At 44.0% G+C, this 243,793-nt stretch overlaps 3 protein-coding genes across 30 annotated transcripts; 1 reads left to right on the top strand and 2 right to left on the bottom strand.

The window, feature by feature from the left end:
- Positions 1 to 2,360: 2,360 nt before the first annotated feature.
- On the bottom strand, positions 2,361 to 55,853 carry MKRN2OS (MKRN2 opposite strand). Of its 2 annotated transcripts, none has more exons than XM_065553104.1 (4): positions 55,492 to 55,853; positions 12,937 to 12,986; positions 9,267 to 9,429; positions 2,361 to 2,991 (listed from the first exon to the last, which is right to left on the bottom strand). In XM_065553104.1, the coding sequence occupies exons 1-4, from the start codon at positions 55,548 to 55,550 to the stop codon at positions 2,748 to 2,750; spliced, it is 516 nt and encodes a 171-aa protein (XP_065409176.1). In that variant the 5' UTR covers positions 55,551 to 55,853; the 3' UTR covers positions 2,361 to 2,747. The 2 variants fall into 2 exon arrangements, with proteins under 2 accessions (XP_065409176.1, XP_005309151.2); XM_005309094.4 differs by lacking the exon at positions 55,492 to 55,853 and adding an exon at positions 23,854 to 24,203.
- Positions 26,209 to 55,495, top strand: MKRN2 (makorin ring finger protein 2). 6 transcript variants are annotated; one of them, XR_010589422.1, is made up of 10 exons: positions 26,209 to 26,401; positions 27,754 to 27,882; positions 34,201 to 34,379; positions 36,494 to 36,801; positions 39,655 to 39,869; positions 43,080 to 43,190; positions 44,700 to 45,031; positions 46,604 to 46,789; positions 49,918 to 50,062; positions 51,072 to 51,234. XR_010589422.1 is itself a non-coding variant. In XM_005309075.5 (8 exons), exons 1-8 carry the CDS (start codon positions 26,235 to 26,237, stop codon positions 51,213 to 51,215), a joined length of 1,398 nt encoding a protein of 465 aa, XP_005309132.4. In that variant the 5' UTR covers positions 26,225 to 26,234; the 3' UTR covers positions 51,216 to 55,495. The 6 variants fall into 6 exon arrangements, 4 of the variants coding, with proteins under 4 accessions (XP_005309132.4, XP_065409174.1, XP_042705514.2 ...); XR_010589421.1 differs by having other exon boundaries at positions 44,700 to 45,481; XM_005309075.5 differs by lacking the exons at positions 44,700 to 45,031; positions 46,604 to 46,789 and having other exon boundaries at positions 26,225 to 26,401; positions 51,072 to 55,495.
- Positions 55,854 to 56,850: 997 nt separating the features above from the next.
- RAF1 (Raf-1 proto-oncogene, serine/threonine kinase) lies at positions 56,851 to 145,968 on the bottom strand. 22 transcript variants are annotated; one of them, XM_042849582.2, is made up of 21 exons: positions 144,768 to 144,878; positions 128,321 to 128,388; positions 109,773 to 109,825; positions 107,983 to 108,215; positions 104,126 to 104,238; positions 102,095 to 102,197; positions 99,910 to 100,067; positions 98,465 to 98,563; positions 96,935 to 97,088; positions 95,023 to 95,082; positions 92,780 to 92,807; positions 92,555 to 92,682; positions 88,692 to 88,809; positions 85,323 to 85,407; positions 84,013 to 84,189; positions 81,769 to 81,815; positions 78,937 to 79,055; positions 64,138 to 64,269; positions 63,831 to 63,959; positions 61,705 to 61,839; positions 56,851 to 57,998 (listed from the first exon to the last, which is right to left on the bottom strand). In XM_042849582.2, the coding sequence occupies exons 4-21, from the start codon at positions 108,187 to 108,189 to the stop codon at positions 57,858 to 57,860; spliced, it is 2,133 nt and encodes a 710-aa protein (XP_042705516.1). In that variant the 5' UTR covers positions 108,190 to 108,215; positions 109,773 to 109,825; positions 128,321 to 128,388; positions 144,768 to 144,878; the 3' UTR covers positions 56,851 to 57,857. The 22 variants fall into 22 exon arrangements, with proteins under 22 accessions (XP_042705516.1, XP_065409159.1, XP_065409162.1 ...); XM_065553087.1 differs by lacking the exons at positions 128,321 to 128,388; positions 144,768 to 144,878 and adding an exon at positions 145,857 to 145,880; XM_065553090.1 differs by lacking the exons at positions 128,321 to 128,388; positions 144,768 to 144,878 and adding an exon at positions 145,199 to 145,528 and having other exon boundaries at positions 109,583 to 109,825.
- Between the last annotated feature and the right edge of the window lie 97,825 nt (positions 145,969 to 243,793).

Raw genomic sequence — 243,793 nt, 5'->3', positions numbered from 1 at the left:
CCTTTAAGACTAACAGAATTATTGGGAGCATAAGCTTTTGTGGGTAAGAACCTCACTTCTTCAGATGCAAGATTCAGACTAACACGGCTACCCCTCTGATACTTACCTCTTCAAGCTGAATGTCAAGGTATTTATAGAAAGTAGATTTCATGGTATTTATTTTCAAAGAGCAGATCATATTTAATATTTTCAATGCTATTGCACCAAATTATTTACTTTAGAAGTGCATAACCAGAGAGACTGAAACTTGCCATATATTTATTTTCATTCACAAAGTGTATTCCGACTGGTAAAAGCACAGAAGGTCCTGGTTCTGAGCCAATCAGAAATTCACCCTTGAGCAGAAACACCTCTCAAGGCCCCTGCACTATTTAAGTTCCATTTGAACTCTCAAAATAGGGATTAAGTAGTACAGTGGAAAGAGAAGAACAGGAGTACTTGTGGCACCTTAGAGACTAACAAATGTATTCGAGCATAAGCTTTCATGGACTACAGCCCACGAAAGCTTATGCTCTAATAAATTTGTTAGTCTCTAAGGTGCCACAAGTACTCCTGTTCTTCTTTTTGCGGATACAGACTAACACGGCTGCTACTCTGAAACCTGTCGTAGTACAGTGGGTTTGTGCTTACCAGGGCCAGCTTTAGGCCGATTCAGGCGATTCCCCTGAATCAGGCCTCGCACCTAAGAAAGCCCTGCGCCCTTGCCGCCGCCGGTATGCTGTACCGGGGCGGCCTGCTTCCCCAGGGGGCAATTTAAAGATTTTAAATTGCCACCAGAGCCCCACTTCTGGAGCCCTGGGATAGGGCTGCGGGGCTCTGGGGGCTATTTAAAAAGTCCGGGGCTCCCGTTGCTTTTACTGCCCCGGCCCTTTAAATAGCCACTGGAGCCCTGCTGCTTCCCCAGGGCTCTGGCAGCTATTTAAAGGGCTGGGGTGGTAGAAGCAGGGGAGCCCCTGCTGCACCCCATGCCTGCACACCGCACCCCCTGCCCACAGCGGCAGCCAGCCCCTGCTGCATCCCCTGCCCGCACCAGCCCCGCACGCCCTGCCCTGCCTGCAGCCAGCTCCTGCTGCATCCCCTGCCCGCACCAGCCCCGCACCCCCTGCCCTGACTGCAGCCAGCCCCTGCCTGGAGCGAGCCCGTCTCCAGCCAGCCCTGCACCCCCTGCCCTGTCTCTAGCCAGACCCTACCTCCAGTCAGCCCCTGCCCTGCCTCCAGCCAGCAATGTAGGTAATATATAATTTTGTTACTATTCATATAGTTATGGAAAGTAAATAATACATAGAAGAAATGAAAGGTGGCTTTTTTTTTGGGGGGGGTGTTTTTCTTTTAGTCATCCTTGCCGGGGCCCTGCCGAAAATGTTCGAATTGGGCCCCGCACTTCCTAAAGCCGGCCCTGGTGCTTACCCTCTGAACAGGGGTGAATTTCACCCTAATGAGAACTTCTCTTGCAGTGTTATGATTTTTTTATTTTTGGAGCGCTTGATGTTGAATACAATTTTAAAATATAGTAAACAATGGCAGAAGGCGTTTATGGCATTAAGAAATAAATGGAAATGTGTGGTGTAAGAGGTTAAAGAATGCTGTTGGTTTTTATACTCACTATAACATTTATGCAAAGGTATAAATTAGAGGTGGGACAAAATTAAGACCCATTTATTAGAACTCTGGAGAAAATAGAATTTGGATTCATACTAACTCTGGCTGAGCTTTTGCAAAAACTACTAGGAGAAATAGGGCCGCACTCTGCTCTGTTACATTGATGTCTATAGGGATTAACTCCAGTGAAGTTATTCAGGGTTTAGAACAGTGAAAACTAGCAGAAGTTGGCCCATAGGTCTGTTTCTGCAATCATGTCCTATCTGTAAAACTGCTGTTCAGTCTTTTCAGATCCTTTAATTTCTTGTTGGGGACATTCTGACGAGTCCACTGCTAGTTATGGCCACACAACCTTGCAAAATCTGTTGGCTAGTATAAAATGTTTCCGGTAGAGTACTGAATACTTCCAGATACTTTACTGGAAAATAGCCCTTTTAGGGAGAGAGAGAGGAGTATAGTTTTACTCCAGCTATTTATTTTTGCAACAGTAGTAAAAATATGGAGGTACAATGTAGCATTTATTATGATAGTACTGTAATTTTACAAGGAACTGAAAGAACACTGCCACTTACTGGTAAAGTTAAAACTTACTCAAATGCCTGAAGTAAGGTACAAAGTGAATATTGCAAATGAAGAAGATAGTGTATGTGACCAGTAATTGCAGTGCTTTCTTAATTCAAGCAGTGTTTTAGTGGAGAATAGTGAATGTGTCACCGTTGTTTTTTGTCACAAACTTTGTTTTTCTGACCCTGGTCAAAAGGTAATCTACACTTGTTATTTTAATTTACAACACTTATATTGTCTACTACAAAACATGACTGCAGTCATACAACTTTTAGTATGATATAGCAAACAGGAATGCATATAATTTCCTATGTGATAGTGCTCAAGAAAGTTAGCTAGTTGCATAGTGCAAAATTTTAAAACTCCCAGAAAACTCTCATACAAGTCTTTTCCTTCTTGTGACATGTTAATGTCTCGTAAGAGATATATGAAAGGGATGATCCTTTTCTCAGACACATCAGAGTTCTACTGTTAGTTTTCAAATATTGCAGGAAGGCATGTCCGGTATATAGAGGGAGAACTGAAGCTTGGACCCAAAGATTTTCTATTTATGGATTTGTTTTCACTGCATTGCATGCTTGTTTTTAATGTAACAATTTGTCCTCTTCAGAATTGTTCTGTTCTTGATCAGGGCTGTCACCAATGTAGAAGTAATTTTCGGCTACCTCCCGGTAGACAGTGATATACTTGGAAGCTTTCCTTGTCTGTGGTATCACAAATCTTTCTGTGAATTCACTTTTACTCATTGGCTGCTTACCTTGTGCAGCCAAAACACAGTTAATAAATGCCAGTGCATAGGTATAACAATTGTGGTAGTGTTCATCATACCTGTGAAACAGATAACCAGGTTAATGAGACAAACTAGTTCTTTAAATAGTATGTGTAAATTGGAGATAATATTTTATTGGGTGAGATAAAGAACCATACACCTTCCAAAAATGCTAAAATTCTCTTAATGCTAGAACTTAAATGCACCTGTAATAATGACTATCCCTCTGATGCTCTCAGATGCTGGAAAATTGTGGGCATAAAAAAAAGTACAGATTCTAAGCTCTAGCACAGTGTTTCTCAGATGTGGCCACCAGGGGATTTTTGTGCAGCCACATCCTCCTCGGTTTGGACTGCCAGTAGGGGTTAGGCCTTGTCCCGCTCTGGAGCCACAAACGCTGGAGGATCAGGCAGGCAGTGGGGCTCAGGCTTCAGACTTGGGGTGGTGGGTGGCAGACTCCAGATGTGTGGCGGCGGGCTCCATCCCCTGGCCCCGGGCTTTGAGCCCTGGCCCCACGCGCACCCCCCCCTCCACTCCCCCCTCAGCCCGCTGCCTCCTCTGGCCCTGGGCTCCGGCCGTGCAGCAGTGGGCTTTGACCCCCACCCACAGGATTTTGGACTACACCCATGGGGCCACGCAATCCAGCCCCAGCCGTGCAGCAATGACTGCTGGCCCCAAGCTCGCTCTCCCCCCCCCCCCCCCCAACACACACACATTGCCCCTGGCCCCTACTTTGTTCTTTGGTCCCAGTGCCTGGCTGCTGGGCTCCAGTCCCCAGACTCACACCCCCGCCCCAGTCACCCCTGGCCCTGAGCTGCCTCCCTACCCACCTCTCCATCCAGGGCTTTGTCCCCCAGCTTGCCAGGGCTGAGTAAGTCTGTTGTGAAAAGTGATATTTGTATGTTTGTTACTATCACTTTTCACTTCCTCCCTGCTAGCTAGCAAGTCTGCTGCTGTGAAAAGTGATAGACAAAATACAAATAGCACTTTTCACAGAAACAGACTTACTAGCTAGCAAGTCTTAAAAAAACAAGTAACCAAAAAAGCAAAAGAAACAACAACAAAAAGGGACAAGAACGCTCAAAGCACATTATTTGTTTCTATTCTATTTAGGTCTAGTAAAGAACAAAAAAAACTGTACATTATTTTTATTGAGTCTGCAAAAAAACCCTACATAAATAAATTACAATGATTTTGGACATGTATATGTGCATATATTTGTTTTTCCTAAAGTTAATTAAGTATTTTAGGAAAAATTATCAGAGCTGCCACCAGCAATAGTTGGTGGCCGCACTCAGAGGCCATCAAAAATTTTCTTGTGAGAACCCCTGCTCTAGCGTATGCAATAACAAATTCCAATGTTTAAAATAAAAAGATGGATAGCTTTTACCAAGTTAGCTGTCCCCTTGTTAATTGCTGTACTATTATCCTGTTCAGAAAGCTGTCACCTGCAGCAGTGATGTGAATTATGCCACGACACACATCTTTCACTGTGGTATTTCTTTGGAAGCATAGTTTAAACCAATTAAATGCTATTATTACTATGTTGATCTAGGGGCATATACTCTGCCTGGCAAACTCCTGTTGGCAATAATAAATTGTGCATGTATCTCAAGGGCAGAAATGCTTTTAAGTAACTAATTGAAATGGCGTTAAGAACATTTTAAAGACAGATTAACATTTTTTATATGTTCTTTTCCCCATTTTTAACCAGAATATTGTTCTTCAAGTTGGACTGTCCTATGGAACCACCTAAGCCAAAAGTAGGCTGCAATTATCTCTGTCTTTTCATCTTGGAAATGTTTCTCAATCCTCTCCTATAAGTTAATAGTATGTATCCTAAGAATTTTTACAGCAATACTAGTCAACTTGAATAGATCTTCTCTCTTGCTCCTCCTCCTGCACAGCCCTAGTCTTCTTACTGCCCCTTCCTCCCTCTCTCCCACGCTTACTACTGCACTGCCCTTCTGTAAACCCCTGCACAGACCTACTGCTCTGTCCCCTACCTGATTCTATGCCCTTTCCATAACCACCTCCCATTCCTACAGAAATCTTGCTTCTCCTAGTCCTTTGACCCTCCCGCTCTTGCCTCCTGTATAGCTGTCACTTCTGTTCCATATATTATATACTGTGTATCTCCTGGCAAGGGGACCTATGAATGCACAAGACTTGCTTGTTACCCCTGGGCATTTACAAGATTCTTTTGCAACATCCAGTCTTCTGCAGACTTGTAGCATGGAGGACTGAGTCTAGTTCAAAGTATCCTCCTATTTCTCTTCAAAGCTCTTTTGCTTTGGTGCATGATGTATTTATAGTGACCTCTGACTTCTGGTTTGCTAAGCATGTTATTGCCTGAATATACTTGCTTCACCATAGCTTATTGTTTTAGTTAAGTAATTATAAGCAAATATGCTGCACTGCACAACACCTGGGAAATCCCAGTGCAATTTTCTCACTAGTCCTAGTCCAAATCTAAAATGTTTGGATGCCTAAAGTTAGTCTGCTTGTGCCCAACCTAGCAAAGCACATGCTTAAGTGTTTTTGCTGAAACAAGGTCATAATGGGGCATAGCATTGTAACAAAAAATAGGTTTCCTTGCTGTTTATTGAAGACAACTTGGGGGATTTTAGTTTGCCATTGTATTTATAACAAATGACCCTTTATCACATTCATCACTATCAAACGTGTTCAGGGCCATCCTTAAGATTTATGGGGCCCTATGCAGTATTATTAAACTGGTGCCCCTATGCCTGACAGCAGCCCAGCTCGCATGTGTATTTTAGATAAGGGTGGTCTTTTGAAGGATTTATTTAAAACTATATATCTGAAGATCCAAGCATTTAAGGCTAAAGATGAATACTCAGATTGTGCATCTAAAAATCTATGCAAGGATTTTTTAGAGATGTGATTTTATAATCTTCAGCAACACACTAATGAAATATTTTTAAAGCAAATTTTAAACTAAGGTTCTGTAGACTAACATGTTCTGAGTAAATATTACAGTAATGCACAACTGTTTTTGTCAGTAAATTTAGAAACTGACAGTATATACCTGGAGGTTGGCAAATACCTGTTAAAGAGCCATTCAAGTGGTAATGAAGCCCTTTAACAGTTTCAATGTTGTGTTAATAGGTCTGGCAGGCTGGAAGGCTTTTTCACTTTTAAGTACTAGATCCCCTCTGGAGGAAGACTCACAAGGCTGCAGCAGCCAGCTGCAGTGGGAGCCTGCAGGAAGGGTCAGAACATGGATAGGAAGAGGCGGAAGGGTGGACTCTTTCAGTAAAAATCAAGGTATAGTTTAGTGTCCCCACTCAGATAACTGAATTTAAATTAAAAGAGAGAATTAGGTATTTTATAGCCTCCTCTACATTCCTAGGCAATAAGCAAAGTGTGTGGGCTCTCTTAAAACACAACACATGAGTCTTTTCCCCCAAATGTTTTATAACCTTTAATTTAGAAGCAAAGCTGAGACAACATGGCTTACTTTAAAAACTGAGTTCAGACAGTGATTTATTCTTTTCCTAAGGAGCTGCTCCCAGTGAAATCACAATACATTTTTACTCTTCATTTGCTGCCTCTACTTACTTTCCAGAGATCAAGTAATGATCCCAGTAGAGACCACTCCTGGGATCTCTGTATCTGATTTGTAACTTGGAAGCATGACTGATTTCCTTTCAGGTCTTGGGAAAGGACATATTTTTTTTTCATGCTGAAGCCCAAGATCATTCACATAGTTGGTGTCTTAACACATTATAGTCATCTAAGCTTTACTGTTTGAGAGTGAACTAAATTCTCAGGATATAAAATTATAATGGCTAAAAATCACACACTGTCTTTAGAATCATGCAGAAAGTAACTAGAGAGAAACCAAAACTGTAAATGTATGTTATCTGTCTCAGACAAAACCAGTGGCTTACAGTTACTGCAGTAGGGGGAGCACAAAATCTGGATCAGCAGAAAATACACTTAGTCATCACAGGACTGGTCTGTATAACAAAAAGGTAGAATGTAACTTCTATAGCAGGGGTAGGCAACCTATGGCACGCATGCCGAAGGCAGCACGCGAGCTGATTTTTCAGTGGTACTCACACTGCCTGAGTCCTGGCCACCGGTCCGGGGGCGGGCTCTGCATTTTAATTTAATTTTAAATGAAGCTTCTTAAACATTTTAAAACCCTTTTTACTTTACATACAACAATAGTTTAGTTATATATTATAGACTTATAGAAAGAGACCTTCTAAAAACATTAAAATGTATTATTGGCACGTGAAACCTTAAATTAGAGTGAATAAGTGAAGACTCGGCACACCACTTCTGAAAGGTTGCCGACCCCTGTTCTATAGCTACTTTCAAAGGTTATGCAGATTTTAGAATGATTTAAAATGAAGGTCTTTACTTTAAGTTATAGTTAGTTCAAGAAAAACAACATTTTTGTCAGCAAGTGAATTAATTTGCTTAAGCAAAGTCTTGAAATGGAGCTGATGTGCCTGTCAGTCATTTGGAAGCAAATTAAAGAACTGGAATTAGAACTAGTTGGCCCAATGTTTGCTGAAGTTCAAAATGCAGTCATAAAACGAATTCACTACAAAACTTAACTTCATGACCAATTTTTTAAAAATTTGAATCTGCATAGTTTTGGTTAGTGATCTGAAAAATCTGTATAAAATTTCTATTCTTCTAGAATATCTAGAAAGCTCAATATGCCACTGTTTAGATTGGGTGTACATGGACAGAGTGTGACTGCAGGCATACTTAAGAGTAGTAGATCACTTACTTTTGTGAGTAAGCTGTCTGAATTAAATATTCTTGCTATCAAAAAGGCTTGTAGAAAAAAGTGTAAATACCTAACCCTCTCTCCACCATCATTTTGTTTGACATCAAATTACTTTTAAGAAGAAACACTTATGGGTGGGAATTTAAAAAGTGTCAGAGTAATTGGAAGTCAATGGGACTCATTTTTTGAAGTCACTTAGGGTATGTCTTCACTACTGGCCGGATCGGAGGGCAGCGATCGATCCAGCGGGGGTCGATTTATCGCGTCTAGTCTAGATGTGATAAATTAATCCCGAGCGCTCTCCCATCAACACCTGTACCCCAGCTCGGCGAGAGGCGCAGGCAGAGTCGACGGGGGAGTGGCAGCAGTCGACTCACCATAGTGAAGACACCGTGGTAACTAGATCTAAGTACGTAGACTTCAGCTACGTTATTCACTAACTAACGTACTTAGATCGAATTTCTCCCCTTCCTTCTCCCCCCACCCCTCAGTGTAGACCAGGCCTTAGTTGCTTTTGAAAATTTAACTTGAAATCGAATCCTTTTGATTTCAGCCAAAAAGACAAGGAAGACTCAAAAACAAATGTTGAAATACACCACTACATCAGCCAAACATACAGTGGTTAAAATTGGGCTTGGTCGACAAAGTACCAAGTGCCCTCCCATTGACTTCAGCATTTCACACGATTGGGCCCAAATAGGATATTTAGTAAATTCACTTTTTAAAATGAACATTTAGAGTATTAGCCTTCTCCTTTGAAGCAGTAAGTTTGCCCATATGCCTGGTGAGGTGACATGCATGTTCCAGCCTGACCACATCACTGATAATGCTGTTGTCAGCCATGAGCCTCAATGGAAGTTAAAAAGAGATTGAAGCATTCTATGCTGAACATGATGGTTTTGTTGAAAGTCTGCTGACATCTTTCGCTAGTTAATTAGCAAAAGAACAACATTGCAAACTAGCTGGAACTGCTGGAGATAAGCCTGATAGTATATTTTTTCCATTTCTGACTATTGACATGAAGTACATCATCTGGAAGTACACTGTGGATGAAAGCCTGACCCCACTGAAGTCAATAGCAAAACTCCCATAGACTTCAGTAAGGTCAGGATTTCATCCTGTAGATCAAAAGGTAGGTAGAGGGTTGAATCCCATAACCAGTGATTCTTTGACTACAGAACTGGGAAAAGTCGGTGATTCTTTTTCCACAACCAGCCATACATTCTTCAGGAGCCATGACTTGGTGATGAGAATGTTATCAGTAGTGCACAAACTCACATTGCTAAAGAATTGACCTTAAAATGCTCTAGAGGTTCTGCATTCCATCAGGGTTGTCTGTTACTTCAATAATTACCTCAAAATACCCTTTTCTGTTAACAAAGGTGTCAATTTTCAAGTGGTGGTTTTGTAGGAAGGGGTTATTCAGACTGGCTCCTGTATGATTGGGTAAATCAATCTCAGCTGTGAACCACAAGTCTAGCAGAATCCAAAGCTAAATATCCCAGTTCATCATCCTTTAATAATTACTATTCTAGTACATCCATCTGCTGAACTACATACCTGTGAAAAAACCAGGCCTCTCCAGTAGAGAATTCTTCTAGGTACTTATCCCATTGTTTAAGCAGTCCGTACATGTCTGGCTGCACTAGTGGAATACTAATGCATTGCTCCCACCCAAGTTCAACTCTATGAATGCCTGTTTCATTGTAATTATACACCAACCCTGAAAACATAAGCAGCAGATTGTCAGCAAGGGAGGAGAATCAGAAATAAAAGTCCACTGTTATAAGATGAGACAGCTAGTTACAACAATATTGCTTTCCCTAATGGCATTATTCATGACAGTACAGAAATTACTACAGCCTGCAGATCACTGTTTTCCCCTTAAAACATCATAGTCTTCTTCGAGTGATTGTTCATGTCCATTCCAAGCAGGTGTGTGTGTGCCGCATGCACGCCAGCCGGAAGATTTTCCCCTAGCAGTGTCCTTAGGGTCAGCCTTGGCAACCCCTGGAGTGGTGCCTCCATGGCGCCCTATATAGGGGCCCGCCGACCCTCCACCCTCTCAGATCTTTCTTACCGCTGGTGACAGCTAGCTGGAACTTTGCTCGCTCTTGCAGCAAGCATAGCAGTGTCCTGTTTAAGTGTATATAGTTTCCTCTCTCATAGTTTAGAGTTAGTGTTAGTTACAGATAGTTAATAGTTGTTGGGGGGCTTCCCCCAACGTACTCGTCGCCCCGCTGGGGCATGCCCAGGTCCCCAGGGTTTAAACTCTGCAAGGACTGCGAGAAGTTTATGCCGAAGAGTGACCCGCACTCTTCCTGCTTAAGGTGCCTCGGGGAGAGCCACCAAAGAGACCGGTGCAGTATCTGCAGGGGATTCCGTCCCAGGACTCTTAAGGTCAGAGAGCAGAGACTCAAAGTGCTCCTGATGGAGGCAGCCTTAAGGCCACGCTCGGACCCTTAGCCTGCCGATCCGGCGCCCAGCGCCTCATCCTCGGTGCGCAGTGCCCCGGCACTGCTAACAAGACAGGAGGCCCAGTCTAAGACCTCTAAGTCCCGGCACCGGAGAGATTCGGGACATAGAAAGTCGGCCTCCGTAAGGCACCGATCACCATATCCGGTGCCCGCGAAGAAAAGGAGGCCGGTGAGGGGCCGATCACCCCACCAGGACCTTAAAAGGCCAGCGGCGTCCACGAGTGCGGTGGGACAAGCCGTGCCACAATTGCATCCTCCCACGGTTCCGTCAAATCCGGCCCGGTGGGGGTGCGGTCGAGTCTGGACTGGTCGAGATCTCCGGACCTCAGCGAGGATGTGTCTTCCATCGACGTTGGAGGCGGCCTCTTACTTATTAAGCCTCCCGGTGCCGGCCTCCCTGCACCAGTGGAGAGAGCCGCCTGAATACGGCCCGACCCCCGATCCAATCAAGGGGCAAGCCGGCTATGATGTTGCCCCAGTCCCCGCCCCATGCCACTCCAGTGGCACCGGCGCAGAGAGAGCATTCCCCAGCCTCGCGGCAAGGGCCTGGATAGACTGTTCCCGCATACTCGACAACCAGCCCCGGCTTGGGACCTCAATTTGGTCCTCTCCGCTCTCACAGAGCCCCCCTTCGAGCCCCTGGCTACGTGCTCTCTCTCTCATATAAGGTCGCATTCCTAGTGGCTATCACCTTGGCCAGGAGGGTGTCGGAACTCAGAGCACTGACGTCCGAGCCTCCATACACCATTTTCCACAAAGACAAAGTCCAACTCAGGCCGCACCTGGCATTCCTTCCTAAGGTGGTCTCCCAATTCCACATGGGTCAGGACATTTTTCTCCCCGTGTTCTATCCTAAGCCACACTTATCCAATGCGGAGCGTAGGCTTCATTCCCTGGACGTTCGCAGGGCACTGGCATTTTATATTGAACAAACCAAGTCGTTCAGGAAGTCAACCCAACTCTTTGTAGCTGTGGCAGACAGGATGAAGGGGCTCCCTGTCTCTTCACAGCGTATCTCCGCATGGATCACGGCTTGCATCCGCGAATGCTCCAATCAGGCCACGGTGCCTGCCCCGCCAATTACGGCCTACTCCACAAGGGCACAGGCCTCTTCCACGGCGTTCCTGGCTCAGGTCCCAACACAGGAAATATGCAGAGCTGCCACATGGTCCTCAATCCACACATTCATGTCACACTATGCCATCACGCACCAGGCCAGAGACTATGTAGCCTTCGGCCGTGCAGTGCTCCAATCCACAGTAAACTCCGATCCCACCGCCTAAACTCAGGCTTGTGAGTCACCTGCTTGGAATGGACATGAACAATCACTCGAAGAAGAAAAAACGGTTATTCACCTTTTTGTAACTGTTGTTCTTCGAGATGTGTTGTTCATGTCCATTCCAATACCCACCCTTCTGCCCCTCTGTCGGAGTGCCAGCAAGAAGGAACTGAGGGAGTGGAGGGTCAGCGGGCACCCTATATAGGGCGCCGTGGAGGCGCCACTCCAGGGGTTGCCAAGGCCGACCCTACGGACGCTGCTAGGGGAAAATCTTCCGGCTGGCGTGCACGCGGCGCGCACACACACCTGCTTGGAATGGACATGAACAACATATCTCGAAGAACAACAGTTACAAAAAGGTGAGTAACCGTTTTTATGACCTATCTAATCTTGATCATGAAATAGTTCATATTTGTACTGTAATTTCACTTTGCATTGGTTAAAAAGTCAGTGGAAAAATAAATTTGATCCAAAACTTAGATTTTGAAAAATAACCTTTCGCAAAACCTAAAGGACAAAAGTTTTGTTTTTTTTTTAAACTCCAGATGAAACAGATTTTCTTTTAAAATAAATAATTGTTCCTCTGCCATGTTTGCAACCCTAATATGGCAGCATGGTGCTAGTACATTAGAACCTGAAAACGAAATAATCCAGAAAGAGACTATACATTTAAAATAAAACTGACATCTATTTTCATTGTCCAAGATGAGAAAAAATGCAAAAAGTAAACAGCACTGACACGGATAAATTAGATTTTTAAAATTCTATAATTTTAATAATCAGAGGGATTATTATAGCATGTAGGCAAGGACTTCTTTTAAAAATATTTTTAATCTGACACTTGTCCCCTTAAAATTAGTATGTGCTTAAAAATCAGCAAAAACAGTTCAGCATACTTAATCTCATTAAAAGGCCATATTACAGTGGGCTGCCTAGTTGTTAGTTCTTTGTGCTAGAGATGGACAAACTGGGGCTGTGCTTGGTTTTGAATGTGGGTTCCATTTTTGTCCATACTTCCAAAATGTGTGGGGTCTGGGGAGGATAATGATAAATGGTTCTGGTTTGGGGTAGTCTCTGCTCTGCTCTGCACTGCAATGTCAAGACAGAATCCTGGATTCAAATTCTCAGTCTTGGTGAAATCCTAACGCCATTAAAGTCAATGGTAAAACTTCCATTAACTTCAGTAGGGCCAGCATTTCATTGCAGGTCTCTTGTAGTAAAGGGGATGATGATTTTTAACAGCAAGCCTCATATGTCACTACAGCAATTCAGAATTTACTGGCTCGGAAATGAGTGCCATTCAGCCCTCAGCCAATAAGACTACTTTAGCCCCAAATGTTGGGTCCGGGCGGATAGAGAGGAGTAAAGCCAAATATTAAATATACAGTGCAAATCCTAGTAAGGTACTGGAGATACATTAGAGACACACAACATTTTTTAAAAGAAAATAAATTAATTGCAACGCCCGTATTACCATTAGTATTGGATATTCCGACATGGAGATCAGAGCTTCCATCATACTCTCTGAAAGAAAAATGGGAATGGTTTCATGACTGAAAATGTTATTTCTTGTAGGTATCGCTTGGCTTTAGATCTGGTACGCAAACATTTCTACCACTTTCCCCTTCTGGCCTATTAAAAATAACCTGAAAAGGTTCTTTTCTCTTTTGGTATTTTGGATTCCCAACTAAAACCAGGATGTGGACAAACGCATGGAAATGAAGAAACACCACCATGAAAAACTTAGACAAATGTTTTCATTCCCAGAAAAGGTTCAGGTTTTGTACAAAGGGTTTATTTTATCCAAACAAGTTCACTCATCTCTGATTGGGACAAAACAGGAGGACTGATTTAAATAATAGTCATTTAAATCGCCAATTTTAATCATGATTTAAATCAACAAGCAGGAAGCTTTTATGTAATCAATTTTAATCTTTATTTGCATCTGTATTCTTTTTAGCTCTTTTCCTAACGAAAGGTTGATTCTCGTTGGTTGGTGTAATTCAATACAGCAGAACCTCAGAGTTACAAAATGACTGGTCAACCACACACCTGGAAGTATGCAATCAGGCAACAAAGACCAAACAAAAAAGCAAGTATTGTGTTAAACTACTTTTTAAAAAGGGGAAAGTTTAAAAAAGATTTGACAAAGGTAAGGAAACTGATTCTGTGCTTGTTTCATTTAAATTAAGATGGTTAAAACAGCATTTTTCTTTTGAATAGTAAAGTTTCAAAGCTGTATTAAGTCAATGTTCAGTTGTAAACTTTTGAAAGAACAACCATAATATTTTGTTCAGTTACAAACATTTCAGTTATGAACAACCTCCATTCCCGAGGTGTTCGTAACTCTGAGGTTCTACTGTACTACTTTTTGCTAACCAGAAAGTACATTGTATCTATATACATCTATTTAAGCAATTATATAGCTTTCCATACATTTATTCAGCTTCTTAATTTTTACATGTTTATTATGTTATAAAATCGTGAATGATGCATTTCTTATTTACTAGATAATATTTTACTTGTGATTTGTGTCAGGCTGCATTTGGATAGAAATTCAAATTAAAAATGAACAAAAACAGCATTTTACATTTGTTTTTAATAGTTGTTTAAATAGTTAAAGTATCTAGCATATTTAAGGTAGTTTTATTTATTTCTTAAGTGATTTATTAAACAAAAGAAGTATATTTGTAGTTAGTGAACTGAACTGATAGCTTCTGGCCACCATGTCTTTTAAGATTTTAGAACTAGTAGGTGAGTGGCAGATACTACCAATTTGGTTGACTTAATGTACCCTCCCTACACACATGCACGCCATTTGAAAGCTTAATATGTCTACTTTAAGATGAGGTATGTTGTGGAGCGGTCAAGTCATGCTATTATCATAGATTTGGGATAAACAGTGGCATCAACATGTTTAAATGACATTCATTTGTGTTAGTTTCATAACTCTCTGTATTATTTCAAGTCATAAAATTGGATTTTTTTTGTGACCTCAAAGCATCACAATTTAAAGGGTAAAACAAAATATAATAATACATTTGCACAGGTATCATTGAAATGTAATAGTGCTGGTGACATTTCTAATCAACATCATTATCATCATCTTGTTCATCATTATGATCTCTGTTAAGTGTGCATGGGTTACCACAGACTATTGCCTGGGCATGTACAAAGTTCTGTGCAGGGAAGATTGTTCTGACTACAGACAGTTGATTTTTCTCAAATATTTTTTCATGGCTCGTTGGTTCGGAGTGCGTTCTAGGTTTTTCTAATACTGCACACTGCATAAGAGACTCTGATTGATTGTCCATGGAGAGTAAGTGACTTTTTTTTCCCCCCATGCTTCAGTGATATTTTTTGTGATGCTTCACTATCTGCAGACTGTTGTTGAAATACCACTCTAGCCACTGAATGGAAGTATTCTTCCCATCAGTTATCTCTATGTTGATGTCTATATTATCATCTCCTTCACGAATGAGATTTCCACCAGCATGAAGTGATATAATTCAATTTAGAATGAACATACCTGCCTGTAGTCTGTTTTTGCAGAAATAGTAATTGATGCAGAATCCATTAAGGTGTAGTATGCGAATTAAATTGTGAGACTTATGAGTAAGGCTGCGGTTTAGTCACAGGTATTTTTAGTAAAAGTCATGGACAGGTCAGAGCAGTAAACAAAAATTCACGGCCCGTGACCTGTCCAGGACTTGTACTATATGCCCCTGACTAAATCTTGGGTGCTCTGGGGCAGAGGGTGGCCCAGGGGTGTCGCAGGTGCTCTGGGGGGGAGGGCGGGCAGTGGCGCATAGCCAAGGACCCCCTCAGTTGCTAGGAGGTGAGGGGTTGGCAGGATTGGCAGGTTCCCTACCTGGCTCTGCGCGGCTCCCCGGAAGCAGCAACATGTCCCTCAGCTCCTAGGCAGAGGCAGGGCCAGGGGAGCTCTGCGCCCTGCCCCCACCCTGAGTGCTGGCTCTGTAGTTCTCATTGGCTGGGAACCATGGCCAATAGGAGCTATAGGGGCGGCGCTTGCGGGCGGAGGCAGTGCACAGAGCTGGCTGGCCACACCTCAGCCTAGAACGGAGCCAAGGGACATGTTGCCGCTTCCTGGGAACCGCCCAAGGTAAGTGCCACCCAGAGCCCTCACCCGTGCCCCAAGCCCTTGCCCCAGCACTGGTGGCCTGAGACTGCCCCAGCAGTGGCTGATGCGGCTGGCCCATGGGCTGCCCAAGCTGCTCAGGTGGCCCCCGGCCAACCACATCCGCTGCTGCAGAAGTCACAGAGATCCCGGAAAAATCAGAGAATCCAAGACTTCCATGACAGACTCGCAGTCTTACTTATGAGCAGTGGTGTGAGAATTTTGGAACTGTGAAATACCATGCACTCTGCAATTGAGAGGCACCTTCTTTGAATGTCTTCTGAAGGAAGATAGAATGAGTATCTATCAACCAAAGGACAAACTCCTGCACCAATGGGCACAAAAGCAGTTGATCACTGTAAACTACAATTACCTGGCTTTAAGTAATATTCTGAGGCTTTCATTTTGGCTATTTCAGCCCAAAGGATTGAAGTGGCATTATTCACAACCACTTGTTAATTTGAAAGCTGTTCATCAAGCCCACTCGGAAGAACAAGAACCATAAAACAGTTGGATGATTTAAGTTCCTGCTTCAGATTACTAGCAACTTGAATAGTGTCAGCTAATATTATTGCATTGCCTAGAACAATGGTTGATTTGCTTTGTCCGTGCTTTGCATGGAATGAAATTGCAGAACCAGAGTGTTTTTTTTCTAATCTGTCATGTAATTTGCTACTGGAATAGCTTGCAGTTTCTACATCTGAGGTAAGTAGAGCTTGATAGCTAGGACAGGAGAAGAGCCTTTTTGTTGTACATAGACAATGATCTCCTCTCTTCAATCAGCTGATAAAATGAAAAATCATAAGGGGACTGTATTGTTGCAGAGAAACTAGATGGTTTTGCTTTAAGATTCATTTTACTCACATAGGAAGAAAGGCAGGTAGTGCCTAAACCGCATCTTAGAAATCAAGTCTTCCACAGATAATCTGTGCAAACATGTCATCAATTACTCTTTGAAGTGCTGAATTCCTTAGAGTAGTTGCTTCCTCAAATATTTCTATTTTATGAAGTTGCTTGTCTTTTCTGTGTGTTTTTCTCAAGTGAACAATACAACAGGACTAATCACTGGAGGATGTGTTTTCTCTGGTGGCTATAGAAGCAGGTTGAACATGATGTTTTCTGATCAGATTCAGAGTTTTCTTTTCTAGATTCAATACAACTCTGACATGTGCCAAATTCCACTTGCTTATGTATTTCTGAAAGCAACCCCTGTGATAGAGTATGGGTGGCCTATCATCTAAACTAGAAGACTTATCCAGTAGTTTCCAGTGCAGTTCATCTCTCCTGGCTTCTGCTGCCAGCATCACAGAATACTGTCCAACAGTGGTGGCTTTTGACAGTTTTGCATTCTTTTGATTTTTCTTAACAAATCACAAACTTTGTAAAATGTGTTAAGTCTTTTTCTCTTTAATGGATGCTTTAAGGGGTTTGTATTCTTCGGGTATGTCTACACTACGGGATTAATCCGAATTTATATAATTCGGATTTGAAAAACAGGTTGTATAAAGTCGAAATGTATGCGGCCACACTAAGCACATTAATTCGGTGCTGTGCGTCCAAGTACCGGGGCTAGCGTCGATTTCTGCACCGTTGCACTGTGGGTAGCTATCCCATAGCTATCCCATAGTTCCCGCAGTCTCCCGCGCCCATTGGGATTGTGGGTTAAGGTCCCAGTGCCTGATGGGACAAAAAACATCGTCGCAGGTGGTTCTGGGTACAGCCTCACCTCCTCCCTCCCTCCTCCCTCCCTGCATGAAAGCAACGGACGGCAGACAACCGTTTTCGCGCCTTTTTTCCTGGGTGGGTGAACACTGCAGACTCCATACCACGGCAAGCATGGAGCCCGCTCAGCTCAAGACAGCAGTCATGAACATTGTAAACACCTCGCGCGTTCTCGTGGAGTTTATGCTCAGCCAGGACCAGAAAAACGAGGCGAGGAGGCAGCGGCGGCGGCAGCGCAGCGACAAGCATGATGAGGACATGGACACGGACACGGATACAGAATTCTGTGAAACCACGGGCCCCGGTGCTTTGGAGATCATGTTGTTAATGGGGCAGATTCTATCCATGGAACGCCGATTCTGGGCAAGGGAAACAAGCACAGACTGGTGGGACCGCATAGTGTTGCAGGTCTGGGATGACTCCCAGTGGCTGCGGAACTTTCGCATGCGTACGGGCACTTTCATGGAACTTTGTGACTTGCTGTCCCCTGCCCTGAAACGCCAGAATACCAAGATGAGAGCAGCCCTCACAGTTGAGAAGTGCATGGCGATAGCCCTGTGGAAGCTTGCAACGCCAGACAGCTACCGGTCAGTCGGGAATCAATTTGGAGTGGGCAAATCTACTGTGGGGGCTGCTGTGATGCAAGTAGCCAAAGCAATCACTCAGGTGCTGCTATGAAAGTTAGTGACTCTGGGAAATGTGCAGGCTATAGTGGATGGTTTTGCTGCAATGGGATTCCCTAACTGTGGTGGGGCGATAGACGGAACCCATATCCCTATCTTGGCACCGGAGCACCAAGCCACCGAGTACATAAACCGCAAGGGGTACTTTTCAATGGTGCTGCAAGCACTTGTGGATCACAAGGGACGTTTCACTAACATCAACGCGGGCTGGGCGGGAAGGGTTCATGACGCTCGCGTTTTCAGGAACACTACTCTGTTTAAAGGGCTGCAGCAAGGGACTTACTTTCCGGACCAGAAAATAACTGTTGGGGATGTTGAAATGCCAACAGTTATTCTTGGGGACCCCGCCTACCCCTTAATGCCATGGCTCATGAAACCATACACAGGCAGCCTGGACAGGAGTCAGGAGCTGTTTAACTACAGGCTAAGCAAGTGCAGAATGGTGGTAGAATGTGCATTTGGCCGTTTAAAAGGTCGCTGGCGATCATTATTGACTCGCTCTGACCTCAGCCAAAGAAATCTCCCCATTGTTATTTCTGCTTGCTGTGTGCTCCACAATCTCTGTGAAAGTAAGGGGGAGACCTTTATGGCGGGGTGGGAGGCTGAGGCAAATCGCCTGGCTGCTGATTACGCGCAGCCAGACACCAGGGCGATTAGAAGAGCACACCAGGAAGCGCTGTGCATCAGAGAAGCTTTAAAAACCAGTTTCATGACTGGCCAGGCTACAGTGTGAAATATCTGTTTGTTTCTCCTTCATGAAAACCCGCCCCCTTTATTGACTCATTTTCTGTAAGGAACCCACCCTCCCCCTTCCCCCAGCTTTCTTTCAAACCAAATAAAGTCACTATCATTTAAAAATCATTTATTCTTTATTAATAGATTAGAAAAAGAGGGAGGGAACCCGGGTGGTATTTGGGAGGAGGATTGCTGGGAAGGAAAAAGCCACAAAGAAAAGGTTAAAAAAATGACAGCCTTTTGCTTGGGCTGTCTACTGGGGTGGAATGGGAAGGTGTACGGAGCCTCCCCCCCTGTGTTCTTACACGTCTGGGTGAGGAGGATACGGAACATGGGGAGGGGGGAGGGTGGAACAGGGGCTGAAGCGGCAGTCTGTTTTCCAGCAGCCATTCCTGAAGCTCCACCAGACGCCGGAGCATGTCTGTTTGCTCACGCAGCAGCCCCAGCGTTGCATCCTTGCTCCTCTGGTCTTCCTGCCGCCACCTCTCATCTCGAGCGTCCCTCCTGTCCTCACGTTGGTCCCTCCTGTCCTCACGTTGGTCCCTCCTGTCCTCACGTTCACTGGCTTCTTTCCTATACTTTGAAACTGTTTCCTTCCACTCATTCAGATGAGCTCTGTCACTGCGGCTGGATTCCATAATTTCAGAAAACATCTCGTCTCGCGTTCTCTTCTTACGACGCCTTATCTGTGATAACCTTCGGGATGGAGGAGGGAGGCTTGAGGAATTTGCAGCTGCTGTAGGGAGGGGAAAAAAGAGAGAATTGTTTAAAAAGCTACATTTTGCAGAACAATGCTTATACTCTTTCACGGTGACCAACACTATTCACATTACATAGCACATGTGATTTCTGTGCAAGGTCGCATTTTGCCTCTTAATGCTGAGTGCCTGTGGCTTTGCTGCTAGAGATCACAGGTCTGGGCAACAGAATTTGGCTTGCATGCGGCCATGGTAAGCCATTGTTTTACAGCTTCTGCGCCCTCCTTTCCCACATACCAAGCATAGCCTGTAGAGTGCTGCGGTTTTTCTGTTAACATTCAGCAGCAGCAGCAGAAAACAAACTAACCACCCCCCCTCTCGCCATGAATTCTCTGGGATGATCGCTGTACCCCTCCCCCCCACCGCGTGGCTGGTATCAGGGAAGATCCCTGCAGGCACCAAACTAACCCCCCCCCCCGCCTCCCTCCCGCCATGAATTCTCTGGGATGATCACGGTACCCCTCCCCCCACCGCGTGGCTGGTAACAGGGAAGTTCCCTGCTAGCCAAACGCGAAAAACTCAAGGCCAATTTCCCATCTGCGCTTGGCTAACTGCAGGGAAGGATTTCTTTTCCGCCACAGGCAAACAGCCCAGTAGGAACGGCCACCTCTGTCCCCTTAATTAAGTTCCCGTATTTCAACCAGGTTACCAGGAGTGATCTCACTCTCCTGAGGATTACACAACAAGATAAAGAACGGATGTTGCTTGAATGCCAGCAAACACCGGGACCATACGCTGCCAGGCTTTGTCAGGCAATGATACCAGATTACTTGCTGCAAGCATGGCGTGGTCAAGTGTCCTACCATGGAGGAGGGAATAAAGATGCACTGCCCAGAAACCTTCTGGCAAGGCTTTCGGAGTACCTCCAGGAGAGCTTCATGGAGATGTCCCTGGAGGATTTCCGCTCCATCCCCAGACACGTTAACAGACTTTTCCAGTAGCTGAACTGACCGCGAATGCATCCCAAGTCCTCAGGGCAAAGTAATCATTAAAAACAGTTTGCTTTTAAAACAAGTTTTATATTTTAAAAGGTAAACTCACCTGAGGTCCCTTCCATGGGGTCAGAGTCTTCGGTACTGGCTTGGGAGGGTACTTCAGTCAGGGTGAGAAAAAGATCCTGGCTGTTGGGGAGAACGGAGTGCTGTGTGCTCTCTGCAAGCTCATCCTCCTCCTCCTCCTCCTCCTCCTCCTCTCCCCCATCGGCAGAATCCTCAGGCGTCGCTGATGAGACTATCCCCGACCCAGAATCCACGATCACAGGTGGGGTAGTGGTGGCAGCCCCCCCTAGAATTGCATGCAGCTCGGCGTAGAAGCGGCATGTCCGCGGCTCTGACCCGGAGCGACCGTTTGCCTCCTTTGTTTTTTGATACGCTTGTCTGAGCTCCTTGACTTTCACGTGGCACTGCTCAGAGTCCCTATTGTGGCCTCTCTCCATCATGCCCTTGGAGATTTTTTCAAAAGTTTTTGCATTTCGTCTTTTAGAACGAAGTTCTGCAAGCACTGAATCCTCTCCCCATACAGCGATCAGATCCAGTACCTCCCTCACGGTCCATGCTGGTGCTCTTTTTCGATTATCAGCCTGCATGGTTACCTGTGCTGATGAGCTATCTGTGGTTACCTGTGCTCTCCACGCTGGGCAAACAGGAAATGAAATTCAAATGTTCGCGGGGCTTTTCCTGTCTACCTGGCCAGTGCATCCGAGTTTAGATTGCTGTCCAGAGCGGTCACAATGATGCACTGTGGGATAGCTCCCGGAGGCCAATACCATCGAATTGCGGCCACACTATCCCTAATTCGAAATGTTAAAATCGATTTTGGCGCTACTCCGCTCGTCGGGGTGGAGTACAGAAATCGATTTAAAGGGCCCTTTACATCGAAATAAATAGCGTCGTTGTGAGGACGGTTACAGGGTAAATTCGAATTAAAGCTGATAAATCCGAATTAAAGTCGTAGTGTAGACCAGGCCTTCGTGTCTTCATGTATTATAACTTCCTAGTAGAGGTAAAATTCCCAAAGTATATTGCCGGCATTACCACCACCACCATTTTTCATTTTGTACAAGTATACAAACTTATGTTAAAGTAGATCTATATGTTAGTATCAAAATTGCCATTTTTGTTTACTGAACATTTTGATTGAATCTCAGTAGGAAGCTGCTTATTGTCATCTAATACTTAAATGTCACTGAATTAAAAAGCTAGTTTCTAAAATATTTCAAAGGTTAGTACTGCATGCATAGGCAGTTACATATTAAAACAGTCTATCAGGCAGACTAGCAGCTACATTGTAAGTACAAAAGCTAACAAATGAAGAAGCATTATAGTAGGAACTCATATATATTTATATCTACCCACTATGCAGTATAAACTATGGTCATACAATCTACTCCAACTGTGCACAACCTTCATTGTGAGACTAATCTGGTCAGCAAATTTCAACTGAAAATATAGAAAACTATTGTAATAATTTGTAAGCTACTTTGACAAGAATATGCAATGTGAAAACATTTCATATTAGTATACTGAAAATGTTGATATTCACCATTTTTGCCACATGCTAAACAGCTTCATCATTTCTAAAAAAAAAAACTTGCCCATGCAAAACAAAAATCTTGTAATGCATTTTTGTTTGGTAGCTTTGACCAATAACATTAAGGTGTTGAAATTAATTTAAACAGTAAAAACTACAGTCAGTCGTATTGCAGTGTTCCTGGAACGGTACAAAAATTATGCTATCATTTTTTATACTATTGTTTCATCTCGCCTACGGATGTATGGCACCCCTTGACAGCTCCAAATCATATCTCATCTAAACAAACATAAGCTTTCAAATTATATATGATGTGGGTATGTGTAGGGTAGATATACTAAACTCCTGAGATATGGCTCTTTTTGGAGAATTGCTGGATACCCACGAAAGCTTATGCCCAAATCAATCTGTTAGTCTTTAAGGTGCCACCAGACTCCTTGTTGTTTTTGCATGCCTATAGTAGATCTCATTCTCTCTGCCCTTGTTTTTATTCATAGAGTGGAGAGGAAAACAAACTTTCTTATTTTTTCAACTCCCAGTTGGTTTTTCAACTTTGAATGATCTAGTCCAGTGGTGGAAACCTGCGGCCCACATGCAGCCCATCAGGGTAATCTGATTGCGGTTTGCGAGACGTTTTGCTGCCATTGACCATCCGCAGGCATGGCCCCCTGCAGCTGCCATTGGCCGGGGCCATGCCTGCAGATCGTCAACATAAAGCATCTCGTGGCCCACAATCAGATTACCCTGATGGGCCGCAGGTGGCCTGCAGGTTGCCTACCAGAGCTCTAGCCAGTGCAAGGAACTAGTTGAATAAACTAGAATGAAGAAAACATTTTATCTGCAGAAGAGGCAACCGCTGTCAAAAAGCTGGTATTGCACTTCAGCAAACTGGTCCCAGGTACTTAGCCAGTGATTTCCACCAGTTCTGTGCTTTGGCTTTCTTTAAAGCTTTGGCAGAAAACATGTAATGCCTGGTGGGTGTTGTTTTTTAATTTAATTTGAATTATTTTAATAGATTGTAGCATGTTTAGGCCTTAAAAAAGGTTGTCATAATTTCAAGGAAGTTTATCTTTAAAAGAAAAATGTATTTAAATGAAAAATCCAGCAACAAGGGAGGGATGAGCAGAACAATAACTCCAGAATCGTAGTGTACATCACACTGCAGAGCCTTGGCGCACTCATAGATGAAAAATCAAGGCCCAGATTGCCTCTTTCTGACACTAAAACTGACGGAAGGAGGTTCTGGGAGAGGAACTTCATTCAATTTGACTTCATTGAAAACTCATTCTTTAAAAGTAGTAAACACTGGCATCTTTCCTCTAAGGGAGAAAACTGGTATACATTTATAACTCATTGTTTTACATATATAAAATCTTTCAACATCATCTTTAATTCTAGTGTCTGAATAAAATGTCATGTAATTTACATAAGATTTTAAATCAGAACTCCCCTATGTAATCCATAATACAATATGGTCCAAGCAATCTTAAAAAAAAAACAGCCATGTTCCTGTGTATATACATACACAGTGTGTTCAGTTTGATACATATTAGAAAAATTACCATGAAAGAGACAAATCCTGAGGATTTTACTCAGTTTCTACTCAGGCAAAACTCTCATTGAATTAACTGGGAGTTTCCCTGATCCTGCAAGGCCTTAATCAGGTAGGTTTTGCACACCTGAGTAGTTCCAATGGCTTTGGTGGAACTCTTTACTTGTAGGATCAGGTCACTGGAAGCAGTAAATACATTAATGTAAGCAAATGCTATAAGCAAACATTTGGAAACACTTCATTTAGCAATGGTAACAAAACAAAATATCCATACCTAAGAAATGTTCCTGTAGTAGGTTTAAGTAAAAATGAACATTTCTGCCTATGCCCGTTGACAAATGGGCTAGGAATGCTGACAGGTGCATCTTCCAGTCTCCTGTAGTTTAGACTCTGCCCACAAACAGGGCACAGCTTGGGCACGTAGAAACAAAATATGTCCTTCTTACAATGGCTGAATTTGATTAAGCCTTTCTCTGCGTCCAAGGACTGCATTGTTTCAGCCAACTACTTGTGCAAATAGAGGGAAGTTTTCTGAAACTACCTTATTTTGCTGCCTACCACCGTCTCACCCAGAGCCCAGGTGGATCACTGGATTAGGAATGGATGTTATTCAGTGATGTCATTCAGAATGACAGCCCACTTAACCACTCAGTGTTAGGATAACTAGTAACTGGAGACATAATGTTTGGACAACCTCTTAAAGAGCTAGTGTTCATTTTAATATTATACTACATTAAGAATTGGGTTGAAAGGTTTTTCAGTGAGATGATATACACAGTTTTGCTTTGGTTCAGTTCTTGATCATCCCCTCTAGGTCTGTGTATCTGTAGGTTTTACAATTAGCAGTTTAGAATACAAAGTACATATACAACACAATGTTCTTCAACAGCGAAGAAAATACAGGCTAAACAAGCTCATGTGTTGCTTACAGGTATTAAAGCTGAATTGTGTTTGCATCATTTCCTCGCCGTAGCTTCTAAAAAAATGTTTTTTCTTTTTCTTTCTAATACCATTCTTAGCTTTATCTGTGCTGCTTTTCTAGTAATAAGCCAAACCTGTTATCTCTATTTTAGCTCTGAATTCTGTGTATGTATATGTAGTAATCTTCACTATCCTACGGTTCATAAATTACAGGGTCAAACTTAACCCTGGTGTGACTCCACTCTCTCTAGTAGTTAACCCTTGCTCTGGGTTTCTCAATGCAGTCATTATCTTATTCCTTTTGACTTCCAGGTTGTGAGCTCTTCTAGGCAGGTACTGTATTCATTCTATGCCTTGTGTACAGCTAATTTCTGTGTTGTTGCTTTATGAATAAATACCAGTAATAGCTGTTTCCTCACAATATGTAACAGAACTAATTCCAGTGACTGCTTTGTTTTCTACATAAGAACTTAATAAACAAGCTCTGTGATCACTTTGTTGCTCCTACATGAGCTTGCTGTAACACCTTTTACCAATATCCAAAGCCTGACACTGAGGTAAGCCACCTCTAGACAGAATTCTTTACTTCTAAATTCCAGACCATTCACAACTGCTTTAGGGTTTTTTTATTATTATTCCTTGCACTGGATATTTCTTCACTACTGTAAAAATTGCAGGATCTGAAGCCTGGCCTGAATTCTGTCCTGAGTGACACACATACACCTCCTTTAAATTACAGTCACTAAACAAAATAGGCAGAATGAAATCTGGGGCACAGGTAGTGAGGACAGAACTTACACAGTTGTGTCCCTGAGGCTAACCTGCAACAGAAAAGGATACTGAGTTTATGCCTTTTTACTTTTTCCATAATGGAGTAAAAAGAGCCTGAAATGGGAGGGTTTTGTTATGGTTTTTCTTTTTTCTTTTTTTAACCCTATGTGCTTTTTATATTAATCAGGTCTTGTTTAGCCTGAAAATCTCCAGCATGATAGAGAACTGGTGAAATGGCAACACCACAACATTTTGATAAACCAAAGTTGAGCTACTTGGAAAGGATAGGATTTTTTTTCAGTAAGTTTTAAACTCCTGGTTTGTGCTATTGCCCCATGAACTCCAATGACTAGTGAATGGTTTGGATAAAGAAAGCCTTTGTTAAAGACCTCCCTCCCTCACCTAGGGTTGCCAAATTTTCAGGATTGTCCAGGAATCTTCCAGAATGAGATTAATCTTTAATTAAAGATTGACCTGATGAAACTTTCAGGAATACATCCAACCAAAACTGGCAACCCCAAGGTGTATGGTGCTCACAGAACATCAGTGAGGTGTCCAGGAATTAATCCCTTAACAACCTGGGGGGGCAGGCCTCGGGCTAGACATTGCTGATAACTCAAACAGGAAACCTTCCCCCTGGCCTCACTGTGCCTGCCACGGAGACCCGAGGGCACCACCTGAACCAGGTACTTTTGACTCTACTAATCCTGCCTAGGCACTGAACGGTGCCCCCTTGTCTGCATCCATCCATGTCAGGGGGAGGGGAGCGCTCTGCTCTCCTCTCCGTATGCCTGTCTCGGGTACTCTGGATTCAAGGGCTTGTGGGCGGTTTCCTCATCCTGACGGCTATGGTCTGAGCAGAGGGCGCCCCACACCGTGTCTATAGCTGAGGAGGGAAACGCTCTGACTCCCTGCATCTCTATGGCTCACGGAAGCGACGCTCTGGCCCCTCCCTCTGTCTCTATGGCTCAGTGCGCTGTGAAGAGTTTCCCAGGGGGCGTTAGTTCCCTCAGAAGGAGTCCGGGGCTCAGCGGAACCAACCAAGAGCGAGCGGCGCGGGGGGAGCGCGTCGGTTGCCGGCGGGGGCGGCCGGGGAGCGGAGACATGAGCACCAAGGAGGTGACCTGCAGGTGAGAGTGGGGGCGACGCAGCTGCTGGCGGCGGGTCCCGGCAGTGCCCTCGACCCCCGCCCCGCTGTCGCACCAGGCCGCCGGGACTCGCGCTCTGCCCCGCGGCTCTGGGCGCGGCGCCCACTGGGCCTTTGTGCCAGGAGTCCGGCGGGACGGCAGCTGGAGCCGGCTCCGGGGCGGCCCGGTCTGGTGCCGCAGCGTCTGGAAATGGCGCCTCCCAGCCCAAGGGTTGCCGTTGGTCTGACCGGCCGTGCGGCGCGGCGCCAGGCCAGTCCCTGGCGAGTCGCGCTGCCCGGCGCGCGGGGCCGTACGGGGCTGCCTGGAAACGGCCGGCGAACGCGGCTCTGTACAGGGCGTTTGTGGGCCCGGGCCCCTCAGCCTTAGCCGAGCTGGCCGGACAAACGAGCGCGTTGCCAAGCGGGCTCGGAGCGAGCTGGCCGGGCTGCCGCTGGCGGATTGGAGCGGGGCTCACTTCAGCCCCCCGGCCCAGAGCGGCCGAAGGAGGGGACTGGAGCCCAGGGGTCGGGTTGTTCGCAGTCCCGACCCGACGCTTGTAGTCGGGTCCTGTCAGGTTGCCGGGCTCTCTAAGCGCAGCTACGTGGTACAAGCTGCAGATTACGAGTTATTTTGTATGGGGGTCATGCTTACGGGGTCGGGGTTTGTTTCTCCCTAATGTCAATGATCTGTCTCTTCCTCTGGATTTACAGAGCGGTGCTTTTTGGTTGTTTGGGTTTCAGTTCCCAGCGTATTGTGCCTTTTGCATCTGGCCATCTCCTGAGCAACTTGCAGAAAAACTGAGTTAATTAAAACAAATTGTTAGAGGGACCAGTGTTTGCCTTGTGTCGTTATTGTCAATTTACTATAATACTGCTCCCTGGTTTAAAAAAATTACATGGGGATGGAGAGTTGAAAGTAACACTATGAAATAGTTTCTCTTGTATTTCTGCTCTGTTTAATTATGAGCTATTTAGTGCTCATTACTGCTACCTTTTTAAAATAAAGAATGCAAAAAGGAAATATTTGTTTTCAGTGACCAAGAATCTGTGTATTTCAGCTGCACCTATTTAAAAGTATTTAGTGATTTACTAACAGGACCTTTTAGGAAGGTGTTAACCAGAAGTGTTGCATAATGTGATTAAAGTGGCTAATTTAAATTTCCAGCTGGAGTTAGGAGTATAGAGAACTGCGTTTCCCCAGGTGTAATCCTTTATCTGGGATTTTTCTTGCAATGGAGAACAAAGGGCAGGATTGAGAGAGAAAGGCTCTTCAAAACCTTTCTCTGGAAAATAAGTGTTTGTCCTAGTTTACCGTACGTAACTGATCTCTGTGGCTATAACCATTTATCCCTTCAGGTATTATATGCAAGGGGTGTGTCGAGAAGGAAGCAGGTGTTTGTTTTCACATGACTTAACTACAAGCAAACCCTCTACTGTCTGCAGATACTACCAGAAAGGACAATGTGCCTATGGAGCTCGCTGCAGGTAAAAATTGCCACTCTTCTAGTATAGTGTGTGTTCCCCACAACTAGAAAAGATGCAGATAATAGGTTTGTGCACTCTAGGAAATAAAGGAACAGCAACAAAGATACATTGGATGCGTTTATAAAAAAGAGTAAGATAATGAAAGGCTTATAAAACCAACATGAAAGGCAAACATTGCGCTCCTGATGGATAAATTGGGTACTCAGCAGTTTCCTGGTTTTGTATGTTTGTGCTCTGCATTAATCTTAATGATCCTATGGCTTTTTGTCCTTGAGTTTTGTGGTGGTTTTTTTTTTTAAAGACGGCAAGTTCCTTTTAGTTAGGAAACCATGTCATCTCATGTTTGTAGTGTTGAATACTATGGTGGCTTGGTCTTAACTGGGGTCTCTGACTGCTACTGTAATACAAATAATAATAAATTGTAGAGTTATGCCTGTTTATTCGGATGCTGTGGGGGGAAAGGGGGACCGAGTTAAGGTTGCTGTGGAACTTTTATGCTGAATTTCTTGATTTGTTTCATAGAAATTTTAATGTTAATACAAAGTTTAGGCCTTAACCTCTTGTGAAATAGGGATAATCTGACCTCACCAGGCTGATTGCTTTGAGTTCCTTAAATAAGCGGTGCTATAGAAATTAAAATATTGTTTTGTCAGATATCAGTACAGTTCATGCACCTTTCCAAGTTGCTCCATCCTGCATCTGACCACTTTGAAGTTAGCTTAGATTTCTCAGTTAGTATTAATGTTAGACGTTTTAGTGTGTTTTCTTTATAAAGTATTTTTATTAGTTTTTGTTCACTCACGTTGGTGTGGGTGTGCAGATACTATGATGGATCCAAAGGGGAAGTGGGTAGGATTTAAGAGGTGTGCATCTTGTCCTGCTGTGTTCCTCACTTTGGATGCCCATATGTGATTGGGGGGAGGGGGGAAGGTCGACAACCTTCACAGTTCTCATTCTGCAGTACCTTCACCCCAATAGCTTGCGAAGAGCATCAGCTCCAAGCCTTACTGCTTCAGGATGCACTAGCAGATAAACCATCCAGTTCCATAGCCACTGGTTCTGTGAGTACTGAGAAGCCTGTGTCAACTCTCAGCTCTCAGGGAATAAAAAGTGTATCCTGCTGAAAGTACTGTCCTTTGCTCCTGAAGTAAAGGCAAAAACTTTGATACTGAAGGATCCTAAGCCATCAAATCCTAGTTCTAGACACAATGAAACCCTATGGGTGTTGTCCTTTGTTACCAGAGTCAGTCCTGGTGGGAGCACACTTTTGCATCTGCAAAAGAGTATGGTGCTAAATATGGCTCCTGTTAGCAAGGAACAAACGGATACAAAGTCCCCAGGGTATTCACAAAGTGTATGTCGGTGGTGGCGGCCTACCTCAGGCGCCGGGGGGTCCAGATCTTCCCCTGTCTGGACGACTGGTTGGTCAAGCTCGCGATCGCAGGTGTGGGATCACATGGCACTCCTTCTGTCCACATGCACCACTTTGGGCCTGTTGGTAAACAAGTTAGTTCCGGTACAACGCATAGAGTTTATCGGGGCAGTTCTGGACACTTCGTCGGCCAAAGCCTCCCTCCCACCAGATAGGGGCTCATAGACACGGTCACAAGGTTTCCGGTGACAACAGCCAGAGTGTGTGTCCAGCTCTTGGGTCACATGTTGGCATGCACATATGTGGTCCATCATGTCAGACTCAGGATGAGGCCCCTCCAGGTCTGGTTGGCCTCGGAGTTCTCCCGGGCCAGAGACTGGATGGACAAAGTCCTCTTGGTGCCCAAGCCAGTAATCACCTCCCTATGGTGGTGGTCCTCCCCGAGAAACATGCTCCAAGGGGTCCCGTTCAGGGGCAGGGCCCCGTTGCTGGAACTGGTGTCCGACGCGTCGGACCTGGGATGGGGGGCTCATGTGGGGAACGTTCAGACCCAAGGTCTGTGGTCAGCTCGGGATCTGACCCTCCACATAAACGTCAAGGAGCTCAGGGCAGTACAGCCGGTGTGCATGGCCTTCTGCTCACACCTGGAGTGCCGGATTGTCAGGGTCCTCACGGACAACAGGGCTTCGATGTTCTACATCAACAGGCAAAGCGAGGCCTGATCCTCTGCTGCGAAGCTCTTAGGCTGTGGGACTTTTGTATAGCCTATGACATCTGCCTACAGGCCTTCCATCTGCCGGGCGCCCGGAATGAGAGGGCAGATCGTTTGAGCAGGGACTTCTCCTCTCAACATGAGTGGTCTCTCCACCCAGAGGAGATGCACAGACTTTTCCAAGTGTGGGGAACTCCCCAGGTGGATCTGTTCGCGACTCAGCAGAACTGTTGCTGTCCCTGGTTCTGCTCAGGGGTGAGGGGGCACCATCTCTGATGCCTTCCTCCTGTCCTGGTCAAGCAAGTTTCTCTATGCCTTTCCCCCTTTCCCGCTGAACTGCAAGGTCCTGGAAAAGATAAAGATGGACAAGACCCGGGTCCTTCTGATTGCCCCGGCATGGCCCAGGCAGCATTGGTATGGGACCCTCACAGGCCTGGCGGTCGCCCTGCCATGGCCGTTGCTGTCCCGCCCAGACCTGCTCTCCCAGGACAAGGACCGCCTCCTCCACCCCAACCCAGCGGCATTCCATCTCACGGAGTGGCTGTGAATGGTTAGGTAGGGAGGAAAGGACATGCTCTGAAGGGGTTCAGCACATCCTCCTAGAAAGCAGGTGGCCCTCCATGTGCCGAGCCTACTTGGCAAAGTGGTCTCGGTTTTCCAGATGGGCGGACAAGCAGGGCATTTCCCTGGTGGCTGCCCCGATTAAGCTTATTCTGGACTACCTCCACCACCTTAGAGCCCAGGGCCTGGCGCCCTTGTCAGTCAAGGTGCACCTGATAGCCATATCGGCCTTCCATCCGCCGGTGCAGGGCCCCACAATATTCTCCCATGCTATGACTGGCCAATTCCTTAAGGGGTTGGATTGTCTCTTCCTGTATGGGCCCCAGTCCTGCAGTCGGACCTAAACCTGGGTGTTGGCCCGTCTCATGGGGCCCCCGTTCAAGCTGCTAGCCACATGCTCCTGGTCACCCCCCTCATGGAAGGTGGCCTTTCTGGTTGCGATCACGTCGGCTAGGCGGGTCTTGGAACTCAGGGCCCTGACCTCCGAGCCCCCGTACACAGTGTTTCATAAAGATATGGTCCAGCTCTGATCACACCCTTCGTTCCTCCCGAAGGTGGTCTCCGCCTATCACATGGGTCAGGACATTTTTCTGCCGGTCCTCTGCCCCTAGCCACATGCGTCCAGTGAGGAGCGCCACCTTCACACGCTGGATATGAGACTGGCTCTGGCTTTTTACCTGGAGCGGACTAAGCCGTTCAGAAAGTCCTCGCAACTGTTGATCGCCTTGGTTGAGCCCATGGAAGGTTGGTCGATCTCCACTCAGCAACTCTCCAACTGGCTCACCTCATGCATCCATACCTGTTATGACCTGGTGGGAATCCCTCCGCCACCAATTGTGAAGGTGCACTGGACTAGGGTGCAGGCCTTGTCGGCTGCCTTTTTGGCCCATGTCCCCATTCAGGACATTTGTAGGGCTGCCATGTGTTCTTCAGTTCACACGTTCACCTCGCATTATGCAATTTCATCTCAGACCAGGGAGAATACAGGGTTTGGCAGGGCCATTCTCCGTCCCGAGAGTTTGTGAACTCCTTCCCACCTCCAACAGATACAGTTTGGAATCCCCTATTGTGGAATACACATGAGCAATCACTCAAAGAAGAAAAGACCGTTACCTTTTCCGTAACTGGTGTTCTTCGAGATGTTGCTCATGTCTATTCCACATCCCGCCCTCCTTCCCCTCTGTCGGAGTTGTCTGGCAAGAAGGTACGGAGGGTGGGCGGAGCACGCAGCATCCCTTATACTGCACCATGGAGGCGCCACTCCAGGGGTTGCTAGAGTGCGCCCCTATGGGTACTGCTAGAGGAAAAACTTCCGGCACCAGTGCACTTGGCAAGCATGCACATCTGTTGTGGAATAGACATGAGCAACACGTCTCAAAGAACACCAGTTACGGAAAAGGTAACTGTCTTCTCTCATACAGAGCTCTACGTCTCTGTTCTGCAAGTTCCCTCCCAATTGGAGCTATCTTACAGGACCTAGGTTCCCCAGGGCTGTGTTCTTCCAGTGCCAGAATCAGATGAACACACACACGTTAACAGAGTGCATCTGAGAGGACCGGATTAATCAGCACTCTCAGGCTACATCTACACTACAGGGTGGGGGAGTCGATTTAAGATACGCAAATTCAGCTACGTGAATAGCGTAGCTGAATTCGACGTATCGCAGCCGACTTACCCCGCTGTAGGGACGGCGGCAAAATCGACCTCTGCGGCTTCCTGTCGACGGCGCTTACTCCCACCTCCGCTGGTGGAGTAAGAGCGTCGATTCGGGGATCGATTGTTGCGTCCCGACAGGACGCGATAAATCGATCCCCGAGAGGTCGATTTCTACCCGCCGATTCAGGCGGGTAGTGTAGACCTAGCCTCAAGCTGACCCTTATATGCCCTTAGACTCATCAAGCTGGCAGCACTTATAAGCCCCAGGTTCAGCACATCCCTATCCACACTTTTACGTTACAATTGTTCTGGTAGTAACCCACTTGATGAGCAAACTCCACAGGATTTTTGGGCGCTGCAGGGATCTTAAATTTGATTACAAAAGTTAGGTTTAGAAAACTATAACTAATCACACAAGTCAGGTTCAGAAGGCGAGAGAGAGAGAGAAAGAGAGATGACTTCTCACCAGTCCGTGAAGCTTGAATCTATCAGGGTTCCCAGGTGGTGGTGGTAGCTGAGGGTCTGGAGTGCTGGAGACAGGCAGAGCTCCAGCACGATCAGTCAGGAGAAGATGAAGTCCCAATGGAACTGATGCAGATTTTGGATCCAGGCATCAGAGCACTTACTTGAGCATGGGTAGGTGTTTTTGTAGGGAAAGAACAATGGTTCAAGGGAGAACACTAGATTTGTTTGTGGGTAAACTGATGGCTCAAGGGAGTATACCAAAGTTGTTTTGTTCAGGCTAGACAATAGGAACAGATTATTCCTAGCTATGGGTGGTGTTCCTTCCAGGGAGCTCACAATACAATCAGGCAGCTTCAGTATTTTGGATACCAATAAAGGACTCATTACTAGAATTGGTCTGATAACTACTGAGCTGGGTGTGTGCAGGCGTGGCTTCATTAACCGCTGGAGCAGAGATTCCCCATCATGCAGTGCTTTTCTGCATTTCTGGTGTCTCAGTTCAGTGCAGTTCTTGCCTTGGAATCTCTGTTCTCCATTCTGTATGCTAATGGAGATGCCTCCCTGACCAATCTTTGATGCAGATGAGGCTAGGGGAGTTGCCTTAATCCTGTCACCCTTGTCCAGAGGGGTTTAGGTGCGTCTCCCACTGCCTTTTCATTGCTTTTTGTAAGTCTTCTGATCCGCTTTGGTTCAAGAAGAGGCTGGCGTGGGGGTGTCTTTTGTGAGTCAGACTGGGTACTGTGTCCTGGTTCCCCAAGAACACAGAGCTGATATGAACATGCTGTTACCTAAAGACTAAAATTCCCATTGATTTCAGTGGGAGCAGAGTTAGGCCAATGTTGAGTGCTTTTGAAAAATCCATCTATATCTGTGTGTGTGTGTGCATTTTTCTATGTATACACACGCATACACCATATCTGTATGTGTGAATAAGAGCACAGAGTGTTGCTGCTGCTGTCAGCAAAGCAGGAGAGATCACAAACGGGCAGTGCACACAATATTTTGATGTTACCACATCTGAATAAATGTCAGCAAACATTTTTTTGTAATAGACTAGTAGTATTAAATTGAACACACGCGCTTTAAGAATATTGTCCTTTCAGCATTGTCTTGCAACTTTGGAGAAATCATTTAAATCTACATTTTCAAAAGTGTCTGACATGGGGTTCCTCAGTTTTTCCGTGCCCAATATGAAAGATGTATGACTTGATTTTCAAAGCTGCTGAGTAGCTAAAATCCAGCAGGTTGTCCAAAATGTAGGCCTTAATCTCTGTGTAAAATGGAGATCCCATCTCACAAGGCTGTTGTAAGGCTTAATGTTTGTAAAGGAGATCCTTAAAATGTTCTGTAGAAATCCTAAGTAGTAGTATCATCATCCATGTTGTATCTGAACAGATCATGAGCCATAAGCTACTATATTGAATAAACAGGCTCATTAGTGGAAATCAAGAGTTTGCCACATTATCTGTTAGCTTCCTGGAATAACAGTGATTGTGCTTTGAACGAGATCTTAGTTTTTGTGGCACATTATTACATTGTTTTCTCTTTTTAGATATGATCACACCAGACCATCTGGGTCTGGTGGTGCAGTGGGTACTGTGCCACCCAGCCTTTCTGCACCATCGTTCAACAGCCCTAACCCTCTGCCAGAGCATAACATGCCTGTAATCAAGAGCAAAACACATGAGCCCGGAAAACGCAAAAAGAGAACATTAGTGCTTAGGGATAGAGGTGAGTAGGAACAGTTAATGTCAGTCTCTTCACTGTTCCTGGCTTGATGATTTTTAGCAGTAGTTCTGTTACTTTCCATTCTTTGCTTTTCATCACTTTCATTTCAGTGATGGCTATAAAGGGTGTGTTTGCATTTGTAACATGCATAGGGCATAATCCCACAAACATTTCATAGAATATCAGGGTTGGAAGGGATCTCAGGAGGTCATCTAGTCCAACCCCATGCTCAAAGCAGGACCAATTCCCAACTAAATTATCCCAGCCAGGGCTTTGTCAAGCCTGACCTTAAAAACCTCCAAGGAAGGAGATTCCACCATCTCCCTAGGTAACCCATTCCAGTGCCTCACTACCCTCCTAGTGAAAAAGCTTTTCCTAATATCCAACCTAAACCTCCCCCACTGCAATTTGAGACCATTACTCCTTGTTCTGTCATCTGCTACCACTGAGAACAGTCTAGATCCATCCTCTTTGGAACCCCCTTTCATGTAGTTGAAAGCAGCTATCAAATTCCCCCCTCATTCTTCTCTTCTGCAGACTAATCAATCCCACTTCCCTCAGCCTCTCCTCGTAAGTCATGTGCTCCAGACCCCTAATCATTTTTGTTGCCCTCCGCTGGATTCTTTCCAATTTTTCCACATCCTTCTTGTAGTCTGGGGCCCAAAACTGGACACAGTACTCCAGATGAGGCCTCACCAATGTTGAATAGAGGGGAATTATCACGTCCCTCGATCTGCTGGCAGTGTCCCTACTTCTACTGCTCAAAATGCTGTTTGCCTTCTTGGCAACAAGGGCACACTGTCGACTCATATCCAGCTTCTCATCCACTGAAACCCCTAGGTCCTTTTCTGCAGAACTGCTGCCTAGCCATTAGGTCCCTAGTTTGTAGCAGTGCATGGGATTCTTCTGTCCTAAGTGCAGGACTCTGCACTTGTCCTTGTTGAACCTCATCAGGTTTCTTTTGACCCAGTCCTCTGACTTGTCTAGGTTCCTCTGTATCCTCTCTGTACCCTCCAGTGTATTTACCACTCCTCCCAGTTTAGTGTCATCTGCAAACTTGCTGAGGGTGCAATCCACACCATCCTCCAGATCATTAATGCACGTTGGTAATTTTACTCATGTGAATAGTCAACTTTTGCCTCTCACATCCCCCTGATGACCTTCCTATGCCCCTCAGGCACCAGCATTAAGGGAGCCCTTCCATTGCTGATGCCCCAGCACAGAGGGACTGAGCTCCCACTTGCCCCAGACCTCCTTTACTACACACATACCCAGTCTGGTCTCACCAACTCCCCCGCCCCACTGACCTCTCCCTCTGCGCATCCCCATTCACAATCCTCTGAGATTGCAATGCTGAATCCTCCTCGTCACAGCCCTGCAGAACCCCAGATCTCCTCTGCTGCCCAGTCTTCCTACCCAGGGTCTCTGTGCTAAGGCCCCCTGGATGCTCAGGAAAGCTGGATAGTAATGTCAGAGAACAGAAATAATAAATAGACCATAATCTCTGCTTTTCTTTTCACCGTAAGCTGTTTTATTTCTGTATGAGGGGTATAGCTTTGTGTTTAAATTGAAGACTTGGACGGTGTCGGAGATGATGTGGGAATGAATGTATGTGGGAAGTTTGGGGTTTCTGATTGCTGATCTCATATCTAGGGGAACCTGAAATTTCCCAAAAGGCTCATTGGCAGGGGAAACAGGTGATAGTATCAGAGTTAAAACCCCTGATATCCCCCCGCCAAACTCCCCCTCCCAAAAAATAGAATATGCAGTTGGCCAGTGAAGGGACCATGTGTTAATTGTGGTGAGTGAATTCAATCACTTAGAACATGTTTAAAGTCCTATTTCACATTTTAAGTGTAAATCTGTGCAGTTTTAGCTTGGCTTCTATAATACTTAAAATGAAAATGCATGATATGCTGTACCTGGTATCTTCAAGCTTTACGGTGGGTAGTTTAAGGCTGTAAAGCTGGATAATTTTGGAGATGGAAGCTGCTAAAGGCATGAGATCAGCAGGTGAAAGGGTTTAACTATTAACAAGGAAACTATAATTCAACAGGTAGCAGCTGTTTTTATGCTCCTGTGGTCTTTCATGCTACATACTATGCTTTTTCTTTAAGATTTATGTGGCTTGAGTGAAGAACAGGTGAGACACAGTGCCATGAGTGACCCAGTGTGTTGCAGTGACAAAAATGATCATCTGGAAGTGAAGCCCCATTCATATTTAGAAGCTATTTGCAGTGGGCTCGAAGAAGATTCAGTGGCTGGAAGTTCCTATGCTGATGGACAGCAGCTATGTCCGTATGCAGCAGCTGGGGAATGCCAGTTTGGTGACCGGTGTCTTTACCTCCATGGAGATGTGTGTGAAATCTGTGAATTGCAAGTACTTCATCCCTTTGACCCAGAGCAGAGGAAGGCTCATGAGAAGGTAAAGATTAACATAAATTGAACTTGGGTCTAAAACATGATATAAATATGCTTGTTCTAAAGCCCAGACACTTGTGTGTTACTGGCTAACTTTAGTGCTTTATAGAGCATTTGTGTATATACTTAATTATTTTAAATCTAAATTAAATAAGAGACCTATTGAAGGCTCTAGGCACCTGAACATGTTGTTGATACAAAATACCAGCTGCATTAAAATAATCATCCAACAGGAATTCAGCCAGCCATCTATAGAAACTCCTTTTCACCTTTTTTATCATTCTGGGAAGAATCCTCTTGGCTCTCTCCAAAAACCCTCTCAAACAGATGGCTTTTACAGCATGCCTAAAAGGTCACCAGGTTCTCTAAACTCTACTTGTACTCCTTCTTCCAGACCACACTGACCTGAGACAACCAACTCATTTCACATAGTCCACCGTGGTGCAATCCAATGGTAACTTCCAGTTACTGCTGATATTCGCTGCAATTTGAGGTCAGGAAAGTTGCTTCATCCCACTGCTGCTCTCCTGAGCCATCCAGTCCCAATTTGGATAGGATTTTAGGCTCAGTTCACTTCAATTACATTGAGTTCTCTGTAACCCTTGTCCAAATCTATTAATCAGAGGCAAGTCAGCTGCTCATAGTACAGTTGGTTCTCTTGCATATACAGTAGCTTTGTTAGTAAAAGCTGTTTTTTTTTAAGATCTATCACTGCCACTGTGCTAGATGGCCTTTTGGTTTTATAATTGTGTTCTCCAACTAGCAGCGGGAATTTTTGCTGTGCCAAGTTTAATACAGTTGTATTATAGGTAGAGCTGGTAGCACTGCATATAGCTAAGAATGCCTAACACTTTTCATTATAAGCCCCTGTTTTCAGCAGATTATAACTTTGCCAAACTGTAACTGTTTGGCTGAAATTTTCCATATTGGGTATCTCCCTCAAGCTTAGTTTTTTAGGAAAACTTCAGCCAAAATGATTCAGCTGTTTCAGAGAATGTAAGAATTTTAAATATATTTTTCCCCTGATTTCAACTGTTTTTTGCTGAGACTCTCTAAGGCCTCTTTGCTTTGAGCAAGGGCTTGGAATTTGGCAGGGAGATTGCCTTTCTTAAGGATGTGGTTTTGTTGTTCCTGGGGGTGGGAGGAGTGTAAATTTGTTCAAGTTATAAGCCTTTGGGGGGAAAAAAAAATCTCATGTTGCACACGCTCAGTAAAGAATTGTTAGGCAGCTGAACTCTTCAAAGATTCCTTCTGTGTTGAGTATGCTCCAGTCTGGGGGCGGGGACGGGGACGGAGGGGAAGGGAGGGGCGAGGAGAGCAATTCTTTTGACCAGCAATTACTGTTTGCTTCTGTGGCATGGGGCACTGGAAATGAGAGCCAAAGACAAACCCTTATCTCCTCAGTGTTCCCGCTACTGGCATCGAGGCAGCATAGTGCGGGAACAGCGTGATTAGAATGCAGAGTTGACAAGAGCTGTATCTGGGCCAGGCAGATGGAGGGAGTAGATTAGTACTGGCAGCTGGTGGGAGACCAGAATTGGCTGGGTAAGGGGACGGGTAATGGAATGAGGAGCCAGAGTGGGGAGCCTGAAAAAAGAAGCCCGTGGGTGGACAGGAGAGTTCAGGTTTCAGGGGGGATGGAGGGGCAGAAGAGTTTGTAACCACCAGAATACAGTTCCCTTCAGAATCTGGAATGGAACCTGAGATTCCTGAGTCTCAATATTCCTCTGTCGTCAACAAATACCTGTGAAACCCACTGGCAGAGCATCCCTCATGTCCCTTTAGTGCTGGCTCACGTAAAGGATGACAGCCCTACTGCTATTATCATTCATTCTCAGAGAGGTAGCCGTGTTAGTCTGGATCTGTAAAAAGCAACAGAGAGTCCTGTGGCACCTTTAAGACTAACAGATGTATTGGAGCATAAGCTTTCGTGGGTGAATACCCACTTCGTCAGATGCTTGTGTATTCACCCACGAAAGCTTATGCTCCAATACATCTGTTAGTCTTAAAGGTGTCACAGGACTCTGTTGCTTTTATCATTTATTCTGTTACTCAAGTGGCTGAGGTCTGTGCAATGGTTCCAGCCTGGCTGATGATCTATGGGGGGGGGTGTCAATATGATGCCACATGTTGGAATTTCTAAACTTTTTGGATGCAATTTCCTAGGTGATTTTTTTTTTTTTTTTTTAAATCAAAATAAACAGAATGTTATGGTTGTAAAGACAAGCACTCAAAAGTTACAAAATGCCTGGGAAAAGTAATAGCACCTTGCTTCACAGGAATATTGTGAGACTAAATCAATGTTCGTGAAGCACTCAGATATCCTAGTGATGAACACTATAGAAAACCCCGTGAAGAAATTTAATAATTCTGTATTCAGAACAGGGTTTAAATAGTGTACAGTAAATAAGGCCTGGGGCCACACAGTAAACAAGCATAAAATAATATTGAAAGCTGCTCATTTAGTAAGCACCATAATTCTGTGCACTGAGTAAGGGCTGTGTCCTGTGGGAAAAAAAAACAGATTGTGATCATGTAATTAAAGGCTGTCTCCTAATGCATACTCAAGGGGTGTGTATTAAGGTTGCACAGCAATCTAAATTCTGGCGTTTTCTAACTTTTGTGGGCTGGAATTTGCAACCTTAGTGCTCTTTTAACATCTTTTTGGGGATGTTTTATAAAAACAAAAGGCATGAACTACATTCTTAACAGAGTTAGATGTACTAGTACTATGTTTTTTTTCTTTATACATGCCTTTCATAGATTTGTTTGTGTTTTACAAGATAGAAGCATTGTGCAAATATGGCAGAGACTCAAAGTAACTCTTTGCTTCTGTCCTTTCTGTTTTATGACCTAGATGTGCATGGCAGCATTTGAACATGAGATGGAGAAGGCCTTTGCCTTTCAGGCAAGTCAGGACAAAGTATGCAGTATCTGCATGGAAGTGGTGTATGAGAAACCATCGGCCTCGGAGAGAAGGTTCGGAATCCTTTCCAATTGCAATCACATCTACTGTTTGTCCTGCATCCGGCAGTGGAGGTGTGCCAAACAGTTTGAGAATCTAATCATAAAGTAAGTGTATGTTAACTTTGTGCCAGAGCTGGGTGGGACTTGTATCCACCCAGATCACAGTGTCTATTATAGCTTGTCATTCAGGTGTTCTCTTCTATAGCACTGTCTAGTCAAAAAGTATGTTCACAAAGAGAAATTCTATGGGCCTAAATTAGTGTGTCCAATACTGAGATTGTCGTCATGAAAATCCTGACTCCATGTGCTAAGGAGGTACAGTATCTTAGGCCTTGTATACACAACCGTAGTAAGTGGACCTAAATTACGCTACTCCAGCTTCGCGAATAACATAACTGGAGTCGATGTAGCTTAGGTCGACTTACTGTGGTATCTACACCTTGCTGCATCGACAGGAGATGCTCTCCCATCGACTTCTCGTACTGGTGGAATACTGGAGTCAACTGGACAGCGCTCTGCTGTCCATTTAGCAGGTCTTCACCAGAACCGCTACATCAACCCCCGCAGCATCAATCACAGCAGCCTTGATCTCCACTAAATGTAGATATGACCTTAGTTAGGAACTGAAAACTGCTGTCGCCTTGTTTGTACACATTCAATTACTGGATTGCACATAAATTCTAGCTATTGTCACGCTCACTCTGAATGCTCGTTTAGATACTCCATTGATCATGCATTTATTTTTTATCTGGCCAATGCCTTTGTTGTATCTGCTGTTTTAGCTCCTATATAAATGCATTTAAAGCTTGATTCTCTTTAGAACAGAAATACAGGAAATGTTAAGAATCCAACTGATATCACAAAAGAGGAAATTTGCCTTTTCCTCCAGAACTCCTTAAAAAGCTACAGATGTTTCAGGGAAAACTTTTTGAAAAATATTTTCCATTCTTATAGTGTATTCCCCATATCCTTCACAATGAGTTTGCTACAGTGAAATATAGCATATTGGAAGCTGCTTGTAGTAATGCTCCCAATGGGCATTCACTGTGAGACGCTTGGTCTGTGACAAGAAATGAGGCTGTTGCTGCCAAATGGTTTTCGCAGTAGTCCCCCTGAACCAACATTGACAAATGTTTTCAACATTTTCAGAAAGTACCATATATACTCAATCATAAGCCGGTTCATTTATAAGCCAACTTCCACGCCCCCAAAAGATGGATAAGTAAAAATGGAAAATTTTTATAACCCGTTCATAAGCCAACCCCATAATTCAGGGGTCAGCAAACTTTGGCTCCCGGGCCATCAGGATAAGCCGCTGGTGGGCAGAGATGGTTTGTTTACCTCAAGCATCCGCAGGCAAGGAGGTAAACCAAGTGTCTCGGCGAGCCAGCTGCTTACCCTGACAGGCCGGGACAGCAGCTAGTGGGGAAATTTTTTGAGGGGGAGAAGCTGGGAGTCAGGGGAGTAACCCCTGTGACCTACCCCTAGCCCGGGACCCCCACACTCTCCCCATCCCATCCATTTCCACCTTATCTGGGGAGGATGTCTTTGACCTGCCGGAGCTGCTCCGGGCGGCACAGCTGCAGCCTGGCAGCCCCAGAGCTGCAGCTGCTTTGGAGGCTGGGGGGAGAGCAGCGTGGCCAGAAGCGCAGAGACTCTGGGCCCTGCCTCTTCCCTCCTGCATCTGCTGGCTGTGCTGCCTCTCCTTGCTCCCTCTGTTGGGGGGAAGGGCTGTGTCCCCCCTCTCCCTCTCTATACCCATTCATAAGCTGACACCCTTCTCTGGTGCTTCCTTTTTTTTACTAAAAAATGTGGCTTATGAATGAGTATACACAGTAGATCTGAAACTCTTAAACCACTTGTGACCTCATCAACCTTCTGAAAAGATATTAGGAAAAGGGAATGGAATCTTAAAAGAAGTTCTGGTTGAAAGATTGGATGGTTCATTGGGCTGGTAATGGGACATAAAAGCCTTTTGCCAGCTTGTTCGTAGACACTAGAAATTATCTGATGGCTGTTAGGTGTTCCCTGTGAAATGACTTGGGTTCTTGATCTGGTTCTAATGAAAATGTCCATCTCACAAGACCACTAGTTAAACTGACCTGCTTATTGCAATCTTAGTAGACAGGTCAAGTATCGATCTTCTCTTTTGCCCTATTTGGCTGCTGTAGAAAAACTACAGAGCAAGGATTTGAGGTACCTGAATAGTGTCTAAGGTGAGCTTAAGTCTCAAGGAAAAAAATCATTGTCTACACTGATCAGGAAAAGCATGCTAACTATTCAAACATTGATTTAACTGTAGTTTGGATCAAACCTGATTGAGTTGAATTGGTTTACTTCAGTTGAAACTTTAATTATAAAACTTGTAAGTACAGTATACACCAGGGGTGGGCAAACTACAGCCCATGTCCAGCCCATCAGACCTTTTAATCCTGCTGCATGCATGCCGTGGCTCTGCGCAGCTCCTGGAAGCAGCAACATGTTCCCCCTCTGGCTCCTACACGTAGGGGCAGCCAGGGAGCTCCACGTACTGCCCCTGCCCCAAGCACCAGCTCTGCAGCTCCCATTGGCTGGGAACTGGGGTCAATGGGAGCTGCAGAGTGGGTGCCTGCAGATGGGGCAGCATGCAGAACTGCCTGGCTGCTTGAGGTAAGCGCCGCCCAGATCCTGCACCTCTGACCCACCCACCCCCCGTGCCCTAACCCACAGAGTCACTCTAATCCCCCTCCTGCCCTCTGAACCACTAGGTCCCAGCCTGGAGCACACTCCTGCACCCCAACCCCCTCATCCTCATCCCCAACGCATGCAAAACCCCTCATTTCTGGACCCACCCTAGAACCTGCACCCCCAGCCCAGAGCCCTTACCCCCTCCCATACTCCAAAACCTTCTGCACCTCCAACACCTCATCTCTGGCCCCACCCCAGAGCCTGCACCTCCATTTGGAGTCCTCACCCCTTCCCACATCCCAACCTCCTGCCCCAGCCTGGAGCCCCCTCCTACAACCTGAACTCCATTTCTGTCCCCACCCCAGAGCCCGCACCCCCAGTTGGAGTCTCACCCCCCTCCTGCACCCCAACCCCCAATTTTGTGAGCATTCATGGCCCGCCATACAATTTCCATACCCAGATGTTGCCCTCAGGCAAAAAAGATACTAGACCCCTAGTATACACTGTAATCACCTATGATACACTTTGATGCTTCAATATGAAAGATCCAATTCCCCTTTCTCCACTTGCTGTTTATGGCTAGTTGTTGAGAAATATCTTCTCAACAAGGTGTATGTACATTTATTTTCTTTTCATTACCTATTTAAGATCCTGCCCGCAGTGCCGAGTGACATCAGAGTTTGTAATTCCTAGTGTATACTGGGTAGAAGACCAGAACAAGAAAAATAAGCTGATTGAGGCATTTAAGCAGGGAATGGGGTAAGTTCACTAGCCATAATTATTTTTTGTTTTTCTTAAATAAACTGAAAAGGTTGTAGATCAAGGTATTCAGTAGCCTCTTTTTAAAACATACCTTGTGGAATGTAAATGTGTACGTGTGTGCGCGCGCACACTCTCTCTCTCTCTCTCTCTCACTTCATATCCACTGACTTCAGTGGTGGTTGAAGGAACTTGTATCTAACTCTGGTCTTCCCCTGAATAACATGAATTTAATTTTCATTTCAGGTAGGCTAATGGTCTCTGAAAATATCCCTCATGATTACATTAGAAATTCCCCAAGCTCCAGGCAGAATGTTAGTAATTCTACTTTCCAAAATTGGCTGAGGATATTTTGGTTCACTTCCCAAAACTACAGTTAGATAATGTCTGCTGACTTTTATTACTCAGCTATAACTACCTGGATTATCATACTCTTGTATTGGTGAGGGGAAAAAAACCAAAGTTGTCACTGAACTGACTTTTATGATCCTTGTTTCTTTTTCTCCATTTTCCTATCAGTAAAACTTCACAGGCTAGTTGAGGGATTTGTTGTTGTAATGCCATCTGCAAATGTAAAAATAATGACATGCATGATGAGTTTTATTGAACAATTAGACTTGACTGGTGGTCAGAACATTGGAGGTATGCAGTAAAGGATGGTGCTATATCAACCTAGCAAAACTCTGCTTGCTCACTTGCCTGGGATAAATGAGTTTCTCTTTTTGATGGGAGGGTAAAGTATCATTACTACTGTCATTATCATTGATCGCCATTCTATAAAGGGTGGGTAAATGCATCTTTGCATTGGGCTAGTAAATTTTCGACCCATTTGGAATGCTAAAACCTGAGTGATGATCCACTACCTGAAGTGCATTCATCCCCCGGAGACACTATTTGCGGTGCTTGTTCTGGAATGGTTCCATAAAAAATCTGGGTGTTTACTTGGCACTTTCAACAAGTGTGTGACATACATTTCCAAAGCACCCATCGTTTAGTACCTGGGTGCTCCTTGTTCAATTTGCCTAGCATGGGGGAGCATCACCTTTCACAAGAAAGGGAGCTTAGAGAAGGGGTAGTGATGGCACTTGTTTAAGGGTTGCTTGCATTCTTTCAGGAAAATATTAACTATCTCTGTTAGTAGTAGCCCAGGAGATCCCTTCTTCTAGCTTTGCTATAACAAGAGGGTAGATGTCCAGGTTAGAAGTGGTAGTGTTGGGTTGATCTCGTGAGTCTTGTTTTTGTAGCAGAATATGTGTCTTCGCTCATAGGGTGGTCTCCTGATTTTTGGATGGTGTTTCACTGTAGATGTAGGCAGAGTTAAGCTATTAAGGTGACACTAACAGTGTCTTTTTATTCATTTAATTTAAACACTTCTTAAAGCGTAACTTAAATTTAGAATTTCCTGCCTTCTCAATTTGTTTAAAATATGCTATTTATTTATTTTTCCCTGCAGTTCTGGAGGCTTAACTTTAAGATCAACCCTAACTTAATTTTGTCTGGGAATTTCAGGGTATCACAGGAATCTGGCAAAACCTACTATCTACTCTGCATTTGGTAAATGCATGGGTTTTCATCAGGACATCTATAATGCCATAAATCTGGATCATAATAGGACCAACTTTCTAAGATGTGCCTGATGCAGCAGTTGTGATACCAACCTGGGAATGCCATGTTCACTGGTCCGTAATTCTTCAGGATCAGAAGTTCTGCCTGAATCCATGAGGTTCTTGTGCCAGTAAAGAGACCACAAGAATGTCTTGAAATTCATCTAATTCAAAAAATCCAGCTGTCATGGACCCCTAAAGAATCAAAGGCTAACTAGTGCTTGCCATAGCCAAGAGGTGAAAACAAATTTAGTTTCTGATTTGATTTTTAGATACCATGAGCTTTTTTAAAAGGGAAACTTCAAGAAGTACCAACACCTCATTTAAAAAAACTACACAGCTCCAAAACACATTTTTGATTTGCCTTCATAAAATTCTATCATGATATAAAATAACATGTGCAATTTAATGACAGTAGCTTCAATATTAAGCATGGAATGAGAAAAGTGTCTCTCCATAAACAAATACTGGACTATTACTTCTTTGAAATGCTTTAATATTTTTTTTTTTCTATTTTAGCTCTTTTGTCATTCATTTGCCATTTGTCTTTTATTGAGCCTGGACAAACATGAAACTACGGGATATCATTTCCTCACTTTCACTAGTATAATCTGTAATATTTGGGTTGCAAGTGTTAAACAGATCTGACTTTTGGTTTTGCAGAATCTAAATTTTGGACTTAGTTGTGTAAGTGTAAACTTTTAAAAGCTATTTCATTTTAAAGGTACAAATATTGAGTGACAGGCAAGACAGTGACATGGCATGTATTTATTAAGTAAATCTTCATAGCTGTTTCTATTCATTACTTCCAGCAGGGGTCTCTGTAGAAAGTTGAGCATACAATTTAATGATGATGCAATACAAGTGTAAATGGAAGATTGGTAGATTATATTTGATTTAGATGTTAGTCTGTCATGGTCTTTTGCAGAGCTCACCATGTAAAAAGTAGCCTATTTAATTTTTTTCTCCATCTTCCTAAGAACACAGTACATTGCCCATATGACAGAGATGAGCTTTTCATTTCAACATTAATAACTGCATAAATATTAGTGGCATTTCCACACTTGATCATAATCCAAAGTATGGCATGGTGATTTAAGTGCTATAATAGTTTTTAACCACACTTTCTGTACAAAAAATCACCTTTAGGCTAAGACTAGTGGGGAAATTTCAGCTTAAACAATGAATTTTTCAGTTAGTAAGCACTATGCCTTGTAAGTGTTTGCAGAATTGGGCCTTAAGGTTTTAACTAACTAGCTTTCTATTAGAAGACCCATTGTAAAATTTTCAAAAGCAGCTTAGGAGTTTGTCTCATTAAAAGTAAATAGGACTTAAGCAACTTTGCAAATTTTATCCCAATTCTAGGTAATTCTTAGAATTTCCGGGCTTTCAATTGGTGGATACTACAGTGTTTGGTAGAAATTGCATCAAGACAGTACCCCAAAAAAGAAAATAAGGACAGATATTGGAAGACTTAATCCAAGGTTGATGAAGTGTAGTGCCTGGTAAAATAAATATATATAATGAGATTAAGGCATTTTAACACACTGTTAGATGGGTACTTCTTAGACAATTGGAAGTTCATGCTGTAAATCACTTCAATAACATTTTTCTCTAGATTAGCAACGAGGTTTGGAATTTGACCATGTCCTCCTTTTCAAAGAATTAACTCTTACAGATAGAGATAATCAAACATAACATTTAAGCAAAAAAAAAAAAAGTTATATCAGTTTACACAGATACATTTTAGTAATGTAAAATATATCAGTAAAGTTTAAGTTATTTATATTGAATATATCCATTTCTTAGCCAAGAAACTCAGCTGGCAATAGATAATCTCCAAAAGAATCATTCTTCATTAAAAGTTGTTTAGTTAAAAAAAAAAAAAAAACAAAAACCAAACAGATGTAGAACAAAAGAAAGCAGCAAGTCCTGGAAAATGAAAAGCAGGAAGTAAAGGCCAGTTGTATTTGGCTTCACAGTAGAAAACACTAGGTATGTTTGTTTACCTCGGCTTGTTTTTGATTTGTAATCTTGACAATCGCTTGTTTAAATATAGTATCATTGAGCTTGCTTGTTCAGCTGGTCCTCATCCATTATATTACAGTTAGGTCAAAGAATTGAGTTACACCATAACTGAATATTTGTTTTGTAAAACTGCTAAATTTTCTCTTATGGTTTTCCTTTTCTGATTTCCTCCAACAGAATGCTTGTTTGTGAAGAGCAGGATCTTCAACAAAGTACTCAGTTGTCACCAATTTAAAACCATTGCAGATTATATGTCAAAAGAGCCTGCTTATTAAATTGTTCAGCTGGCTCCATCTGAATCAGTTGAGCAATAGAGCTGATGGAAATTTTTCTACTGACAAGTTTTATTTATTTTTGATATTTCTTAATTTAAGCTATTTTTTTTGCTTTAAAAAATGTGCGGTAGAGGGAGGACACTTAATGATTGTGGCTTTTCAACCAGTTCAACTGATTCAGGTGTAGAGCTCCTCAGTGTGCTGAACTCTTTAATACAATCCCTGCTCTTTAAACAAAGCACAAACTCCTTTTATGAAGATCCATCTTTGAAAAACACACACAAGTGTGGAAATTAGTACATGAATAGTGCACTGTATGTTACATGTATAAAGTAACCTTAACAAAACCTAAAAGGCAGAGAAATGAATAGTTTAGGCTAACAATATGTACTTGTTATACCACCCCAACCTTTTAGGCAGTTTCACAGAACTGTCCAGAAGGGACAATAAGAAGGATGGGTCTATTTGTGGTAGTGAGTGGGTTGAAAGTGGTAACGGGGATGCTGGAAGATTGACATCAGTGGTGGGGCAAAATTAATGTTGTGGTTTTGCTAGTGGTGAAGTTTCTGTCTCTGGGTGGTGGATAGAGGGCATGTATTGTTGGTTATCATAACTTTTGTCTCCTTGGGTTTTAGATTTATTATACAGTAGATAGAGTAACCTTAATTGATACATTAATATGTTAAGTTTGTGTAGTAGGCAGGTGATGTATTTTCTTTGCTCACCATCATTATAGAAAAGCAAGCCCTGAAGCATGGTATTGAAAACGGTAGTTAGATGTCTGTTCAGTAACTTGCATTGTCTGTCATTTCCACTGAAGTTTATAGTCAGAGACCAAAACTAAATTAAGAAAAGAACTGTGCAGTGTGATGTTTCTAAACTTGCATTCCTACTAATTTAGGAGAATATTTTTTCCATCTGTGCCCTGAAGGTTTGAGGGAATGTTCCCTTAACTGCAGGTTAAGTTCTTTCACGCTCTGAAGAACACAGCCTGCACTCTTGCGCAATGCTTGTGGTGTTGGTATCGAAAAATGTGGAATGGTGATCTTCATTCAAATCTGAGAGGAAGCAGCAAATTAAGACTGGGGAGAGCTATTCCCTTGGCTTTTCTCTCTTTTTTTGCAATATTTTAATCTGTTTAACTGGAAATCTGAAATAGTCTTTGTGGAGAAAAGCCCCTCTCCTTTATAAGGCCACCTACATGTGTGAATGCAAGTAAAGGTGAGACAAATACAGTCACACTCTAATACTAGCTCATGAAGGCTAATAGATTTGTCTATGAACTAACAGTGAATCGATGGTTTGTCAAAAATCATTATCTAACAAAGTATCAGTTGTAAGGTTCTGTGACCTTCACTGTAGAACTTTGTTTGCTCCAGAGAATGCCAAGTTTGTTGTTTTACATGGTGTGTATTTTCTCTCTAGGTATGTAACCCACACCCTGCCTGGATGTGGTGTTCTGTCCCATCTAGTGGCACCAAGACCTCTTAAAGAGAGAGAAAAAATGAGGCTGCTCCACAGCCTTAACTAAGAGCCAGTTGGCTTTTGGCTCATGCACTAAGCTCCAGAGGTCCCTGGTTCAATCCTGCCTGCTGACAACCAGGGCCTGCCGGTGTTACATGTACACTCCATCAGGGTCTGGGCTATTAATAGTACAGGAGCTGGAACGTGCAGCTGCTGACTAGTAACAACCAGCTCAGTACTTTTGGGCTTGTTCTGGGTAGTTTTACTGTAGGGTGTATTATTGCTTATTTGTGTGGAAAAGTGAAGGGTGACATTTCCCCAAAACATTCTTGGGTTGTACAAGTACAAGGGAGAAAGACAATTTGGCACTAATCTGTCTGACCTCTGATTGTATATAGCTATTGGTGTTTGAAAAAACACAAATGGTCAAACATGTATTTCTCCTCTATGCAGCAATTAAAGTAAACTTCACACTTGCTTTCATACATTTTTACTTAATGTAGGTCTGTAAGGAAATATGTTCCTGTTACTGATTTATAGATGACATAACTTCAGTTACAATCATTAGACTTGAAGTACATAAAAGGACAGGATGTTCTTCAGATATAGTTTAGCCAAATTATAAAGGATATTATTAGATAATAAGATGAGAGCCACTTTGTCTTAATCTGTTATTGGGAAACGTAATCTTTTATACAGCAAAGCAGGTATCTTGTTAAGTGACAAACACAGATGAAGGATTATTCTGGCTGCAGTGTTAAAGTGCATGTTTTATCTGTTTGATTCAGTTCATAAACTATCTCACCAACTCAACCTCTTCTCTCCCCCCCCCCCATATGTATAAATTAGAACACTCAACTATTGTTTTCAGCAGGCAAATCATTTTAATACTGAAGGTTAAATAGTGCTTTGGAGTCCTTTCTCCCTCAAAGGTACTCACTGAATGTGAGAACTACTAAGGTTTCTATCATTGTAGTTTTGAAGGAGTAAACTTGACTTCCCCATAGCTTTCAACTTCAGCTGTTGCTGTGATCATTGCAGTGTCATAACTTGGCTTCACCTCCTAGAACAAGAGTTTTTTGTTGCTTTATGATAAAGATTAGAGTGTTTAAATGTAGATCAGCAGGGACTGATATCAGTAGAGTCTCTTTTAAAAAATCCTTTCAGACAGTGCATTAACTGTATTGTCTGGTTCTGGAACTATTGAGCTGATCCTGCTTGACTGGGAGAAGAGTCAGCTGATACAGGGCCTTTCTGAGGAGGTGATAATTTAAAAAAAAAAAAGGCAGATAACCCTGGAAAAGCTGCTCAGTTCATTCTCATCATCATCTAAAGGAACTAGTTACTCTCTTTCAGGAAAAAGGCCTGCAAATACTTTGAACAAGGAAAGGGAACCTGCCCATTTGGAGGAAAATGCCTTTACCTTCATGCTTACCCTGATGGGACACGAGCTGAACCTGAGAAACCACGAAAACAGCTCAGCTCAGAGGGGACTGTGCGGGTAAGCAGACATTTAGCCATTCATTTACTTGAATATAAGCTGCCCTTTCATAGAAGGGCATAATTTCTCTCTAGGCTAAAAACACCTTTTAGGCCAAGATTTTCAAAATTAGCTGACTTGAAGTTTGGGTGCTCAACTTGACACTGATCGTGAATTTGCTCGAAAACCAGAATTAGTTTTTTACATTTAACATTTTTTCAAGAGCTCTGTGAGGGAACACTCTCTCTCCCATAGTACTCAAAACCTCATCTTTTAGCAAATTCCTGATTGTGTAGCTATTGCCCACACATCCCCTTGTCTTTGATGGGAGTTACACATGGGGAAGTATTGTAGGATCAGCTCCCTCATTTATGCTGCAAAAATATTCTTAAATTCATCTGTTTTAACTCCTCCAGCACATAAGAGCTATTTGTGAGGCGAAGTTAAGACCAGCTCAATGGACCATGACTCAGCGCTATTATTGTTGCATGGCTGTATCTCCCAAGAATTGTAGAAAACGTTCTGAGGGGACAGTCTAGGCTTACTTTCTAAGCTTGTGCTTTATCGTTGTTAGACAGGCCCACTAACTTCAGCTGTGGCTGCATCTAGCCCTTCTAGATGATCTCTAAAATTTCAGCTAATAACTTGACAGTGGTAGAAATTGTGTGGGGGAAAATATTGCTGGTGTTACACCTCCCCTTCCCAAACTGTTGGTGATGCCTGCACTGTATGTGAGCAAAAACACCATGAGCACCAGTTAATAGTAAAACAATTCCCCACCCCTTTTTTAAAATTTAGGCAGAGCTTGAGCATGTCTTCCCCTGTCAAGTTTTGATTATCAACTTCAGAAAAAAAGGGGAAGTAAAACAAGAATATAGGTGAGATGAAAAGCATTTTTTATACACTAAAGTAGATATTTTTGGCCTGAATGCTTTGGGAAAGGCTGTACACTGGTGTAAGTGCAGACATCAAACTAATGCATTCTCTGAAATAAGAAATGTCAAAGGCAATTATTATTCTGTTTTCACAGTTCTTCAATTCTGTTCGGCTCTGGGATTTTATTGAAGACAGAGAAAGTAGGACTATACCCAATGCTGAAGATGAAGTGACTGAGCTTGGAGAGCTTTTCATGCACCTCTCAGGGGCAGATCAAGAGTCTGCCACTCCTCAATAAAGGGAACTAAGGAACAAAAGTTCTGTTTTCTTCTGTACCAGTCCAGCTGTTTGTACTGCTTACTTAAAGAAGGTTTTGGTTTTTACAAGAAAAATAGAGCTTCCTAGGGAGGTCCTTGTAGAACTTTTGTATAATCTGTATACAAACAATAATACAGAAGGCTATTAAATAAAAGAAACTAACATGTGTATGGGGAAGGGAGCTTTGGGGGTGATTTTGTGCATAAACAGCAAGGGTAAGTTGCCAAACCTTTTTCAACGCCTAGTTCTTTAATATCCTGCAAACAATTAGAAGATATTACCTCTCACCACCTTGTCTCTCTGAAAGTAAAAGGCTGCATGGTGAAATGCATGAGTATAGCTAGAACAGATAAAACCTAGTTACAAGTGAATGTATAATCCCATCCTAAAGTGCATCACAGTAGGAAGACAGACTTGTACCTTGCTGAATTTTCCAGACTAATTTTCCCAAGACATTGGTGCAAACAGCCTAGTTCTAAAAAAGTAACTCAAGGTGCTTGGTTTGACAGCTAATCCAAGGGACAGCACTTCAACCAGCTGTATTCCTTTCTTGGGCATTATTTCTATACACACCTTATGGAATGCCCTCTAAACAGCATTTACTGCAGCAAGTACATCCATGGACTGATCCACACAAACAAGTTGAGCTGACAGAATTGCAGGTGTGGCTAGACCTGCTTTGTAATAGAAATCCTGCATCTGATGTCCAAATTGGATATTGTGCAAACTGTACTAATTAAAAAAAGAACCATAGCAATAAATTAGGCAAAATAGTATAATGGGAAGTGTAAAGAGAAACTGCGGTAATCTTTGTCTGGACATTGATTCAATACAAGTAGTATAGTGGAGAGAGTGTTTGAAAACTGCAATACTGCTACATATATTCAAACTGAAGATATATGCAAGAATGATCAACATTCTGATTAATTCATTCTAGAGTCAGTAAAATGTGACTAGACTGCTCTATAATCCACTAGAACATATTGCCTAAGCCCCTAGAATTGCCATGATCAGTGGCAATTTAACTGTATGTAGTGGATTTCAATTACAGAAGCAAACTAAATTTCTCTTAAAATTAAATGCAGCAATTTACATGCATCCCCGAGATGAAAGTTACACATTTTACAATGTCTCCAAGAAACTAGAAGCTAAAGAGATCAGTCACTATAATGGTCCGAATAACCTCTGCATGGTTGCAGTGGAACCTTTTGCCCTCCCCAGAGTTCTCAGATCATGGTCTTGCTCAGACTTACGAACCGAAGTCAACAACACACCTCATTTGGACTGTTAGTACACAATCAGGCAGCAGCAGCAGTGACCAAAAAAAAAGGCAACTACAGTACAGTATTGTGTTACATGTAAACTACTACCAAAAATGACAAAGTTTAAACAAAAGATTTGACATGGTAAGGAAACTTTCTGTGCTTGTTTCATTTAAATTAAGATGGTTAAGAGCAGCATTTTTCTTCTGCATAGTAAAATTTCAAAGTTGGCAATGTTTGCTGGTAAACTTTTGAAAGAACCACTATAATGGTTTTTTTTAGCATTAGGAACAACCTCCACTCCCAAGGTGTTCGTAACTCCAAGGTTCTACTCTCATTCTAAGGTTGGCAGCTGGCTACTTTCATATGTAGCTTTCACTTTTAAGTTATACATGTTCTATCCAGAAGGCACTTGCATGCTTCTTCCTTTCTGGCCTCTGCTCCAAGTGAAAAGGGAGAAGCCATTTAGAGAATCTGTCAGTGCTTCTGGGCATGTGTACACGTATGCACCTATTGCTGATTGATGGAGAAAGGTAATTATTTTCCAGTAGTGTGTGGTAGAAATTACTTTAGCTGACTTTGTGCAGGTTGTGCTAGGTTATTCCTGCAGATAATTTAAGTGTACTAACTTACAAAATTGATTAGGTGAACTTCACAAAAGTGAACATGTCTGGCTGAAAGTTTAGATTAATGGACAGAGTAAACAATGAAATGCCAGCACTACAGCCCAGAGGCTCTCAACCTTTCCAGACTATTTTACCCCTTCTAGAAGTCTGTCTTACATACCCCACGTATCCCCTCATTGAACTATTTGCTTACAAAATCAGACATAAAATACAAAAGTGTCACAACACACTATTACTGAAAAATTGCTTACTTTCTCATTTTTACTATATAATTATCAAATAAATCAATGGGAATATAAATATTGTACTTACATTTCAGTTTATAGTATATAGAGCAGTATACATAAGTCATATGAAATTTCAGTTAGCTGTGCTGACGTCACTCGTGCATTTTATGTAGCCTGTTGTAACACTTGGCCAATATCTAGATAAGTTGATGTACTCCTTGAAAGACCTGTGTAGGGTGACCATTTTTCTTAAAGTAAAAGGGGACAGGCTGGGGCTGATCCACAGAGCTCGGTGGGACCTGCAGCAAGGCTGGGGATGACCTCTTGAGCCTCGCTGAGGGGGTCAGCTCTGAAGGCAGTGCTACCTACCAGCATCAAATTTCTCTGGGACAAATGCCCGGTTTTGGTGAAAAAGTAAGGATGGCCAGGACAGCTGAAAAAGGGGACTATCCAGACCAAAACAGGATGTGTGGTTACCCTACCTCTGCATACCCTCAGGGGTACGCATACTCCTCGTTGAGAACCACTGCTTTAGCCAACATCTTCAGTATTAGTAGTTTTTCAAACAGAACTTCGTGTACAAAGAAGGAGCAAGTAAAGTGGCACAAGGAACAGGTGGAGACATAGTTAAATGATTTGAAGAGAAAGCTCACACTTACTCCCCTCAGAGGCAGCACCCCGCATCCAATTTAGGATATTGGGATTGCATACTTAGAACAAGCCTGAAGATTTACATGGCCTTCATTAGGCATCATTTTTATATAAAAGAAAATGGAAGTTTCAACTATCTGTTCCACAACTAGAAAATGTGCAGTGCTGTCCCTTATTTGTAGCTCAGGATACTAAACTTAATCTCACTGGAGAAGGTTGTAATTTAACTATGTCTGGATAGTAAGATCACGATTACTATGAAACTTTTCCTGTGCCCTGCTCCTCCAAGTATTTTTGACACACGTTTCTACTTATTTTAATGCCTAGAGGCCTCCATTAGGATCAGATCTATACAACTAGAGAGTAAAATGGCAGTCCCTGTCCCTCCAGAAATTACAATCTAAACTGAGAAAAACAGCAGGAGTAACAAACAATGGGAGAGAAAATGAAGGAAACAGCAACAAGAATGTATGCCAGCATAGACAAGTTACATTCAGCAAGATGGTCAGGCTTGTACTGTAAGATTAACACTAACCAAGAGTCCCATGCCAATCATCTATAGACCTTCGACCATTCACTTTTTCTATACAAACAACTGTGCCACTACCTTTCTGTGACTTATCTTCAGCATTCTGCTGCATGTCGTTAGTTTTGGAAAGGATATCTGCATTATTTCCAGTACTGAAGAGTAGCTCCTCCCATAAAAAACATATCATAGGTAACCAAACTGCAGCACTGTCCTGCTTTTGTTTGCTTTAATTTTGAAATCCTTTAAGCAAGACAATTCCTTATTTATCTTTGTCAGCAAGGCAGCAGGAGATGCCATATGCTGTAGTATTTATTAAACAAACAAGACAACTATGGCTAAATTTTCAGTGTCATCTAGGGAATTTTGATGCCCAATTTCCATTAAAATTAGCACCTAAAGCCCCTTTAGAACATATATATTTTGTAGGGGCTAGCTGGAACCATGGCTTGGTGTACTAGCTTTTCACTCCTGGAGTAAAATGTTTATTACAATCAAAGTTACACACCCCTTAATCTTAGGGTAAAGATTTAAAATTGTATTAAGTTACGAGTGAATCTGTTCAGTGGCTTAGAACTTAAATTATTCCTTTTTGAAACCCAGAGCATGTTGTATTTTTCCAATCCTCTTAGAATTTTTTTCTTGTAAAACATATTTAAGGACTGGTAGTTGTAGAACAGAACAAAATAGTTCATACTTTGTTACCAACAACGTGTTGTGGATTAGGGTGATTCTTAGATGACATCAGAATGATCGAGCTGAATTTAACCAAATATTTGAAAATTAAGGGTAATTTCACTTCACTGCTCGTTTAGTCTTTGTAATGCTGAAATTTTGTAATGGTTATACAAAACTACTTCAACCTTAATGTTAAGCTAAGGTTTTTTTGTGTGGGAACATTTATTCTGGTAACAAGAACCTTGCTGATCTGCAGGAAGTAAAAATAAATAAAAAAAAAAGGTACCTCAGAATTTTGACAGCTCCTTTGCTTTGTGTTTCAGTAATTCTTCTCTCCCCTTTCATGAAGGCTTTGGAGTAAATCAGCTGATGGAATAAGAAGGTGAGGGCAGTAGTCTGGTGCTGGCAAACAATTTGTAAAACTGAGAGGTTTGCATAATTCACAGCAGAATAATTGCCATTTAGCAAATTATTCCCACTTCAGCTAACAAAGTGTCAGGCTAGGGAATTCTAGATGGTACAGTAGAACCTCAGAGTTACGAACACCAGAGTTATGAACTGACCAGTCAACCACACACCTAGTTTGGAACCGGGAAGTACACAATCAGGCAGAAGCAGAGACACACAAAAACAAAATACAAAACGGAAACTACTTAAAAAAAAAAAAGGAAAGCAGCATTCTGTATTAAGTTAATATTCAGTTGTAAACTTTTGAAAGAACCACCATAATGCTTCGTTCAGAGTTAAGAACAATCTCCATTCCCAAGCTGTTCATAACTCTGAGGTTCTGCTATATGCCAAAGATAAAGTAGTTGTTGGTTTCAGATTTATGCAATCATTAGCATACAGGGAATTGCATAACTGCCTATCCCTCTTAACTGGAAGAGACAGTACATTTCAGGGTAACGGAAATGTAAGTTAGGGAAAAAACAGAAGCATAATGTATTACTATAGCAGCCAAGGCCTAAATAGTACACATGGTCCCTACAACTAGTGTTCATTCTTCCCTAATCAAAACACTTAATATTTTTAATATTCTGTTAAGTGTTACTATTCAACAGGAAAGAGATTTAGAGACTGTCCCACAGTCTGAAATTAGGCTACCTTACTGTTCTTAAATTGTAGTCTAGTAAGATGGCTGGTCACATGATGCACCAGTGGTGATAGCTGAGAAAGACAGACTGATGGAAGCCAAACGATGAGCAGAAATAGCATAATTCACATTTCTTGAAAGATGGCAATAAATACAGCCAAAAATACATTATATCCATTCCTAATATGTGCATGTGTAAACACTGCTATAGTTGCCTAGGGATATTATGCATATAGGAGAAATGGTCAACATATTAAATGTTTGGGAACCTCTGGATTACCACACTGTTCTGTAAAGTGACGCTGGACAAGCTCAGAATTGCTAACTTCTAATTATAAATCATTCATATACATATTAAAGTACATGCAAAGTGTTTGAAAACTTGTGCGTGCCACTTATTGTGGTCAATATAGCGAAGAGTATTTGTGATAATTTAGAATTTCTAGAGATAATTTAAGACACTGATGTCTAAATGGGCACACGATCGCAGAACTATATGCATCTAGACATCTTAGAATTGTAAGATATTGCACTGAAGAATGACACTGAAGATTAAACCTAAATTTAATTTATTTTATTAAAATAAGATAATCAGAGGAACCTTGGTTTACAATAAAGGCATTTTCTTGGGAGCAATAAAAACAAAATTAAAACCCAAATCAGAAAGAAAAACTGTATACACTCAGTTTCCTCTTTTATAGTGCATCTCTCGGAAGACAGCTTTAAATGGGTTGAAGTTGCTGCGTGTTTTGCAGAAATATACTGATAATGTTACTTAGCCTTTCCTCATCCAAAAAAAGCCTGTCATTCCGCACTTGATACCTCATTGGGCTGTAAGAAACAAGTCAATAGTACCAAAAAAGCTTCTTAAGTTACTGGAGAGGACCATAGCAAGATTGTGCTAGCTTCCTTCTCTGAGCAGTACTATTCAGAATATATTCCACTCCTCTGCAGAAGTTTTTCTTCTATGTGCAAAACTATTTTTGTGTTGACTTAGCAATTCGTTATAACAGATTTCATCTGCTTCATGAGTACTCTTTGCAGAAGCTGATCGCCAGAATTCGTTTCTTCCTTTCATCAGTCCTGTTTGTAAATGGCCATTTTAGTCAAAATCCCCCAACTTTACAGTGGCACATGGCATGGGACATCCAAAGAACAGTACCAATCTGCAATATTTCTTTCCTCAAATGCTGAGCCATCCTTGCTATAAAAATACCAATTTATTAAACAGAATAAAAAAAAAACTGCCAAAGAAATGTCCATCTTTTCTGCTTATGGGAAAATAAGGCTCAAGTGCATCTATTAAAAAAATAGTAATAGATTTTCTTGATTACAGTCTCAGTTAACTCTATCCCAATAAAAGAAATGGTAGAAAAAGGCAACGTGGAGAAATGTCCCTGTAGGATTAAAACTGTAGAAATCCTTAGCAGCTTGTTCTTAAAACCGGGAGACAGATAATCCTGCTGGCATTGCAATCCTGTAGATTGAGGCATTAAAAGCACAACTGCTATGACTGTTTTTCTTTCTCATTATTGGTTAGAGCAAGAGAGCGTGCAATCCTAAAAAACAGGTAGTCTTGTGGATGTTAATGTGCATGAATTTATGTCCTCTGTGTGGGCTGCACGATGCAGAGAAGGTTCAGAAGCGCTACGGTTGATTTTGGGTAAAGAATGCTGCAGCAATTCAATGGAAGACAGTATCTGGAAAAAAAAATGAACACCAAAAGGAAACTTATTTCAAGAAGGTTTGTTAGAAACAACCTGCCTGAAAATCTATTTTTAATCCCAAACCTCAGTTTATTATGGGATGAGAGGGTCTTTCAAGATCAGTAGTTTGCTTTCATTGGAACACAGGTCAGAATTGTCTAGTTATAGTAACCTGCCATTTGAGTAGTCAAAGCATAGCATATCAGGCTGAAAGGACTATGCTACATAAAGGTTTATAATAGCAATGAAAACCTAAGTGAATAACTGCAGAGTGGTGGGATTCCTTCCTTTAGTTTTTCCATGCGATGATCTGCAAGTTTCCTATACGAGAGATTAAGAATATAAAACCTGCCACATTGGGTCAGACCTTGGTCCATCTTGCCCAATATCCTGTCTCCGACAGTGGCACATACCAGAGCTTCAGGGGGCATGTACAGAACAGTGCAATTATGGAGTCATTCATCTGTCTTCCACTCCAGGCTTCTGGCAGTCAGAGGTTTAGGGTCACCATGAGCATGGTGTTGCAGCATCCAACAATTTTGGCTAATAGCTATTGATGGACCTATCGTCCATGAATGTATCTAGATCTTTTTTGAAACCAATTATACTTTTGGCTATTACAACATCCCATTGCAAGCAGCTCTACAGGTTAGTTGTGTGAAAAGAGTACTTCCTCTTGTTTGTATTAAACCCGCTGCCTATTAATTTCATCCGGTGACCCCTGGTTTTTTTTATTGGGTGAAAGGATTAATAACACTTCTCCCACACCTTTCGTGATTTTACTAGACCTCTATCATATCCCCCTTAGAGGTCTCTTTCCTAAGATGAAGAGCCCTAATTTTTTTTTCCATCTCTCATATGGAAGCCATTCCATACCCCTGATCATCTTTGTCCCCCTTCTCTGAACCTTTTCCAATTCCACTATATCCTTTTTGAAATGCAGCAATCAGAATCGGACATAGTATTCAAGGTTTGGGTGCACCATGGATTTATATAATGGCATATTTTCTGTCTTGTTTTCTATCCTTTTCCTAGCATACTGTTAGCCATTTTGACAACTGCTACACATGGAGCAGAAGTTTTCAGAGAACAATCCACAGTAACTCCAAGATCTCTTTCCTTAGTTGTAACTGCTAATTTAGAACCCATCATTGCATTTGTATAGTTCGGTTTATTTTTTCCAATGTGCATTATTTCCACTTATCTACATTGAATTTCATCTGCTATTTTGTTGCAATTTTGTGAGATCCCTTTGTAACTCTTCGCAGTCAGCTTTGGACTTAAATATCTCGAATATTTTTATATCATCTGCAAACTTTGCCACTTCTCAGATCATTAATGAATATGCTGGATAGCACAGGTCCCAATACAGATTCTTGGAGGACCCTGCAGTTCACCTCTTTCCACTGTGAAAACTGACCATTTATTCCTACCCTTTGTTTCCTATTTTTCAAACAGTTACTGATCCATGAGAGGACCTTCCCTCTTATCCCCTGGCTATTAGCTTCCTTAAGAGCCGTTGGTGAGGGACCTTGTCAATGAATTTCAGAAAGTTTAAAGTACACTGTATCAACTGGGTCACCCTTTCCACATGCTTGTTGACTCCCTTGAATTCTAGTAGATTGGTGAGGCATGACTTCTCTTTACAAAAGCTTTGCTGACTCTTCCCCAACAAACCATGTTTATCTATGTGTCTGATAATTCTGTTTTTTATTCATTTCTTCTAATTTTCCAGGTAAAGTTAGGCTCACCAGCCTGTAAATGCCAGAATCTCTTCTAAGCCCTTTTTAAAAATAAGCACTACATCAGCCACCTTCCAGCTAATGTCCCCCTCCCCCCTGCACCCCATTTACTCCTTCTCCATGTAGAGCAGGGAAGGGACGGACAGAGGGACACAGAGTGCTTGGGGCAGCAGCTGCTGTCTCAACTTCCTGATCCACTTAAAGAGTCAATGCACTTAAGAATGGGTCAGTTTACTTAAAGGGGTAGTGTGCATCTCTCTCTCTCCCACAACAAGGTGTGTGTCTGTCTCTGTCTGCTATGCTGTCTCCCCCTCCCTCCTGTTCGTGCTCCCTTGTGTGAGAGGCTACATTAACAACAATGTGTTAACCCTTGAGGGCTCAGCCGAGTGCTAGTTCATCATTTAGCAGCAAGGCATTTCCTGGGAAATATCCCTCCCTCTTCCACCCTCTCACTTCACCACCTCAACCAAGCTTCACAATCATCATAGCTGTGAACAGTATTCAATTGTTTGTTTAAAACGTACACTGTGTGTATATCTATATAATATATAGTTTTTTGTTTGGTGAAAAAAATTTCCCTGGAACCTAACCCCCCCATTTACATTAATTCTTATGGGGAAATTGGATTCGCTTAACATGGTTTCGCTTAAAGTTGCATTTTTCAGGAATATAACTACAACATTAAGCGAGGAGTTACTGTACTTGTACATTTTACTTGCTAGAGTGTGTGGTCCTTTCTATTTTCTTTATTACCTTTTGACTTCCAAACTTTAAAGGATTTCTTTTTGCCTTTAACAGCCTCCATTACTCAGTTCTTTGGTGGTCTTTTTTTTTTTTTTTTTTTTTTTTAAACTAGGGGTATAGATTTAGTCCAAGCATCTATTATGTTGTTTTTAAGTAGTCTCTATGCTACTTGGAAGCATTTTACCTTTGTGACTGCTCTTTTTAATTTCCATCTAACTAGTTTTTAAAAGTTAAGTGTTACTGTGGTGGTGTTCCCTCCTTTTGGGGGGGGGAGGGGGGGAGGGGAGGAGTAATTTCCCACCTACAAGGATGCTAAATTTAATTACATTATAGTCACTATTACCAAGCAGTTCATCCATAGTCACCCACAGTCACCTCTTGGACCAGATTCTGTGTTCCAAGAATATCAAGAATTGCCTCTTCCCTTGTGGGTTCCAAGACTAGCTACTCAATCAGCAGCCATTTATAGTGTCTCTAAATTTTGTCTCTGAAAAAGGAGATGGTGGGGAGAATTGTATGCTCTGCTCTGTCTTAGAATTTAAGAATCAGAATTAAAATAAAACTTTTTTTTGTTGAGGATATTTAATCAGAATCATGGATATTTTTATAAAATCCCACCCAGGCCAAAACAAAAAATCCAATGGCTAAGGGAAAGCATGTAGCTTATGAACCCTTCTGTTGGGAAGCTGAGGGAAGACATCTTTGTCAAAATACTCAAAAATGGCCTCATGAAACTACCCAAAGCAGGTTTATTTTGGAGTGATACTGAAGAAAAAAACATGTAGATTTAAATACGGATAAGGCAAACTGGCAAAGTTAATGCAAACAAATAAATTCAAATGTGAATAAGCCAGTCACCTGGAAGTAAACAGTTTTAATGCTGCCCAACTAACAGTATCTATATCAGTATATGTAAAGTGAGGATTTTTAATGACATTTGCAAAATTTAAGTGCAGTTTAGGTTATTAATTGTCAAGTGCATAGGGAAGCAGGCTCGTGCAGGGCATGGGTCTCAAAAATATATACCAAGAATAGGATACAAGTAGCACTTCTGTGCTATCCCTCAGTTTTCAGTGGATTTGTCTTCCATTTTCACTACTGAACTTCATATTCTTAATATTATTTCTACAGTGTCTTTTTGTGAAACAGAGTATGCAATAGTTATTTCTAGGACTTGTTTAAAAAATCAAACTGAATAAAAAATAGACTCCTACCTGTGGAAATAGAGGTCTTTCCTCCTTAACTTTCTTCACACAATCTGCTACAAGCCTCTTCATAGCTTTGGGACAGTTCTTGTACAGTTTACTGAGGTCTGGAGATGCATAACCTCGACCAACCATAAAAATGATCTAAACAAGGAGGCACAAACACAGGTAATCTGAACACCATTAGTGTGAATTATTTCACTGCCCTTTAATACAGTTTTTAATGTGGAAGTACTGAAGGCAGGCAGGAGGTCCTACTGTAGTCAAATGTTTGTCAAAATTCATAAACTGGAATTGTGGTCCTGCTTTTCCAATGGATGACATTGCCAGTCTAACATCTAAGTGACACTGCATAGTTCGTTCATAATTTCTTCATGTATTAATTTTTATATAATAATAGCAACAAGACCAGAGTCTAGAGCGTTTCCTGATGTAACTTGCTGGAGTTGAAGACTTCAAGTGACAAAGAACTCTAAATCCAGCCAGAAAGTGTCCAATTTATGTGATTACTCATTAATCTACCAATACATTTTGATTGATCAACACAAAACAGTATTTTTAAGTTTAACTAAAAACTCCTTGTCAGATCACATATCCATTTAGAGGGCGCTATAAAGCGGAAGAAGGCCTCTTAAAATATTTAACTGTGAAGGAAATTTTTTTTTCTGAAGATAAGCTTCAGTTTTCTTAGACTGCGAGCTAAGATGCAAAACAGTGTCTGCAGGTTTTGTTTCTTCCTGATTAGCAGAATATCAACTCAGATTTAGCAATACTGTTACTCAGGCTTTAATGAACCTTACTAATGTGATCAAGGTGACTAAAAGACATCTAGTGATATCTTGGCCCAGATTAAGCTAATATTATAACTCAGGATTCGGTCTGTACATATAGCTGAATAAAAATATTGCAACAACTGTATCACACTTAAATATAATTCAAAACTGCTAAAGTTCCCAAAGAGGAAACTAACTGCCTAACATTAAATAAAGTTGCTGAAATAAGAGTCCTCCTACAGTACATGGGGAAACATTCCATCTATTTCAGAAATAAATACTGTATTTATTTGAATGGTAACAAGACAACCATGTTACTACTACTGATAGGCCAATGTTTTACAACAGGGATGGATGTTCAAAACTTCCACATAATTCAAGTATAATGGCATACTAAGAATTTAATGGGATTGTTTCAAAAAAATCCAAGTTTGATTTCTAATTTGATGTTCAAAGTAGTTACAGTTTAAGGATAACAAATGTGGCCTTCCTGTGGTCTGGAGTATGGACTATAAGATATTCTAGATCTTTTTAGTCAACAGTTTAACTACACCGCTACCTTGATATAACGCCACGCGATATAACACAAATTCAGATATAACGCGGTAAAGCAGTGCGCCGGGGGGGTGGGGTGGGGCTGCACACTTCAGGAGATCAAAGCAAGTTCAATATAACACAGTTTCACCTATAATGCGGTAAGATTTTTTGGCTCCCGAGGACAGCGTTATATCGAGGTAGAGGTGTAGTTTTCTTCCATTACTCATTACTAAAACTTCAAAAAGACAACTCAGATCAAAAGACACTAGACATAAAGTCGGCCTATGAGTTCAAGTCCAGACCGTGCCAGTGCAGATTACGGGGGAAACATTCATTAATAAATGAATACGATACTTGAAATTGGCAAAACATTCAGGAAGAGAGAATATTTGTTTTGTTTTGTTTACCCCTTTGTTTTCAATTCAGTAAATTTCAGGATAATTCCAAAGTGTCAAGATTTCTAGATATTAATGTGCTACCTTCCTGGTAGAAAATCTAGACAACTGCAATTAATAAAATTATTTTCTTTATGAATAGGCTCAAACTTGAACTTCATTAGGCCAAAAGGCCCATAATTGAAATTAGAGGAGTTCTCTCTTCTCTGCAAAGATTCAACAGCAGTATGATAATTCACTACAGCGCTCTGCTGCAACTTTACTACTCCAATAAAATATAATACTGATCACTCAAATAAATCCACGGAGCACTTTATAAAGTTCTAGTATGCCAGGAAGTACACTGTCCAGGGTATAGATCAGGGATCGGCAACCTTTCACACGCAGCCCATCAGGGAAATCCGCTGGTGGGCCGGGACGGTTTGTTTACCTGCAGCGTCTGCAGGTTCGGCCGATCGCAACTCCCACTGGCCGCAGTTCGCCGTTCCAGGCCAATGGGGGCTGCGGGAAGCGGCGGCCAGCACGACTCTCGGATGTGGCTAGCTGTGCATTGACACTGCTGGTATTAATTTAAGATGATTTACCACATTATTATAGTCTACATAAACTATATCCCAGGGAAAACCCTAATACAAGTTATAAACATAAAATGTAAACACTTGTTGCACACATTCAATAAACAGATTGCATATTCCCCAGAAATACAATGCATTATACCAGAGTTGAATGTTTCTCACCTGATCTCTGTTGTTAATATGGGAGTATGGCAGTTCTCCTGTCATCAGTTCATATAATACTATTCCATAGGAGTAGACATCTGATTGAAAACTAAATGGGTTATTATCCTGCATCCGGATCACCTCTGGTGCCTTTAAAAAAAACAAATTAACAGCTACATTAACTGGAAAAAAACAACATTAGCATAAGACACAGGATAAGTTGTTAATTTTCTACTCTAGTAAAGGAATTTTAAAAATAGCTATGGCTATGACAGATTTTGGTAACTACGTAATTTACTCCACAGTGGATCAAACCCACTACACTGGACGATAACTAATAGAGAAGCCACATTCACATTTATCAATTTATCATTAGGTAAAATACTTACTATTCTTACTCTAGTATTCTGTTGTATGTGGAAAGTGGCAAAATTAAGCCTAACTACTGGCTCAGTTCCATCACTGTCAATTTATAAACTAAAATAACCAATAAGACAGAAGGAGCAATCTGCTCTGCTGAAAACAGCAGCAGCCTGTACATGGTTTCAGTAAATCCACTCAGGTCCTGATGTCCAGACAGGCAAACAAAAACCAAAAAAAAAAAAATAATAATAATAATCTCTGCAGAATTTCTCACTTTGCCACAAACATGTATTTTCACAGATCATTGACATATATTAATCAGGTTTGGGATCAGAGAAGAACATAATGAAGATGTGAGCACATTTTACTAACCCTTTAAAGCTACTGAGAAAGCAGAGTGAAAAAATGGGAGTTTTTCCCAACAGTGGACATGAACTAAAGTAATACACCCACATTCCCTGTGGAAGCCAAACACATCTTTGTACTTTACCTATTTTCTTGCTTTTCTTTTAGTTTTTTTCATATGAACACCAAATGTTATATTTTAAGGAAGTTTTTTGTGTCTTAATCACTCATTTAAAAACTAACAGAATTAGAGCTTGTGCTGTGATTCATAGGTACCATTCTTTGGCCTTTGTACTTGTTCTTAAAAGGGGTTGGAGGAAAGAAGAACCATGTACCAACCTCCAAGACTTGGGGAAAAAAGGCAGAAAATCCAATAGTTCCAAGCCTGATGGAGGAGTGGTATTCCCATGATAGAAACTGTCTTTTTGTTTTAACACCCTGATGCCAGAGATCACAGGACACTGTATTTAAAAGGAACATTATCATTTGAATTTTTTAAAATTGACTCATTTTAAGTTTGACAGCACCTACATAAGATATACAGTGTGTAGGGGAAGTTTTTAAATTGTTTCAAAAGACTTCCAAGGTTTTTTTGCTTTCCTAACACGCAAAAGTGTGCCAAGTTAACAAACTAAAGAACTCTTCCTCTCCCAGGACCACCAATCTCTTTCAGGTATAATCATTTAATGTGTTATTTGTAATAAATGTAGGCATACAAGTTTCAGAAATGTGATTTTCAAGTTGACTGACTAATGAAAGCTCCAATTCTTTTTTCATGATTACAAATACCATCAATATGTGGCTTCTCCATGACTACATGCATTCCTAGTCACAAATTAGCAGTTGATATCATCAGCAGACTTTTATTATCTAATAGAATTTATACTGCAAATATTTAACAATGCAGAAATGTATGTAAACAAATGTAAAGTTAGGGTTGAAAAAAAAAAACAGATGGTATGCTAGAGTCACTGCAAAACACAGAAATAAAATAAACTTGTGCTCTGACCAATGCAGCCAGAAACTAATGAAAAGAAACATGGTTGAATGATTCTGTTCTCATAAACCCAGACATAAGCCACTAAAAAGCTTTCCTTGATCAATTTTCTCAGAAACCTTCTACCAAACAACTTTTCTTTTTTTTTTGGTCCGGGGGAGGGGTGGGCGGAGTGAGGAGCCAAACAGGGTATGTCTAAGGTTGCAGCTGGGATTGAGCCTGCCAGCCAAAGTAGACAAGCATGCTAAAAATACCAATGTGGATATTGCGGCTGAAGCAGAGACTGAGGCTAGCCACCCAAACTCAGAGCCACGGGGTCATGTGGGCTTGAGTGAACCCAAGCAGTCACCCGATCCACAATACCCACACAGCTATTTTTTGCATTAAATGCATTACAGAATTCATCAGCAGAATTAAGAAAGTTGGAGCTTTTCACACTTGAAGGGGGGGGGGGGGGAAGCTATTTGGAATTGAAGTATTGACACAATGATATGTTTCCACCTCACTGTCATTTTTTTACATTTCTAAGTTACCTGTTGAAATGAATCGGACACTTGAAAATTCTCAGTGCTATTGTTTCAGGTGGGCTGAAGATTTGAATACAACAGCATTGGTTTATACTCCATTCAAGTTTTCCTGATTTTCTTCACAATCATGAGGACTAGAAACATGGATGTTTTTGTTTTAAAAATTTAAAAAAAAAGTCTTGGATTCTGTGGCAGAATTTTCTAGCAAATATGAATTCTGCAGTTGCAGAATAAGCAGACCCCTAATGATAACATTAGACACACGCAGTGGTTCTCAAACTTTGGTACTGATGACTCCTTTCACATAGAAAGCCTCTGAGTGCAACCCCTCCTTATAAATTAAAAACACTTTTTATATATTTAACATCATTATAAAGGCAAAGCGGGGTTTGGGGTGGAGGCTGACAGCTCGTGACCCCCTGAGGGGTCCTGACCCACAGTTTGAGAACCGCTGCATAACAGGGACCGATTCCAAAGTTCCACAGCGGTGTGTAAAAGTAGCAAAATAGGTATTACTGTTCAGAAAAAATTGTCACGTCACTGACATGCATGAGGATATCAGCTACTACAAAGGGCCAATACTGTAGGAACAGATATAAACAACGATATTCCTCAAAGTAAGGGCAGGTCTCACCTAATCTACACCAAAGATGAATTTGGCCCCCTAAAAATGTTAGTATAACCAAAAAAAACCCCACACAGGAATACTGATATTTCATGAGTCTTGACAACAGAGACAGTCAAAGTGCAAGCCATAACTGCCCTCAAGCTTTATTTTAAGGTGTGACTAGTGGAGGCTACCAAACCCAGAATACAATGCTCCATCTTGATGAAAGCAGCCCTCTACTCTGTGGAAAACATTCCATCATCGGGTTTACTAACAATACTATGAAGTTATTCATTAGTATTTATTCATCAATAAATCCAGAAAGTCATACAAATCTACATATACCTATGTTTAATTCTAAAAGTTCTTTAAAGAGTATTTAAAGGCTAATATACTTTAGTATTAAAAGCTGTATGCTCTAAAAGTAGCACTATCTTTATCTCTATAACTTGCTTTCTCAACAGAGCCTGACAAATCCATTTGCCAACAGTTAGTTCAGTGATTGGCAAACTACAGCCCATGGTCCGGATCCAGCCCACCAGCCATTTTAATCCGACCCTCGAGTGCCCACTGGGGAGCGGGATCTCAGGTTTGCCCTACTCCGGTGCTTCAGCTGGGGAGCAGGGTCAGGGACCGTGCCAAACGGCTCCCAGAAGCAGCTGCATGGCCCCTCCCTCTGGCTCATATGCATAGGGGCAGCCAGGGGCCACTGCTCTGCACACTGCCCCACCCCAAGCACCGCCCCTGGAGTTCCCATTAAAACCACAGCCAATGGGAGCTGCAGCGGCGGTACTTGCAGACAGGGCAGCATGTAGAACTGCCAGAACGCACCTCGCATTGGAGCCGGAGAAGGGACATGCCACTGCTTCCGGGAGCCACTTGAGGTAAGTGCTGCCCAGAGCCCGCAGCCCTGAGCCTCCCCCTGCACCCCAACCCCCGACCCCCCTCCTGCCCTCTGAACCCCTTGATCCCAGCTCAGAGCACCCTCCTGCACCCCAAACCCCTCATACCCAGCCCCACCCCAGAGCCCGCACCTCTGGACCGAGCCCTCACGCCCCCCACCCCGGCACCCCTTCCCCCAACCCCAGCCCGGAGCCCCCTCCTGCATCCCGAACTCCTCATTTCTGGCCCCACCCCAGAGCCCACACCTTCAACCAGAGCCCTCATCCCCTTACACACCCCAACCCCAATTTTGTGAGCATTCATAGCCCGCCATACAATTTCTATTCCCAGATGTGGCCCTCGGGCCAGAAAGTTTGCCCACCCCTGAGCAAGTTGCTAATAAGGGCTTACCAGAAGTTACTGAATAAACTAAGCTTTCATGTTTCTACCCCTTACGATTACAAAGATAATGTTCCAAGTGTGAACCAAATCCATCAATATAGTGCTGTCTTCCTGAATCTGTAGACAGTCTAAGATAAGAACTAGGAACTGCCCATATCTTGTCCCCAGTTCAAAGTCTGAGAAACCAGACTCATCCTTGTGAATTCCTCTACAGTGGCAGAGAATTTTTTTTTCCCAATCAAGTGCTCCTTCTATATTATTTCAGTTTCTAAGCATGGGTTATTTGAATATATAGGCAGAAACCAAAGCATTTAGTCTTTTGCCACTCAAATCAAAGTCAAGTATTTTCTTTCCTTTCAGAGTAAATGAACAAAGTGTGCTAATTAAACAGAAAATTGTAGTTATGACAGCAACAATAAAATCTCAGTAAAGACCTTGTTCCCACTTGCATTGCTATCAACAGGAGCAGGATCGAACCCTAAATCGGGCCCTTTATGCATAACAGAAACCTTTTCAGCTCCTGCAAGAGAGTTGCAAGTAATGATTCCTCGCTGAGAATTTGCTAGACTATAAAGAACGGTTACTTACCTTCTGTAACTGTTGTTCTTCGAGATGTGTTGTTCACGTCCATTACATATTAGGTGTACGCGCGCCGCGTGCACGGATGTCGGAAACTTTTTCCCTTAGCGGCCCCCGTCGGGCCGGCAGGGCCCCCTCCTTCCCGCCAGAGCGGCGCCCCGCTCCAGGGTATATATATCCCTGCCGACCCGACCCCTCCGGTTCCTTCTTGCCGGAGACTCCGACAGAGGGGAAGGAGGGTGGGAAGTGTAATGGACGTGAACAACACATCTCGAAGAACAACAGTTACAGAAGGTAAGTAACCGTTCTTTCTTCTTCGAGTGATTGTTCACGTCCATTACACATTAGGTGATTCCCAAGCTTACCATTGGAGGTGGGTAGGAGTCAAGATACAACTGACTGTAGCACAGCCCGACCGACCATTGCGTCCTCTCTGGTCTGATGATGGATCGCGTAGTGGGCTGTGAACGTATGTATGGACGACCAGGTGGCTGCCTTGCAGATCTCCTGGATAGGGACCTGTGCCAAGAAGGCCGTAGAGGACGCTTGGGCTCTAGTCGAGTGAGCCCGGATCTCCGGGGCCGGAACATTGGCGAGCTCATAACAGGTGCGTATACAATGCACAATCCATGCCGACAAGCGCTGTGTCGAGATAGGCAAGCCTTTCATACGTTCCGCAATCGCAATGAACAGCTGGGGTGTTCTGCGGAACGACCTGGTCCATTCCAGGTAAAATGCCAACGCCCTTCGGACATCCAGGGTATGTAGGCTGCGTTGGTGAGGGTCCGTATGGGGTTTAGGGAAAAACACCAGTAGGCAAATATCCTGCCCCATATGAAACTGACACCACCTTTGGGAGGAATTTGGGGTGCGGCCTCAGTTGCACCTTATCTTTATGGAACACTGTATAGGGTGGTTCCGAAGAGAGGGCCCTCAATTCCGATACCCTTCTGGCCGACGTGATGGCCACGAGAAATGCCACCTTCCACGAGAGGTGCGTGAGGGAGCAAGTGGCTAGGGGCTCAAAGGGAGGACTCATGAGTCTTGTTAGGACTAGGTTCAGACTCCACGCCGGGACAGGCGGGCGCGAGTAGGGGAACACCCTTTCCAGCCCCTTGAGGAATCGGGCCACTGTGGGGTTGGAGAACACTGACACTCCCAACTCTCCCGGATGGAAAGCCGAAATAGCGGCTAAGTGAACTCTAATTGAGGCGGGCGCAAGCCCTTGATTCTTGAGGTGCAGTAGGTAGTCCAAGATAGACGGAACTGAGGCTTGTAAAGGCTGTATGCGTTGAGGCTCACACCAGTGGGAGAACCTTTTCCATTTTGCCAGGTAGGTCGCTCTTGTAGAGGGCTTCCTACTATTAAGGAGGATTTGCTGAACTTGGTGAGAGCACCTGTGTTCTGCATCATTCAGCCAGAGAGATACCATGCCGTGAGATGTAGCGAAGACAGGTTCGGGTGGAGTAGGCGACCTTCGTCTTGCGTGACTAGGTCGCGATGGAGGGGGAGGGTGATTGGATCGGCTATGGACAGTTCCAGCAGGGACGTGAACCAATGCTGGCGTGGCCAGGCCGATGAGTATGATCGTCGCCCTGCGGGTCTTGAGGAGAACCTTGTGTATGAGTGGGAACGGAGGGAAGGCGTATCTCAGGCTCCCTCCCCATGGGATCATGAAGGCATCTGCTAATGATCCCCGGCTGAGGTTCTGGAACGAGCAGAACTGAGGGCATTGGCTGTTGTCCCTGGTGGCGAATAGATCCACCCGGGGAAAGCCCCACCTCCGGAAGATCGAATGCAGGACGTCTCGCTTCAACGTCCATTCGTGCATTCGGTAGGAGCGGCTGAGGCGGTCTGCTAAGCCGTTTTGAATTCCTGGAAGATACGTTGCGATGAGGTGTATCGCATGGGCTATACAGAAGTTCCATAATTGGAGTGCTTCGTGACAGAGGGGAGAAGACCGGGACCCGCCCTGCTTGTTTATATAGAACATGGCGGTAGTGTTGTCCGTCAGGACTGCCACGCTGTGACCCTTTATGGTGGCGCGGAAGGTCTGACAGGCGAGGCGAACCGCTCTTAGCTCCTTCAGATTGATGTGAAGCAGCTTGTCTTCTCTGGACCACAACCCTTGGGTCCGCAGTTTCCCCAGGTGCGCCCCCCAGCCCAGGTCCGATGCATCTGTTACCAACGTCAGAGTGGGCTGTGGGGCAGCGAAGGGGATCCCTTTGCATACCTGTTGGCGATCGAGCCACCAGCGTAGCGAGCTGAGCACCTGGTTTGGGATTGTGACTACTTGATCCAATGGGTCTCTGTTGGGGCGATGCGTGTGGGCGAACCACAACTGTAAAGGTCAGAGCCTCAGGCGGGCATGTCTGACCACGTGTGTGCAAGCTGCCATACGTCCCAGAAGCTGCATGCAACACCTTGCTGTTGTCGTGGGGAACTTTTGGACCGAGCTTACGACTCTGTGAATTGACATGAACTGTGCCTCTGGTAGGCTCGCTTGCGCGGTTACCGAGTCCAGGGTTGCACCTATGAAGTCCAGCCTCTGTGTGGGGACTAACGTGGACTTGGGCACATTGACCCGGAGGCCGAGCTTGTCGAACGTCTGCAAGGCCAGCTTCACGTGAGATTGGACCTCGGCCTCCGATCTGCCCGCGAGTAGCCAATCGTCCAGGTACGGGAACACACGCATCCTTCTCTTTCGAAGGAAGGCTGCCACCACGGACATGCATTTCGTGAACACTCGTGGTGCTGACGCCAGGCCGAAGGGCAGGACCGTAAATTGGAAGTGGCGCTGGTCGACCATGAAGAGCAGGAATCGCCTGTGGGCTGGATTGATTGCAACGTGAAAATAGGCATCTTTCATATCGAGGGCAGCATACCAATCCCCCGGATCCAGGGATGGGATAATAGTTCCCAGGGAGACCATACGGAAGCGAGCTTTGATCAGAAACTTGTTTAGCTCGCGCAGGTCCAAAATAGGACGGAGGCCTCCTTTTGCCTTGGGGATCAGGAAGTATCTGGAGTAGAATCCTTTTCCCCTCAGGTCTGTTGGGACCTCTTCTACTGCTCCAGCAGCGAGAAGGGTCTGAACCTCCTGTGTGAGAAGTTGCTCGTGAGAAGGGTCCCTGAAGAGGGACGGGGAAGGGGGATGGCAGGGAGGGGGCGAGGAAAAATGGAGGGTATAGCCCGCCTTCACTGTGCGCAGGACCCATCGGTCCGATGTTATGCGCGACCATGCCCGGTAGAAATGGGACAGGCGGTCTTTGAAAAACAGGAGGAGGATCCGGTATGTTTTTTGGATATGGTACGCTGTCCTCGGGCGTAGCTTCAAAAGCCTGGTTTATTCCCTGGCTGCGGCTTGCCCTGGCCGTGACTCTGGCCCTGGTTAGGCGTATTGTTACGTCTCTGCCTGTTATCCCTGCCTCGACGGCGGTACGGCTCGTGTCGGGGGCGAGGGTGGTATTGCCTTTGCGGTGGCTGGGGTTTAAAGGGCTTACGCTGCGTTACCGGAGTGTGCATACCCAACGACTTAAGGGTCGCTCGTGAGTCCTTAAGGCTATGTAGCCTGGCGTCCGTCTGGTCGGAAAACAAGCCCGAACCTTCAAACGGGAGGTCTTGCAGCGTGGTCTGTACCTCTGGCGGGAGACCTGAAGCCTGCAACCACGCCGAACGCCTCATCACGACTCCCGACGCAATTGTTCTAGCCGCCGCGTCGGCTGAGTCTAGTGCGGCCTGCAATGAGGTCTTGGCCACTGCCATTCCCTCATCCACCAGGGCCGTGAACTCCTGGTGCGCGTCAAGTGGGAGGGAGGCCTTAAACTTGGCAACTGATGCCCACGAGTTAAAATTATGCCTGTTTAGAATCGCCTGCTGATTGGCGATCCTCAGTTGAAGGCCCCCAGATGAATAGACTTTCCTCCCGAATAAGTCCAATCTCTTAGCTTCCTTGCCTTTGGGGGCAGGAGCTTGCTGGCCATGCCGCTCTTTTTCGTTGACCGCCGAGACCACCAGCGAACAGGGGGACGGGTGAAGAAAGAGGAAGTCAAACCCTCTAGATGGGGCGAAGTATTTCCTCTCTACGCCTTTTGCAGTTAGCGCACTAGAGGCCGGTGTTTGCCACACCGTCTTATAGTTGGACTATACTGTCCGTATTATCGGGAGAGCGACTCTGGAGGGGCCCTCTGGGCTCAGGATATCGACCATGGGGTCGTCCTGCTCTACAGTCTCCTCCGCTTGCAAGCCCAGATTGAGGGCTACCCGGCGAAGCAGGTCTTGGTGTGCCCGATGGTCGATCAGGGGAGGGCCGGACACCAATGTGCCCGCTACCGCCTCATCTGGCGAGGAGGAAGAGGTCGGGGCCTTCTGCCCATCCTCATTGTCCAGCAACCCGGCATCAGCCAGTTGTTCCTCTGCGGCCTGACCCGCAGCGTGGGATTGGGACGGCACCGTACTCGGTGCCGAGTCCACTCCTTCCCACTCCGGTGGTCTAGAGACCATTGCCTCCCTATACGATGGCGGGCGGTGCCGCGGGGAGCGGGATCGGTACCCGGATGGCCCGGATCTCGAGGCCCTCGATGGGGGTCCTTGCTGGTGGTAGACACCTTGCAGGGTGTCCAGAATGGCCATTGGCTCGGTTGGCCCCATTGGGACTGACCGTAGTCTCTGCTGGCCCGTGACCTATGGGCATACCCGCCGTACCGGTCTGAGTCAGCCCCCGAGACCACGGACGGTGACCTGGAAGGCCACGGTGGAGCCGTAGGATGGTGCCGGTCCGGTTCTGGGGAGTAGCGCCTCCGCGACCAGGACCTGGAATAGCGCTTCGCCGACCTGGACCTGGAACGGTACCAGTGATCGCGGGACCGTGAACGGCTACGACTGGACGGCCTTGGGTAACGAACCGCCGACGCTTCGCGGTGCCGACTCGTGCTCGGTTGCTGAGTCGGTGCCGACCGCTTGTTGAAGCCCGACTGCTGCGGTGCTTCCTGCGCCGAGGGCAACCGGGAGTCCACCGAGGCGGAGCTCGACCGGGACCGGTTCCTGGAGCGGTGCCGAGACGGCGACCGTGATGGGCGCAACATCGCCGGCTTGCCTCTACGCGGCAGCATCGGCGGAGCGCCCTCAGCGCGTGCCGGGGCCTCGACGGACAAAGCGATGAGGTCCTTAGCTGCCTCAAAACGTGTCCGGAGTGGAGGGCTGTTCCACGAGCTCCTCTAGCCCTTCATCCTCACTCGACGCGCCCATCCCGGGGCTCGACGGGCCTTTCGGCGCCGGAGCCACTACCGGGGTCCGTGTTGGGGCCGTATCGGCCTTAGGGGCGCTCGAGGTCTTTACCGGTGCCGGCCTCTTGTGCGGGGAGCGTCCTCGGGCCTTAGACTGGCCCTTCGCTTTCGACGGCGAAGACGATCGGCGTCGTGCATTTCCCCGCTGGGTCGGTGCCGCGGGCTTCGGGTGACCCGCCGGTGCCGGTTCCCGCACCGATGCCGGGGCGCTCCGCACGGAGGCAGACGGTGCCGTCGAAGTGGAGGGCTGTAACGCCGTCTCCATGAGCAGCTGCTTAAGGCGAAAGTCCCTCTCTTTTTTAGTTCTGGGCTTAAAGGTCTTGCAGATCTTGCAGCGCTCTTTCTGGTGAGCTTCCCCCAAGCAACGGAGACACGAGGCGTGGAGGTCGCTCAATGGCATAGGCCTGTGGCACGTGGCACAAGCCTTGAAGCCTTGGGCGTGTGGCATACCCCGCCGCCCAGGGCCGGTGCCGGGGTTGAACAAACAACCACGGCAGGAACTTTAAGTACCCTAATGAGCTGTTAACTACTGGCTCAACACTACTATAAACTAACTGATAACTGCTAGATAACACTAATGACTATTGCTAAGGGACACTCTCAGACGAGAGACAGAGTTGTTCCAACGCCGCCACGGACGGTAAGAAGGAACTGGAGGGGTCGGGTTGGCAGGGATATATATACCCTGGAGCGGGGCGCCGCTCTGGCGGGAAGGAGGGGGCCCTGCCGGCCCGATGGGAGCCGCTAAGGGAAAAAGTTTCCGACGTCCGTGCACGCGGCGCGCGTACACCTAATGTGTAATGGATGTGAACAATCACTCGAAGAAGAACTTACCGATTCTGACATAAAATCATCAGAATAGATATTTGAATGTAATCACTAAGCCAAATCGAAAGGAAATTTTCAGACAACAGCCTTAAAGTTTCACTTTTGCCAGTGTTAGAAATTCAGTCTTACGTCTTTCCTTCATAAAATGAAATCTAGCACAATAAATCGCATTGGAACAACATGTCAAATATGTCAAATCAAACAGAGTTCCTAAGAGCACTAAATATAAAAATTGTAGTGGTTCTTTAATAATAAATGTCCATCAGGTAAAAAGGAATTTGAAAATACACAAAAAAGTTTCTTATCTAACACCTTAGAGTATTAATTTGAAACATTTAAAAAGAGTATTTCATTTTCATCTTTTTTTTTTTTTTAAACCTTCACTCAGTTTTCACAATGAAAAAAGTTTGGTCAATATTTTCCAGATTATGTTCTAAAACAATGCTGCAAGATTCACACTGCATGGGAATAATTTAACTCAATCAATCAAAGATTATGTATTGAATTTTAAATATTTTAATTAACACATTTTAACAGTCCTGAATTTTAGTATTAGACTACCTGCAAGTGTTACTTTAAATGTAAGCTCTTGGTGTTAATATGGGCTGGCAGTCTTCATTGTTACTCTATATTTGTGTTCTGAGAAAAACCAGGAAATGTTTGTTAAGAATACAAGGCTGCTTAGCTAAGATTTGTTTATGGAAGATAAGTATACAAATAACCTAAAACATAACAGCAAACAGGAAATTGTACCAAAAATTCAATGCTTCATAAAAGCTTTACTCCCCCTTTCTTTTGTGTAATATTTTTATTTCCTAAAACTAATCTAAACCTATTGATTCAAAAAATTGAAATGTTTATGAGAAAACAGATATCAGCTGAACGCCAGATGCTAAAGAAATCTTCATAATCCTTGCTCTTTAATCATTAAAGTTAAAACTCTAAGTGCCAAAAATTGTCAATCCTTAGTGTTCAGCCATATTCTATTGGTTTTCTATAGTGCCCATCACTGTAGTAGTGTACCCAATTCTTTAGGGCTCTTTAGTCAAGTTCTTGATGCTACGAACATATGTATTTAGCATTAAAATTAATATAGGGCATGATAATCCTGGACATGAATTAAAAAAAAAAAGACAGAAAAGGAGTTAATTAACTGTCAAAACAGTATAGCCTAGTAAGAGTTCACCTTTGCAAGGAACGTTGAAATACAACAACCCATAAAGTATTGGACTATAATCTCAGAGAAGGCAAAACAGTGCAATCTTGAAGTCGTGATGTAGCTGAAAATCCTCATTCAAAATGAACAATCATAGTACATGCACTTTCCAATGTCAGAGCAATAACTGTCTAGTACAAATTATTTATATTTTATTTGTAAATTTGATACCAATACAGCACTCCACATATTAATAACTACTTAAAGGAGGGAAGAACTCTCTATCTTCACAATCTTACAGTTCTGGTTGACTGAAATACACAAGATATACCAAGAACATACAAAAACCTAAACTGTACGGTTGAATACAAAATCCAGAGCACGTTTTCTAACTTTAAGGAAGTGTGCAACTACGCAATCATTAGACTGTAAAGGGCCCAACTCTGCAAAGCGTTACTCAGATGATCAGTCTTTAAACAAGTACCGCCACTGAATTAATGTAGAGAGTATTTTTTCCATGAGTAAGGACTGCTTGAATGAGATGAGGGATTGCAAGATCAGGGCCAAAAGGCAGTTGACGCTTTTCATGGCTAAACTGCAGTTATTTGAATTCACATCCATTTTGTTTGTTACATATGGATTACATGATTATATAGTACGCAGTTTTAAAGTAGTCTATGTTCAGCTGTCCTGATATTGCATGTTCTGCCATTAGCCAAGATCAAAGTTTTGTAACACTTAAGTAAACTTACATCCATCTTCAATAGGAGTCCAATTTTTCCAGTCCATTGCAAGCAGTGAACATACTGCAAGCATTAGGCTAAAGTGGTAACAAAATCCTATGCTCAAGTAACATTTAGCAGCTGATGCAAGCCACAAAAGCAAGGGTGGGGATATAATGACTTGTTGCATTATGCCTAGGTAAAGAAGGGGACCTTCAGTGTGTGTGGTGAAATTTCTAAGAACAACAGGGTGTGAAAAGGATAGAGAGGAAGCCTTAATTTCTGTTCCTTACTTGAAAGTTTCAAACTTAATACTTCTTTGTCTATATTTCCTTAGAACTGGCATTTAATGGTAGAGAAACACTTTATAAGGTATTGTTACTCTTGCTTGTATAAAAGAAAAAAAGACAACACTTACTATTCTATATCCTAGTTTTACAGACAGGAAACTTAATAGAAGCATGAGATTTCTAAATAGTGTTAATTATACCCTCTTCTGTCAATATATGCTACAAGAGTCCTCATATATATCAGCTATTGACACCAGGGTAGTTTTGGTCCATAGTGCTAATAGGAATTGCAATTCCTTTAAAAAAAAAAAAAATCATTTCTTGGTTTCAGTTTGTTAGAAAGCAGTATATACAAGTAGCAAACATTGGAAAAGGTAAGAAAAGGGCTAGAGCCATGAATCAGAAGTGAACTGATCAATACAACCGAACATAGGAACTGTGTAAATTGGTAATTTCATATTTGAGACCGAATATTTAGATAAAAAGCAATTCACTTTACTATTATTTCTATTTCTCTCTTGCTATTATTCAAGATGTGTACATTAATAAGCACGCGTCCTCTCTCACTTCACTCTGATTGATCCAGTAATGAAATCACCACCACGTGATGGTGGCAATATCATATCCTTCACACAGCGCCTTACAACTTCTTTGCAAAATCAAATGGGGGAAACTAAACAGATGTATTAGCAAAATGCATTTAAGTAGTAAATAGAGCATCAAAGGAGGACACAAGTGAAAATTTCCCCCACAGTGTGACCCTCTTTCAAAGGTACAGTAAGTTATACATGTGTTACTCCCTCCAAGTGGTTCAGGAAAAAATATTTCCAATTTAATAAAAAGTAAAAACAAATATACTCCACAGATGCTGAGTCGGGAAACAAAAAATTCCCATGCCTTGCCAAGTCTACTATATTGAAAGTATGCAGCAAGGATATACATTACAAGAATATGCAAATATGCATATTAGCAACAGGGATTGCCCATGAGTAGCTTTATAAAAAAAAATTATCTATATAGTAGCACAGGATATTCCTTATGAGTTGACTGAAAGGTAAAGACACGCATTTGCTCAAAGTCACCTAGAATGATATTTTTAAAATAGTGCCAACAAAATCACTATAGGGGCTTTACAGAAACACAATAAAATACTAATCCAGCAACACTTGACATTTTTAAAAATTCCATCACACCAGGGAACAAAAATTAATAATTTTAATAATCAGCATATTTTCTAAAAATTAGAATAATTAACTTTTGTGTTATATGGCAATGGCTGAAGCTTACTGGAGCCTGATGTGCCAGAATGGATGATTTAAAAAAATATATATATTTATTTTGAAGCACAATACAAGCAAAATGCCAAACAGGATCTAAAGAATTCTGACACTTTCAAACCTTTAGGTAAAGCAAATATTTTGCTGTCCTATCAAAACCATCTTTAAAAAAATGACACTTGCAGGACTGACAGCAGCATTGCTCTATGCTGGTAAACCACTCTCACAAGTGAGCACCAAAAACAAGGAAACATGTGACACCCAGATCTCCATGGATAAGGAGATCAAGTACCCAAAGAAACTTACATGCTTTGGAACAACCAAGTACCTTTAACTAGGCAAGTAACTAATTAACCAAAGCAATATTATATATATATATTTTTTGCAATTTCCCTTTGTTTTATTTAAGGTATAATTTTGCATATTATTGTCAAAAGAACTTTAATATTACTTTGTCAAAACAGTTTGAATCACATTATTCTCCCATTGACAAAACAATTTGAATTTGCACACAAACGAGGCAGAATTTAAAAAAAATCATCAAGTATTTTTCTTACCATCCAGAGGATTGAACCAGAAGGCTGCTCCACCTGCTGAGATCCACTCCATCTGGATTTTACTGTTGCCAGACCAAAATCTCCTATTTTCACTGTGAGGCCTTCATGAAGAAATATATCTAAAAGGTTGTTTAGGAACTTCTGAAGAAAATTTGTGTAAATCAGACTGGATTTTCTATCACCTTTACAAAATGGTTTAGTGTTTCTCATATACCAGTCAGTGTGCAAACCATTTTGCCCAGTTTCTGTATTTGATCTGATTCACTTCATGCATGACCTCAATAGGTGGTAGTTAAAAAACATTTTCCTAGTTTTGAGATAATTATAATCCCAAATCATTCCCCTTTCATTTTGTTCATATTTATTATGCCTACACTACCATAGCTAACACTCAGGGAAAATGCAAATATTTTAGCAGAGGGGCTGGAATAACTATGAGACAGCTCAGTATTATTGTTTAGTGTACTAGCTACTCCTGGGGGAATTCTGCGCCAAAAAATTAAGAATTCTGAAATAAAAAAATTAAAGTTTCTGCGGACAATATTTTCAAATTCTGCATATTTTATTTGTCAAAATAACACTATATAATCACACCAGTTTCAATTATTTTTGGTCATTTATTTCAAAATATCTGTCAGCAAGTATGTCTGTAACAATACAGACAACAAAAAAGATTCAGGAAATGTTTTTTGAAAAATAGATTCCTTACTACTCATATTAATACAGAACTCGGAGTAATAATTCATTTAAACTACAGTACAGAATCATATTTCCCACACCCCTCAGAAGCAGTGCAAAGGATTGGAGGAGTCAGGGGTAACAAAGGAGCTATGGGAGAGGGAAGTAATTGTTGGGAAGGAGCCTGAGTGTGAACTTGGAGGGTTGTTGGGTTTGGATGGGAAAAGTATGGAACAAGTTTATTTTGGGAGGCAGGGAGGGATTGTTAGGGAGCTTCCCCCATGCAGACCGTGGCTGACCCCTAGTCTCTCCCGTTCTGTCAGACATCTGCCCCGTCCACATGTGTTCCTCCACCCCCACTCAGACACTCCCTCCCCCATCCCCATGTGTTTCTGTGCTCCCACTCAGCCACCGTCGTCCCTATGCCCTGTACCCCCTACCCCATCACCATGTGACCCTGCACCTCCCTCCCCCCATGGCCCTGCACCTCCACTCCCATTCAGCCCCTGCCTCAGTCTGTCCTCCCCGAGTAGTCCTTATGAGCTCGTCTGACCCCCCAGCAGCCCCATGCGGACTGTCTCCCCATAGCCCATCTCCTGAACTAGCCCGATAGGCACTGTGAAGAAGGCAGGCTCTCTCTCTTCCCCAGCTGGCCAGGAGCGGCTGCTCTGTTCTAGTGCCACAGTACCCTCTGGTGTGCAAAAGGTGGAATTGCAGCAACTTTCCAGTGGAAGCTTTTTTCTGTGCAAAAAAATTAAAAATATGTGTGGCTCATTAATTATGCACATGCAGTGGTGCAGAATTCCCCCTGGAGTAATTAGCCTTTCACCTCTACCATAGCTAAGTTTAGATCATAACTCTCACAATAGTTTATGTCTGTATCTGCGTATATACCTAAGTAGATGAATAAAGCACACAGTTTATCACAGAATTCAAAATAAGTGGAAGCATTTATCACTGGAAACAGAAACCAAATTAAACTTATCTATCTGGTGCTCATTGTTGGGGGTGTGTGCCAAGAGGCTTAATTTAGGAATTTCACTCATTTGGGAGCTCTACAGTTTGTAGCATGGGATATAAGCCTTATACAGTATACCCATCATTAACAACTCCAACATGTCCTTTAGTAGTGGTATTGTTCCAGAAGGAAAAAACACTTCAAAATCTAATTCAACTCAAATATTGACTAAAAAAAGTAATATTCTGAAAGATTCTATAGATGTGTCAGAAAGAGATATCCCTTACTCTTCTTATGATATCTAGTGAACTTGAGGGGAAAAGCAGACTGAAATAAGTTAATGAAATAAAAGATAGTTGTGATTATAAATGTATCAACAGCAATTTTACACTTAAAATGATTAGTCTTTCATCCTCATTGAAAACATGAACACTCATTTGTTTACTGAACAACTGAAGTTAGTTTTGTAGAAATTCTGCCCTTTAAGAAAAGGGTTTCTCCCCTCCCCCACATTCTTCTGAGGCAAGTTTTAGTTTGTTATTTTGCCAATTTCAGTCAGCATTTTGCTTGGTAGTTTCAAAGCCAGAGACTTGCCATATATTCAGTTCATAAACTGAGCTCCTAGAATAGACATTTTTTTAAAATTACCTACACATAAGCCTCACATATCAAGAAAATAAAAGTGACATGCAAAAGGAAACTGTAGAATCTTTATTCAGTATGAATTATTCAATAGGTATGCTGCTAGGAACATATTAGTCAAGTTCATTATACATTTTCCTTTCCCAATTTTAGAATCAAGAAAATTTTTGGCTCAGTTTCCACCAAAAGTTTCCATCTTTTTTTGTGGTTTTGGTCATCTAATCCCATATGAAAGTAATCAAAAGAAGAGCCTAATTTCTGTCCTAAATAATCTTTCGATGCTGGGCATATATTGGAAGTCAGTCAATTAGATTAAAATAGATCAGGTTTGCATCCCAAGATTGCATATAAACACAGGTAAGAAAGAGTAAGTGTATAAATATATATTCCATACATCTTTACCTGGTTTTAGTTTGGTTTGTTTTTAAATTGTTGTAATTTTAAGTAGGATGTTTCAATTTCACAGAAAGACCTTCACAGTATTTATATTCAGTCATCAGTCTGATACCAATTTAAACAGTTAAAGGAAATTTGACTAAGTAGAGAAAGGATACTATTTGATTTCATGTCTCTGTGGATGATATTCTTTGCATGTAAATAGCTGTGAAAAGAAAAAAAAAAAGTTTTAAAAAATATATCCATTGTTATGTATTTATTTATACATACTAATTTGGCAAACCAAAATTAGTCTAAATACATTTTTTTACAAAAGCTACCTGAATAAATTATAAAATTTTACCACTAAGCGTTTTAGGGACATAGTTCAACTTGTTCTAAACTTAAAACTTGGTGCTAAATGCCCTTTGGCTTGATAGCGTGTATTTAATTTTACCAGTCCACAAGACTAAAGAGAAAATAACCATCATTTCTGTAGGTTCTTCATAAAGCTATTTTTATGCTTATGCTCCATTTGCTGTTTATGTATCAACATTTGCCTTCAATAATGAGAAAATACTAAAGAACTGTCTCATTCCTTTCCATATGAATTGGTCAGTATCTTTTCTTTTAGAACCGCCATAGAAAGGGATGCAACTCACCACTAAGGTAAAATTATCTTTACTAGTATTGCATTCCATTAACCTACATCAACCCAAAATTACACTAGTGAGGTTGAAATCAGCTTAAAATTGTCTGCCGATAAACTAAAGGTTAAACTATATCTTCCAGCTTCTTCTCTGCAAAGCAAAACAAACATTTTCAATAAGTTTGTAATTAGCGATGTGTGTAATATTTGAACTGCCCCCATCTCTGAAAAGCTGTATGACAGTGTTATCTGGTGTCTCAGATTTAAGAGCAAGAAAGAAAAGATTATCTAAAACTCACACAGCATTGTCAAGAATTTTTAGACTTACTGTAATCTTCCTGCAATCCATGCTGACAGATAATTATAAAGGCATACTGGCACCACTGTAAATATATAAGAAACTGCAGGGGTTTTCGATATTAATTATTTTAGTTGCTTACAATTTAGTTTTAAAATTTATTCTGAGCCAAAATGTACAACTATATGCCTAGCAAAAACTGTAAATATATTTCACTTTGTTTTTAAAATCAATTTAATTTGTTAATTTTTATTACATAAAGGGTTACTAGTTTAAGATCCATTTTTATATATAGAAAAGTATTTGATTTTCAATAGAACCCACACAGGGAGACTAGGACTGGCTGGGTAACCATACTGGGACGAGAAGCATGAGAAGTGTGGACTGGTTAGGCAAACAGAATGGACTGAGGTGGGACAGAGACAGGACAGGCACAGGCTGGAGGGGATGGGGTAGAAGAGTCTCTGACTACTAGAAACAATTTCCTTTGATGTCAGCAAATATCTGTGAAACCTCATGGCAAAGCCTGTGCTCCACCTCCTCTAGTGCTAGTGTACATAGAGGAGAATCTATTACTGCTACTAGTTACTCCATTAGCTCAAGTGGCAGAGATCTGAGTGGTATATCTAAAAGTTTCACCGCTGCTGAGAACACACACACGTATCAATATAATGCCACACTGTGGACTTTGTTTTTTCAGTTCGCTTTTTTAAAAGCCTTGGATATTACAAAAAAAAAAAAAAAGACAACCTACATTAGAAAAATATTAAATTTGCAGAATCGGGCACTCAAACATTAGGAAATGCCAGAATTAAGATTTCCAATGCAACCTTAATTCAATCGTCTTGTGCATATACATTAAGATACTGTCTTTGATTACATACTATTTTTCTCTAATTTTTTGTGTATAATACAAATTTACATTTTAAAATTATATGACCAGAAGGATTTTTAATTGTATTTTTAAGAAGCTCTGAAACATTAAAATTTCAGAAACGTTATTCAGTCTTTCAGTCCCCAGTCAACATTATCTTCCCTAATAATTTGTATACCGTAGAGCCTCAGAGTTACGAACTGACCAGTCAACCACACACCCCTCATTTGGAACCGGAAGTACACAATCAAGCAGCAGTGACCCAAGAAAAGAGCAAATACAGTACAGTATTGTGTTAAACGTAAATTACTAAAAAAAAAATAAAGGGAAAGCAGCATTTTTCTTCTACATAGTAAAGTTTCAAATTTGTATTAAGTCAATGTTCAGTTGAAAACTTTTGAAAGAACCACCATAATGTTTTGTTCAGAGTTACGAACAAGCTCCATTCCTGAACTGTTCAAAACTCTGAGGTTCTACTGTAACTCTGAGGGTTTGGTATCATGTTAATATATATTATACATTAAGACAATGTTTCTTGTATGTATAAGTTGCTCCTGAAGAAGATCGGCAGATCAGAATAGACAATTTCTAATCCTACTCACTCCATTCCTTGTGCTGTCTGTCGGGCAATATCAATGAGCTGGAACATTTGGAACTTGGTCTCTTGTACATGCAGGTGCTTATACAGACTGCTCCCTTCGCACCACTGCGTAACAATAGCCAGATTGTCTTTAGTCATGTAGCCCATGAACAGCAAAATATTAACATGCCGGGTCTTCCTAATGGAAGAAGTGGAAAGGAAAAAAACAAACATCTTCTTTTAGACATTTGTAAAGTTCCCTGAAATGTACTCTTGGCTAGGGAGACATCAAAGTATTTAGATCTAGAGTTTAACAAAATTATTTGAGGAGCATGTGGATGCATGTGTGCAAGATGTTATTTTTAGAAAACAACATATCACAATTACCTCTTAAAAACAGGAAAGTTAGCAGACATGTTTTTTAAAAAAAAAAAAACAACCAATTATTAACTTTAAAATGTTTCTTCTTAGTTTCAAGAAAGTTATTTCAGAGTTCAAGTAAAGACAGATTAATACAATACTTAAGTATAACATGACAGAATCAAACTACTATAGCTTCCGTAAAGGTAAATTATCCCTCTCTTCTATGTTAAAGTACTTTGGAAAGGTTAATTGAAATGGTATCAAAAGGTCAAGCTGCAGTTTGCAGATGACATTAAATTGTTCTGGTTCACAGAAAAGACTATGGAGACATGAAAAAATGACAGATTTAAATACAGTGGAGCATTATGCAGCATGATGGCAGACAAATTTAACTTGTGTAGTGTAAAATAATTAAATGGAGGCAAAAAAAGCTATTCCCATATACATAAAATGGCTCTTAATTATTGGACACTGCAGAGGCAGTAATTAAAGCAAAGAGGTTTCCTGAGTTGACTAGGGAATGGATTTTAAAAGTACAAAAAAATACTATGATGTTCTAATAAAAAGCACACCTTAATCTCAAATATTCTGTCCAATATCCATCACCTTACCTAAAAGGTGATGAGATTCAAGAGTTCCAGAGAATGGCAACAAAATTATGGCAAGGTTCATATATGACAAGGGATTACAAATGTTAATACTATTTAGCTTAGAAAGAAGAGTTCAACGGATAATGAATGAGGTATTAAAAATTATAAAGGTCTCAAAACTGATCAGTACCTCTATTATCCTGCACCATGTGATAAGGTGGCACTCAAAAGACAGTAAATTTACAGTCCATAGCAGGAAACACTATACCACTTACTATACAGAAAATTAATTCAACCTGTGACATTCACTTTTGGAAGAGTCAAAAATGCGTTAAAATTAGTAAATGTAAAATTATGCAAATCCATGTTATCAGCTCACCTTAATACAGCCACTTCATTTCTGAAGGCCTGAAACTGTTCTGGGGTTGGATTTACAACTTTTAATATCTTTACTGCTACATCTCCTGCAAATACATTTAACATAAAAGGTTACCAACAACACTGTAACAGTCTTTTAGAGGAGCATTATCATCTTTACACTTAAAAATTCTGAAATTTCTGCACAATACATCTTTGGTAATTTGTACACCGGGAGGTCCACAGACAAAACAGACTTTTGTATTTTCATACAATTAATTTGGTGGAGATGGTATCGTGTAACCCCAAATAAAAGATCAATCATTTTTCTAACTACCTGAAAAGGTTTTTTTCATTATTAAATGGCTAGTAACTGGCTGATGGGATCACATGTGTGATATTAAACAAAGGCCACTGTACAACATACTGAAATCTGAAGGTATAAACAGTTTAGTTATTAATCTAGGGGGAACCCATTAAGTTGTTTTTCCTAAATAAGAGCTATTTGGGGAGAAATGCATCCTCAGCACTTTGTTTCAAGCACTGTATCCACTGTATTCAACAGATTTCCATCAGGAACCCAAATTCTCATTTCTCTTCCTTCTTCCCAGTTTTAGAACAGAAAAATATCTCCTCTTTTAAATTAATAGAATTAGACTTTCATCCCCTCAAAATTAATGTCTAGAGAACAGCAGAATAAACCATGATTTTAATGTTTGAATTACAGTTAGTGGCAAATGAAGCATAATAGTGCATCAGTTTTTTAACCGTTTGATACAGCATATTGCAAAATATTACTTGAAAAGTGAATTCAAATTAACTTGAATGTGAGCACCTGCTTTGGATTGCTGGGCCCTGGGTGCTTTAAGCCTCCAGAATCTCAACACAGTCCAGGCACCATCCTGGCTTGGAGTCTCTACGAACACTCTCAAGATGCAGATCCTCTATTATAGCACCATCTTCCAAGAGTCTGTACTGTAGCTTAAACACATGCTCTGCCAGAACTTGAGCTGTGTGAGCACTCTTGATTTACAGTTTACCTCTTTAGGTCCATGCAAAGTTAAAGCCAGCAGACACACAGAATCTTGTGCTAAATCTATCTAACACACCATTGTTCTTTCCTTAACAGCATAAGTTAACACAAATCTAGATGGAATACACATTTCTCCTGCCTCAGTTTCCTCACCACTTGAGAGTTTTTTAGGCTTGGGCAGTCGTTTGGGGTCCCCAGGATACTTCCCCAGCAGCTCTCAACTTTTCTTCTGAAGCATGGGAGTCTTTCAGCTCAGCTAGTTTTCTCTGAGCGTGGCAGCTCCATAGCTAAACAGGGCAACCCTGCTATGAAAGTATGCCTCTCTTTTCTCCTCGCCTGTCCAAAGCTTCCAGTCTCAGTGAGGCTCTCAAATGTAGATGTCCTCCTACCCTTCCCCACCAGTTCCTTTGTTCTGTTGCTAATTTTGCTTCCTCACTCTCCACTTCACCAGATGCTAAAGACAAGTTGGAGTATCTTCTCCCAGCTCCAGCTAATCCCCATAGTATGCCAACGGTTCAATCAGAGTACAGATATTTAAGTTTATCGACTCTCCATAGTCCTTTGTCTGGTACGTGGATGCTTCAGCCCATGTCAGCAAGTGGTAGATTCCACAGCCAAATAGAGGCACTCCCTGATGCAGCAATTTTATAAACAACTTCATTAGTATCAACCAGAATTCATAAATTGTACAGATTCCCCAAATCATCATACCCCTATTCTTGAACAAATCAGCAACGCTTATGGTGCCTCTAGCTTGGTCTGGAAACATGATTTAGGTTACAGCAATCTGCCCATTTTGTCTCCTTTTATTTAGCTCCTGCTTGGAAGCTTTTAGTACAATGATTATACTATCAAAACAGTTTGACAGAGAGGCCCGTGTTGCTGTTTCCTCAAACCTACACAGAAAAAGATTCAAAGGAAAATAACCCATCTTAATGATTTAAGATCACAATATTTAACTGCATTAAAAAGGATGTGTGCCAAAATATGCTCTCCCAGAAAGCTTTTGTTTAACAAAGTCAGTGACACACCGCAAATCAGACCTAAGTCAAGTACACAAGGCTGATTTTGATTTCACTGACAAACATAATTTAGAACCAAACTGGATCCTATATAGTGACTTCTGTTGTATCTCACTAGATTTAACTTTTACTTATATATAACTGAAGAGAAAAAAGTCATTTTGTTACTATTTAGTATAGTTGAAAAGATCTATTAAAAATAGGGCAAATTTTCTCATGCAGCTAGCACAAGTGTGAGACCCCATTAGTTGATGAGCATACACATAACCATTTATTGTTATATAATGGACTTCATGTACAACTTTACCTGTATTGTGCACACGCAACATATATATTTAAGGTTTATAATCACAAAACCAAACTTCCTGAAAATCTGGTGAATGAAGTAACTCGGTAAAGGGCATATGTCAGGTAAAAAACAAAAACAAAAAAGATTCTTCATAAAATTTTACATTGAAGGACATTTTAAAAATTGACTTTCTCCATTTATAATGGTTTGTTTCTATATTTCACTTGAATTGGACAATGAAAATTAATCAGTTTAATTATTTATAACCAACTGCTATACAGTTTAACTGTCCAGTCCTCATTTATGATGATACAACATTTGAGCTGTAAAATATACAGAGAATATTTTTCCTTTAAAAATATTTTCAATCTAATTTTTCTTTTAACTATGGAAAAATTGCTCTTGATCTTAGGCTTTTTTTCCCATTATTATTATTATTATTTAAACACAAACCCTACATTTGAGATCTAAATTGACTTGGCAATTACAAGTACTGTAGCTATTTTTATGCTCCATATAGTAAAACTCATGTAAACAGATATTTTCCCATCCATATCCAAATTCCATTCCATACATGCTTGTTTCCTTTCTCTGAGATCACCAAGATGACTAAGCTAATTAAAATTCAGTAGGTGAAAATTCATTTAGATTAGTGTCTTTAGCATCAGGATATGGAATTTCTTAATACAAACTCCATTGCTAGCAACTAAATATCCTTTTCAGGAAAAAAGTTATTGTATCGCATATTAGATTGAAGAAAATAAGGCAAGTCTGTTCTAGCATATTGAACACACGATGGAGTTGTGAGATTTGGATTCTACTCTCAGTTCTGCAATGGACTTGCTACATGACCATGGAAAAGTCATGACTTTACTGTGCCTCAGTATCACCAGTTACTAAACAAGAAAATTTATGTTTTGTGCACATCAACAGGCCAAAAGTACTAGAAGTGCAGAGTGTTACTACAGAGTTTCTCTTTGTCTGGATAGCTGCTATTTTACAGTATCAACATTTAAAAAAATACAAAACTAAATGTTTAGTACTTACCATGCCATTTGCCTTTGTAAACCGTTCCAAAAGAACCTGACCCTATTCTGGTCGAGAGCATAACTTCACTTGCTTCTATTTCCCAATAATAACTTGAATCTCTCTGTCCACGAGGCCTCTGGAACACAAATACATATTTAAGGCACAAGCATGTCAACCATTTGGACAGCTATCCTAAGTGTTAACATGGCTAGGTGCCTGGACAATATGTTTCAAGGATTACACCTAAAAATATACTCAACTTGATTCATATTGTCTTAAAAAGATGAACTGTAGAACTGCAACACTGTGTGTGATCTTTGACTAAATGCAAAGATAACTGCCAATATGTTATCTTGTATTCTAACACATACCAGTTTGTTCCTCCATTTTCTTTGCAGGACCCATTTCAGGATTCAATGTTCCTCTTACAGCAGTTGATAACCTCAAAACCAAAAACAGGTAGACAACATTTACCTGGATGATTTTGGCTGCTTATGTTATCAACTGTTGCAAGGGAAAAGCAGAATTGTGATATTAGATCTTCAAAGACAACTGAGTAAAGAATTTTTTTTAAATTAATGAAATGTAATGTAATGTTTACGGACCCTATCAACTTCTTAAAAATTATAAGAGCAGCTACTGATTAAAAATACTCCTGAATAAAAGGTAAATATTTATTAAATGCATTTCAAAAGGCACCCATTGCTAGGGCCCTACCAAATTCGTGGTCCATTTTGGTCAATTTCACGGTCATAGGATTTTAAAAATCATAAATTTCATGATTTCAGATATTTAAATCTGAATTTTCACAGTGTTGTAATTGATGGGGTCCTGACCCAACTCTGAAGGCAGCAGCACAGCAGAAAGAGTGGCATGGTATGGTATTGGCATGGTATTGTATTGCCTTCAAATCTGGGCACCTGGCCAGCAGCTGCCGTTCTCCGGCCACCCAACTCTGAAGGCAGCGCAGAAGTAAGAGTGGCAATACCACAACCCCCCTACAATAACCTTGCGACACCCCCCCCCCCCACAACCCTTTTTTGAGTAGGAAGCCCCATTTTGAGAAACGCTGGTCTCCCCATGCAATCTGTATAATATTGGGTAAAAGTACACAAAAGACTAGATTTCATGGGGGAGACCAGATTTCACGGTCCATGACGCATTTTTCATGGCCGTGAATTTGGTACGGCCCTACCCATTGCCCATGGTAAATGACAGAATACTAGGGTGGCATTTTTAGAAGCCCTTAAGTGACTTAGAAGCACAAGTTCCATTTCAATAGGACTTATTTTCCAAAGCATCTAAGTCATTTAGGTGCATATCATCCACTGGTCAATATTTTGCTGAAGCTATTGACAAAAATACATATTTAGTTATCTTCTTTATTGCAATCTGTTCCTGGACAATTTGAAATTGGAACACCATTTTTTTTTTTTTTTTTTTTTAAAGATACTTAAGGTACTGACAGTGTCTCCAGCAACTGTTAAGGAAAAGTACCCAAAGACCACAACCAGCACAAGTAGAAAAGCATTGATTAGGAAGTGTACAAAATACATACATCTAGATAAGACCTTCACTGCCATATCTGAGTACCTCACAAGCATCAATGAATCCTCAGCAACACTGAGGTATGAAAAAGGAGGACCAAGGGACTTGTCCATGGTTACAAAGGAAATCTGTGGCAAAGCCAGGAACTGAACCCAGATCTCCCAAGTCCCAGACCAGGACCTAAAACTACAAGATCACTACCTCCTAATTCAAAATAATTCAAATTGCCCTTTCATGTTAAAATAACAGCTCTATGGTGAATCAACTTTTACACCAGACTGACATCCCTTACATTTAAAAGGATGCTACAAAGTGATTTAATCCTCTTATTTCACGCATCTTAAAGTGTATAGCAGAATGAAAAATGCATTCCTGATTCCAAATCTTTTTTCCCCCCTAAAACTGAACACAGCAGCTCTGAATTGTTAACAACACATGAACACTACACTTGGTGCATAATTCAAAGTAATACGTATGCACCATCACCAAACGGGAGGTCCTGCAGGGAGGTCTGAGCCTCGCTGTACAGCCCAGAGAGCAGGAGCCACGAAGCTATTCTCATGGACACCGCAGAGGCCATGGACCGCGCGGCCGTGTCTGCTGCATCTAAAGCTCCCTGCAGGGTTGCCCTGGCAGCTGCTGTGCCCTCCTCCACCAGCGCTTTGGACTCCTTCTGGAGGGAGTCCTTGAACTTGGGCAGGGAGCCCCACAGACTGAACTCAGACCGGCCGAGGAGAGCCTGGGCATTTGCCACCTGTAACTGGAAGCTCGAGGACAAATACATTTTTCTTCCAAATGAGTCCAGCCTACTTGAATCTTTATTTTTCGGGGTAGGAGTTGGTTGGCCCTGCCGTTCCCTGTGGTTGACCAACTCTACCACCAGGGAGTTAGGAGCAGTGTGGGTGTATAAGTATTCATGCCCCTTGGTGGGTACAAAGTACTTGTGTTCCACTTTCTTAGAGATGGGGGCCAATGAGGCCAGGGTTTGCCACAGGGCATCTGAAATTTTTGCCACCATTCGTGGAGAGGTAAGGCCACCCTGCCCAGTGCCGAGGAACACAATACATTAAACAGGGAGTCCGAGGGCTCCTCCATCTCCCCTGCTTGGAGGTGGAGGCTTGATGCCACCCTTTTTAAGAGTTCTTGGTGGGCCCTAAAGTCTTCCTGCGGGATGGAGGAAGGAGGAGCCGTAATCGCCTCATCCAGGGAGGGTGAGGAGGGCAGCACGGTACTTTGTGTGTCCACTGGCATCGGAGGGTCCACCACCTGGTCGGTCTCCGGGCATGGTGCCGAGGATGTACGTCCCACCAACTCCTTCCTCAGAGGTCTGGAGAGGGAACTCAACCAGACAGCCTGGTGGGTGTCGAGGGCGATCCACGTGGACTTTGCCCTGAACGGTCACTGGGCAGCGAACAGCGTTGGGAACATTCCCTCGACCAAGAGTGGTACCAAGCCAGGGGTGACTGCGGAGATCCAAGAGGCAGCTTGCCTCTGGAGCATGGGGCCAACATGGACGTTGCTCCTGGTACCGGCATGGACATAACATCACGGGCCGCCTGCAGGGCCTCCGGACATCTGGGGAGGCCTGCTCTGAATAGGCCGGGCTACTATGCTTGACTTGAGTTGGAGGCCTATGGGGATCAAGGACTGCCCAACATGGGTCTAGCCTCTGTTCTGGGTTTACTCCGGTGCCGCGGTGAAGGAGGCCTCTTTCTAGCCTTCTTGGCATGCCCCGTGGACGAGGAGAGGTACCAACTAGTCAATGGTGCAGAAGGGTCGCCGCACACTGACACTGCGGTGCCCGGAGCCGACTTGGAGCGGCGAACCGGAGCCGGGGTCAGCGCCGACTCCATCAGAATAGCCCGGAGCCTAATGTCCCTTTCTCTCTTGGTCTGAAGCTTAAATGACTTGCAAACCTTGCAGCGATCACTGAGATGGGTTTCCCCCAAACAGCATAGACAGTCCGCGTGTGGATCACTCAGTGGCATAGATTGCCTACAAGTGTCACAAGACTTAAAACCTGGGGCACGGGGCCTCTTACTAAACAACTAACTAGCTACAAGTATCAGAGGGGTAGCCGTGTTAGTCTGAATCTGTAAAAAGCAACAGAGGGTCCTGTGGCACCTTTAAGATTAACAGAAGTATTGGAGCATAAGCTTTTGTGGGTGAATGCCCACTTCATCAGCCCCCACTCCAAGGGTTGCTAGGGTGCTCCCCTACAGATACTACTAGGGGAAAAACTTCTGGAACCAGTGCACGTGGCGAACACACACACCTACTGTGGCATACGCACGAGCAATCACTCAAAGAAGAACAAATACTACAGTGCTTACAATTTTGTTTTTTTCTTGTGTGTTGGATCCAGGAGCCCTCTCTCTTTGGGCTGGCACTGGGGTTTTGGATTGAGACCAGCCAGTTGGGCTTATATTGTTGGGACTTCCAGACAGAGCTGACGGTGAAGCTTAATACACAAAAACAAAACAGGAAATTATGAACAAGAGAAAATAAATGTAGAGTAAAAGAAAGAATTCTAACTATTTTATGTACGGAAACCTTACCTGACTCACTGTGGCTTCGAATTGCATCCTAAAAAGGGAGAGAAAATTAAAAAAAAAAAAAAAAAAATTATATATATCAACATTTCATAAGATGTCAGACAAAGTGTGGAGGGAGGAAAGGGGTCTGGAAATCAGATATCAGAAAATGTAGATCACCCATGAAATGGTGCTAAAGAGCTTTGATTCAGAGCATCAGATTACTGACCAGTATCTTCCAAAAGAGAATGGTTTAGATATTTTAGAAGTCACAAGAATCCAACTGTTACTTGCTGAAAACATCTAGTTTGCCCCCTTTTCAACCTGGCTCTAATCACGAGCTTGCACAATTAATTTACATAATTTTCATGGGGAAGTTAAACTATATTGCTATACAATCGCTCCTGCTGAATAAGAACCTCCTTGTCAAAGAAAATACTAAACATGTTTTTGATATTCCCAGCCATTGCACTGTCTTGTGAAACCGTTATGCACCCCTGAATTTCAAATAGGTACATAATTCCTACCATGGTCTACTACCTACAGTGAGTGCATTTAGAAAATCATTATTATTTTGGTACTGCATTGAGAGAGATTCCTTCTATATATAATGGGGAATATTGTTAGAATGTGAACAAATTTTAAAACCAGTAAACACTTTGGAAGTACATACACCCACTGTACCATGTGAGACTGCAAAAGATTGAGATTTGCACTCTAATACCAAAGTAAATAAATTCTCACAAGATTTACATCGTTGACCAAAATACAACTCTAAGTTAGCTAAGTACTATACAAAGCAAGAACATGCACTACAGAAATGTCAAATATTGAAAAAGAGTTAATAGAAGTCAATTCAAATCTTCCAACCAACTATCCACAGATGACATTTAGATTTCATGGCAGAGCAGAACAACCTACAAGTACCCTACATGAAGGCTTATGGATAATGCATACTAATTCTATTAAGGTAAGCAACACATTTTTAAAGAGTTGTCCTAATTATAATTCCTAAAGATTCATTCAGAAAGGGATGCTGTCATGGCTAGTAACAAACTTTGACTTATGACCTGTGTTTTGAATCAAAACATTCACACATTCCTGCTGTGCTTCTCTGCTCTAATCTTCAACAGATTACAATATGCACAAATCTAACTCTTTGAAGCATTCTTGCATTATACTACCTGTTCAAGAACAGACACAACCAGGCAGAAAGCAGAAAACTTTATAAGAACCTGCAATCGGTACCAGTGATGGATTTTGTACAGCTGCCCAGGAGTGTAATTTCAGTCAAATGAGTTGAAAAACTCAGCTACTTTAAAGAAAGCCATTTTAAAAGAAGTTATATTTTTAGATTTACGTATACATATACCTGATTTCTAAGAAAAACAGCACTTCAATAATTTTATTTTATCTCAGTTTGGGCTAAAAGGTAAAATAACCTCTGCTGAATCTTTTTAGTCACGGAAATAATATAGGTGCTCTTTTGAGTAATCACATATACATATATTATACACCAGTACCATAATTTGTCATTTACACCTAATCTTTATGCGAAGTACGAGTAGCGCAAGGTGGCTCACTTGCCAGGATTATCTGGGTACACCTGACAATTTCTCTGCCACTGCAGGTGCTTTGGGTACAGGTGCACCTCAGACTTCCTATTCTCTGGCTGTGGCACCTAATAGTCTAATCTCCTATGGGCTGCAATACTTTGATCTAATTATGGTTGTTGGACTTTGTATGTGGGTGCTGGTGGCCTGTGATATACAGGAGGTCAGACTAGATGATCTGGCGGTACCTTTTGGCCTCAAGCAATGTGACTCCATGAGCACACTATTTATTTAATCTTGGTTTCTACTTGGCTATATCATCTTGGTGTGGCCATGCTATAATTCACCAAAACAATTCCCAGAGAAAAGGCCAGACAGTACATTAAAGGACGTTTTTGAGACAAGATTTTATTTTAAACATAGTGGGGCCAATGCTTCGTTAGTGTAAACCTACTAAAGTGAATGGGTTAACACAAAGATGAATTTCACTGTCTGTAGAATTATCAACTTAACCATGACTGAAACTATTCTGCCCAGGTATCACCTCCAACTACCGTACTCACATATTAGAACTGAACCAAAACAAAAATGCCATACCAACATCTTTATTAAACTAATTTTAGATTAATAATTTCACTGAGCCATTACTGTGGTTTACAGTCTCACAAATGCTGTTAATTGCAAGAAAGCAAAGGCATGAAGAAAAATACCTACTCTTCCCCTCAAACAAAATCGTCTGCACCAGGAACTGGGAGAAGCATTCAAGCTGTTGTTCTAATACAAAGCAATGAGAAATAAAGAAAAGAACAGAGGAAGTAGTAAAAAATAATAGTTTTCAGTTGCTAAGATGAATGAATAAAAACAAACGATCTGGAACTCGAGGAAAGAAAAAGCAGCTTTATTCATTAGCTCTGTGCTGGTTATATTTTCCTCTCTAGTAAGTATAGTTTTAAACTACAGCGAGAATATTAATGCCCACATTTTTTAAAACTACTTTATTAAAAGCCAGTCTTTTCCATTCAACACTGTGTGAAACACCTTCCAAGATTATGTAAAAAGCTATTTGTTTCTGGAAGACTGCACATTTACATTACTTCATTCACAATCCTTTAAGATATTAAAAAGGTGGGAAGGGATAAAGAGTGGCATCTCATCATTACATTATATGAAACACAAAGATGACGATGTATTCGTCAAACTCCTGTGTACTACACAATTATTAGGGAATGTAGATGGTTGTATAATTCATTTGCCTATTTGTAAAACTACTCTGAGTAATTTTTGTGACATAAATATGGTCAGCAATGGAGCTTGGTGAAGAGGGAATGAGACAGTGGCCAAGGAAAACAAACAAAAAAAAGGAAAGGTACTTCCCCTATAAAGCCCACCTTGAACATAGCTTCTGCTCCAAAAAGAGCTTAGACACTCTGACATACAGGCATCTTTCCCCAGCTATAGAGTCCAAAGGTGCTCAGAAGAGAAGCTCCCTCATGAGCCCTTTTGGAGGTGTGCCAGAGGAACCAAAGGCAGTAAACCTTTCTGTGTATCTTACAACTCTGCAGCTAGGGATGTGTCCTGAGAAGTTCCAAAATCTATTAGAATAAAGGCTCTGGTTGGTAGGAGCTGTGCAGGTCATGCTCCTCTTCCTGCAAATCTCCCCCCGCCCCCAGTGAGTTTTAACCTTAACAACACCTAATAGCAACTAGAGCTCCTGTTTCAGGCTTGACTGCACTGCCAATCTACAAAAAGAATAAAGAAGTTTGAAAGCAAGTAGAAGGAGGGAGAATCTCAGCTGAGCTGAACCTTACCACATAATTCTAGGGTCCTTAATACTAAGGCCTGGTCTACACTGGGGGGGGGGGGGGGGGAGGGAGAAGGGGGGGGAAGAAGGGTGGAAATCAATCTAAGTTACGCAACTTCAGCTACGTGAATAATGTAGATCAATTTACCATGATGTCTTCACTACGGTGAATCAACTGCTGCTGCTCCCGTCAACTCTGCCTGCGCCTCTTGCTGAACTGGAGTACAGGAGTCGAGGGGAGAGCGCACGGGGATCGATTTATCGCGTCTAGACTAGACACAATAAATCGATCCCCGCTGGATTGATCACTGCCCGCTGATCCAGCCGGTAGTGAAGACATACTCTTAAGTATAGGTCTAATGGGCTGCATAGCACAAGAGGCATTGCCTTTAATATTCATTCTTTGCAACTGGCATGCAGATATGCACCACCATCTGACTGATTTATCAATTTGCATGTGAGTTTATGTTTTTTAAATGGCAAAGAACACATTCCAAAGGACCAACAGTAAGCAGCTGTGCACCAAATCTGGTCATGCTCTTGCGCAGTAAGAGTGATCTGTTAAACTTCTTAACATTAGGCTCCACCAATTCTTTGTAAAGCAGCACAAAATCTGTTAAAAACTTTAGCAAAGGTGTGAGGCTGCAAGCATGAAAGATAAGATACTTAAATCTCTAGGCAGACATTGGTCACCCTGGGCTTTCACCACTTACCAAACTAAGGGAAGATGTTAAGCAGAAAATAGCAACAACAATTAAAATACTGGTTAAATAACCAGTAGTAGTTTTAGATGAGCTCTACACAATTTCTTATTCAGCATATTACCTCAATTATCCTGTTGTCTACAGGCATGGTAGTGCTGACCATATGGACATTTGGGGTGGATGTAGATCTCTGTCTTTGGGAAAGGGAGCCCTCAGAGGAAGGATTTGATGTGTTGAATGTGAAGGCATGAGGCGTAGAATATCTGTGCTGGGAACTAACATGAGGAGAGGGAGAAAATAAGTCACAGTTCATTTTTCTTTCTATACTAGTTGTAAATTACCGTATAGTACATCTTGCCTAAAAACAAAAACACACAGAATCCAGGAAGGATTAGTACTATTTGCTGACTAAGCTATTTAGCCAGTTGGATTTTGCCCAGTTTAATTTAGGAACAAAATCAAAGGGTTTTAAGCAAGGTTTTAACAGTTGGCAATACCTGCCTGGCACATTCAGCAGCAGTCTGTGGTATTTTTGCCATTATTTAATTTGTTACTCCTCATCTCAACTCCTGCCAACTCATATTTAATCAGTTGTTAAAATACTAGCTCAGTTAGAATTAATACAGATCTGTGAAATTTAAGCAAGACCCTTCTTTCAAGCCTAGTCAATTTTTAGGAGTTTAAAAAATAGTTTTAAGTTGCTGTGAGAATTATAGTTTGGGAAGGGGAAATAGATTGCTGGGACTGTTCAACTGTTCACACAGAACAGCTTACAAGGAAGTCATGGATCCTAATACCAGCTAAAAGGAGCCCAATACAGTTCTATAGAAATCAAACAACAGTGGTTAAATAAAGAATGTAATTTCTCTAACATATGGCCAATACTGGATTACAGCTGAAGCAAAGAATTACCAATCGGGGCATACACTTCTGGCCTGGCCTAACCTCATCAGTCTCTAATACTGCAGGGAAAGGGACCCAAGTGTGAAGTAAGGGTCAGAGGATATGTTGCATGGAAGGAGAATATGCATTTAGCATCTAAATCGAAAAACATTTTCTTTAATTTTCAGAATTTCAAGGGTGGTATATTTTCTTTAACCTATTATATACTGTTTCCTTTTAAAACCCCTCTACTTAGGTTAAACAGTAAGAACATGTAGTATCAAAACTGATGGTGTTTTAAAAGCTTCTATATATGACTCATGCAAAACAAATGAATCATCCATTTTCACACATGTACTACATGACTGGTTGTGCTCTAATGGGGCTATTGGCACAATACTGTCTGAAGGAACCTATATTCTACAGCATATTACTTTTTGATACTGATATTTTTAAAGACACAACAGTATCAAAAATATTTAAAAAACAAAACCCCCCACACCTTTAATGATCTGATTTAAAACCTCAAGACTAAAAATTCAAAGCTGGCAATCCCAGGTGCAAGTGTTTCTTAATTCTAGGAACTGTAGAAAAGGGGGATATTACATATCTTATTTACAATTTTTAAATGCAAACAAATATTAGCATTTCAACCTTAAAACTAAAGTGATGTTGTTTTAGCATATTCTGTCCATCACCAGTATTACATGATCATTCCATTTTGTTGAAACTATACTTCCCAAAACAAAAAGTAGTGGAAATAGCTTACCTAACAGGCATCCGGGAGACAGACTCACGCATCCGTCGCATTGTCAAGGGAGGTAGTGCAGGGACACCACTGTCACTGATATTTGAATTAGGGAACAATCTGAAATATCAACAAAAAGAATTACAATTAAGTAAGTACTACATTACATCCTGATCAATGCTACAGAAAAAGGTATGATTTTAGGTTTCTGTTTTTGCATTATGGTTGATTGCTATCATGCAAAATATTATATTTATCCATATTTATACAAAGTTTGTTTTCCTGCTCGGTCTTTAAGCTTATGGTGTGCTCCATGACAAATAAACCCCTATATGTCCTTACAGACCTAATGATTTTTTTCTAAGTGTTACTTCTAAATTAAACTTTGGGTATTAGCCTTTCCTGGCATGATATTCAACACCAAACTGCTAGTGCAAAGGAGCTAAGGGAGGTTTAGAAGTTAGCACAGAATCCTACAATTTATCCTACACTCTTTGGGCTGGTCTACATTAGAAAGTGTGTACCTACGCAACTAAATTTAGTTAAACTAATATAAACTACTAATGTAGATATACTTGAACCATTTTATTCATTTAAATAGGTTTAATTCCATCTGCACTAGGATTCAGTAGCAGTAGAATTAAATTTATTTTAAGTTGATTTAGTTACACTGGTGCAGCTTCCTAATATGAACCAAGGATAAAATTTTCAGAAACCTTTTAATGACTTAGGCCATATCTACACTTACAAGTTTACAGCAGCACAGCTGTACCAATACAGCTGTGCCGCTGTAAGAGTGCTCAAGTAACTGCATTATGCCAACGGGCGAGAGGTCTCCCGTCAACATAAAAGCAGCTCAATGATGGGTGGTAACAATGCTGGCGGGAGAGCGTCTCCCATCGACATAGCATAGTGCACATGAGTGCTTATGCTGGCAAAATTTATGTCGCTCACAGGGGAGGGGGGGGGTTGTCACACCCCTGGGCGAGAAAAGTTTTGCTGACATAAGGACTACAGTAGACATAGCCTTAGAAGCCTAAATTTCATTGAGTTTCAAAAAGACTATGGGATCTCTGGGTTCAAATTTTCAAAAGCCCCATAGTACCAATAGTACTCTATGTCAAAAGGGTTAATTTTTTCCTTAGACAAAAATGAGTTGTACAAGGAACTCTTGCATACTTCCATGTTGAATGAACTTTGAGGTGACACTAAAGAAATTAGCTGACATCTGCCATGTCTTTGTCTGCTTGTCCCAGAATATTATTTTATAAAAAGAGCCTAATATACTTCATGGCAATAGTCTTACTGTATAAATTGGCTGGGAGCAGATACTGATGGTTATTTCAATACACATCTTTTTACATATTTACATTGCTCAACAAACCATAACACTCACTGATATTGAGACTGAGTCTGAGATTCTTCAGTCACAGAGACTGTTAGTATTAGTAATTAAAAGTTCTTACAAGAGTTGCCTGATATTGCTCCAGTCCACACACATGGTTGGGACTTTAGTGCTGCAGTGTTCATGGAATTTGTAGCCACACGTCTGACACCGGAACCCATTTAGCAGGAACTTCTGGCATATGTCACAGAAGGCAAGCTTTAGAAATGTCTTCCGAGCCTAGAACACAAGTTAAATGGTTAAAATGTGTACACACACACACACACCCCCCATTATGGTAACAGCTCTGTCAAGTGGCTCAGATGAATACCTAAGGATCTGGCAAAAATTAACTGTCAAATCATGAATGAAAACTTACTATAAAACTGCTCCAAACCAAATATTGAACTTAACACTACACTTGAGAAAGTTTGTGGATTTGTGCTGTTACAATTATGGATATTTTGTAGACATTTGGTGAGCTCTTTACTTAGCTATTTAATACTGAAATTTAAGTGTATCCTTGCAAGATTCAGAGCACCATCTTGTTGCCAATAAGGTGCTTGGGAGTTTTGATTTTGACTTCAATTAAGAGTCTAAAACTTCCTTCATGTAAAGCACCAATCACATCACCTTGGACTTCTTTATTTTTTAATAGTTATAGAATTGTGTGTATAAAAGTATATAAGCTATGCACAAAAGAATGCTATTTAGTAGTGATATTCCTTATGGCAAATTTCTTTTTAGGTGAACGTTGGTGTTTTTAAGCATCTTGACATCTCTTTACCAAGACTTTTGGGAAGCAAGGCATACAACAATGTACAATAAAGGCAGGATCCAAATCTGGGTCCCTGCCCACTGTGGAGTAAAAGATTTTGCACTTTCTGTTCTATCTGGTCACAAGCAAGTCCACTTGTGACCTACCCTAAACAGAACAATGGATCAAATAAATGGGGCATCGTTGTGTCAATCATAACCTTTCTAACTGACATAATCTGCTAAAAAAAACTGGTTAGTCCTGCCTGATGTATCAGAAGGGTTTCAGTCTTTATCCAATATCCCTATGGAAAAATCAAATCTTGACAGAGAAGATTGGAATGAAGTTGCCCATCAGTTTAGATATTGCATGGTCACATTGTGAAAAAATCTGGCCATATTCCATCTTGATAGAAGGAAGAAAGGCCTTGAGAGCTAACCTTATTGCTCTCCCTTTCCACACAATTAAACGTAGCCTGGCTTTCTTTTGCTTCTAAGTACCACAGACTTAGAGTTGACATAGATCAGAACTCCAACCCTGCTTGGATATATCTGTTGCCCTATCTCTACTGAGTAGGGTATTGACTGGATCCCAAGCAAAGGAATCCCATAGCATGCTGTTGGGAAGAAACTATAATCAAAGAGTCTCTCACCTCCCGAGAGAACAAAATTCTGTCAAATTGTGAACATAGCCTCATATACAGCCTGGCAAAGAGATGTCATGAATTTGCAGGACATCAACATGCTTAACACCCTGAAAAAAACAACAAGCCTCTATAACAGACTCTATAAGTGGGTTTCATCGTTGATTTTTTTGACCGAAGAACCCACAGGCTCCAAATGCAAGTCATTTTCAGAACCTGAACCGCCCCTGAGAAGGCCATATCCTTAGAAGCCAATCATGCACATACAGATACACAGGATAAACCCAGGTGATGAAGACGGTCAGCCACCAAATACAGGCATTTAATGAATTTGTTTAGGACTATTGCTAGCCCAAAAAGGAACACCTCATTCTAGTAACAATCATTGTCCATCTGATACCATCAAAGCAAGTGAACATGCATGCCAAAGACACCATGAATACTTTCTCTTTGCATAAATGGTGCGCATTTTACTGAACATGTAAGAGAAATTATTCAATTTTCTGAAATAAAGACTAAGGTGAAGACATCCACTCTGTTTTGGGATTAGAAAATACTGTCAACTGGAGTGTAAAGAAAACTGCTCAAAAACCTGACAGAGGATCAGAATTTTATTTCATTACTACTATTGTAAATGAAAGAGGGCGTTGCCACATGTTCCAGGCCAGGTCTGAAAAATCACTGAGATTAGGGAACTAACACCTGTAAATAATCTGGGGTTGTTGTTGTCATTCTGGTTTTATTAATTAACATATTTTATTGGGAGAGATGATACTGTAGCATCAAGATCTAAAGTTGCTTCCCATGTTTAGAAAGTCAGCTGAACCAGCATCCTGCATTCAAAATACAGAAGAAAACTAAACTTACAAAGTTGTGTGTTGTAAGTGGAACATGATCAAGGAAATCTACTTGCAGTTCCTCTCCAATCAAGGAAGCAGCATCTGTATTCCAATCCAAGCGCGCTTTTTTGCTAAAAAGGAAAAAAAATTGAGAAGTGAGAATAAACAGGTCTATTCAATAATATAAACTGTAATACATGCTCCTGTAACATGAAAACAAATACAACCAACCTCTTAGAATGAATAGTATTTCAGTAGGTTTTTTTTTTTTTAAACACAGAATTGTAAGTGATTTCCAATTTTTCAGCAATAGCAGTTTAAATACCCTACATGGGTTGTCATATATTTTGATTGTTTTTATAAGATATAAGGCATCCAGATGCTATGGTGATAGGCACCGTAGAAATATCTTTATAAACAAATGTACCAAATTATGAATGGCAAATTTAAAGTGATATAGAAACCATATTATGTGCTTTAGCTCCAAAGTTACTTGAGACCTCAATGCAGACTCAGTTATACAGAGATGAATACCCACAAATGACTGTCTCATGATTGTGGCTTCAAAAAGCACTGAGCCCAAGTCTTCCGAGGTGTGAAGTTAATACATTAACTCAATGAGATACCTTCACTCTCTCAGCTTGTAAAATAATCATTTGGTATTTAATAGCAGCACCTCCCCGGCCCTACAAAACGCAAAGGAATACCTGAGATGAGACTTAAATCCATAACATTTTAAAATTTCCAGAGGAATTTATAACATTAAAATTGAATACAAGGAGCCTTATTTGGAGGAGTCAAGCACATATAATGCTGAAGTGAGCTATCTTCAAATGCAGGAAGAAAATATTGTATGTTCAAATTTGAACACAATCTAGCTAGATTAGAGTGATATAAAAAAGTCAGTAAAAAGCAGCTAACTCAGGTTTTTCCTTCTTCAGTTTTGAGACAGAAGTGTACGCATTTTCCATGGTGTATATAAAATCCTTTGCATTATTCCTGAGGGAATCCTGCACCAAAAAATTAAAAATTCTGTGCCAAAAAATAAAAATTCTGCACACATTTTAAAATTCTGCAAAGTTTTGCAAATTTTATTTGACAATAAATAAATGTGGAGGCTCCAGCATGGCAGTGGGGAGCACAGGCCACTGGCTGCATGGAGATGGGAGATCACCCTGAACCTCACCCCCCAGACATGGACTTGGTGGTGAGGCTGCACCCATCTCTGACACTGTACAAAGGCTGGCCCTGCCCCAGAAACACCACAGGGCCTTGCTCCTCTGCGCCAGGCACACCAGGTGTGGGTAGACAGGCTGAGCCTGACAAGATCCAAATGTGGAGGGGCTTAGTGGGGGGGGGATCCAGGTGTGGGGTGAGAGGGTTCTGTGTGGGGCAATCTGGGTGTGGGTGGTTCGGGTGGGGGGGATCTGAATGCACAGGAGCTCGTTGGGGGTTCCTACAGTGAGGGGAGGTTTCTGGGGGTGGGTCTGACCCAGCCCTGGCTGCTCCTTGCAGGGAAGAGGAAGTCTCATCCTCCCCTGCCCCCAGCCCAGCTGGGACTAGCAGCTGAGCCTGGCGCAGGGTAGGAGCCATCGGTTGGGGTCTCCCCAGGGCCTCACCCCACCCCCGCGGTGATTTACCTCTCCACCGGCTGCTTCAGGCACCCGAAACAACATGCCCACACTGCTGGGGAGGGGCACATAACTGCTCTTGAGGCTTCCCTTTGCTTCCCCATCAGAAAGTCATTTTTCTGCAGGGAAGCAAAGAAATCTGCGCATACACAGTTGCATAGAAATCTTCCAGAAGTATGAGCATTTAAATAAAACTAACATTTAATTTCTTACATCATTCAGCATGCTTAAGGAGTGGCTTTTTGAATAAGAAATTTGAGAAGAGCAAAGAAAGCATGAAGAGAGTCTTCACAGCCAAGTTAGACTTCTAAAGAAATTAGCAAAAATGGGGGAAGAAACCACAGTTTCTGCTAGTTTAAAACCAGGATTTGAAAAAAATCCAACAGGATGTTAAAATTGTATTTCTGATTTACTACACAGCTTCTTACCCTTTTTGTTCATTAAAAAGTCGAAAAACTGCACAGCATTCTGGCTGCAGACCTCTGACTTTGAGCGCCTTCATAAGACAATCATGTAGGGTCATCCCATTCCGCACATTTACCTGTGGACAAGAGCCAATTTTAATTTAAAACTCTAAGGAGGACATAAAAAGGTTTAAAATATCATTTTTCTGATCTTCATATTCTACACATCACTACAGTAAAACTAGACTTAGTAGCACTTTATTAATAGAGTTTGAAATTTTTAAAAAAGTGTGCCTAACATGCCACACTGATGACATGTATAAGCATTTCTAGGAGCAAGGCTAAAACAGGTTAATAAAAGATACTATTTCCTTCAGAATTTAACTGAACAAGTCCATCCAAAAAATCCATCCAATATAGCTTTCCCTAGAAAACAAATGAGCCTTACATCATGCCTTTAATGTAAACTTATCTGGAGCTCTCAATTCAATGTGTGAAGGAGTAGTGAACTCAATCATCCTGCTACCAGAACAGTTCCCAAACTTTCAAATCCAGAAACTGAGAGTACCTCAGCTGATTTGAGGTGGTGCGACAATGGAGAGACAAAGGCAGTCTCTTAAGTAGCCAGATCCCAAACCATACATACAGGGCTATATAAGATCAAACACCACACAGAATGGCACCCAAAAGGAAATCAGCAGCCAATGCCGATAGCTGATATTGCTGCTTTCTCATTGGCTGCAACTTCAGAATGTTCTTCTAATGCAGTTCCCATAGAATGCATTGTCAAATCTCGATATGATAAAGGCATGGGTAACTGTGGCTAGGTCTCCCTTCAAGATGAAAAGCTGTAAGTCTGATCAGATGTACATAGCAGTTCTTTTTGGCCATCAATGCTACCTTATGATCCAGAAGCATCTCCAGTTGTGAACCTCCTTAACAAATGGTATATTCACCCCCGTTTAAAAGGGGGCAGACCTGCCTTTGCTACCCTCCCTAAATGTTTAAGAACAAACTACTATGCTTAGTAGAAATTATGGTTGCAGCATGTGGTGACTATTCAACTTCTGGGCTTCTGTGAGGATTTAAAACTTCAAGATAAAGAAAAGTTCTCCTTCCATACAAAAGTTTCATTTTAATTTCTATGAAAGTCAGCAGAAAGCAAGAGGAAGTTAAGCCACTGTTTGCTTCATTTGTTTGCCTTGACATTAAAGGAAGTGAAAAGTAAGGTTGGATGTTTGAATCTACATGTCCATGAGCACACTGGACAAGTTTGTGATGTCTTATGCTCAACTGGATGGCATTTCTCTGTTTGGATGTAACTTTTTAATGCTGCATCCCTACCATTTGATCTACAATAGGCTCAAGAATTATGCCTGTATGACCCTTTGGCTCAACATGCCACTTGATCTTGACCAAAAGAGAAGCCAAAATGAAGGCAGATGATACCGGTTTTATGTATGGCATTCTGAGTTTGTCAGTATCTTCTAATAAGTTTTGGAAGGAGGAATTTTGGTGATTGCCACAATCACTTTATTGTAACAGTTTGCTATATTTACTGTGGCTAGTTTGTTTTTCATACCACCAAAAATTGTTCTGGATATTCCTTTATTATGAGAAAAGACCGCCTTAGATTTAAGAAAAAAATTCTGCTTGCTTAACATAAGAAATATCAGATATATTTCTTTTTCCCTAGGAAACACTGGCAGTAGTTGGGGCTTGGAATGTGATATTTTAACCGGAGGTTGAAATTTGAGCTACAGCTCTCCCAGCCTAAGTCTCAACCTTTCCTCCTGTTCAAGTTTCTGCATCCAGCTATGATGTCACATTCCAGGTCCTCCACAGGAAAAGCAGTAAGTCAGGACCAGATATTCCTAATGTAGAAGCAGAAAAAAGGTTTTCAGAAAGTGTTTGAGGCAGTTATATAGACCAAAGGATCCATTCCACTCAAAAAAACAAAAACAAAAACCTTGCATTACAGTTCACTTTTGAAGGTTTGTCTACAAAAGTTAACTTGTGGTATGCAACAATGGACTTGCTGGGCCTTAATGTTTTGGCTCATGGCATACTGTGCTAACAGGCCAGAAGGGCATATTTTCTGTCACACCCACAGTAATATATAAACTTGAGTAAGAGAATTTTGTTGCAGTTTACTGTTTTTATGCTGGACAGAATGTTTTATACTTGACACATATGCAGACAAATGATAGCATTGTGAGTGGGTGGGTGGGTGGCATTATGTTGAGGGAAGGGACAAAACATGAATTAGGATTTCAACCAACATTATTGAGTTTTAGCATATTATTGGAATGCTCAGCTTGGAACAAAGACCAAGAGATGTTTAAGTTCAATCTATCTTCAATATATTTCATTGTGGGGATCCATCCTGAAGCAACCTGTGACAAAAATCATCATATATTTGAGTTTATATAGGCTAGGATAGTTCTGCAGCAATACTGTAAATTACGTTAGCCCACTACTGAAATATCTTGCTCTTAAATATTTGAATGTAATCAACACCTGTATATTGTAGAACATTGCACCAGAATATAATGATACTATTTTTAAAATATAGCCTTTAGGATTAAGGGACTAATAATGACTTTCCTAAACATGGACCAACCTTCCAGGTTTTTTTAACATTTCTGTTGCCACATATACGTTAACAATAGTAAAAGTCTATAACATCTCATAGGATGCTTCAGCTCTGCACCCTTCTTTTGGTGGCGTGTAGTGTACTTACATGCAGTCCCCCACCGCAGGTAAAAATAGCAGTATAGTCTGTGACACATTGCTTATGTGAGTAAACTACAGATACACCTGAAGTAGACTCAAGCACACACCCTACATCAGAGGTGGACAAACTACAGCCCGCGGGCCACATCCGTCCTGCAGGACCGTCCTGCCCATCCAGAGAGGCTAGCCCCCGGCCCCTCCCCCGCTGACTCCTCTCCCCCGCAGCTATGCCACCACGCAGGCAGCGCTCTGGGCGGCGGGGCTGCGTGCTCCTGCAGGGCAGCGCGGCAGGCTCCGGCCGAGTGGCGGGGCTGCCAGACATGCTGCTCTGAGCTGCATGGTAAGAGGGCCGGGGCCAGGGAATGGGGGGGTTGAATAGGCGCGGGAGTCCCAAGGGGCCTGTCGGGGGCAGGGATGTGGATAGGGGTTGGGGCAGTCAGGGAACAGGAAGCAGGGAGGTTGTATAGAGGGTGGGGACCCAGGGGAGCAGTTAGGGTCGGGGGGTCTCGGGAGGGAATGGTCAGGGAACAAGGAGTGGAGGGGGGGGTTGGATGGGTTGGGGGGTTCTGAGGGGGCAGTCAGAGAGCAGGAAGTGGGAGGAGTCGGATAGGGGGCAGGGTGTTTGGGGAAGCACAGCCTTCCCTACCCGGCCCTCCATACAGTTTTGCAACCCTGATGCGGCCCTCAGGCCAAAAAGTTTGCCCACCCCTGCCCTACATGGATCTCTAGTCGCCCAAGCCATCCCTCCCAGTCTACGTTGCTATTTTTAGCCATGTAGCATCTCATGGCCTCCCTGCTTCTGAAGCTTTTCCCCACTGCAGGTAAAAACTCTGGCAGCAGGGAAAGGCTCCAGCAGCTCCCTGCTTCTAGAGCCCTTCCCTGCCACAGGGCAAGGCTCTGGCAGAGGTGAAGCCTTTCCCTGCTGCCTCCCCTCCAGCCAGAGCTTTTCCTCACCAGAGTGAAAGGCAGCTGCTGAAGCTTTCCCTGCTGTCTCCACTCTGCCAGAGCCTTTCACTGACACGTGTAGCTACATACTGCAGTGTGGATGTGGTATGCTTTTGACTGCAGCATGTAGCTACACTTACACTACACAGCATTGCCAGTAGAGTGTAATGTAGACGTACATGAGGTTTGGGTAGACTTACCACTGTGCGTTGCTTATTAGGCAAGAAAACCCGAATGGTATTACTAGTCTTAGACATATCTGAGAGCTTGCCATCATCAGAAGCTCGGCGTTGAGAGCCAAACGGCTGAACAATAGTAGGTGAAATACAGTTTGATCCATCAAAGACAGAATCCTTGAATCCAAAACCGTTACTGATGGTCTTCCAAGCTCCCTGAATGTGCTCCATTGATACAGCCTAAGGAACAGTAAAATCTGAAATGAAGTACAGACAAAAGAAATTACAACCTTCTCAGAGTCCAATCTGTAAGCAAATACAGTAAAAGACCAAACAATATCATAAATAATAAAACCACCTTATGCTTTTATATAGTATTTTTCATCAGTAGATCTCAAGTGCTTTACAACCATGGTATCATGCCCTAGTCATATTGTAAAATTATACAAACAACATTTAAGCAGAATGCCATTGTCCGTGTTTTATTACAACAGACAAATTCATACACATGTATTTACAGCAAGCTCAGCTAAGTTTAGATGTGCACATACATTTTTGTGAATCTTGAAAGTAGCACATTCAGTGCATACTTACATTTCTGATGGAATTTTTCCCTCCCAAATTGAAGTATACTTTCCTCACTCATGGCTAAGTACATGCTAAGTTTGAAACTAAAAGGTCTGAGTTAAAGTATAAATATATTTAAAGTGTGAAGTCTTTTTTCTGTTCCATTTTTTTTTAAGTCATTAACAAGCTTTCCAAAAACTGAGAAGAAACAAAATTAAGCAAGTATTCTGCCCCACCAAGAAGCTGAGCACAGGGCTTTACAATTATTAAATAAAAGCTTTAAGTATATTTACCTAACCAAGTTACAGTAAGAGAGATTATTGCCAAATAAAACTGTGACAATCTATTATCTATATTCCTGATCATCTTAATATTCTTTATACACACAAAACTATGTTAAAACATTAAGATTGAAAAGTCAAGCACCCAAAAGCTAGGAAATACTAGAATTAAGGCTGTCTGTGCAACCTTAATTGAGCCCTCTTGTACATATGCATTATGACAGTCTTCAATTATATGATCACATTTTTCCCCCCCAAGGATCCCAGTCTCATTCAGTACATAAAATGGACAAAGCAACAGCATGCATCTGACGAAGTGGGCATTCACCCACGAAAGCTTATGCTCCAATACATCTGTTAGTCTTAAAGGTGCCACAGGACCCTCTGTTGCTTTTTACAGATCCAGACTAACACGGCTACCCCTCTGATACATAAAACGGACAGTTTTCACTTCATGAGCAGCTATTCAATCATTTGTTTTATCTTCACAGTTCAATGTGTGGCCCTAAAACTTATTTACTGCACATTATTTAAACCCTGTTTTGAAGGCAGAATTATTTAATTTTCTCATGGGTTTTACAATAGTACTCATCACTATTAATGAGTACTCAGCATTATTTAAGTTCAAAGCACACCTCCCTCCATTGACATCAGTTGCAGCTGTGAGTGCTCAGCCCTTCTACAAATCAGACCCCAGGATCTCAAGTAAGATATCCAGAAATTGAAGAATGCATAATTACAGACCATGTGTGAAAAATCTGGTTTAAGTGACTTGCCTAGCATCACATCGGAACTCTGTGGCAGAGGATAGAATAGAATCTAGTTCTCCATGGCAGAATTTAACTGCCTGCATGAGACCATCCTCTCACTTTAAGCAATTTCATGCTCATTCACTACCACATCTTCCAACTTCCATAACTAATGAAGCAGGAGGCCTACAGACAATAGCCTCCATCAGTATACTACCTTGATTCATCCCCAGAGCAGGTCCATCCTGTGCAGTGACTTAGGCCAGGGTCCTGTGGAAAAAACAGTATGTGATCATGTAAAGACCATATCATAATACATATACAGAAGGGGGATGAATTAAAGTTACATAGGCAACCATAATTCTGGCATTTCCTAACTTCTGTGTGCTCAACTTTGCAACCTTAATAATGTTCTGTTAATGGAGGGGGTGGGGGGGGTAGAGTGTGTAATTTCCCAGACTTTTCAAGAGAAAACTGGGGGGGAAATTCAATCACATGGCATCATACTGACACTTATATGGGTTATCAACAGGGCTGGAAACTTCAGATGCACTGGACAGACCTCTGCCACTTGAATTAATAGAATAAGTGATAGCTGTAATAGGTTTTCATCCTCTATGTGGACCAGCACTAGAGGGGGATAAGACACTTTGCTAGTGGGTTTCACAGGTATTTACTGACAGCAGAGGAATGATGAAACTCAGAAATCTGGGATTCCATTTCAGGCTCTGGAGCAGAGGTTCTCTAAAAGTCAAATACTCTTCTGCCTGTTGACACTATGCCCTGTCACTTCCAATCTGTCCCAGTCACATTCCTATCTCTTCACCACCCCTGCCTCCTAGTCCCAGTCTCCACTTCTCAGGCTTCTCATCCCAATCCCAAACTCCTTGTCCACCCAGTCTCATTTCCCCCATCCCAGATCCTCATTCATTCGCTCACTCCCCTCTTGGGTTCCAGCTACCCCCAGATCTGTTCCCCACCCACCCACCTCCTTGTCTCAGGGCTTGTCTACACTTACCAGGGGATCTACAAGCAACGATCAATGCATCGTCAGCCAATTTAGCGGGTCTAGAGAAGACCCGCTAAATCTGGGGGAGGCAACCTTTCAGAAGTGGTGTGCTGAGTCTTCATTTATTCACTCTAATTTAAGGTTTTGTGTGCCAGTAATACATTTTAACGTTTTTAGGTCTCTTTCTATAAGTCTATAATATATAACTAAACTATTGTTGCATGTAAAGTAAATAAGGTTTTTAAAATGTTTAAGAAACTTCATTTACAATTAAATTAAAATGCAGAGTCCCCTGGACCGGTGGCCAGGACCTGGGCAGCGTGAGTGCCAGTGAAAATCAGCTCGCGTGCCGCCTTCGGCACGTGTGCCATAGGTTGCCTACCCCTGCACTAAATCGACCTCAGATCGCTCTCCCGTTGACTCCTGTACTCCACCGGATCGAGAAGAGTAGGGGGAGTCAATGGAAGAGCATCTCCCATCGACATTGCGTAGTGTGAACCCCGCAGTAAGTAGGTCTAAGCTACGTCGGTTTGAGTTACGCTATTCATGTAACTCAAATTGCATAGCTTAGATTAAATTTCCTCTGTAGTGTAGACAAGGCCTCAGTATCCCCCCTCCCTGGCTGCTTGACCCAGTCTCATTGCCAAGTTTTCCCCTGGCTCCATGTCTTTTATCACCTCCCAGCCCCATTCCCCAACACACTGGTTTTCAATCCCAGTCTCCTTGTCCAGCCAGTCCCAGACTTTCTCCTCCCACCAAGCTCTTTGTCTGATCTGTGTTTCCCTCTCCCGCACCAGCTCCCAGTACCAATTTTCTTGCCCAACCAGCCCACCCCCTTCTGGCTCTCAAACCCAGTCTCCTTATCCAACCAGCAGTTCCGCCCCCCTACTCTAGCTCGCACTTACAGTTTTGCTCTAGTCCCAGTCTCACCAGGATCCTTGTCCCAATCTACTCCCCTTCTTCCCCTGGTCTCCTTTTATCCCCTCAGGTCTCAAGTCAGACAACTTCCTCCTCTGTGCTCCTAGGTGCCAGCAGAGCAGTAATCAGAGTAGAGGAAAGACAGGTTCTCTGATCTCAGTTCCAGTACCCAGCTCTAGCCCAGGTCACAGCTACTGGAAGCTGTAACTACGGGAAAAGTTCAGCTTTTCCCCCTTAGCCCTAGGAATAGAGCATGCTCAGTCACTTTGTTAGGACAGCGCATGTAGAGTTTGGTCAGCACTAAGAGCTAATGAAGCATGCCCCAGGAAGATAGAATCTTCACAGATTTTAGCCACTAAATTTTAAGTATTTACTGAGCATGTGCAAACTACAATTTTTCAAAGTCATATAATTTAGCCAAATTTGGGTGGATTTGCACAGTAATTACAAGAGACATATCCCTTACTCAAAGGCCACTTGCTGCCAACTTTTAAATCCCTACTTTATGTGGGTGCTAGAACTTCTCAAAGAAAAGGTCACCAGAATTACTTTTTTTAAAAAGCCCTGAAACATATTTTTCTCTAGCCCTGTTTTTGGAAACTGAACTATTTTGGTTGACACTTTCCAAAATAATTCAGCCTGAGACAACCTGCATAGAAAATTTCAGCCCAAATGGCTAAAGTTCAGCAACATTATTAGCAACTGAAAAGGGGTCCTACAATAGGAAGAGTCCGGTAACCTTAATAACAGGCAGCGCTATCAGCCCTGCCTGTAATCGATGACAGGAGCAAAAGTAACTTTTGGAAAAAAAATCAAGGAATCATTTGTACCTAGCACACATCTTAATAACTGCGATAAAATCAGATTCAAATCATGATTAAATACACAAGCAGCTTGAGAAATTCTAGTTTAAGTTTACCCGCAGGATATTTGCCCATTATCAAACTTTTTAGCTGTGGTTTCTATAGCAGCGAGCACACTCCAATATATAAATGCTGAAGTTGCAGCCTTTTTACATCCTCTCACTTTGGATTGAGTGCTCTCTTGCCAGGCCTCAGCAACCAACTCAAAAATTAATACTGCTCAAAAAAAATCAAGAGGGAGGGAGTTAGGTCAGGTTACCATTTTACATTTTCAAGGGGAGTACAGCAACAAAAGAGATGTGTCAGTGACTCAATTCTATAGAAAACCAATATGCAATAGGTCAATTTGGACAGTTTACTGCATTATCATTATTTTTTTCTTGGCCTACTCTCTACATTGTCTTTATTAAAAAGAGATATAAAATCATTTTTCTCCAGTTTAAATTTATGCCTCAGACTCTCTGAAACCTCTTTCCTAATATTATTGGAAATCTCTGTTATGGGCTGCAGCCATACAACACTAGTCTGCAAGATGGTCAGATTTCATAAACTAAGCAGATTCAGTACTTGGACAGAAAAGCAAAGGAAATCCAGGAACTACCAGTGGTGCTGGCGATTCCATACTGCAGATAGCAGTCTTTCTTCTGAGTCACTACTGAATCACTCCACTAGGCATGGCGCTGAGGTACCATGCTGTGAGACATGCCATTATTCAGATTACAATCGTCAATAAAGGCAAATTTATTTTCAGTTATAGTTTTTTATTTTATGTTTTCTGTTTATAAGAAAAGGGATGTCAGCCCTTACATCCTAGCCAAATTCCAACTTGGGTACCTAGAGGGTCGCACACTTTGTTGCTTCTGTAGCCTGAACTCACTGCCTGTACTAGGGGCTCCTTTATTTCACCCCATCTTCACAAGGTGTGTGCGCTAGCCACCCCTCCCATCTCCTCCTATTTCAGGTACTCCCTGCAACCCCTCCTCCCTCATGGCACTGGCTGTACCTGCCCCATTCCTGCCTTCCACCTCATCCCAGTGGCTCGTGTGTACCCTATTTCATCCTTTCCCCGCCATGCCAGCGTCCCCCATTCTCCCCACCCATAACAGAGGTGGTGTGCACTTCCATTCGCACATACCCCCCTTTCACCTCATGCCAGCGGTCCATTCATTTTTACTGATGTTCCACAGAAAGTTACGGCTAGAATGTGTTTTCACCATTCACACTTTCCTGTTTTAATTATGATTTGTAGAGTACAAAATGAGAATGTGTGCTGATTGAATTCTCTATCAAATATCGCACTAAACTGGTTCTATTGTAACATTAAGCAACCCTCTCCTTCAAACTATGGCAAAAGCAATAGGGTATCCCAGATGTTGTAGTATCAAAGGGTTGAAAATTTTTCAAAAGTACCTAAGAAAGGAGCTCAAATCCCACTGAAAGTTAACGGGACTAAGGCACTTATGAAAATTTACCTAGCATGCATAAATGAGACTGGTCTTGTATTTGGATCCAACTTAAGGGAATGAAACAGGAAAGGAGACTAATGGCAGCAAGTAAATTACAACAGGTTTTATAGTTAGAGTGGCTGTCTAACTTAAACTGATAAGCTGCTTAGCCAATCTGGATCACGATTAATAACTTACTAGCTTCCACCACCCCCCACCGCCACCCCAAGGAGAGGACAGATGTCAGGGAGCATACATCCTCTACACTTATTTCCCATAAAATCTCAACTTGATGTTGTACTTGTTTCCCTTAGCACTGAAATACCAACTGATAGTTTTCCCCAGCCTTGCCAAACTTCAGGACAACAAATTTGTTAAGATCAGGTAGACTCTACATTAACCTATCACAGTGAAAAATGCAACTGATACATAAGAGTCCCACCAAGTTACACACAAAAATGTAGAATGAAGATAATAGATGGGTGCTATAATTTCCTGTTATTTCTAATCAATTTAAGAAGCATTCATAAAAGCCTTTGATTCTGATATGCAAAATATACATGCTACTGAACATGAATATTAAAAGCCTTGGTATTACTATGCTGGTTTTACAATGCCTTCCAGCTATGTATTGCCTTTAAAGAGAAATGCTGCAAACATTATTTTGACTTTCTAGAATTATATCACTGGGCACATGATGTCACATCCTTAGGTTGTACATAGGGCATTAACAATTTACCAGGCATCAATAATAAGAGGCCTATAAGAAAGATTTTTGAGGGGGGAGCTTCTACCATTAGTGAGATCCAGGAGCGCAGAAAGCTAGACACTCGCCAACTTCCAGCTGCTGGAAAGAAGAGGGTGCTCTCCATGCTCTTCGTAGCACCACAGATGTGATTAAATCCCAGCCATTTCCAACTCCCACCTGTACAGAAAGAGTGCTCTCTCCACCTCATCACAAAAGCCTCCTTCAGCTGAAGGAAGTAGTAGTATCTGCTACTCACTTTCCCCTGTTCCCTTATATGCTGCTAGGGTGGTGGAGATTCTTAACTAGTCTACCCTCTCTCTCCCGCACTTCTACTTTTCAATCCTCTTCCAGACTTCCCTGGGAGGCAGCAAAGTGACAATGACATGATTCTGGTCAATTTCACTGATGCCCCAAAAATTCTGATGGAGCAACGCAACTGCCCAGAATCATGTGAGCTTCGCACTGCTGAATTTGACTTTTACTGAAATAGTTAAGCTGTTTTTTAGCACAACTATTAAAAAAAATAAAATCAGTTTTTCTAAAAGAAAAAAAAATCTTGTAACCGCTTTTTGAGATGGAAGTTGATGCAAACACACAATGATAATGAGGAGTCTTTAGTTCGTAGGTGTTCCTTTCACAAGTCTGGTGAAAACTTGATTTGTTATGGCTGAATTATAAAAAGGTTTTTAAATGTATTTAGTGTATGAATACAAGATTAAACAATTAAAACTAATAAGCTCCCAAAGTTCCTTCATCTGACACTGCATGTATTTATAAACAGGCACGGTGGAATCTCAATCAAAAAGAGGTAATCTCAGGATTCTACAGGATATACACAAGTATAGTCAAAGTGGAGCAATATTTCAGTTATCCTCGGTTGGGCACTGAATTGCGATCTATGGAGGTGCATAATAAAGTGATACAGGAATGCCAAAGGAGGCCTTTCTTCCACATGATAAAGAAAAGTGGAAATCTAATCTGACAAGGGCTCCTGCCTCATTTACTGCATATGTGCAATACACAGCACTGTACTCATGTCTAGTGAATAGCAGCATACAGTAAAATGTGGTTTTTTTTTTTCATTTTTCTTTTTTAAAAAGTAGGAAAATCTTTACAAAAAAGAACTGCATTAAAAACATTCAAATTGGAAAATCGACCCAATCAACAGTCAGGAAGTGACAAAAATTAAAGTTGCCTGTACAATCTTAACCCTGCTGCCTTATATACATACACATTCTCCTTATATATTATATGCATGAAATACAATAAGCTATATTAAAAGAATATTTATGTTGCAAAATCAGGCACAGATAAGTCAGGAAATGCCACATTCACGGTTACCCTTGCCAAGTTATATCTGGCCCCACTGCATGTCTATCCTGTGCACTGAATGAGGCAAGAGCCTGTGGAAAAAATAGAATGTGAGCATGCAACTAAAAACTATCATATAATCCATATGCACAAGGAGAAAGAATTAAGTTTCCACTGACCAAAGTTGGGAAATGCCAGATTTATGTTTAAGTGCTTTGATTTTGCAATCTAAATACCATTCTTTTAATATATCGACTGAATTTGCAAGGCCTAACACTCAACTGAACGGCATTTCTCTGGTTGGATGTAACATGATAACTTCTGAATGCCACATCTATTCAATTCCAAGAGTTCAGGGACTGTTCTAGGTATCAATGGGCAGAACCGACTGATTTTGGTGGAAATGGGAAAAACCAAAAAGGGAAAATGGAGGACACATGGAATTCCCTGGCAATACACCTGATCTTAGTTCTGCCAATTCTCACAATACCGTTTTAAAATTTTGACACCGTGAAATAGAAAGAAAATAAAGAATGGTGATTTTGGAGGGAGATGGTGATGCACACAGAACCACTGACATAGGAAGTAGAATGAAGGAGGCACACAGAACCCATGGCCTACAGAGGGAATGGGGGAACCTGGCATGGAGTAGAAAGGAGAAATTGGGGGCATGAGGAATTGTCTGGTGAGGGCAGCCTAGAGAAGCAATGAAGCATGTGACCCTATATTTTATTTGGATGTAGATTGGTTGGGGAGCAGGGGTGGGGGTTAAGAAAAAAGGTACAAACAAATACTATTATGTGCAACTAGAAAAAGCTCTAACTAAAGATAGCCACCACATGAGCTAAAGGATTAATTATATTAGCTGGCACAAGCAGAAGGCTATCTCATAGTGAAGATAGCGGGGGGATGGGGGAAGGAAGGGGGTAGCCAAGCTCTGTCCACTTCTTTTCCCCTTCACCACCAGGTGGTGGGTTTTTGGGTTTTGGGAGGCAAAAATGAGGAGAAATGGGCTATGTGCTGTGATTGGGGGATGCGAGAAGCTTACTTTCTTCTCTCCCCACACCTCCTGAAATCTCTTTTCAGCTGCTCCAGCAGCTTACAGGTATTCCTTTGTGCAGAGTGTGTGGCAGTGGTGGTGGTGGTACCAATCTAGGAATTAAAATGTTCCTTTTTTTAATTATTATTTTTAGGCATGCTACCAAAATTTTTGAGGAATATAAAAGAGACAGGAAAAGGCAATTTTTTAAACTTGTATCTTGCCAAAAGCTGAACAAAATTTCATGGGACAAAGAAAAAGCACTTCCCCAGCCCAAGGGCATTCCTCCTGCCAAATCTGAAAAGCCTACTGCGTACCAAGGAATAGTAAGAGGCTGTCAAGTAAAGATCATGAGAATCCATAAAGATCACAAGAACCTTGTAATAGAAAGTGTTAGGAAGTGTAAATATAGGAATTGCAACCAGCTTCCCCTATAATACGAGTCTTCAATTACATGTTCACATGTTCCTCAGAACCCTTGCCTTTGGACCCTTAGAACATTGGACAATAAAGCAAGGTTATGGAGTGCATTTGTTTAGGGGTCCAAAGCACCCCTCTTATGCACTGAACTAATTGGCTAGTGTGTCATGCATAAGCCTGGGATCCACTGTAAAAGTTTTAAGGCATGTAGCAAATGAAGCAGGATTCTGCTGGAAAAGAATAAATAGCTTTGTGACTAAGGCACTGGACTAGAAACCTAGCAATATGGGTTCTATGCCTGCCTCCGCTACAGACTTCTCGTGTGACCCTGGGCAACTCATTTAGACCCTGATTCAGCAAAGCACTTAGAACATACTTAACTTTAAGCACGGGTATATTTCCACTGAATTTGAGGAGATTACTCATATGCTTGAAGTTAAGCACATTCTTAATAGATTTACTGAATTCTGGAATCTTAACCTGTGCCTCAGTGCCACAATGGTAGTAATATGGTCCTTCCTGGAACTATGGGGATGTTCTGGGAATAAGTTAATCAAGATATCATACTGCAGTTATGACAGCCATAGAAAAATCTATGACAGAATCAGAGCTACTGTGTAGTCATTTAAGATACTGTATGTTGATCTGGGTACTGGAATGTTTACAGTATGAATACATTGGTTTAATCCAATCAGAGGCTGTAAGGAAAAACAAGCAGGAAGGAAAAACAAAGTCTTAAGATATTCCACTTCTCCACAAACACTTGAGAGTTAAGAGAGAGAATGCCAGGACAGAAAAAGGCCCCCACATACTGATGATCAAAAGTTGTGGCAGGTTAAAAAAGGAACACTTTCTCAAGAGAGGGGAAGTTGTTTGGGGGAACCAGAAAAAGACCGCTGGGGATGTCTGAAGAAGTTAAGACTGCCTAGGTTACTATCAGGTGATGATAAGCCTTTAGGTAAGACACATATCAATGTACTTCAGTGGTTTTCAACCTTTTTTCATTTGTGGACCCCTAAAAATGTTCAAATGGAGGTACAGACCTCTTTAGAAATTCAATCTGTAGTCTGCATCCCATACCATACAAGTCTTGGGCTATGTCTACACTAGCACTTTTGTCGGCAAAACTTTTGTCGGTCAGGGATGTGAAAAAATCCACACCCTTGACTGACAAAAGAGCCGGTGTAGACAGTGCTATGTCAGTTGGAGATATGCTCCCACCGACACAGCTATCACTGCTCTTTGTGGGTGGTTTAATTATGCCGGTGGGAAAGCTCTATCCCATCACAATAGAGCGGCTACACAGGAGACCTTACAGTGGCGCAACTGCAGTAGTACAGCTCTACTGTAAAATCTTTAGTGTAGACGTAGCCTTAGACCAAGGGTGGGCAAACTACAGCCCGTGGGACTGTCCTGCCTGGCCCCTGAGCTCCTGGAAGGGAGGCTGGCCCCCGTCCCCTCTATTCCCCCTCCCCCGCAGCCTCAGCTCGCTCGGCTGCCGGCGCAATGCTCTGGGCGGTGGGGCTGTGAGCTCTTGGGGCAGCACAGCTGCAGAGCCCGGCCTGACCCGGTCTCTGTGCTGCATGGTGGTGGTGGTGGCAGCATGGCCCGGCTCCAGCCGGGCAGCACAGCTGTAGCGCCGCCAGTGCTCCAGGCAGCGCGGTAAGGAGGCAGGGAGCAGGGGGGGTTGGATAGAGGGCAGGAGAGTTCGGGGTGGTGGGTCAGGGGGCGGGGATGTGGATGGTGGTCGGGGTGGAAACAGGCGGTTGAATGGGGGCAGTGGTCCCAGGGGGCAGTTAGGAAGGAGGGAGGGTTGGATGGGGCGGCAGGGGGCAGTCAGGGAACAGGGAGATGGGATGGTTGGATGGGGCAGGGGGGGGGCCATCAGGAATGAGAGGAGGGGTTGGATGGGCCGGCGGGGGTCCAGGGGCAGTCTGGGGACAGGGAGCGGGGGTGTGTGGATGGGGCAGGGGTCCCCGAGGAGCCATCAGGGAATGGGGGGGGGGGTTGGATGGGGCAGGAGTCCAGGGGGGGGCAGATAGGAGGTGGGGGCTGGGCCACGACCCCCTCCCCTAACGAAACCCCATGTGGCCCTCAGGCCAAAAAGTTTGCCCGCCCCTGCCTTAGACTGAAAACGAATGGCACAGAATTCAACTATAAATGTTGCACATGCCTGGCACAGCATTTGATGCAGCGTGAGAAAGGGCATTGAACTGTGAGCTTTTATGGTAACGACAAGACTTCCAGGTTTTGACCAGTAGGTGGGGGTATTCACATATTTTTGATTGATCAGAAAAATTGAATGCCTTTTGGGGATCTGACACTTGATTTTCATAGTCACCCTTTGCTGACCCATTAGACATAGTATGCGGACCTCCAGGGGTCCATGGACCACAGAATGAAAACCACTGGTGTAGACTGTTTTAAAATCCTTTTTTCCCCTCTATGCTCTGTACCTACTAAAATAAAAAATACTTTGGTTTTAAGAAAGCTGTTTTATCACTGTGTCCAAACACAGTTGGATTGGCTGGGTAAGCACAGTTAATACAAAGAGTACTGTAGCTCAGGGCCCGGACAGAGTGGGAGAACTGCAGAATTCCATCCTGTGATAGGAAAGGCATGAGGCTTTAGACCTCAAAGACCAGAAAGGGGACAGAGGTACTGCTAGCCCGGTAACCATCTGAAAAGTTTTCCTTATTTAGCGAAGGAGCTGGATGGTGTGCAATAAATGAAATATGGGGCCAAATGATTAGAATAGGCAGTTGTCACTCCTCAAGCACTTTTCAAACTGCACATTGAATAAGGCCAGGGTTCTGATGAAAAATAGAAGGTGACAGTTATACCTGCACAGGCAGCTTTAGTTTTATTATTTCATGACTTGAGTGTTTTTGTTTGCAACCTTAATGTTCTTTTGTAGTTTCATATGGATATTATGTTGTGTTCTAACTTGAAAAACAAAGAATGCTTTTAATTAGCTTAAACAGCCTAAGGAGCCTACTGTCCTCTTCGGGTACACACATACCTGACTTCCATCATCACTAATAGGAATTACAGAAGCATCAAAAGAACTGTCTGTGACTATATATTTTTTATTTCTCAACCATAATAATATTTGTTGTTCTTGCTCTGGGAATTGTCATTGTGAACAGAGACTACCATGGTCTCAGGTATTGATAAAGGTGACCTACAAAAAAATGTATAACCACTTTTTTTTCCTGGCACTTGCCTGGTTTTTCTAAGGTAACAACAAGAAAAGTAAAAAGTCTTCTCTTTCTATGGTTGTATTTGTAATATTAAAAAAGCACAAAAACCTGACCAAACCTTTATACACAGCAAATGCTGGAGTACAAAACCCTCTCCTTCATTATTCTTTGCAAGTTGCCTTTAAATTAACATTAACCCCTGAAGCAGTTCTCCTATAGCTTTGAAAGAAGAGAGTTTCAGTGGCAGATTGAAACGAGTAATCTGAAAACTACTTTGATTCCAAAAGGCTTCAAACTGCACACAGACAGAAGAAATCCGCCACAAGTCAGACAAGAGAAAAGAGGAGCTTTCTAATTATTGGACGGCTGAAAAATATACCACATGACGCTGTCATATGCAACAGGTATAATAGGTCACTTTGAATATAGTAATGCTGAGAGTACCGTATATACTCGATCATAAGCCGGTTTGTTTATAAGCCGACCCTCCCCCCCAAGATCGATAAGTAAAAATGGAAAAAAATTTATGACCCGTTCATAAGCTGACCCTATAATTCAGGGGTCAGCAAACTTTGGCTCCCGGGCCATCAGGATAAGCCGTTGGCGGGCCGAGATGGTTTATTTACCTCGAGTGTCCGCAGGCACGGAGGTAAACCTAAGTAAACAAAATGTCCCAGCAGGCCAGCTGCTTACCCTGACGGGACAGCAACTGGTGGGGAAATTGGGGGGGGGGGGGAGAAGCTGGGGGTCAGGGGAGTAATGCCTGTGACCACCCCCCACATGACCCCACTCCTAGCCCGGGACCCTCACACTCTCCCCATCCCATCCTTCCCACCTTATCTGGGGAGGGTCAGGGGAGGATGTCTCTGGCCTGGCTGGAGCTACTCCAGCAAGCTGGGCAGTGCGGCCGCAGCATGTTCCAGCGGGCCAGGCGGTGCGGCCACAGCCTGCTCTGAAGGCCGGGGCCGAGCAGCCTGGCTGTAGCCTGCCAGCCCTGGAGCTGCAGCTGCTTTGGAGGCTGGGGGGGGGAAGAGCAGCATGGCCAGAAGCGGAGAGACTCTGGCCCCACCTCTTCCCTTCTGGCTCTGCTGGCTGTGGTGCCTCTCCTTGCTCCCTCTGTTGGGGGGAGGGGTTGTGTCCCACCTCTCCCTCTCTATACCTGTTCATAAGCCGATCCCCTTCTCTGGTGCTTCCCTTTTTTACTAAAAAAATTGGGCTTATGAACAAGTATATACAGTAATAAATGTTTAACTATTTCACAGTATCTGGAATACAGTTATTTCTCTTACCATACCAAAACAAAAAAATCTGCACTATATCATTTGCATTCCAGGGTGCCTTAATGTGCACCTATGTCCTGTTTTGTTAGTATAATCATTCTGTTTTAGTCACAATTTCTAGGCTTAGAGCAGTGTGTACATACTGATATCTGAAGCCTTTGTTGGAAAATCTCTATGCCAGTTCCAATTATACAGCATCATTAAACATTAACTTGATAGTCTTATATTGTGAATGTACCGAAGAATTTCAGAGGGTAAAAATTATATATTTTTTAAAACATGGTTTAGAACAGGGGTTCTCAACTTTTTCTTTCTGAGGCCCTCACCAACATGCTATAAAAACTCCACAGCCCACCTGTGCCACAACAACTGGTTTTCTGCATATAAAAGTCAAGGCTGGCATTAGCGAGTAGCAAGCAGGGCAACTGCCTGGGAACCCACGCCACAGGGGCCCCGGCAAAGCTACATTGCTCAGTCTTCGGGCCCCAGGCTTCAGTCCCATGTAATGGCGCTTCGTCTTTCTGCCCCGGGTCCCAGCAAGTTTAATGCTGGCCCTGCTTGGTGTCCCCCCTGAAACCTGCTCGTGGCCCCCCGGTGGGCCCTGAACCCCTGGTTGAGAACCACTGCTTTAGAATAAACTCCTACCATCTTGAAAATGAAATTAGGTAATTTAGTAAATGGTTTATTCGGTCACATATTCATTTTGTTATTTTAGCGTTGCTGTTAGGCTATGACTACACCGCACTTTTGTCGGGCAGGGGTGTGTGTGTCTGGAGGAAAAACGACCGACAAAAGTTTTACTGACGAAAAGCACCAGTATGGACAGCATTTTGTCGGCGGGAGATACTCTCCCGCCAACAAAGCTACTACCGCTTGTTGGGGGTGGTTTTATTTTGCTGGCAGGAGAGCTCTATCCTGCTGGCAAAGAGTAGCTACACGGTAGACCTTACAGCTGTGCCGGCTCAGTTGTGCCGCTGTAAAGTACGCAGGTAGACAGACTCAGTATCAATTCTGATCCAACCTCTACCAAAAAAAAAAAAAAAAAAAAAGACACATTCACATTGAAAACAGATCAATTTAAATTTTGGCCCAAATAACCTATCCTTCTGTTTCAGGGGAGACAAATCTTAAAATCACATAAGGCAAGCAATTATTTACAGTAGACTCTCAGAGTTACGAACAACAGAGTTATGAACTGACCGGACAACCACACACCTCACTTGGAACCGAAAGTACACAATCAGACAGTAACGGAGACACAAAAAAAGAAAATACAATACAGTACTATGTTAAATGTAAATTACTAAAAAAATAAAGAGAAAAGGTTTTTTAAAAAGATTTGACAAGATAAGGAAACTGTTTCTGTGCTTGTTTCATTTAAATTAAGATGGTTAAAAGCAGCATTTTTCTTCTGCATAGTAAAATTTCAAAACTGAATTAAATTAATGTTCAGTTGTAAACTTTCGAAAGAACAATCATCATGTTTTTTTCACAGTTACAAACACTTCAGAGTTAGGAACAACCACCATTCCCGAGGTGTTCGTAACTCTGAGGTTCTACTGTAGAATACTTTTTTGCCCCAGCTAGTATCTGTAAGTGTTGAAACTAAATCGATTTTTTCCCCAAGGTCCACACAAATTCATTCCAGCAAAAAGATCTTTGATAGGTTTCAGTCAGAAGCACTTTTATTTTACAGCAATTATTTTGGGAGAGGGAGGTTTATACCTATGCCATCACAAATAGTTGTCCCTCAGTTTACACTCATTCCTGCATCAGTAGATTTCCTTTTTTCCTCCAAATGGCAGTTGATTTTATATTTCACAAATATTTCAGCATTATCCTGAATTAAATATCATATAAGTATAGAACGTATTGCCAGTTTATGTTTTCATATATATTGCTGTACTCTCTACTTATTAATTGCTACCCTACATTGTTTATTTATATTTAATTATTTTTAATATTTTAAAAAAATAAGCTCTTCATGTACAAACAGAAATTACGGTTGACTGTGTGCATATTACTGGAAGTGAATAATAACAGTATCAGAACTGTTATATTTGGGTTCTCAAAAACCATGATTCTAAGCTAAGTTTGGTATCGTCTGCAGGCAATTATAGAAAATTTTCCTAACATGGCAAACAAACCTCAATCAAGGGAGAACTGTATCTCATATTTTATTACTTTGTTTATACCATTCTTTCTTCCCTCCCATCCACAGCCTACCCCAGAATTATACCTTTCAAGCAGAGTTGATATTGGGACTCAGGTTTAAAAAAAATTAGGTGCATAAATACACTCTTGATTTTTGCTTATGCAGTAGTTATCAGGATTGCACAGTCAACTCTAATCGTGCAAAAATCATCATATTAGCTATCTGCACACTGACAGCACGAAAGAGGCATGTATTTTGCATGCCTAATTTATTAGTTTCTAGATCGTGGAGAATATTATTTATTGAGCAGCCCTGAGACTCCCACTCCAAAGCCAGATATGGAGAGTGTCGAATCCGACCACATGCAGACTCTAATCATGTTTATTACAGCAGGACAAACTAGGAATGGGGCTGGGCCCACTGTGCTAGCCACTGCACAGAGTAGCACATGGTCCCTGCCTTTAAGAGTTTACAATCAAAATTGACAAGACAGGCTGGGGGGGAAAGGACTATAAGTGGAGTTGGTAGCAACGACTATTATTAAGGTTGCCCAGCACTTCCCATTATAAGACCTTGATTTCAGTTCCTTATAACTTCACCAAACATTAACCAATTTGGGATACCTAGGACCTGATTTTTCAAAGTACTCAGCATTTATGTAGTACTTCATATGTTCAAAGCACAATTTCCACTGACTTCAGTTGCTGCTGGAGTGATCAACATTTCTGCAGGTCTGACCACAGAGTCTCAAGATGGGAACCCAGAAAGTGAGGAACACACAATTGTGATAAGTCTGGTTTAAGTAACTTGCCAAGCATCACACAGGAATTCTGTGGCAGAAGCAGGGAACAAATCCAGTTCTCCAGGACAGCATTTATCGGCCTTAATTATGAGACAGTCCTCCTCCAATTCCCACTTCAGTCTTACACACTTTCCAACTTTTCTAATAAAAGAGGCAAGGACCCTACAAACAACAAGCTTCTTCAGTACGCAACCTTGATTTCCCCAGAGCATAGTGGAAAAAATAGTTTTATGATACAGCCTTTAATTACATGATGCACAAACACAGGGGGGCTGAATTAAGGCAACCGTAATACTGGCATTTCCTAACTTTTGAGTGCTTTACTTTACAAACTTAATATTTTAATGTAACTTGTGTGTGTGTGTGTAATATAATACACAACCAAAGTAAAGCATGTGATGGCAACAAATGTTATATCAGTTCCAAGATTTTTTTTTCAGGGGTGGGGTGGGGGAGAGAAAGGGAACGGTAGATTTAGTTAGGAGGGGATAAAGTGGCAAGAAATGTGAAGGTAGGAAAGAGGAGCAAGATGAGGGTAAGGACAGATATGGAGTAAAGCTGAGTTGAAGAGACTGTGAGGGAGAGCTGGACAAATAGCTGAACAGCACAAGGCACAAAGTCCAGTCAAAACTGTAGAAAGTTCTCTGAATGTCTGATGGTCTTTCCTTTAGCTGCTTCTGCAGCTGCTCCCCTGTACAGTTCTGGGTCTGAGCGTATGCTGGCATTGGTGTGGCCACCATTTTATTCCATTCCCCCCCCCCCCCCCCCCCCGGCCCGAATCACTGCTTTGGCGGTTTCTGCAGCTGCACCTTCTGGCTGGAATCTCTAGCTGATTCCTCTCTGCAGCCTCTGCATGTTGATAGAAATTCTGTCTTTTGGCCTCACCTCTACAACACACTCCCCTGCTTTACACACTTTTTCCTTCTTGGAACAGGGTGCAGTTGTGAGGATGTTACCATATTATTGCTAAGAAACAACAAATATGATCAAATATGAAAACATTATGTGGTGTGGTATGCTCAGTTCAGATAAGAAATAATTTACAATACAGCGGGGGGAGGTTGTTTTTATTTTTTGTATTTTTAACCAATAAGCCAGAATTAACCACATAATGTTTAAAATTGAAGACCTAAACATAGCATGAGCCTGAATATTTCTGAATCCCTGAGAAAAACAGTACCAAGTTTAAGATTACAGTTATAACAAAATGAACATAAATCTAGCATTCAGCATGCTTTATGCAACTTTCAAGAACTGAGTTAGTAAGCTATTAAATACTAAAGAGAAAAGCTTTGAAACAAGACTCAGGGGAAAGTTTTACACTCCATGCCCTACTGTACCCATGTCAACTAGTCTGCAAAGTTCACACAGTTGTAAAATCAATTGCTGTCAAAGTCCAAGATGCAATACCAAAATTCAGGTGTCCTTAAGGCTCTCCCAACCACCTCTTGCCATACACTATTTTAAACCGCAATTTTGTAAGCATTTAGCAGGAAAGCAAGTGCAGTCAGCTGTAGTACTTCACCCACATTAAGAAAAAATGTTCAGTCAGCAAACACTGAATTCTTATGATTTAGGACTTTTTGCTTTGGGGAGGGATGGCTTTGAAACCCCGCCCCCATCACGATGCAATAAGAAATGAAGTGGTTGAGACTTGCGTTCCCTCCAAAGTTTAGTGCTAACTCCAGCATTAGGAAAAATTAACGTAGAGAAGAAAAAACGAAACCCCCCTCTAAATATTATGAGAAAGCCATCCACTTCTGCAGAATTAAAACTTTAATTTAAACAATATTAATAAACTACCTTTATAGATGTATTGATAAACTTCCAAAAAGTAACCCACACAGAAAACTGCACTACACTGGGTTATGAGTCTGCAGACAAACAGACTAAGTGCCTCTGTTAATGCTCACTGCTTTGCCAAGCAGCAGCAGAATGAAAGTCAGTGAAGAGTTTAGTGGGTTTCACTGCTGCTTTTCAGAACCCTGGGGGGCAATGGTGAAACTCTCATGGAAAGAATCATGTTAATTTCGCTTTGCTGCTGCTTGAGAAACCTCAAAGCAGCAGTAAAGTCTGGCACTGGAGTTACTCATGGGAAAGGAGAAACCAAACAAACTAAGTGAGCAATACATTCATTAGAACAGGGGTTCTCAAACTGGGGGTCAGGACCCCTCAGGGGATCGTGAGGTTATTACATGGGGGGTCGCAAGCTGTCAACCTCCACCCCAAACCCTGCTTTGCCTCCAGCATTTATAATGGTGTTAAATATATAAAAAACTGTTCTTAATTTATAAGGGGGGGGGGGGTCACACTCAGACTTGCTATGTGAAAGGGGTCACCAGTAAAAAGGTTTGAGAGCCACTGCATTAGAACAAGTAACCATGACTCTTATAGCAGCTAGGACTCTGGAAGAAAAGTAGCATAACACAGACATAACCCTTCCACACAGACCCTAGCTGAACAGCCAGGAGGCTCTGAAGTTACAGGAAGGAAGATAAGGAAACCCTTCCAGCAGCCAAGGCTGGGGAAAGCATGAAAATTACAGACACCTGCTAGCCAGAAGACAGAACCATAAGCAGGGCCTAGACCAGGGATGGGCAAACTACGGCTCGGGGGCCGCATCTGGCCCTTCAGATGTTTTAATCCAGCCCTTGAGCTCCTGCTGGGGAGCGGGGTCCAGGGCTTGCCTGGCTCTGCGTGGCTCCCGCAAGCGACAGCATGTCCCCCCTCCAGCTCCTACATGTAGGGGCAGCCAGGGGGCTCCGCATGCTGCCCCTGCCCCAAGTGCCACCCTGCAGCTCCCATTGGACAGGAACCACGGTGCCTGCGGATGGGGGCAGCGCGCAAAGCCACCTGGCCGCGCCTCCGTGAAGGAGGCGGAAGGGGGACATGCCGCTGCTTCTGGGAGCTGCTTGAAGTAAGCCCGCACCCCTGGATCCCGCTATGCCCCAACCCCCTGCCCCAGCCCTGATCCCCCTCCTGCCCTCCGAACCTCTCAGTCCCAGCCCGGAGCACCCTCCTGCATCCCCAACTCCTCATGCCCAGCCCCATCCCATAGCCCACACTCCCAATTGGAGCCCTCACCTCCTCCCGTACCTCAACCCCCAATTTCTTGAGCATTCATGGCCCGCCATACAATTTCCATACCCAGATTGGCCCTTGGGCCAAAAAAGTTTGCCCACCCCGGCCTAAACAGAACTCTTATAAGAATCCCAGAACCAGCACTCTTCCCTTCCCAGCAACTGAAGTTGAGGTGAAAGACTATTTCTCATCAAAAGCTTGGTGGAACCACAGGACCTTGCTGGTGCACCAACACACATCTCCTCCCGTTCTATACCTACCTCTGGCTAGGATATTCACTCCTATATTTAACAGGTGTCCAATAATTTTTTCTAGCCTCTCCCAAAAGATGTATAAAAGCAGACATTAAAAATCTGTAAAAGTGCAACCTCTCTCAGTATTGCTTCCATATTTTCCAGAACATACACTTACATTTACAATTTTAGGACTGTAAAACTGTTGTGGTCTTTTCTGATCTTCACTCAACACAATTATTTTAAGGTCCATCATACCTGAATTGTGCCACACCCAAGGCTGAACACCTGCCCCTCAATTGCGCTGCTGGTAGAAGACAGAGCAGCTGGTGGAAAAAACAATAAAACCTGAATGAAGTGGCAAACTTTAAAAAGAAAGATTCCTTGAAGTCAGTAGCAGTATAATGGGCTGAAGAAGTGATTAAGGCAGGGGTGGGCAAACTATGGCCTGCAAGCCGAATCTGGCCCGACAGTTGTTTTAATCCCGGAGCCTGCCCCTGAGCCTCCCCTGATCCTCCTCCTGCCCTCTGAACCCCCCAATCCCAGCCCAGAGCACCTTCCTGCACCCCAAACCCTTCATCCCCAGAGCCCGCACCTCCAGCCAGAGCCCTCACTCCCCTCCCCCCCACCAGCACCCCTTTCCCCCACCCCAGCCCGGAGCCCCCTCCTGCACCCTGAACTCATTTCTGGCCCCAACCCAGAGCCCACACCCCCAACCAGAGCCCTCACCTCCTCCCGCACCCAACCCCAATTTTGTGAGCATTCATGGCCCGCCATACAATTTTTATTCCCAGATGTGGCCCTCGGGCCAGTACATTTGCCACCCCTGGATTAAGGGCTGGTCTACACTAGAGAGCTAGGTCAACCTAGCTATATTGCTTGAGAGATGTAGCTAAGCCAACCTAAGCTCCAGCATAGACAGTACTGGGTCGAAGGACGAATTCTTATGTCAAACTAGCTACCACCTCTTGGAGAGGTGGATTTACTATAGTGTTTGAAGAACTCCTTCCATCGCTGTAGTATCCATGCTATAGCATTGCAGCTTCAGCACTGCAGCTGTGCTACTGTAGCATTTCTAGTGTAGACATCCCCTAAGATACTGATTCAGAGTAAATACATTTAAAAAACTCAAAGGGACTGAGCTAAAATCCAGTCCTGCATTTCTATGATTTGTTCATATTTCTGAACCAGAATACATTAACAATTATCAATTGAACTACAATATTATAAGCAAAAAGAAAGCCGCCTGCTGGATAAAGGTCAAAATTAACACTTACACACCTAAAGTTAAGTGCGCAGTCTTCAGTAACTATTATCACTGTCTAATGAAAACAAATGCCTTACTGAAGATGGATATTGTTTGTGTATTTACACCAGTTCTAATTGTTTTGCACAAATAGAGAACATCCCAAGATTTTTAAAAAGTGTGTCATGTGTGACTATCAGTTGGCTAACCAGGTGGAAGGGACCAGTTGTGGGAAAAAGTTATATTTAAATCTTTGTACAACAGTAAAAAGAAAGAAGGGAAAAGGCATTTTACAAATCTCAAACTTCATATTAAGTATACATAATGAGAGCTTCCAGACCACCAGACTAAACATTCCTTGGCGAGGGAGTGTGAAATTGTTAGCTGTTCAGACTAAACATTTACCTTTTACAAGCCAGAAAAAAAAATAGACAGGATATTATAGATGCAAAGTAATTTCAAGGTAACAAAAGTAATTTCCTTAGAATTATCCAGTTTAAAGCTCTGCCATTGTACATTATGGCCACTCAAATCAGGTGTACCAGGCTCAGGACATGGGAGATTAACTCATTGTGGGAGTCTATACATGGTAAGAGGTTTTGTCAGTCCTTTGTCACAAACAAAATCAGCACTGAGAGGATGGTGAGCCTGGCACACAGCAAATTCCCAATTACAGCTCCTCTAGCAGCAATAGAGCCAGCAAAAGAGAGGGTGTCTCTGGCCAGCGCAGGGAGTGGAATTACTCTCTTCCTACCCTTTGCATACAGGTAGATAAAGTATGCATGTAAGACGTGGGAGATAATTTTCCTGCTCTGCTCACAGTGATGAGGCCTCAGCTGTAGTACAGTGTCCAATTCTGTATGCCACACTTTAGGAAATGTGTGGACAAATTGAATACCATCCAGGAGAGAGAGAAAAAGTGATAAAAACACATGGCCAATGAAAAAAGGTTAAAAAAAATGGACATGGTTAGTATTGGAAAAAAAAGACTAAAGGCAATGAGATAACAGTCTTCAAGTCCGTTAAGGGTTGTTATAAAGAGTATGGTAATCAATTGTCCTCCATTTCCACTGAAGGTAAGATAAGAAATAATGGGCTTAATCTGCAGCAAGGGAGATTTAGATTGGATATTAGGAAACAATTTCTAACTAAAAAGGATAGTTAAACTCTGGAATAGGCTTCAAGGGAGGTTTTGGAATCCTCATCATTGGAGGTTTTTAAGAAGAGGTTGGACAAATATCTATCAGGTATGGTCTAGGTTTACACAGTCCTGCCACAATGCAGGAGGTTACACTTGATAAATAACAAATAAATTAATGGAGATATCCTATCTCCTAGAACTGGAAGGGTCCTTGAGTCCAGCCCCCTGCCTTCACTAGCAGGACCAAGTTCTGATTTTGCCCCAGATCCCTAAGTGGCCCCCTCAAGGACTGAACTCACAACCCTGGGTTCAGCAGGCCAATGCTCAAACCACTGAGCTATCCCTTCCTCCCTCCCTAATGATGATCTCTCAAGCTCTGATCCAGCCCTATGATCTCATAGAGAAGAGCAGCAGGCAGGATTTTTGCATTTTTATACTTTTACTGATAGGAAGAGATTTGATTTTTGATGTTCATTACTTCTTTAACTTTTTTATTTCCAGGGTGGTTGGTGGTTTTCCTCTTTCCTTCTGTGTTCTTCGTTCTCTTTTAACATGTTTACATTATGCATAAAAAGGTTAAATTCCATTACATTTCTAAGAGCTGTTTAGGAAAGGATTTTTATTTACCAAAAATAGAAACAATTTTCAGACTTTTCAATGGAGAAGAATTTAAACACAATGTACACAAATTCCATTTAACAAAGAGCGAGAAGGAGCATAAGATGGCACTGACACACTAAGTGAATTGCAAAGGAAAAATTTGACTTATTACTCTCTTGCTTCTTTATGATGTATAAAGATGGTGAGAGGCGTTCCCTCCATATTCTTCCAAACCATCCACAAGGGCAAAACCCAGGGATTGCCAGAATTTATTTCCTCATATTTGTAAGAGTTTGTCTACGCTTAAAAGTTTTGCTGCCTTAACTATGCTGGCATTATTAAAGTGGCAAAAACACCACTATTCTGGATGTGCTTACATCAGTATAAAAGTGCTTCTACGAATAGAACTTAAATCAGATTTGGGAACCAAAAGAAGCTATATCAATATAAAGTATTTTATATGAGTATAACTATCTATACTAGGGCTTGTCGCTGAATAACTTTGTCAGGGGGAAAAAAAGAACAGCCCTTACCAACATATAGCTGTGCTGGTAAAAACTAAGTGTAGGCAAGACCTAAGGTAAAAGCAAATAACTTTCTTTATAAAGGGATCTTTCAGGCCACCTTAATTAAAAAAAAAAGGGGGGGGTAGAGAGAGAGAGACAGAAGATGGTGCAAATCCACTCTTTAATAATTCCTCCACAGGTCTCCTTTACCACCACCCAAGATGGTTGATTTTTGGTTTTCTTTTTTTAAAAACTAAGTTTGGTGAGCTTCAGGAAGCAATGCAAGACTTCCATTTATCCAGGCCTTAATTAGCTGAGAAGAGCCCACTGCAGTATAATATATTGCTTTAACAAAAATGTTATCACTTTTAAAGCAACTAGGTGTTAAGAGATAGAGATGTTTCTAAAATGTAAAATAAAGCTCATATGAGTAAATATTTCATAGAAATAAGATTAGTCAATTTTTATAACCCTTTCACACTAAAAAAAAAGCCAGAAATCTATTTGTTCAAAGTTGATGTTTGTGTTCTTGAAACTACAACTCAGTCAAATGGGACTGTTTGTTTACAGAGCAAGCTAGCAATACAAAGATACAATATAGCATCACATCTTTTATTATCTTACAAAAAATAGGGAGCAAATAAAAAATAGGATACAATACAGCCTAAGAAAAGCCTTACTACTATCAGACTTACAAATCAGTAGACACTATAGTATATTTTTATATCTACATATCAACACAAAATAGGATGCAATGAACCAACTAACTCACAATTAACTATTTTCCTGAGTCAACAAAGTAGAAAGAACAAGAGAGTTTTCACATTCTTCTACATTAATTGCTTTTAAAATATATCTGGGCATGGGTCAAGATATGTTTCTACAACCTGAGCCAAACCTAATACATGATAATACTCTAGAGTTTTATTAGCTCCAAACTGTTTGGACAGCTCTATAACTACTTTTATTATTCTTATTTTACAGTTTACCATACCAGACAGGTGAACAAAGCAGCCTACATAAAATGGTAAACAAGTTCCAGATCCTATATGTGAAAAAGTTGTTTGCTATTCTGTCAATCATTTGTTAATATACCCTCACAAGTGTCCAGAAAGTATGTTCTAGAGGGTGTTGCCAAAGAATTACACCTCTATTTGGTATGGTAAGCCAGATGCCCCACACGATCTTATGCACACATTTTCCTGAACTACACCTCTACCTCGATATAAGGCGACCTGATATAACACGAATTCGGATATAACACGGTAAAGCAGTGCTCGGGGGGGAGGAGGGAGGGGGGCTGCGCACTCCGGTGGATCAAAGCGAGTTCGATATAATGCGGTTTCACCTATAACGTGGTAAGGACAGCATTATATCGAGGTAGAGGTGTATAAAGATTTCTTTTATAGGGATGCTTATACAATGGCTCCAAATTCCATGAACCTAACCTATTATGAGGAAGACCAAAAGAGGTCTTCCTCATAATAGACTTCTTGGTTCACAGGACGAGCAATGTCCACTTACAAAATGCTGCTGCAACCAGGATTTATGGCAAGTCTGGAAAACTAATTTATGAGTTAATGAGGCTTACCATTATTTCTGACAGACCTATACTTGTGCAGAAAGATAGATGCTATCAGGAGAAAGAGAACATGTAAATAAAAGAGACAAAACTTACCTTCTGCACTATCGTGCACAAAGCAAAATATTGTACAAGATTGATTAAAAACTATGGTTACATTGCACTTCACCCAAACTGTGTATTTCTTACAAAACACAAATCTGCACAACTATATCTATCATATCAGACATCAGGTATTTCTGAAAAGCCACGAGCCACATTTTATTCAGTAGCCAAAGAGTGCATGCATAGCAAATGACACTGAAGAGATGCCCTTCCTACAGGAAAGTGACCCAGGACTCATGCAGAATGGAAAAAGAATCTATACCTTTAATCTTTAGTAAAGTGACTGGACTCCTATGGAATGAAACCCTGAGGTACAACACCTGGTGAATATAAACAAAAATCAGAGCTATTCAAAAACAAAACTGACAGCTGTATAATACACCACACTGAAACCATTACTTGGATATTCCAAGTATTACCTAAATATAAGAGTTAATTTTATTTCCTCCTACACTATCACGGCAAGTTTTCAGGACCTTCTAAGCCTTGGGGAAGGAGTTGTCAGTCATTTTAGGCAACATTTCAGTGGAAAGACAGTGAATTTATAAGGCTAGATTGGTCTCCACATATCACACAATGAATTGTAATACTGTCCCCAATTCAGCATGATGCTTAAGCCCTTAATTAATCTCATTTTACTCAAAGTATCATGATTAAATCTCACTGAAGTCAAGTCAAGCACTTGCTAAGTGCTTTGCTGATCAGCAATAGGATTACTCCTTTTTAAAGTTCCTACAATTAAGCACCTTGCTGAATTGGGGCTGTTGTTGCCAAGCACTGGTTCAAGAAAATGCAGTACCAAATTAGAACTTTGAGGGGCATAGAAGTAGTTATAATACTTAAACCTGCACTTGAGAAGAAAAAATTTCTAGGAAACCCAGACGGGTCTTAATAATTAAGACTTGAGGCTCAGATTGGGCAAAGGAAGAACTGTAAACCAAGGGTACGTGTATAGAGAGATGTCTTGTCTAGTCTAGACGCAATAAATCGATCCCGGAAGTGCTCGCCGGCGACGCCAGTACTCCTGCTCCGCGAGAGGAGTACGCGGAGTCGACGGGGGAGCCTGCCTGCCGCGTGTGGACCCGCGGTAAGTTCGAACTAAGATAGTTAGTGAATAACGTAGCTGAAGTTGCGTATCTTAGTTCAAAGTGGGGGGTTAGTGTGGACCAGCGGCAAGCATCAATCAGAAAAACTGTAAGTTCTCATTACTGCTGCTGGAAAACTAAAACGAGTGAAAATAAGTTTTGGCCCCAGAATCCCCATCCTAGACTAGCATACACTTCCTAAAATAATCCAACGCTGACTGAGGGCTAGTCTACACTGGCAGCGCTAAAGCGTGCTGTGGCAGCGCTTTAACGTGGTTCGTGTGGGCGCGGCAGAGCGCTGGGAAAGAGATCTCCCAGCGCTTTAAAAAAAGCCACCTCCACGAGGTGCGTGGCTCCCAGTGCTGGGAGCACAGCTTGCAGCATTGGGGCACTGTCTATACTGGCACTTTACAGCACTGAAACTTGCTGCACTCAGGAGGGTGTTTTTTCACACCCCTGAGAGAGAAAGTTGCAGCCCTGTAAATTGCCAGGGTAGACAAGCCCTGAGCTAGAGGGTAAAATCCCATGGAAGACCAGGAAATAGAAGAGGAACAAAATGCCAAAGATAGGACTTTGTAATCTCACAATGTTTCTAGCCAGAGATGAGCTCTCATCTATCACCTGAACAGCTGAAAGCTGCACGAGACTAGTCTGAAGCAGCAAACTCCAGACAACACACAGAATTAGAAGAATTATTTATTGTTTTTCAAGTCAGAGAGTCTGCTTATTTTGAAAGCAGGTTAAAACTGAACTGACCTATCTACCTGCCAGTTTTGACATGTACATTTTTCCAATTTCATATCGCACACACTTTGCTACAAAGACAAGCATTTCAGGAGGCTGGCTGTATGCATGTTTTACAATGAAAACATAAATGGAGACCAAAAAAGCCAGCCTGTTCTTGGTTTGCAATGGGAACCAACAGATGCATACAGACACAAGCCATTTGTTTAATCACATCAACAACTTTGTAAATTATAGCAACATTGCACATTAATTTGAGAAAAATTAACGTTTTGTTCTTAACAATTTTGTCTGTACCAACTAAAGAGAAATAAAGACCATTTTAATAAAAACCTCTTGTAATGTTCTTGTTTAAAACTCAACTCAGTACGTTCATTATAAAAGCAAAATAGAGTACTGGTTTCCTTCTATAAGTTCATCACTTTGCATTTTAAAAAATTCATTTAAACTTATTTTTTACCTGATATTGCAACTTTTAAAATTCTACTTACCATAAAAATACATTTCTAAAGTCTAATAGCATGCCCAACAGTTTGCAATCAGCAAAGTTTTAAATCACAATACCCACCAACACTATTAGAAAGAAGCACATCTATTCAAAATAAAGGCATATTATATTTAATAAATTCAAAAAACACAGCAGTGCAGTGTTGTAGTTAAGATTACATAATCGTGAAAGTTAGAAAAATCAAAGTTATGGTTACATGGCAATAACTTGTATACATGTGGTATTTTCTATTAGCCTACTACTTTTGCAACACTACAATGATAACAGAAGTAGCGTTTTCATTATATGCTCCAGTTTTCACTATTATCAGTCTTCTAGTTGAAGTGTTTCACCTCTGGCAGGACTTGAAAAATCTACTCACAGTGTGGAACATTTTCCCTAGAGAATGAAGAATCTTAGGCTATAGATTTTGCAGAATATAAACATTTTTTTTAAACTGATTTAAATTTCAGGTTAACAGTTTCAGACACTATGCCCATTCCTGTGTCACGAGGCCAATTGTTGTTGTTTTACAATCATATTGCCTCCTTTTAAAAATGTTTCTCCCTAGATGCTCTGGGAAAAAACTAAAACACGGGAAATATTCAACATACAAGGGAATCTCTAAAACTGACTATTGACCAGCTTCTGTCAAATGCAAAGTACACAAACAAAAGAAAGGGAGAAAAGTATTTCTTTCAGCTGTAGTTGTCATTTTATTTGTGACAATACAAACTATGTTCTGACATATGTGATTTTAGGTTGGCAGCGTCTGGTTAATCTCTCAAAGTTTCTTCAGCATATACTATAAATTGGCAAAACAAAGAAATTCCAGTTACTGTCCTGTAGTTTAAAATCATAAGGGCAGATCTTACTGGAATAGGTAAAAATAGCACTAGTGAACATGCCAAAGGGGAATCTTTCCACTATATGGCCACTGCTTAGATTGCAACATAAGCTGGCTCTCTCTTCATAACTTAACTGCCTATGCATGTGCTACACCCTAAACACTGTAAACTTAAAGCTTGAGACTAGAGAAGTAAGACAGGAAAGTAACTCGCCTTCAGTTAAATTTAAGTCTACTACATTACTGTACCCTGTATACTTTTTTCCAGGAAACCATTATTGGCTATCTGCGAGTTCTACACTGACATCCCTATAGTTTCCTAAACCTAGAACCTTATATTTTGTCATTTGAGATTAACAAACCATAAAACAAGAGGATCAAAATGCTCTGCTTCTGTAGGACAAGCTCATTCTACACACACAGGAGTCCCTTGTATTCCTCCATTCCCTTCTTTTTTATTTCAGGGACACCCTGCAATCCCCACCACTGCTTTACATCAAGGGCTCTGTGCTCACCCCCATTCTCTATTCTCTCTCCCACCATTATTTCTTTTCTTTCTGCCTGGGAAGTAAGTCATTCAGGGTGTTAACATTTTAAACCCTGTTGGGACCATGGGCAGGACTGAGAAATGATGGGGTGAGGTATTGTTATGGTGGAAAGCGTTAATAGTTGATCTACAGACAAGAGTGGTTGAAGCTGCTAGGTCCCCCATTTCCTCCTTCTGGTTTTCCGATTTTCATCAGTAAGGTTCTGCCCCAATACGTAAACCGTTCTCTGAAATTTTGGAATTCACGGGATGTAGCAATGTTCCAAATGTATCACATGACAAACAAATGCCATCAAGTTGAGTGTAGTGCCTCAGCCACTATTAAAGCTTCTTTTCATCTTTCTTGGATAAACAAACAATGCAAAAACATTTAACTCTTATTAAGACTGATGACTAACACAAATAATAAATATAAAAAAAAAAACCAGTATTCCAATAGCACACACAATGAACCAAGCCTGTCCAATCATACAGAAAGATATTCTCTGCTCTAAAGAGGTTACACTTTAAACTTTTCTGAGGGAAGGGAGGGGCGAGGGGGGAGAAGAGGTTTTGGCACATTTGTCATCCTCTGTCTAACTTTACAGACTTGGTTTAAAAGAACATTGCAATGTACCAAAAGATATTCTAACCACTAAAATCACAATTAAGAGCTAGTAATTTAACTATATAAAATATGATGATGAACTTAAAAAGAAAACAGCTATCTTCATAAGGTTAAAAGTAGATTAGAACTGAGAAAACTCAGCTTCCATCAGAATCCATTGAAAGGTCAATTTCAAAGTTGTCTTATAGTAAATATTTTACAACTTTGAAGTTAATTTTATGGTTTTAGAATTGTGGATAGAAACTGGTTTTCAACCTAACATCAGGCCCACATCCTCTGTTACAAATGAGGTCAATTTTCAGTAAAAGAGTGACCAACAGATTTTTAAAAAATCAAATTCTTATCATTAATACATCAAAAACATTTTTCAATTGGTGGCCAGTTTACATGCAACATAGTGAATATACAGTCTCCTTCCACTCCACACCAATCTTCCCTGCATTTGTTACATTACCCTGTGAAACTAGCCCACCTGTGCTCCTGAACATAACATTTATTCAGCTATGGTGAGCTGAAGAGGACTACTCATTCCTCATCTGTTTTCTCTGTACTCCAGCCACAAAGGAAGTGGCGCACACAAAGAGCACAGGCAAGTTTCTCCTTATGCTACCATAGTGCTCTACAAACTAGGCAGCGGGGAAAAGGAGAAGAATTTTACAAGAGAACAAAGATTGTGGTACCTCACTCCAATGGGCAGTAAGTGGCTGCATTATGAAGAAACTCATCCCAGGAGAGGAACAGAACAGAGAATGGAAGGAGGTAAGAAATGAAGTATATCTTATGTTTTTCTCTAGCAATCCCCTCAAGCAGACTGAAAGGACCATTCTAAACACTGCAGAGAGAACCACATCCAGTTCTTCAGCAAATGAAATATCCATAATCCAAGATCTTTGAGGTAAGAAGACTAAAATAAGAAAGTGGTGCATTACAGAAATGCCCTAAATTAAAAAGAGAGAGATTCAAAAAGGGGCAGGAAAAGATTAGCAGAATAAAGGACATAAGAATTTAGAAAAATAGGCAGATTAATAATTGGATATGGAATTTTAAATTTACAAATACCTAGTTTGGCCATGGAGATTGAACTATGTTCTCAACCCCAGAGATAATCCAGATTGGGGCAAGGCATTTGAGTTAATAAAGCTTCTGTACATGATACTATTTTCTACATAAATCAAGGACTTTTCCAGACTTCTACTGATGTCAAACAGACCAGCAACTTTCACAAACGATTAGTGAGTTGATGGGGAAGATTACAACTAAAAGACAACCAGGGGAGAACAGAGAGAAACCCAGAGAGAGAGAGAGAGAGAGAGAGAGAGAGAGACAGACACCTATCTCAGAACTGGAAGGGACCCTGAAAGGTCATTGAGTCCAGCACCCTGCCTTCACTAGCAGGACCAAGTACTGATTTTGCCCCACATTCTTAAGTGGCTCCACTCAAGGATTGAACTCACAACCCTGGGTTTAGCAGGCCAATGCTCAAACCACTGAGCTATCATCCTCCCATTTAAATAATACAAAAAATATTTGAGGAGACTAGAAAGACTCAAAACTTTAAAACAGCTATTTTATTAAATAAAATTGCAAATGCCAAACCTCTAATATGCCAATTGATATTAAAATTTATTTTCAAGTACATATAATTTCTTCGTGTAAGAAAGATCTGATTTTGCTAGGCTGTAGCGTTTTTTTTTTGTTTGTTTTTTTTTTAACTCCTCAGATCTTTAATTCTCTATTTCATGACACACACTTGCACTGGCAGGCCAGACTGGTAAACAAATGTACACAGCCAACTAAAAAAATCCAGATGTCCACAGTGAGTGGGAAGTTTGTTCTGACGAGCAGGAGGCCCTATATCAATTTCTGCACAATCTAAGCTTTCATTTTTACAAAGTTTCTAAAACCTTCAGTTGCAAAGATAACCTTTCAAACACAAACTGAATCAGAACCAGGCAGTTTTGCCTTCTTAAGCCTACAGGCAACAAGTGTGCCTTGACTGTTGCTCACCAATTTGTCAAGTAAGACCACAATGAAGTTAAGACTTGTGTCACTGTTGCTATTCAGAATCCTATGGGCACCAATGAAACTTAAGAATCATGTCATCTGAGCTACTACTGTTGCTTGGGAAACTCTGGACAGCAGTAGCAGCAGACACAAGAGGTATTCACAGGAGACATGGACCAAAACATTACGAATTAAAACCTCTTCTTGCTTCCCTTGCAGCAGTGAGGAGCCTGGGCTGATGGAACAGTACAGCAGCACTGGATATCTACTTCCCTTGTAGCAGCCAAGAGGCCATGGGGGGGGGGGGGGGAAATAAGCTCCATCTCCCTTCCAGAAACTACAGGGAGGAAGGCAAAAGGTCCTTAAGATATGTACTACCAAATGTTGATATGAAGGAGACCCCAATACCAGAGCCTAGAGACAGCAGCTTAGTAGAAATCTTAGTATCCTCTCATTCCCATGTAGCTGGCCTCTCAGAGCATTGCCCTCCTCCTGGACCCTGTTGGTTTCCTCCTTTCATACCTACCACAAGTTAGTAATTATCTGGCATGCTTTACAAGCAATTAATACAAACAGTCCTTCCACCACCTCAGCAAGCCACTGTCTGGTTTACCAATAAGATTTAGACAGAGCAAGGACCAGTGATCAGAAAATAAAAGCCACAATACCCTTCCTCTGAGGAGAGAGAAAAGGTTTGGGCAGTAGGAGTGCAACACAGAATGAAGTTCCCATTCTCCCCAAGTCATCCAGGAGGTAGAACGAGAGAAGAGGGGACCTCCTCACTCCTTGAAGCAGGGCAATGCCTGTGTCTCTCTTTCTTGCTAAGTCTCCAGCTTTGCATCTCCATTGGGCAATTTCCTCAACATTCCCTAAACAATGATTTTCAAAATTCTAGCTTGCTCTCCAGTAAAGAGCATTAAGAAAAGCAATTCTGAGACCCCATTATATTAAAAGTCTAAAATTCTGAGCCAGCTTTAATTAATATGGTTAACCCTTCACCACACCCAGCTACAAGTCAGTGAAGCAACCTCTTTCAATTTGTGATCTAAAAATATACTTATAAGATGTCCCAACTGTTCTTAGGTGATACTATGTATATCAACTGGAATGCAAAACAAATCCACCCCCTTTTGTGAGTAATTTACAAAAGAACAGAAACATTTTGGGTCAAACCAATAACAAAGATGCAATGCAATACCCGATTTGGAATCTGAATTGGAACAATCTAATATAACAATAAAAAGAGGAGAAGCTAGGCAGCACTGAAGTACATAACTGAAATATGCAGATAGCAGGCCTCACGTAGGATAGCCAGTAAAATGATTCAACAGAAGTGTAAAATGGAATAAAATTGCAGAACAGAAAGATCAGGCTAAATATAGACTGGTCTCCAGATACAAACCTAAATCTTATTTCCCCGAGAGTGGAAAGGAAACAAACCAGTATTGCCATATATATTAGTACATTACATGAAAGGCCCATTGCCTAAGCTGTTTTGTCTAAAGTTAAAACAAATCAGCTTTGACTAGTTTGAATGTATGCTCTGCTCCATTTATTTCAGTAGGCAGGATATCTGTTTTTGGAGCAGGCACTAGAGAAGAATGGCAAAACTTAGACACACCTGCAACTGCAAACAAAGTGAGCTGGATATGTTTTTGTATTGCTCATGAGAGAGAGTCTAGACAATTTTTGTATTGCAATCCTAGTTTTGAAACGCTACCACAAATAAGGCAAAAACTCCAGAAAACACTTGGAGTCCAACAACATTGACTATATCCCATGAAATCAAATGTCCACTGATTAAAATCCACGTACCCATGGTTGTTACATTTCTTAGCTTTGAACTCTACTGAGAAATCCTGGCTATATCCAATCAAAAATTCTCAGAGGGCAGGTGTACACTTAAAAAGCAGCAGCAACTTTAATGAAGACACTACTAAACCGATGGGAGAGCTTCTCCAGGAGGCATAATTAATCCACCTTTGTGAGAGGCAGTAGCTATGTTGAAGAGTCTCTGTGGATATAGTGCTGTCTACACTGGGGGGAGGGGTGTCAATATAATCTCGTCACTCAGGGGTGTGGATTTTTCATACCCAGGTGACGTAGTTATATCGATGCAAGTTTGTAGCATAGACCTGGTCTCACAGTATTTCATTTATTGGACTCTAATGTAACCACAGTAGGGTTTTAATACACAAAACAAGGCATGTTCCATTTAACTATAAAATGTTAGGATCCAGAATTCCAACAAAATCACCTTTGCATGAAACAGATTACATTTATAGTATAAACACAATATTCCAGTGACTAAATAAATAAACACGCAACCGATGCTTTACAAAGTAAAATAGTTATTTACAAAAAAATACTGTGCAAGTAACAAGGGCCAATAATCCACTGAGAATTAACTGTTCACAAAATTTTGTCTGTCTAAATTCTGCCTTTTCTTTTAGCAGTACTAGAGCAAATATATAACTGAATGCATACCGAGATTATTCACATATTCAACTATGCAAGGCATACCATACCAACTGCAAGTTATCTCAAACCTGCGAAAGCAACTAATTCATACCCATTCCTAAAAAGTCTAGTTAATTTTATAAAGACCGAAAAGGTAGCATATTTGCCTCACTGAACTGTGTTGTTATATTTGATCAGTGACGTGAATGATCAGCTCAGGATTCTAGCCAGTCTTCTGAGAGAACCTGTCCTATATATGTATTCAACACATCTCATATTTCTGCTTTAGAAGAGTTTTCTTACAACAAACACATGCCACAAAATATAAGAGAATTTTTTTATCCCATGTCCATAAGTACCTCACCTTGATCCTGTCATTACAAACAGTATGTATCAAGTTGATATGACTGGACCAGAAACAGTAGCACATTTCTCCCTGATACTGAAGTAGGGCAAACATGAAAGTAAGGTAATTCACTGCTGTTGTAAAATAAAATATCTAGTCTTAGAGATATTAAGTATGTACATAAACTGCATGATGAGTGTGCTTCAAATTTAATAATCCATTACAGGCAATCTTTGTAGATCTATGTTAGCACCACAATTTTGCCAGGTTGTACTATTAAAGAAATTACACTCATGAAACAGGTTAAAGATCTTATGTATGTCAACACAATTTAGTGACCAAGAGTCATCTAAGAGTTTGTCTACAGAGAGACATTAACTACTAAAACTAAATCAAATTAAGACCACATTAATTCTGAATGAGAGCATCCACACAGGGTTTTAACTAATCTGCTTTAAATTCACAATTTTAGCTAATTTGGATTAATTTTCCTGAATGTCCCTATGTAAACTCGCCACAAGCATACTTCATCCTTACACAACAAACAGACCGATTCATTAGTCAATGTTTGCAGGCCACTATCTATATATTAGCTATTTACAAGCTTTTCAAGACAGATGATCATTTTTAATCCTCTTTTCAAGTATTTTCCATCCACCACAGCTGGCCTCAGTTTCTGTAGAGTCCCAGGCAAGTAAAATGTGCAAGGGCCCACTCAGTTTCCTTCTCTTCTTTACATGCATAAGAATCTCCAACTGCCTCTTACAAGCCTGGAACACATCCCCAGCTTGACAATCCCACTTCAATTGGTTCTGAGGCCCCAGAGCCTCTGACAAACTCCTTTCATTTACGGATGCCATTCCAAGGCTATTAGGGTAGACGGCAACATCAGACATGTAAATTTCAGAATCTGTGCCAAATAGGGTGACCAGATGTCCCGATTTTATAGGGACAGTCCCGACATTTGAGGCTTTTTCTTATATAGAAACCCATTACTCCCCACCCCCTGTCCCGATTTTTCACACTTGCTGTCTGGTCACCCTAATGCCAAAAGACATGACAACTATACAAGAGGATGCTATTTAGAGGAAGATCATTTGTATACCTACCAGAACCTTAGCTAAATGGGCTCTATGTAACAGCATAATCATAAGGTACCGCTCCAGAGAAAGGCCTTGTCTACATGGCAAAGTTGCCCCAGTTTAACAAAGGTCATAATTGTAAACACATTTGGTTAAATCACTAAAAAAAAAATCCCTGCAAAGACACACTTGTTGCAGTTTACAAAAGGTGTATTTAATTTGAGCTTAAGTCAACTGAGAACTGGTTTAAGCTAAACCAAAGTATGTAGCATCAAAACTGAAATACCAATGTCCAAACAATGGTTTGCACTGTGTTTAAAAAATGGATTCATTTAACCATATAAGAGATCCATACACTTTCTATTCTCAATGCAGCAGATCAAGGTGACTGTAAGATTTGGTGGGCTACTGATGTACATCACTAGATACTTGACACAATAGTCCCCAGTTCTATGCAGTACTAGTATAGCTCCAAGTAGATCGTTTTAGTACAGATAAATACAGAACAGCATACCATATTTTATCAGGGCAGCATTTCAGGTGCCCATTGCTCACCTGTCCTGCCAGATCTAGTAAACAGTGCGGGAGGAATTTAAAAAAAAATACCATGGAGGAGGAGGAACAAAGTAAAATAGGAAGGGCTGTACAAACTCCTCAGCTACATGGCACGCCCCACACTACTCAGCCACTTGGCTAATGTCACCCCCGACAAGCCCCTTGCTACAGCCCCGCTCTCCAGCGTCTCTCCCTGCAGAAGGAAATACTCTCTCTATTCCCAGTCACCGCTGGGGGGCTCCCATTGACACCGCCAGACGAAAGAGGCCAGCCGAGACTGGCCACCCCCTCCCCGACCCGCAGCGCCTACGGACGGAGGAGCCCCCTCCCCCCTCCCTGGCACCTTCTGCGGTGCTGGGTCCAGGCCGCTGCACAGCCTGCTCTGCGCCTGGAGCGCCCTGCTCGGGGCTCAAGCCGGGCAGGACCCAGCTACCAGCGGCTCCAGCGGGGTCCCCTCCCCGTGAAGGGACACCAGGCTGCCCCCGTCCAGTCCCGTCTCTTCACCACTCCTGGCGCAGGGGCAGCCCAGGGCCCTCCGCCTATGTCGGGGGAAGAGAGGGTCACCTCGCTGGCACCCGCTCTCCAGCGGGGCGGCGACGTCTCCTCCCCGGGCGGGTCAGCGTCCCCGGGGTTCAGCGACGGGGCAGGGAACCGCTGAGTCCGCTCCAGGGAAGGGAGCGGGGAAGGGGACCGCGGCCGAGGGAGGGGGACCCCCGTTACTCTGCCGCCCTCAGGGACCTTGGCCCCCGCACTGCCCGTACCTCCTCCACGCAAGCTCCGCGGCCCCCCCGGACTCGCTCCTCACTAGGCGCCGTTCGTTCCGTTCCCCATCTAAAATGGCGGCCTCACCCTCCGCGAGACATTTCTCGCGAGCCCATCGATCGGGCCGGCGCTCGGCTCCTCCTCCCCCCGCCGCCAGCCCAGACCGCCGAGCCGCCGATGAGACCCACCTTCTGCCCCGCCCCCCGTGCGACCCAAGCCGCCATTTGAGAGCCGAGGAGGGTGGAAGACCCCGGCTCTACGTGGATAGTGCGGGGGGGGGAGGCTGGTCCGACAACAGCCCCTGCCCGCCCCTCTTCTGTGACAATCAGCGCGACCATGCGCCTTGCCCCACCACCACTGCGCCTCCTGGGGACTGGGGCTCGCCCTTCTCCGGGAGCAGCTGCAGCAGGATCCGGATCGCTTTACTCACAGCAGGCTGCTCTGACTCGCTTCTTTCTGCTCCCTCCGCCTTAGCCTCCTCCGGGGAGCAGGGCCCCCGCTACTTGCAGGGAGGAGAGGCGAGCTCGGCTTGCCTGCCGGAGCTCTGCTGAGCTCGCTGCTCTTCCCCCGGGGCAGGGCCGTGGGGGAAGTAGCCTGGCAGTGGGGTGTCACCCCCACACCCGCCCCAGTAGTTGCAGTTTTGGATGTAGCTGGTCCTGCTTCTGTCAGCGTGAGAGACCAGGTTCCCCTAGCGAGTTTGGGCGCTGCACGTTCCCTTGCGGTGACCTATTTGTGGATGTGTCTGTGCTCAAATTTGTCTGCAGCTCCTGTAGCAACAACATGCAGGAAAACCACCTTTTCAACATTGTAGAGGCATCATCGACCTACTGAGGAGGACATAGTGCATGTGTAGCCACTGCAGGGCCTGTGTTGACCCTCCCAGTCTTCCAGCAGCTCTCCCACACTGCCCCATTCCCTGTTATACTGACTGCTAGTCACAATTTTAAACTCCACAGGTCAAGGCTCACCAACCAGAAACCACCCTTCTGCCTTTACAACCTCCCCTGTGTTTTTGAAATACCATTTCCTGATTGCCCACCTTGGCAAGCATACCTAGCAGCCAGGGGTGAAAGTAACAAAACTCTTACCCAGACAGGGTCCTGGCTCTGGACCCCTGGAAGGGGTGGAACTGGGGGTCAGCCTCCCCCAGCTAGCCCTACCGCGCTGCCTGTGGCTCCAGCCACTGCCACGGGAGCCCTGGGCCCTTTTAAATCACCGGGCCCCAGAGTAGCTGCCCCTTTTGTCCCCTCCTCTCAGCAGCCCTCTCAGGAGTGTCCTTAAAACACTGCCCCAGCAGTGCTTTAACATTGGCTGTGTACAGGCCTGTACCAGCGGCAGGGCCGGTGCAACCACTAGACAAACTAGGCAGTGGCCTAGGGCGGCAAGTGATTGGGGGTGCCCAGGGCTGTCCTTAGGCATAGGCAGCTGGGTAGGGCACCTGAAAATTTGGGGCACCACTGGGTCTTAGTGTCCACCCTACTAGTTTTCCTATCCCTGTTCTGACCCTTCCTGCAGGCTCTGAGTCTTCCTGGGAAGGGGATCTAGTAGTTAAAAGAGAAAAGGTCTCCAGCCTGCCAGACCTATTAGCACAACACTGAAACTGTTAAAGAGCCATTCAAGGGGTAATGAAGACATTTAACAGGCATTTGCCAACCCCCAGGTATCTACTGTCAGTTTCTGAATGTACTGACAAAAACAGTTGTGCATGACTGTAAATATTTACTCAGAACATGTCAGTCTACAGGACCTTCGTTTAAAATTTGCTTTCAAAATATTTCATTAGTGAGTTGGTGAAGATTATAAAATCACATCTCTTAAAAAATCCTTGCATAGATTTTTAGATGCACAATCATCTTTAGCCTTAAATGCTTGGATCTTCAGACATATGTTTTTTAAAATAGATTCTTCAAAAGACCACTGTTATCTAAAATACAAATTTTAGTTACTATAGTAAAAAAACGTACTTCCAAAATCTTCCTGTCCTTTCTGTCCATCCATTTCTCCCTTCACCCCCGCCCCCCCCCGAAGGAAGCAACAGCCCTTTGCTTCCAGATAGCTGGACAAAGAGTTTCCCTTTCTTTACTTCTGACTATCTGATGAACTAGTTTTAAGCAAAATCAGTACCTTAGTAAGATATAAAATCCTTTGTTATGCCTAAAATATTTGGAAACATTTTTTAAAGTTGGTGAAATTTCATAAACATGTGTATTGTTATGGAGATCACACACAGTAAATTAGTGTTCCCTTTTTCTAAAAGCAATGAACATTGTTATGAACACACTAAACCTCTGTGACTGATTAATTTAAAATAATGTCTGTTTCAGTGAGTTAAATATGTAGTAATCTGGAATGAGTACATTTAAGAGTACATTTAAAATATAAAATCAGCTTAGAAATACTGATTAAGAAAATGTAAAACAGAGAAGAGCTGCATCATGTATTCCATAATATTTAATGTTGTATTCAGCAAGACAGCTGACTCACCCTTACTACAACGTTTTTGCAAATAAATGTCTGACAAACTTCAGGGCATATCAAAAAACCCGTGACTGACATTTTTTATTACCAAGTTTAGTGCTTTTAATTAGGTACCTTCTGCATGTCCATTCTGCGTGAGGGAGAGGGTACAGAGGTCTCTGTGGGGAACTGTGACTCTCCGCCACCGAGAGGCGGGCCAGGCGTCTTGTTATTCTTTCTGCCTTGTCCCTCCGCCCCCCTCAATTTTAAAAAGTATTATTAAACTGGTGCCCCAGCTCAAGCTGCCATCGGGCATAGGGGCACCAGTTTAATAATACTGCATAGAGACCCATAAATCCAAAGGACGACCCTGGGGGCGCCAAAAAGCGGTGCCCTGGCTCGGCAGGGAGGATCCGCCTTCCGGAGGCACCGGTGAACCAGAGTGTCCTGCTTGTGGTGGCGGCAAGCCCCAGCCATGGAGGAGTCGGTGCGGTACAGGGGGGCAGGAGCCCTGCAAAGGCGGCGGCGCCACTAGCGGGGAGCGGCCACACCCCCCGCCCCTCCTGCCCAGGCTGCGGCCTGGCGGCTCCCCGGGGGGCTCCTGCAGGCTGCAGCAGATGCATCGGGCAGAGGCCCCCGTGTGCCCCCTAGCTCCTCCCTCGCCACGCTCGGGCTCTGCGGCTCCTGGGCATGTGAGCAACTGCCGGGGCACGGGGCCCTGAGCCTGCTCCGGGAGGGGCAGCGGCGACTCACACTCCCGGGAGTTGCAGAGCTCGAGCATGGCTAGGGGGGGCGCACGGGGGCCTCTGCCCGCATGCATCTGCTGCAGGAGCCCCCAGAAGGCAGCTCCTCCCTGCTGAGCTGCTGCAGTGGCCCAAGCCCAGCAAAGCCTGTGAGTGGACTCGGGGCGGGGGCCACTGGGGTGGGGTGGGGAGGGCTCACGGGGGGGCTATGCACCCTCCAGGGAAGTTCAGGGGGCAGGGAGGGGGGGAATCTGGTCTGGGGAGCAGCCCCTGGGCAAGGCTGGCCCCTGGGGTCTATAAAGGCTCATAGGGATTTGCCCCTCAATGAACCGATGCTAGAGGTGTGGGGGCAGGGCCGGCTCCAGGGTTTTTGCTGCCCCATGCAGCCAAAAAAAAAAAAAAAAAGCCGCGATCATGAGCTGCAGCAGCAATTCGGCGGGAGGTCCAAGCGGGAGTGAGGGACCGTCCACCAAATTGCCGCAGAATACATGGACATGCCACCCTTCTCCGCAGTGGCCGCCCCAAGCACCTGCTTCCCAAGCTGGTGTCTGGAGACGGCTCTGTGTGTGTGTGGGGGGGGGGGGGGGGGGGGGGCGCAATGTGCAAGTTTCGCCTAGGGTGCAAAATATCCTTGCACCGGCTCTGACCAGCGGCCACTTCTTACTGGTACGTCGTACTGGCCCACTTTCACCTCTGCTAGCAGCTCACCTTTGTTGTGTGCAACCACCCAGCTGACCATGGCAGCACCGTGCACTAGTTGTGCTCCTGCCTGGATCAGACAGGAACTAGTGGTTCTGTGCATTCACAACTACTGGCCACCTGTAGAAACGTGAACATTTTACACATGAGCAGATTACACAGGTAAAGGGGTATGACAGGAATCAGGAGCAGTGCAGTGTGAAAGCAAAGGCAGTACATCAGGGAAACCACAAGGTGAAGGAACACAACAGTAGATCTGGGTGCTTCACCACAAACTTTCCGTTTCTGCAAGGAACTACATGCCATGCTTTGCAGAGACCCCACCAGCATGCTCCAGACCACTGTGGATACCTGAAGGACCCTGAGACAGAGACCTCTGCCTTGAACAGCAGGAAGGAGGAAGAGAGAGATGTGGTGGAGGATTCCAGTCATGGAAGCCAGGAGCTATTTGAGACTGCCACAGTCTAACCAGTGTCACCAGTCAAATGTGGATGAGCCTGATGAAGGGGAAGGGAACTCGGGTAAATATGTATATTCATTTTTTATTACAATGTTTAAATTTAAAGATGGCACCCATCCCATCCCCAAGTTAACAAGACAAAAGATATTGAATTTTCATTTTTACTCTTATGAGACGAAGTAGAGACACAACAAACAGAGGTAAAGTTGGCAACTGTTTTTCTTTCCCCTATTGGGGTAGGCTGGAGAGGGGCCATGCAAGCACTGTACATTGGGATATCTGTTTTATCCTCTTAGGCTACATCTACACTACAGGGGGGAGTCGATTTAAGATACGCAAATTCAGCTACGTGAATAGCGTAGCTGAATTCGACGTATCGCAGCCGACTTACCCCGCTGTGAGGACGGCGGCAAAATCGACCTCTGCGGCTTCCTGTCGACGGCGCTTACTCCCACCTCCGCTGGTGGAGTAAGAGCGTTGATTCGGGGATTGATTGTCGCGTCCCAACGGGACGCGATAAATCGATCCCCGAGAGGTCGATTTCTACCCGCCGATTCAGGCGGGTAGTGTAGACCTAGCCCTAGAGATTTCAGTTCAATTTTCATGGAGATCCTCTGCAATCCTCTCCCAATGTTTTCTAAGGATAGCTGCCTTATTTCGTCCTCCATGGTAGGATACTTTTCCATGCCACTCTGTGATGAGTTTGGCTGGCACTACTAGTGAACAGGCTCATGTATATGGGCCCCAGTGGTGTCAGGAAACCAGTAGCAGCTGTGTTCTCTGTGCCTTTGGCACACTCAGGAGTGAGATCAGCTAAAATCATCACTGCCTATGGAAATAGTGCCAGCATTCACTGCCATCGCCCTATACCCATAGGGACCAAAGTTTTATAGCCTCATGTAACAGAAAATCCCTCCTTCCCACCCCAATCCATGGTAGGCTGTACACACCATGGTTGGGGCTGGAAAGCAGTGCTGTGCCCAAGGCACTCTGAAGCTAAAGTGTCAATCAGCATTTCTTATTCAAAGTGTTTATGGGAATAAGGGAAGGGAGTTTTGAAACATTTTCCCTTTCCATTGTGACTGTAAATCCAATGGCACATCCGGCGTGGCAGCCTTGAAGGGTGCCCCTCCATGTCTGTAGAATACTTGACCCTGAGGAGGAGAAGAAAGAAGAGGATGAGGGAAGCAGGATCTTGCAGAACATGTCAAGCCAGCGCTGCATTGGGCTGTGAACAAACGGCTTAGGAGGGCCAATATAACTAAGAGCATAGAGAGAGAGGAGAAGAAACAGGGCCCAGGAGTCCCAACAGGATAAGGAGAGGAAAATGCCACCAAGACATAAAGAGTCTTCTCGGACAGCAATCTTAAATGCTACAGACCTTTGTTGACCTCTGTAGGTCCAAAAATCCCAGACTCTCCACTCTCTGTAGTCCTTGGAGGACTCCATGTTTGCCATTCACTATATCCCCCAACATATCACATGTCATATTACTACCCCTACCACTGCATGCCAGGAAACAGCAAGGAAAACCACTGCTTCACATACGACAACTGTGGTTCACACAGGTAAGTTTATGTGTAGCAATAATGGGCTACATTTGTGCATGCAAATGGACATAAGTATTTATTTCCTTTCTAATTTTAAATTTTCGTCCCATTACATTGAAAATTTTGTATATGTTGCCTTTAGATTTTTTTTTTTTTTGCACATTGTATTTCTGCACTCCTCTCCCTCCTCCCCCCCCCCCCACCCCCACTCACTAAAATTCTAGTTTTTGGAGAATCAAATTATCTTTATTAGTTCACAACAAATTTTGCAGAATGCATAGTGGTTGTCAGAACAAACAATACTTGTAAATGCACAATAAAAACCACATAATTCAGAGCTTTAGGAAGACACACAGTCATATTTATAAATGCATAGCAAGCACTACACAGTTCTTAGCAGCACCCAAAGCTGCAGGTCCAGACAATACTACCACAGAACAATACTGTCTCTGACTATTAAATTGCTCTTTCAAAGCCTCCGTCAATTACATAGCTCTATGTTGGACTCTTGTAATAGCCCTTGTGTCTGGCTATTCAAACTCAGCAGACCTCAGCACCACCGTCTTCCCTCCACCCTGGCAGTAGCTTTCCCCCCTGTCCCTCAGAGACATTATTAAGGATACAATTTGGTCACAGAGGTCACAAATTCCATGACTAACAGATCTCCATGTCTTCTTCAGCTTCAGCCCCAGGCACCAGAGCTCAGGATTCGGCTGCAGCTCTACCATAACCATACCCTGATTTTTACATTTTTCCCCATGATTGTTCTGTGAAGTTTGCTTAATTTTACTGTAACAAAATCATATTCATCAACATTATGCAGGACAACAGGCAGCTATAACCATTGGGCTATTTTTCTTACTGAGATCCATTCTAGTGAGTAAACACTGCCAGTGTCCCTTTAATCCACCAAAAACACATTGTCATTCTGCACCTTCTGAGCCAGCAGTTGAATCTTTCCTTGGTGCTGTTAAGGCGGCCAGTGTACAGCTTCATGAGCCAGGAGAACCAAGTGGGGCTGGGTCACGCAGAATCACTATTGTCATTTCGATATTGCCAATGGTAATCCACAAGTCAGGAAAAAACATCTCTGCTTGCAACTTTCTGGACATTCCCGAGTTCTTAAAAATGCAAACGTCATTCACCTTCCTTGACCAGCCCCCATTGATATTGATGACACATCCCCCCCGTGATCCACCAATGCTTGCATAACCATAGAAAAGTAGCCCTTTCTGTTGGTTTACTCTGTAGAAAAGTGGGCTGCTGCCAAAAATAAGGATACGCATGCTATCCAGTCTGTTGCCCCACTGCAATTCAGGAACCCCGTTTCTGAAAATTCATCCATTATTCTCTGCATGTTGCTGAGAGTCACAGGCCTGCATTAGCAGGAGATGGTTAATGGCCCTACATGCTTGTATGGCGATGGCTGCCACCATAGTTGAGGATTTTCCAACTCCAAAATGATTTCCCACTGACTGGAAGCTTTCAGTACAGGATTGCTACCAGAGTGCGATCACTTCTTGCTTCTCCATTGTTAATGGAGCTCTCATTCTGGTGTCCATAAGATGGCAGATTAGGACATGCTTGGCACACAGATCTAAAAATGTGGCCTTTTGCATCCAAAAGTCCTGCAACCACTGCTCATCATCCCAAACCTTCATTATGATGTGATCCCACCATTCAGTGCTCATTTCTCGGCCCCAAAAGCAGCACTCCTGTGTCTGCAGCTGCTCTGTGAATGCCACCAACAACCTTGAATTGTTTTTCTCTGTTCCTCAGCAAACTGTCTGCGAAGAAATCTACATGTTCCCCATTGTTGCAGTACTTCCTGTGGGTCTGTAAATACAGGAGAATCATGCATCCTGTATTTGCAATATTCATGAGACTAGCGCAGAACTCTGCAGGCTCCATGCTTCTGTCAGAGATGGGAGACAATGAAAAGTGCTATGGAGGTTTGTGGGATTTTTTTAAAGGCATGAAAATTATGGGATTTGGATGACATTATGGGATGGATAAATTTGCATGCTAGGAACTTTACCTGAAGCTCCAGACATCCCTGGGCAAATCCTTTCTATCCCACAATACCTTATGAAAAAATTCACAAAAAAGACATTGCAGTAGACGGCAGCATGTGGCACACTGGACCAGGATACTTATCTGTGGAGCACTGCACTTTACATGGACACAAGCATGCCAGGTGAATACATACTGTAGCAAAGCAAGCTGCCAAGTATGCATGCAATTGAGTGATATACAAACTTTGGCAGCTGTATGCCTACATAACTTGTGTCAACCACAGTTTGTAGTGTAGACATGGCCTCACTCCAGCCCTGGCCAAACTCACGATTAATGAAAAAATTGTGAGAGGTAGCAACACTGCATTACCCTCCCTCCAGCCATTCGTATGTACACATTAACCTGTGTTAATACCATTTTCCTGTCTGTACACTAGACTTTTAAGAGGAAGAAGGATTGTCCAGTGGTTAGGGCACTAGCTTAAGCCATGGGAAGCCTGCATTCAATTCCCTGAACACCACAGATTTCCTGTGTGATGTTAGGTAAGGCCTTCCTGCACAGGGGTGTTGCAAGCATAGATACATTACAATTGACAAATGCTTTGAGATCTACTGATGAAAAGCATAATATAAGAGCTATGTATTACTAACAGGTATTACTTCTCACATGTTTGTTCTGGGCTACAAATGTTTGTTCTTTACCAGTTTACAGATCTGTTATATCAATATATTTCTTGCATCTAGTAGACTGGGATTGTGAGGCTTAAAGTTTGTAAACTTTACTAGCTAAGCAATAGTTGTAGCCAAGAACAAATGTATGGAGAGTGTGTAAGACTAGCCTTTGCAAATGTGTTAAGTACCTCAAGTTAATCAGCAGTCAATTAACTTACGGTATAAAAGTTTAATGGAAACAAGCCCAAAGGCTCAGAGCTTGTCTACACTTACAACGCTACAGTGGCCTCCTGTAGTGCTTCAGTGTAGACACTACGTATGGCAACAGGAGGGATTCTCCCTTTAGCTAGGTAATCCACCTCCCCAAGGGGCAATAGCTAGGTCGGCAGAAGAATTCTTCTGTTGACCTAGCGCTGTCTACACAGGGACTTAGGTCAGCTTAACTTTGCCACTCAGGGTTTCAACCCCCTGACCAACATAGTTAAACCAACCTAATTTTCTAATGTAAGCCAAGTCTCAGCCACTTTTGTGTCCTGGAACAATGCTTTGTAGAGCATATATGTTTGCATTTACAATCATGTTAACTGCAGATAAGGTAACTCAACACCAATAACTCTTGTCTAAATAGGCCTGTGGTGGCATGGAGATTTTTTCCAATCAGTCATTTTTAGGGCTTGTCTACACAGGAAAATGCCAGTATAAACAACTAAAGTGTGAATTTAAACCAGTATAGCAGTATACCTCTATGTGTGGAAACTTATGCCAGCCTAAGGCCTAACTTACACTAGAAAAGCTTTACTGGTATAGCTATGCCAGCAAACTCTCCCAGTGTAGATGCAGTTTCTACTAGCAAAACCGTGTTTTTGACAACATACCAATTGTCGGAACAAAATAAGCTATACTGGTAAATATACTTTTTGAGAATAAATACATTAAAAGATTGTGAAGCACTCTGAGATCTACTGTTGAAAAGCACTATATAAGAGCTAGATATAATTATTAGCCAGTATAACCGCATCTACATTCGTTTTTTTCTGGTATAAAAATGTAATAAACAATCACCCTCCTTACCAACATTGTGAGAACAGCAACATTTTCTAGTGTAGTTATGGACTAAGTGTCTTATTTTAGTTTAATTTATGTCACTTTGGTGAGGGTTTAAGATCAATAAAAAAAGAAGGCACTCATACCAGAAAATGCGTCCATGTGGGGCATTATAACAATTTAACTATAGTAGTATAACTGGTAAAATTTTCCCATGTAGACATGCCTTTATTCTCCCCTCTTTCCCACTGCCAAAGGCTTGTCCTGAAAAAAGAAAGAAAAAAGACCAACAAATAAAACCAATATGATATCTCCAAAGGGCAAGACCCTGACACACACCAAAAGGCATGTTTTATAAACATGAACTGTACTTTTCCTGTAGAGTAGTTTTTGTTAAATTGTTATATTAAACCTTGTGTCCAGTTCTGCCCTCAGATGCATGTATACAACTCTCAAGGCCTTAATAGGAGTTATATGCACATCTGACTGCAAAATCTGGCCCAGAAAAAACAAGCAATTTTAAGCCATTTAAGCATTAGTTATACAGACATACTTAATTTGTATAATACTGTGTCAAGGAGACAGGTTTTGGCAGAGCCTACACTGTGCACTTTATATAAAGAGTTGTAAAATATTAGATAAACAAGACAATATGAGACAAAAGAAATAAAAAAAAAAGTGAGGAAAGGGGAAAATCATCCCACAATAAGTGATATTGATAAGAGACTGCTGATTATTTTTTAAACTTGTAATAGAGAGAAGAAGCCACACAAAGCCTACTGTTATAGGAGAGAGAAGACAACATACAGTCATAGAACAAGTAAACATATGTAGGGAAGAAACTAAGCCAAATTCCAAATAGCTAAACAGTGAAGCATTGTAAAGAAATATTGCCACTGCACAGAAAAAGAAACACAGAACAAGGAAATTGAGCAACAAAACAAAATTATCACAACACAAAAATAGAAGTGAAAAAAAAAAAAAAAAAGAACAAACCAGTCAAAATAAAATAGAAGTTATTAGTGTCATTCTGGGTTGATTTGTTTCACGTTCATGTTTGCTTAGGTTGACAATACAATACAGAGTCTCTCAGCTGATGTGTGTCATGCTCTTATGTGTCCAGACACATAGTGAGATCTTCTGTGATGTTCTGTCTGAAGCTATGTACAAATGTGAGAAGTAGTGTGGCCAGTGATTAGAATGAGGGAATGGAAGTCAGCACTCCTGAGTTCCATTCCCAGGAATACCACTAATCATTGTGTGATCTTGAGAATTATCTTCTGTGCCTCAGTTTACTATGTGCAGTATCAGTACATATATTTTTCATCTACTTGACTGGGATTATAAGATTTAGTTTCTAAACTGCGTTAAGATCCTCAAATGATGACTGTAAAACATTGTTCTTAAACTTTCCACACCATTTAATTGCAATTTCACTGCATTTAAATTAATAAATAGATAAAAACAAATATGGATAAACTAGAAGGAACAGCAAAGACAAGACTACTGTTAGAGCATATCCACGCTACAGTGGCACAGCTGCAGCTATGTTGCTGTATCATCCTAATGTAGATTGCCTACATCAGTGGAAGGGGTTTTTCCATTGATGTAGGTAAGCCACCTCCCTGAGTGGCAGTAGCTAGGTTGACAAAAGAATTCTTCCATCAATCTAGTGGCATCTACCACAGGTGTTAGGTTGGCTTAACTGCGGGGGGTTGGAATTTTTCATGCCCTTGAGAACACAGCTAGGTTAATCTATATTTTAAATATCTACCAGGGCTAAGTGAAAAAAGTAACAAAGCAAAGACAAATAAATGACCACACAAAGTTCTCAGGGAGGAATGGCTATAACAGTCCTTCACCTTTACCTTCAGCCTACAGTATTTATATCACTGGGTACAAAAGAAGACCAAGGTAAATAGGTTGTAAAGAAAGCATCTTGAACAAATCAAGACATTAAACCAAGCAATAAAAATCTAAAAGGTAAGCTATTCAAAAAAAAAAAAAAGCTATGACAGACTAAGAAGGAGCTGCTTATTGCAGGTATTTGTAGCCTTGTTATATTTTACAGCTAGGCCTTAAAAGGGTTTGTGGCCCTTATGCATTTGGTATGGTAAAAGATAGTGGAAGAGTAATTATTCCCCCCCACCCCCATTTTAAATTTAGATTGCGTGCATGTTTAATGCACAGCAATGGGACATCCTAAATATGAAGCTACTATCAAGGCAGCAAGCTTGATTTTTCTGGAATGGAAAAAAATTGAATAAGCTGTTCACATTGGTTCATCCCAAAATGTCCTGGAGGTAATAGCAAGAATATTGCAACACTACACTTTTAAAGTAATTGATACTCACATGAATAATTGCTGTTTGGGTTATGTACAGTATATACTTTTTCTCCCATGTTGAGTCACAACAGCTAGATCTTAAAGAGGACTGTTATTTTATTAAAATGGCACCTAGCACATTTTAGGCACCAGACACATTCCTCTCTCTCCCCAAGAGAGTTTACAATCTAAAATTTATCGTCAGTGGTGGGTTAAATCCTGCAATCTTCCTTCACCAGAACTCCCATTACCTTCAAGATAAGACTAGAACCTGCAAATGGATCCATGTGGGCAGACTCCTGCAGTCATCCAGAGCCCATTTAAGACAAACTCCACACAGGTGTACCTGGGCAGATCCATTTGCAGAATCTAACCCCAAAAGATTGTTTCTTTTTTAGTAAGGACTCATTTAACTCACAATCTATGTTGCTATAGTTATGTGCTATAAGAATAGAGAAATCTCATGCTTTAGGTCCTCTAAGTAAAATATGCCCTTCTTCTACCCAGTTTAGCTTTGCCACATGGCCCTTATGAGACAAGCTTAGGTATAACAGTCGGTCAATTGTATATGGTTGCTATAGTTATATTGCACTCCACTCCAGTGTATATTTTGAAATAGATTTTTATAGGGCTGTCAGTTAATCGCAGTTAATGCCTAATCGCATATCTGTGGGTGGGGAGGTGGCAGAGATGCTGAAGACCCAGCCCAGAGCTCTGCAGGCAGGGCGGGGTGGGCTGTAGAGGGGCTGAAGCCCCAGTCTGTAGCTTTGTGGGCGGTGGGGGGACAGAAGCCTGGAGCCCTGAGGTGGGATGATGCCCCAAGCAAGACTGAAGCCCAGAGCCCCCAGCCTATATTTGAAAATATAGAACCCCCCAAACAGTTTTTAAATAAATGGTATTCTAATATTAACGGTGTGATTAAAAGTATGATTAATCACGATTAATTTTTTTAATCACTTAGCCCTATTTTTAACATGTATTTCCAGTGTCAAACCAATTTGTTTTAGTACCTTGTTTATCTCTTGAGACTTAGCAAAGAACACTTTCTGCACCAGATCTCTGGATGTATTTTCATGACCTTTATATTTCTCTAACTTGTGTGGAGGACAATGCTCTTCCCAAAGGGTTGCTTTTACTACATACATGATGCCACAACCTCTTGTGCTAGCCACCTTTGTGTTGCATTGCAATTACCTCCACATTTATAGCAAGTAAAACTTGTCTTCATTTACTGACCATTGTATTTTTGGTCTTTATGCCCATTTTAGTTAGATGTACTTCAGTTCTTTCACTGTGTGTTAATTCTTTCACTTGGAAAATACATTTTTCACTATCCCTGCAGCTGTACACAATGATCTTTAAAAATAAATGGACTTGATATTGCAGTCTGACTTGAACTTGGTTATTAGTTTTACCAAAGCTATTCCAGCTCTGATTTTATAATCCATGTGTTAAGTGTTCATATTCATATGATTCAGAGATGGTCTACACACAAACATGCACCAAAAGCTCTTTTAAAAGTGTTAATTAGAACAGATTTATTTCAGTGCAAGTCTGTGTGGACACTTATTTCAGACTAAAAGTGTTCTGATTTAAATTTAAATTTTGCTAACGTCAATTGAAATTCGATTGAACACTGCTAAATTCGACCTAAACTCGTAGTGCAGACCAGGCCTAAAATAATGTCTATACACAGACTTTTACAGAAGTAACAGAAGGTATGAATTAACACTGATTTAGATAGTTTGGTGAAAGTTTGTGTAGATCCCCTGAGTCATGTGAATATGATGGATTATAAAATCTACCAACCCAGGGAGAAGATAGCTGTCTTCCTTCTTGAGGTTGGGTGCTAGCTAAATTGAGGCGGTAAATGCACCACTGACAGCATAGCTAGCAGGTGGATGAAGAAATGGCTAAAACAACATGAATAAATGGGCCCACCTCCTTGTGCTCTCCTGATTTGTTCTATGACATTGGTGGGGAGTTCAGTCGACGAGAGGCTGTTAAGAATCTCCAGGGCCAGGAAAAGGACTGCCCTCAGGGTGCACTTATAACTGAAAGACACTGAGAGACGATTCGATCAACCATCTAATAGAGGAGAAGGCAAGGACAGCCTGTGACATCCTTAGTCTCTGCGAAACACAATGAAGAAAGGAGATGGAAGTGAAGTGGAGAGATGAAAGTACCAACATGTTGGGAAAAGGAGAAGGTGCAAGAACCGTTGGAGGAATCAGCTTCATCATCAATAACGAATGGTCTTGAAAAATCATCTCCTGCAAGTTCAAGTCATCGCGCATCGGAGTGCTACACCTCCAACTGAACAAGAACAGCACTCTCAAGATTATTCAGATATATGCTCCCACAAGCAGAAGTGAAGATGACGAAGTGGAAGAATTCTATCAGGAGCTCGAGGAAACCCACGCTCAAAAATCCACATATACGATCACGATGGGAGATTTCAGTGCCAAAGTTGGAAGAGAGAAAGAAGGTAAAAAGTTCATTGGAAGGTATGGTATCAGCGAACAGAATCCACGAGTAGAGCAACTGGCAACTCTGGCGGAGATGAAAGAAATGTTAATTGTTAACACCTGGTTTAAGAAGAAGGCCAAGAGGAGGTGGACATTCATTGTACCCAATGTGAAGAACAAGAACGAGATTGACTATATTCTGATCGATAACTGGTACATTGTACAAGATATCTCAGTAGTACCATCATTTAACATTGATAGTGACCATTGCTTGCTGAGAGCACGGCTCAACTTCAACAAAAAAGTGGAGAAGAAAGCGCTACAAATGGCAAATCAGAGACAGTGGCCAAAAATATTCAATGAGGCAATCTTGAAAGTGAACATTTACAAGGAAGACTGGAGTCTTACAGATAACTGCGATGAGGATTATATAAACTTCACTGATAAATTGAGGCAATGCGTGAAATTATCCAAGAAAGAAAGACTGAAAAGAGCAAAGGGAAGAATCTTGGAGGAAACGCGGAACTTGCTAAAGAAGCGGAGGAATAGGAAGCGAAATGATGGTGACAAACTTGAGTACTCCCTCCTCTGCAAGTTGATAAGAAGAAGACTAAAGGAGTCTTTGAGAAGTACCAAAATGAAAGGCTCTTAAAGACAGCTGAAGATCACAGAAGCCTCAAAAAATGCAAAAGGGAATTGACACTGTACAGCTCAACAATAGTGGCATTGAAGAACAGGGATGGAAAACCAGTAATTGAAAGAGCATATACTCCCAGTCTTTGTCAGCGAAGTTCGACATGCAGTTCACCAAATAAAGGAAGAAAAAGCCCCAGGTAAAGATGGACTGACAATCCAAATGAAAAAAGCTCGAGGCCAAGACCTCTGGGAAACCCTTACTCAGAGGTTTAGCCATTACTGGGAATTACAGCAGATACCATCTAGCTGGAAGGAGTCCAACACCATTCTGCTGTCAAAGAAGGACGATCATGAAGATCTAAAGAACTATCATTCTATATGCCTGCCTTCACATGTCTACAAGCTGTTCACCAAAATAATAACAAATTGACTCTCACAGAGTCTAGATGAGCAGTAGCCGAGAGAGCAGGCAGACCTTCAAAGGAATTTAAGTACAATGGACCATATTTTCACTATAAACTAGCTATTGGAACACTCAAGGGAATACAAATTGCCTTGGTCGACTATGAAAAAGCATTCGACAGCGTAGAGATCAATGCAGTGTTGAAAGCTCTTGCAGAGCAGGGCATTGGCACAAACTGTATCAGACTATTAAAGGAAGCAAATTCTGACTGCACTACAGATAACTTTATTTGATACTCCCCTTCACATCCCAGTTAAGAAAGGTGTGAAACAAGAAGACACGGTTTCACCGAAACTCTTCATAGCCTGCCTCTAAATGTTAATGTGGCGGATGAATTGGAAGGATGGAATCAACATCAATGGAGAGCAGCTAAACCATCTCAGATTTGCGGACAATATTGTGTTGATCACCAAAAATACTATCAAACTACAGAAAATGCTGCAAGAACTCAACACAAAAAGCAGCCAAGTAGGACTGAAAATTAACCACTCCAAAACTAAATTTATGTGATCTGATACCTTGCCAAAAGCCCAAATAACAATCCAGGAAGAACAAATAAAAGAAATTGAGCAATATGTCTATTTGGGCCAAGAAATTAACATGTGCCATGATCAGGAAGGTGAACTCTTGTGAAGAAAAAAAGCAGGTTGGTGCGTATTCAGTTCTATCAAGGATGTCCTCCAAGGAAAAATCAACAAGGCAATATGCGCCAGCCTCTTCAACTCAACAGTACTGCCAGTAATGTTGTATGGCAGCAAAACATGGGCACTGACGAAGACAGAGGAGCAGCAACTGTCTGTCATGGAGAGGGCGATGAAAAGAAGAATTCTGGTATTTCAATATGCCACCCATCCCCAGTGAAGTGATCAGACAGCAGAATGGAGTGCAGGATGTCATTGTTGAGAGCATGCATAGTGAAATGCGATGGGCCGGGCATACAGTGAGGCTCACTGACAATTGATGGACTGCAGCTGTCGCTGAGTGGTACCCCTGGGAACTGAAATGACCACTCAGCCGACCTCCAAAGAGATGAGAAGATTTTATTGTGAAAAGACATGGCTGCGAATGGAAAAGGAAGGCCAGGATCCAAGAAAATTGGAAGACTTATTGTGATCAGTGAAATCTATACGAGGGCCGAAGGACCGATCGATCAAGGTGAAGGTGATAAAATCAGAGGAATTGTTTGATAAAGCAAGCAAGCGGCAATAACAATTGGAATATTGGTTTCGCTGAGGTCTAACCGAGTCAGTAAACCGCGCCAGCGAGCTTTTAAACATCCAAATGCACATTCTACTACAATTCTGCACTTGCTCGGCCTATAGTTGAACAGCTCCTTACTGCTGTCTAGGGTGCCTGTGTATGGCTTCATGAGCCATGGCATTAAGGGGTAGGCTGGGTCCCCGAGGGGTAGGCTGGGTCCCCAACGATATACATATATGGTAGAATGGGATTGATTTAAAGACTTTTCCTAGCAGTTAGTAAACAGGGATTTTCAATTTCTATATAAACAAAATTTTGTTAGGAAAAATAAGGTTGAAAGTGTGTTTCAGGGCAGTCTAGCTAACATTCAGAATATTACAACCAACTAAAAACACAGAGGTATTTGGTTCAATTTAGGTTATCTAATTCAGTGGTTCTCAACCTTTCCAGTCTACTGTACCCCTTTCAGGAGTCTGAAGCCTGAATCCCGCCGCCCAGGGCTGAGGCATGTAACTTAGCTTTGCAGGGCCCTCTGAGGCATGGGCCCCCCAGCAATTTCCCTGCTTGCCACCCCCTAATGCTGGCCCTACACATGCAACCCCCATAAACCCATCCCATGACCCCCAAGTTGAGAAATACTGATCTAGATGAGCTGATGTACCCCCCCCCGGAAGAACTCTGGATACCCATGAGTGGTGAGTGGAGCCCCCCTCTGGGGAGGCTAGCCCCATCTCTGCCCCTTCCACCCACCCTCCCATGGTCAGAGCCCTGAGACACCCCCCCCACCCTGAGGAGCCACGAGATCCCCTCCCCACCCCCACGGCCGGTGTAGTGCGAGAAACTGCTATTTGTAGGAATTTGCAACATCAGCAGGGCCAGCTCTAGGCACCAGCAAACCAAGCACGTGCTTGGGGCGGCACATTTTCAGGGGCAGCATTCCGGCCATCTTTTTTTTGTTGTTGTTGCTTTGGGCAGCAAAAGCCTAGAGCCGGCCCTGGCAGCAGCAGCGCGTCGTGCGCAGGGGGTGCCATGGGGCTGCTGCGTTTTGCGCTGCAGGGGAGCAGCGCCTGCACCTTGTGGCTGGGCCGGGCAGGCGCTGAGCGGGGCACACTCGGGCTGGGGGCCACCCCGTGGGGCACACGGAGCCGCAGCCACCTCCCAGCGCTGCAGCCGGGGCTGGGCGAAGTGGCCCGAGCCGCCCAGGGACTGCGGCAGGGTGACCAGAAGCAGCAGCAGGGCAATAGAGGGCGTGGCGCTGCCATGCGGGGCCCACGTCCCGCTCTCCGGGACTCCGCTCCCTCTGGGGCTACCCTGCACTGGCTCCTCAGCCATCTGCTGGGCGGGCCCCCAGCTCTGGCCTCCCGGGTCCCGGCCGATCCTGGAGGTGGGAGCCCTGGCTGGAGGGACCCTGGGCTGAGGCGCAGCCCAGGAACCCTGCTGCTTACCCTGACCCTGCCAGCGCCGGACCGGCTGGAGGCGAGGGGGGAGTGGGCAGAGTCAGCACTGGTGAGGGGAAGCCCAGGGCTGGGGCGGCAGAGGGTGCGGGTGGCGTGGGGGGGGGGAGAACTGGAGTGGCAGGAGGTGTGGGGGGGGGGAAGAGAGAGCCCAGGGCTGGGGCGGCAGGGGGTGCGGGTGGGGGAGGGCACTGGTGGGCGGGGTGGTGAGAGCCCAGGGCTGGGGTGGTGGGCAGCCAAAAATTTTTTTGCTTCGGGCGGCAAAAAACCTAGAGCCGGCCCTGTACATCAGATAGCAGTTTTTTACAATCCTTACATATAATTAACTGATACAGTAGCAAATTTCTACAGGTAGCAGTTTCTTGCACTATACCGAAGGGCCCCTCCCCCAAGCCAGAGGAGTCCCAGGCCAGCCGAAGCCCCGAGCCCCACCCCACACCTACCCTGCCTGGAGAAGCCCTGAGCCCCCCGCCCGGAGGAGCCCTGAGCCAGCAGAATTTGCGCCACGCCTCCCCTCCCTAGACCCCAAGCCACCCGGAGAAAAGCATCGTTCCAATTCTTCTCCGGAAGAAGCTTCTGATATGCCCCATCTGATTCTGGGGCAACTGAGGAGGCGGTATTTTCTAATCAACTTCCTGGGTTCATCAGTAATCTCCTTGGAGTCCAGGGAGATTATGATGAACCCAGGAAGCTGAATAGTTCATACCACCTTCTCAGCCGCCCCAGAACCTGCATAGGGCATAATAAATCAAAAACTTCCCCCCAAAACCTCACAACTGGGGGTCTGGTGTCCGCAGCACGCCAAGGGTGGCTGAACCTCCCCTGGCCTATTATACCCTCTGCCCATGTGGGTACCTCCAGATACCCACCAATAACTTAGGCACTGCTCTAAGTTATTCACTCAAAGATAAGGGGCAAATTTTTCCTTTTACTTGAGAGTGGCATACAGACTCAAGTGATTAAAAGCCTCCTGGTTATTTTTCTTAATGGCTTTTTGTTGCTTGTTTTTACAGGAAGTGCAGAATTCTCTAAGGAAAGTGCTAAGATGTTTGTGTTGCATTGTGAGTAATGGAAAGAATTCACTTAAAAAATCAAAATATGCTACTGCTCAGTAGTGATATAGCATACTAAATATTAAGGGTCAAAAAACAAATAATAGTGCAGATTCCTGATCTTTAAGTTAGGCCCCTGACAAAAATGCTACTGTAGTAAAGTAACCTACACAAAATATCAGAGAAACTGTTTGTCAAGGAATGCTTATTGAACAGAATTAGGCAAAGATCTAGTGCATACTGCTGACTGTTGCTTTCTAGTTCAAACTCTCAGGTAAGAAAATACTGCTTAGTTGCAGCTAATTCTGTGTAACCTTGATATGCAGAGTATATTAAACTGTTCTGCATGGCTCCCAGTCTGCGGGCAACTTTTCTGAACCTAGTTTCAAATAGTAAGGCTTCATGGAAGAGACTGGATAAGGACAGAAAAACTCAAGCCATATTATAAAATATTCCTTTTATGAACCTTTTTATTGTTTACTGATCAAAACCATTGGAAGTTCAGTGGCTTTTACATAGGGCTCTATGCCCCTCTCCTGTGGTAGGGAGGAAAAGGGAGAACAAGGGACTATGGCAGGCTCCTCTTTATCCCCAAGTCTGCAAGTTCAGGTTTTCTTGGATGAGGAACAGGTTTTCAAAAGTGAGAAAGGTAGTTTCTCAAGACCCCTGATCCCTCCTGTGGGTGTCTATCACAGGAAGGGGAAATATAATACAGTATTTTGTGGTGTTTTAATACAGTGGGAAATGTATTGAAAAGGTAATACACGAAAATACCATTATTTTAACTGATTATTTATATAGCGTAAGCATAAATCCCTGGCTTGCACTAGTATCTCAGAATAAACAATGGTATATTATAGTACCCAGGATATCATACTGCAGTGGTTATTGCCTTTGCAACTTCTTCATTTTCAGTTAGTCTGCATTTGCAAACAATTTAAACAGTGTTTTAAATTTAAGACTAGATGTGTCATTTTGATTTTCCATAGATGATAAAAGAGTAAACAAGTAGCAAAAAGGATACTAACACTATAGATCTGTTGTCAGATGTGGTTGATTGCTATCTGCTCTTGTACATTGTTACCAGGAAGACTTCTGTCTCAGGCCTTTGTAATCTATCTTCCTTTCCCACACTGCAGTTGTTCCCTTCCCTCAGCTCCAGATATTCCTTGCATCACCTGCACTGCATTTTATACAAACTAACCTGCATGTTTCCCCCGTTAGAATGCTAAATACAGACTGAGCTTGTACTTTTTCTGCTATAAATTAAATGCTGCGGTGGTGTTTTCATTTTATAGAGCCAGGCTGCAGGAGTCACATTAGTTTTGTAACTACTCTCACTGAGGGCTTGTCTACACTTAACATGCTACGGCAGCACAGCTACGCTGCTGTAGTGCTTCAGTGTAGACACTCCCTACGCTGACAGGAGGGATTCTTCCCTAGAGGCGGTAGCTAGGTCAGTGGAGCTGGGTATGGCTCCAATCATCCAGAAACTGGAAATAATTGGGCATCCCCAACATCTTTTCCGAACGGAAAATACAGGTAGTAGAGATGAGATGCTTCCGTAAAATCCTGGACATCTCCTACTTCGACCACGTCACTAATGAAGAGGTCCACAACATCATCACTCAACGCGCTGGGTCATATGAAGACCTGACAACCATGAAAAAGCACAAGCTGAAGTGGTACGACCATGTAACAAGATCATCTGGCCTATCCAAGATCATCCTCCGAAGGACAGTACAGAGGAAAAGAAGAAGAGGTAGACAGAAGAAGAGATGAATTGACAAAATAAAAGAGTGGACAGGAATGGACTTTGCGGAGACTCAAGCACTGACACACAATTGTCAGCGATGGAGACAATTGGTTGATTGCTCATCAGTGATGGTGCCCCAACAACCAATGCGGTTATGGGAGTGATGATGATGATGAACATCTTTTGGATAAATGTTAAACTGTAAATTTTACGTAAGTATTTATTTGTATTATAATTGTTTGTACTGCAATAAGTGCCCAAAGGCCCAGGTAGGATCAGGGCTACACTGTAGTAGGTGCATATCTTGACTTCAGTAAGGCTTTTGATACTGTCTCGCATGACCTTCTCATAACTAGGGAAATACAACCTAGATGGAGCTGCTATAAAGTGGGTATATAACTGGTTGGAAAACTGCTTCTAGGGAGTAGTTATCAGTGGTTCACAGTCAAGCTTGAAGGGCATATCGAGTGGGGTCTCACAGGGATCAGTTCTGGGTCTGGTTCTGTTCAATATCTTCATCAATGATTTAGAAAATGGCATAGAGAGTACACTTATAAAGTTTAGCAATGATACCAAGTTGCTTTGGAGGATAGGATTAAAATTCAAAATGATCTGGACAAACTGGAGAAATGATCTGAAGTAAATAGGATGAAATTCAGTAGGGACAAATGGAAAGTACTCCACTTAGGAAGGAACAATCAATTGCACACACACAAAATGGGAAATGACTGCCAAGGAAGGAGTACTACAGAAAGGGATCTGGGGATCATAGTGGGTCACAAGTTACATATGAGTCAACAGTGTAACAATGTTGCAAAAGAAAAAAAAAAGCAAATATCATTCTGGGATGTATCAGCAGGAGTGTTGTAAACAAGATACAAGAGGTAATTATTTCACTCTACTCCATGCTGATAAGGCCTTAACTGAAATATTGTGTCCAGTTCTGGGTTTCACAAAAAGATGCAGACAAATTGGAAAAAGTCCAGAGGAGTGATTATAGGTCTAGAAAACATGACCTATCAGGAAAGACTGAAAAAAAATGGGTTTGTTTAGTCTGGAGAAGAGAAGACTGAGGGTGCACATAACTGTTTTTGAGTACATAAACTTTTGTTACGAGGAGGAAGAAAAACTGTTCTTGTTTATCTCTGAGGATACGACAAGAAGCAGTGAGTTTAAGTTGCAGCAAGGGAGGTTTAGGATGGACATTAGGAAAAACTTCCTAACTGTCAGGGGAGTTAGGCCCTGGAACAAATTACCTAGGAGATTGTGGAATCTCTGTCAGGAGGGTTTAAAGAACAGGTTAGACAAACACCTGTCAGGAATGGTTTAGTTATTACTTAGTCCTGCCTTGAGTGCATGGGACTAGACTAGATAACCTATTGAGGTCCCTTCCAGTCCTACACTGCTATGATTCTATGCATCAGTGGAAGGAAAAAATTGTTTTGGTATAATAAATAGCCCTTTGTCAACTAAATCTACTTAATAGTAATGCTATAGTATTGACAAAATTAAAAATGATTTTAGAAAGTAACTTCCTATTAATGAATGATTGATTCTATTAGGTCAGTTACTTATATTTAAATGTAGTCCCTTTTAGTGAAGTGAGAAGCCTTCTATCATATTTCAAGATACTAAATTGTGTTAAGATGCTCTTAAGGTTGCTGACATGCTATAACATAAGTGCTAAGACTACAGGAAATCCTGAGTTAAGATTCTTTCACAAACTTAAGAAATCACTTCCTCTTTCATAAAGAATACTTCTTGAAGAAATAAAAATTAACATAGTAAACTTAATTCTGACTACAATATTCATTCAACTTTGCAATACATATGGAGTTACTTATGTTTCCATGTCTAAGCTATTTCTGAAGAAGTCTAGATAATGATAGTCTTAGATATTCTTATTTAGCCATATATCAAAGAGGATAGTGATGGAGGATCTGCTGGCAGCTCTCCCAGCCCGGAGGTAGTGGAGAGTAAGTGGAGTGCCCTCTGAGTGCAGTGTTGCCAACTCTTACAAAGTGATAATGAGTCTCAGGACTTTGGAGCCTGCAGGAGGAGCTGTCGTGATGAGGGGCTGCCCATAAGTTACATAACATTTTTGGGTGATTTTCAAGACCCATCCACCCATTGTAACACTGAAACAAACATGTTTTGCATGTTTTAACACTGAAACAAAACATGCAAAATTAAGGACTCACCCAGTCCCTAAAGCATTATGGATAACCCTGATGCAAGAAGCTCCCTGCTCCTGCGATTTTCAGGGCTGGGCATGCAGGCAGAGCTCTATGTAGAGCCTTGGGGCTAAGGACACAGACCTGTCCTGACACTGAGCCCTGCCTGCATGTGTGGTCCTAGAGCAGGTTGAAGATCCTAGGGCAGTAGAAGGCAGTGGATGAGGGAGTCGGAAAAAAGCTGATACTGGGTCTTCGTCCCCAGACTCAACAGCAGCACTATCCTGCCTCCCGCTGCCTTGGGACTTTCCCCCTACATAGGGAGATGCCCCGGGGGCAGTGAGGCAGGGTGTCAAGACAGCAATAGGAAATGTATTGTAGTGCTCCTATCTTACGGGTGAGAAGGGGGAGGTGGAGACTCCATCTGAGCAGCTTGGAGAAAGCGTGCATTTAAGGTTGACTTTTCAATCTGAAATTATCATTCACAAATAGCCAGAAGAGTAGAGGGGAGTTAAAAAGAGGCTTGTCATTGCTGTGTTTCAAAAATGCAGGACAGACCTCAGATGTCCCCAGTCTTTACTAGAGCCTCTGAGGGCAAGTCCCATCTCCTCTCTCATCTTTCCTAGGGGTCCATTCCCTTTCCAGCTCTGGGCACTGTAGAGGACCCAGGACCTCAGGTGCTAGGCTGTGCAGCCACTGCAGCTCCTATTCTGGTTCCATGTGGGTGCCAAGCACTGAATCAGAGGCTGCAGTTGTTGGTCTCTGCCTGCTGCAGTGCTGTCCACGGGATCTGAAAGAAAGGGTGTGGACTGGAGAAAGAGCAGCTGGAGGAGGCATTGCTGCAACCAGCAGGAGTTCCATTTGCAAGGGGCAACATTCAGCTGGGTTCCAGGAATGGAGGGGCATCTGGGCATATTTGAATGGCACTGCAACCCCATGCACCAGGTTGCAACACCACTCAAAATTGGCCGATACTCCTCTGTTAGTAATGCCACTCAAGTTTGGCTCAGACAGAGGGGCAGCTGGACCAAATTTGTCCCTGTGCAAGGTCAAGTTGCCAACCAGTGGCACTTTGCAAAGCGAAGTGCCTGGTTGAAATATCAGATAACAGGCAGCCTGTATTTTTTCTTATTTATATATGGGACATCTCTTATATTATGGGATTCTTGGCAAAACTAGTTTAAAAAAAAAAAAAAAAAAAAAAAGAGAGAGACTAAAAACATGGTTTGAGAATGTTTTTAAAATTTCATGCTTCATGGGGCCAATCTCATGATTGGGGGATTTAACCCATGATTTTTGATCTCGAGGAACTCCTAATTCTTTATCTTGAGTTTGGCAATACTGTTTACCATAGATCCCATTTTATGTTACTATGGACAGGACTTTTGAAATATGGCACTCCAGAGGAGATGCAACACTGCATATTCTTGCTAACTTCTATTGAATGAGTGAAATATTGCAAAGCTATTTTTTTTCCCACGGATACTGCCCCATGGTTGGCAGGTTGTACTAGTCTCTGCCAGACACAAGTGTTCTGTCTCTTACACTTTAACAATACTGCCATGCCAAAATATTATTGGAGGCTCCCTGGCCCCATACCAGGCCGACTGCCAGGCCTTCTTTTACTTCTGAGGGTCATGGGTAGCCATGGTAATGAACTAATGGTAAATGCTGTAACCTTGTCTGGGAATTATCAAATGCCAGCAGTGTATTGGGGTGAGGGGTGATGGAAACATTGGCCATTGGCCAACAGCAAAAATGTTTATTATATCGTCATTTGTTCAACCTCAAAATGAAAGTCAGATTATCTACATGGGTTTGTTCTCAAGTTCTGAGAACTGATACCTTGTCTTATGTAAACCAGGCAAGGCTTGCTATTGCAGCTGTAGCTAAAAAGGACAGCAAAGTTATCAGAATTGGATTTCTAGGTAGTGGCATTGTTGCCATCACAATTAACTTACAGCATTGCACCTCCATGCAGTCTTACAAAAATCCAAGGACAGTTTTTTTGTATGTTTATCTAAAACTTCTGAAATAGCTTTTATATCCCCCATCGAACAGTTAATCCCCTACGGGATCTTGTCTCATATTTTCCTCTTGATCCAGAGCTACAGACTTCTGAACAGCTGATCTGAAATACTAGAGTCATTCCTGATTTAAATCCTATTTTTAGTTGAAGTTAATTTCTTGGTCATTGTCATGACTGGGGCTTGGGCAGTCACAGCTGTGGCAGTCAGAGGCCAGGAACAATGCTAGAGGTCAGAGCTGGAGTCAGGAACTAAACACTGAAACTAAAGGACAAAGTTGGGGTCAGAGTTCAAGTATTGAAACCAGGTATCGGGGGTCAGAGTTCCATGGCAGAAGCCCAAGGTCCAAGCTGGGGTCAAGAGTGAGCTGAGAGGCAGGTGTGTGACTACAATTGGTGGGAAAGTCCATGTTGTTGTATGGACATTTCCTGGAACTCCTCCTGGGCTAAAGGGTGCCAGTACCAATCAGGGGCCATGAGGGAAAATACCAGTCTGGCCCTTTGAAGTTGTACTTCCTGCCATATGTTTCTCCACTGGGTCTATGTGATAATACATATGGCACTATCATAGCTGCCGGGTAGTGAGATGGAGGTGTTGGCCATCCCACACCTTGCAGACCTGGGATTCTAGTCCCCACAGAACCTCATTGCCCTTTGGCTAAAGCTGAATGGGATAAATACTTACAGGAACATTGATTTGATGTTCTACAGTATATTCAAAGCTTTGCCTATAATCTCTACTCTGTTTTAAGAGTCAGACTAGTTACATAAGAAGGGCCATACTGGGTCAGACCAACAGTCCATCTATCCCAGTATCCTGTCTTCTGACAGTGGCCAATGCCAGGTAGCCAGAGGGAATGAACAGAACAGGTCATCAAATGATCCATCCCGTTGCCCATTCCCAGCTTCTGGCAAACAGAGGCTAGGACACCATCCCTGCCCATCCTGGCTAATAGCCATTGATGAACCGATCCTCCAGGAATGTATCTAGTTCTTTTTTGAACCCTGTTATAGTCTTATGAAACACTACAGGTGTCTGTTTATATCATCTTCCATGCAGCATGAAAATGCAAATTTGCACAAAATGTCACATATTTGAGGAACACAGTAGCACATATTGTTTTGAAAATGTAGCCTTAAGTGGCAACCACATAGGCATAACAAAGCCAAAAGTGAATCACTGAATATAAAAACAGATTGATGCAGGTGTACCAAATGATCTCTTTATGGTGCTGGTAGATCTCTAGATAGGCCTAGTGTAGATAATGAGATAGAACTTCTGGCCTCATCCAGATAATAGACCTCATCTTAAAAACTTAAAGCTCTATCGTATATCATATATATCAATGAAACAAATACAGATACTACTTAATGACAGACTAACTGGCAAAAGGACGTTGTCTGGAATAACTCCACCCCTTCCACTAGGTCTCAAAAACCTGTGTTCCTCTAACAAAAATATGTATGAGGCATGATACAGAGGAGACTTCCATAAGAAGCGTATAAACAGCTGTTTTGAAATTCATCCAAACCTTCACAAAATGCGGACATCACCAAGGGTGCCAAATTGGACATCATTTAAATAAACAAATAGGAAGGGGAAAAATCTACGGAAATGTCTTTGATTACCAGAGGTGGTAGAATGGGAAAATGAGAGAGATTTTTTTGAAATGGGCCTCTGACTTCTAAATAGAAACAGTTTGTCACAGGATTTTCTGGCCTTTTCATGCCTTGATTTTCAGAACTCCAGCAGAACTGGTGGCCACACATCTCATAAAAGTCCCTTTTATACTTTGTAATTGTTTTCCTGACAGGAGTTATGCATGCCATGTGTCTGGACTCTCCCTCCCAGTGGGATAAAGGAGTGGATTACTTTACTTTTAAAGGAGGAGCTGGAGGGGCTGGTTTTCTCTTTCCTTCTTTGAACTTGTCTCAAAAGCAGAGTGCTCAATCTGAAGGAAAATTCAGTGGCTCTGAAGGCACAAAACAAAAATAATCCCATAGGCTGCCCTGTGTGACTGACATAAGTAGGTAAAAGGATCCATCCAGTCTAAATTACATTCAGCAGCTAATCTAACAAGGATTTAAAGATACAAGATCCATATCCAGTTCAGTATTTTAACACCCCATAATCTGGGGATGTTTGATCTACGGTTTTGTTTGTCTATTAGCAAAATTATGACCCAGATTCGCCCCACTGCCTGCCCCCAAACACCATCACTAAGTTCTGGAGAGTTTGTGTGCAAGGTTTTGGTTTGGGCCCTCTACAGTTAACATGTGAACCTCAGACCTTAATTGAAAGGCCATTATTCTGCCACTGAGCAGTATGGCATAAGATTGTTAGATGAGTTTTTAATATTGCCACTTCTACCAAAAATAGTTGAGTCTAAAAACCAAAAGAGTCAAGTACTATGTAAACGAAAATTCTGTGTCCTGAGTACCCTGCGCAGGGTGCATTCCAAAGGGTAGCACTTTTCGGAGCAGCCTGGAGCTGCTTTCTTGATCACTTTTGCAGTGTAGACATGCAGAGGATGAGAGCTGCAAAGCAGTGATTGCACCAGGGCTTTTGTTTGTGTCCAATGTTTTTTGTTTTATTGTGACAATCACGCCAACTTATGGAAGCAGCGTGAAATACACACTACACCATATACACTGATGGCATATTTAGAGTAAAAATATAGCACACAGAACACTGTCATCCCAGCCTGCTTCCTAAAAAGAGATTTTGTATGCCAAGTCTCTAGATAAAATTACGGGAGAGAAAGGGGTGGGAACAACATTTTGTCATCCAGGTATTCTGGGAAGTGTCCCATGCTCCACCCAAGCCTAGTAAATAGACTTTACAGAAATGCAAACCTCAAAAGAGAAGTAAAAAAAGAGGAACTCTGCTGTTAAAATACAGAAGTTTACTACATAATTAAACAAATGTACAACATTAAAATTTATCGTCCTGATTCTAGGAACTCAGTGATGTGACCACATAATACAAAAATAGCTCCAGCAGAAATCACATGTAGTGATGTAATGTAAACAACAAAATAAGTCTTTCAAACAACCTGAACTTTTTACAAGGAGAAACTTTAAGAAAAGACAAGCTAACCTTAGTGCCCTGAAGTGGGCCATTGAAGCAGTCATTTATCTTTATGCATTTCCTGTTTAAATTAATGTCCTGCTGTAGAAGATCTTATGCTGGTCTTGCTGCTGCAAAATATAAGTACAGAATGCTGCACGTATAAGTACAAGATAAAAAATGCTGGTCAGGATAAGGAGCATATGGGAAAATCATCCTGTACTGAGAGCACTGTTATACACCAATTCATTACTCTTACCCAAGAAGAAATGGCATAGTTACGCACTTCATTAACATGAGAAGACTTGTCCCTCATGAGCCAGCCCATGTCTCCTCAAACCTGTCCTTCTCTGCTAGCCCCTTTTCTTTCATGCACCCTTGCAAGTAAGAGAGGGGGTAGGGTATTCAAGAAACCTGAAACAGAGTGGAGGGCTGTGCTGTGCCTCATGCTTAACCTTCTTCTTGCCTCCATTCACACTTGTGCAATGGTGTACTCCTGCATAAGTATTTGCAAGATCTGAAATGTTTTGAAAAAAAAAAATTAGATATATGATCCTTACACATTGCTAGTTGGGGGAGGTCAGCAGAAGAGGTAAATCAACCATTTCCACTAGAAGGGACTTTATGGCTACATTCCATATGTCAACATGCTAATACAAGCAGAGCTTCATTTCATATGCTCTGGTGTATGAAATCATTGGCCAAATAACTGGATATTTTAAGCCACATGAGAGAAGTGTTGCTTCTTGCAAGATGGAATGTATCCAGAAAAAAAAAAAGTAATTTTAGAGTCACTGCTTTTAAATAAAAAGGAAAAAAGTTTCTGCTAAGAATTACACATTTCTTACCAGGTCCATCTTTCAAAACGGTTCTTGATCATTGTCATAACTATAAAGGGAAGGGTAACAGCTCTCCTGTGTACAGTACTATAAAATCCCTCCTGGCCAGAGACTCCAAAATCCTTTTCCCTGTAAGGGTTAAGAAGCTCAGGTAACCTGACTGACACCTGACCCAAAGGACCAATAAGGGGACAAGATACTTTCAAATCTTGGGGGGGGGAGGGCTTTTGTTTGTGCTCTTTGTTTTGGGAGGTTGTTCGCTCTTGGGACTGAGAGGGACCAGACATCAATCCAGGTTCTCCAAATCTTTCTGAACAAGTCTCTCATATTTCAAACTTGTAGTAAACAGCCAGGCAAGGCGTGTTAATTTATCTTTGTTTTCTCAACTTGTAAATGTACCTTTTGCTGGAGTGTTTATCTCCGTTTGCTGTACTTTGAAGCTAAGGCTAGAGCGGGGTCCTCTGAGCTCTTTAAGTTTGATTACCCTGTAAAGTTATTTTTCCATCCTGATTTTACAGAGAGGATTTTTACCTTTTTCTTTAATTAAAAGCCTTCTTTTTAAGAACCTGATTGATTTTTCCTTGTTTTTAGATCCAAGGGGGTTGGATCTTGATCCACCAGGAGTTGGTGGGAGGAAGGAGGGGGGATGGTTTTCCTTGTTTTTAGATCCAAGGGGGTTGGATCTTGATCCACCAGGAGTTGGTGGGAGGAAGGAGGGGGGATGGTTTTCCTTGTTTTTAGATCCAAGGGGGTTGGATCTTGATCCACCAGGAGTTGGTGGGAGGAAGGAGGGGGGATGGTTTTCCTTGTTTTAAGATCCAAGAGGTTTGGATCTTGATCCACCAGGGAATTGGTGGAGAGTCTCTCAAGGCTACCCAGGGAAGGGAATTAGCTTTGGGATGGTGGCAGCGGACCAGATCTAAGCTGGTAGTTAAGCTTAGAAGTTTTCATGCAGGCCCCCACATTTGTACCCTAAAGTTCAAAGTGGGGAAGTAGCCTTGACATGGTGGCAGAGCGGTGGGATCATTTTAAACCAAAAGCCAGTAAGATTTTTTTTTCTCCTTTCTAGCTGCTTGGAAAGCAGAGCTGAAGGTAGATGCATATCTTATCTCCCCTTGCCTAAAGGCAGAGGTGTTAAAAAAAAAACTTAACAAGGGTCTTTGTTAAGAGAAGGGTTCAATCAGTGAGCAAACAACTGGTAAAAGGAATTTACAAGCTGAATTGTTTTTTTTCCTTTCTACCTCTTGGGGATAGCTAGTTAGAAAGTCTCTGTTATCTCAGCAGCAGCCTGAGCTGAGTGCATCCCAGTTTCATTCAACTGCAGAGGGGTGTGACCCAGCACAAGAAAATAGGAAAACGAGTATCAGTGATGTAGCTAACAAACTAGAACTGGCCAGACTAGAAGCAGAAGAAAATGAAAGGAAACATCAGAGATTGCTTCAATAAAAAAAAAAAAAAAAAAAAAAAAAAAAAAAAAAAAAAAAAAAAAAAAAAAACGAGAAAGAGCAGAGAGAAAGAGAAGAAAAAGCCAAAGAGGAGGCCCACAAGAGAGCTACGGAGCTGAGAGAAAAAGAGATGAAGCATGAACTGGACTTAGCAAGGGCTAGGCTGGATACACCAGCCAATCCTAACAACCCCTCTCCAGGTACCACTTCCCATCCCAGAAAATTCCCCACCTACAAGGCAGGCGATGATACGGAGGCCTTCTTAGAAAATTTGGAAAGGGCCTGCCTTGGATACAGCATCACTACAGACCAGTACATGATAGAGCTGAGGCCGCAGCTCAGTGGACCCTTAGCAGAGGTGGCGGCTGAAATGCCTAAGGAACACATGAACAGTTATGAACTTTTTAAAAACAAGACCAGACTCAGAATGGGGCTAACACCCGAGCATGCCCGTCGGCGGTTCAGAGCCCTAAGGTGGAAACCCGATGTGTCATTTACCCGACATGCCTACCACATTGGGAAAAATTGGGATGCCTGGATATCAGGAGCAAATGTTAAATCTACGGAAGAGTTGCCCTTCCTTATGCAAATTGAGCAGTTTTTAGAGGGTGTTCCTGAGGAAATAGAAAGGTACATCCTAGATGGGAAGCCCAAAACTGTAACCGAGGCAGGGGAGATTGGAGCCAAATGGGTGGAGGTGGCAGAAAAGAAAAAAAAAAACTAGTAGCAGCTGGAGCGAATATCAGAAGGGGCAACCCGAAACCAAACCTTACCACCGGGGACAACCCAAGGCACCACCCACATCCCAAGGGAAACCCCAGACGCCTTCTCACCCCACCACACCAGTCTCCACCAACCAACATCGCCCCGGTGATACCTTAGCAGGGCGATGTTTTAAATGTAATGAACTGGGACACATAAAGGCTCACTGCCCCAAGAACCCCAACCGATTACAGTTCATTACACCCCAATCACACCTAAGATCCCCAGACCCAGATGCCTCTCTCATTCCCTCAGAGTGAAGGGAAACCTTGAGAGTGGGCGGAAAGAAGGTTATCGCTTGGAGGGACACAGGGGCACAAGTGTCAACTATCCAGCAATCCCTAGTGGACCACAAACTCATCAACCTGGAGGCTCCAGTGACAATTCAACCCTTCGTGTCACAGTCTGTAACCTTGCCTACAGCCAAGTTGCATGTCCAGTACAAGGGCTGGTCAGGAATGTGGACTTTTGCAGTCTATGACAATTATCCCATCCCCATGCTGCTGGGGGAAGACTTGGCCAACCATGTGAAGCTAGCCAAGAGGGTGGGAATAGTCACCCGCAGCCAGGCTAAGCAAGCTTTCAGCCCCATCCCTGTTCCTGAGCCGTTCCCCAGGGCCCCGTCTGTGTTACCAGAGACCCAAACAAAGGTGGTGGAACCGGATCCCCTGCCAACGACTGCAACAGCCGTAGTGGATCCAATCCCAGAGACCCAGCCAAAGCCAGTCCCAGAACCGGAACTGGCAACGCGACCAGCAACAGGCCCATTGCCAGCACTGAGTCCAGCGCTTGCAAACCCATCTACCACTCCAACGCCAGAGGGCACCAGCGAACCTGAACTGGCAGAAGCAGCAGATAACCCTACCCAAGAGGCTCAGCCAGAGCCTGAAATACCACATAGTGCACCAGCGGACAGTGGTTCACAGTCAATGGAAACAGCCCCAGCATCTGCATCACTTCCAGAGGGACCAAGCCCCAGTCCACAGTCCAAGGAGGAACTGATGTCTCCAGCATCAAGGGAACAGTTCCAGGCCAAGCAGGAAGCAGATGACAGCCTTCAGAAAGCTTGGGCGGCGGCATCGAGCACCCCACCACCTCTCAGCTCTTCTAACCGATCCCGGTTTGTTGTAGAACAAGGACTTTTATACAAGGAGACTCTTTCTGGTGGGCACCAGGAAGACTGGCATCCTCAAAGACAGTTGGTAGTTCCCACTAAGTATCGAGTAAAGCACTTGAGCTTAGCCCATGATCATCCCAGTGGCCATTCTGGAGTGAACAGAACCAAAGACCAGTTGGGGAAGTCCTTCTACTGGGAGGGAATTGGCAAGGACGTTGCTAATTATGTCTGGTCTTGTGAGGTGTGCCAACGAGTGGGAAAGCCCCAAGACCAGGTTAAAGCCCCTCTCCAGCCACTACCCATAATTGAGGTCCCATTTCAGCGAGTAGCTGTGGATATTCTGGGTCCTTTTCCAAAGAAGACACCCAGAGGAAAGCAGTACATACTGACTTTCATGGATTTTGCTACCCGATGGCCGGAAGCAGTACCCTTAAGCAACACCAGGGCTAAAAGTGTGTGCCAGGCATTAGCAGACATTTTTGCCAGGGTAGGTTGGCCCTCTGACATCCTTACAGATTCGGGAACTAATTTCCTGGCAGGGACCATGAAAAACCTGTGGGAAGCTCATGGGGTGAATCACTTGGTTGCCACCCCTTATCACCATCAAACCAATGGCCTGGTGGAGAGGTTTAATGGAACTTTGGGGGCCATGATACGTAAATTCGTAAATGAACACTCCAATGATTGGGACCTAGTGTTGCAGCAGTTGCTTTTTGCCTACAGGGCTGTACCACATCCCAGTTTAGGGTTTTCACCATTTGAACTTGTGTATGGCCGCGAGGTTAAGGGGCCATTACAGTTGGTGAAGCAGCAATGGGAGGGGTTTACGCCTTCTCCAGGAACTAACATTCTAGACTTTGTAAGCAACCTACAAAGCACCCTCTGACACTCTTTAGCCCTTGCTAAAGAAAACCTAAAGGATGCTCAGGAAGAGCAAAAGGCCTGGTATGATAAACATTCCAGAGAACGGTCCTTCAAAGTAGGAGACCAAGTCATGGTCTTAAAGGCGCTCCAGGCCCATAAAATGGAAGCGTCGTGGGAAGGACCATTCACGGTCCAGGAGCGCCTAGGAGCTGTTAACTATCTCATAGCCTCCCCCACCTCCAACATAAAGCCTAAGGTATACCATGTTAATTCTCTTAAGCCCTTTTATTCCAGAGAATTAAACGTTTGCCAGTTTACAGCCCAGGAAACAGATGACGCGGAGTGGCCTGAAGGTGTCTACTATGAAGGAAAAAGGGATGGTGGCGTGGAAGAGGTGAACTTCTCCGCCACCCTTGGACGTCTGCAGCGACAGCAGATCAAGGAGCTGTGCACAAGCTTTGCACCAATTTTCTCAGCCACTCCAGGATGGACTGAACGGGCATACCACTCCATTGACACAGGTAATGCTCACCCTATTAGAACCCCACCCTACCGGGAGTCACCTCATGCCAAAACTGCTATACAAAGGGAGATCCAGGACATGCTACAGATGGGTATAATCCGCCCCTCTAATAGTGCATGGGCATCTCCAGTGGTTCTAGTTCCCAAACCAGATGGGGAAATACGCTTTTGAGTGGACTACCGTAAGCTAAATGCTGTAACTCGTCCTGACAACTATCCAATGCCACGCACAGATGAGCTATTGGAGAAATTGGGACATGCCCAATTCATCTCTACTTTAGACTTAACCAAGGGGTACTGGCAAATACCACTAGATGAACCCGCTAAGGAAAGGTCAGCCTTCGTCACCCAGGCAGGGGTGTATGAATTCAATGTACTCCCTTTCGGGTTGCGAAATGCACCCGCCACCTTCCAAAGACTTGTAGATGGTCTTCTAGTGGGATTGGGAGAATCTGCAGTTGCCTACCTCGATGATGTGGCCATTTTTTCTGATTCATGGACAGAACACCTGGAGCACCTGGAAAAAGTCTTCGAGCGCATCCGGCAGGCAGGGCTAACTGTTAAGGCTAAAAAGTGTCAAATAGGCCAAATCAGAGTGACTTACCTGGGGCACCAGGTGGGTCAAGGAACTATAAATCCCCTACAGGCCAAAGTGGATGCTTTCCAAAAGTGGCCGGTTCCAAAGTCAAAGAAACAAGTCCAATCCTTCTTAGGCTTGGCCGGATATTATAGGCGATTTGTACCCCACTACAGCCAAATCGCCGCCCCGCTGACAGACCTAACCAGAAAGAAACAGACAAATGCAGTTCAGTGGACTGATGAGTGTCAAAAGGCCTTTCACTAGCTTAAGGCGACACTCATGTCTGACCCTGTGCTAAGGGCCCCAGACTTTGACAAACCGTTCCTAGTAACCACAGATGCGTCCGAGCGGGGTGAAGGAGCAGTTTTAATGCAGGAAGGACCGGATCAAGAATTCCATCCTGTCGTGTTTCTCAGCAAGAAACTGTCTGAGAGGGAAAGCCACTGGTCAATCAGCGAAAAGGAATGCTACGCCATTGTGTACGTGCTGGAAAAGCTACGACCATATGTTTGGGGACGGCGTTTCCAACTACAAACAGACCATGCTGCGCTACAGTGGCTTCATACCACCAAGGAGAATAACAAAAAACTTCTTCGGTGGAGTTTAGCTCTCCAAGATTTTGATTTTGAAATACAACACATTTTGGGAGCTTCTAACAAAGTGGCTGATGCACTCTCCCGGGAAAGTTTCCCAGAATCAACTGGTTAAAAATTGTTCTTGGAATGTGGAACATATTGTTAGTTTTTATATAATCAGTAGTATGTCTAAAGGTGCACGTGTCTTATTAACTCTGTTTTCTCTTAGAGCTCCAGGAAGAAATCACAGCCAGTGTGGAACCGGCTGTCCAACACTATCTGTAATTTGGGGGGGGCGTGTCATAACTATAAAGGGAAGGGTAACAGCTCTCCTGTACAGTACTATAAAATCCCTCCTGGCCAGAGACTCCAAAATCCTTTTCCCTGTAAGGGTTAAGAAGCTCAGGTAACCTGGCTACCTGGCTGACACCTGACCCAAAGGACCAATAAGGGGACAAGATACTTTCAAATCTTGGGGGGGGGGGTAGGGGAGGGCTTTTGTTTGTGCTCTTTGTTTTGGGAGGTTGTTCGCTCTTGGGACTGAGAGGGACCAGACATCAATCCAGGTTCTCCAAATCTTTCTGAACAAGTCTCTCATATTTCAAACTTGTAGTAAACAGCCAGGCAAGGCGTGTTAGTTTATCTTTGTTTTCTCAACTTGTAAATGTACCTTTTGCTAGAGTGTTTATCTCCGTTTGCTGTACTTTGAACCTAAGGCTAGAGGGGGGTCCTCTGAGCTCTTTAAGTTATTTTTCCATCCTGATTTTACAGAGAGGATTTTTACCTTTTTCTTTAATTAAAAGCCTTCTTTTTAAGAACCTGATTGATTTTTCCTTGTTTTTAGATCCAAGGTGGTTCGAATCTTGATCCACCAGGGAATTGGTGGAGAGTCTCTCAAGGCTACCCAGGGAAGGGAATTAGCTTTGGGATGGTGGCAACGGACCAGATCTAAGCTGGTAGTTAAGCTTAGAAGTTTTCATGCAGGCCCCCACATTTTTACCCTAAAGTTCAAAGTGGGGAAGCAGCCTTGACAATCATAAATTAAGCAAAAAAAACTGGGCTCTGTGTTCTCTCGCCTTACAGCCACAACAGCACCCGTGAGGAAGTCTGTAATATAGAATCCTCTAACTGCAGAACATCTCTTTAACCGTCAGTTCTTGAAAGTTCCATTGCCAGCTCTATTCCTTTCATTCCCGTGGCACTCTTTTATTCTACGATGCTTAAATACTCAAACCTGATGCTTTCTAGCATTTTTTGCCTATTCATAAAACTTAGACACTGTTCATCCATCAGTATGGTTGGAAAGTGACAAGGACATATCCACATAGTGACATAGCAAAAGTTTTAGATTATTGTGGGAGGAAAGGTGGACTTGTGGTTAAAGAACTGGGTGGGGATGCTAGAGCTCAAGATTCAATTTCTGTTTGAGTCACTGGGGCCCAGATTCAGTAAAGCACATGCTTACATAGAGCAGTTCCATTGATTTCAGTGGGATTAATCACATGTTTCAAATTCAACATGAGATGGGTGCTTCTGAAAAACTTAAGTGACTTGGGCACAAAAGTTCTATCAACATGAGGCAGAGAAGGAGGTCAGTCCAGTGATTAGATCACTAGTCTGGGATTTAGGAGACCCAGGATCAATCCTTTACTTTGATAGAGCGCTTGTAAGACCTTGAGTAGGTCACTTAGACTCTTTGTGCCTCAGTTCCCTATCTGTAAAATGGAAACACCTCCACTTCCTTACTTCACAGGACTGGGACAAAGTAAGGATACATACATTCAGTGTTGCTCAGATATTACAGGAGTGAGAACCATTTAAATACCCAAGATAGATTAACATTCAATGGGACTTGTGCACCTAAATTACTTAAGCACTTTTGAAACTATCACTCCACATGTTTACATGCTTTGCTGAATCAGTGTCCATAATCCCACAGTGCCTCAGTTCTCCATCCATAACACAGAAACAATACTACTACCACCCTACCACACAGGTCTGTAAGAGAATACACTTCAAGTATTTGTCAGGCACCCCGATACAATGGTGATGGAGGAGGGGCATACAAGTCATATACAGAAATATCTGAAAGGCTGTAACTTAAACTGAAATAGTGACAGGTTTATTTTGGGGAGGGAATGGGGAAAGGAAGACACTTTTCAAATACATTGAACAGAAGTTTTTGGAGTGTCCAGGTGGAGAGGTATTGCTTAAAAAGATAAAGGAGTATCCTTACTAAATAGGGACCATTTCCACATATCCATCTAGCTACTAATATTACACCATGTGGCTCTCAACAGTTTACAATGGGCTCCCTGGACACATTTGGTTCCTTGACCATAAATTTTATTAGGCCTTTGGCTTCAGCAGGAATGAGCTTCTCATAACACCATAACAACTGACCACTCCTTGCCGGGAGCAGGGCTCTCCTGAGAAGGGGAATCTCCCACCTCCCAATGTTCTTGGTGGTGGTGTAGTTTACTCATCATAAACCATTAATTTCCTGAAGCCAAACCAAGAGTAAGATTACAGTCCCTGAGCTACTGCTTTGGGTTTAGCCAGGCAGTGGTGCTAATTAAGCTGTTTGACCTTTAGTGGAGTCAGTCTCCTGATGAGGTGTGAAAGGACTGGAGCTTCTGACATTTCAGCTCTACCTGAGGAAAATCCCCTCTAATTAGCTGCCTTCTCCATAGGTAGGGCCCTACCAAATTCATGGTCCATTTTGGTCAATTTCACAGTCATAGGATTTTAAAAATAGTAAATTTCATGATTTCAGCTATTTAAATGTGAAATTTCACAGTATTATAATTGTAGGGGTCTGTGAGGGTTCACGCCTCTCCTTACAGGGCAGCATGGCCTAGTGGCCAGAGTCCATACAAGCGCCCCTGGTTGCAGGGTAGCACGGCCCAAGGGCCAAAGTCCATATAAACGCCCCGGGTTGCAGGGCAGTAGGACCTTACTACTGTCTCAGTGAGGGGGTCCTACCGAAACACGCTGAGGCTTACCGGGGTCAAGGTACCAGTCCGTCACCTCCCCTGGGTCGCTCCCTACTGGCTGGGGAGTTGGGTCTCCCACGGATCCCAGGATTCTCCATGAGTCTCTGGATCCGTCACCTCCTCTGGTTCCTCTTGCAGTAGGGGTTCGTGCCGGCCTGTAGAAGCCTCTGTTCCTGGCAGCTTCAAGAGTGTCGGCTGGTCCTCTGAAGGAGCTTCCCAGTTAGGTCCTTCTCCTGCGGCCGCCAGCCCTGACTGAGCTGAGTTCCCTCCTTTTATACTCAGTGAGCATCTGGAGCATGCCCAGCACAAACGGGGCGGGACTTCCTCTGTCAGAACTACTGGTCTGAAGTCGCTGGGGCTAGTGTGGGGCGGGGCTGCCCCATTACGCACCCTCCCCCTTAAGAGGGACTCCTCTGGTTGGTCCGTCCCCTCCTCCCCCGTCTGGAAAAGAAGTCTGCGTTAGTGTGTGCCTTACCCGGGCGATGAAATACGCGGAAGTCATACGGTTGTCGCGAGAGGTACCAACGTAGTATCCGGGGGTTCGTGTCCTTCATGCTATTTATCCATCGTAAGGGGGCGTGGTCTGTGATCAGCATGAAGTTATTCCCCAACAGATAATAACGTAGGGCGTCGATGGCCCATCTCATTGCCAGGGCCTCTCTCTCTATTGTGGAGTACTGTTGTTCCTGAGGGAACAGTTTACGGCTTAAATATAGTATCGGGTGTTCTTCCCTGTCCAACTCCTGGGAGAGTACGTCCCCCAGGCCTACTTCCGAGGCATCTGTCTGAAGTATAAATTCTTTTGAAAAATCTGGGTGTCGCAGGACCGGTTCATGAGTGAGTCATTCTTTCAGAGCTTCAAAAAGCTTTATCACACTCTTCTGACCACTGCACTTGTCGAGGCTGTGAGTTCTTGGTAAGGTCCGACAGGGGGGCGGCTAGGGATGCAAAGTCTGGCATGAAGCGACGGTAATATCCAGCTAGGCCCAAAAACTGGTGCACTGGCTTCTTTGTCTTGGGGACGGGTACGTCTCTGAGGGATTGCACTTTGCTGATTAGAGGTGTCAGTTTCCCACCCCCTACCGTATATCCGAGGTAGGTTACCTCCTCTTTCCCGAGGTGACACTTCGCCGGATTGGCTGTAAGGCCGGCTGATCGAAGTGCCTGCAACACCCCATCTAGATGGCGTAGATGGTCCTCCCAGTTGTCGCTGTAGACTACGATGTCTATATACGCCGCCGCATACTGGTCATGGGGCTGTAAGACCTTGTTCATCAACCGTTGGAACGTAGCTGCGGCTCCGTGTAGCCCGAATGGCATAGTTATAAATTGGAAAAGGTCGAATGGGGTTGGGAAGGCAGTCTTCTCCCGGGAGTTTGGGGTGAGGAGGATCTGCCAGTATCCCTTGGTTAGGTCTAAGGTTGATAAGTACCTCGCTCCCCCGAGTCGCTCCAACAAATCGTCCACACGCGGCATCGGATACGCATCGAAGCGGAAGATAGCATTAACTTTTCGGAAGTCAATACAAAAACAGGTAGTCCCGTCAGGCTTTGGGACTAAGATGATGGTGCTGTGCCACTCACTCTTTGATTCCTCCACAACCCCCATCTCCAGCATTGTCTCCAGCTCCTTTTGGACGGTGTCCCACATCTTTTGGGGTAACGGCCGGTGGTGGTCTCTTACCTTCTGACCTGGAGTGGTTGCTATATGATGGCTCATTAGAGTAGTTCGCCCAGGGTGGGCAGATAAAACGTCGGGGAACTCCCCTGTCAATTGCTGTAGTTGCTCTCTCTGTATAGGGGCAAGGCCCACCCCTAATGTCACCGGCCTTGGGTACGGGGGGGTCCCCTACTAGGGGTCCGAGTTCTGATTCGGGGTGGACGGGCCGATAAGCAGGGCTTCCCTGGTCTTCCAGGCCTTCAGAAGATTTATGTGGTATATGCACGTCTCCCTTCGTCGCCCCGGTAGCCGGACCTCGTAGTCTACTGGTCCAATCCTCCGGATTACCTCGTAGGATCCCTGCCATTTGGCTAGCAGTTTTGACTCGGCCGATGGTAACAAAAGCAACACACAATCCCTGGGACTGAAACTCCATCCCCTAGTTCCTCGGTTGTAGAGGCGTTCTTGGTTTGCTTGTGCCTGTATCAGGTTCTCCCGGGCGAACGCCCCTAGCGTTCGTAGCCGTTCTCGGAGTTGCAACATGTATTGGGTGGTCCCGAGGACTCGGGTCTCCTGGGTTTCTCATTTCTCCTTCAGGGGGTCCAGGATCCCCCGGGGCTGCCTACCATACAGGAGTTCAAAGGGTGAAAATCCCGTCGATGCCTGGGGTACCTCCCTGATGGCGAACAGCAGGGCTGGCAACAGTGTGTCCCAATGCGTAGGGTCCTCCTCCACGAACTTCCTTAACATGGATTTGAGTGTACCATTGAAACCTTCCACCAGGCCGACAGTCTGGGGATGATAGACAGACGTCCGGAGGGTTCGTATATGGAGGAGGCGGCACAATTCCGCTATCAGTTTAGAGGACACATTCGTGCCCTGATCCATCAGGATTTCCGCCGGTATCCCGACCCTAGCAAAAATCTTCACTAGTTCCATAGCGATCGCCGGTGCTGTGGCCGTCCTCAGGGGTACGGCTTCAGGGTAACGCATTGCGTAATCCACTACCATTAGGATGAAGCAATTTTCTGTCTTACTTCTGTCCAGGGGTCCAACCAGGTCCATCCCAATCTCTTAAAAGGGTATGCCGACGACTGGCATAGGGATCAGGGGTACCCGGGCCACACCTTTTGGTCCCGCCCATTGGCATTCTGGGCAAGACGCGCAGTAGTCTCGCACCGCCCAGTGTATGCCAGGCCAGAAGAACTGATGGGCTATCCTCTGGAGGGTCTTCTCCCGCCCCAGGTGCCCAGCCCAGGGGTTAGCATGGGCTAGACGGAGGAGGCTTTGTCGCAGCCTCCTAGGGACCAATAGCTGAAGGAATGTCTCCTGGGACTGTGGTTCCTGTACTACCCGGTACAGGCGATCTTGCCATATATCAAAGCGTGGACCTGTGGGGGCCCAAGGGTCGAGCCTTCGTCAGGACCGAGGCTGGTGGCCTGTTCCCAGGCCCTACTTAGGGTCGGGTCCTCTCTCTGTTCTTGCACAAAGTCCACGTCCCGTTCCAGTTCCATTTGAGCATCCTAAACTGACCGGGCCCTTACAGGGGGGTTGGTCGCGGGGGGCTCTTCCGGAGCCGATGTCCCTTCTCTGGGGTCATCCCGTGGAGTGTGTCCAAGCAGCCCCACTCGTGGGGGCCTCAACCCGTCAGTTCGTGGGTCGGGCGGTTGATACCTCCGGAGAATCTCCCCAAAGCCTGGCCAGTCTCGTCCCAAGACTACCGGGTAGGCCAATCTGGGGGCCACGCCCACGTGAAGGCCCCTCTCCCGGTGGCAGACTTCTATCTTCGCCCAGGCTGAGGGGTAAGAACGATGTCCCCATGTACACACTGTAGATGTATCTGGGTGTCAGAGAGTTTGAGGTTAGGGACCAGCCCCTCACGTATGAGGGTCTGGCTGCACCCCGAGTCCACGAGGGCATTGGTTAGGATCTCCTCGACCCGGATAGGGACCACAAGCTTTCCCAGTCCTCTCTTATGGGCCCTTCTTCCGGCGACCCAGGCTTGTCCATAATTACTGTCCATGAACAGGCAATCCCGCCGAAAGTGCCCCTCTTGTCCGCACTCCCAGCACCCCTCTCGGACCGCGGCGGGTCCCTGGCCTCCACCCGGTGGGCTCCCTCTCTCTCGTGAGAGTGGGTCCCTGTGGGTCGTTACCCGGGCTGCCCGGTGTCTGGGCTCGGGACTTGGGAGCTTCAGGGTCACGGAACGGGCGCCGGACGGTGGCTCCCGAGCCCCTGCTCTCTGGGGATTCCCTTTGCCCAGTCCGCCCCGTTGTCCGTAGCTTCCTGCTGTCCGGGGTGTTGCTTCGATCTCCTTAGAGGACAAGTAGTCTTCCATCAAAGTCACTGCCACTGAGAGGATTGCCGGTCGGTGCCGGCGTACCCAGGCACTTCCTCCCGAGGGCAGGATCTGGGTAAACTGCTCCAGCGCCACCATCTCCGCTACCTGGGGTCCGGTTAAGCCTTCCAGGTTCAGCCACCTCCAACAATGGTCCCGTATCCATTGGGCCACAGCCCGGGGCCGGATCCCAGGAGGGTACTGTTCTTTGCGGAGGCGTTGGCGATGGGTCTCCGGACTAATGCCGGTGTGGTCCAATACGGCCGCCTTCACCCGGGTGTACTCTAGGGCCTCCCGGGGGTTGAGGTTATGGTAAGCGGCCTGGGCCTGTCCCATCAAATAGGGAGCTAATAAAGTGGCCCACTGCTCGGGGGGCCACCTGGCGGCGGTCGCCACCCGTTCGAAGGTCACCAGGAACGCCTCCGGGTCATCCTCTGGCCCCATTTTAGTGAGGCGTACCAGCAACTCCCCTACATTCTCCCTGGGTCCGGCCCCAGCAGGTACGGGGGCTGTGGCTCCTGCTGGGTGTAGCAATGTGGCCATCTGCTGCACCAGGCGTTCTTGTTGCGCCTGCTGTTGGATCGCCAAGTCCTGGAGGAGCTGCTGCTGATGCTCTTGATGCTGAGATAGCAGCAGCTGCTGCTGGCTGGCCATCTGCTGCATCAACTGCACCTGTTGCTGCTGCTGTTGGGCCGACTGCTCTTGCTGCTGGTCCAGCATCCACTTTAGGAGCTTCTCCGTCTCCATCTTGGGGTTTAATGGGGTTCCCACTGTTAAACCCTGTTCTCAGAGACCTTTCAGCAGGCCCGAATCGCTGCCCACATTCTCCACCACGGGTGAGGGTTCATGCCCCTCCTTACAGGGCAGCACGGCCTAGTGGCCAGAGTCCATAGGATCAACCCTTGTCGCAGGGTAGCACGGCCTAGTGGCCAGAGTCCATATAAGCGCCCCTGGTTGCAGGGTAGCGCGGCCTAGTGGCCAGAGTCCATACAAGCACCCCTGGTTGCAGGGCAGCGCGGCCTAATGGCCAAAATCCATATAAGCGCCCCTGGTTGCAGGGCCGTAGGACCTTACTACTGTCTCAGTGAGGGGGTCCTACCGAAACACGCTGAGGCTTACCGGGGTCAAGGTACCAGTCCGTCACCTCCCCTGGGTCGCTCCCTACCGGCTGGGGAGTTGGGTCTCCCACAGATCCCAGGATTCTCCATGAGTCTCTGGATCCGTCACCTCCTCTGGTTCCTCTTGCAGTAGGGGTTCGTGCCGGCCTGTAGAAGCCTCTGTTCCTGGCAGCTTCAAGAGCGTCGGCTGGTCCTCTGCAGGAGCTTCCCAGTTAGGTCCTTCCCCTGCGGCTGCCAGCCCTGACTGAGCTGAGTTCCCTCCTTTTATACTCAGTGAGCATCTGGAGCATGCCCAGTACGAACGGGGCGGGACTTCCTCTGTCAGAGCTACTGGTCTGACATCTCTGGGGCTAGTAAGGGGCGGGGCTGCCCCATCACAGGGTCCTAACCCAAAAAGGAGTTCTGGAGGAAAGTTATTGGGGTGGGGTGAGGGTGGTTGCGGTATTGCTACCCTTACTTCTGCGCTGCTCGTGGCGCCGGTGCTGCTTTCAAAGCTGGGCAGCTGGAAAGCGGCGGCTGCTCACTAGGAGCCCAGTTCTGAAAGTAGAGCTGCCGCCAGCAGCCGTGCAGAAGTAAGGATGACATGGTATGGTATTGCAACCCTTACTTCTGCGCTGCTGCCTGCACTGGGCCCTCAGTAAGCAGCCGCCACTCTCCAGCCGCCCAGCTCTGAAGGCAGCAGCGCAGAAGTAAGGGTGGCATGGAATGCTATTGCTACCCTTACTTCTGCGCTGCTACTGGCGGGGCACTGCCTTCAGCGCTGGGCACCCAGCCAACAGCCACCATTCTCCAGCCACGAGCCGCCACTCTCCGGTCACCCAGCTCTAAAGGCAGCACAGAAGTAAGGGTGGCAGTACCATGGCTCCCCTAAAATAACCTTGTGACCCCCCCTGCAACTCCCTTTTGGGACAGGACCCCAAATTTGAGAAATGCTGGTTTCCTCCATGAAATCTCAATAGTATAGGGTTAAAGCACACAAAAGATCAGATATCACGGTGGGAGACCAGAGTTCATGGTCCATGACATGTTTTTCATGGCCGTGAATTTGGTAGGGACCTACCCATAGAGTTGTCAACTTTCTAATTGCACAAAACCGAATACCCTTGCCCCACTCCTTCCTGCCCCGCCCCTGCCCTGCCCCTTCTCAGAGACCTCGCCCCGCCTCTCACTCCAACCTCCTCCCTCCATCGCTCACTCTCACCCACCCTCACTCACCTTCACAGGGCTGGGGAAGGGGGTTGGGGTACGTGAGGGGGTAAGGGCTCCAGCTGGGGGTGCGGGCCCTGGGGTGGGGCCAGAAATGAGGGGTTCAGGATGTGGGAGGCGGCTCCAGGCTGGGACAGAAGATTGGGGTGTGGAAGTGGGTGAGGGCTCTGGCTGTGTGTGCAGGCTCTGGGGTGGGGCTGAGGATGAGGGATGAGGATGGGGTGCAGGAGGGGCCTCTGGGCTGAGGCCAAGAGGTTTGATGCATGGGAGCAGGCTCAGGGCTGGGGTAGGAGGGTTGGGTGCTGGTGCAGGAGGGGGTGTGGGTTCCAGCTGGGCAGAGGACGACTCTTGGGTGGGGTCTGGGATAAGAGGTTTGGGGTGCTGGAGGGGGCTCCAGGCTGGGGCCGAGGGGTTTGGAGTGTGGGAGGGGGCTCGGAGTGCAGGATGGGGCTCAGGGCTGGGGCAGGGGGTTGGGGTGCGGGATGGTGTGTGGGCTCTGGGAGGGAGTTTGGGTGTGGGAGGGGGTTCCAACCTGGGGCAGGGGTTTGGGGTGTGGGCTCCAACCGGGCGGCACTGAGTTCAGGCGGATCCCAGTCGGCGGCGCAGCAGGGCTAAGGCAGGCTCCCTGCCTGCCCTGGATCCATGCTGCGTCTGGAAGTGGCCGGCTTGTCCGGCCCCTAGAGGCCTGCTCCCAGAGGCGTGGCCAGGCAGCTCTGTGTGATGCATGCTGCCTGTGCCTGCAGGCGCCGTGCACACAGCTCCCATTGGCTGGCGCTCAAGGCAGGATGGACGAGGATGTGGAGGGGGAGTGGGAGTGGGAGGGGGACCCAGATGCAGAGGACGACTTGGAGGTCAGAGATGCATGCAGCCAGGAGTTCCTCTCTACCCCCGAGGAAGCTAGCCAGTCACAGCTGTCGGGGTGTCACAGCTTGGTGAAGTGCAAACAGGAGAGGAGGCCCCTGGTAAGTGGCTTTGATTTTGGGAATCGCTGAAGTGAGTTGTTGGGGGCAGGAGGGTTGCAGAAAGCAAGCTTGTGTCTGTATGATGCGCGTATCACCACATGCCTAGTCTGAACGGTGGAAGAGGCTGTTGATTGACTCCCTCACTTCACGGGAATCTGCCTCAGCGATCTCCAGGAAACTCTCATGGAGATACTGGGCAATCCGCTGCTACAGGTTTTTTGGCAGAGCTGCTTTGTTTCTTGCCCCATTAAGGGTAACTTTCCTGTGCCACTCTGCCATCACGGGGAGAGGACAGGGGACCACACAACACCACTTCTGTACACAGGTGAGCCGCATAAGGGCCAGGGTGGAAGCCCCAATCTTGAAGAAGACCCTCCCTTGATTCTCTGCTCACCCTCAGCAACGAGATATCTTCCAGAATGAACACAGCCTGTGGAAAATGTGGGGACAGTAATGATTAGAAGGCCCCCCCTACAGTGCTGGCTCTCCCCAAGAGCCACATGCCCAGTGTAAAATACAGTCCTTAAAAACTGATTGCCCCTGCCCCTGCGGTTACTCACAAATTTGGGGTTCTTGTGGCTCATGTGTGCTTGCCTGGGGTCAGTCAGTTAGTGACAGGTATGTGAATAGTGGCTGTGCTTTAAATCACTGAATCAGTGTTCTGTGTGTTGCAAACAATACAGCTTCTGTAAAATGTTGCATTTTGCCTTCACAGATATGACCTTGGGAGCCCAGCCTCCCTCTTTGTTATCACCAGCTGAATGGCTGCGACGAATTAGAAAGTGGCCATGAAGAACTAAAGAGGACTTTCTGCGTGATGTCATGATGCACTCCATGGCCGAAAAGCAAGAATTGAAGGAGTGGCGAGACAGCAAGAAGAAGGACCAAAAGGAGAATGCGGCATGCCAGAATGAAGTCACGGGGCGGCTCTTAAACGTTATGGAGCGCCAAGCGGATACGCTCCAGGTGATATTAGCACTGCAAACGGAGCTGCTCCGTGCCTGCCCTCCCCTGCAACCCAGTATCCACTGCATTCAACTCCCATCCCTCTGCAGTTTAGCCCTGCTGAAGTACAGTACCCGCTGCACTGTAATCCAAAGGAGAAGGTTGGATATGATCCCTGGACATACACAAATCTTTAACCATCCCAGGACTCCACCTCCCCTGGGACCTTCCCTTCCCCCAACCCCCTCAGTGCTGATGTGTTTTTTTGTTTGCCTCTCTCCTCCGGTTGTTGTTTTTTAATAAAATAATTGTTTTGGTTTGAAAGCAATCTTTATTCTATTAATTGAAAGCAAACAGAGCCCTGCAAAGCAACAGGCAGTTTTCTTAAACCTTCATAGTGCATTGTCTGCACCAATCACAATCACTTCCTAGCTTACAAGCACTGCACTCCCAAGCATAACAACAAATATTAGTGGCTTTCAGCTTCAAATTGCTGCCTCAAGGCATCCCTGATCTTTATGGCCCTGCGCTGAACCCCTCTAATAGCCCTGGTCTCTGGCTGTTCAAATTCAGCCTCCAGACACTGAGTCTCTGCGGCCCAGTCCTGAGTGAAGCTTTCACTCTTCCCTTCACAAATATTATGGAGCACACAGCACACGGCTATAAGTATAGGAATATTGTCATCGGCCAGGTCCAGCCTCCCATATAGGCAGTGCCAGCAGGCCTTTAAATGGCCAAAAGCACACTCAACAGTCATTCTGCACTTGCTCAGCCTGTTGTTGAACCGCTCCTCGCTGCTGTCAGGGTGCCCCGTGTATGGCTTCATAAGCCATGTCATTAAGGGGTAGGCGGGATCTACCAGGATCACAATGGGCATTTCAACTTCCCCTACGTGATCTTCTGGTCCAGGAAGAAAGTCCCTGCTTGCATCTTCCTGAACAGGCCAGTGTTCCGAAAGATGCGTGCGTCTTGTACCTTTCCGGACCAGCCTGTGTTAATGTCCGTGAAACGCCCAAGGTGATCCACAAGCGCCCGGAGAACCATTTAGACATACCCCTTCTGATTAATGTACTCGGTAGCTAGGTGGTCTGATGCCAGAATTGGAATACGCATGCCATCTATCGCCCCTCCGCAGTTAGGGAAGCCCATTTGTGCAAAGCCAGCCACAACGTCACATACATTGCCCAGAGTCATGGTCTTTCATAGCAGGATGCGATTAATGGCCCTGTACACTTCTGTCAGCACGATTCCAACGGTCGACTTTCCCACTCCAAACTGGTTAGTGACCGATCGGTAGCAGTCTGGAGTAGCCAGCTTCCACAGTGCAATCGCCACGCGCTTCTCCAAAAACAGGGCAGCTCTCATTCTCGTGTCCTTGCACCACAGGGCTGGGGCCAGCTCATCACACAGTCCCACGAATGTGGCTTTCCTCATCCAAAAGTTCTGCAGCCACTGCTTGTCATCCCAGAGGTGCATGACGATGTGATCCCACCACTCAGAGTTTGTTTCCCAAGCCCAAAAGCGGCCTTCACTGTGGTCAGCACTTCCGTGAATGCCACGAGCAATCTTGTGTTGTAGCTACTACGCATGGCGAGATCAATGTCAAACTCCTCTTGCCTTTGTAGTTTAAGGAATAACTGCACTGCCACTCGTGAAGTGTTAGTGAGAGCGAACAGCATATTGGTCAACAGTGTGGGATCCATTCCTGCAGACCGAAGAGGCAGAACGCACAATACACAAACCGTTGAAAGATGGCGCCAAATGCGGACAGAAGCATAGGGATTGCTGAGATGCGAAGCAATGCATCCCAGGACACTGGGACAGGACCCAGGATACCCAGTGACTCCCTCCACCTTCCCACAACTCTTAGGGGCAGAAGAGGAAGAGGTGCTCTGTGGGATGGCTGCCCAGAGTGCACCACTTTGAATACCACTGCAAGTGCCATAAGTGTGAACACATTATTGCGCAGGCAGCTGACAGTGTGAACACACAACAGAGGTGTCCCTTCAGGGCTTTCTGAGCAGCGCTGTAACTGCTGGCACTGTAACTCTGCTAGTGTAGACATACCCTTAGGATTTTTGAACTTTGAGGTTAGTAATACTGCATTTGGTATGTTGGAATAACGCTGAAAAATCTGTAGATAACAATTTAAAAAACGCTAGTTGAAATTTAAACAGTGAACCAAGAAACAGGGGGAAGTATAGTGGAGGAAGCCGTCACTGTGATATAGGGAAGTACCTTGGGGGGTGGGGAGGGGGAAATCAGCATTTAAAAAAAAAAACAGGCTTAAGTTGTTCTCTCCCATGTTGGTCAAGGATCCAAGACTAGAATCGAGAGAGAGAGAGAGAGAGAAATAAATCAGGGCTCCTCCGCACCACTTTTATTACTAAACTAGAGTGGTCTGGTTTTAGGGAGAGAAAGAGATAGGGGAAAAACAGAACTGGGAAGTTTGTTCTTACATGGGGAATAACCTTAGAATAGTGATGAAGAGCAGGCTTATTCTAGAGAAAGAATGAAGAAATAGGAGCCTTTCTATCAAGCTCCTCTTAAATCATGCTGGGAAGAGTTGGAGTCTGGGGCCCTTTATAAAGCAGGCTCTTCTATTTCTCCATTAGTGTATGATAAGAGACAACTAGGAGGAGATGCTGTTTGAAGAATCCTGGTGCTGTGAGAACATGTGATGTTGTACAGGTAGGAGTTTTGTCGTGTCCTTCTACTTGAAAGATTAGTAACTGTTTAGCTGACCAGGATCACTAAATGTTTTAGAGATGTGTTATGGTTAAAGTTGGAACTACCTCTTACACTCCTCTGTATGTCCTCCCAGCCGACAGGCTTTTCTTCCTTTACCTCTCTCAACAGTAGAACGCTGCATTTCAACCACTCTTGGACTGGAACTCTGGGTTGCAGTCCCCTATTTCCCAGCTGTATTTGGTTCCTGCAAGAAACTTCTCTCTGGGAGCTTGTGACCAGTAGCTGATTAAAGTGACTCAAATAGTTTCTGCAAAACAAATGTCCTATTTGTGCACCTAAAGGTGCACAGCAATCAGAGAAAGGGGTAAAACAATACAGTCCTACGAGTCTTTTTTGTTACCTAACCCTTAATCTTTCTTTGCACACTTTGGTAAGGCCCCCTGTCAAGCTGTCTAGACTGGCTCATGTCTGTGAATGCCAACCTCAGGGCAGACTGCTAGGAAACAGGGTACAAACCCCAAATTGAGTCTAAACTTGGATTTCACCAACCGAGTATCAATTGTACTTCAGATCTCAAACCAATCATATAATACTAATTAAAGATTTATTTTCTAAGAAAAAGAAATGAGTTATCTATAAGATTAAAGCAGGTAAACATACACACACACACACACACACGAGTTACAGTCTTAGGTTCCAAAAGGTAATAGAATGTGCTGTGACATGCAAGTTTTCTATGTCCTTTAGTGCTAACCCAAACTAAGCAGCTTGGGGATCCCTTGCTTATGCTTAGAAAGATTGTCCTTCAAATTCCTTCTGGATAGGCATTTTTACCGCTCCCTTCCCCCCTGAATTCAAAATGATGGAACAAGTGTCAGCACCTGCCTCATCATCATGGGTGTGTGTTGGGGAGGAGGGGGGCACGGTGCAGCAGCAATCAACAAAGTCTTTTTACTTTGATGTTTCAGAATGGCTCATTTGGTTTCAATGGCTCTTGTGTGCAGGACCAGCATATTACTCTAATTAATGTTTCTTTCCTGTTTGGTGAGTTGCACAATTACAGAGGTTTACAATGCAAACACTCAGTATAACTTTATACCATGGTCTACAGATGTTATAAATGAGATCAATACATCCAGCATCCTACAAGCACTTCATCAAGACTAAACACATTCTTATTAACTTAACATCTATTTTAATAATGCTAACACACAGGTGAGCCAGACTGGTTTCCAGCTATGCATTTGTCAATGATCAGTGAGGCCTGGGGGTCTTGGCATGTGCTGGCGCCTGGTCTGCTGGCATCAGATCCCCTCAGTCCAGTTAGCTTCATATCTGGCTGGGAGTGTCAGACTAATTGCTGTAGTTTTTCCCTCTCTGTGTATCTCTGTTAGCATTTTCCTTTTGGGAAGTTGCTGACAACTCACACCTCTCTTTTCTCTTAGGGCATGGCTACACCTGCAGATGTAGAGCACTTTGAGTTAAACCAGCCTTCGGAGAGCGCAGTAGGGAAAGCACTGCAGTCTGTCCGCACTGACAGCTTCAAAAGCACTGGCATAGCCACATTTGCGGCACTTGCAGCAGCATTGGGAGTGGTGCATTATGGGCAGCTATCCCAGCATACAAGTGACTGCAATGTACTTTTCAAATGGTGGGGGGAATGGAGTGGAGTGTGACAGGGAGTGTGTTGTGTGTATGTGGGGGGAGAGAGAGTAGGTTTTTGGGGGGCTGAGAGCATGTCAGCATGCAGTCTTGTAAATTCAGACAGCAGCAGACACCCCCCCCCCGCCTCTCTCTCTCACTAACAGCATTCCACACTAATTTGTCTCGGGGCAGATAAGCAGCCAGCTGTCAGAAACGGAGCTTTCAAAGGGCATATCCGCATTCCTGCTGCGATTCAAAACAAAGACAAGAGTGACCACTTGATTTAAGGGGATTATGGGACGTTTCCGGAGGCCGATCACAGCGTAGTAATGCAACACCTCGTTTACACTGGCGTCGCAGTGATCCACTGGGGCCGCAGCAAACATTATTCCACTCGCTGAGGTGGACTACCAGCAGCGCTGTAGCTGCGGAGTCAGAGCCCTCTACGTGCCTTGCCAGTGTGGACAGGGAGTGAGCTAGTGCACCCTGGGCTCCTTTATTGTGCTGTAACTTGCAAGTGTAGCCAAGCCCTTAGATAGATATTTGTATTGTGAATTCTTCTGGTGGTAACTCCAGAGTTAGGGTTGCATTCTAAAATGGAGCATGAACTTCTGTTCTTTTCTAAAAGTATATTACTATTGGTGAGAAATTTCACACTGGCTTAATGTCTGTGCGCTTTGGCTTTTCTATGTAGTTTTGATTTGGTTTCACTTCACACACACTTAAGAGGAAGTCTCTAAACTTTGGTTCTTGTTGAAATATCTCCTTGGTATTACTTTTATCATTGACTAATACCTTTTTAACTGTGTCTCTACTCAAAATTTGGTAGAGAGGATGACCCAGAGGTGAGCCAGTGCCATAGAGTCTTGCAAAATGTTGTCAGTCAGAGGTCCATTGTGCCCTTTAAAAGTGAAAGTTTATGCACCTACTGGGCCATATATAAAAGGTCATAGAGCATTAGTGTCTACACAGTGTATTGCTATACTTGGTAAATTAAAAAAACCTTAACTTTAAAACAACCCATGTTGGATAATTTACGATAAGAATAAACTTGATTCTGTGACTAAACTGAATAGCTATAGCTCACCAAGTTACTCTAACAGGACTGTCCCCCTAAGAAGAGGCTCTCTAGCCTAAGTCCATGTCTTGATTTGCTAATCACCCTTTTTTTTACCCTGTGCACTTTGAGCATGTGAGGCTTGAGACTTACTACAGTTCACTGTTAACAATTCCTAGCTCATTAACTTGACTTCACCAGGCATTCACACTTGTGAATGAAGCACAGCAATCTTGCATGTGCTCCTGTGCACTGCAGGATCTTGCAACATGTAGTTTTTGTGGCAGTATATGATGTACTGACCGCCAGCACTCCAGACTTCAAATATGAAACACCTTTAATTTGAGTAATTGCCATATTTCATCTGAATACTATAGCAATTCATGGGAAATCTCAGTCCCATCTAATGAATGCAATTAACATAGGTAATACTTACTCAGTAAGAAACATATATAAGCCTTCTCTAGCTTGTCTGAAAATAACGGCACCCTATACAGTGTATGAGTAATCTCAACACTGCATCTCAAAACAGTGCAATTTATAGATGAGTAACCTCCACGTCTCTTTTGATTTTAATCTCTATATGACTAATTTCTACTTCTTCTGAAGTGGATTAAATATCTTCTCTACTTCCTGTCTGAAAACAATCTCTATTTTTTGCCTAAAAGTAATGATAGCATTTGTCAGCAGTGAACACTATGAGTCTGAAATATGGCTTCCATTCTAACTCCCGTCTTTCAGTTCATAGATTCTAGGACTGGAAGGGACCTCGAGAGGTCATCAAATCCAGTCCTCTGCCCTCATGGCAGAACCAAATACTGTATAGACCATCCCTGATAGACATTTATCTAACCTACTCTTAAATATCTCCAGAGATGGAGATTCCACAACCTCTCTAGGCAGTTTATTCCAGTTTTTAACCACCCTGACAGTTAGGAACTTTTTCCTCATGTCCAACCTAAACCTCCCTTGCTGCAGTTTAAGCCCATTGCTTCTTGTTCTATCCTTAGAGGCTAAGGTGAACAAGTTTTCTCCCTCCTCCTTATGACATCCTTTTAGATAACTGAAAACTGCTATCATGTCCCCTCTCAGTCATCTCTTTTCCAAACTAAACAAACCCAATTCTTTCAGTCTTCCTTCATAGGTCATGTTCTCAAGACCTTTAATCATTCTTGTTGCTCTTCTCTGGACCCTCTCCAATTTCTCCACGTCTTTCTTGAAATGTGGTGTCCAGAACGGGACACAATATTCCAGTTGAGGCCTAACCAGTGCAGAGTAGAGTGGAAGAATGACTTCTCGTGTCTTGCTCACAACACACCTGTTAATGCATCCCAGAATCACGTTTGCTTTTTTTGCAACAGCATCACACTGTTGACGCATATTTAGCTTGTGGTCCACTATAACCCCTAGATCCCTTTCTGTTGTACTCCTTCCTAGACAGTCTCTTCCCATTCTGTATGTGTGAAACTGATTGTTCCTTCCTAAGTGGAGCACTTTGCATTTGTCTTTGTTAAACTTCATCCTGTTTACCTCAGACCATTTCTCCAATTTGTCCAGATCATTTTGAATTATGACCCTGTCCTCCAAAGCAGTTGCAATCCCTCCCAGTTTGGTATCATCTGCAAATTTAATAAGCGTACTTTCTATGCCAATATCTAAGTTGTTAATGAAGATATTGAACAGAGCCGGTCCCAAAACAGACCTCTGCGGAACCCCACTTGTTATGCCTTTCCAGCAGGATTGGGAACCATTAATAACAACTCTGAGTACGGTTATCCAGCCAGTTATGCACCCACCTTATAGTAGCCCCATCTAAATTGTATTTGCCTAGTTTATCGATAAGAATATCATGCGAGACCCCGTATCAAATGCCTTACTAAAGTCTAGATATACCACATCCACAGCTTCTCCCTTATCCACAAGACTTGTTATCCTATCAAAGAAAGTTATCAGATTGGTTTGACACGATTTGTTCTTTACAAATCCATGCTGGCTATTCCCTATCACCTTACCACCTTCCAAGTGTTTGCAGATGATTTCCTTAATTACTTGGTCCATTATCTTCCCTGGCACAGAAGTTAAACTAACTGGTCTGTAGTTTCCTGGGTTGTTTTTATTTCCCTTTTTATAGATGGGCACTATATTTGCCCTTTTCCAGTCTTCTGGAATTTCTCCCGTCTCCCATGATTTTCCAGATAATAGCTAGAGGCTCAGATACCTCCTCTATTAGCTCCTTGAGTATTCTAGGATGCATTTCATCAGGCCCTGGTGACTTGCAGGCATCTAATTGTGCACTGTCTATAAAAAGCACCACGCTTTTTTTGGATGGAGTTTCTTTTGGAGAAGCTGTTGCAAACAGCAAGAGTTTGCTCTCTGCTTTAATCTGTGTCTAGTCAATTGTTGGAACAAAGTTGCATGGCCTCCCTCATGCATATGTCATGGTACTGAAGGGTCAGGGCAAGCTGATCACAAGCCTCCAGGAACATCTGCTTCTTCATGCAAAAGTTCTGGAGCTACTGCTGGTCATCCCAGGTCTGCATGATGATGTGATCCCACCAGTGTTATCTTATTTAAGGTTTGGGCTAAGCAATAGAAATAAAGAAAACATGGTTAATAGGGCACCAGGTACTGTAAATAATTGGTTAGAAATGCTTAGTCTAGTAGTGTGTGCGTGTGGTGGGGAAATATGGCAAAAAGAGATAAGGGGACAAAACCTTGAAGAGAGTAGAGTAGAGCCCTAAACTGCTTCCGCTGATTTTAGCTCAGGTCCAATGACCAGAAATGACATCACTTGCTTGTTTTAATTATAAAAAGCAAGTTTTTCTAGGGGTTTTGTCAAAGCTTTTCCTTACCTCCTGGAGTCATGCCATGATGGGAAGATGTCTCCTGGGCCTGATTTGGTTGTGAATATTCAGCTAATACTTATAACTGTATTATTGCAAAGGCATGGAGTACAGGCATGTATATGCTTATATTTGTACCTTGGATGTAACCAACACCAAGTGGCTTTGGAATAATAAAAGAATGCGTGTGTGGAAACAGAGTCATGGTAAACCTTAAACTTACTAGGAAATTTTTTTCCAACAGGCTTCATCAAGGAGATGGTGGAAAGAAGGGTGGCCAGCAAAGCAGTGCTGAATAAGTGACCTATATCTTTCTCTGGACCTGGGGATCCTGGGATCTGTATGGGTGAGAGGCCATATTCTCTAAATTTGTACCCTCGGGTGGGTGGAAAGTTACATGAAAACTGAGAAGATGCTCACAGTTGAGTTACCTCTGCCCACTTCCCTGGGTTTTCTCTGCAGGAAGAATAACCTAGCCCTTCATATTCAGATAAATGCACATCTATTTGAGTGAAGTTGCTTTGTTAATTCTAGGTTTCAGAGTAACAGCCGTGTTAGTCTGTATCCGCAAAAAGAAGAACAGGAATACTTGTGACACCTTAGAGACTAACAAATTTATTAGAGCATAAGCTTTCGTGGACTACAGCCCACTTCTTCGGATGCATATAGAATGGAACATATATTGAGGAGATATATATACACACGCATACACAGAGCATAAACAGGTGGGAGTTGTCTTACCAACTCTGAGAGGCCAATTAATTAAGAGAAAAAAAACTTTTGAATTACAGCTCTCATTTTTGATGTAAAAGTTCTAGTTAATAAAATAACATTCACAATTTAAAATATGAATAAATATCGTTTAAAAGTCAAGCAGTCTGAATGCTTGAACAAGGCTACTTTGGGGGATCATTCCAACCTATGTGAGTTAACTCTAGAAAACTCATTTAAAGTGAAACTCTGATTAAAATCAGTGAGTTTTTTACTGGTGATTCTTAAAATCACTGTTACTTAGTCAGTCCATGCTGTCTCAACCCACTGTTTGGCTAGATATCAGGGAACATGCTTTCATGCATCAATTAGTTCTGTTCTTTTTGGGAGCTCATTTGTCATGTCTGTGCTACATCTCATCTTTGCTCCTTTAGTCAAAGAAGGCTCTAGTCTTTTACTAAGCCAAGACCTAAATTTTCTGGTATTGACTTACTATAAGAGACCATTTCTTTTTCCTCTAGCTGTTTAAAACCTCAGTGGATATGATAGTTGAATGTCAGTTGTACATGTGCAGAACTTACTTTTCATTATCCTCTCTTGGGAATTTGAGTCACTTCTTTTAAGAAGCAGCCAGCCAGTTATATCTTGGAGGAAATTGGTGTTGAAATTGGAAGCCAGTGAACTGCTAGGAGTAGTACAACAGTCCCAAATGTGTTGTGTGAATTTCAAACAATGTGATGGTCACGTTAACACCACCCTATACCCCAAACCCACCAACCGTTATGCCTACCTTCATGCCTCCAGCTTCCACCCCGACACACCACACAATCCATTGTCTACAGCCAAGCGCTGAGGTACAACCATATCTGCTCCAACCCCTCAGACAGAGACCAACACCTACAAGATCTTCACCAAGCATTCTCAAAACTACAATATCCGCACAAGGAAATAAGGAAACAAATCAACAGAGCCAGACGTGTACCCAGAAGCCTCCTGCTACAAGACAAACCCAAGAAGGAAACCAACAGAACTCCACTGGCCATCACCTACAGTCCTCAGCTTAAATCTCTCCAACGCATCATCAGTAATCTACAACTCATCCTGGACAATGATCCCTCGCTTTCACAGACCTTGGAGGCAGGCCAGTCCTTGCCCACAGACAACCTGCCAACCTTAAGCATATTCTCACCAACAACCACACACCGCACCATAACAACTCTAACTCAGGAACCAATCCATGCAACAAACCTCGATGCCAACTCTGCCCACATATCTACACCAGCAACACCATCACAGGACCTAATCAGATCAGCTACAACATCACCGGTTCATTCACCTGCACGTCCACCAAAGTGTGCCACCATGTGCCAGCAATGCCCCTCTGCTATGTACATTGGCCAAACTGGACAGTCACTATGTAAACGGATAAATGGACACAAGTCAGATATCAGGAATGGCAATATACAAAAACCTGTAGGAGAACACTTCAACCTCCCTGGCCACACAATAGCAGATGTAAAGGTAGCCATCTTACAACAAAAAAACTTCAGGACCAGACTCCAAAGAGAAACTGCTGAGCTTCAGTTCATTTGCAAATTTGACACCATCAGATCAGGATTGAACAAAGACTGTGAATGGCTAGCCAACTGAAAAAGCAGTTTCTCCTCCCTTGGTGTTCACACCTCAACTGCTAGCAGAGGAACTCACCCTCCCTGATTGAACTAACCTCGTTATCTCCAGACTGATTCTTGCCTGCATATTTATACCTGCCTCTGGAAATTTCCATTACATGCGTCTGACGAAGTGGGTATTCACTCACGAAAGCTTATGCTCCAATACATCTGTTAGTCTTAAAGGTGCCACAGGACTCTGTTGCTTTTCACACAATTAGGATTTCATTGTTTAAATATCTAATTGCTTATGTAGCCTTTGAAGAGGAATGCTGTTTCACCATACCCCCTAACTTTGTGTGGGACTGGTGCCTATGGTCGGGGGAGGGGCAAAAATAAACTGAGGCAAAGCAGCTGTTTTGGGTTGTGTGACTAACCAGATTCTTAGGGGAAGGTGCTCATAGATTCTGACAATGTCCAAGGGAGTCTGAATGAATCCAGAGGGGTCTGAGGGAGGGTCTCAGACTGAGCCCAGAAAGGGGCTAGAGGAGATTTTGGATGAACCCAGAAAGGGGCTGAGTGATTACAGTGTCTGAGGGAGAGACCTTCAGTCCAGACAGCTGAGTGGGAGGCTGAGGCTTGTGTGCTCAGGAGGGTCATGTGGGTTTGATGGGCCTGAACTGGCATTTCCCTTTAATAGTAACATAACACACTAATCATGTTAGAGACAAAGGTGGGGAGTACCCAGAAGTGCCATTAGCATCCTTGACTTTGCAGTAGTTGGTCTTGAGCTGCGCTCTCTGCATTGATTGTTGGTCTGATAGATTCGCCAAAGCAGCCAACGACTTGGATACAGCTTTGTAAACATGATCACTTCTTGTGCTTTTGAAGAAGTCTAATGTCTTGCTCGCCTTGCGCCAGAGGTTAATCAGAATCTGTCTTTCTGACCAGCTAGCAGTTCATTTGATGCAGAACTTCTTGTTAGTGCCAGCCATAGCTCACACACAGGGTTAACTGCATTTCCAGCTGAGCACTCCCCGTGGAAATAAAGGGTGAAATGCTGAGCAGTGTATTTGAACCAGGTGCTTGCATCTGGTTCCTAGGACTCAAATGGGAAGTTTTGGGATAGGACAGGGAAACACAGGCCTTGGCGATTGTGGGATAGTGTTGGCAAACTCTCAAGATCCTGATTTGCGCTGTGTCTAAGCTGCAAAGAGCATGGGCTTGGACCAGGGGCGGCTCTATGTTTTTTTGCCACCCCAAGCACAGCAGGCAGGTGGCTTTCAGCGGCGCATGCAGATTCGGCTGCATGCCTGCGGGAGGTCTGTCGGTGCTGCACCTTTGGCGTAACCGCCACTGAATTGCCACTGAAGCCACGGGACCGGTGGACCTCCTGCAGGCACATCGCTGAAAGCCACTTACCTGCCACCCTCACAGCGACTGGCAGGCCGCCCCCCACGGCTTCCTGCCCCAGGCACGCGCTTGCTGCGTGGGTGCCTAGAGCCTCCCCTGGCTTGGATCCACCTCAAAGTGGGACTCAAGCTTGGAACCGTATATCTGGCCAGGTTCATGAGCCTGAATCCTGAGGAGTTTCTGGCATGAGTCAGACTGATTTGTATATGAATGATAGAGGAGCTTGGTCTTAACCAAAGTCAAGCCCAGGTTTACTAAGCAATGTAGACATACCCCAAGAGGTAGCATTCTCTAAGTAACACAGCTTTGGTTTTCTTTGTATCAGAACTTTCTCAGATCAAGGCTTTGCTAGTGGATCAGGTAAATAGGCTACCTCACAATTTACTAGGGTGCTAAATACGCTTACTTTGGAGCTCTGGATATACACATGTGAACTTCCCAAACTACTAGGAATGGAGTCTCAAGGTATAAGACTTCTAAAGGTAGTCCATCGATCTGCAGTATGCATTTGACGTGAACTCAGTGCAGTGTTTACTTGGGCATTCTTAATATTCCAGTCCTCCAGACAGTGTCATCCATGTATAATGGAACAGTGATGATCAAAGGATGAGATGTCTATAAGTCCAAGATGCAGGATCATCCCCTCCTGCAATTAAACCTATGGAAGCAAGCTCTGAGGCTCTGCTGTGAGGATCTCTTGCCATTCTGGGAGCTGGGTTGTGCCCCATTTTGTGTGACCTACCCCAAACCTGGCAAATTGCTCATTCTGTCAAGAAGGGTAGAGCTTGGGTCATAGTTATTTTGTTGAATAAATCAACCCAAATCAAACTCCAATTTCCCTCACCTTCCCATTGGCTACCACAGTCTCTCTGCTTTGACTTGCTGCTACCCTCATCATTCCACTAAATGACCACAAATGTCTGCTCAATTTTAGATCTTCTTTCCACACTGTCAACCTGCCTAATCCCAGCCTTCTCTCCCATTATACTCCTCCTTGCCTCTTAATACACTTCCTACCAGTTGGTCCTCCATCCCTTCTGAGTCTCTATTAAATTTTAATTGTGCTTAATAGGTGAGGAATAGATTTGGGGAGGAAAGAAGTTTAGGTGGATCTTTGTTAGTATATGGATGGAAGAGTCTAAGGATGATGGCTAATCTGAGCAGAGGGATTTTCAATAGACAATCATAGCAGAGATGTTTGCATAAGCACTATGTTGTGAAATAAATACATTAATTGTGCAAATGCATGGGCAAAGCTATGGCAGTGCTGCCAATAGGGGTTCAGGAATGTGTGCACATATCAAATATTTCAAATCTGTATTATTTTAATAACTTTAATGTTCCCATATAATGGGATTTAACAGCACAGATAATACACTGTTCATAATAAACAGCATTGAATTAAACAGTAAATACTACATATAAGTTATTTACAATATCCATCTATAGATTTCTCACTTAGAATATTAAATTAGTAATATACAAAACACATTGTACATTAAACAACAACATACATTGTATACCTAGGACAGAAAACAGCCCCTGCTTGAATAGCTTTTTGAAAAATGCTTCCTAAAATTTGTGGTGATTCTGAAAGTCTTGGGGTTATGACAAATAGATTAGAATTACCTCCTAAAGTGAGATTTCTGAATTTACACTCTATACTGACTCGAGGGAGAGCAGGGCTAACTTTTATCTTGCAAAACATTACCCCAAATAAAATAGTGATTAAAATCTTCCCCAGATAAGATTATTTGTATGGTTTTACAATCAAAGACTTACACATAGCACAATTACAGTTACCATTGCACCTTCTACCTCCTGTCATCTGATGGAATTTGGAAAAGACACAGAATGTAGTTAGGCTGGTTTTGGTGCATTGCTCATAATGGGCTGATCCAATTACATTGCAATTTTCCCCCCTTCTGAACTCCTTAACTAACCAGTAATTCTTCTTCTCACCTCCTCAAAGCTAAATCCAGTATCTGATACACCCAAGGTATTCCTAATCTGCTGCAGGTGACTTGAGATTGGGAGTTGCCATTACTTGATATAAGTATCAATTTACGAGGCTGAGAGTAGGCTTCAGCAACATCCTCAGACAAGAGAGATCTTATGTTTCCACTTGATACTGTTTGTTAATTTTAACAAGAAGAGTGATCCTGTGGCGGTGCAACAACTCACCACTGCGGCGTCTCCTGCTGGTCATCCAGGGAATTAGCTCGCCAGCCTCCAGAGCGCTCTCTGCAGGCCGGTGTCTCGCCTTGCCGCTGGCCCCTGTGTCCCTCCTGGACCCTGGTGCCCTTTGCTCAGGGTTTCTGCCTCCTGCAGTACCCCGCAGTCTCACTGGGTCTCCCCTCCCTAGGGAACCCCCAACCCCCAGCCCCACCTTGCCTCAGTCTTGGGCTATTGCCAGTCACCATCTAGCCCCCGCTCACTGGGGTGGACTGCAGTATAATTGCCACTCATTATTGGCAAGGAGGGTCTGGCCCTGCTGCCTCTGCCTACACTTGGGTTGCCCCTCTGCAACCCCAGTACCTTTCTTGGCCTTTAGCAAGGCCTGCAGCCTGGGGGTTTTCCAGGCCAGAGCTCCCCAGCTCCTCTGGCCTTTCCTCAGCCCTGCTCCAGTCTAGGTATCCTGCTCAGCAGCCAGACCCATCCCTCTCAACCTCTAAAGAGAGACTAACTTAGCGCCAGCCTAGCAGCCCCTTTATAGGGCCAGCTGCGGCCTGATTGGGGCATGGCCCAGCTGAGGCTGCTTCCCCAATCAGCCTTTCCCCAGCCACAGCCCTCTCCAGGGCTGTTTTTAACCCTTCCGGGCAGGAGCGCGGTAATCACCCCACTACAGAACCCCACAACATGCATTTCTTCTCTCCTCAGTCCAGTTAAGGGAGAACCATGAAATCCTGGGAGGAGGATAGGGGTGAAGGCCAATAGGCCCCTTTGGCAAGATGGGCATGGGTGGGAAAGAATGCCTGTTGTGGTGAAATGACTTCAGCCACTAAAAAAAACGAGGAGTACTTGTGGCATACTAAGCAGCCATATATTTACCATGTTTAGCATGCAAAGTGGCCTTTGGCCTGACACTCGCTCACTCCTCCAACATGCCCCCTTATCTGGATCTGCATACAATAGCAACTCAGTTAGGCCCTGTGTAGCATGTGGAGTAACCACTGTTCTGCTGGGTAGCCCTTTTGCATACTATTAGTGGTGCACTGGAGGCTTGCTACAAGTGATTCACAAAGAGTAGTTTGGTATGTATCCATGCAGGATCCAACTGAAAATACATACTGAACATGCTTATATATAGAGGATTACCATACGTCTGGGTTTTCCTGGACATTTCCTCTTTTTTGGTCCTCTGCCCTTTGTCCAGGTGGATTTTTCAAATAAGAGGCAATGTCTGGGATTTTTGTGAGCAGACATCGCAGCTCAAAAAGAGCTATCTCTGTGCCCCGATTAGTCTCTTCCCTGCAGCCGTAGCTGCCGGATCCTGCCCACCCAGGCCCCTGCTCCCAGCCCTGGGGAGGGCGAGAGGCCTGAAGAACACAGCACCAGTCATCCTGCCACTGTGTCAGGGAGCAACTTCACTGCAACTTCAAGAGTGAGGCTGCAGGTATCCTCTCCAGCACCCCTCAAATATCCCTTCACAGTACATACAACCCCCCTTCTGCACCTCCCCCTCAGCTCTCTTCCCACCCCCAGCAGTGTCCTCTTTTTGGGAACCTGAAATATGGGAACCCTACATATACTGCACACAAAAAGTACACTAAAAGAATGTTAAGGCTACAAAATCAGGCACTTAAAATCTAAGAAATACAGAATTAAGGTTGTCCATGCCAAAGAACCTGTGTCAAATTTCAAGCCATTGCACTAAAGCATGGAGGTGCAAGATAGGGTTACCATATTTTGTGCCTCCAAATGGAGGACACTCCCCGGGGCCCCGCCCCCGCCCCCAGCCCCGCCCACGCCCCCGCCCCAACTCCGCCCCCTCCCAAAGTCTCCGCCCCCTCCCCTGCTTCCCACGAACATTTAATTCGCGGGAAGCCTGAAGCAGGTAAGGGGGGGGGGGGGAAAGGAGGCGCGGCCCAGGCTGGTCCCCCCACGGCTCCAGCCTGGGTCGGCTCGGGCCCTGGGGTGCCGGCCCCGACCGACCACCCCCCGGCTCCCAGCCCCGCGGGCCCGGCGCACCCCCCGGCTCCCCGACCCCGGCTCCCGGCCCGGCGCACCCCCCGGCTCCCCGACCCCGGCTCCCGGACCCCGGCGCACCCCCCGGCTCCCCGACCCCGGCTCCCGGACCCCGGCGCACTCCCCGGCTCCCCGACCCCGGCTCCCGGACCCCGGCGCACTCCCCGGCTTCCGGACCCCGGCGCACTCCCCGGCTCCCGGCCCCGGCTCCCCGACCCCGGCTCCCAGCCCGGCTCCCCGACCCCGGCTCCCCGACCCCGGCGCACTCCCCAGCTCCCGGCCCCGGCTCCCCGACCCCGGCGCACTCCCCGACCCCGGCGCACCCCCCCGGCTCCCCGACCCCGGCTCCCAGCCCGGCTCCCCGACCCCGGCTCCCCGACCCCGGCGCACTCCCCGACCCCGGCGGGCTCCCCGACCCCGGCTCCCAGCCCGGCTCCCCGACCCCGGCTCCCAGCCCGGCTCCCCGGCTCCCCGACCCCGACCCCGGCTCCCAGCCCGGCTCCCCGACCCCGACTCCCCGACCCCGGCGCACTCCCCGGCTCCCAGCCTGGCTCCCCGACCCCGGCGCACCCCCCGGCTCCCCGACCCCGGCGCACCCCCCGGCTCCCCGACCCCGGCTCCCAGCCCGGCTCCCCGACCCCGGCGCACTCCCCGACCCCGGCACACCCCCCCGGCTCCCCGACCCCGGCTCCCAGCCCGGCTCCCCGACCCCGGCGCACTCCCCGGCTCCCCGACCCCGGCGCACTCCCCGACCCCGGCTCCCAGCCCGGCTCCCCGACCCCGGCTCCCCGACCCCGGCGCACTCCCCGGCTCCCCGACCCCGGCTCCCCGACCCCGGCGCACGCCCCGGCTCCCCGACCCCGGCTCCCCGACCCCGGCTCCCGGCCCGGCGCACCCCCCGGCTCCCAGCCCCGCGGGCCCGGCGCACACCCCGACCCCGGCCCGGCTCCCGGCTCCGCGGGCCCGGCCCGGCTCCCCGACCCGGCTCCGCGGGCCCGGACTGGCACCGCGCCCCCCGGCTCCCGGCCCCACGCCCAGCCCGGCCCCCTGCACCATGCCCCCGGCCCCGGACAAAGAGGCCCCGGCCGAGCCTCCCGATTTTCCCGGACATGCCCGGCTTTTGGGGATTTCCCCCCGGACGGGGATTTGAGCCCCCAAAAGCCGGACATGTCCGGGAAAATCCGGACATATGGTAACCCTAGTGCAAGAGCTTCTCAATGAAACTGTTGTAAAAAAATGTCACTGTGTTCAAGAGAATGTATTTTTCCCTAATCAAATTCTCAAAAGGCTGAACCCCTTTTTGCTGAAACTTAAAGCCTGAGAGACAAACACTTGGCATGAAAAATTTCAGTTCCAAATAGTTTGGCAGTTATAAGCAACTGAAAAAAAGGCCTTATAATGGGAAGTTTTGAACAGCCTTTAAATCTAGACGGTGCTATTAGCTCTGACTGTGACTCATAGTCTCTGCATCTATAACTGTTTCACGTTCCTTACTTCCTGTTACCCCCAAGTTCCAGTTCAACTTTTCTATGGCTTTCTTGACAAAAAAAGCTGAATTGCTTTTCAGAGGTCATCAGGGAAAATGTGCATTTACGAGTCATTACAGAATAGCATTGCCTTTCAGGAAGCTCTATAACCAGCCGAAGCAAGAGATAAACAGGCCCAATCCTTGTGCCTTTAAAATCAATTGTAAAATTGCTATTAACTTCCATAGCAAAAAGTGACAGGAAGGAAAGAAATCAAAACAAAAATAAAGCTGGTGGAAAGCAAAAAGGACCAACTTAAATTCACCTTGTCAAGATTCCAGCCTGGTACCCACAATCCTCAGGTTTTTAGATGTTTTGATAAGCAGTTTGAGCAATATCTCTGAATTTCTCTCCCTCCTCCACTCCCAGCCTTCACTAATTCCAATGGCATGCAAAGCTACTGTAGAATAGAGGCATATCTGCCATCAATCATTTAGCAGAAATCTTTATTTTCAAGAGTTTTCTCTACAGTAGAACAAATTCCCAGTATGCACAGTGCTTTAAATTGAAGCTCTGTAACTGCCTAAACCCAAAGGGACAAATTCTTGAAGTTGCGTCAACTCAGCCTCTGTAATTGTCCGAATTTGTATGTGCAAAAAACCTGATTTGCACACAAAAAAAGCACTTGTGCATGCATCCCTCTGGACTTTGTCCTCCAGACCGGGAACATGAGTCAGACTTACCAACATTTTGATCTTGAATGACTTTATTTGGTGATAAAACTTGAAAGCCAGAAAGGAGGATTTGTCAGCATATGGATTGGTTCTCGCATTTAAATAAAAACAAACACACAGTTTCTGGAATTCTTTATGCTTAGTTTCTAAACATTAACATTGTTCTGAATATGAATAGAGGAGAAGGAGGCAGCGGGTAATAAAACCATTAGAAGGGAGTCTGGAGCTCTCTTTTCCCTGCTCCTCTCTGGAGGAGGATGGTTCTTGTTCTATTTAATAAATGCCAATCTGGTGCATTCCAAAGACATAAAAAATGTCTTCAGAAGTTTGCACCAAGGAGAAGCATGATCCCTGAAGCATATGCAGGTAGTAAGCTGGAATTTAAAGCATCCCACAAACAACAGCGCATGAATATAAATTATGCATTATAAGGGGTACCTGTAGTGATGCCTCTAGCTAAGGTTGCCTTACACTTCCCATTATAAGACTTTGCTTTCAGTTCTTTATAACTTTGCCCAGCATTAACTGTTTGGGCTGAAATTTTCCTCGTTGGGTCTCTGCTCAGGTTGAATCTTTCTGGAAAGTTTAGCAAAAACAGTTAATCTGTTTCTCAGGACAAGGTAGGGGAATTTTTTTCCCCCCTAACATCAAAAGTTCTTACAAATGCTCCATTAAGAAGCTCTCTTGCCTCCAGCCTATGAAGCAAGTGCTTGAAATTTGGCAGGGTGATTGCTCTGGTGACAGGGATGTGCCTTTTGCTGTTCTTGTAAAAAAATGCATCAAAATTTGGCCAAGTTATGAACCTCTGAAAATCAGTTTTCACATTCCCAGAGGCTTATTAGCTTGGGAGCTAAATCCTCCAGAGATTCCATCAGCACTGAGTATGCTCCATCTTGAGGTTCAGGAGGACTTTCCCTACAATTTCTTCTTGTGGAGTGAGGGGCCTGCACTGTGTTGCCAGTAACCAGAACTCAGAACAGAGATCCTTGCCTATGCTCTCAATGCTGCCCCAGCAATGTGGAAGGGTGGGGAGACTGACAAGGAGGTGAGGAAGGGACTAGGATGAGCACAAGCAACCTTAAAATTTAGGAAATATGAGAATTGAGTGCTTGATTTTGCCACTTTAATGTTCTTTTAACATGGTCCTTTTTTTTTAAATGTAAAACACTTGATATGAATAAGAGGTACTTACTAGCCTACTTTAGAACCATTAAGTCATTAAAGAAACAATCACTGCTTTGAGGTTGTGTGTTACATTTTTTCTAAGACAGAGGTTCTCAACCTGGGATCACTTTCCCTTAGGGATCAGGACCAGCTATTGGGGATGGGAAGATTGTTAAATGTGGAGGTATCCCAGGATGGCTTTGATAGCGGAAAAGTTGAGACCCACAATTCACACCTATAACAGATGGTCAGACAAGCACCTCTTGGGGCTTGGTAGTAACAAATAGGGAATGTCTACACAGCTTCAGCTTCAAAGCCCTGTCTATATAGCTATGTTTAGAGCACTAGCCTGAGCCCTGTTAATCTGGTCTATCAACCTGGGCTGAGAGGCTTGCTCCAAAATGACCTGTAGACATGACCTTCTATGAATATTTTAAAGCTCTGAATACCAAAAATATATTGGAGTCCCTAAAGGATGCCCTGTCAATATATTAATTGCTCAGATCTGCTGGACATGTCATCCTGTTCCCTTAGCCTATCCAGTATTCTTCCAAAGCCATGTTCCTCAATTCTCTGAGTGGCCTATAGGTGGGAAACAAAATGTTTTCTTAGTATTTCTGCTAGACGGAGACTTGGAATTCTACAGAAATTTGTCCTTAATTTCTTATGGCTCTTATTTTATCTACACAGATGACAGGAAGGATGGTCTTGTGACTAAGGCACAGAGGCGGCTCCAGGAACCAGCGCAGCAAGCGCGTGCCTGGGACGGCAAGCCGCGGGGGGCGGACTGCCGGTCGCTGTGAGGGCGGCAGTCAGGTGGCCTTCGGCGGCATGCGTGCGGGAGATCCGCCGGTCCCATGGTTTCTGAGGCAATTCGGCGGCGGGTACGCCGAAGCTTTGGGACCGGTAGATCATCAGCAGAAACGCCGCCGAATCTGTGTGACCGCGGACTGCCCACAGGCGTGCCACTGAACGCTGCCTGACTGCCGTGCTTGGGGCGGCAAAAAACATAGAGCCGCCCCTGCTAAGGCACTGGGTAGAGCGTGGCAGATCAGGGTTTCATTTCCAGTAATGACAGACCTCCTGTGTGATCTTGGGCTCATCACTTAATCTCTTCCTCAGATCCTCCATTTGTACCTGAGGGTACTAATACTTCTTGTTTCCCTCCCTCCCCCGGTCTCATCTGTTTAGATGAGGACAAGGGACTCTTACAGTATGTATGTATGTATAACTCTCTCCCCCTGCTGAGCTGTAAGGGAAGGGATCTGGCAAATACTTGGACAGATCACACTACAGTGAACAAGCTGAGTAGAGTGGTGAACATTCATGGCACTTGGAGGGAGTTAACTGTCAGTCAGAGAAAGCCTCCATATCTTCCGACACTAGCTCCGAGAAAGAGGGTTGTCTGTTTTTTCATGCCACTTTTAACCTGTAGTCCTGTACCTGCTGTTGCCCAAGATGGCTCCAGACAGTTGCTATGGATAGTCATTTCAAAGGCTTGGGAGTGCCTCCTTACAGTCGCATGCTGTGATAGAATGAACCCCTGAATCACGGGGGTAGATACACTAGGGTTACCATATTTTGTGCCTCCAAATGGAGGACACCCCCAGGAGCCCCAGCCCCGCCCCCAGCCCCGCCCCCGCCCCAACTCTGCCCCCTCCTGAAGTCTCCGCCCCCTCCCCTGCTTCCGCGAAATTTGAGTCGGGAAGCCTGTAGCAGGTAAGGGGTGGTGTGGGGGGAGGAGGCGCGGCCCAGGCTGGCCCCATGGAGGCGGCCAGCCTGGGTCGGCTCGGGCCCTGGGGTGCCGGCCCCGGCCCACCACCCCCGGCCCGCCCAGCACTGCCGGCCCGGCGCACCCCCCGGCTCCCGGCCCCGCGGCCCCCCCGGCTCGCGGCCCCCCCGGCCCAGCGGACCCCCCCGGCTCCCGGCCCCGCGGACCCCGCGGACCCCCCGGCCCAGCGGACCCCCCCGGCTCCCGGCCCAGCGGACCCCGCGGCCCAGCGGACCCCGCGGCTCCCGGCCCCGGACTGGCCCCCGGCCCCCCCGGCTCGCGGCCCCGCGGACCCCCTGGCCCAGCAGACCCCCCGGACCCCTCCAGCTCCCGGCCCCGCGGACCTCCCGGCCCCGCGGCCCCCCCGGCCCAGCGGACCCCCCGGACCCCTCCGGCTCCCGGCCCCGCGGACCTCCCGGCCCCGCGGCCCCCCCGGCTCGCGGCCCCGCGGCCCAGCGGACCCTCCCGGCCCAGCAGACCCCGCGGCCCCCCCCGGCTCCCGGCCCCGCGGAGCCCCCGGCCCCCCCGGCTCGCGGCCCTGCGGGCCCGGACTGGCCCCCGGCCCCGCGGACCCCCCGGCTCGCGGCCCAGCGGACCTCCCGGCCCCGCGGACCCCCCGGCCCCGCGGCCCAGCGGAGCCCCCGGCTCGCGGCCCCACGGACCCCCTGGACCGGCACCGCGCCCCCGGCTCCCCGCCCGGCCCCGCGCCCACCCCGGCCCGGCACCGCGCCCCCGGCCGGGCTCGGCACCATGCCCCCGGCCCCGCGGCCCCGGCCAAAGAGCCCTCCCGATTTTCCCGGACATGCCCGGCTTTTGGGGATTTCCCCCCGGACGGGGATTTGAGCCCCCAAAAGCCGGACATGTCCGGGAAAATCCGGACGTATGGTAACCCTAGTACACCCCGTCATGGGGTGTCAGGTCACTTGTGACAAATAAGGGGTTACGGCTCAAGTGGCTAAAGTAGATGGGGTGCCTAGCTTATAAAGCAGGGCAGCACAGCCTAATGGCAAGAGTCCTTGAGCAGCACCCACACCATGTGGTGGGTGTGGGGCACGGTAGGGGAACCCAGATCCACTGTTCTCCACCAGCTCCTGACCCAGAGCGCCTGTGAAACCAGTAATCCATGGTTCAGCTTGGTTTCCTATTTTAACAGTTGCATCCCCTGGGTCACTTCCTACATTTGGTTCCTGCTCTGTCCGTTCTCCTGGGGGTGTCAGCCTTCTGGTTCACTCTCGTTCTCCAGGGTCAGTGGGGGTTCCATTGTCAATCACACTGGCTTGGCCTCTGTGGTCTGTAGCTCCAGCAACTGCCTGGCAGGCGCCTGCAACTCACATCTGCTCTTCTTTTCTGCCAGTCTAAACTGAGCTGGGACACTCCCTTTTATATCCTGTCTCCAGGTTCAGCATGCCCATCAGGGCTGAGAGGACATGGCCTCTTTAGCCCACAGTGTGCGGTTAACCCCATATGTGTCAGTGTGGGATAGATATATCCCATCACACTCTGCATTCATGCCATACACACTATTGTCATAATAATTGTACAAAGTATGCCGTGTAAAGTATCATTTGAAAATTCATAACTTACTGATCAGTATTGTCCTGATAAAATGTGTGGCTACATTGTATGTGAAGTAATACGATTCCACTGTATCATATTATTAATACATGTTCCAAACGGAAGTTGGCAAACAGATCTATCTCAAACAAAGGAATGTATGTTCTACTTAGTTTGCATTTAAGCAGTAAACAGAGTCATCAAGCAGGAAGGGAAACAAAGGAAGCTCAGACAGGTGGGGGAATAAACAGCAGGGCACATCCTTCCATTTTGTCTCCTGGTACAGATCTGGAAATATTTTTCAAGAGTGGGACTGAAACCATAAAAATGAGGGACAAACACCGCAAGGCACCTCTCTCTTTCTCCCTCTCTGCCCATCATATTCACAGTCATTGAAGCAACAAAGGAAGCATTTGTTGGATTCTGGGAGAAGGGGTCCTGACCTAAGAAACTTGGTCAGTAACACTGCTGAAAGCATCTGGTTAGAAAACTTTGCTTTGAATTTAACACAGTATAAGTTAGGCACCAGTTGTGTTTTATATTTACTTTTCTTGTAATCATTTCTGATTCCGATGCTTCATTATTTGTACTCACTTAAAATCTCTCTCTTTGTAGTTAGTAAACTTGTTTTATTGTTTTTCTCTAATCCAATGTGTTTAAATTGAAGTGTTTGGGAAACTCCATTTGTGATGACAAGTTGTATGCATATTATTTCTATTAAAGAAATAATAAACCTTTATATAAACTTACATTGTCCAAGAGAAGGCTGGGCAACACAGATGTACATTTATGGGGCAAAAACTAAGCCTGGGAGTGTGTTCGAATCACCCTGCAGTATAGCCAAGGCTGGTATGAGCCAAGATGTGGCTGACTGGCTGTATCACACACAGGCGTAGCTGGGAGTGACTTGCATGCTGGACGCTGTTTGTGAGCAGTCCAGGCTGGAGCCTACAGCAGCAAAGCTTTGTAACGTGCACCCCAGGTTAGAGGGCAGGGGTGACACAGCTACTCATTAATCTGGATTGTACCCTGATATGTCACACACATCCCCTGAAGAGCACTGGGTTTTATGATCCATTTGTTTGTTTTTCTCCCCAGTGTACTCCAGGTTAATAGCTGAAACATGTTAAACTTCATCTTTTGAAAGAAATCTCTCTCTAAAAGAAGAGTTCCATATTTTTTTAAATCAGACTTTAACAGGCTCATTTTTATTGATGGGAGGGTTTGGAGGATTTGCTCCATAGCTGAGGCAATGACTAGTCCAGGTATTAGTGGCACCCAACAGAGTGGTGTGCAACAAACTGTATATGTACAGCACCGAGCACAATTGGGCCTTGATCTTGGCTTGGACCATTGTTACGTAGTAACTAGCAAATGGGAGTCCTCAAGGCAAACTCTGCCCTCATTTAGACAGACCTCAGTGTGTTGCATGAGTGTAACAGAAGTGAGTTAGCCCCTTGTTTGTACTCCCAAATATCCAACACTGAAAGTTACTCTTAATATCAGATGTAAAGCTGGAATCCTGGTGTTATATTGAACTATAATGAGGAAGGCCTTTTGTATATGTAAGTACCAAATAGTTTGCAAACTTAGTGTAGGTTGATTCATGTTTAGAACACACAGTGAGCTACAGTAATCCAACCCAAAATGACTGCTTGATGGCTGTATTAGCTTCCCCACAACATAAGTTAAAACATATGGTTCTAATCTACTCTACAGAGTTAGTAAGGTGAAAGGAGGGGAAACAGATTACCAATATAGGTTTACATAGAATATGCTGACTATTTTAGTAAAGTGAATTGTTTTGGATAATTAAATACTCTGATCTCCCACTAAAAATCAAAACATTATAGAAGAAAATCCTTTATATGAAGTACATGGCAGGTTACATCCCATCCCAGCTATGTTTCAGCTGAGGACACTGGACCTAACCCTTACTGAAAAAGCCATGGGATTTTGAATGTTCACTCAAAATAGCTGGAAGATCAATTTTAGAATTTCTTTAGAAAATACAGAGCATGAGCTACAGTATTCAAGATAAAGGGTGCCAAGTCAATTCTGACAATATCCAGATCTGTGATTTGTAGGGAAGCTAGATATTTCATTTCTGATGTTTAGCCCACTAAGACAACCCCTTCAGCAAAGACCTGGAATTTGATTGAGAGTTAAGCCTAGAAATCTCCTGAGTTCACTTAACTGTGCTGAAGTATTACAGTGCATGCAGGGCTGCATTTTCAGTCTAGCATGCAGGGATATAACTTCACAACTCCCATGAGTCACATAGCAAAATTTCTGCACAGCTTGATGAAAATGAACCCAGTAATAGATCTATATCTGGCAAACCATTTGGAGAACTCTAACCTGTAGGCAAACTTCCAAAGGAGCTACCACTGTGAATGCATTGTCACTGCAATCAACTCCAGTTATGGAGCTATAGTACTGAATAAGCAATAAATGGTTATGTAAACACACACTTATTTTTAAACCTCAGTATCAGAGGTTTCATTATTATAGTTTCAAGGAGACACAGCACACCATGGGCTAACTGAAGATGTAACTGTTTTAATTGCTTCTGCAATGAAACCTTGTTTAAATCTATAGTGAATTTTTACAGTTCCGTTATAAACCTTTCAAAAATGGGGCTTTATTAATAAAACCTCAAAATGGAGTCATACTAGTGGGAAGAGAAACAGGCACAAAAAAGGGCATATGCTTCATAAAAGCTAATTCCTATTTCTGGTTTAATGTTCAAACAGGGAAAGACAACCTCAAAGATCACTTGACTTGTCCCATTTATTTTTTCCTAAAGATTAGGAAGGTGCAACCCCAAACTTAGTTAAAGGAAAAAAATATGCTGCTGACTAGCACTTGTCCTTTTCTCAGCCTAGTCCTCCCAGCTTTCCAAAACAAACTCAACACCCACCTAGCCATGATCTTTGACCTTTAACTTTGGTAATTTCCAGATGAAATTGTCCTCTGTATGTCACTTCACAACCAACAGATTCCTATTAAAACATAGAAGTCAAAAAAATTAGTCCTACCATCCATCCCTGTAAGACTTACCAAAGAAAGCCTGAAAACTTCCTTTCCCCCAATAGCTAGCAGAAAAAAGCTTCTATTTACTGCCATTATCACATTTTGTGATCTGAGAGAGAAATCTAGAGGGCTGAGAAAGCGCCCCAAAGTGACTGGAAGGATGCACACAGGGGGTTAACAATTCTAAGACGAGGGAGAATGAGGGGAATAGACTGAGACGGTCAGAATGATTTGCCTTTCCAAAAGGCTCTCAGGCACTCTTTGTTAGCAGAAATACCTGGACGCTGGACCCACACACACTGAACTCTTGAGTGTCACATGGGTGATAGAGCTAAAAAAGGCAAACCCACAATCTTAATTTAAACTAAACCCAAGATGTTAGCATTTTCTCTTGAGCTAGTTTACTGTGTCTTTTCCAAAATTGCCTCCAGTTTTCCCTGGATTTTAATATTCTCCTTTTTTTAGTTTTATGCTTTTTCACTATTTTATTTTTAGATTCTAGATTTCACAGTGGCCTTTACAGTCTGCTTGACGCCAGCAAATGTAACTAGATATCAAGCCCCTGAGAGCCAGGAATTGCAGCCATGATCAGCATGCTGCCAAGGGCACAAACCTTGGCACTGGCTAAAACCAAATAGTCTGAATCCTCTATTTATCTTACATCAGGGCCTGGAAAGGGATCAGGAGAAGTTTATCAAAAGGCATAGAGGAAGAGCTGGGAAGGTTTAGTGGTGTGTAAATAGAAATGAAAGATGCAAAGTGCTATAGATTTCTGTGATCAAAACTAAGCCCAGCGATATTTACAGAAAATAGAGCTATTTCCCCTTCTAATAATGTAACAGGACAGACATGCACAATGTAGATCCCTTTTTTAAAGGATTGTATCAATAAAGTTGACACTACCCATACTGTTTGGGTATTTACTGAGTATTTGAACAAATGACTAAACTGGTAAAATTGACTTTTTTTAGAAGACTATAGTAGATCAGAAACTCCTTTACGGTCTCTGGCACTGGGCCCCTGGTGCCACTCTGTAGCTGCTAGCAGGAGGTTCAGAAGCTCTAATGTTGTCCCAGAGCCATATTATGATGGTATTTGCTGAGACTTTGGAGAAGGCTCCCAGGGCAGAAAGCCCACCGACCTGTGCTATGTGAAACTGCAGTTGTAGAAAGCAACCACAGACTCTCCTCCACCAAGGAACCGGTGTGGATTAGCACAACCTTAAAAGTGGGTCGTACTTGCTAGGGAATGGGTGTGACCACTTTGGTGGAGGATGCCTGGAATCAGCACGTTCCCAGATTAGCCTCTTCTAGCAGGGCTCTTAGATCCCAAACTATAATTTAAGGCTGCCCTAGCCAGGCAGAAACCCTCAGGAGAATGAGGATGGCAGCAGTTAATGCCCTGTAATACAGAGGGCGAGACTGTTGTATGGAGGTGTATATTGCACCTCCATACTTCAGCCAGTCTGCCTGAAGCGAGCCCTTTAACTTGATGTCTTTTCAGAGCCATCAGATTATACATAGCAGTGCTCTCACCATGTGAGTTTTGGGTGCTGCACTAAGGAAACTGATGTTTGTGCTGGGTAGGAATGCAGCTAAGTATGCTGGGAGGCTTGGATTGTGGCCTAAGGCAGGTTCCCGAGGACAGTGCAAATGTTGTTAAATCACCAATGCCTCAAGCAATAAGAGCTGAGTTAACGGTGATGGCCATGATTTCTATAGCAGAGCAAATCACAGCACCTCTGACACAGAACCACAGAGGGGTGAATTTATGTTAGAGCTGCTGGACACCCAAGAAGCTTGTAAGCCCTGTGTATGTAAATATTTCTAGTGTTGATGGCAAATCCTGTGCATTAGGGTAAACATAAGTTCTTCTGTTATACACTCAAATGCGAGAGTGTTTTGTTGTGACCGTAATCATTGTGCTGTGTAATCTCCTTCAGTAAACAGTTTCTTTAAACTAATCTCTAGGAAAGATAGCTTCCCACACTGTCATGTTTCCTGCATTTGTATATAGACTTGTTATAAGCTTTCCTTGAGTGACCTTTCTTCTCCCTGTGCAGTGCTTGGATGCAGTAAAGGGAAACTAGAAATCTAGGCAAGGGGAGATATTGGCTTAATATTTAACCCCTGAGAGACTTGTTTTACTATATTTCAGTTAAGCGTTACTGACTTAAACTATGTATCTAAAGGAGATTCTAAACTGAGCCTGGAGAAATACCACTGAGGGTGCAGTTGCATGGTTCAGAAGAAAAAAAAAATTAGGACCAAATTGTGAGTTCCTGACTCCATCCTCTTTGAGACAAAATAGAAGCTTCAGTGGGAGTTTAGGCTGAGTCAACATTTAGTGCCTCAAGATTTGACTAAAAGTGACTATATTGATAGTAGGAATTTGTTCTAGGCTACCCAGTGAGAGCTATGTAACATGGTAACAGACAGAAATTTAGGAATAGTTTTTGTATTTGAAATCATTCAAACTTCAATTTTCAATTTCTTGGTCATAAACTGTTCCAGGTCTCTTCTTAAATATACACAGCTCACACTGACTTCCATCACACCTGAATGGATTAAAAATGGCTGCAGCGAAGGAAACAACTGACAGTACCCACCTGAACCTTCCTGTGTGGGGGGGAGGTGGTGTAAAGAACTAGTGGGGAAAGGGGTGCAGAAGATTGTATAAAGTAAGATGGGTAGGCCTTTAACATCACATGGAGGGATTGCAGGGAAGTCCGACTAGTATGGCACATGTAAACTTGCAAAAGTTTTGGAAACACAATAACATAGGCTATAATTAAGCCACTGGCTTTATACTGAGAGATGGATTCAACTGCACAATCAAAAGAGCTGTAGTGCTCTAATCTAGAGAAACCAATTCAGGCTACTTCTAATAGAACTCAAACTGAAAAAAAGCCCGGGATATTTATAGTACAAGCATCAATCATCAGAACGAGCTCAATGAGAGTAATAATTTGAGCCAGGACATGTACCTAGCAACTGCTGCTGGTTTTAAAAGGAAACTGTGGAGATGACATAAAGCACGCAAAACAGCAGATGTCACGGAGAAACCACTTGAAAGTGCAAATTATTCCAGTTTTTAAAGACTTAGTTTTACAATAGCAAAGACTGTTTGAACTCATGTATTTCTATAGGTCTTGTCACTAACTTACAAAATTAAGAGTTATGATAGACAAAGATGAGCAAATGCCTGTACAGTATCTTTGTCAATTTACAATCTTTCCTCACCCATCCTTTCCAGGACCCCAGATGAATACTCTTCTACTCCTAGTGTCATCTACCAATATTTATTACTTGTATTAAAATAGCATCTAGAGGCCTTCCAGCCCTGCTGTGCAAGACATGGTACAAACCTATACTTGTTCCTCTGAGATTTTTATCTTGCACAGTGTGACAGGGTCGGTAGCTCACCACTGTGGCGCCTCCTCCTGGCCACTTCGGGGAATTAGTTTTGCGCCAGTAGAGTGCCTTCTTTGGGTGGCGTCCTGCCTGTCGTCTCGCCTCTGTGGGGTGCACGGACTTGCATTGCTCCCGACGTCGGCGTCCTCTTCTGGAGCACTGCCCTCCGACAGTGTCCCTTTGTCCAATCACACCCCCTTTCGGGGGGGGTGGTTACCCAACAGCCCCACACCCTCGAGTCCAATCCTCACAGTCCAAGACCTGGTGTGGTGCTGACAGGCCGCTCCCTGCGACCCGTAGCTGTGTGTGGGGCAGCACAGCAAACAAAGGGGGAAAAAGGGGGGGGGGGGACTCAGGCCCACCCACTACTCTGAGTCCCGGTCCAGAGGCCCTCAGGTGACAGTCTCACTGTCTTCCTTCTCCTTTCTCCTCTGACTATCCCTCTGGACCACTTCCCCAACAGCCCTTCTCTACGCTAGGCCTCCTCCTCTCAGGCCTGCCGCCTAGCAGGCTATGGAGTAGGGCCTTCTCCCACTCTCTCAGGCTGGCCTGCACTGCGCTGTCCGTGGTGCTGGCCTCCCAGCTCTGGAGACAGACCTTCCCCTCTGAATGCCTGGGACAGACTGACTGCTCCTGCTCTGGGCAGCCTTTTATATGGCTAAGCCGGGCTCTGATTGGCTGGCTCCAATCTGCCTTCTTATTGGCTCCCAGTAAGCCCTCTCCTGATTGGCCGCGCGTCTACGCAGGCGCCTAGGCCTGCCGCAGCCCAGTCTCTCTAGGTGTGGGGTAATTGCCCCACCACACACAGTTAAAATGAAAGGTCACACTGTAGCTATACTATGCTATGAAACAGTAGCTGAATTGTTTAAAATGGTATAAGAACACTACCTCCTATTTCTTCCTTCTGGTAATAGGCCTGTAGTACCACACCCTGTTGGCATGTTGTTGCTCCTCTTGGGAAAGGCTTAAGTGTATTTTGCTGAATACTGCAGTGATGACACCAATGCAAGAATGTAGATAACTGGAACCAGTGTCATCTAATCCTGCTCAGAGGAAGTCTAGGTGACACTGATTTAAAATGCCTGTGGCTGCAGGTACCTTGGGTGAAATCTTCAAAAGTTCCTAAGTGACTTAGGCTCCTCGGTGCTTTTGAAACCCCCATCCCCTTCCAACCTATGCTATTGCTCCTACCATTGAAGCAGTCATCATGGTGGTTTTAGTGGAGGGAAGGTGAAAGGCTTATGTTGACAAAGCAGACTCATGACCCCACTCTGATATAAGATGGGTGAGAGTCTCTCCCTAGAGAGGATCTCTGGCAAGGGCTGACAAATCCTAATGGACGAAACTTGAGTGCTACCTGATCTTATTGTTAAAGGAGCCAAACCATCTGAAGAGGTGAGTTGACTTAAGCAGGCATGGACTTTTAGATCCCAATGGGGAATGCATCTGTTCACACTTCTCTTTAATTGGTGGTGAGAAATGATATGTCCATCAAATATTAACCAATACAATAAATATGTGTACCTGCTGTGGTTGCAGAATTCAACCCTAGGTCAGCTAATGCAAAACATGGTGTAAGTCACTTATCTACTATGAAACTAAGCTCATGCTTTTGTTTTATTAATATTCAAAAATCCCAAATCAGAGGTCACTGAGAGTTGATCCCTAATCCCTTTAGAATCTCTTGATGAGGGGATGGGGCTAACTCAGGGAGAACAATCAGCTCATAAGCAAACAGGGGAGTTTGGCAAGGGAGTTCTCCAAGTGAAGGAGGAGTAACAATGTGACTCTTGGGGTGAGTTTTTATTGTTGTGTGGTTGCTTGCTGTGTGCCTGCTTGATTGAAGTTTATAGTGTGATCTATTTGGGGGGGCTGTGCGCTGAGCTTAGTGGCCTGCTTGGCAAGGTTATGAGCTCCCTAATTAGGCTCTAACCTGCCATCCTTTGATCCCTAGTCCCTTAGGATCCCTTGATGAGGGGTTGGGGCTAACTCAGGGAGAACAAAAGTTTAAAAAGTCACCTCATAAATGACCAGAGGAGCTAGCAACCAGGAGCAACAAAACAGGAGAATGGATGAAGTATGAGAGCAAGATACACCTAAACACTCTCTAAACTTAGGTCAATAACACCCCACCCCAAAAAAATCCCCCCCAAAACCCAAACAACCCCCCCCCAAAGAACAAACAAAAAATCCTCAGCAAGAGTAAAACTAATGCAGGTAGAAGCAGGGCTGCTGGAACAATTTGTAGAGTGGGGGTGCTGAGAGCCATTGAATCAAATTGTAAACCCTGGATATGATGGAAACCACTTCAAGCCAAGGGGTGCTGCAGCACCCCCAGGCCCCTAGTTCCAGCACTGATACCCATAAGTCCAGCAGCAGAGTGGGGGCTATCCAGTTTATTGTGCTGAATGGCGCATATGTGATTACCTGCCTTGTTGGCAGGTGGCATATGTGTGTATTCAGTGCACACAGCTCATGGCCCTCAGAGTATGGGCTCTTGAAACCAGAGTGGCTGAACTGGAGGAACTACTGGAGACAGAGGGACATACCTGAGACTTTCCAGGACATAGTAGAGCAGTACAAAATGCATAGGCATGACTGAGCACTTTGCATTGGTGCCTGCAAGCTGCATCGAAACTTTTAAAAAAAACCATAATAGAACTTCAAAATACATATGTGCACCGCAAATAAAAAAATTGTGAAAGGACCCCCCAAAAAGCCACAATGTTTAAACAACACAGTAAAAGAGGTGGATAAAACCAAAGACAACCTTTAAAAACTGGAAGTCAAATCCTACTGAAGAAAATAGAAAGGAACATAAATTCTAGCAAATCAAATGAAAAGTATAATTAGGAATTCCAAAAAAGAAGTTGAAGAGCACCTAGAAAAAGAGAATAAAAATTTGCAGTTAGTTTTTGTAAGTACAGCAGAAGCAGGAAGCCTGCCAATCGCTGGGACCAGAAGAGAATTGAGGTACTAAAGGAGCACTCATGGAAGACAAAACCGTTGCGGAGAAGCTAAATGAATTATTTGCATCGGTCTTCACTGCAGAGGATCTGAGGCAGATTCCCACACCTGAGCCATTCTTTTTAGCTGACAATTCTGAGGAAGTGTCTTGGATTGAGGTGTCAATAGAAGACGTTTTGGAACAGATTGATAAATTAAATAGTAATAAGTCACCAGGACTAGTTGGTGTTCACCTGAGAATTCTGAAGGAACTCAAATATCAAATTGCATTACTAACTGGTATGTAACCTACTGCTTAAATCAGCATCTGTACCAGATGACTGGTGGATTGCTAATATTATGCCAATTTTTCAAAAAAGGCTCCAGAGGCGATCCTGGCAATTACAGGCTGGTAAGCCTGACAACAGTCAACAGTATCATACAAATTGGTTGAAACCATAGTAAAGAACAGAAATATTGGATATGTAGGTGAACACTGAGAGGTGACGTGGCAGGAGAGACATGTGGGGTTTAAAGTTTAAAGTTGTGCAACGTTTGCTTCTAACGTTGTTTGGTTGCCACCTGCTAACGGGTGGGGGGGCTTGGAACCAGGGTGGGCCGACAGCCCCCCTCTCAGCTCCCCTCCACCACCCCCAGCGCCTCCTGCTCACTGGTGGGCCCTGTGGATCAGCAACTTCCCCCTCCCTCCCCGTGCCTCTTGCCCCAGCAATCAGCTGTTTTGTGGGGTTCAGGAGGCTCTGGGGGGGGAGGGGAGAGGAGTGAGGACGTGGCGCGCTCGGGGGGAGGGGGTGGAGTGGGGGTGGGCCTGGGGCAGAGCTGGGGGTTGAGCACCCCCCGGCACTTTGGAAAGTCGGCGCCTGTGCAGCCGTGCATACACCCTCTGGAGGAGGGAGTGGTGCACTCCAGTGGGATAGCATGGGTTCATCATTACATTGAGTTTCCGCAGGGAAGTGTTTGCAGTCGCTGTGATGCGTCTATTGTGTCTCCTCCCTCCTGCCTCCCTCGGTGCTGCCTCGTAGAGTGTGGGGCTACATTAACAACAACGTAGTAACCCTTGAGGGCTCAGCCGAATGCTAGTTCTTCATTTAGCAGCAAGGCATTCCTGGGAAATATCCCACCTGATATCAGCACAGTTGCTTTAGGAGAAGCTCAGGGAGCTCATGAGCAGGCCCCCAGATAATCCTCTGATTAGAACCTGTTTAAAACTTACACCATATATGTCTATAATGTCTTTTGCCTATTGAAAAAAATTTCCTTAGAACCTAACCCCCCCCCCATTTATATTAATTCTCATGGGGAAATTGGATTTGCTTAAAATTGTTTCACATAAAATCGCATTTTTCAAGAACATAACTACAACGTTAAGCGAGTAATTTACTGTATTCAGAATTACTCCTTACTCTTACGGAGCCCAATCCTGAAAGACTGAGAAGTCCAAAGACAGGCTATATTTGTGTGTCTCTGGAGCTACCACATGAGGGCTGGGGAACATTTCCACCTTGGAGTGAAGGACTATACAGAAGTCCTGGGATACCCACACAACACAGCCAGATGTAGTCCAGCTAGGTATGCTCAGATGGTGGTAAAACCTATGCTTCTATGCTGATTTTTGGCCTTCAGGATTTACATTTTACATGGAATGCTGGTCACCCACACTTAGGGCCGGCTTCAGGGTTTTGGCCGCCCCAAGCAGCCAAAAAAAAAAAAAAAGTCGCGATCTGCCGCGGCAATTCGGAATTCGGCGGAAGGTTCTTCGCTCGGAGCGGGAGTGAGGGACCGTCCGCCGAATTGCCACCGAATAGCTGGACCTGCCGCCCCTCTCCGAAGTGGCCGCCCCAAGCACCTGCTTGCCAAGCTGGTGCCTGGAGCTGGCCCTGCCCACACTGACTAGTGGGGAGAGACCTTTTGAAGTAGTTACATGTCAGGATGCTCCCACAGGTGGGAATGGATATATTGTAAAGTGACCACTTAAGCTGTCAACTCTGAAGAACTTTGAACGTACTCTTGCCTTAAGAAATATTCCTCTTCTCTCACACTTTGATAATTTATAGTTATAGAGTTATCTTAGTCTGTTCTTGTCAATACACTGACAGATTTATTTTTTTTATAATACCATAACATACTTTGTACTCCCTCATAACTAATTGCTTAAGTAAAGGAAGATTACTGCATCAACTAGAATGACTCCAGCTGTTCTGGTGATCAAAAAGAACATTGTATTTGCAAAGACTTATATAAAACAAAGGCAACTTAATTTCCAAACATACAGCTTTGCCACTGACTTGCATGTGCTTTGTGACTCTCGGTGTAGTTTCTTTACTTTGTTAATATCCTACTAGTTTTGAGTCTGACCTTCGGATCAGGACCACCAACCTGTCAGACAAGCTCTTCTGCCAGGGAGGAGTGTGCACATTTTCAAGAATAGAGACTGGCATGATGCAGTGGCATCAGACAGACAGACTTGTCTAACTGCAGCAGTTAAGGACCCTGACTGTGAGATTAACTTCAGGACCAAAGTGTACGAATCTGCTGCTGCAAAGAAATAGCAAATCTACTACATAAATTTTCAGATTCCACAATCTGACAGTGAGATTAAAGATAAAACTTAATTAAAAGGTCAAATAACAATTCATAGTCTGATCCTTTTTTCTCAGGGTTGGTTTTTTTTTTTTTTTTTTGTAATCTCTTGGAAGCTTAATCAAATTCTACCTTTTTATCAAAATGCATTTTATTCCATCACTCCAACAGGTGTTGTTGTTGGCTGGCCTCCGTGAGCAGCCCTACTATAGGTTTTGTTTTTAAGGAAAAAAATAGTGGTTAGCTTGTTTTGGGGCAAAAATACATATCAAGAATTACATGGTCTTCTTATACAAATTTCCATAGCACTGATCACTGTAGTACCTAAAGCAACTATAATACTTAAAATTTCTCTAGTACCTTCCATACAGGATTTCAAAGTATTTGATACTCTCTAATTCTCAGAATTATATTAAGTATCATTATCATTTTACAGACTGAGAAACTGAGGCACACAAGATAAGAGACACAAGAACCAAGTCTGAGCTGGGAAGAGAATTCTAATCAGACTGATACATCATCTCTAGAATAGTCACCTAGCTCTGTCTTTCTACTTCCAAGAGGTAAATCACACAATGTGACTCAATGACAAACCACAATTAATGAATATCTGGGACACAGATAATTCTGGAAATGATGGCATAGAATAAACAATGCAGAAGGAAATATACTGGAGGTAATAGGCTTCTCTATTTTTTATGCATCAGAAAAACTAATGAACAGACAAATTCAACATTGTGGTGTAACGTTTAATTTAAAGCAAGGGACTGGGAACCAGGACTTCTGGGTTTTAGTTTTCGCTCTGCAACTGACTTGTCATGTGATTGTGGGGACAAGTCATGTAACTTCTCTGCCAGTTTCTCCATTTGTAAAATGTAAAATACAGTAGAATCACTTTTTGAAACCTCTTGTGTAGCAGCAGTAAATATGTTTGGATAATCAAGAGTTTGGAAAACTAAATCAATAGAGAAAACTGGCAATTTGTTAGAAAAGGAGGTTCAGGTAAGCAGAACTCTACTGTACTTAAGATGATGTGAGGCTTAGTCAATCTTTGTAAAGCATTTTGAGATCACTGGCTGAGTACTGTATATCTGGTAAGTGCATAGTATTACTACTTCAGGTACTTTAAGAGAGCCTGAGAATTTGGCAGAGAATGTTGTATGCTAGACATTAGATCTGTCAAGCAATTAAAAAAATTAATCACGATTAATCGCATTGTTAAACAATAATGGAATACCATTTATTTAAATATTTTTGGATGTTTTCTACATTTTCAAATATATTGATTTCAATTACAACACAGAATACAAAGTGTACAGTGCTCACTTTATATTTTTGATTACAAATATTTGCACTGTAAAAAAAAAATAGTATTTTTCAATTCACCTCATAAAAGTACTGTAGTGCAATCTCTCTATCATGAAAGTTGAACTTACAAATGTAGAATTATGTAAAAAAAATAACTGCAATGAAAAATAAAACAATGTAAAACTTTAGCGCTTACAAGTCCACTCAGTCCTACTTCAGCCAATCGCTCAGACAAACAAACTTGGTTACAATTTGTGGGAGATAATGCTGCCCGCTTCTTGTTTATAATGTCACCTGAAAGTCAGAAAAGGTGTTTGCATGGCACTGTTGTAGCCAGCGTCGCAAGATATTTACATGCCAGATGCGCTAAAGATTCATATGTTCCTTCATCTTCAACCACCATTCCATAGGACATGCATCCATGCTGATGACGGGTTCTGCTCGATAATGATCCAAAGCAGAGCAGACCGATGCATGTTCATTTTCATCATCTGAGTCAGATGCCACCAGCAGAAGGTTGATTTTCTTTTTTGGTGGTTCAGGTTCTGTTGCTCTTTTAAGACTTCTGAAAGCACGTTCCACATCTCGTCCATCTCAGATTTTGGACGGCACTTCAGATTCTTAAACCTTGGGTCAAGAGCTGTAGCTATTTTTAGAAATCTCACATTGGTAACTTCTCTGAGTTTTGTCAAATCTGCTGTGAAACTGTTCTTAAAACAAACATGTGCTGGGTCATTGTGCGAGAGTGCTATAAACTTGAAATATATGGCAGAATGCAGGTAAAACAGAGCTGAAGACATACAGTTGTCCCCCAAGGAATTCAGTCACAAATTTAATCAATGCATTATTTTTTAATGCGCATCATCGGCCACCATTCCAGAGGAGATGCTCCCATGCTGAAGCATGAAGGGGCATACGAATGTTTAGCATATCTGGCACATAAAAACCTTGCAACGCCAGCTACGAAAGTGCCATGCGAACACCTGTTCTCACTTTCAGGTGACATTGTAAATAAGAAGCAGGCAGCAGTATCTCCTGGAAATGTAAAAAAACTTGTTTCGCTTAGCGATTGGCTGACAAGTAGGACTGAGTGGACTTGTAAGCTCTAAAGTTTTACATTGTTTTGTTTTTGAGTGCAGTTACGTAACAAAAAAATCTACATTTGTAAGTTGAACTTTCATGATAAAGAGATTGCACTACAGTACTTGTACAAAGTGAATTGAAAAATACTATTTTTTTGTTTATCATTTTTACAGTGCAAATATTTGTAATAAAATAATATAAAGTGAGCACTGTACACTTTGTATTCTGTGTTGTAACAGAAATCAATATATTTGAAAATGTAGAAAAACATTGAAAATATTTCATACATTTAGTTTGGTATTCTATTGTTTAACAGTGTGATTAATCGTGATTAATTTTTTCAGTTAATCGTGTGAGTTAACTACGATTAATTGACAGCCCTACTAGACATACATCACTTAGCTCTCCAGACCACCAAGTAGAATGTCGGGTCTGCTAAATTGGTCTTCACCCAGACTTGGTGGGTCAAGGATTTTCAGACTTTTTGTGGATTATAATCATTATCTGTTCTCTCCAATCTAATGGACTAAAAGCTCTTAGGAAGATAAAGCCATAAGATGTGGATCATGTCAGCAACTGTCGCCGTGAGAAACATGTTCTGTGTCATGAAAGTATTTGCCTTTGTCTCTAGTGTCTATAGCAGATACTCTGACATCAGAATCAGTTTAGGTCCCAAAACTCATTGCTGAAATCTCTGACCCCCATGTCAGAGCTCCCCCTGCCTCAGTCTGCCTGTTGTCAGCCCAGAAGTAGAGACTTCACATGTTTCCCTATTGGGACTGATTCTGTAGCCCTTAACTTGGCAAGCTTGTCCCTCCCCTCGTGTAAAGAGAGGAAAAAGGTTTTCCAAGTGTGTATGCTTTGTTGAGTAGTTTAAGTTCAATGTTCATATTTTGCAAAGGAAGAACGGGAAATCGAGTAAATTAAAACAGTTTCTGGATATAAAGATTCTTTTACAGTATTTGCACATTAACTATTGCAATACTGAACTAATGGAAGAGAACTAGAAACTGACTGGTCAATGTCACTTGTTTCTAGTCGAGCCTCACTCTCCAAGCAGACAAATTCTGATGAAAACACCAGTAAAAAGTGCATTATTAAATCTGAAATTAACCACTTAATCTAATTTACTAGTAACAATGAACTTTTTTTCAAAAACAGGTAGCTTTTGACTTTACAGGGCTGCTTTAAAAATGCAGAGCCTGGATTGCATATTGAGACAAGTATAATTTAGGAGAGTTACTACCATAACAGAACTCCCCCTGGACTGAGTCATAGCCAGAGAATGCTATACAAAGCTACTGGCTATCTTTTAAAATATGACTTTAGCAACAAACGTGAATTTGCTAAGAATGTGAGGTTAGAGACAGCTGCCAGACCTTTGATCAGCTCTCCTTCTTCCATTCAAGCTCTTCTAAATCACATCATGATGTTTGGTTCTTAGATATATCAGTTCTAAGGAATTGCTGCTACAAGGGTTCTGTATCTTAGCTCACTACTTTATTTAAACTTGCTAAGTACTGGGGAACTGGGCCCTTTAAGAGAGGAAGGTTGGGAGAGTTGCAGGGCTTGCTGCAAGGCAAGAGGTTGTGTGCTGACCAAAAAGGGAGCTCTGTGCAACACGGGGCTAGCCCTAAACGTCAGATGAGCATGCAGACTCATGAATGCTTATCTGAACTTTGAGCTTTTTTAGGTTTACTCATTATTTATAAAGCCAAGAGCATATGGTCCAGAAAGAATGGTGTTATAATGGAGTCTATATTAATTACAATGATCAGTCTCAACTGATTTGCAGGAAGAATGGGACAGTAAATGCAACTGGTGCTATGGAGACCCTCTGACCATTTTTAACATTATGATTTTTATGAGCTAATCTGGGCTTACCCTATCTGGGATGGCTAATATAACTAAAGGAGACATCTGTTGATTCGGTTGTAGCAGCTATTTTCTTTAATTTGCCTGCATGGTTTTAGTCATGTCCACATCAAAATCTAGTCCTAAAGTGCTGTTATAGATAGAACTATACCTAGAAATCAACTCCATCTGTATTCAGTCACGCCTAATTGCTCTTCAGACAAAAATAAATTTCTACTACTGTTAACGCTACAGCAGACACAGCTATGGGACAGCGAGGTGCATACTGTTTATCAACAGAACTGTTAACTACATTACAATTGTGCAACCCCATACTACTGGTGGTGATGTATGAGCCATGAAGAAACCAGCTTGACTTAAGCCTCTTGGGTGTCTTCACTGTAGAGTTTACCTGGGAATTGTTTTGCAGTGTACTGTCAGAACTAGTCTGTCCTTCCTGAGCCCTTGTGCAGCAATGCTCATAGCCCACCAACACAGTTGCATAAAGCACTTCTTATTAAGCATGCTCAGGGTGAGCAGCTGCTCAAACAACTCCCTCTGTGGCAGCTGATCCTTCTTCCTCATCCTCTGGTTGTGCTCTAGGTACTTTCATGCCATTTTGTCCTCACTCTACATGCATTTCTTGCAGCAAATCAACCCTGTATACTTTATTAATTCCTTGTTCGATTACGGTCCTTTCCTCAGAGGCCTGCATGAGTACCTCAGTCCATCTGAGGTGGACGGTCCTGCCAAGGCAATGCAAGAACATTATATTTTGTCCATGGAAAGAAAAGACTCTCCCCTTTTATCTTCTGCATCGAGGCAAGGCCCAAAGTCGATACTTGGTATGCCTTTATTTCATTTCCTCATGCTAACCTGTTCAGGAGCTGATGCAGAGCAGGTTACCAGCCCCCAGATACTTACCATAGAGTATTTCAGATTTCCTTCATTAAAAAAAATTAAGAGAATTTTTGGGTCTGGTTGAGGGATGGTTAGGGCAATCAGACCAATATTCTTTCCTGTACTTGCACCAGAGGGCAACCAGAACTCTGATGTGATCCTCTGGCTAGCTAGGTGCATGCTGGGATGAGGGTCTCTGGGATGGATGAGGGTTGCCAACCCTCCCAGATTGGCCAGGAGTCTACCAAAATTGGCATTGATCTCCCGGTGACTATTGAAAGCAATTCGGAACATTTTAATAGGCCACTAAAAGTCCAGTCGGCAGCGCAATGGGGCTAAGGCAGGCTCCCGACCTGCCCTGGCTCCACGCGGCTCCTGGAAACGTCTGGCATGTCTGGCTCCTAGGTACAGGGGTGGCCAGTGAGTCTCTGAATGCTTCCCCCACCCCGAGTGCTGACTCTGCAGCTCCCATTGGCTGGGAACCATGGCCAACTGGAGCTGTGGGGGCGATGCCTGCAGGCAGGGGCAGCGTGCAGAGCCACCTGGCCGCCCCTGAGCCTAGAAGCTGGAGGGATATGCTGGTTGCTTCCGGGAGCCGCCCGAGGTAAGCACTGCCCAACTGGAGCCCACACCCCTGCCTCAGCCCTTGAACCTGCTCCCGCCAGTACCGGATTTACAATGGCGCCACTGGCGCCGGGCCCATGGTCGAAAGGGGCCCAGGCCAGCTCTTCTCTGCCCCCCGCTCTCTCCTGTGGGGTAAGAAGCTTGATGCTGCCGGCTGCTGGGGCTCCGTGGCAACTTCTGCCTGCAGCCTGGCTCCTCCCCTGTCTCTTTCTCTAGCGTGCTTCATTCCCTCCTCCTCCCCTCCCTGCCACCGATCAGCTGGATCAGCTGCTTGCCGGCAGGAAGGGGGAGGAGGAGCGAGCCTCAGCACGCTGCTCTGGGGAGGAGAAGGAGAAGAGGCGGGGGTGAGGCCTTGGGGAAGGGGCTGGAATTGGGGCATACCCCCTCCAGCCCCCTGCGTGAGCACCCCCACGACCTCTGCCCACCCTGACCCCTGCACCCCCAAACACACACCCAGCCCCCTGCACCCCCCCACATACCTCGAGCCCCCTGCCCTGACTTCTGCACCCCCACACCTCCCCAGCCCCCAGCTCTGACTCCTGCATCCCTCCATGTCCCCCAGCCCCTGCCCTGAAACCTGCACCCCCCCACACACTCCCAGCCCCCTGCCCTGACTCCTGCTCCCCCCCCCACATCCTCACCCCCATCCTGAGAACGGAACAGGAGCTGCCCTAGGTAAACGCTCCACACTCCAACCCCCTGCCCCAACCCTGAGCCCCCTCCCTCGCCCTAGCTCCTGGCCAGACCCCGCACCCGAACACTTTTTTACAATATTTGGAAAGATCATTAAGTGGTCCGTCGAGACCCTCCGTGATTTTCAAGTGGTCTGTGGAAAAATAAGTTACACTACAAGAACAACCAAGGTACCTCACTTTATTTTCATTTACTTGCTATTACTTATAGGAGGAGGATGAAGAAAAAAAGAATGAAAAATGGGGGTAGGGGGAGATAAGAGAGAATGTTCTTTTTCTTGGAGGGTTCCAAGGTGGAGCCCCAAAAATGAAGCTGAGCACAGGGCTGGGGGGCCCTACGAACTCTAAATCTACCACTGGCTGTCACATCACCTGGGCTCTGGATGTGTCAGCTGATCCCCACAGTCTCCAACCTATCTGGGCAGTACAGCAGACATGGCCCTGCCCACTAGCTCCTCTCCACTCCCTAGCCCACCCACCACTTGCCCCCCTCTTAAGGCTTAGCCCTCTTACTTTTAAAAATGATTGCTTGCCCCTCTTCCCCCCTCAGGCTTTTCTGGCAGCCCTGTTGCCAGGTATCCAGTTTTAGTCTGGAAACTCCAGTAGAAAACAGGACCTGAGTGTCTGGTTAGCAGTACTGACTGGAAACTAAATGTCCGGTTCAGTAGCGTAGCTAGTGGGGTGCAGGGGAAGCAGCCACTTCCCCTCAGCACATTTTCTAAAAGCGGCGCCTTAGTTAGGGGTTACCATGGCGCCAGTGGGCAGGGCCCAAGCTCTGCTCTGAAGCTTGGCTTGCTGGGCTGGCGCTGGGCTCCTGCAGGCAAGGGGGGCAGCACACCCAGAGGAGCCATGGGGAGGGGGCGGCACAGCCAGAAGAGCAAGGGGGGGGCGCAGCATGATGGCCCGCAGCGCGGCCAGCAGCCATGCGGGGGCGGCGGGCCGCAGCCGCTTCCTCCTCTGCCAGAGCCGGGCAGCGAGCGCGACCAGCTCCTCCTTGCTGGGCGAGGTAATGGTGACTCAGTGGCGAAGCCTCCCTGCGGGGAGGGCAGAGAAGCAGATCAGTCCCTGGCAAAGCGGCTGCTGCCCCCCCCGCCCCCTCTAGCGGGGCACCAGGGCCAGCCTCAGCCTCTTGGCATCGCCCGGCCGGAGCCTGTTGCGGGGCTCCTGCCAGCCAGCCCCGGGCTCTCCTGCTGGACGGGGCCACCCCGCCTGGCAGCTAGAGCACCAGCACAGTGCGCACTGAGCGAGGCCCACCCCGGGCAAGCAGAGGGGGGTCACTAGCGCCCATCCCCACCCCCAGCAGCCTCAGCCCTCGAGGACACCCCCCCTCGCAGCGGGCAGTGCCAGGCGCCGGCGGTAACTCACGAGCGAGCGGGGCGGCGGAGCAGCTCCCAGGACGCAGGTGAACTGGTGGCATAACTTTCTCCCAAGTACTCAGCTCAGCCGGGCCGGGAACAAGGGCCCCGCGCCGCCGCCTCCGGGCCCGCTCAGCAGTCAGCCAGCATCACCATGCGCACCCCAGCTGGTCTGCACCAGGAGGGTTTACTTGCTTCGGTGCGGCCCCCAGGAAGGGACAGGGAGAGGCTTGTCAAGTCGGTCACTCCATCGGGCGCGTCCGGAGGAGGGGGGGGAGGAATGGGGGTGGCACGGCATGGCCGGAGGAGCCATGATGGGGGGAGGGGCAGGGCGGCCAAAGGAGCCAGCCGGGGTGGGGGGGGAGAGGCGCGGAGTGACTGGAGGAGGAGCCAAGGGGGCATGGCCAGAGGAGGAGCCAAGGGGGGGTGCCTTTTTTATGTTTGCTCCCCCTCCTCTTAGAACCTGGCTACGCCACTGGTCCGGTTATAGGAGTAACCACATTAGCCTCCGCTCCTCCCACTCTCAACACCTACCCCAGAGGGCTGGAAGAGAACCTGTCCTGCTGCTGCGGGAGAAGGGGCAGCTCAGTGCAGATAGAGACAAAGAGAATGGGCTAGAACCAGGTAGGTACTCGCTCTATGTGGGCAGGGGTGGGGGAGGATCCTGTTTACCCCCTCCCCAGCCCTGCTGCGCTTGCAGTTTACCCCTGACCCCTCCCTTGCTCCAGAGACCAACCCTAGCTCCTGCCCCACTGTGTTTTTACCCCTGGCCCCTTTTACAATCATTCCCCAGGGGGGCCCACAAATATGTTTGGCGCCAGGCCCACAAAAAGTTAATCTGGCCCTGGCTCCCACACCCAAACTCCCTCTCAGAACCCTCACCCCGAACTCACTCCTGCACCCCTGCCCCAGCCCTGAGCCCTGTCCTGCACTATGAATCCCTCGGCCCCAGCCCAGAGCCCCCTCTTGCACCCCAAATCCTTCATCCCCTGCCACACTCCAAACCCCACACCCCCAGCCAGAGTCCTCCCCCCCCCTGCACCCCAACCCCTTGCCCCAGCGCAGAGCCCCCTCCCACACTCCAAACCCCTCGGCCCCAGACCAAAGCCCGCACCCTCTCCTGCACCCCTGCCCTCACCCTGAGCCTCCCTCCCACACTCTGAATCCCTTGGCCCCAGCCCACACCCCCTCCTGCACCCTAACCCCCAGCCCGGAGCCCCCTCCCACACCCTGAACCCCTCATTTCTGGCCCCAACCCGGAGCACGCACCCCCAGCTGGAGCCCTCACCCCATCCTATTCCCGAACACCCTGCCCCAGCCAAGTGAAAGTGAGTGAGGGTGGGGGCAGGGCCCAGGAGAAGGGGCAGGGTCTCAGTCAGTGCAAGCAGGGCCGGCTCCAGGCACCAGCCCACCAAGCTTGTGCTTGGGGCGGCACCTGGAGGGGGGCGGCGCGGTGCTCCGGCTCCGGCCGCGGGGGAGAGCGGGGCCACGGCCGGGCTCGCCGCCCTCCCCCCGGCGCTCTGGCCGCCGGGGACAGCGGAGCCCCAGCCGGGGCTCGCCACCCTCCCCCCGGCGCTCTGGCCGCCCTCCCCTGCCGCGCTGGGGGGGGGCGGGGGGGGGGGGCGGAGGCTTTTTTGCCTGGGGCGGCAAAAAAGCCAGAGCCGGCCCTGCTTCAGACGTATAGGAGGCATGTGGGAAGTGAGTAGATAGGCTGGAAAATACAGGCCCAGGGAATTGTGAAATGGGATTGGAGGACTACCAGGCTCCACAAGCTGTGCTTCAGCTGTGTGTACACTGCAAAGTAGGTCAATTTGAGCTAGCCTTAGAGAGAGACATAGGCTCTAACCCAATGTAATTCGTATATACTCCATTATAACACCATGCTTTCAGGACCATATGCTTTTGGCGTTATAAATAATGAGTAAACCTGAAAAAGCTCAAAGTTCAGATAAGCATTCATGAGTCTGCATGCTCATCTGACCTAGCTGGGCCAGCAAGCCTGGGTTCAAAGCTTGTATTAATCCAGATTAAAGAGTTGTGTGTGGGAACAATAGGGGATTTGAGCCTAAAACCTGGGTAGAAGCCCAGGGTAACTGTGCAGTGAAGACATACACTCAGGGGGAACTGGCAGGGTTGCCAGTTAAAGGCCATTTATAAAGCTTATTAATTAAATAAATGACAGATGCCTGAAATACACCACACAATGTCACTTTTACAATCAGTTTTCAGATTAGAACTGCACTTTAACTGAGCCTATCACATTCTTTTAAGTCTGTTTACTGTACACCTTGCTAAGTGCAATTATTGCCTGTACTGTTTCCTCAGTTTCTTAGGTCTAGGTCAGTGTAACTTTTCAAAATGCCATATGGAAAATGCCTCCTCTGCAGGTTTTTCCAGCCAACATCTATTGTTCAGCATAGGTTTAGTTTATCTGACTGACAACCTCCCTGGTATACAGAATGTCAATCTCTTTAAAGGCACAGGCAGGAATCTGAAAGGTAAGAGACTAAGTATGTCCTGGATATGTGGATATGATATGTCTTTTCCAGAGCTATTATCTATGATTCATTACATTACCTAAATACTTTCAGCTATTTTCAGACTGGACCTAAATTCCAGGTTACACCTCCTCCTTGGGCTTTTTACATAAGGGTAACTGGGCTTTTGCACACATCGTAAAACAAGCTGAACTGCTTTGCATATTTTTTTTGTTTCTTCAGTCTAACAAGGCCAAGCGCATACTGCTGACTTAGGTGCTGCACCGCACAAGCTACAATTTACATTAGTCCTATGTCTTCATGGCCTAGAAGAGGAACTTCGTAGTGGAAGCACTGTGGAATAATCAAGTGAGATAGGCTCTGCACACAGAGGTGTGGGGGAACACACCAACCTAAAAGCAAAATTCTCTTTTCAATGCACCCGAAGGTGGAGATACAAAGTACACAATTCAGGAAACTCTCAAACGCAAGGTTGCTCTGCCACATTGTGCATTATGTATATTTTATGGTATACCCTAAGAGCAAACAATAATAATTGAGGTTTGCATCACAAAGGGAAATATGCGCACCACAGCCAAGTTCATGTGGCAACAACTTGAACTCTGGAATTGCCCCCCTTTTGAGTAATCAATCTTAGTGTTGCATTTTTAACGTCCCTTTAGGATAAAATCTAGAGCTCTCCCAATGAGGGAGTTTGTGCATCACCTTGAAGGTGAAGTTATTTGATTTAAAAGGCCAGATTCTGTCCTTTGCAAATCTGCTCAGTGCAACACTGGGGTGGTTGTCTGAGAAACTGGCAGTTTATTACATCACTGCCACCATTTTGAATTATGAACTGTGACTCATCTGTGCATATATTTCACCTGCTTTAACCTCTCAGTAACTCTCATTTCCTTTTCTCAGCTAATAAACCTTTAGTTAGTTGACTATAGAATTGACTGCCAGCATTGTCTTTGGTGTAAGATGTAGAGTGCCAATTGATCTGGGGTAAGCGACTGGTCTCTTGGGACTGGGAGCAACCTGATGTGGTTCACTGCACAGTTGGTTTAAGTGACCTTTTATCACAAAGTCCAGTTTGTCTGGGTGGCAAGATAGCCTTAGACTCTCCAGTCTATGTCTATGCTACAGACCTTACAACAGCCCAGCTGTACTGCTGCAGCTGCGCCTCTATAAAGTGTCCTGTGTAGCAGCTCTATGCCGGCATCATTAAATCACCCCCAATGAGCAGTGACATAGCACTGTCCATACCGGTGCTTTTGTCAGTGACACTTATGTTGGTCGGGGGTGTTTGTTTTTTCCCCACACCCCTGACTGACCAAAGTTTTGCTGACAAAAGTGCTAGTATAGACAAAGCCTAAGGGGACTGCTGTAACTCTGTGGTAAGACTGGTATAGTGACCCAAGAGTTCACATTTGTTACTGGCTTGGTGGAATCTAATTACAGAACATACCACCAGCTTGGGGTGACTGTCCTGTTTTCTGACAGTCTGCCCTGAGGTACACACTCTCATTCGTGAGCTACTCCAGACAGCATGACACAGCCCCTGATTCTCATAGCACACTTACACCAGCCTCTCTGTAGCCTAGGCGCTGGAACACAGAAGAGACTCTGACCTGAAGCCAACTTAAACTGATTTTTATTGAACTAAACCATATTTCACTGATCTTCCACAATCCAGATGTACTGCTGAATAGACGGTTAAAGTGGATTAAACTGTTTAAGCTGCTTAGGGGATCTTAAACTACTTAAACAGCTTTTGAGTAACCAGAATGCAAAATTTCTGACCGCAATATAATAGTATCATTCCCCCCCCCCCACACACACACACATTTGAATAACTCAAAACTGACAACTCATTTCATTCAGGCTTTCAAAAGAGAAAGTTAGCCTTTGATCTAGGACTAAGCATGGAAAGTTTCAGCCGAAAAGGAATTTGTTTAATAAAGTTAAAAGCAACTGAAGAGGGGTTGTTAAACTTGAAAGCAGGACTATTTCCTAGTGGTTACCACCTGTGCCTGCTACAGTTTCAGCTTAAAGACTGTTGTCACTTTTAAAAGACAGCTTTGGACATCTTGGATCCATCTCAATCGAGAGACCAATGCCACTTTTGTTCAGTGTAGAGCTTTCAAATAGGTGTAGAGCTTTCAAATACTTCTAACCATGTAGGTAGTATCCGTTATGTGAATTTTGAACTGCCCACAACTTTTGGGCCACCTGTGGGTGGCAGCTACTGTATCTTGTTAAAAGGGGACATAACTACTACTGTGTATGGAACCAAAGTCTAGGATTGTAAATGAGCTTTCAGCCCTTTAATCATCTGTTGTTCTCTGAATTTCTTCCTGAAGGAAAGGGGAGCCTGGGCATGGGGAGTTGCTGGGAGGCTACAGGAGAACAGCCTGAAGTGTGAAAAAGCAGGATCAGTCCCACCATATGTGAAACTCCAGTTGTGGTTCAGTGATATCTCCACCAGCTGGAAGGACCCTTGTTCTGTGTCCTAGCTTCTTTACTCTTGTTATGTGTTTTAGGTTCTTTGTTCTGTGTTGTGTTGCCCTATTGCTTTTAGCACCAATGCTATTCTAGACATGCCCCCTGGCCATCAGGATTTACCTTGTCTTTTAATGCACTTAACACTTAAATTGAGTTGCAAAGCCCCTCCCTGTAAACTCTGTTTACCTGTTTTGTTTTGCTTAATTCTACTGCACCATCCTAAGCATTCATCCTTGTATGGGTCTGTCTCTAATTAACAGGATGGTCTAGAAGCCTGAAAACTGGTCTGGTATCCAGGAGCTCCTGACCTCTAATCTTGGCTCTGTCCCATCACCCAGCATGCCCTTGAGTAAGTTATTGTGCCTCTCTGTTGGTTCATGATGTGGGTATAGTTTCATTCCAGGTCCTACAACATTGGTATAACCTCCTGGTCATATGGTAACATATATGGCTGAAATGGTTATTGACTTACCACTTTTAGTCTAAATGCCATGGGACTGCCTCACGCCCCAGAAGTACTGGGGTAGTAGAGATGCTCCATGAACTTCCCAGACCCATGTCATCCTTGTATGCCTTTTGAGAAAAGAGGACTGAATCCTGAAGATATTAAAACTTGGGATAAAGTGCTGGCGTGTCTTTTAAAGGCTCCACAATAGTCAATTGTATTAGTCAATGCAAAACATGCTTCTGTCGAGTTGTTTACATTTAATAAAACAAAATATTTAGAATGTATTGGACACTGCAAAAACTATATGAGATTAAATCTCTTCCTTTGGATACATGCTGGCATTGTGGTAAAGATAATGCCACACTGGTACCCATGTCATGGGAATGTCCTCCAGTTAAACATCTGTGGAAAGGTGTTGACAGAATTAAATGGATTTTAGGCTTTAGCAAGCAAACATTGGCAAGGAACTACATATTCGGATATTTATGTGCAAATTCGGGCCTCTCATCATCACAGCATTTGTGGTTCAGGAGCAGCTACGATCACAAAGTGAATAAATTGACAGAGGTGAAAAAGTAAAACAGAACAATGGTATTCTGCCAAAGAAAGAGTCACCTTCCACTTCAGGGATCGACTACATATGTTAGAAAAAATCTGGGCTCTGTTTTTAGAAACATCTTGACTAAGGGCCACCCAAAGGCTTAGTCCACTCCAGACTTCTTTCCCCCTGGACTTCCTTCGTGCTCCCTGGCCTGCCTTGTCTGTGTCTGTGTTTTGTAAAGTATTGATTTATGCAGTTTAAGAGTAAGATTGTTACATGTTGTTTGCACAGGTATGTTACTGCTGTGGTGTCACAGATGGTAGTTAAGGTTATAATTTTCATTTTTTTCCCTTTTGCATTGTGATTGTATTGGAAAACAAAAATTAACACAAATCTTAATAAAATCTAGTTGTTTTAATGATTATTTATTTGTATTACTGTAGCACCTTGGAGCTCTAGTCATGGACCAGGACAACATTGTTCTAGGCGCTGTTCAGTTGTTACTGCCTATAGTTTCCTACAGGTATGAATGGAAGACCTTAAAATTATTAGACCTGCACAGAACATCCTATTTCTCATAATTACAATAACTTGAGTTTATAAGCAGCCACCAACTCAGTACAAACACTTTAAAACAAAACAGTAGCTTGCGTGTGTGTATGTACCTGTTGTAGCCTCAAATTAGATATTATACTACTACTTTGATCTGCCTAGAAAAAGGGTTTTCTTTAACACTGGCTTATGCAGACTCATTTGTATAGACTATGGGGTTAGAGTGTGTCTTCTGTAAAATGTGTGTTTTGTTTCTCCGTGACAATGTTTGGTCCCAGCTAGCATTAGCCCTTTTCTGGAAGGAGTGAGGAAATTCAAAATAACTGAACTGCATTTATTACACATTTTGTTGTTCAAAAGCAGATATACATAACTTGCATCAAAGATTATAAGGTAAATACCTAGGTCTCTTACAATTTACTTTTCCACTATCCATGCAAGAAAATACATTAGGGTTTTAGACACTCTTTAGATTCTAGTAGAGCTTCTTTACAAAATCTATAGTCCTTAACAAATACCTTAAAACTTGTTTGCTATGATTCTATATTTTGAGGCATGATGGTCAGGGCCGACTCCAGGGTTTTGGCCACCCCAAGCAGCCAAAAAAAAAAAAAAAAAAGAAAAAAAAAGCCGCGATCACGATCTGCAGCGGCAATTCGGCGGAGGGTCCTTTGCTCGGAGTGGGAGTGAGGGACCGTCCGCCGAATTGCGGCCGAATAGCTAGACCTGCCGCCCCTCTCCGGAGTGGCTGCCCCAAGCACCTGCTTGCCAAGCTGGTGCCTGGAGCCGGCCCTGGTGATGGTCAGTCATTGGTTTAGGGGCTTAGGCCCTACACCAAATCCTAGTTGCTTTCCTCCCTTGGTAAGGATGGTTGAAAGGGACAGGCCAGGCACTAGAAGGGAAGGATATCATAGGGTTCACGGGCCAGAAGGGGAGGGTTTTAGATGTAATTATGTTTGGTACAGCATCACATCTAGTTGCATCTTAATTATCTCAGTTACTATGACTTCATCATTACCTTCTCTCTCAATCAACCTCTTATCAGTCCAATCTAATTAGTATGCCATTAGTAAACCAACTTTAAATATTTATATATTTAGCTATTTATATTACGAGGTCCCTTATTTCTAAAAAGCTGGTCAAACTTTGGATTGAAGATTTGGGAAGCTCCAATAAGCCCAGCAATATCCAGCTTGTGATTGCCCAACATACAAGGGGAAGACTTAGCAGTCGTTACATGTGCATTTTCTCAGTGCAGATGGTGATTTTTGTTAAGTCAATAACTAACATACGTTATATTAAACATCACTGATAGATGAATAAACAGTCCTGGGAAAAGACAGCCCAGTTAGAACAGTACTGTTTATAACATACATATTAGCTGCCCAAAAACTTCACAGCGTTAAGGTTGACTGGCAGTGCCTTGTACCCTTTCAGAACATTGAATGCCCATTTACTTAAACCTCTGAATACCAGGAAATAGTTGGTTGCATGCCAGAATGTTTGCAATGGAGGCCTAATCCTGCTGTATGTGCACAACTGACTTTCTCTGGCTAGATAACCTGGCTTGAGATGCAAGTTTTACCCTATATAACTTTTTAAATATTGCTTCCCCAAAAGGGCAGTGGGTATCCAGACCCACAAAGTCAAGGGCTGAATGGTTGAGAGCAGTTTGGTTAGTAGCAAGCCATATTTTGAGCCCCAGGTGTGGGCAAAAAGTTAGAAACAATGTAATTTGATGCCATGAGTTGTTTTTTCTTTAATGGAGACTGTATCGGGACAAACTCTTGTTCGAATGACTTAATCCAGCTCTGGACTCCAAAGGTACAGCAATTTTCAAGACTCCCCAAGTAACCACGTGGACGTTAGCACTTTAATTTATAGTTTAACAGATTTTTTTTTTTAAAGTATCAGTCTTAACTATAGTAGTGCTCCTGGAGTACAGGAGCTGGCGCTACTGAGTGCAGACTGAAGGTCCTCTGACAACGGAGATGTAAAGAGCAAGTGAGAGCTGCTGTATGTACTACGTGTATGTACAAGTTTGGTGTATGTACTAGGATCAATCTGTCTGTCTTTCCTTCAGATGGACAGAACTGTACATGTAGCCAGAGGAGTATGTATCTTTAGATGTCTTTTAGGATTGGTATTACTGTGTCAAACGCAAGCTGGTGGTACAACTGGCTGAGTTGGTTTGGACAACATGGACTAGGTTTGAGGATATTTTCGCAACTGCTGAAAACAGTTGTGGTTAGCAACTTCTAGTGTCTATGATTTGTGGAGTGTGTGTGTGTGTGTGTGTGTGTGTGTGTGAGATTGTGAAAGGGGTCATGGGAGTAAGGAATCATGGTTTCCTATATAAACTCTGCAGCCTCCAGTGTAGGTATCCCCACTGGAGCTATCCTGTTCACCTCTATGACATGTGGTACAGATGAAGAAAATATTTGGTGTATTATAAAATTAGTCAGATGTGGTTTATTTTGTGGTCTAACTGCCAATGTTAATTTCCCATAAGGCTTTTTTTTTTTAAGCTGCTTTTACACTCTTCTTCTCAGCCACTGAAAGCAAACGTGTCAAACCATCTGTATGGCTGGCAGTTGAATAACTGAAAAAGAGCGGCACTGACTAATAATTGCTAGTAAAAAACAAAAATAGCAATAAGAAAATAATTCAATCAGCCTGCTAATGTAAATCCATTAATTAATTAAAAGATAGATCTCTGAAAACTGTCTAGCTTTACCAATCTCCTCCCTGCAGCCCCAGCACCAAAAAGAAGGACACAGTGTAAAGCCTACATAACTTAGTTATCCTGTCACGAATGTCCCACTATGGATTTACTCTGCTGTAGATATTTTGTATGCAATAACTGAGGCATTTCAAAAGTACATACCCAGTTTGAAAGTATTATTCTAAAGATCTAAATCCTTCCCCCTTTGCTCAATGAGTAGCCCCATAGGCTTTAGTAGGACGAGTTATATGACCAAGCCTTGCCAACTTTGTCCAATACAAGATCAAATTAATATATTGTTATGTAGTCAATTAATTTCTCCAAATGAATATGTTTTAAAAAAAATGAAGCTGGCATGAAAATAGGGTTGTACCTTCCTAGGGATCCCCTAACCTGCTTACTTAATGGTCCAGTAAAGGCTCTCCATTTTAAACAGAATAAGTGAATTTCTTTTTTTTTATTATTAGCAGCTAGACTTTGTATTGCACATTACTGAAAAAATATGACGATTTCCTATAGAATTGTGGTACAGTAAAATAGGGAGTGTCTTTGTAAAGGAAAAATATTCACACCAAGTACGTACATAAGAGAAGCGCCAAAAAGAGGATAGGTATTTAGAAATGTGGTCATCCTTTGTAGTGTACTCAAAAAAGGAGGGCTCCCTGGCCAGTAAGCCAGAATTTTTAGTTAGGTTCTTTGAATATTAATCTGATCTTAAGTAAGTAACGTACAATGTAGTATGTTAACGTTTTATTGTAACTTAGAACATAACGATCAGTCAATATGCACATTATGGCCCAGGTGCATTATGACAGTGCTTTGGATAGAAAATACCCTTAGTAAGTAGTGAACAAAACACTTTTGTAATAGGAGTCCATATAAAGCAAGAACCATACTGAGTAATTCTAATACCTAAAATGGCCTAG

Source organism: Chrysemys picta, chromosome 7, assembly GCF_011386835.1.
Source record: "Chrysemys picta bellii isolate R12L10 chromosome 7, ASM1138683v2, whole genome shotgun sequence".
Taxonomy (NCBI): domain Eukaryota; kingdom Metazoa; phylum Chordata; order Testudines; family Emydidae; genus Chrysemys; species Chrysemys picta.
Note: the sequence above shows the minus strand (reverse complement) of the source record. Positions and strands in the feature narration are given on the sequence as shown.

Bases quoted from the DNA above. Each gene is read 5' to 3' on its own strand.
- MKRN2OS (XM_005309094.4), bottom strand. From the start codon at position 24,071: ATGCAGTCCTTGGACGCAGAGAAAGGCTTAATCAAATTCAGCCATTGT. The intron at 9,430-12,936 runs GTAATACGGGCG...TTATGTTTTCAG, and splicing joins CGGAATATCCAATACTAATG to GGTTGGTGTATAATTACAAT. The intron at 2,992-9,266 runs GTATGTAGTTCA...TCTGTTTCACAG, and splicing joins GAGGCCTGGTTTTTTCACAG to GTATGATGAACACTACCACA.
- MKRN2 (XM_005309075.5), top strand. From the start codon at position 26,235: ATGGCTCAGTGCGCTGTGAAGAGTTTCCCAGGGGGCGTTAGTTCCCTC. The intron at 26,402-27,753 runs GTGAGAGTGGGG...TTATCCCTTCAG, and splicing joins ACCAAGGAGGTGACCTGCAG to GTATTATATGCAAGGGGTGT. The intron at 43,191-49,917 runs GTAAGTTCACTA...ACTCTCTTTCAG, and splicing joins GCATTTAAGCAGGGAATGGG to GAAAAAGGCCTGCAAATACT.
- RAF1 (XM_065553087.1), bottom strand. From the start codon at position 108,189: ATGGAGCACATTCAGGGAGCTTGGAAGACCATCAGTAACGGTTTTGGA. The intron at 100,068-102,094 runs GTAAGTTTAGTT...CTTGTGTTCTAG, and splicing joins CACTTACAACACACAACTTT to GCTCGGAAGACATTTCTAAA. The intron at 85,408-88,691 runs GTAAGTACTAAA...ATGTATTTGCAG, and splicing joins TTACAAAGGCAAATGGCATG to GAGATGTAGCAGTAAAGATA.